General features: G+C 53.6%; 8 protein-coding genes and 2 long non-coding RNA genes across 49 annotated transcripts; 6 read left to right on the plus strand and 4 right to left on the minus strand.

The window, feature by feature from the left end:
- The first annotated feature begins 5,166 nt into the window (after positions 1-5,166).
- On the plus strand, positions 5,167-24,559 carry MYCBPAP (MYCBP associated protein). Of its 2 annotated transcripts, XM_058705128.1 has the most exons (19): positions 5,171-5,330; positions 11,086-11,213; positions 12,185-12,344; positions 12,496-12,599; positions 14,079-14,268; positions 14,520-14,635; positions 15,444-15,594; positions 16,564-16,679; positions 16,764-16,879; positions 17,335-17,446; positions 17,934-18,123; positions 18,604-18,791; positions 19,472-19,618; positions 19,960-20,370; positions 20,755-20,876; positions 21,519-21,634; positions 22,002-22,147; positions 22,327-22,497; positions 24,390-24,559. In XM_058705128.1, exons 1-19 carry the CDS (start codon positions 5,255-5,257, stop codon positions 24,489-24,491), a joined length of 2,862 nt encoding a protein of 953 aa, XP_058561111.1. In that variant the 5' UTR covers positions 5,171-5,254; the 3' UTR covers positions 24,492-24,559. The 2 variants fall into 2 exon arrangements, with proteins under 2 accessions (XP_058561112.1, XP_058561111.1); XM_058705129.1 differs by lacking the exons at positions 22,002-22,147; positions 22,327-22,497; positions 24,390-24,559 and having other exon boundaries at positions 5,167-5,330; positions 21,096-21,632.
- LOC131498169 (uncharacterized) lies at positions 15,066-18,026 on the minus strand. The gene is made up of 3 exons (XR_009255317.1): positions 17,920-18,026; positions 17,472-17,559; positions 15,066-15,506 (listed from the first exon to the last, which is right to left on the minus strand). It is a non-coding gene; the product is annotated as an uncharacterized LOC131498169 (long non-coding RNA).
- Positions 24,560-25,660: 1,101 nt separating the features above from the next.
- On the plus strand, positions 25,661-35,113 carry EPN3 (epsin 3). Of its 3 annotated transcripts, XM_058705133.1 has the most exons (10): positions 25,669-26,108; positions 29,040-29,716; positions 30,880-30,998; positions 31,619-31,699; positions 31,904-32,029; positions 32,973-33,060; positions 33,519-33,788; positions 33,968-34,084; positions 34,214-34,444; positions 34,668-35,113. In XM_058705133.1, exons 2-10 carry the CDS (start codon positions 29,179-29,181, stop codon positions 35,000-35,002), a joined length of 1,905 nt encoding a protein of 634 aa, XP_058561116.1. In that variant the 5' UTR covers positions 25,669-26,108; positions 29,040-29,178; the 3' UTR covers positions 35,003-35,113. The 3 variants fall into 3 exon arrangements, with proteins under 3 accessions (XP_058561118.1, XP_058561116.1, XP_058561117.1); XM_058705135.1 differs by lacking the exon at positions 33,968-34,084 and having other exon boundaries at positions 25,661-26,108; XM_058705134.1 differs by lacking the exon at positions 31,619-31,699 and having other exon boundaries at positions 25,670-26,108.
- Positions 35,114-39,315: 4,202 nt separating this feature from the next.
- SPATA20 (spermatogenesis associated 20) lies at positions 39,316-47,013 on the plus strand. 3 transcript variants are annotated; one of them, XM_058705132.1, is made up of 17 exons: positions 39,332-39,443; positions 39,633-39,784; positions 40,464-40,643; positions 40,755-40,819; positions 40,977-41,131; positions 41,239-41,382; positions 41,508-41,709; positions 42,079-42,209; positions 42,300-42,404; positions 42,596-42,670; positions 42,770-42,979; positions 43,063-43,255; positions 43,576-43,744; positions 44,053-44,264; positions 45,538-45,737; positions 46,403-46,483; positions 46,652-47,013. In XM_058705132.1, the coding sequence occupies exons 3-17, from the start codon at positions 40,519-40,521 to the stop codon at positions 46,820-46,822; spliced, it is 2,238 nt and encodes a 745-aa protein (XP_058561115.1). In that variant the 5' UTR covers positions 39,332-39,443; positions 39,633-39,784; positions 40,464-40,518; the 3' UTR covers positions 46,823-47,013. The 3 variants fall into 3 exon arrangements, with proteins under 3 accessions (XP_058561114.1, XP_058561115.1, XP_058561113.1); XM_058705131.1 differs by lacking the exon at positions 39,633-39,784 and having other exon boundaries at positions 39,316-39,443; XM_058705130.1 differs by lacking the exons at positions 39,332-39,443; positions 39,633-39,784 and adding an exon at positions 40,042-40,316.
- Positions 47,014-47,739: 726 nt separating this feature from the next.
- On the minus strand, positions 47,740-52,130 carry LOC131498168 (uncharacterized). Its single transcript, XR_009255316.1, has 3 exons — positions 50,795-52,130; positions 50,339-50,707; positions 47,740-48,461 (listed from the first exon to the last, which is right to left on the minus strand). It is a non-coding gene; the product is annotated as an uncharacterized LOC131498168 (long non-coding RNA).
- Positions 52,109-113,744, plus strand: CACNA1G (calcium voltage-gated channel subunit alpha1 G). Of its 23 annotated transcripts, XM_058705111.1 has the most exons (38): positions 52,109-52,737; positions 59,797-59,908; positions 60,006-60,139; positions 60,605-60,702; positions 62,753-62,912; positions 63,417-63,717; positions 63,884-63,976; positions 65,908-66,691; positions 68,905-69,281; positions 81,015-81,166; positions 81,859-82,044; positions 82,145-82,259; positions 82,367-82,522; positions 85,373-85,441; positions 86,940-87,024; positions 87,113-87,306; positions 88,078-88,509; positions 89,427-89,527; positions 89,717-89,840; positions 91,484-91,552; positions 91,703-91,887; positions 92,813-92,939; positions 94,469-94,594; positions 95,224-95,313; positions 95,864-96,056; positions 97,971-98,024; positions 103,052-103,203; positions 103,934-104,043; positions 104,768-104,901; positions 105,181-105,251; positions 105,379-105,457; positions 105,552-105,673; positions 105,884-106,222; positions 106,867-107,010; positions 108,960-109,094; positions 110,823-111,000; positions 111,302-111,471; positions 112,664-113,744. In XM_058705111.1, the coding sequence occupies exons 1-38, from the start codon at positions 52,496-52,498 to the stop codon at positions 113,396-113,398; spliced, it is 7,128 nt and encodes a 2,375-aa protein (XP_058561094.1). In that variant the 5' UTR covers positions 52,109-52,495; the 3' UTR covers positions 113,399-113,744. The 23 variants fall into 23 exon arrangements, with proteins under 23 accessions (XP_058561094.1, XP_058561095.1, XP_058561097.1 ...); XM_058705112.1 differs by lacking the exon at positions 97,971-98,024 and having other exon boundaries at positions 95,864-96,077; XM_058705114.1 differs by lacking the exon at positions 108,960-109,094.
- A 17,864-nt stretch (positions 113,745-131,608) lies between these two features.
- ABCC3 (ATP binding cassette subfamily C member 3) lies at positions 131,609-164,708 on the plus strand. The gene is given in 30 exon segments (XM_058702845.1): positions 131,609-131,983; positions 132,597-132,722; positions 132,941-133,078; positions 133,884-134,009; positions 134,222-134,283; positions 134,979-135,110; positions 136,310-136,367; positions 136,369-136,501; positions 139,680-139,990; positions 140,193-140,291; positions 141,773-141,969; positions 142,078-142,225; positions 142,601-142,712; positions 143,061-143,254; positions 143,335-143,511; positions 148,212-148,379; positions 148,667-148,859; positions 149,909-150,023; positions 150,205-150,352; positions 150,452-150,659; positions 150,949-151,256; positions 152,587-152,786; positions 152,945-153,071; positions 154,383-154,484; positions 157,464-157,621; positions 157,759-157,915; positions 158,511-158,677; positions 161,453-161,499; positions 161,502-161,574; positions 164,093-164,708. Coding segments are annotated over 30 exon segments (4,668 nt in total). The 3' UTR covers positions 164,202-164,708.
- Positions 164,709-166,444: 1,736 nt separating this feature from the next.
- ANKRD40 (ankyrin repeat domain 40) lies at positions 166,445-179,650 on the minus strand. Its single transcript, XM_058702773.1, has 5 exons — positions 179,340-179,650; positions 174,200-174,348; positions 172,574-173,059; positions 169,688-169,869; positions 166,445-168,924 (listed from the first exon to the last, which is right to left on the minus strand). Exons 1-5 carry the CDS (start codon positions 179,471-179,473, stop codon positions 168,778-168,780), a joined length of 1,098 nt encoding a protein of 365 aa, XP_058558756.1. The 5' UTR covers positions 179,474-179,650; the 3' UTR covers positions 166,445-168,777.
- Positions 179,651-189,053: 9,403 nt separating this feature from the next.
- LUC7L3 (LUC7 like 3 pre-mRNA splicing factor) lies at positions 189,054-219,482 on the plus strand. 13 transcript variants are annotated; one of them, XM_058705490.1, is made up of 13 exons: positions 189,055-189,308; positions 200,236-200,302; positions 203,327-203,366; positions 204,355-204,499; positions 204,864-204,938; positions 205,914-206,018; positions 207,840-208,001; positions 208,393-208,676; positions 209,730-209,890; positions 213,321-213,461; positions 213,567-213,672; positions 215,020-215,088; positions 218,955-219,482. In XM_058705490.1, exons 1-13 carry the CDS (start codon positions 189,210-189,212, stop codon positions 219,067-219,069), a joined length of 1,569 nt encoding a protein of 522 aa, XP_058561473.1. In that variant the 5' UTR covers positions 189,055-189,209; the 3' UTR covers positions 219,070-219,482. The 13 variants fall into 13 exon arrangements, 7 of the variants coding, with proteins under 7 accessions (XP_058561476.1, XP_058561473.1, XP_058561475.1 ...); XM_058705492.1 differs by having other exon boundaries at positions 189,056-189,308; positions 218,875-219,482; XM_058705495.1 differs by lacking the exon at positions 189,055-189,308 and adding an exon at positions 201,362-201,447 and having other exon boundaries at positions 200,243-200,302.
- Positions 219,483-221,493: 2,011 nt separating this feature from the next.
- On the minus strand, positions 221,494-223,953 carry ANKRD40CL (ANKRD40 C-terminal like). The gene is given in 5 exon segments (XM_058702846.1): positions 221,494-221,588; positions 222,321-222,375; positions 222,378-222,491; positions 223,318-223,608; positions 223,948-223,953. Coding segments are annotated over 5 exon segments (561 nt in total).
- Between the last annotated feature and the right edge of the window lie 41,801 nt (positions 223,954-265,754).

Below are 265,754 nucleotides of genomic sequence, written 5' to 3' on the forward strand. Positions count from 1 at the left end.
ATATCCCCTTCTCAGAAGCCTTATCTGCAGATCACATAGGCGAAGTCCTTTTTGCTGTGTTAAGGTAACAAATTCACAGCTTCTGGCGCTGAGGATGTGGAAATCCTTGGGGAGCCATCACTCTGCCTACCGCACAGTCTAAGACAGAAATTATCTAGTGGACTGGAGTGCTCTGGGCCTTAACTGTAATCCCTTTCATCTCTAGTTTTCAGAGTACTTACACATAGAGTACTTACTTTTGTTTTTCTCCTTGCACTGATCCTGGGAAGTGGATGGAGGAAGGCGGTATGGAGCCCGTTCTGCAAGGGGAGGAGAGGAGGGAGACACAGGGCCAGAGTCATCCAGGTAGAAAGAGACTGGGGCTGGGGAGTGGGGGCGCTGGGTGGCTCAGTTGGTTAAGCGTCCCGTCTTCCAGCTCAGGTCATGATCTCACGGTCCGTGAGTTCGAGCCCCACGTCAGGCTCTGTGCTGACAGCTCAGAGCCTGGAGCCTGCTTCAGATTCTGTATCTCTCTCTCTCTCTCTCTCTCTCTCTCTCTCGCTGCCCTTCCCCTGCTCGCACTCTGTCTGTCTGTCTCTCTCTCAAAAATAAATAAACATTAAAAAGGAAAAAAAGAAAAGAAAAAGAAAGAGACTTGGGCCCAGGGCCCTTCGCCAGCAACTTCCCTCTCAGTTCCAAGCCGAGAGCCTCTAGAACAATGTTCTCATTGGAGGAGCGGGGTACCCCCACAATCTAAAGGAAGAAGAGGCAGCTCCCCAGGGCCCTGATTCTTCCCTCAGCAAGCAGCCTTCTGACCAGCACAAGGAGGGAGGGAGCGAGAGAGGGAAGGAACCGGCAGAGAACCTCCTTTTGGGGGAGGTTTCACCTTGGACCCTTGGGGCTTGTCTTTGCAGCCCCAGGCAGATGGTCCCAGCAATTCCCGAACCAGAGGCGAGAGCTCTGGTTCTTAGACGTCTTGCAGCAAACCTCCTGGGAATGCGTCCCTGTGGTTTGCGGTTTTGCCTTTGAGCACTGCTCCCCGGGAGCCAGGCTCTCTCTCCCTGCCCCGAAGATATTGAAAGGCAGCTGCCATGAACCTACTGCTGCTTCTCCAGGCTCCCCCCCACACCTACCCATTGTTGATGGCTCACGTGTACCAGACACGCTTCCAGGAACTGGGATACTGCCGGCGCCCCTGACCCTCACGCTTCAGAGGGGGCCGATGGTAACAGACGGAGGAGGAGGATGTGGAAAGGATTCTGAGGATAGCAAAACAGGGTGAGACGACAGAGGGTGACAGCGACTCTGAGGCCAGTGCTGCCCCCACTCCAAAGAGGAGAGAGATGGCTCCCCACTCCAAAGAGGAGAGAGATGGCAACGTTAAGATGTAACCCCTGCCCCCCCGCCGGCCCCGTTTTATTCCAAACCTCCTCTTGCTCCTGACCTCTACTCTGTGTAGGCTCCTAAAAGTCTCCCCTGGTGTCCTTCTGCAGGGGGGGGGAGTAAGGGTAGGTTGAGCCTGGGGACAGCACCTGGAGTCTTTGCACCATCCCTGACGCTGAAGTCAGTCCCTCCTGGAAACAGAGTCCAGCTGTGGCCTGACTTTCGGGTCCAGGACAACAGAAGATTGCCACTGAGTGCTGGCTGAGCAAGGTTCCAGGGAGGAGGGGGTAGTGGTGTGAGTAGTCAGTTCAGAGGGTGGAGGCCAGATTAGAGGAGAGGGAGCCAGATGTGGAGAGTGGGCCGGGCCTGTGTGCAGAGGGGAGGCGGAAGCAGTGGCATGAACTGGGAGGAGAGAGCCAGAGGGAGGGGAGGGCGGCCAGCAAGATGTGAGGGGCTGGCGGGGCCCCTGGGTGGCTTAGTCAGTTGAGCACCCGATTCAGCGCAGGGCATGATCTTGCAGTTGGTGGGTTCGAGCCCCACGTCGGGTTCTGTGCCTGCAGCCCGGAGCCTGCTTCGGATTCTGTGTCTCCCTCTCTCTCTGCCCCTCCCCCGCTCATGTTCTATCTCTGTCTCTCAAAAATAAATAAACATTAAAAAAAAAAAAAAAAAAAAAAGATGTGAGGGGCTGGAGAACTGGCTGCCCCAGCCTCAGGCCTTGGGAGAGGGCGGTGCAGCCCGTGGAGGAAACACATTTTCTATTTCGGGAGGCTAGTTAGCCTCTGCAAAGAGTGGCTGACGACATGCCAGGCACCTGGCTGGGTGGAAACAAACAGAGACATGAAGCAGTAATTGAGGTTGTGCCCTCTGTCAACCCAGCCACCGCCTCCTCCCCGGGGGGGGCTCCCGGCTGGCTGTTGCTCAGGGGGGAGGAGACTGTCACAGCTGCAGTAGCTAAATGATGCTATTCTGTCCTGTCCCCCCACCCCCACCCCTCTAGAGCTTTATCCTGTTGGGGCTTCAGCTCCTGCTGTGTCCTCCTGAAGAGGACCTGCCTGTTGCATTCTTCCCTTCAGCAGCCTGCCTCAAATGCTACCTCCTCCAGGAAGGCTCCCTTGATATTCATTCACTCTGCCTTCCCGACTTGTGATTAATCACTACCCCCCCCCCCCCCCCGCCCCAGCACATACATTAGAGTTGGAAATCCACTTTGAGATGACCCAGCTCCGTGTCTAAGGCACACTGACGTCAGCCCGGTTCACCCCAGGGACACATGAGTGCACTCCAGGGAGTTCCTGGAATTGAATGCAAAATCATGTGCAAAACCAGATGCAGAGATGATGGATAAACAAAAGGTGGTACAACCATACCGGGGAATATTTGGCCATAAAAAGGACGGAAGTGCTGATACGTGCTACAACATGGATGAGCCTTGAAAACATTATGCCGAGTGAAAGAAGAGAGACACAAGAGGCTGAATAGTGTGTGATTCCATTTATAGAAAATATCCAGAATGTAGAAAATATAGAAAATATCCAAATCAATAAAGCCAGAAAGGAGATCAGTGGTTGCCTGGGGCTGGGGAGAGAGGGGAATGGGGAGTGACTGCTTAATGGATACAAGGTTTCTTTGGGGATGATTAAAAAGTTCTAGAACCAGAGTGGTGATGGTTGGACAGCACTGTGAGTGTACTAAATGCCACTGAATTGCCATTTGTTAAAATGGTGAATATTATGTTACATGTATTTACCATAGTAAAAAAAAAAAAATCCAAATGCACATATCAGGGGGGAAACTTCCTAGCTTTGCTTAGGTTAAGCAGCTCTGATCTGGTCTGGCACCTTCATGAAGCAGACAGTGATACTGAAGCACAGAGAGCGGATGAGATCTGTCCAAGTTCACTCAAAGGATGGTGGCAGAGCTCAGCCTAACCATACATCTCTCCCCCCCTCTTTCTTCCCTTGTCCTTTAACCTCTGCTGAACCCGAATGGCCCCCAGCCCTCTGTCCTGTGCCGGCTATGCACAAGCTGTGTCACGCCCCAAAGTTAAAAGGCCCTCCGGAAGCTGGGCTCCTGGAAGGAGTTGCATGAGTGTTTGTCTTTCACTCTAAGCACCTAGAAGGCAAGAGGGAATGCTTCTTACTGTCCTCTGTATGTCACTGAGCTCCAGGTTTCTTCCCTCAAGAAAGAACTCACTGTTCACCCGCAAGGAGTGCAGTTAGCTGACAGCCTCTAATGAACATTCTTTGCCCCAGACGTCCATGACTTTGGGAGATCTGCCACGCAGTCTGTGGCTCTCCCAGCCCAGTCCTGCTTCCTCCCCCTTCATCTTTCATAAGCCGTCCCCTACCCCCACTCTTCCCCACAATAAACATCTTGCGCTCCTGACCCAGTGTCTCAGTGTCTGCCTCCCGGAGAGCCCAGATGACACAGTGCTCAGCTTGGTTATCCTATGTGCTCAGTAAACATTAATGGAGTGAACTGGAAGGAGGCTGGTGCTTGGACCTCCCAGAGCAGAAGAGAGGCTGCCCATGGAGGATGTCTCAGTCATAAGAGACCATGTAGAAGGGCATGAAGAGGCCATGCCCCCTGGGAGAGGCTGGGTAACGGGGAACACCCAGGGAGACTGGAGATTGACTGACCAGTCCTACAGGCATCCTCCCTAGTTTCTCCCCTGCCTAGGGCAGACTGCAGCAAATCTCGGAATTAGCCTAGAAGACAGGGCACAAAGACCCCTGAAGTTGGATTTGGGAGAATCAGGTTCAAATGATGCTTCTTGCTAGTCAGGTGACTTTACATTCTTCTCTTCTATAGACCTCAGGTTTTTCATCTGTAAAATGGGTATAGAGTGTATCTCCCCCGTCCAACCCCAGCAGGATTTTGAGAACTGACTGAGAAGGTTCTACAGCTTATGGAGGACACTGTGGTGGGTAGTTTAAGTGCATACTCTCGGCTAATCCTTCAAGTTGCCCTGTGTGGGAGGCAATATGACCTCCACCTTATAAGGGAGAAAATTGTGGCCAGAGACGGCAAGGCACGGGTCCAAGAACACAAAGCTAGCAAGCCGGTGGTCTGGCTTTAAAGCCCTTTCATTCTTCCACACACAGTAAACCTGGGCTGGGGTAGGGACCAGTGACAGGACTTCCATGCTCCTACGGAATTTACATTCTCACAGCGAACTTCCCAACAGGCAACCCCCTAAACAAACAGAATAATTTGCAAATGCATTCCGGCTTTAGATTGGGCGGTTAAGGGCAGCATCTCCAAGGACTGAAACCAGCGGTACGAGAAGGGCCCAAGTCAGGGGGAAAAGCCTGGATTGTTTGGGAAGCGATGGAGGGCCTGTCGCAAGCGCGGGTGGGGGAGGTCACAGGCGCGCGCGTAGGGGGCAGGCAGGGGCCACCAGGTCCCTGAAACCCACGGGAAGCCACGCAGGGGGGCTTCGGCAGGGCGTGAAAATAGCCATCTGGAGGCACCGAAGGAAGGCCTTGGAGCCGCGGCAGCCGCAGGCGGGGCGCATCCCTCCCTGTCACCTGCCCCTCCAGCACCCCCCCCCCCCCCGCTGGCCGCTAACGTCACGGCGCTCGCCGGCGCCCCTGTGACGTCACACCCCCCGGCCGGCGCAGTTCTCGGGTCCGCGCGCGGGAGGAGCGGCCCGCGGCGGGCGCGTAGGCGTGGCCAGATGAAAAAAGTGGCTGCCAAGCAGTCTCCGCCCAAGTTGATCGGTGGGTGCGCGCCCCCGCGCGGGGCGCTGGTTGCTATGGACGCGTTGGCGGCCGCTGGCAGGCGGCGCGCTCGCGCGCGGGGTCGCGGGGGGGCGGGGGGGGGGTGCCGCATAGCCTCGTTATCCCAGGTCCCCGTGGCGCAGGGCCACGCTCACAGCCCGGGCCACACCATGAAGTCTGTAAAGAAGGAGTCCCGCTTGAGAATACCCGCAAGCAGATTCTTGGAGGCCGCAGAACTCATTAAAGGTTGGCGCTGGCTACCTTGGGAGCTCAGGAGAACCCGACAGGGGCTGGGGTTCTTGGATGGGATTCACGACACGGGGCCTGGAGGACGGGGGTGACACCAGGATGGAGGTAAAGATCATGAGGGAATGGGGTACGGAACAAGGCGTACCCCATACCTCAGGGATGATGTACAAGGCAGCGACCCCCGAAAGGGAGGAGGCCCAGTGCACAGGGTCTTGGGGATGGGGATTAGGAAGTAGGGGACTGCCAGAGGCCCCAGGGATCAGTTGTTGGGGAGATGGCATTGGGCAGGAAGGCATAGGAGACTTCTACCTCTAGCCAAATCTTAGGGTGGGACTCTGAAGGCAGGAGCCCTCCACTGGATGAGGTGCAGAAGAGTCAGGAAAGAGTTTCAGAAAGGCGGGGAACAGGAGTCCTTGGGAAAAGAAATTCAGGAAAGAATGCAAGAAACATGATGGGGCCGTGAAACCAACAATTTGGGGGGTTCTTTGGAGGGTGTTCACCTAAGAGGCCTGCTGGAAAAACACAGGAGAAATGCTTTACCTGGCCGATTCTGCCTCCCGTGTCTTTCCACCACATATATACCCTTTCTGGCTGGATGACATGTGTCCCATTTGTGTAACCTGGAGACAGTCACAGACATGACTGCTTCCTGGCCTCCTCAGCTACCCTCTGGTTGCAGGTGAGAGAGTCCCAGGGTGTGTGACAGCAGACTGACCCCCTGGATGTGTTCCCATTTGCAACCCACCCCCTCTTCCATCATTTTTTGCTGTTTCCATTTACTGGGGGCCTGCTGTGTGTGGGCACCGTGCTGGACAACAATGGTGTCATTATTAACTGTGTGATCCCAGCCCACAAGAAACTCAGAATCTAGTGAACTGCCAGAGGAGGAAATAGATAAATATCAATGCTGTGATATAGGGATCCCTAGCAGTTAAGGGGGCTCAGAGCCCCTGACCTAGGTCTTAGATGCTAGAATTTGGGGGGAAGGTTTTCTGAAGCAGGTGACATCTGTGGCTGACACTTCACAGCCCCCCAAAAGGCAGTTTGCTTCTCCAGGTCTAGGGAGCAAGGAACAGCATCCGCTGAAGCATGGAACTGAGAATGTAGATGACATTGGTGGCCAGGGCAGAGGTGGTGAGTGTGGAGGAATGGGAAAAGAGCCAGAGAGGGCTGCACAGGGAGGCAGGGGCCACACCTTGCTAGGTCAGAAAGTCTGGGCATGCTCTTGCAGGCCTTGGGGAGACCCAGAGCCAGCCTCAGGTAGTAGTGACCGTGTGAGAGGAAGGGCAGGTCTGCAGGTCAGCAAGGGCCCCCGGGAGGCCTGCTAACTAAGTATGGCTGGCTTTAATCCCTCTTCATGGTATAAATGTCAGATGTAGGCAGGATTGAGATGTTGTTTCATGATATAGTTCTTAACGATGGAGAGAGAAGAGAGCAAAACAGCTGGCCCCTTTCCCAAGGGCAGTCAAGGGCTTTCCTAGCTACTGCCTCCTACTTTCTGCATCTTATCAGATTTGAACTTTCTGCTGTAAACAAATCAAGGAAAGATTTATCACTGTGTATTTATTTTTAAGAAGGGGAAATTTAGTTTGTTAAATAGCCCTCGAGTTGAGAACATGCACCAGGGCGAGGAGGAAAAAAAGCGGAGTGTTTAGTTTAGCATGCAATATTCCTTTTTCCCCTCTAAGTATCTCAGGGGACGTCAGCGGAGTAGGACAATACTTTTGTCCCCCCCCCCCCTTTCAGAACAATATAGCTAATCAACACACATAATCTCATGCTGTGTTTTTCTAAGGTCTCTGAATTATAAGGAAAAAGGCAAGCAAATATTGTGACGAAACCTGTTAAGAGATGTGAGTCCTTTTGGACTCCCAAGTTTCTCCCTGCTCTTGTTAAGAAACCAGGAGCACTCCCATCAGTACCAGATGCCCCTCCCTGATCAATTAAAGCTCAGGCCTGGTAGGGACAGCCTCTCCCTTGGTTCCTCCAGAGCAACCCCAAAGTCAGAATTTCCCAAGGGCCTTAATCAACACTGAAAAAGAGTAATATTTAGATAAAACAAGAAACCAAAACATCGAGGCCGGGTTTCTTCCCCCTCCATGGCTTCCCCCTTTCCCCCACTCCCACCTGACCTGAGCACCTTGCTTCCAGCTGCCCAGCCTGGCTCCTGAAGAGATGTGTCACTTTACTGCCCCAGGCTGGTCTTTGACCCCCTCGCAGCTGCCAAGATCGAGGGAAAATGCTGGTTGTGGGGCTCACCAGAAGCCGCATTCAGCGTGGGTTTTGAGATACACACCCACCCCTGCTCTCCGCCCCAGCCACCTGACTTACCCGCACTGGATGTATCACTTTGAAACTCGGCTTTCACCAACTCACCCTCCTGGACCAAACCTGCTTCCTTCCAGCAGGAAGACCAATGCTTCCGCCTTCCTTTGCAAAGCTGTCATGCCCTGGTTTTTCTCTCATCTCCAACATCACCCCCACCTCCCCAACACGCATTCTGTGTCGCCACGCCTCGCGGAAGCCACGTTCCATCTTCGTTCTGTGACTTGACCGGGAACAGCTCTGTTTGCTGCTCTTTCTGGGCAAAGGCTTCCTCTCCTTCAAGGCCTGACTTAGCCTGGAGAGCCGCCTATGACCCCCGCAGCTTCTCTTCCGAACCTTTCTTTACTAAACTGTATGAGCCACATCCATCCGTTCCTTCTTGGACAAGTAACCAAACGCATCGTCTGTGCCACTAACTTAGGCCCTTATGTTATGCTGGTGTGTGTGTCAGCTCTAGTCTTCGGTTTCTCAAGAGGAGCCGTATCTTAACCTTTTATACCATCTTCTCTGTAGTTTATAGCGCAAAGAAGTTGCTTGGTCAATATCCTCTGTGTATATGTCATTTTGATAAATACTTTATTAACTAGAACACGCTACTCACTGACTGTATGCAGTAACAGGGCTTGTATTGAACTGTACCCAAGATAACCTCAGAAAGACCTCAGACCAGAGTTTCAGTATTTCAGAAGTCTTCAGCAACGTTGAAGGTTTGTAAATTCACACATAGTCAGGGGTGCCTGGGTGGCTCATTTGGTTAAGCGTCCGACTTCGGCTCAGGTCATGATCTCACGGTTCATGAGTTCGAGCCCCGCGTCTGGCTCTGTGCTGGGAGCCTGGAGCCTGCTTAAGATTCTCCTGCTTAGGAGAGGATGTCTCCCTCTCTCTCTCTCTGTGTTCCTCCCCCACTCATGCTTTGTCTTTCTCTCAAAAATAAATAAACATTAAAAATTTTTTTTAAAAATTAAAATAAATTTACACATAGTAATTATACACGCCCCAGTAAAAAGCACACATCAGGAGATGTTTAATCCTTTGGGAAGGTGTTAGAGTCAGCCAAGGTGACAGACAGAGGAAGCAAATGTCCTGGAAAATAGAAATAATTCCAAAATATTTATTTAAAGTCTTTGTTTGTTTGTTTAAGTAACCTCTACACCCAATGTGGGGCTCAAACTCATGGCCCCGAGATCAAGAGTCACATGTTCCTCCGACTGAGCCAGCCAGACACCCCAAATTCCAAAATGTTTGTGAAGGCAGACCTTCAGCTGTTACCAGTTCTCTCTTGGTCTACCATCACCTTTGGTGCCTTTGTAAAGAAGGGAGAGAGGAAGTGGAAATCAAAACCGAAGGCTGCATTTTCATACGTGATGGTGGAGGGGACCAGAACTCAGGGTGGAGCTGTTCAGCCCTGTGTGTGTGTGTGTGTGTGTGTGTGTGTGTGTGCGCACGCGCGCACGCACACATGTGTGCACACAGCGCCATGTGGTTTAACTGACAGATACACCTGGGTTTCTGCTGAACCGGTTGCTGAGGAGACAGACTCGGCGATAGGCTGGATCTAGAGTTCTATTGGAATGATTCCGATTTGGGATTTTTGGCCACTATGTGGGCATTTCCTAAAAACACTTGATTTTGATAATCCGAATACCTGCCTTGATGTTTTAGTGACATTGCCCCTCGAAAATTACTCTGCATAGCAGCAGACAAATCCAGGTTTGTTTTTAAAGTCCTTAAAGACAGGACTTAGGCTTTCTTATGGTATTTCGCGTGTCAGCCTCGGGCTCTGGGTTGAACCTTTCTAAACCAGGGGGCAGCAGACAGGAGGACCCAAGCTAGAGAAGCAAAATGCATTTGAAACCCGTTAACACCTCTGTGGGAGGAAGGCAGGGAGTGCGTCCTCACTGGAAAAGGATTCATTCTGTCCCGTGAGATCTCAGGGTCTGGCGCCTGAGGGAAATCGGCTCAGATTTCTCCACTTTCCCCAGTCCCACGAGCCACTTTTCCCTTCATTCCTGCAGTAGACTCCTAACTAGTCCTGTCCTCACCCTTACACCCCCTAAGCCCTCCCTTGCTATGTTGTGGCCCATGGGGTAAAGAGCGAAGTCCTTTCCACAGCTCACTAAGCTCTTCTTACCAGCCACCCCCACCCCGCCCTGATGAACTCCAGCTATTTAAAAAATGTGCTCTGAGTTCCCCATGCACACACTGTTCTGTTGCCTCTAGGCCTCTTCCCTTTGCGATGCCTGTTCCCCAGTGCCTTTCCCATGTCTAACTTCTGTCATCTTTAGCTCTCAGTTTAAATAGCACTTCCCCCCGAAGCCCTCCCTGGCCTCCCTGCACACTGGGCTGGGGTCCCCCTGGATGCTTCCATAGTAACCCCAGTTCAATGACCCTGTTTGACAGCCTTGTCTCCCATGGGCTTGTGCTCTTTGAGGCCCAGGACTCTGCCTTATATCCCCAGAGCCTAGCACAGTGCCTAGCTAGAAGATGCCTGGCTAAAAGTATTTATTAAATGAAAGAATATGAAATATACGCTCAGAGGGGAATGTTCTGTTTCCCCCAGAGCATCTGCATTTTAGACAGTGTCCTAAGAAACCTGATGCTGGGGTACCTGGGTGGCTTAGTCAGTTAAGCGTTCAGCTCAGGTCATGATCTCACAGTTCATGGGATCAAGCCCCACATCAGGCTCTGCACTGACAGTGTAGAGCCTGCTTGGGATTCTCTCCCTGTCTCTCTGCCCCTACCCCGCTCGCACACGAGCACTGTTTCTCTCTCTCTAAATATAAAATAAATAACGTTAAAAAAAAAAAAGAGAAGGAAACCTGACGCCTTCCCCTAGAATAATGCATCAATGCCAGCAATGGGGGGAGGCTGAGAAAGCATCTAGTCCACTTGTACCAAACTTCCGTGCATCAGAACCACCTAGGGAGTTTTTAAAAAAATACGGTTTCCCTTAGCGCCGGCTCCATGCAGTAGCCAGGAAGCTGTGTTTGTAAATCTCTCCAGAAGATCCTCGGGCAAGCATCTGACTAATGTTCAGGAACCACTGATTTAGTCCAGCTTTCTCTTTTTACAAAAAGGAAGGAGACCAGGAGAGGGCAAGCGATGTATGTACCCAAGGTTTTATAGCTTATAAGTAGCACAGCCCGGAATGGGATATCTTCTGGTCTCAACTTCAGAAGTCTCAGTCTCACTGTAACAGACCAGGGGGAACGGGTAGGGGGACCTTCAGGAGAGAACTCGAGCCACCTTGGCAGCCTCTGCTGTCTGTACAGGTGTTGAGCTTTGCCTCTCGCCATGAAATCTGATATATGTAGAGAGATACTATATATTAGAATATGTTACATAGCTATATTATAATATATATTATATATTATATATTAGAAATATATGTCTATTTCAGCACTTGTACTTTTCTGCTTCTCTTCAGAAAGGAAGCGAGCAAAGGTACCTGAGCAGCTCACACCCCCCGTTCAGGAAGAACCTGAGCCTGTTAGCAGTGTCCTACAAGGGGGTGACATCCTGGCCTTAGCCATTAAAAAGGAAGACTTGAAGAAGGTAAGGATAAAATCCAGGGATCCCCTCACTGCAGGGGGAGCGTCTAATTCCATGGAGGAATTGAGCACAAATTCTTTTCACTTTTGCATCTAATTTTTTTCAATATTTATTTTCGAGAGAGAAAGAGCACAAGCAGGGGACGGGCAGAGAGAGAGGGAGACACAGAATCCGAAGCAGGCTCCAGGCTCTGAGCTGTCAGCACAGAGCCCGAAGCGGGGCTCGAACCCACGAACTGTGAGGTCGTGACCTGAGACGAGTCAGACGGTTAACCAACTGAGCCATCCAGGCACCCCTCTAAATTTTTTTTAAGTTTATTTATTTATTTATTTTGGGAGAGAGTGCACGCACACAAGCAGGGGAGGAACAGAGAGAGAGAGTATCCCAAGCAGACTCCACACTGTCAGTGTGGAACCCAACTTGGGGCTCGAACTCACGAACCATGAGATCACGACCTGAGCCGAAATCCAGAGTCGGACACTTAACCAACTCAGCCACCCGGGTGCCCTCACCTTTGCATCTAAAGGAATTTACTATGTTGTTTGTTTTAACGTTTCTGAGATTTACATAGAACCCCCGGGAAATGAGATGTTGAGGTGTCTTGCTTCCCATGGAGGCAAGTGTCTATAATCCCCACTTCACAGGAGGGAAAAGTGAGTTTGAGAAGCATGTTACAGAGGCGGACAAGCTGCTAAACCCTAACCCCACGCTTTACCTGGAAGAGTCAACCACCTCTCACCTGAACTGTCTGGAGGCATTAGATGTTATTTTTTTTTCCCCCTCCAGGACATTGCTAAGTCGTAAGTCTGTTGCATTGGCATTTCCTCGACAGAACATATGGACAGAACTGGAGAAACAGATTTGTCAGCTTCAGGAACCCCACCAAGAATTAGGACAGAGGAGATGGGTGGTGTTATTTCCTCCTCCTGATCTCAAGTGGGATTCTCCTCTTTTGTTTTTTGGTTTTTTTTTAGCAACACATTCCTCGCTTTATTGAGACACAAGATAGACCTGTCGTCACCCAGAAATTTATCATCCGTAAACTCAAACCCAAGGATCATAAGAGGAAGGTGTGCCACTTAGTAGCATATCCTGCTTCTCCAGATGCAGCCACGAAGCCCCTGGACTACTCTGGTATGCCCAGCCTTGGCCTTGGCCTTGGCCTCACTGGTCTCTGAACTCGTGGAGCAGCCTTGAGAGAAAGCCGAGTCGCCATCAGAAAGTAACCCCTCGAATCTGGAATCGTTTACAGGAGCTACTCTGTCCCCTCCCCTTTCCCCCCCAGGTCCGGGTGACAGCTTCCATGGCTGTGACCAGATTCTGCCTCACCACATCTTGGGGAGTCTCCAGGACTTTAAGAGAATTGCAGTTGCTCGAGGAAACATCCAGGTTTGTTTGTACAGAGCCGCTGGGATGAGAGAAGTCGCTGAAGTCATCTCGGTTCTTAACCACCTGGCACAGTCAAGCAGGACTGGGGTCCCAGAGAGGCGGTTCAGTCTCGGGGCCCCGGGGAATCTGAAGTGATAGTGACCCTCCCCCTGGAAACCGTGAAGCCACCTGAAGCTAGTTCAGCTGAAGTCAGGAATTCACTATCAGGATACAGAGGTGCCTCCAGGAACCCCAAAGCCAGTGTGTCCAGCCGCAGTTAGCCTGAACCCCGAGAGGCATCCGGGCTCAGGGCTCACACTCCTTCGCTGCCCTCCACTCCTCTGTGCGCCGGCTTCGTTTTCCCTTCCCCAAGGTCTGGCCTGCTCTCCTCTCCGGACCACAGGGTGGAGGAAGGTGGCTTCCCGCAGCTCCCAGGGCCACATGAAGAGGGCCACACGTCTGTCTGACTTTCCCGTCGTGAGGTGCTTCACTCTCTCTCAGTTGCTTTGCTTCCCCGGTTCCAGGCAAAACATCTCCGATTGGTCTGGTGCTAAGGGGCCTGGGGTCATATCAAAATGTCTCTTGTCACCCTGCAGGTGCTGGTGTCAAACAGCATCAGTTGTGAGGACAGATACGCTGAGAGTTGTCGGCCACAGGCTTAGAGCAAAGGTTCCCCTCTGGAAGAGAGGGAACTGACGCGGGCTTCCAAGGCCCCCTGGTTCTGTCACTCACTACCTTGGGGTCCAGGAGAGGAGGGACTCTGAGCAGCGTGGGGGGACTGCAGGGGGTTAGGCCTAAAGAAGTCTCTGCTCAGCCCCGGCTCAGCTCCTCCTCGCCAGGATCCACATGCTCACCGTGTACTTTTTATTGACTTGTTTGTTCGTTGGTTTGTTTAGAGGAGGAGGGCGAAAGGGCAGAGGGAGAGGGAGAATCTTTTTTTTTTTTTCTCCAAAATTTTATTGAAATTCTAGTTAGTTAACATACAGTACAATACTGGCTTCAGGAGTAGAATTCAGTGGTTCATCACTTACACGCAACACCCAATTATCATCACAACAGGGGCCCTCCTTCGTACCCGTCCCCCATCTAGCCCATCCCCCACCCACCTCCCTCCATCGACCCTCAGTTTGTTCTCTGTCTGGAAGAATCTCTCACGGTTTGTTTCCCTCTCTTTTTTTTTTTTTTCTCCCCCCTCCTATATGTTCATCTGTTCTGCTTCCCGAGCTGCACATATGAGTGAAATCCCGTGGTATTTGTCTTTCTCCGACTGACCCATTTCTCCCAGCATAACACACTCTAGCTCCATCCACGTCACTGCAAATGGCAAGACAGAGAGAGAGAGAGAGAGAGAGAGAGAGTTTTAAGCAGGCTCCACACCCAGTGCGAGCCCGACTCGGGGCTCGATCTCACAACCGTGAGATTACGTCCTGAGCTGAAACCAAAGAGTTGGACGCCTGACCGACCGAGCCACCCAAGTGCCCCTCTCGGTGTACTTTTTAGCTGGCTGAGCTCATACACACCCCGCCCTGTCTGGTGACCCTCATCTCAGCTAAAGAGGAGCCAAAGCAGAAAGCCCCAAAAGAAGAGAAGGAGAAGGCGCATCCCTGGGCCCCGCCTCCTCAGCACAACTTTCTCAGAAATTGGCGGCGCAACCTAGCCTTGCGGAAGCAGCAGCAGGAAGCCCTGAGTGGTGAGCAAAGCGGACAGGGCTCCCGCCGGGCCTCATCAACCACCGAGGCTCCAGTGCTGGGTTTTTCTGTCGCTCCACCTGCCGGAGCCTGGGTTCAGGCTGGTCGCACTTGTGCCATCCACCCCCCAGTGTTTATCGCTGTTAGCGGGTCCTGAGATCAGCCCGGCGATGGGACTGACCCGTGAGCAGTGCTAGGGCCCCTGTTCGTCCTAACTCGATGGCAGGCTGCATTCTTGGTTCGCTCCCTCTAGAACGCCTCAGGAAGCCGGTGGGCGAGCTGCTTATGCACACTGGGGAGACCTACAGGCAGATCCAGGAGGAGCGGGAGCTCATTGACCGAACGCTTCCGACACAGCATGATGGGAAGGTGAGTCGCCCAGTGCTCTGGGAGGAGGGGGCCCGGACCCGGGGATGGCTGCCTCAGGTTGCACAGTTGGGGGCAAAAAAAAAAAAAAAAAAAAAATCTGCTGCTCCTTCGAAAGGCATTGTTAAGCCCTCCAGGCCTTTGCTAAATCCTATTATGGGTCCTGTTATCGGGCACTGGGGGCCTGGCGAGCTAAGTTACTCAGCCTGTGGTGCTCAGCGGTAGTCAGCTTGAGGAGAAAGATATCACAGGTACTGAGTTACTAGAACAGTCTCAGTGTTGTCTCCTAAAAGCTGAGGCTGCGGCTTTCAGATGACCCAGGGCACCACACTATGTTCTGGTTTGTCAGTGCGGTGGCCGGTCTGGGCCCACACTATCCGTGTGGGGCTGAAGCAGGGCATCCTAAGAACAAAACGGGTGCTTCTTTTTTTTTTTTTTTAATTTTTTTTTTTTAACGTTTATTTTTGAGACAGAGAGAGACAGAGCATGAACGGGGGAGGGGCAGAGAGAGAGGGAGACACAGAATCGGAAACAGGCTCCAGGCTCTGAGCTGTCAGCACAGAGCCCGACGCGGGCTCGAACTCACGGACCGCGAGATCGCGACCTGAGCCGAAGTCGGCCGCTTAACCGACTGAGCCACCCAGGCGCCCCTCAAAACGGGTGCTTCTTTCCTGCTCCCAGGGCAGCAGCGGATCCCCCAGAGGGAGCATCTGAAGTCTGTGGGGCAGTCTTGTCCGCCCGGACCCCCCACCTCCGCCAGCCTCTCTCCAAAGTGTCCAGGTGATCTGACCCATGTATCCTTCCTTGCCAGAGCTGTGAGGAGACCAGTGGGTTCTGGAGTCGACTGGAATACTTGGGAGATGAAATGACGGGTCTGGTAATGACAAAGACCAAAGCTCAGCGTGGCCTCCTGGAACCGATCACTCACGTCAGGAAGCCCCACTGCATCCAGGCGGAGACAGGTGAGGGGTGGGCAGGAAACCAGCAGCTTGGGATGGGCCTGGGACGGGGGACAGCATGGCTGTGGAGTGAGAACGGCCTGGGATGGGGGTCCATAACCCTTGGAGGTCCAGTCCCCCCGGCAGTAAGACAGCGATGGGGAGGCGAGCTGGAGCGTGAGCTGTGGGGCTGCTCTGTCTGTGCGGCCACCGTGGCCACCGGGGTCATCGAGCACCTGGGACGTGTGAAGTGTGAAGTGCTGTCACTCAGTGCTGCCACTGAGCTGACAGTGGCAAGTGCTGTAAGTCTCAACTACACGCTGGGTTTCGAAGATTCCTACTCGTATAAAATACAAGCCATTAAATATATTTTTACGAATCATGTTTATATCGATTACTTACTGAACTGATACTATCTTTGATCTGTTGGGTTAAACTAGGTTACTAAGGCTAATTTCACCTGTTTTTGCCTTTTTCAGCATGGCATCTAGGAACTTTGAAATTACATTGGTGGCTTGCATGTGCGGTTTGCGTGGTATTTCTGTGCGGCTGCACTGCTTTAAAGGCTGCTGGGCGGCCTGGGTTCAGACCCCAGCTGTGTTGGGTTTGTGAGCTCCAGTGAGTTACTTAACCTCCCTGGTCCTCCGTTTCCCCATCTGTAAAGTACCGTGGGACAAGAGAGTGTTAAATGAGACAGGGCGCGTATGCGAGAGGCTTTGGCGGGTTGTTAACACGGTCAAATGGAGCTGCTGTTGCTGTTATAACCCAAAGGTTTGCAGCTTCGCAAAAGCTGATTTTGTGGGAGCCCTGAGCAGCGTTGCGGACGCGGTAGGTGTGGGGCAGGCGGACCAGAGTCCAGCTGCACGGGGAAGGTGTATTTTCCCCTTTCCCGGAAGTGGTGCCGGGCTGGGTGCTCTCAGAGCCCTGACGGCGGGTGGAGAAGAGGCCCCCACAGCAGACCGTGCTGAGGGTCCCTGGACCCTGCTGCTCTAGGACTGCCGGCCCAGAGGGATGCTTGGTACCGTTACACCTGGGATCGGAGTCTGTTCCTGATCTGCCGACGCAAGGAGCTGCAGAGCGTCATGGCAGAGCTGGGCTTCAGCCAGCAGGTCAGTGCCCCTCTGTGCCGGGAAACCCCTTAACGTTGGGCCCGTCTTCAGTCGGCTAATCTTCTCTTTCTTGGTCTCCCTGAGGATATCGATGGCCTGGAGGTGGTGGGCAGAGGGCAGCCTTTCTCGACCGTTACCGTGGAAGACTATCCAGTATTCGATAGGAGCCAGGAAAGTTCCCCCGAAGACACAGGGCCCTCGTGAGTCGGGCTGGGCCCTAGGCAGAGAGGTTGGAAAGAGCGGCCTCCCTCCCCCCTCCCCCACCCCCACCCTGCACCCACAGTGTAAAGGGAGGACTCCCCGCTCTGAAATCCGGCGGCCTCTGTCCCGGCCTCTCAATGGGCCCCTTCCAACACCTGCACCAGCTTTTCTGTGACCGTCTACCCCCTTCCAGCAACCAGCCCCTAATGGGGATTTTCCAGCCATGGAAATGCTGCAAAATGCCATGCACGCCAAATGGCTGTGCGGGAAGAGTCTCTGTGTCCCAGAAGCGCCCACCTGCAGGAACAGAGCAGGACAGAGCTGAGCCCGAGCGGAGCCCTCCACCGGAGGGTAGAGCCGGGCCCCTCTTTAGGCCTGGCAGCCATTTCCGTGGGCTGCACGTGGCAAGACCGTGGTAGCCTCAGGGAAAGGAAGTCCTCGGGTTTTCTTCCAGAGACTCATTGGCCAGTTACCCTGACGATGTCCCCATGCCTGTTCTTGGCCCTTCTCTGCTGTTCTGTGGGAAGCCAGCCTGCTGGGTCAGAGGCCGTAACCCAGAAGACACGGTAAAACTGCCTTCACCTCACCTACCTGCGGGAAGGGCCTCCCTCAGGCGCAGTCACAAGGAGCCTGGATAGTCACCTATTTGCATTTTTATCTAGTCAGGCATTCAGCGGGTCTGAAAATGGTAACAGCAAGGCTAACTTAAGCTAGAAGGAAATCACAAGACTGAAAAGAGACTGTCACAAGCCACCCAGCTCGTACCTAGCCCCCCAAGCATGTAAATAAGTGAAACTTCTCGAACAGGTGTGGCTTCAAGAAGGTTCTAAAGGAGGAGAATTGTCCATCAGATACAAAATCTGTTTTATCTTCCCTTCTTGCCGTGGACGGCAGCCTCAGAGACAGCCGTTGTTGGGGTACAGTGATGGCATCCTGAGAGCAGCCAGGCCCCAGAGGGCCAAACCCAAAAAAGCCCCTGGCAATCAAGGATGAATCGGTCACCCTGGCCCAGAACCTCCCTCAAAGACCTTTCTCGTACCTCTCCTTCCCCAGAAGCGTGTTGGAATCGCTGTTCGCTTGACCTTCGAAACCCTAGAAAGGGAGAAGACCTCTTCGGAACTGACCGTGGTCAATAATGGCACCGTGGCCATTTGGTACAACTGGCGGAGGCGGTCTCAGCTGGACTCTTTCCAAGACCTGAAGAGAAACAGGATGGAGCGGTTTTACTTTAACAATCGAGAAGGTACCCAGCTGCCCTACTCCCGGGCTCCTGTCTGTGGTCTGCGAGGAGCCAAAGTTTAGCTGAAGTGCCTGCAGGTTTTGAACCCCTCTCCTCCGCCTCCTCTCGTCCATTTCTTCTGTGAATTGTGTCCTCTCCTAACCGTGCATGTCTGTTGGGGGAACAGCCGAACTCGAGAACACAGAGAGTCTCGCTCACCAGGGAGCAGAAGCTGTCTAGGGGTTCAGTTACCCACATGCTCAGGCCTGAGGCTAGGATGAACCCCCACCCCACACGCCTCATCCCCGTTTGCCTGGGACTTTGCCAGTTTTTGCGCAGGAAGTCAAAAGTCCCACTTCCCAGGAAACCCCTCGGTTCTGGTCACCACCCTGGCCAGGGGCCCAGTTAACTGTATGCATGGGCTTAGGGCTCAGTGAATATTGTGCAGACTTGGGGCTCAGCTAGCTCCCATGTGGTGAAAACCTCCGCCTCTGTCCCTCGCAGGTGTGATTCTGCCTGGAGAAACGAAAACCTTTACCTTCTTCTTCAAGTCTCTGAATGCTGGCATCTTCAGGGAATGTTGGGAGTTTGGAACCCACCCCGCCTTATTAGGAGGTGCTCTCCTGCAGGTCAACCTCCACGCAGTCTCCCTGACCCAGGATGTTTTCAGGGAAGAGAGGAAGTTACTGAAGGTAACCCAGGATCTTGCCCCCCCACCCCCACCTCCCCCTGGACACCAGATAGGTTCCTCTGCTTTTCTTCCTGGCACTGCCTGCGGGGATCTTATTTCCTCCAGCCCAAGAGGTGAATTTTTCACCAACAGGCCGCTGTTTTTGCCAACAAAGACCTGGGGAGTGTTTGTTGGGAGAGGTGGGCACTGGGAGTCCGCCGGCCCCGGCCCCCAGTCAGTTCCAGAGCTGGCCCCTGGTGCTATGCCTTCGGGCATTCTATAGAAAGCTGGGCTTTTTTTTTTTTTTTTCCTACTGTGGCCCCCAAACATAAGCCAACTACTTTAGCTGAGGCTCCGCCCGCGGTGCACCCAAACCATGTGGCCCCCGCTCCTTGCCCTCCTTCCTAATCTGGGAGAAATGCTGACTGTGTGACCTTCTGGCCCCATGAGAGAGCAACTTCTCTCGGACTGGCTCCCCTCCTACAGGCTTTCAGCCAGTTGTAGGGAACATGGATGTTTGGAGATACCGAGGGGGTTTTGAGTCCGGAAACGGGAGTGTATGTACGCGTGAGAGAGATGGACGGTAGAAAGAGCTCAGCCCCTGGGAAGGCACAAAGTCCTGAGGGCTCCGGCTCCCCTCAAGGAGGCAGCGGGGGTTTTGAAAGGCTGAGCCCCCATCGTGTGCCACCTTCCCTTCCCCAGGACAAGCTGGCTGCCCACGAAGCGGTCACCATTGTGGACAGCGTGCTGCAGGAGCTGCTGAGTGGGATCCTGACCCCAGAGCGTGTGCCGTCCCCCGTGGACGCCTATCTCACTGAGGAGGACTTGTTCCGCCACAGAAATCCTCAGGTGCAGGCCTGTGACGGGGGTACTAGTTACATCCTCGCTTTCCAGTGAGGAAACTGAGGCCCGGGGCGGGTTACGTAACTTAGCAAGTAAGTGGATGCTGGGTCGGGAACAGAGCTTGGCGAACTCCTTCATTCAAACGCGATGTTAACTTGGGATCGCGAATGCGAGAACAGCTTGAAGGGGATGCGAGAGGCCACTCCGGCCACCGGCCACCGCGGCCCCTGCTGGCTTCCTCCCTGCAGCCCCCCCACCAGTGCCCTCGAGGGAACGGGCCAGCTGGGACTCCGGGTGCCCCACGGCCTAGCCTCCCCAACGCGCGTCTTCCCTTGCCTTTGCTGCAGCTGCATTACCAGCGCCAAGTGGTGCAAAACCTGCACAGCCTGTGGCGCCAGTACCTCACCCTGCCCCCCAAGGCCGAGGAGGCCAGGCCCAGTGAGGAGGACCGCCACAGCCCCAGGGCCCGGGCTGCCTACTTGGAGAAGGCCTCCGTGAACGTGGAGCCCTCGGCACACTCTAAGAGCCCGGTCTCGGAATCCCAAGTGGCCCGGCAGGAGAGTGAGGCCTTCAGGGACTCCCGAGACGCTTTAGGGTCCCAGAAGCCTGGAGCGGGGGCTCAGAGTTCTCAGCGGAAGAGCATTATGGAGGAGATCCTGGTGGAGGAGAGCCCAGACCTGGGGAGCACCAAGAGCCCCTGGGAGCTGGATGGCCTTCCGCCACCTGAGTGGAACCTCTGTTTGGAGGATTTCGGAAAGGTGCTCCCCTGACCCTGAGGGGTCGGTAGGAGGGCGGCCCTGGTGGAGGTGCCAGCGCACCGAGGGGTGGCCCCAGTTGTCCCCTTTGCCCCCTTGGGCGAAGAAACAAACTCTCGTGAAGGCCCGGAGAAAGCAATCTCTTGGGTCATCTCTTTTTGTCTCGGGCGCCTAGGCCACCACGGGATAGGAGGGGTGCCCTCTCCGACCCAGGCACACGTTGGAGAAGGGGATCACGGGTACATATTTCTGGGGGAGGTCCACCCTCCAGGGCCGCACCCCCATACGGCTCTCTGTCCTCACTGCACGAGGCCCATCGCTAGGGGACGCGGGGACCCTTGGTGTCCCGGGCAGAATGACTGCTCATGCTCCCTACAACCCTGCCAGGCAGTGATGGCACTCCCTGAGGAGAGCCAGAGGGAGGACGCCCTCATCGGGCTCAACAAAGCAGCCCTGGAGCTGTGCCAGGAACCAAGGCCCCTGCAATCTGACTTGCTGCACCAGATGTGGTAGGTGCCCCCCGGCAGAGCTGGCCCGGGCTCCCCGATGGGGCGTCTGACGGCCTGTGGTTCTGGGCGCGCGCAGTCCTAGGTCGCAAAAAAGGTGCTGGAGACCCTCCACACTCTGGCACCCGCCGCGGCAGCCTCTCGGGCACCGGCTGCTCTCCAGAGCGGAGGAAGCAGCTGCTCTCTCTTTCCCGCCCCCTCTCCTGGTTCCTTCTCAACCAGCAGAGGAATGGGCCGAGGAGAAACCGGAGGACAGCGAGAAGAGCAGAATCCGTGAAAAGCCTCCCTTCTTGCTTGGAACTTGCTTGGTTATGCATGAGCGCCTTCAGTGGGGCCCTCAGAGAACCTCGCAAAAGCTACCCTGCTCCCACAGGGCCGGTCCCAAGTCTAGCCAGGGTCTCAAGCCGGAGCCTAGACTGACCTACCCCTAGCCCCGGGGCCACTCTTTCCCGGCGGCTGCCTGAGGGGAGCCAGATCCCCCTCTGAGCACCTGCACGGGTACTGGTGAGGCTGCTGGGCTAGACAGGGCATGGCCCCTCCGTGGTAGCCCTTGGCACCCGTGTCCTGGAAGGGAAGGACCCGCGCCTCTGCACATTCAAGGGCAAACGAGGGGTGATGGCTCTCTCCAGTATCCCTGCTCTCTAGTTTGCAGCTATGGCGGGATGTGATTGATGGCCTGGTGGGCCATTCCCTGTGGCTGAGGGCTCTGCTGGGCCTGCCTGAGAAGGAGACCATCTATTTGGACCTACCAGAAGAGCAAGGTCAGACTGCAGCCATGCCCCTCCCCACCCCTCCGCCCCGCTGGCAGTGGCCCCTCAGCCATTTGCACCCTTCTGGTGGAAACTCCGTCAGGTGGATCCGCGGGGTGGGCCCCACTACCCTTCTATCTGCTGCCAGGACTTGGGACCCAGAAGCGACCTGAGTGACCACCTTCGCTCAGTCCCCTGGTTTGACAGGCGGAGCCCTAGAGAGGTTGAATGACTCACCCCTGCCCTGCAGTCCTGCTGCCCAAGGTCACGTGCTCTGCTCCTTCTCGGAGCACCGACAGCTCAGGGTCCTTGGCTTTCCCGACCCTGCCTGTGGGGTCAGCGAGGCCAGGTCACGCCGTCTTACATCCACCTCCCTTAGATCGCAAGTCCCCGCCTGTCACAGAAGTGAAAGTGACTGCCGGGAAGTTTGGGAAGGAGGACCGGAAAGGGGCAGCCCAGGAAAAGAAGCAGCTGGGAATCAGAGAGAAAGAGGATAGAAAACCTGCCAAGCTGCCGGGGAAAGAGGCATGCTGGGACATAGTGTGGGCCTCACATGGGGCCGGGGAGGCGTCGGAGGGGCTGTGGCAGGTGGACGGTCACTCCAGCGCGAGACCCTGGGCCTCCCGGTGAACTGCTCTTGAGAAAGCCCTGGCCCTCCCCCGGGAGCTCCTGAAGGCTGTGCGTGTCTCCGTCTCTCCACGCAGGACCGTTTAAACAGCAAGAAGCACAAGGCAAAGGATGACAAGAAACCGCTGAAATCTTCAAGTCGGGACAGGGTTTCCTTGGAAGACCCTGCCCCTGACAGCACTATGACCTCCCAGGAACCCATAGATCCCCTGGTCATGAAGAAATACACTGAGAGGCTGCACACGGAGGTGAGGGCCCGAGCCCCACGCCCAGCCCTCCCCTCGCTCACACCTGCTCTGCGTGCCATCCTCCCCTCCCTCATTCATCCGGTTTATTCCACGAGCGAGAAACGCCTAGCGTGTCCGTGATGGAAGACGGAAGCAGAGCTGCCCCTGTGAAGGGCATCCTGGTGTGTGAGGGACAGGCCTCGGGCATAAATGGCACACCGGGTGTGTTCAGTGACCAGCAGTGTGGGAGAGAGATAACCCAGGGCCAGGGGGTGGGGAAGGCCTGGGTGGGGGCAGGTGAGCCTCACTGCGACACGAACAGACCCGAAGGAAGGTGAGGGGCGGCCATGTGGACATCCAGGAAGAGTGCCCCAGGCAGAGGGTGCAGTTAAGGCAGGGGAGGGAGTGGCCAGGAGGACAGAGGCCACAGAGGCCACCGAGAGGGAGCAAGTCTTAGGGCGTGTGGGGCTTCGTAGGTCAGTGTGTGGCCTTGGGGTTTTTCTGAGTGAAATGAGAAGTCCCAGGGTTTTGAACGGAGGAGTGATATGGTCTGACTTAGGCTTTAGAAGATCACCCTGGCTGTGGTTGGGAAAACAGACTAGGGGAACAGAGCAGAAGTGCCTCCTTTTCTGCAACTCCCCACTTCCTGTCTGTGTTAGGTGCGTCACGGTAGATGGGGGAACATTAGGTAGGGTGGATTTTCAGCAAGTATGAGGGTTGTAAAGCACTGCAGAGACTTCCTGATGGTATACGCTCTTTTTCTTTCTTTCTTTATAATTTTTTTTAAATGTTTTATTTATTCTTGCGAGAGAGAGACAGAGCACGAGCAGGGAAGGGGCAGAGAGAGAGAGGGAGACACAGAATCCGAGGCAGGCTCCGGGCTCTGACCTGTCGGCACAGAGCCCGATGTGGGGCTCGAACTCACGAACCACGAGTTCATGACCTGAGCTGAAGTCAGACGCTTAACTGACTGAGCCACCCAGGCGCCCCCAATTCTTCTTGGTTTTAAATGTTTATTTATTTATTTTGAGAGAGAGGGCACATGCACGAGTGGGGGAGGGGCAGAGAGAAAGGGGGGTGGAGGGAGAGAGAGAGAGAGAGAGAGAGAGAGAGAGAGAGAGAGAGAGAGAATCCCAGGCAGACTCCTCGCTGTCAACGCACAGCCCGACGCGGGGCTGGGTCTCATGAACCAGGGAGATCGTGACCTGAGCATAATGGTCTATTCTTAAGCGGTAAGTCCTTAGAGAGTCACCCGGGTGTTGTGTTCTGTTCTTTGTTATTTCGGAGCGGAGGTCCACGAAGCCACATTCGATTGTCACCGTGTCTAATGGCAGTGCTTTGTCTTCCTCTGGTGCGGACAGCTAGGTAGCCGCGATTGCATCATACATTGTGGTAACGCTCCGGATCCCATTTGATCAGAAGTTCCATTTGCTACTGGTGACATCACTGTGATTTCCGAAGGCTGATGGGGTTTAGAGAGTAATCATAGGGCTCTTTGAAATAAAGAATCAGCTTGCCGAGGCTCATGTGGTCCGGCCCCACGGGAGGGCTTGGTCCTGGAGACATTTCGGTATGTGGATCTGTGATCTCACAGGAAGGATCTTACACCCCCGAGGGCCAGGGTGGAACTGGACCGCCCCACTGTTCCTTGGAATTGCCTCTTCAACCACCCCAGGCTCTAAGGCCCCCATATGTCCAAGGGGCTAGTGCAGGATGACCTCCGCAGGCCGGTCCGAAAAATAAAGCTCTCTGCAAAAACAACAGTTCTACAGAAGCTCCACAAGTTTGTCTCTACCCCTTCTGCCGCTTCTGTCCTGGTGTAGACATGTCCCTTGTAGCCTGCCAGGTGCTCCCTTGTGTAGGGGCTTCCCACAGAGCAAACCCTGGCCTGTGGTTTCATCCCATTCTTCCAGGTCTACGGGCTGCTGGACACCCTAGTGACTGACCTCATGGTCCTGGCTGACGAGCTCAGACCCATAAAGAATGTCGAGGAGACTTTGCGTCTTTGTATCTGACTCACGCGTGCAAGGTGCCTTCTGGGAAACTGATTAACAAACAAGTCAATAAAGAACTTTTAGGCCTTTGTGTCTTGAATGTCGGATCTTGATGAAGCCAGGTTATGACCCGGGTCTCCCGTGTCCCACCTGCCCCAGATCCCCCTCCTCCCGGTTCCTGGAGCCATCCAACAGGAGGTAGGAGAAACACACCCGGAAGGTGATGTGTGGGGTGCTGAGCAGAAGAGCAGGTTGGTAGCAGGACAAGGAACGAGTCCGGTGACACGACAGCATCACCTGTCATGAACCCCGCCTCTGACCTTCCTTGGCCCAGGCTTTTGGGGTTACACTTCCGGGAGCCAGGTCTTTCCCAAGTGTCATCACCAAGTATGACCAATGTGAGACCAGGAGAACTAGACCCCATGGGGCCTGGCTCCCTGAGATCCTCCCACTTCAGCTGGGTCCAAGGGCCCTGGGGATCATGCTCACTGCACCGCCCCACCCCAGAGACCAGATCCCGTGTCCTCGGCAGCCTGTCTCCGCACCTCCTCATGTCAGACCAGCTGGTTTCCTTGAGCCACTTTTTGCCTTAAAAACAGCCTCTGGACTTGAATGCCCGCCGCCTTGCTCAGAGCAGTGCGAAGTGGACAAGAGGTGGCCCCTGGAAAGAAAAGTGCTGTCCGCTCAGACTCCATACCCGAACGGGGTTGTCTGTCCGAAATCCTCATTCTGGGCCAGGCCTCCCGTGCAAGTGGGCTCCGGGTCCCGGCTCCCAGAGTTCAAAGAACAACTGTGCTAATGCTGGGCTCATTGCTTTAAGTGCTGGTGGAGCAGGGGTGTGGGTGGGACACGGGGCAGTGGCCATAGCCTCCTGCTGGCTTGGTTTCACATGTGGTGCTTCTGATAAGGACCTCGTGGGCCTCAGCATCCTCCAGTGGAGAACGGGAGGAGTTCTGGAAAGATCAGGTCACTTCGTTCCTCAGAGAGGCTATGCCTGGAGCCTGTGTGCCCCTCTCGGGGTGGCTGAGGGGGCCAGCTGGAGCCCACAGAAAACAAGACTCCGCCAAATGGCCTGGGAATGGTCTTCCTGGCTCCAGGGGGGATGGGGGAGGGGTGGGGTGGGTGTTGGAGCCCTCCCCACCCTATTTCCTGTTGAGGCAGGGGAAGGGTTAATTCACTGCTGGGTGGGAGTGGGCTACCAGCCCTGGGTCTGGATGTGCACGTCCTGGGGACAGCCAGCAGGCAGGCCTCCCCCCTCTGCCCGTGCCGCCTGCCCAGCCAGCAGGAAGGGGTTAACAACCCTGCGCTTCCTCCTGTGTCCTGTTACTGCTGAGGCAGACCTGCCCGGCCAGCTGGGCAACTTTCCTCCGAGTGCTGCCTGCCTGCCTGCCGGCTGGGCAGCTAAAAGACCAACGGGCAAGAGGCAGGGCTGCAGCCCCTCCTGGGGACCCTGCCTCCACTCTTCCAAGGGGTCTGCGCCTCCTGGGAGAGGGTGGGCATCTCCAGGACCGGGGTCCGTGGTGGATGGCTCTGGGGACGCTCCCGAGGCTGTGCTGTCCCCCTGCCGCGCAGGTCGGAAGGTCACTGCAGAGGCTGCTCGTGGTCCCGGGGCTGGGGCCAAGGGAGCCTGCACCGGAGGTAAGCTGGTGCCTCCGTGGAGGCGGTGGTGCCTCTCATGGAAGGCTCGGGGCTTAGCCTCCCTCTCGGGTCCCACGGAGAGGGGTGAGGAGGGCAGGGCTCTAGCGGATCCTGGAGGCTTTCTGCCCGCTGCCGCTCCCTCCTCCCCTCCCTGCAGCCCCCGGGAAGCAGGACTCAAGGATCGGCTCCCCACCCTGGGACTAACATCTCCGGTGACATTCCCTCCGCAGACTCCTGTTCTCCTCTGCCCGCCCCTCCCCCTCAGCCTCTGTGGCACCTCTAGCCTCAGGGCAGCCCCTACCCCATTCTGGGGCCCCAGGACACAGCCACCTCAGGGCTGACTCCAGCTTAGAGCTCTAGTTCGCTCCTGTCCCTCAGCGACAAGAGTTAGGGCACCGCCACTCCCTTCCCACCCCCCACCCCTTAGCAGCCGCTGACCTGATGCAGGGGAGGGGCTGGGGCACCTTAGCAGAGGATGGGAGGGACTGTGGGCTGGTGGGGCGCACACACACTTTGGACAAACTCTCGCACGTGACTCGACATATCTAGGCTCCTTCCTTCTCCCTGAATCCCCACTCGGGGGATGGCCATTGACTTCCTCAGCCCTGAGGATTCCCTTAGTCCCGAGAAAAGGAGCCGCCCCCCCCCCCCCCAAAGTTCTCCTGGGCACCTTATATAAAGGAGAGAGCAGATACTTGTGCTCCGTGCCCCGCCTCCTCCTCCAGCCTTCCCCTCCCCGCTCTGCCCCCCACCCTCCACCCCATCTCTGAATTAGCCTCTCAGGCTCTGCCTTCTCAGTGTCCTTCCCTCCACCTGACAGGGTCTGGCTCAAGGTCACTGCAGTAATTCCATACCCGGCCTCCCGGGCCTGCCGCTGCCGCCACTGGCTGCCGGGTTTCTGTTTCACTCCCTTTTATTTCTGGGCATATTGTGTTCGATAAAACCCTTTGCTTGTAACACGGCTGGCAGAACTCCCAGCGGCTCCCTCCCGCGATCCTTCCTTTCCTCCTCCCTCCCTTCCATGCTCCCTGGGCCTCACCCTGCCCCCTCTTCCCCCTCCCTCCCTCCCCCCCAACCTGTCCCTTTTAACTTCAGGGGAGGGAGGTCCAGGCACCTCCCCGGAGTTTCTGATCCCTCTCTTCCCCCAGCTCCAGCAGAGGTGTGCAGAGGAGTTTCCTCTGTTCCCCCTTCTAGGAGGAAAGTCCAGACAGGGCCAGGGGGTCCGCACTGAGGGCCCCTCCCACTCCCCCAGGCTGGGCTGGAGGGCTCGGGCAGCCAGGCTCTAGTGTGGCTGCTGGTGGAGGCAGGATGCCTGACTGGTTTTGCTGGTTTCTGCGGCCAGCACTGGGAGGGGCGCGCACTCCGGGCGGGCTCTGGGGCACAATTATTTCTCATCTTGACTCTTGCCACCCTCCAGCCCACCGGTTGGGGAGGTAAAGATAGGTCTGAGTCACTAGTGAGGAGGAGGACAGGAGTTAAACAAGCGTTGGCCGTGGCATCCCCACAGAAGGGCCTGCCAGGCTGGACGGACAGACAGCAGACAGAAGGTAGGCAGCCTTTCAGTCAGCACTCCATCCGCCTGGTCTCCCACAGGATCCCCTCCTCCGGGCCCAAGCTCTCCCAGGCACCTGGGCCCTGAAGAAGCCTGCCAAGGCCTGCTGGCCGCTTTGAACCGAGCCCAGGGTTGGCAGGGCCGGGTGGAGGGAAAGCCCAGACTGGGGGAGGGCAGGACAGGCAGCTTCTGACTCCTGCGAGTCCCAAGATTGAGCCCCAGGATTGAGCGGAGAGGTGCTGAGAGGCGCCCTCTCATAAGTGGGGGTGGGGGTTCACGGTTGGTGTGGAGGCTCTGTGGGTCCAGCCTGTGTGTGTGTGTGTGTGTGTGTGTGTGTGTGTGTGTATGCATACCAGAAGAACAGCCGTGGCAGGGGGATTCTGGGTTTGGTTTCTGGTAGGACCCTGGAAGAACATTTTTCTGTCATGAGCCTGGGTTTCCTTTCTCCAGATGGCCTAGTCCTGACGCTGTGGGGAGGGCAGAGGGCTGACCCTGATTCCCTCCCCGCTGGGCTATCAGGAGACGACCACGCACCCAGGGCCTCCGGTTTGGGGAGCCCAGACCAGCCTTGCCTTCAGGGAGCTTACGTTCCTGCCCCATGTCCCTCTCTGGCCTTCTGGCCCAGCTCAAGCATTCCCTCCCATCGGTGCTTCCTCGCCCTGTGGCTTTGCTCCTCCTCACCCTCCCCTTCAGATCTCAGGCTGTCACCTCCACTGGGAAGTCTCCCCTGATTTTCCTAGCTTGGGTGTTCCTGTGCATGTCCGTGTTAGGCTGGATCGTCTATGCCCCGCATCTGGATGTGTGCAGACCAGGACTTGTGCTCTGTGCCTGGCACAATGTCGGGCTCAGAGAAGGCCCCGGGAACTAGGTGCCGAATGAATTAAGCTGCACAAACTGGTGATTTGAGAAACGGGGAGTGGGGAACGAGGAGCTGGGAGGGATAGCTCCTAAGTGAGATCCTGGCCTCGGAAACGGGAGGGAGAGGTAATTAAACAGGAGGGAGGTGAGCAGGCATTCCTGGGGGTCGCTTTCCTGCCTGTCGCTAAGGGTGAGGACGCGGGGAGTGCGTCTGCCGGGGTCACTCCCAATCGCATCAGCTCTGTGAACTCGAACGAATCACTCAATCCTTCTCTGAACCTCACTTCCCCATCTGTGAATGGAGATAATAATAATCACCCCGTCTTTGTAGCGGGACTGTAAAAGAGCAAAGAGCACGCAAAGCTGCAAGTGTTGGCTGAATAATGTGTAAGATAAGAAAAATAAGAATAAACACCTGCCAGAGGCTGTTCCTGGCAGCGGGGACCCCGGCCAGGCCCGAGTGGCTGTCCAGGTGAGCCACTGCCCCTGAGTTCCTGAGTTCCAGTCCCTCTCTTCCTCAGACCCATGTGGAACCCAAGGACACAGCCGCCCCGCTGAGAGCTCGGCGGCCCATCCCTGGAGACCGTGACCTCGAGACGGTGGCCCTCGGCCCTCCACCTCCGGCTGGGGCGGGGGCCGCCCATCTCCAAGTCCCCAGCCATGACGACCTCAGCGCTGCGGCGCCAGGTGAAGAACATCGTGCACAACTACTCGGAGGCCGAGATCAAGGTGCGCGAGGCCACCAGCAATGACCCGTGGGGCCCGCCCAGCACGCTCATGTCGGAGATTGCCGACCTGACCTTCAACACGGTGGCCTTCGCCGAGGTCATGGGCATGCTGTGGCGGCGGCTCAACGACAGCGGCAAGAACTGGCGGCACGTGTACAAGGCGCTAACGCTGCTGGACTACCTGCTCAAGACGGGCTCCGAGAGGGTGGCCCACCAGTGCCGCGAGAACCTCTACACCATCCAGACGCTCAAGGACTTCCAGTACGTCGACCGCGACGGCAAGGACCAGGGCGTCAACGTGCGCGAGAAGGTCAAGCAGGTGATGGCCTTGCTCAGGGACGAGGAGCGCCTCCGGCAGGAGCGGACCCACGCCCTCAAGACCAAGGAGCGCATGGCGCTGGAGGGCATGGGCATTGGCAGCGGGCAGCTGGGCCTGGGCCGCCGCCACGGATCCCCGTCCTCCTACAACTGTGAGTGAGCCCCGGGGCTGTGGCTGGGGGCCAGGAGGCAGCCTGAGGTCAGAGGGATGCCGCGAGCATTCAGGGAGGTGACGAATGGAGCACGGAAGGCAGGACGCCTGGCACAGCAGGTGCCCCGCAAGTTAGCGCAGACGACAGTGGGACCATGCCCCGTGGGCTGCTGTGGTAGCAGAAGCTCAGGCTTCTGGAGTCCAGCAGCGTTCCTCACTCTGCCCCTTTCGAGCAGAGGGGTCTAGACGGCTGCCTGAGTCTCCGCTTCCTCATCTGTGAAGCAGGGAAAATCTTTCAGGTGTTGGATGTGAGAATCAATGAGACCAGGCTCAGGAATGCCCTTGGCCCTGTGCCCAGACACAGGGCACAAGGTGCTCCATCAGTGGCATTCCTCATGACCCCCTCCTGAAAACAGGGTGCTGCAGAGTTTTTGTTGTTGTTGTTGTTGTTGTTGTTTTTTGAGAGAGAGAGAGAGAGAGGGAGGGAGAGAAATGTGAGCGGGGGAGGGGCAGAGAAAGAGAATCCCAAGCAGGCTCCATGCTGTAAGCGAAGAGCCGAGCATGGGGCTTGATCCCATGAACCATGTGATTGTGACCTGAGCCGAAATCAAGAGTCGGACGCTCAACTGACTGAGCCACCCCGGCGCCCCTGCAGAGCAGTTCTGGACTCTCCTCCCTGCCCCGAAGCGGGCTTTTGGGATCTGAGGGGTACTCAGGATGGTCCTCCTTTCATAAAGCCCTTGACAGTGTGCCAAGGGCTTTGAGAGCCGTGGCCCTGATTGGCTGGAACTCTCTCCCTCCCACCTCACTTGACCCCAGGCAGGATGGGCACCCTGCCCCCCCTTCCCCGCGCCCCCCCCCCCCCACCGGAAGGGACCTGGCTCCAAGTCTTACCTTAGGACCCTGGCCAGGCAACCTCTGGCTATTGGCACGTCTGTAAAGGAGGGACCGGAGTCTCTAGTTGGGGGGGGGGGGGGCATGGGAAGCCTCACACAGAGTGCCAAGCACACTGCCAGTCCCCCTGGGGCCCTGGCTGCCAGTCGTTTCCTTCCTCAGTTTCCCCCTCTGAGCCTTAGAGCTTCCTGGTTGTGGGGGGGAGGGGCAGGGGAGGGGAGGCACGCGGTCACAGGAGCCACGATGGCCGACGGTCCACGGTCGTTGCAGCCTCCTCCTCATCCCCCCGCTACACGTCCGACTTGGAGCAGGCCCGGCCCCAGACGTCAGGAGAAGAGGAGTTGCACCTGCAGCTGGCCCTGGCCATGAGCCGCGAGGAGGCTGAGAAGGTGAGGGCCCCCCGGTGGCCTGGGGAGGGCACTGGTGCCCCACACCCTTGGCTCCTAGGCTCCTCTACTCTGGACAGCACAGGGCCTGTCCGTGTCCCCGGGACTGTCCTGGCAGGGACTGCCTCCCTGCCTGCGGTCCCCTCTGGCTGCGCCTGGAGAGGGCAGCGAACGCTGAGTGGGGTGAGGGCACATATGTGTCTTACGGGCCTGTCGCGGCCCCGGGGAAGGCAAGTGCGCTGACAGACACATTCCTGGGAGACCCAGAGATATGCCGCCCCCACAACCCCTGCCGTGGGGTTGCTGTCCTTTTAGGGGGGCAGGGATAGCCCCCCCCCCCCCCCCCCCCCCCCGTCATCATCCTCTCTGCGGATCCAGGCAGACTGGGCAGGAAGCAGCCACCCGGAAGCAAAGGATCAATCTCCTTGATCTTGGAAACTGCATCGCAGACCCAGGCAGGGAGAAGGCCACACACATCTTGATGCCTTGGGGTCAGGATGCCCACATCCACTCAGGGTGGGCCCTTCTCTCTCCACCTCCCTTCCCCCCGCGGGGCTACGTTGCCCTCCCGCCCAAGAGTGGGAGCACTGGGCCGAGTTCACCCCTTTCTTCCTCCTTTGCAGCCCGTCCCCCCAGCCTCCCACAGGGATGAGGACCTGCAGCTGCAGCTGGCTCTGCGCCTGAGCCGGCAGGAGCACGAGAAGGTAGCAGGCCGAGCCTGTGCAGGTGCTGGTGCGGGTGCTGGTGCGGGTGCTACACAGGCACTAACCAGGCTCCTCCCACCGCACCCAGTGGTCCCGCTGTGCCTAACCTCTCTCCCCGCACTCCTCTTGACTCCAGCTCCCCCGGTCCCCTCAAGTCCAGCCTGGGCTGCTCGTGCTGTCCTCACTCCTCTGTGCCTTCCACAGGAGGTGAGGTCCTGGCGGGGAGAGGACTCCCCTGTGGCCAATGGTGCCGGGGCTGCAGTTCGCCGTTGGCAAGACAAAGAGCCAGAGAGAGAAGAGGGAAAGGAGGAGAAGCTGAAGACCAGCCAGGTAGGGAGGGGCTGGGCTGCACCGGCTGACTGAGCCTGAGAGATGAGCTGAGTCGGTATTTGTAGACTTCAGAACTGCACTTCATATATAGTAAGCACTGTTTAAGTGTTTATTCAATGAAAAGAGGGATAGAGGGGGTGCAGCAGCCCTCGGGCCCAGACCACATGGGCTGGTGACTGAGCTGACAGCAAAGTGGGATACAAAGAATCCTGATCCCCTCCCCCGGATTTGGGTTCTGGATTTGCTGTCATTTATTTGACTTGGGGCACATCACTGCTGTGGGCTCGGTTTCCTCCTTTAGTTGGGCAGCTCCATCTCTGGTATTCTAGGATTACGTGATACTGTGGATCCAGATTGGGGGCGGGGGGAGGCGGGCTCAGGCACACGGTACTCACAATATCTTGGGCTCATATACATACTTTCCAAGAATAGGGGAGTGGGTAGCTTCTGGGAACAAGGCCACCCTCCAAAGCCGTGCATGGAGCCAGGCTGTCTCTATCCCCTTTCTGCCTGTGTTCACTGTGGCTGGTTTCTGACTTAGGAAAGCAGACTTGTTATAAAATCTGTCTTTTACCACTGATGGGCTGGGGAGCAGAACAACTGAAGGGGTCAGGCGGGCCTGGGTTTATCCCAGCTCTGCCTCTCCCCAGCTGTGCGGCTCCCTGCACATCGTTTCCCCTCTCTGAGCCTCCGCTGGTGCGTCTGTAAAATGGAGACACCACGACCTGCACTACTTAGTGCACAGGGTTGTTGTGGAGGCACCAAGCGGATGAGGAAACATTTTATAAACTGCAAAGCACTGTACGGAGACAAGGGATCATTAGTAGGTGTTTGTGAAGTGAACAAAGGCGAGAAGGAGCTGGGCTGAGGAGGACAGGCCAAGGACCGCCCTTCTTCTGGTCTCGCCCACTTCTGAGCCATGGCTGCCTCGCTCCCTCCACAGTCTTCCATTCTGGACTTGGCAGACATCTTCGTACCTGCCCCGGCCCCGCCCTCCACACGCTGCTCTGCTGACCCATGGGACATCCCAGGTGGGCATGCAGGGCTGCAAGAGGTTTCCAGGCTGGCCCCAGAAAGCCCCTCCCCATAGCTGAGGGCCAGCTGAGGGCAAGACACTCACCCCTCTGAGCCTCAGCTTCCTCTGGGACGTGGGGTTGTAGTGAGGGATGGAAGCACACATCTGAAGAGCCCAGCTCATGGAAAACTCGGAGATGTTCTCTCGGTTCCCCCGGTCACCTTGGCTTTCCTGAAGCCCCAGCCCGTCCCTGCCCTTGACTGGGAAGGTGGCCTGAGCTGCCCATGCCCGGGACTCCACGTTCCTGGCAGAACTTGACGAATATGGGCTCCAGCTTGCTGGGTGGTCCTGAGTCAGCATCCCATCTGTGAAATGGGACCCTTGGCCTCCCAACTTGGTCTGGGTAACTGGGAAGGGCCCTGGGCTGGGTGTAAAGGTGGGCCTGGGGTCATGTCTGTACTGTTTCCGTTTTAGGTCTCAGGCCGAACACAGAGCCCAGTGGCTCCTCCTGGGGGCCTTCCGCAGACCCCTGGTCTCCTGTCCCCTCGGGAAGTGCCCTGTCCAGAAGCCAGCCCTGGGACTTGCCCCCTATGCTCTCCTCCTCAGAGCCCTGGGGCCGGACCCCAGTGCTGCCTGCCAGACCCCCATCCGCAGACCTCTGGGCACAGAACTCCCCCCATCACCAACTCCCCGACCCTGGGGCTGACCCTTGGGGAGCCTCGGTGGAGACCTCCAATGCACCTGGTAAGTAGAGGGCCAGAGGGTGTGGGTGAGGGGCTGGGAGGACTTCCGGGTCCCCTCCCTCCAGCGCCAAGGGGCAGCACATCCTGTCTGTGTCAAGACAGCTTCTTGCCTAAAAGGGGTCAGACCAGTGCCTGACCTTTTTGTCAGCCCATCTCATCTTCCTCTTCCTCCTTGGCTAGCTCTAGGTGGTACCTCACCTTTTGACCCATTTGCCAACCCTCCAGTATCCACAGAGACCGAGGAGGGGCCGGAGTGTGCCCAGGCCCTGCCTTCGGGAAAGCCCGGCAGTCCTGTGGGTAAGCAGGAGGCAGGGGATGATACAGCTCTGGGGAATGAGGGACCTGCCCAGAGGTGGCCTCTGTCCTCTTCTTCCCAGAGTGACCACTCCCCATCCCTACCCATGAGCGCAATCATTTCTGTTCCAGAGCTGGACCTGTTTGGAGACCCCATTCCCAGTTCCAAGCAAAATGGCACCAAGGAGCCAGAATCCTTTGACCTGGGTGTACTGGAGGAAGCGCTAACCCAGCCCAGTAAGGAGGCCCGAGCATGCCGGACTCCTGAGTCTTTCCTGGGCCCTTCGGCCTCCTCCTTGGTCAACCTTGATTCATTAGTCAAGGTGCCCCAGGCTGCAAAGACGCGAAACCCTTTTCTGACAGGTAGGACACCCCTTGTCCCTGCCGCGTCTCAACACTGGGGGCCCCTGCTCTCTCCATCCCTCCTTTCAGCCCCTGCCCTAAAAATGTTACTCTTCTTCCCTATTTCTGAGACCCCAGATCGTGCCTCCTCTCCCCGCCACCCCATTTAGGGCTGTGTCCCCCCCCCCCCCCCCCCCCCCCCCCCCGGCGCACTCCAAGCTCCCCATCCGCTCTCGTTCCGCAGGTCTCAGCGCTCCATCCCCCACCAACCCGTTCGGTGGGAGCGAACAGGCCAGGCCGACCCTGAACCAGATGCGCACCGGGTCGCCCGCGCTAGGCTTGGCGGCCGGCGGGCCGGTCGGGGCGCCCTTGGGCTCCATGACCTACAGCGCCTCCCTGCCTCTCCCGCTCAGCAGCGTGCCAGCCGGCGTGACCCTCCCCGCCTCGGTCAGCGTCTTCCCGCAGGCCGGCGCCTTCACGCCGCCGCCCGCGAGCCTGCCACAGCCCCTGTTGCCCACGTCGGGCTCCGCGGGGCCGCTCCAGCCGCCCCCGCATCCCGGCACCAACCCCTTCCTCTGAGCGCGGCCCCGCCCTGCCCCGGCTGGCCGGCGCATGCGCGAGGCCCCGTCCCCGGCGTGGGGCGGGGCTGTCACCCCAGGACCCGCCCCCGGGAAGGTCGGAAGGGCTGACTCCGCCCCCAGTCCCGCCTGGACGCTCCAAGTGGCCCCCGCCGACCCTCTCTCGCCGCTCTGGAAGCTTGACCCTGAAGACTGCCCGGGGCTGAGACCACGCCCGCGTCCTCAGCTCCCACCGAGTGGACTGTTTCGAGGCGTGGTGTCTGGGTCAGGACCACGGCGCAAACCACCGGCTGCCGTGGGAACGAGTGCTTCGCCGTGTGGGGCACAAAAATGCTCCCACTTCCCGCACCACCCCCTCAGTCCCGGCACCTTCGCTTCCAGATGCTCCCCGGGCTCTCGCTCATTCTCTCATTTCATTCATTTACCACAGATCTGCACTGGGGGTGATCTAATGGCAGGGAACAATAGGCAGTTCCCGCTCATTGTGCACTCTGTGCTGTAAGCACTTTAGACAGATTTAATTTAATCCTTGCAACAACCCTCTGAGGTAGATAATACTATTCCCATTCAAGACTGGCTACGTAATTTGTGGGGGCCGGTGCAAAATGAACATGCAGGGCCCTTGCTCCAAATTAAGAATAGCAAACTGGGGGCAGCAGGGCATTAAACCAAGTGTACAGCCCTCGGTCCTGCTGTCACTTTAGAGGTGAGGAAACAGGCTCAGAGAGGTTAAGTGGCATGCTCAGGTCACAAAGCTAGCACACACTGGGGCTGCGATTCAGACTGTCTGGCTCCACAGCCCTGAGCGCCCAGGCTGGGCCCCCCGGTTTCATCTGCAAATGTTAACAGCCCGGAACAAAGTGGTGGGCTCACCTGGGAGGGATCCAAGGGCTGCTAAGCCCACAGCCTCCAGGAGCTCAGAACTCTGGGGAGACAAGCCGGGTGGAGGAGCCCTCATGTTCCTTTGCTTTACTGAGTCACCTTAAATCTAGCTCTACCCTTTCCCCTCTTCACCAGGGCAAGAAATTCAATCTCAGCCATGCTGAGAGAGCCTGACCCCTCCCGGGGGCTCCCGTGGGGTCTGAGAAACCAAAGGGAGGGGCAGAGCCTGGTACCTCATCCTGGGGCCACCTTGGTCACCCCTACTCCTTTTCCGCTCAATGCTCTCCCAACCGCTGATTTGTCCTCAGTGCTCAGAGTCTGGCCCTACAAGCAGCCTGCTACTGAGGGAAGATGGCCTTCTATAGGCCAGAAGAAAATTGGGGGGGGGGGGGCGGGGAACAGGATGCTGCTTTCTTAAGTGGAAGGGGGATGCAGGGAAAGGAGCTGCTGGGTTTTGGTTTAGGTTTTGGTGTTTTTTCAGAGGGAGAGAGGGAGTTCTGCTGTGACTGTTACAGGCGGGATGGACAAGAGCACCTACTAGGAGTCAGACCCCCAGAGTTCAGAACTCTGCTCCAAGATTTGCACTTAATAATAATAGTAATCACTTAGTAATAAGTGGTTATGCTCCCTGACCTTGAGTAAATTACTTAACCTCTCTATGACTCTGTGCCTCCGTTTCCTTACTTGTCAGACAGGAACAAGAATTCCTTCCTTATGAGGTTTGCTCGGCGGCTCCTCCCGGGTCAGTGTCCGTTTGGCCCAGGGCCTACCCCCTTCAGAGACTAACCCTGAGCAGTCAGCCCATCATACCCCTCATTCCTGGTCTTGCCCGGCAGTGCCGAGTCCAGCCGCCATCAGTCTTCTGGCATGTGCACCTACACCTGGGAGGTCTCCATCGTTCTTGGCCACTGTCCCACCTGTCACCCCTTCCCTACCTGCACCCTCCTCTTCTTCTAAACTGACTCTCCCTGTGGACTTGACTTTCTTCAGGACTCCCAAGGGGTCCTGCTTGACCGCCACCAAGAAGAGATTGGTAGTTTTGTTCCCTGTAGCTATTTCTGGACCGTTTTCCTCCAATGAGAGCCTTCCTTCTTGGAGGCTCAAGCCACTGGGCTGCTGTGCCTCCTCGTTGCCTGGGGCTGTGCTCCACCCCATTCTCACCAGGCTTCAGGCCTGGCTCACAGTCTTCTCATCCAGATCTTGCTTAACCCCGTGTGACTCTATTATTCAGGAGGATGGCCTTGACCTCTCACCCAGGGTCACATTTTTGGGCTTGTCATCACCCCAAATTCCTCCCCATTCAAGGCAGGCTTCCTGTTCTCTGATCTTAATCTCATTCCTTGGCATCCACCATACCCTCTGGCTTGCCAACCTCTCTGCCATGATCAATGTCATCAATCGCCTTCTCTCAACCAAAGCCTGTCCCTTGATATTTGTCATAATCTGCCTCATCCATCTTGAAAGTCTTTCCATCTTTCCCTTCATATCAAACACCCATACTACCTCCCTTTGTCTCCTTTCTTTTTTTAAATGTTTATATTTTGAGAGAGAGAGAGCACTAGCTGAGAAAGAGCGGGGGGGGGGGGGGCGGTGCGGGGTACAGAGGATCCAGGCTCTGTGGTGACAGCAGCAAGCCAATGTGGGGCTTGAACTCAGGAACCCTGAGACCATGACCTGAGCCAAAGTCGGAAGCCCCACTGACTGAGCCACCCAGGTGCCCCCCATGTCCCTTCTTTCCCGTCCTCCTAACCCACTTCAGTCGGCTTCTGCTGTCAGCCCCGCCTCACTGGAACACTGTATGCTAAGCCCACCCAATGGCCGCCATGATGCTGAAACCAGTAGGCTTTTTTCAGTCCCATCTTGGTTGGCTTTTCCAGAGTCCGACCGTGAAGGTCCTCCCTCCTTGCAACTCTCCGTCCCTTTGTCTTTGGGACACCACCTCTCCTGGGGTTCCCTTGACCTTCTAGTGCTTCTTTTTCACAGGGGCACTCCTGAGTTCCCTGAGCCCAGGCCTGAGCCTGCTTCTCTCTTGCTGCTCCCCAGATGATTCCCTTCCATGCCTGCACTGTCTCCACAATGAACACCCCGATCCCTCCCACCAACCTCTCCTCTGCGTCCCAGAGCTGTGCTGTCTCCACACACGCGTCCCAAGGGCACCTCAAGCGAACATGTCCAAAAATGACGTCACGAACCCCCGCGTGAGCCTCTCAGTGCCCCCTCCTCAGCAAATGGCCTCACCGTCCAGCATAATCCCCCCTCTGCAAACCATTCTTGATGCCTCCTCCTCCCTCACTGCCAATTTTTAGGATGTTTCCTCCTCTACAGGCCTCAAGACCCTTCTCACTCCCTCTGCCTCCACCTGCTGCAGACCTCCGCCATCTCCCCTGGGTCCTGCTACGACCTCCCAACCAATCCTCCTTCCGCTCCTGCCCCTTTCCAGTCCATTCTCCACTAGGAAGCCAGAGGGACCTTTCCAAAGCGCAGGATCACTGCCCTGACCAAAGCCCTTCAACCTCTTTCTTCTTTCATCAGCAACCAGAATTGCTTACGCAGACTTCCGGAGTCCCTCCAAGACCTGGATGCTTGCCCGGCAGCCATGCCGGCCTTCCGTAGTTCCTCACCTCTGACTCACCACTATGCCACAGGGCCTTTGCACATGTTCCTCCTGCTTCCCCAGCACTCCTCCCACGCCCTCTCCACACCCCACCTTGTTCCTCCACGGCTGCTACACAGATGTGATTTCCTCAGGGAAGCCTCTCCCACCAGGCCAGGCTCCTTGTTAGTCACGGCCCTTCTTACAGTGGGTGGTTGTACATTCGTGTGTATGGCTGTCAGATTAGCTTCCGTCTCCTTCAACAGACTGTGAGCAACACAAGGGCAGGAGCCTGGTCTCTCTCCACCCACCCTCGTACCTAAGCAGGGTGCCTGGCAGGCAGCAGGCACTCAATAAATATTGGCAAAATGTAGCGAATGAGACAAGTGTAAAAGTACATGATGGGACGCAAAGTTGGCTCGTCGTTATTCAGGGAAGGCTTCTTGGAGTGGGTGGGATTTGGGCAGGCCCTCGAGAGGGAGGGGCAGAGCCAAAGCTCCCTGGCCAGGCGGGCCTGGACAAGCCATGCCTTCTGCTGGCGCCTCATTTCTCATTTGTAAAAGGAGCGAAGTTTGACAAAATGACCCGAGGCCCTGGCATCCTCATAACCGCCCATGTTCTCCTCAGGGGGGTTATTCTCCCGCCGGCCGCTGGCTTAGGCCTCGCTGAGTCGGCCCAGTTTTGCGCACAGACTCCGGTCCTCCCAAGCCCGGGCGGTCCGGTCTGCAATCCCAAGTTCGGCCACCGGGCGGCGCGCGGAGACCGGCCACGCGGCCGGGAGTCACGGCGAAGACCCGCCTGCGGCTCGGGTGGGTGCCGGGGCCCGCCCCCTCGCAGCCTGCCGCCCTTCCTCCCGGTGCGCAGCGTCCCGGCCTCGGCCGCCAGCAGCCATGCTGGGCGCTCGGACCTGGCTGGGCCGCGGCCTCCTGCTGCCCTGCGCCCTGGCGGGCCTCGCCGCGAGCCCCAGGTACGGGCGGGTGAGCTGGCCGCTGCGGCGAGCGCTGCGCCCGAGGGGCCCCGGGCCGGCTGTCACCGCGCTGGTTCCCTAGTACCAGCCCCGCCACCCCTACTGCCTCCTCCGGAACTCCGCCGCACCAAGTCTGCGCTCAAGACCTGGTCCGGGCAGTAACGACCTCCTTCCCTCTACTCCTTTCAGTCCCTTCCAGCTGCAGGGCTAGCTCCCTTGGGTCTCTTCAGACACCACCTCCAGGAAGCCTTCCTTGAACCCCAATGCTGGGCCGAGGATCCTTATCCGGCAGCACCCTGGGCTGATCACAGTCCTCGTGGCTTCAGGAGCCTGTCATTTAGGTCTGCCCCCCCCCCCCAGCCCCCCCCCCCCCCCCCCCCCCCGCGCCGGGGCACCAGGCTCCCAAGCGGAGCCCTGTGAGATCTGAGCCAGTTAATGACTTCCTAGGGGTCCTGGGGGTCTGGCCTCATGGAAGTGCCCAGGGCATGGATGTTGAGTGAGACGGTCCTCTGTGTCAATTTTCCCCTCGTTGTCCCTCACTCGGTCTGGTCCCAGATCCGATTATTGCCCTGTCCAGCCACCAAGAGCTTGCAGCCTCCTGCCCAGACCACCAACCCAGGCCTTCCAGAGAGACCCCTCCAGCGCAGCCTCCCTGGGGAGGGGCCCTGTTAGGGGGAAAGAATGGAGGCCGAAGGACCCTTCTGTCCATTGTGACTCACCCTGACCTCACAGTCATCAGCCTTCCCACCGCCAGGTCCGAGAGGTTGGGGGAGACTAACCTGGCAGGGAGCCCCCAATGAGCCACCTTTCTTCACCCCCCCCAAAACACAAGGGGGAGCACAAAGGCCACGGTCTCCCCCGTGGTTCAGAAAGGTGGGTTGGGCTGGGAGCAGGGGGTTCCGGGGGGAGGTGCCAGAGGGCAGAGGGGAGTGGAGTGGAGCGGAGCGGAGCCGAGCTCTGGGGAAAGCCTAGGAGGGAGTGGGCCGGAAAGCCCTCACTGCACCTGCCTGCCCGTGCCAGGGGTAGCTCCTCCCGGGACAAGGACCGAAGTGTGACGGTCAGCAGTTCAGGGCCCATGCCCGCTGGAGGGAAGGGAAGCCGGACCAACTGCTCCCCATCCACACCCCAGAAGGTCCCCAACCGCCTGATCAATGAGAAGTCACCGTACCTCCTGCAGCATGCCTACAACCCTGTGGACTGGTGAGTACCCCTGATGTCCTTGCCCTGGGGCAGCTGGGCCCTTGGCCCCTCCTACACCCCCTCCTCCATACCCGGGGGCCAGTGAGTGATGCCCAGCCCTGCCCGCCCTAGGTACCCCTGGGGACAGGAAGCCTTCGACAAGGCCAAGAAAGAAAACAAGCCAATTTTCCTTTCAGGTAACACAGCCACCTTCCCTGGGATGGGAGGAAGGGAGCGGTAGTGGATGGGGGCAGGGGCAGAAGGGTCCTCTGGGCCTGCGGCCTCCCAGGAAATCTCTAGCTGGTCACTGGATGCCCCCCTCCCCCCGCCCGGCCCACCATGTTCCCGTTCCAGTGGGGTACTCCACCTGCCACTGGTGCCACATGATGGAGGAGGAGTCCTTCCAGAATGAGGAGATTGGCCGCCTGCTCAGTGAGGACTTTGTCAGCGTGAAAGTGGACCGGGAGGAGCGGCCAGATGTGGACAAGGTGTATATGACCTTCGTACAAGTGAGTAGTGTGTCCACGTATCGGGCGGTGTGGGTGGGGGGGTTGGTCCCCGCACGGGGCGGGGGGGAGGGGTGCCGCTCCCCTCACCCCCGCCCTCTCTCTGCTAGGCCACCAGCAGTGGTGGGGGCTGGCCCATGAACGTGTGGTTGACTCCCAACCTCCAGCCCTTTGTGGGGGGCACCTACTTTCCCCCTGAGGATGGCTTGACCCGAGTTGGCTTCCGCACGGTGTTGCTGAGGATACGGGAGCAGGTGGGTATATGCCCCCTGGGGAGGGAAGAGGGGTGAGGACTTGGGGGGGGTCAAGGGCAAGGAAACAAGAGCCCCCCCTCCCCCCACCGCATGCTGACCTCCAGGTCTGCCCCTGCCTCCCACAGTGGAAACAGAACAAGAACACCCTGCTAGAGAACAGCCAACGTGTCACCGCAGCCCTACTGGCCCGCTCAGAGATCAGCATGGGTGACCGCCAGCTGCCGCCCTCCGGTGCCACCATGAACAGCCGCTGCTTCCAGCAGCTGGACGAGGGCTATGACGAGGAGTACGGGGGCTTCGCCGAGGCCCCCAAGTTCCCCACACCGGGTCAGTGTCCCCTTCATGCCTGCCCCATCCCCATCCCAGCTTTCTGATCCCTGTCCTGGTCAACAGCTTCTGACCTCTGGCTTGGTCACTAGCCTCCTGCTCTCCTGACTGGCCAGTGACCTCCTTACCCCAGCCTGGCACTAGCTACCTAGCGTAGACCTAACTTCTGGTCTCCGCAGCAACGCCGGGACGCTGGCCTAATGATCTTCGGTCGTCTGTGCTGACCGCTGACTCCCTAACCTGCAGTCTGTCCAGGGAGACGGCCTGTTGAATGCACTCCCAACCCCAGCCTGGCCCGATCTCTGATCGCCCAGATCTCTGCCCTCTGCGTCCCCCATTCTCTCACCCAAGTGCACTTGGTGCCCACAGTGATCCTGAGCTTCCTGTTCTCCTACTGGCTCAGCCATCGACTCACCCAGGATGGCTCTCGGGCCCAGCAGATGGCCTTGCACACCCTGAAGATGATGGCTAACGGGGGCATCCGAGACCACGTGGGACAGGTGAGGGGGATTAGGCATTCCCGGGAGGGGGCAGCGGGGCGGAGGCAGAGGCTGGGCTTGGCCACCAGCCCCGTGTCCTGCCTGGCACAGGGCTTCCACCGCTACTCCACGGACCGCCAGTGGCACATCCCCCACTTCGAGAAGATGCTGTACGACCAGGCGCAGCTCGCGGTGGCCTATTCACAGGCCTTCCAGGTGACCCCTGAACCCAGCCCAGAGCAAAGACACCTAGCCTGTCCACCTGTTTCCGGCTGCCCCTCTTCGTCAAGGGCTTTCTCTGGGACTTGTGGCTCCGCCTCAACCCTCCTGGGACGATGTTGGCGGTCCCCTTTGTACCTAGGCGGTGGCCTGGTACTCTGTTTACGGTCTCCTTCCTCCCCACTCAGATCTCTGGTGACGAGTTCTACTCCGATGTTGCCAGAGGCATCCTGCAGTACGTGGGTCGGAACCTGAGTCATCGGGTGTGTGTCCGCTGAGGCAGGCGGGCCTGGCTGCGGGAGGGCTTGGGGGCCCCCCGTTGCCCTGAAGGCCGGGGCCAGCCAAATCTCCTCTCCCCACAGTCTGGAGGCTTCTGCAGCGCAGAGGACGCAGACTCGCCCCCAGAGCGGGGCATGCAGCCCAAAGAGGGTGCCTTCTACGTGTGGACGGTCAAAGAGGTCCAGCAGCTACTTTCTGAGCCTGTGCCGGGTGCCACAGAGCCCCTGACCTCGGGCCAGCTCCTCATGAAGCATTACGGGCTCACGGAGGCGGGCAACATCAGCCCCAGTCAGGTGAGGACGCTTGAGGATGGGGAAGGGGTCCTGAAGCCAGGCGGGTGAGGGGGACTCCCTCTCACAGGGGCCGTTTTCCTCAGGACCCCAAGGGGGAGCTGCACGGCCGGAATGTGCTGACTGTCCGCTATTCGCTGGAACTGACCGCTGCCCGCTTCGGCCTGGACGTGGAGGCCGTGCGGACCTTGCTCAATACAGGGCTGGAGAAGCTCTTCCAGGCCCGGAAACATCGGCCGAGGCCGCACCTGGACAGCAAGATGCTGGCTTCCTGGAACGGTGGGGCGGCCGTGCCTGAGGCTGGGTCCCATTTACAGATTTACCCTCTATGAAGGCCCCTTCTGTGTGCCAGGCACCTGCTAGAAATCAGGTCTCCCTGTATCCTGTTTCTGATGCTCAGTTTACAAACGAGTGAACTGAGGCTTGGAGAGCTTAAGTGACCCACCCGACGTCACACACAGGGGCCAGGAGCTCTTACCCATTCACCCCATTGCTCCAGAGAGGTCAGGGCTCGGGGGGGTCAGAGTGGGCATACCTGGAAGTCACCCCCCCCCGCCTCCGGCCAGCTTCTCATGGCCAGCAGTGTCTCCTCCCTCCAGGACTGATGGTGTCTGGGTTCGCTGTGACTGGGGCTGTCCTGGGCCTGGAGAGGCTGATCAACTATGCCACCAATGGTGCCAAGTTCCTGAAGCGGCATATGTTTGACATGGCCAGCGGCCGCCTCATGCGGACATGCTATGCAGGCTCCGGGGGAACCGTGGAGCACAGGTCGGGGGCCGGGCAGCCTGGAAAGGCTTGTCTCCCTGGGCATTCCAGGCCTGTCTCTGCCCCTCTCCCCTACCTCCTGTTAGGCCCCAACCCCGACTCTGCTATCTGCTCGCCGTGAGCTCTGAGCTTCCCCGGGCCCAGTTACTCATCCAGAAAATGGGCTAATGGTACCCAACAAAGAGGTAGATTCTGAGGGTTAAGCGAAAGGATGCGTGCAAAGGGCCTCCTCTGGGAAAGCCCCTCTCTCCCTGGGCCTGCCTGTAGCCTCTTCCCTAAGGTCTGTCCCCCTCCCCCCCCCCCCCCCCCAGCAACCCGCCCTGCTGGGGCTTCCTGGAGGACTATGCCTTCGTAGTGCGGGGCCTACTGGACCTGTACGAGGCCTCGCAGGAGAGCTCGTGGCTCGAGTGGGCTCTGAGGCTGCAGGATGCCCAGGACAGGCTCTTCTGGGACTCCCGAGGTGGCGGCTACTTCTGCAGCGAGGCCGAGCTGGGGGCTGGTCTGCCCCTGCGTCTGAAGGACGGTCAGTGGTGGGCTTGGAGCTGGCCTGGACCCGGTAAGGGCTTGGCTCTCCCTGTGGGAGGCATCAGCGCAGTGTGGTCGTAAGGAGCCTGCGTGGGTTCCACCGCTAACTGACTTTGGGTTCGTCTCGTTAAATTCCAGAGCGTTGGTTTCTCGATATGTGAAACAGCCAACATTGGTACTCGCGGGGTGGCGAGAGAGATGAATTTGGCCATTATGTGAACACGCTTGGCAGCGATGACTGCCGTGCTTGGGATTCATATATCACACGAGGCCCGCTCGGTCCCTACCCTCACGAAGTACAAGAGCGTGGCCCCGGGGAAACAACTAGTCAACAGTATTAACTAACACGAAAGTGCACGCGCAGATGGGTGGTTGCAACGAGAGTGCCATAAAGGAGTAGGTGCCTGGCCCCTTCCTCTTCAGGAGCGCTCTCTGTCACCGGACATGTCTGTTAATGGTCTGCTCTCTCCCCCCGCCCCGACCCAAGTGTAAGTGTCCTGAGAGCAAGGCCTTGACTTTTGTTGCTACATGCCCAGGTTCTAGTGCACGTCTGGCAGATTGTAGGTCCTCCGTCAATGTCAGCTGACGTCAACGTTAGTCCCCAAAGGGACCTGGGGAGAGAACAGCGGTGGGGCCTGACTCAGCTCCGGGGAGGTCAGACCAAACCTGGAACAGGTGTCGTTGAGCCAAGGGCTATGGGAGGCCAGGAGGGTCGAGGCGGAGGCGGGGTGTGCCCACGTGGGCAAAGCTGGGTCCCTGCAAGGTCTTAACAGGCGTGACGAGTAGTGGACGTCTCTGGAGGGCTTTAAGTGGGTCGTGATCGGCTCAGGTTAGGTCTAGGAACGTCATTCCGACTGAAAATGGAGGAGGGACCTTTAGAAGGGGGCAGGGGAAACAGGGTGACCAGGTAGGAAACCTGTCAGCGGCATTCAGTCCCGCAGGGGCTGGCAAAGGCTTCGGACGAGCTGGAAGCTCGAGATGGGGAGAGATGAGATGGGGAGAAATGGTAGGATTCAGGTCTACTCCGGCTGCAGGCCCGGTGGACTCGGGCAGGGGGGGGATGGGAGGGAGGAATTAGAAGTGGGGAGTGAGAGAGAGGGAGGGAGAGGCAAGGGTGATGGCACTCTGGCTTGAACAGCTCGGGGGGTGGGGGTGGGGGCTGGGTTGGGTAGACTCTTCTGCATCCCGTCCCCGTCCCCCGCCACTCTGGCCACAGTCTCGGGACCCAGTGACCCTCCCTCACCGCCCCCACCCCCCGCTGCCCCCTGCAGACCAGGATGGCGCAGAGCCCAGTGCCAACTCCGTCTCGGCCCACAATCTGCTTCGGCTGCACGGCTTTACCGGCCACAAAGACTGGATGGACAAGTGCGTGAGCCTGTTGACCGCCTTCTCTGAGCGCCTGCGCCGTGTGCCCGTGGCCTTGCCCGAGATGGTCCGCGCCCTCTCAGCCCATCAGCAGACCCTCAAGCAGGTGTGTGGGGGGGTAGCAAGGGCGTTTGCGTTGGGACCCTGAGTGGGAGGGCATCTGGGGCTGCTGTGGGGGACAGGGGCATGGGGTGGGGCTCTTGGAGCTGTCCCCCCCGGAGCTCAGGTCTGTGAGCGTGTGGCCATCTATGAGTACGTGTGCAGGTGTCTCCAGGGGCATATCTATACGAGCTGCTTTAGGCAGCGGAGGTAGGTATCTGAGCGAGTGTGCATCTGACGAGCCAGGCCTCTGGCAAGGGAGCGCCTCTGTGCCTGCCTGTTACTGGGGCTCTCAGAGTAGGGAGGGCAAGAGGCAGGGGCTCTGAACACTGAGTGTTCACCAGTAAATGTTTGCCTGTCTGCATGTGTATGCCCCGGGTTCAGGTCTGCCGGCTTATATTTGCACGTTTGCCTGTATATCTCTGCCTCTGTGTGTGTGTGTATGTGTGTGTGTGTGTGTGTGTGTGCTCATGTGTGTACGTACGTGTTCCCACATGCCCAGCAGTGACTCCCTGAGGCAGCCTCCCAGCAGTGGGTCTGGAGGATGCTGAGCTGAGTTCCCATTCCTTCCTGGGGATGTAGTGTGGGGTAGAGGAAGGATGGGGAACCCGTGGTAGGTGTGGATCCAGCTCCCTGCACCTGACCCTGGAGTTGCCTTTCTGTTCCGGCCAGATCGTGATCTGTGGAGACCCCCAGGCCAAAGACACCAAGGCTCTGTTGCAGTGTGTCCACTCCATCTACATTCCTAACAAGGTTTGAGACTGTGAGCCCGGCCCCACCCTCCAGCTCCCTTGTCTGCCACCCTCATGCGGCTCTCCAATGATCCCCTCTTCCGTAGGCCTGGGAGAGGAAGCCCACCAGTGGGCCCTGCCAGTGTCCCAGCAGCCCCCTGGGTGACCGTCTACTCTGCTGCCATCACAGGTGCTGATCTTGGCCAACGGGGACCCCTCCAGCTTCCTGTCCCGTCAGCTGCCCTTTCTGAGTACCCTGCGACGGCTAGAAGACCGGGCCACGGCCTACGTGTGTGAGAATCAAGCCTGCTCAATGCCCATCACGGAGCCCTGTGAGTTACGAAAACTGCTACATCAGTGACTGCCTCGCCCTTCTCGGGCTGGGGCAGAAGGCAGAGCTTCCCAGCTGATCAGAGACTCAGGCCCGGCAGGGCCCTGCACACCCTGCGGCCATCCCTGGGCACCCTGTCACCGGATGCCCTTGGACATCCTAACTGGCCCACCATGGGCCCCCACTCACCCTGGAATAAACCTAACGGCATCCTGCAGTAATCTCAGGGCCTCAGCCTTGCTTGGGAGAGAGGGGCCTCGGGCTGACCCCTTTGCCTTCTCGAATTCCTTCTTCACCTCTAGAGGTCACCAGGCTGACGCCGCCCCGTCCATGGTCATTGCAGCTTGAATGAAACTGAGGGCAGGGGGCCTGTGATGATCACCAGGGGTGGGGTTGGGGTGTGGACTTGTCCTGGAGGGGAAAGGCTAGTCCTTGCCCTCAGTGGGGTTAAGAAAGGGGCCTGCTCTCCTCTTCCCATTGTCTCCTGTTTTAAGCTGGGGCAGTGGTAGAGGATGCTTCACATGAGCATTTATTTTTCAAGGAAGAGTAACATTTGCATATTCTCTGGCACATCATGGGAGCTAAGAACCAGGGATGGTCATTTTGGGGGTGTCCACCCAGCCCCCAGCCTTAGCAGGATGGAGGCCTCCCTGCAGGAGGTCATACTGTCCCTGCCCCTGCTTTCACACAAACCAGTCTGGGGAGAGTTCTCCTTCATTTGGAACATCCGTTGGGTTGGAAGTCATTCTCCAAATCGGGTTCCTTCCTGCTGCAGGGAAAGCTGGTACTTTTCTGTGGCCTCCTCCTGTCCCTTCCGTGTTGGGAGATGATCACAAGTCCTGTCCTTGGCTTCCACATCTTCACAGACCCCAGAAACCCCATCTAGCTTCCGCCGCGGGGAAGGTACTGGGAAGCATGCTTTGGGAAGGGCAGGTGCAGCGGGATGAAGCTGACAGGCGGGGGTAGGGGGGTGGGGGGGTGGGAGGAGCTTCTCCCTCCCCACACCCTTCAGGGGTCTGCCGAGCCTGGGCACTGTCGCAGCCCCAGAGCCACCCAGTACAGACAGCCAGAAGAGGCTGTTGGAGGTGAGACTGGAGTGGGACCACTGTTTGTGCGGATGTCAGCAGTGGGGAGGAGTGGGAGACCGGACTGTCACTGCAAGGTCTGCACATGGTCACACACAGCCACACATGCTCAGTGGGACCAGGGTCAGCTTTGGCTGGGCAGCTTTTGGTGGTGCAAGCCACCTCGGCCCATCTGGAGGGGATTAGGGCTCTGGCCAACAAGGTCAGCTGGCCCTTTTCTGGCTAGAACCTGCTCAGTGTTGGCCAGGAAGTCTGAGGACTGGGCCAGTGGAGCCGGGTCGGGGGTGGGGGGCAGTGAGGAGGGAGGATGGAGTGTGGTGAAGCACAGGTGGCCTTTTTGGCAGCCCCAGCCCTGGCTCTGGAAAGTCTGGGCAGTTTGCAAAACCCTCTGCGTCCGTCTCATTGACCCATACGAATGAGGCAGTGAGGCAGGTACCTTTGGCCTTCGATGGTTAGATAGTCAAGGCCCAGGGAGGGTAACAGACGGACCTGTGCCCACTCATCACATCTGGTTCTTTCTGGGGCCTTCAGGGTACAGTAAAAACTGCTGAACCTTCCTCTTCCTCCAGGAGGTGCAGGCACAGCTGTGAAAGGAGGTACATTTGGTGTTTCCTACCTCTCTAGCCAGCCTTCACTCTGCTCTGTCTGTCCTCAGTTCCCTTCCCCTGATACCAGGCATGTGCTTGAGAAAGGGATCCTGTAACAGGTTCAAAGGAAGGAGTTAGGGCCTTAAAGGGTTAGGGCTCCGGGAGAGCTAGCATTTTCTGACTAGGACAAAGCTGAACGTAAGTCTTGCTCAGATACGGGATTTTTAAAGTCTGCAGCCTTTGCTGGTCCCTCTTGCGTCCGCTCCTCGCCCAGCCAGCAGGGGCTGTTCTGGAGGAGCTGTGGGCCAGTGCCATTGGAGACAGGACCTCCCAGTTTGAGAAGTCACTGAAATAATGTCATCTCCCCAAGCCTCAGTTTTCTTACCCAAAAAATGGGACGACCTCCACTCAACTCCCAAGGCTGTGAGGTGGCTACATGGAATGATGTGTCATCGCTGAGCAGAGCATGTCAGAGATGGGATTATCTCAGTTCCTGAGGGAGCCAGCCAGGCTGTGAAGGAGGTGTAAGGGGGAGACGGTTGGAGGGGGCTGGTGGGGCTGGCAGAGCAGGTATGAAGGCTCTCCCTCAAACCCAGAGGACATCTTAGGCACACTTAGGCCTAACTTCTTTGTTAGGAAACTGAGGCCCAAGGAAAGGAATTTCTTGTCCCTCTCATTCTCCTCCCTGCCTAAGGTTATTCATCTAACAAAGATTTATTAAGTACCTACTATGTGCCAAACATGGGACCAGGCTCTGGTGAGCAAAATGGACATAAAGTCTTGTCCGAGGGAACATAGAGCCTAGAGGGGGGTTTCATTACTACAAACATAAACCTATAATCCGAGTCTGGGTGAAGTCTTCGAGGTTCCAGATTCTTGTCTAGCTCTGTACTGTGTCCTCAGCACCTTGACACTCAGTAAGCACTGCAATACTTGCTGAAAAAGGCCATTCTGAGGAGGTGATGGTGGAGCTGAGACTTGGAAGGTAGGAGTTAAAGAGGGTTTCACCCTTTCTTTTTTGCCTTCTCTGTGGGTCTTGCCTCCCTTCTCTCCTTACCCACTCAGGCTAAGAGAGCATCTGAGGCGGGGTCCCCTGGTGCCCCCACCCAGGGATCAGGATGCTTTAGGGGGCAGGTCACCCCAGGTCCCAAGGCCAGGGAGGTAAATGTGTCTGCCCCACACCCTGCCACCTTCCTGGGTATGCTCTAGAATAGAGCTCAGCCCAGAGACAGGGGTGGCCTGGATGATGGATGGAGGTGTGGGACCTGCTGACCACCAGGAAACTTGACCATTGGGCTGGGCAAGCCTCTCTGGGCTCATTGTACCCTCTGCAAAGAGGGGATGATTAAAGTCCCTACATCCTGGTGCCAGCCCTGGGGCTTCTTGACGCTGTGGGGGAAGGGCAGGCGGACCAGGCAGACTGCGGACCTGCGGGAGGGATGAAGGTGTCAGACACGTGGAGTGAACCATAAATAGGCCCCTCTCCCAGAAGACCGCTGAGAGTTCAAGCCTGGCGCGGCACACGCGGAATGAGAGCAGAGACTCCCGCCAGGAGGGAAAGGCACTTAAGGGATCTGCTCATTAGCATGCAATGCAAATGAGCTCGGCCTCATTTACACAACACGGTGCCCGGATTTGGCGAAAGGGCAACCCGAGAGGCTGCAACCTCTCGGCGCCTCCCCACTGCACTCGCTGCAGCCCGCCCTCGAGGGGGCTGAGACACCCACCCCGGGCGGCCGGAGGCACGCGGGGGCTGCTCGGGTGGCTCGGGATTCGGGGGGGGGGGGCGGGGACGGGAGATCATCCGGTCCACGCCTCTGCCTCTCCGCAGTGGCGTCAGCGCCCCGAAGTCTCGGGACCCAGCACTGACTGACCTTCTTGGTCCTGCCGCCGTGTCCACCTTCCCAGAGGTGGGGAAGTGCTTTCCGGACGTCTAATGCTCGACGCCCTCTCCGCCCCACCTCGCTCCAGCGCCCAGCGCTCCCGCGGCGCTCTGCACCCGGGCACCTACAGCCTTTTGGGGCGGCGCTGGCGGTGAGAGGGAGCAGGAGCTGACTGAGCCCGGGGACTCGCGAAGGTGGGGCGGGGCGAGGTTCCCGGGGCACACGAGCGTGTGCGCGAGTGGAGAGCTGCAGACACTCGAGGACCCGCTCCCCCGGTAGCAGAGGTGTGCGAGAGCAGCCACGAGAAGCTCCTGTCCTGCGGCTGCCTTCCCAGCCGTACTGGAACTCGAGAGGGAAAAACTGAGACACGGGGTGGGAGGTTGGTAAGACCTTGCAGGCCAAGAGCCAGCAAAGCCCAGCTCCGTGCTTCCACTCCCTCCTACACACCCGAGGCCACCGCAGGTCCCTTCGAGGGAGCTTCTCTCTGCTCCTCAGCTGATCTTGGGGACCTGGGCTCTGGGACTGGCTTGACCTGTTTGGGGCCACGTGTTCGAGCTCGAAGCCCCTGCGAGAGATCCACGGCCTCCAAAGGATCTCTAGGGGCAGAGAGGAGGAAGCTCAGGAGTGTTCACCTGAGGTCAGGGTCGGCGGCTTAGCGTTACAAGGTCAGGGTCAACGTCGCAGAAGTGGACCTGGGAGAGGGATCTATGAGGAGGTTGGTGGAAACCACGCCCAGACCTTGCTTGCCCCGGACTTTCCTAGGCTCCGCCTGTTTCTCCAAGACCGTCCCCCTCCAGCCTGAAGCCCCTATCCCCGGGACATCCTACTCCGCTCCTCCCCTTCTTCAGTCGCGCTCCCGGGCTCGACTCCAGGGTAGGCGATTAACCCGGTGGACACCCAGGGTTTCGCTCTGGGGACCCTGGTCACCACCCACAGCCCCGGCCGCCAGCCTCTCTTCTGCCCAGGCCCGCCCAGAGCTGGGCCCCGCCCTCCGGCTGCGGTCCAATTCAGGGGTCTTGGACAAAGGGTGCCCCGGGGCCCGCAGCGCTATCCCGGGACCCGGCGCCGAATACTCTGATTCCCCGGGGCTCCCTCCAGGGGAGTCCCAGAGACCCCAGCGGCCAATAGGAAAATGGGTTCGGTCTGGGTAGCCGTCTAATTGGCTCTGGCCTTCGGGAGCGGACCCAGGGGCAAGGGGAGGGGAGAGGGGCGGTCCTGGGCTTCAGGGTGGGAACCGGATTCCAGCTGTGGTTCTCTCCCCCGGCGCCCCCGCCCGCACTGCCACGGCGGCCCGCCAATGGGCGCGGGGCTCGGGGCCGGCGGCGCGCAGCGATTGGCTGCGAGGCTGGCTGGGGAGAGGCGGGGCCGAGGCTTGAAGTTGGAGTGAGGGATCCAGCTGTGGTGTGCGCCGGGCTCCTCGCGGCCGCTTTCGCTCGCTCGCTCCGCGTCTCGGCCGGAGGAGGAGGCAGTGGCGCCGGCGACAGCTACGGCAGCGGCAGCCACCGCGGCGGCTGCGGCGGCGGCATCTCCGCCTCCACCCCCGCCCGGGACGGCCCCCCACCGTCTCCCCGCCCCTCCCGGACCGGGAGCCCGCCGCGGGGCGGAGGAAGGAGCCGCCCCCCACCCCCTTCAAACCCACCCCCAAAGAGATCCCTCTTCCCCTCCCCCCGCCGCCGCTGGCGCGGAGCCGGGACGATGCTGACCCCTTAGATCCTGCTCCAGCTGCGCCGCAGGAAGAGGGGGCGCCCCTCCCCCGTACCCCCTGTTCTCCGACCCCCTTCTCTCTCCCCGTCTCCCGGCCGCTTCGCCGAAGGTAGCGCCGAATCGGGCGACTGGAGCCTGGGCGCGAAGCGAAGAAGCCGGAACAAAGTGAGGGGGAGCCGGCCGGCTGGCCCGGGGGGCCCCAGGAGCCCTGGGGAAGCGGGACTCGCGCCGGGCGGGGCTTCCCTGCGACCCGGCGCCCCGCGGGCAGCATGCCCCTGCGGGCAGGGGGAGCTGGGCTGAACTGGCCCTCCCGGGGGCTCAGCCTGCGCCCTAGAGCCCCCCAGATGCGCCCCCGCCGGGGCCCCCCGGTTGCGTGAGGACACCTCCTCTGAGGGGCGCCGCTCGCCCCTCTCGAGACCGCCCGGGGCCCCGGCTGGCCAGAGGATGGACGAGGAGGAGGATGGAGCGGGCACCGAGGAGTCAGGACAGCCCCGGAGCTTCATGCGGCTCAACGACCTGTCGGGGGCCGGGGGCCGGCCGGGGCCGGGGTCGACGGAAAAGGACCCGGGCAGCGCGGACTCCGAGGCGGAGGGGCTGCCGTACCCGGCGCTGGCCCCGGTGGTTTTCTTCTACTTGAGCCAGGACAGCCGCCCGCGGAGCTGGTGTCTCCGCACGGTCTGTAACCCATATCCTCCAGGGCACGACGGCCGGGTTGGGGGGTCCGCAGGGGGGCGGGCCGAGCCGCCGGAGGGGACCGAAAGCCAGGTGAGTCGGAGAAGTGAGCCTGGAAGGTGGGCAGATGAGAGTGGGGGGGGGGGGGGCGCTGCTCAGGGAGGGAGGGGGCTTCAGAGTGGGAGCGGAGCCGCGAGCAGGTTTGGCTGATACCCCAGACGAGCCCCACCTCGGTACACACACCTCAGTCCTCCTTGGGGGGTTGGGATCCAGGCCAGGAAAAGAGAGGAGACGTGCCCCGCCGGTTTGTAGCTGGATGCTCTCCAGATGTGGGCAGGGGAGGGTCGTCATCCTCCAGATGTGGGAAGCTTCGGGAGCCTGGGAGCTCTACTCCGCCCGCCGCCCGTTAGCGAGCTGGGTTTGGTTTCCGACTTTGGGGGGTGGGGTGGGGAGGAAGCTGCGGGGACGGGGGAGGGGGACTGCAATCTCCTGGGTTTCCCTCCTGCCCGTCCCCCCCGCCCCTCCACCGGCTTCAAAGTTTGAGGTGGATTCTAGGGTCTGATCCCCACCCCCAACCTGGTCCTTGAGGCTGAGGTTTTTACTGACCCAGAGGGAGATGTTGGGGGTGGGGGGGCGGGGACCGGGTCCTAACTCCCCCACCCCCACCCGCGGGTTGGAGGCACAACAAGGAGATTCCGGCGGCGGCTGATGTCAGGGGCGCAGAATGAGAACAAGATGTGGTGAAGGGGAAGCTGTCTGCCCCCAGAGCCGGAGTAGAGACCCTTTCAGCTGGAGCCCAGTGCCGGGAGTGCCTCCTTTCTCCCCAATTCTTTATTCAGTGCGGGGTGCTTAAGGGTGGGTTGGGGAGTTTTGTGCTAGATTTTTTCTTGTAGAGGGAAAGACTGTGGCCAGTGCTTTGGCAAGCGGGGGATGGGATTGAACGGGTCCAAGTTACCCTTTCACAAACACAGAGTGCTCCCGCCTGAGGGCAGAGCAGGTATGGGAGACCGCAGCCCTCCAAGAAAGTGTTGGGGGAACCGCGAGCCTGTGAGCCGGTCGGCTAAGGAAGACTCGGGTCCAGCACCCCGGAGGGTCTGCTCCTTGGCTGGGTGTGTGGAATGCAATCCCCACATTTCAGGGAGATAGATTTAGCACTGCACCCTGTTCTCTGCCTGGTCTGGGGTGGCATGGGAGACCTCAACCCCCCTGCCCCCCTGGCCTCTTCCCCTCAGTTCCTAGCACAAAGCGCTGCTTGACTACTGCCGGGTTCCAGGCTCCGGGTGGGTCCCGTCACTGCCGGAAGGAAAGGGGAGGGGGAGTGTGCTGCCATCCCAGGTCTTGACAGCTTCTCCTGACTCCTTCCTCCCGGCTCAGAGGCTCTTTTGCACCAGGGTGGGGGACCTCAGGTTTCCCTTGCAACCCCTGAGAGCCCAACCGGGACTCTGCTTTGGGGAAGGTGTGTGGTGGTGGGGGGGGGGGGAGCCTGGTGTTGCCTCACTCTGCAGTTCGGCTGCCTCTAGTGCGCAAAGCAGGGATGTGAGCTTGGGTCCCCCCCCCAACCCCCATCCTCTACACCCCGTGGGTCTTTAGGAAGCCCCCCTCGTGACACCCTCTCTCCATCGCTTGCCCCTTCTTTTTTCTCTGAGCTGCTGAAAGAGAGAGGTAGGAGGTCTCAGAGAGCTCTGACTCCTCCCCTACCCCCGAGGCCCCTTTCTCCATGGCAGAGAGGGACCTGGGGAACAAATGTCTCTGAGAGGATGAGCTCAGCATATCCTTCCTCTCGACCCCTCACCACCTGCCCTCTCCAGGAATGGGGAGTGAAAGCACCATTCCCTTCTCCTGGGGGTCCAGGGGAGATAGTGAGACCTTGTCTCCCCTCTTCCTCTAAAACAGCCAGGCCTCTGGGCCAGCATCTCCCCACCTGCCCTACCTCTAGGTGCTAGTGGATGGTCTGGGTGCAGATTCCTTCCTTGAGGAGCTCCGGGAGGGAGCAAGTGGAGAGGGCTGGAAGGAGGGAAGAGAGGTGGGATCCCAGGGCTCGTCTTGGGGATGGAAAAGCAGGCCTACGCCTGGGGTGGTGGGAGTCTGGGGGGTGGGGCATTGGCATCACTGGGTCTAGACAAGTCGCTAAGCCTGGGTTGGCTGAGGATGGGCTGAGAGAACAGTGTCTTGGCAAGGGAACTGCCTAAGCCGTGCCCCACCAATCCCATCACACCTGAGTGTCAGGGGAAACCTGTCTTTTCATGGCCGGGGGGGGGGGGGGGGGGGCGGGGGCGGTGGGCTCTGAGCTGACTCCTGGACCTCAGGCTTTCCCTTGTCTCTTTTTGGTGTCAGTGCACCTCCGCCTGACTCCACAAGGTCCTCTGCATCTCTGAGTCTGAGGGACATAGGGGCACCTCCCCCACTATCTGAAGCCAGTTCCACTTTTGTTGGCATTTTTCTCAGCCCCTCCTTTTTGAGCCTCTTAGGACACCAGGTTTCCTAGAGAGGAGATTTAGACCCAGGTAGGAAGGTGTGTGTGTGTATGTGTGTGTGTGTGTGTGTGTGTGTGTGTGTGTGTGTGTTGGGGGGAGGGGAGGGCAGCAAAAGGAAGAGAGGCTCAGAAGTGCACGTGCTGGGAAGACCAGGGGTACTCGCATCAGAAGGGCCCCCTCCTCCCCGGTTATAGGAGAGTGTGTTGGACTTTCCAGTGTGTGTTTCTTGAAGTGTGAGGGAGTGTGGCGCCCCTCCCGGAAAGGAGATCCTGAGCATTCCCTCTCCGGCTGTTGTGTCACATCTGGAAGTTTGTGTAGGAGTTTCTCCAAGCTCAGAGCCCAGCACAGCTTTTTCTCATTTGGAAATCACAGGCTGGCATTTGGGATGCCGAGAGGGGGAGTGGGAGGGGGGCCAGAGGGGGAGAAGGGAGCCTGCCAGGAGTAGGGGAAGGAGAAGGGGGAGGCCCGAAAGGCAGGAGCCCTAATGGCTTCCAGAAGTGAGTGTGAGTGTGTGACTGCATCACTGTGTGTGTGTCTGAGTGTGTGTGTCTGGAGGGGAGGGGGCACCGGGAATTTCTGGAGTTTTCCTTGCCACTGTCCCAGTGCCCCAAGTTTGCCTGTGTCTCTTACCTTAGGGAGAAGTCTCCATTTTGGTCCTCAGAGGAAATGGGAGGGGGGTGTTCTTCCTGTCTCCTCACCAATTCCCTCGTCTCATTTTAAAACTCCAGACTCTCCAGAGGGGTTCTGGGTAGGAAGGTTGAGGCTGGGGAATGGGATAGGACTGGGGAGGGCAGAGCATCCCCTAGCACTCCTTCTGCCCCAGGCCCACCTTCCTTCTGGGTCACACACCCATTCTACTCCACAGAACTGTTGGGGGACTCCCCATCACCCATGGTGCCAGCTGGAGCCATTCCTGGGATTACCCCCACCACTCAACCCCCCCTCACCCCTCGCCTGCTCCCGCCCCAGCCCTCACCCCACCCTGCCTGCCTCAGCCAGGGTGGCGACAGACACAACTACTCACACGTGTGTGTGTGCGCGCGCGCACACACACACACACACACACACACACACAGTCACAGACATTTGAATCAGATTTCTGGCCTATTTCCCCTTCCAAAGATTCCAACAGGCCGGCTCTCTCTTGTGTCTCTGGGTCTCACGTCTCTGTCTCTGGGTGGGGCCGGCTGCCTTTCTTTGGGCTTCAGTTTTCAGTTCAGCTGGAAACCTCTCTCCCTGCACGCCCACAGGCTGGAGCGCAGACCACTGGGGAACGGGCTGTGGGAGTGGGGGCTTGGCTGGAGGGAATCCCCCTTTCGGCCTGCCCAGTGCCAGCCACATGGCCGAGCCCCCGTCTCCCACCCTACCCCCTGGGAATGCCGTTTCCCATAGACGCCAGCCTCTCATAGGGTGGACCAGACTAGGATCCCACCTTCCCAACTCATACTGGGAGGCCAGGATTCCTGGGTCCAGGCCCGTCTCCTCCTCAGTGCTGCGCAGTCTCAGATTTCCAGGCCCCAGTTGGAAAGGGGGGCAGCTGGAGGGCCTGCTTCCCTTCTCAGTCACACCCGGGCCCCCACGTGCCCCTGGAGGTGCCCCCCCTCCTCCCTCCTCTACCCACCCCCCTCTCCCTTACAGCTGCCAGGCTAGGCAAGGGCACTAGATAAAGCCCCACGGAGAGGACTCAGTTGGGCAGATAACATGCTCCAGTTGTCCCTCCTGGAGGAGGAGGGATGGAAGTGTGTTTCCTCGCCCTTCCATTTCCTTTTTCTCTGCTTTTGATGGTGGGTTGTGGGGAGAAGAAAGCTTCCCCTCTCCTACCCACCTCCCCCTTTGGGATCCACTCCAGCCCGGACAGTCACCATAGCAACAGTAGACATGTGACCGCACAGGTCTCTCATAGTCACTATGGCAACCAGTGTCCCCCGTTCCCTTGGTTGCCATGGGGATTTGTCACATGGTTTCCCCCCAACCTGATAACCTGTGGGTCCTCCTGCTTTCCCTTCCCTGCATGAGGACAAGACAGCAGTCTGGCTAAGGGGAGTTCATGTGTGAGGGGTCCCTTTTAGTTGCCATAGCAACAAATCCACACCACCTGGTGACACATCCTCCTGTTGTTATGGCAACAGAGGAACATCACACAGTGACATAAGGCCATGTTCCCAAGGAAACAAGTCCTACCCTGAGAAGGGTGAAAGACCCTCATCTCCACTGATTACTTCCCAGTTCAGATTGTCCCAAATTTCCCCCTGCTTTGGTGTCTTCCCTTGTCCGTTTACATTTCCCTGAAGGGAAAGGGGAAGGTAGAGAGCAGACAGGATGTACCTGGGAGTAAAGCTAAATTGCTAGGGGGGTTTCTGTGGTTAAGAGCTGGAGATGGGGTTATTTGGAGGTAGAATCTAGCTATAAGAGGCCCCAGTGTGAGCATGTGTAAGGTGGGGACAGGAGTCCCAGCTCCTCTGTGGTGTCACTTCTGCCCCTCACTCCCCCCACGCCCACCCCAAGTTATCAATTTATCACTGTTGAGGCAGACAAGGCAGGAAAACATGAATGGGGAGATACACCCGGTTTCTAAGCAGGGACATTGATTGATTGCTTGCTTGCTTGATTCATTCATTCATTCATTTTCCCAATGCATTGATCATCGACTACAGGACAGGCACTACTGTAAGCTTCGTACGAGCTGTAAAATCAGACTGTGCCTGCCTCAGCAAGGGAGACAAGACTAGTGCACAGATGGCATGGTGGAGCCACTGCCATTGGAGGGGTCCAAACAGGTGTTCCAGGAGCTTTTCCCAACAGAACTACCCACATTCCCCCTTGTGGAGGTAACTGCTCAAATGGGTCCCTTTCTGCAGAGGACAGGAGGGGGTAGCTCGGGGCGGGCAGACCGGTTCTTGAGGGTAATTGTGTCCTGCTCTTTCCCGATAATCACCCTCAGAGAGCTCCCTCCCTATCCTCCTTTTTCCAAGGTGACCCCTGGCTGACCCCATTCTGGGGAGAGATCCATTGGGCTCAGGCTCCACTCTGGAAAACAGCTCCATGGAAACAGAGCACTCTTTATTTACCTCGTCCATCTACTTACCCCAAAAACCTAGAACTATTTTTTTTTTTTTTTTACTCTTATTCTTGTGAGGAGGAGGTGGAGGCAGGGGAAACTGTAGTGCCTCTGCCCATGTGGGTGCCTGTCAGTGGGCAGGGATGTGAAGGCAAACCACCTGGGTGGCAGAGGAGGCCTGGGAGGGGGGATTGAGGGCATGGCGGGCCGTTGCAGAGTGGGGTGGCCTGAGCCTCAAGATGGAGATGGGGGGCGGTGGCTGGGACCAGCTGGGAGGAAAGCCCTGGGGTTCCCTGACAGAGCCTTCTCACTCCAGAAGTGGGGTCCTGACAGGAAGATTCCACCTGCTGTGGGCCCTTTGCGCCCCACAGTCTGGCTTCGTGGGTCATGCCATGGGCTGCCATGACACCCTCCTCACCTCCAGCCCCGAGGCCCCGCCTCCGCCCAGTCTCCACTCTCTCCTCCTTTCTAGCCTCTTTGTTTCCCCCACTCTGCATTGTATTTGAGAAGAATAGGATGCTCGCTCACTTCTTTGTCAGTCCGGTGTCCAGAACCTTTGTACATCCAGGTCCAGAAGCCGCTTTGTACATCCTCCTGTTGATGGGCTGGAAGTGAGTCCCTTAATAAAACCCACTATGTGGAAAAGACTCAGGGCCTGTGTGTGCAGGGTACGTTCTACTCTGTGTGGGCTGGGGACTTCTGTCTAGCACAGGGCCTGATGTGGAGTGGGTCCTCGTTACTTAAATGTGTGACTGCGTTTGGAGGCGTCCGAGGGCTTCGGGAGGCCAGGGGGCTGGTGGGTGGTGGGAGAGGCAGGCTGAGGCCGTGTTGTGGTGAAGGACCCTGTTGTTTAGTTCTGCCTGTCTGTCTGGTGCCAGGACGGTCCTGACCCCTCCCCCACAGGCCTGGGCAACTACGGAAACAAGTCTCCCAGATGGGGGACTTGGATACCTCAGTCTCATCCTGGCTTCTCCCGTGACCTTCAGCACATGACTTGGGCCCTCTGGGCCTCCGGGTGCTTGGGTTCTGGGGAAGGAAATGGTCTACCCCCGCTACCTCACGGGGCTGTTGCGAGCCTCAGATGTGGCATGGCGTGAAGGTGCTTGGTAAACTGTAAAGCAGGCATAATCCGACTTTAGGTTTGTGTCACACATTCACATACATTATCTCATTTGCTTCTCACATCTTCCCCGTGAGGTAGGGAGAATAGGATTCAGATTCAGCAGCACACTCTCAGTGTCTGGCATTTCCACAAGCTCGATCGATTTTATCCCCCGAGTGGCTTGTGCAAATAGTCAGGGTATTTGTGGCTTTTCCTACTGCACCGCCGAGGAGTCTGGGTCCAGTGGGGTGATGGCCAAGGTGGGCCTGGATCTGGGGTCGGTCAGACATGTGAGCCGGGGTCCTCCCTTCACACCTGGTTCCACCTCAGATTGGGGGGGGGGGGTGTCGTGGAGCGGGAGGCGCAAGGGCAGGTGCGGGCCACGAGGCGGGGGCACGGCTCCAGCCCCGGCCAGCTGTTTCCTTGACCGCCTGGATACCTGGTTTGAGCGCATCAGCATGTTGGTTATCCTTCTCAACTGTGTGACCCTGGGCATGTTCCGGCCATGTGAGGACATCGCCTGTGACTCGCAGCGTTGCCGGATCCTGCAGGTGAGTGTGTGTGCGTGGGGCGGGCGGGGGCGGGGGGGGGGGGAGGGAGTTTCCCCTCCCCCTTCTCAGTTTCCAAAACCTCTTGTCCCCACGTCAGGCCTTCGATGACTTCATCTTTGCCTTCTTCGCTGTGGAGATGGTGGTGAAGATGGTGGCCTTGGGCATCTTCGGGAAAAAGTGTTACCTGGGAGACACTTGGAACCGGCTTGACTTCTTCATCGTCATTGCAGGGTGAGGGCCTGGGCTGGAGGTGGGAGAGCAATGACCAGATCAACCCCGACCCCAGGGCCAGGGTTCTAGCCCCCAGCACTGCCCCCACCCCCGGCCCCTGCCCAGCCCACTTACAACGATGCTTTCTCCTTGGCTGTCCACTAAGGGTCCGAGGCTGTCCGGACCCTCGAGTCTGGACGGTCCTGGTGGGCGAGACAGTGCCTGTGACACTCGAGCCTGTACTTCTGAATTCCATGGCCCCTGAATCCGTCCCCTCCTCTGTTTATTCTCTGATGGGGAGCTGTCCTTGGCTTGGGGGTGGCCTCGCCCCCAGACAGAGAGCCGGCTCTTCAGGGCCCCTTGGTGGAGGGGGGGGAGGGGTCAGAGGCTGTGCTGCCCCACCGCAGCAGGATTCCTCATTGACCTCTTTTGACCCCCACGGCGGCCTCAGACTCAAAGGGCCTCCCTTTGGGCCCCTCCCTGCAGGATGCTGGAGTATTCGCTGGACCTTCAGAACGTCAGCTTCTCAGCTGTCAGGACAGTCCGTGTGCTGCGACCGCTCAGGGCCATTAACCGGGTGCCCAGTGAGTGACCCCTTGGCCCTCAGCCCCTGCACAGGGAGCCCCAAGAGGAAATATGGAACCCCCAGACCCCACCCCTACCTTCTGACCACTCATAGACCTGGCGTTCTGAGGCAGACCTCATCAGATAAGGGCTCGGGATGGGGGTGGGGGAATCAGGGCCCCTGGAGCCGAATGGAGCCCCCACACCTGGCTGTGGCACTGGGAGAGTTAGCGGGAAAGACCCTCCCTCTTGTTTCAGACTGATTTGGGGTCAGAGTCTCAGAAATCTCAGATGACCCCTCCCTTCCCTGCAGCGGAAGGGGGGTGGAGAGTGAGAATGAGGAGAGGCCCGTAGGCCAGGAGGAGTGGGGACAAAGTGTAATGGCCTTTTCTAGCCAGAACGGCCTCTCACGCAGTCTGGTTCTCATTGGTGAGCCCACACTGGCCACACCGAGCATGACTTCTCTCAAAGCAAGGCCACTCCATGTCTCATGCTCCGCCTGTGTCCCCTTCCTCCTTCCCACTCCCTTCCAACCCACTGCCGCAACTGACTGCCGGGACCATTATCTAAATTAAACCGCATTGGCTTCCCGAGCCAGCCAAGCTTTGGCAGCCCTAGCTCCCCCTACATCCTGCCACCCACCCCCCCCACTCTTACTCAGGCCCCCTATGCAACTCCCCAACCTACACAAGCTGCAAATGGTCTCCACTGAAGTTCCAGAAATGAGGGGTAGGGGCATGTTTGGGGGTTTCTGTGCCTGATGTAGCAGCAGCCCCCTGTGCGGTGTGTGCGTGTGTGCGTGCGCGTGTGCGCGTGCGTGTGTGTGTATGAGATGCGGCTGCTTTCGGGTGGGCAGAGCTGCTCGGTGTGCTGGGGTGTTAGTGTTAACGGGAGTTCTGGACGAGGGACAGGCTATCACCCCCGCTCCCACCCCAGGTGATGGCTGGCAGATTTATAGGCCTCTGTCTAACCACCGGTGTAATTCCCTTAATGCAAACCCTGAGGAATTGATCTCAGTTGGAGCACGGAGGAGCCGAAGGAGGATGGGGCTGGAGGGCTGGGGGCGGGGGTGGTGGTGGTGGTGAGGGACTGAGTGAGAAGTCCGGGCCAGAATGGCTGGGCAGGGCAGCTGCAGTCACCAAGAGGGTTAATTGGCTGCTGCTTAGAAGCTTTTTCCCTGGAGGGGCAGGGGGCCACGAGTGGCACTTTGGGGGTCAAAACCGGTCATTAGAGGTCTGAGTGCTTAACAAGGGCTTAATGGCCCGGGGGCTGGTTCAGACCATGTGGGGGTGGTCCCAGACCTGGAATGGGGAGGGAGAGCAGTATCTCCAACAAGCCTTGTTGGGGCACAGCTGTGGTGGCTGTTCCTGCAGAGGGACTTGTTAATTGATGGCCACTTGGAAAGATGGCTTTGTGTCTCCTCGAGTCCCGATGTGGGGATCTGTATCAAGCAGAGAATGGACTAGGGGCAGGGGGCTCAGAACCATGGTGAAGCTCGGGGGCATCTGGACTCCTGCTGAAGGGATGGCTCTCAGAGTGAGAGCCTGTCAGCTGATGTCCTTCCTGGAGTTCCCTGCCTCAGTTTCCCCAGTGACTACAGTCGTGATAACTTAGAAAGGTCAGGTGACTGTGTTGGGTGAGAGAAGGAAGTAGAAGAGTGTGTGTGTGTGTGTGTGTGTGTGTGTGTGTGTGTTGGGGGGTAGGATCCAGGGACAGAAAGCTGGGCAGCTCTGTGATGCTAGACAAGTCACGTCAGTCCACTGGGCATCCTCGATCCTCATCTGTAAGCTGAGATGATGTGGGGAGTTAGGTGGGGAGCAGTGCAGGAGAGAGCTCTGGAAACCTCCATCTCTGTGTCTCATCCTTGGTGGTACCGTGCCCTGATTCATACGGATGGGCCAAGACGGGTAGTGGGCAGGGGCTGGGGGCTGCCGGGGCTGCCGGTGGAGTTAGAGGTGTCTACCGGTCTCCCGGCCAGCTTGAGCCGGCTGTCTGTGCCCCGGAAGCCCCGATGGGCCTCCTCTGGGAGTGCTGCCTGCCACCCCCCCCAGCGTGGCTTCTGCCCCACAGGCATGCGCATCCTTGTCACGCTGCTGCTGGACACACTGCCCATGCTGGGCAACGTCTTGCTGCTCTGCTTCTTCGTCTTCTTCATCTTCGGCATCGTTGGCGTCCAGCTGTGGGCGGGGCTCCTTCGTAACCGGTGCTTCCTGCCGGAGAATTTCAGCCTGTGAGTGTTGCCCAGAGTGGGCGTGACCTGGGAGTGCTTGTGGAGGGGGGGGGCGACCTCAGTCCCCGTTGCCGTTGACATTTCCGTCCTCACACCGGTGCCGTGTCTGGTTCTCAAACTTGGCTACGCATTGGAGTCCCCGCGGCCTGGGTCCCGCCCCCCACAGACTCTGATTTCCTCCGTCTGGGGTTCAGCACGGGCGTGGGGAGCCGCACAGGCTCCACAATGAGCCTCATGCGCAGCCGCGTGGGAAAACCATCCGTCTGGGACGTAACCTTCCATCAGCCCGACTCTGGAGTTGCACACTCAGTCCGCACACTCCTGGTGCCCTCCAACCCACACCCACAGGCCCCTGCCCCTGCCCCTGCCCCTGTCTGGTGCGTGCCCGGCTCTGCTCCCTGCCCTGCTCACCCTGCGGGTCTCAGCGCGCCCACGCGGCTCGTCCGTCCTGGGCCCTCTCCCTGGAGGCCCCCCGCCCCCAGCTCCTCCCTGTCCCCTCTGCAGCCCCCTGAGCGTGGACCTGGAGCGCTACTACCAGACGGAGAATGAGGACGAGAACCCCTTCATCTGCTCCCAGCCGCGGGAGAACGGCATGCGCTCGTGCAGGAGTGTGCCCACGCTGCGCGGGGAGGGTGGCGGCGGCCCCCCCTGCGGCCTGGACTACGAGGCCTACAACAGCTCCAGCAACACCACTTGCGTCAACTGGAACCAGTACTACACCAACTGCTCCGCAGGGGAGCACAACCCCTTCAAGGGCGCCATCAACTTCGACAACATCGGCTATGCCTGGATTGCCATCTTCCAGGTGGGGCGGCCTGGGCACGGGGAGGTTCCCCAGAATGCAAGCGCCAGGATGCAGTCTGGCCTCAGAGCGGCCGTCCTCAGGGCTGGGATGGGGTCGGGGCCTCCGAGGGGGCCGCAGGAGGCTTTAGGGGGCCCCAAACCAGCCTGTCCCTCTGCACTCTCCCCAGGTCATCACGCTGGAGGGCTGGGTCGACATCATGTACTTCGTGATGGATGCTCATTCCTTCTACAACTTTATCTACTTCATCCTCCTCATCATCGTGAGTGCTCCTTGGGCCCCTGTGAGAATGAGGGATCCTGGGGACACAGGGTGGGGCGCCCAGAGAGGGGAAGGCCTCCTGGGTCTGAAGTTCTGGCTCTCAGGACGGGTCCCATAGAGAGGCAGGCAGAGAGAGAGGGCACCCGTCATGAGGAGTCAGGAGGAAATCCAAGGTCGAGGCTGGGTTCTATCACTTACTACCACTTATGACCTCTGGCAATGTCATTCCCCACGAGGCCTCCAGCCCCACTTTAGGCCTCAGTAAAAAGGGCGATTCTCAACCCAAGCTGGCATCACCTCTCTCAGGGGGCATTTGGAAACGGCAAAGGGTGGTCCTGTTTCCTACGGGGTCTAGGGGAGCACCGCTGGCGTTTTGTTGGGGGGCCGGGGAGAGCTGGCAAACATCCTGAAATGACTGTCCCCCCAACAGAGGACTGTTACCACCCCCCGTTCCCATCACCCTGTGTTGAGAAACAGTGCCTGACCTCTTGTTCCTTCCAGCTCAGAAATCCCAAGGCTTCCTGAGGGCAGAAGGCAGAGGCAAAAGTAGCAATATTTAATAGTTTTCGTCACCAGCATTCATAGTTAATAATTAAACTGCTACTACTTACAGCTAATATTTATTGAGCATTTACTCTGTGCCAGTCCTGCTCTAAGCACTTTTTCTGTGCTGGTGCATCGAATCCTCACCACGGTCCTGTTATCATCTCTGTTTTATAGAGAGGAAACCCACATGTCTTCACTGGTCTGTCCCCGTCACGGGCTTTGCGGGTGCCGTGGATTAATCTCGCTGGGCGGGCGTTGGGGTTGATGTGTGCTGTGACATCTGCTAACCTGCTTAATCCTCATAGTGCCCTGTGGCGGGGGGCGGGGGGGGGGTGGCGGAGTGGAGAGGGTGTGGTCCCACCTCCTAAATGAGAACGCTGAGCCTAGCAACGGACTCCAAGTCCAACCCTTCTCCATGTCACCAAGAGGCCAGTGACAGAGCCAGAGAGAGAGGGACAGATAGGGAGAGAAAGAGACGAAGACAGAGATTAAGATCTACTTGGGACTGGGGCGCCTGGGTGGCTCAGTGGGCTCAGCGTCCGACTTCGGCTCAGGTCACGATCTCACAGCTCGTGAGTTCGAGTCCCGCGTCGGGCTCTGTGCTGACAGCTCAGAGCCTGGAGCCTGCTTTGGATTCTGTGTCTCCCTCCCTCTCTCTGCCCCTCCCCCACTCATGCCATGTCTCTCTCTGTGTCTCAAAAATAAATAAACATCGTAAAAAAAAAAAAAAATCTACTCAGGATTTAGGACAATCTCCAGAGAGAGGTGGAGACAGACTAAGGCAGCTCTTGGTGACAGGCAGAGGCTCTGAGAAAAAGCAAACCCTCCAGGCTATCCCTGCCGCCCCTGCATATGGAAGAGGGGCCACGCCTGGGGCCTCTTCCCCTCCCCCACGGTCACCGGCCACCTGCGGAGTGAGGCCAGCACCTCTGGGAAGCGTGGTCTTCTCACTGTGCTTCTCTCCCTGGGCTGGGGGGAGGGGACGGAAGCAGACAGGGAGGTAAGGGGCCTAGTTTCCACCCACACTCTCCGTGAAGAATCTTCCAAACAGCTCTCTGGAATCATACTAGTGAAGCTAATTATCATAATTACTAGGACACAATCTAGAAAAAAAAAAAAATCTGCCTTGTCACCATAAATATTCATTTCCTTCATTCTGGATTGTTGTCCCAGCGATGCCATCCCGGAGTCCCGGAGAAACTGAGGCAGGGAGGTGGGGGACGAGGGAGCACGGGCGAGTTCAAGAGCGGCAGCCTGGCTAGCCTGCAGGGGTCAGGGTCCGGGCCATCGCCCGGCTGGGGGAGGGGAGAGGCACGGGGGTACGCGGCCGCGGCAGCGGTGCCCTTTTCTTCAGGATATCTCCTCTTCTTGTCCCCACCCCAACAGGTGGGCTCCTTCTTCATGATCAACCTGTGCCTGGTGGTGATCGCCACGCAGTTCTCAGAGACCAAGCAGCGGGAGAGCCAGCTGATGCGGGAGCAGCGCGTGCGCTTCCTGTCCAATGCCAGCACCCTGGCCAGCTTCTCGGAGCCAGGCAGCTGCTACGAGGAGCTGTTGAAGTACCTGGTGTACGTCCTCCGTAAAGCGGCCCGCAGGCTGGCCCAGGTCTCCCGGGCGGCGGGTGTGCGGGCCGGGCTGCTCAGCAGCCCGGTGCCGCGCGGCGGCCAGGAGCCCCAGCCCGGCGGCAGCTGCTCTCGCTCCCACCGCCGTCCGTCTGTCCACCACCTGGTTCACCACCACCACCACCATCACCACCACTACCACCTGGGCAACGGGACGCTGCGGGCCCCCCGGGCCAGCCCGGAGATCCAGGACAGGGATGCCAACGGGGCCCGCCGGCTGATGCTGCCACCGCCCTCGACGCCCGCCCTCTCCGGGGGCCCCCCGGGGGGCGCAGAGTCCGTACACAGCTTCTACCACGCCGACTGCCGCCTGGAGCCTGTCCGCTGTCAGGCACCCCCTCCCAGATCGCCGTCCGAGACATCAGGCAGGACCGTGGGCAGCGGGAAGGTGTACCCCACGGTGCACACCAGCCCTCCCCCAGAGATGCTGAAGGAGAAGGCGCTAGTGGAGGCAGCCCCCACCTCCGGACCCCCCACCCTCACCAGCCTCAACATCCCGCCCGGGCCCTACAGCTCCATGCACAAGCTGCTGGAGACACAGAGCACAGGTGAGCGCTCTGGGTGGGGCATGCTGGGACCCTTCCCCGGGGGCCAGGTGGGGTCCTGGAGAGGGTTGGGGGCCTGGCGCCCCAAGGACAGGCCTCTGATTTCCGTTCTGCCACTTGAGGCCTTGGGACCTTCGAGCCGTCCCGTCGCGTCTTTGAGCCCTAATGGCCTCATCTGCTAAAACGGGAATCTTAATTCCCACGTTGTAATGGGAACAATATCGATCATGTAATGAGCACCCGATCTGCTCTGCTCTATGAGGTCAACGGGTGTCGACCGATTGCTGAGTGCCTGTCCCATGCTCTGCGGGTGGAATCCCATCGGATCCTCTCAACAATGTAGAGGCTAAGCTTTCTTGTTGTCCCCATTTTACTGATGAGGAAAAGGAGGCTCGAAGAGGTTGCTTGACTTGCCCAAGGTTGTGCCACTGGGGAGGGGTGAACTCAGGGCCACCTGACGCTGAGGCCCACACACTACATTGTGAGGCCCAGAGGGGCAATGATGTGTGACTGTGGCCAGCATTGCCCTCCACCCCCACCCCACTGCTAAGGAGACTTGTAAACACGACTTTCATTCCCTCCCCACAGGGAGACCGGGGGCCCTGAGCAGGAAGTTCTCAGGGGGTTGCTAGTCTGGTGGGAGGAACACCCAGCGTCACAGGGGAAGTGAGACACTCCCTGCCTGTAGGCGTCCCCCCCCCCCCCCCCGTCAGACAGGGGTGGCGGGCCCTCCTCCGAAGACAGACGCACTGCAGCCGAAGCCCAGGGCCTGGGATTCGGGAAGGCTGTGGCACGTGGGAGCAGTGGGATACGTGTGGGAGTCATGCGGGAACGTGGGCTGGGACAGGAAGGTGCCGGTGCGGAATGCCGTGCGAACGGTTCCTGTGCCAGCTTTCCCGCTACCCTGCCATGGGACGTAAGCCAGTCACGTGCATGTGTGTCTCAGCTCCGTCCTGTGTAGAAGGCAGGGCAGGGGCCACCACGGTTGCTGGCGAACCTTCCTGGGTGCAGTCAGAAGGGGGAATGTTATTGGGTGCTTACTAGGGGCTGGGCCCCGAGCTAGGCACCTTCACTTCACGTACGTGCTTTCCCTGCGTGCCCTCCGAGGTGCCCTTCAGCTCTCAGATTCTATGATCAAAGCCGATTTAAATGGACATTGATTGGCGTCTTGGGATAGGTCACTGTGTGCATGAGCGTGTGCGGTCTGGCGTGTATGTATGTGCATGTGTGTGTGCAGGAAGGCATCCAGTGTGTGTATGTGGGCATGTGCATGCACGTGTTTGATATTCGTGCGTGTCTGTGTACACGTGTGTCTGATATGTGTCGTCGAATGGGTGCACGCGCAAGGGCGGTGCCCCTGTCTGGTGAGGACACGTGCCCACGTGTGCATTGTATAACGTGCATATATCTGTGCATGCTCATGTTCAGCTGTGCAGGTGTGTGTGGTTCCCAAACAGTACGTATACGCACCCAGTACATGTGTGTATGCAAATGGCCAGTGCACGTGCGTGCATGTGTCCGGTGTGTGTGTGTGTGTACGTGAGCACACATCTGCGGGTGTGTGTCATAAGGATCCCTTGGAAAATGCTACTCAGAGCAGTGCTGGTGCAGGGCTGGCTTTTGCGGGAAGGAGAGATGGTCTAGGCTCCTTGCTAAAGGCTCCCAGGACAGGAGAGCTGCCCAGGACCTCAGAGGACATCAAGGCCACCTGCCAAAGCCCAAGACACCCAACAATGACTGTCAGTAGAATGCTATCGGTATTTGGGGGCATTCTGTTGCTCAGGACTGTCCACACTGCCGGCACTAAGTACTCCTGGCCCATGAAGTGCCTAGAACCCCCACCATTGAAAGAACCCCTAACTTCCTAACTCATTTTATTTTATTTTATTTTATTTTATTTTATTTTATTTTATTTTATTTTAATGTTTTTATTTATTTTTGAGACATCGAGAGACAGAGCATGAGCAGGGGAGGCAGAGAGAGAGAGCGAGACACAGAATCTGAAGCAGGCTCCAGGCTCTGAGCTGTCAGCACAGGGCCCGATGCAGGGCTTGAACTCATGGACTGTGAGATCATGACCTGAGCTGAAGTCGGACGCTTAACCGACTGAGCCACCCAGGCGCCCCACCTAACTCATTTTATATGTGCTGTGAGGGAAGGGCCGCCCCACACAGGAAACCCTGCAGCCTCTAACCTCTACCCTCCTCTTGTCCCAGGTGCCTGCCAAAGCTCTTGCAAGATCTCCAGCCCTTGCTTGAAGGCGGACAGTGGAGCCTGTAGCCCAGACAGCTGCCCCTACTGTGCCCGGGCGGGGGCAGGGCAGGTGGAGCTCGCCGGCCATGAGATGCCTGACTCAGACAGCGAGGCAGTTTATGAGCTCACACAAGACGCCCAGCACGGTGATCTCCGGGACCCTCACAGCCGGCACCGACAGAGTCTAGGGCTGGACGCAGAGCCCAACTCTGTGCTGGCCTTCTGGAGGCTGATCTGTGACACTTTCCGGAAGATCGTGGACAGCAAGTACTTTGGTCGGGGAATCATGATTGCTATCCTGGTCAACACCCTCAGCATGGGCATCGAGTACCATGAACAGGTAGGGGCATGTGCAAGGGCACGGGCCCTGGACCTGGAGACCCTCTGCCTTCCTCCCCTCCTGCCCCCGGGTCCCATTGCCTCTCCATGCTGCTAGCCTGATGGCAGGGAGGAGGACAGGAAGGAGGTGCACCAATGTGTGGGGACTTTGGACGGTGAAAACCGATGAATGCCATGCAGTCTGTGTGTTTGGAGGTGGCCCCAGGGCAGGGGCAGGGTCTGAGCTGAGCCTGTTCTATCTGGGAAGGCTTCCCAGAGGAGGTGGGCTTTGAGGGATATGAGTGAGTGAGGAGCCTCAGGTGTGGGTAAGGCCTCTCTAGAGGGACAAGTCATTGGAAGAGATTTGGGTCTTTGGAGAAGACACAGAGGGGAGAGAAGGTGTTGGGGGATCCCCCAGCCCAGTACTGGGTCCCCCCCCAGCATCCACCTGACTCAGTAACTGGGAGTGTGACCGACTGGCAGCAGGTAGGGGCGAGGAGGAGAGGGTCGGTGGTGGCGCCTTGGTGGAGCTGAGGCCTGGCCGGTAGGGAGGGAGGCCATCTGCTCCCGGCCTCCATTCCGGGAGCCTTGCTGTGAGTGGGGCGGCTGGGTGGATGAGAATGCCCAGCATGCTGAAGAGACTTGAAACCATTGCGTTTGAGGAATCGTTCTAAGAACCGGGATGTTTAGTCAGGAGAAGAGGAGGCTCAGCGGGGACAGGCGAGCTGTCTTCAAATATTTGAAGGGCTGTCATGTGGAAGAGGGAGCAGGCTTGTGTCATTGGGCCGATGGCTGCGAGCAGATGGGATCTGGGCCGAACGGGAGGTGGCTGTTCTCACTCCCAGGGCTGTGCAAGTATGCGAAGGGTGATCTGGGGGACCCCCACCCCTGCCCTCGACCCCCCACGCTGACTGGGGCCGGGCCTCCCAACAGGGCTCCTTCCAGAAGGTGGCCCTTAGTCCCGGTTTGGCCTTCCGGGTCACCCCCCTTGGCTGATTCTCGGGAAAGGAGGGAGGCAGGTGTTCCTCCAGGCCCTTCTGTGCTCTTTCCTGGGTGTTCCTGCCTCCCCGAGGCTCAGGCAGGGGACTGGGCCGCCAGAACTTGACCTTTCCTGGTACAGAACTAAAGGGGTGTGCGGAGGGGGTGGGGGTGGGGCAGGCGCTGGCGACACGGGCCAGATGGTGCTCATGGCCGAGGGGGATGGAAGGTCTGGGTCCAAGCCAGGGCTGGAGCTGATATGAGACGGTCACTTTTCAGGGGGATCAGAGCCCCCTCCCCAACCCTGCCGACCTCCGTGCCTTTTCACGTGGTGCATGCTCAGCGCCTAACCCAGATACCCTGTCCAGCCAGGGGCACGCCGGCCCCAGCCCCACCTCCGTCACCGTCACACCATGTTGGCACCCCTTCCTCCTGCCTCAGGGCTCCCCCTCCCCCCAGGTGGCTATGCCGGATTCCCTCTTTTTGGAGGTGAGGTGCGGGGAGGGGGCAGGACGCCGGCTGCGGCTCCAGCAGGTGGGGAGTACGGCACCGCGGTAGGCGTGTTGTGTCTGGGCGCACGGGGCATGGTGTGTGTGCACACGCCCGCTCAGCCGGCCCCCTGGGGAGAGGTGCTCCACTCTGCCAGGCTGGTGAGGGCAGCCCCTGACCTCCCGTTACCCGGCTCCGTGAGCCTGGACCTCAGCCTCCCCTCCCTCCCCCCAGTTCTAGCCGTGGTCAGGTGTCCCTCTCCCTGGGGGGCGCTGCATCCCACCACGTGCCCTAGCGGACACTGCTGGCGGAGGCTTTGACCGCGCTGGGGGAGAAGCTGAGTCACGGAGACCGAAGGCCGATGAAATGGCAGCAGGAAGCCTTTCGGTTAGACGTCAAGAAGGACACCCCCTTGGGGGGGAAATAAAGGCCATCCGTCAGGGGTGCCTGCAACATCTCCTTGCCCAAGTCCCTGAGGAAAGCAGGGGGCACCCCCCACCAAGCCCTCAGCGGCAGGGGGTCCCCCCCTGGTGGTGGCGCAGAGTCTGCTCCCGGGAGGGGTCTGTCTCAGTACCTGGTCGCTGCGCGGGCCCCACAGGGGTGAGTGGGAGTCCCCAGCAGGCCTGGCAGATGACTGACTGCTCTCTGCAGCCTCAGGGGCCGGGGAAGAAGTCCCAGAAGCAGCCATGGCCCTGTGCTTGCAGGCACTGCGGCGTGAACGTCCCGCCATCTGCGCCTTGGAGCCTGAGCAGGCGGAGGGGGGCCGGGAGGGGGGTGAGGAGATGCGGGGGCAGAGAGACAGAGACTCAGAGGGAGACGGAGACCGGGAGAGGGGGTCCCAGAGAGCAAGACGAAGACCTGGGGGGAGAGAGGCAGGCACGAAGATGGGAGGACGGAGACGCAGGGACAAGAGGGACAGAGCTACGGAGGGGGCGATGGACACTCGGGGACGAGACAGACAGATGGAGGCACAGAGACATCAGGGTGACAGAGACAGAGATGCGGAGAGGGGTTGCAGGGCTCGGGACACAGGCTCAAATGGAGCCTCCCAGACAGGGAGAGGGGAACCAGGTGAGGAACAAAGTTGGGGGGGCACTGAGGGGACGTGGCAACAGGGCAGAGGAGCCACAGTGGCTCGTGGTCTCCCTGCAGCACCCTGAACGAGGCGACCATGTCCATGGACCCTGGTATTGGTCAGGAGAGGATCCCGGTATTGGGGATCCTCAGCGAGGGGCCCAGCCCTCTTCCCCGCCCATGGCTACTGCCCTCCCCAGGCCTGTCCTCTCCCACTGTCACCTACCTTACCCCCTACTCAGTATTCCTGCCAGGGATGGTGATGCCCTCCTGCCCCTCTCTACCAACAGAGGAAGCCCCCATTTTGTCATACCCAACCCAAGGTAGGCCCCACGCTGTCCATGGCCTCCTGCTTCCCCCACCCCTTCACCCACTGGCTGGTGAGACCCGCAGGACTGTTTCTCCCAGAGGGACTAGTGAGGAGGACAAGGACACGGGACACTGAGAAGGGAGCAAGAATGTGACTTGAGGACAGAAGTGTCACCTGATGGAGGACAAGCATGCGTGTGCCCCATCCATGAGACAGCAGAATATGGAGCAAGGAACTTATTGTGAATTATCCATCCCGCCCTCTCTCCTTCCATCCCTCCCCCTCTCCTTCCATCCAGCCATCCATCCATCCTTCACCCATCCCTCCATCCCTCCTTCCATCCCTCCCCATCTCCTTCCATCCATCCAGCCATCCTTCTTTCCTTCCTTCCTTCCTTCCTTCCTTCCTTCCTTCCTCCCTCCCACACACATTTCCTGTGCATCAGAGTTGGGGAAAAACATCTTGGTTTGTGGTGTTTATAGCGTTCACCAATTACCATGGTGTAAATGCTGTCACCATGACCCATGTCAAGCTAGCAGCATGATGTCACTGACTGTGGGGTCGGGAAGAGACGTACACACACTGGGCCTAGGACACTGCGTTCTTCCTCTCAGAGAGGTCATCGGCAAGTGAACAGTCATATTTACTTGATGCAGTACGTGCTCAGAGACAGACGTGGGGAGTAGTCTGGGATCCAGACCAGGGAAGGGATTCAGGGAGAGCCCTGCGCAGGATGTGATCTGGGAGCAGAGTCTGCAGGAAGAGCGAGGTGTAGCCAGCAAAAGGGGGGGGGGGGTAGGGCACAAGATGGGGGGAGGGGTCAGAGGCACCAAACACCAAAACTGAGAGATTTGTGAGGAGTTCAGAATGAGTGGGGCACAGGCTGGGGGCCGGGATGGACAAGTGACAAGAGACCAGTTTGGAAAAAAATTCAGGGCCAGGTCCTGAGAGGGATAGGAAGGAGTTTTTTCCTGAAGGTGATAGGTTCCCCAAAAATGTTTTAAGCGGGTCAGTGATATGAGCAGGTTTGTGCTCTATCAATAGACATTCTGTGGAGCCAAGGAGGGGAGACAGGAAGCAGGGCGGCCAAGGAGAGGGCTACTGCAGTGGTCCAAATGGTTCATACATCTCTGTCCTTGGAAGTGGAGGGAAGAGGGCCGGGGACAGCTGGCAGGTGGCTGAATCTGCAGGACTCGACACCAATTGGAGATTTGGGGGGAGGACACAGCAAGGACAAGACCCAGGTTTCTGCTTAGGGTGGGAACACTGGGCCTTGAGCAGATTGGGGCTGCAGGACGTTGCGTACAAGGCATCCGTGGGCCATCCTGGGGCGTACCTAGCAGGCTGCTGGAGCTCAGAAGAGAGTCTGTCTCTGCCGGCGTCTGCCCTGGGGCCAAGCTGCTCCAGGAGGAGTGGGGGTGGTGCGGGGAGGGGGTCTTGGGGACATAGGAGCTTCCTAATCACCCCTTTCCTAGCTCCGGAGTGCTGAGGGCAGAGGTTAACTTCACATTCTAGAGGAGGGACAACAGAGAGAGGTGGGGGAGGGGCATGTGGCCCAGTGGGTCTCTGGGCTGCCAACGAGAGAGAGGCAGGGTCCAGAGTAGACTGCCTTTCGGGCCAGCAGAGGACAGGGCAGGTGACGATTCTGTTCATCGCTCAGACTCTGGACCCATCCTGTCACTCTAGATACATGTCCAGGGAGGGTTTCTATTTATAAGTGAGTGAGGTCAGCTGTTCAAGGCAAGGGAAGTTGGGGGTGGATTGGGGTGGAGGGGTGGTGGAAATCCAGATGTGGCAGGTCTTAACTTTGAAGGGATTCACAGACTCCTTTGGGATTCTGCTGAAAACTGGGGACTCTCTCCCCAGAAAATACACACATGCAGGGACACCCCACATGTGGCCTTCGAGGACAAGGGTTTATGGACACCTCCCACCCCAAGTCTATCCCTTGGGCCTTCTAGCAGTTCTTGGCCTCCAGACAGAGGAGCCCTGTCTCAGGAGCTGAGGCTGAGCCAAGCAGAACCGGCGTTGGGGGGGGGGGGGGGGGGGGGGGAGGGGAATGATCCTTTTAGAGCCGTCCTGGCCCCAGATTTCCAAAGTCTCTCCAGATGTGGGGAGGGTGGGGAATGGGTGCTGTTTTGGAGATGGCTGGCTAACGGGGTGTTCACATTCCTTCAGGCGTCCTCTGGTCCTATAGGCTCCTGCGGCTCAGCAAACACCTCCTCCTGTGCACAGCATGCCAGAATAGGATGACAGAATGGCAGGGGGCGGGGGACAGAGCCAGAAGCACCAGAAGCACCGGAGAAATTTAGGTTCTAGCCAAAAAGTTCTGCTTCGTGGACGATTATGCCAAATGTCGTAAGGGAGGCTTCTGGGGACAGAGGAGAGATGCTCACACCCAGTTGGGGGCTTGGAAGGGCTTCACAAAAGAGGTGGCTGTTGAGAGGGGTCCTTGAAAGCTAGGCGGGATTGGTGCAGAGAGGCCTCGATGGAAGGATTAAGGGGAAATCCGGCAACCTAACCTGGAGGAGCACAGGGTGGCGTGGGATGCTCGGAGGACAGTCATGTTGCCTCCCACCCCCACCCCCACCCCCACCGAGGTGTCTGAGCAGGAGTGATGTGAGCCCAGCTGTGTTGAAGGAAGCCAGAGATTCCAGTGGGTGCGGGCTGGGTCGAGGGAGAGGCCCAGAGGCTATTTCTGTCCTTCAGACCAGAGGCAGCGAGGGCCCCAAGTATGGTGGTGGTGGAAAGGACAAGGGGGCGGGGGCCGGCACCTGCTGCTGGAGGGATGAGGGCCCACAGGAATCCTAGATAACTCCCAGGCGCCAAGACAGAATTCTGGAGGGTGATGGAGCTGGCCGTCCGGGAAGGGGCAGGTTTGATGGAGGGGGTGGGAGGGTTTGTTTTGGAGCGCTGCATTTGAGCTGGAGGCCGGCCATCCCGGGAACGCTATCAGGCAGGTTGGCTCTCTGGGTGAGGAGCCAAGGGCTTGGAGGGAGATTGTTTAGTGTCGTCCACACCCCAGTGACAGCCGGGTGGGAGGGGGCTGCGGTGGTGGGAGTCGGGAGCTGGGGGGCAAGAGGAGGGAGTGGGTTCTGACTGAACTCTGAGCAGAGAAAGGGGACGGGAGAGGAGCCCTAGGAGGGCAGGAGGGGGCACAGGCGCTGGCAGGTGGGGCCGACGGCAGGCTCTGGTGCTGTCCTGGCATCCCCTGAGAGAGGGACTTGGAAGAGAGTCTAGACAGAGCTGGGGTTTGGGGGGACTAGGCCTGCACTCACATAGGGGTTTCTTCTCTGAGCCCAGGAAAGGAGACTGGGGGAGTGAGGGAACAGGGGATACGTGAACAGGGCCCTGGGGATGTGGGGTGTGTGTGGAGGGAGGTGCAGGTGCAGGTGGAGGAGGGGAGGAGAGAAGAGTCGGCTGTGCTGTGCGTCACAGAGCTGTTTGTGGGGAGGGGAGCGGAGCCTGGGGCGGGGGGGGGGGCGGGAAGAGGCCAGGCTGGGAGTGGGGACGAGGCGGAGCGAGGAGAGGGAGAAGGTTTGGAACAGCTCTAGGTGGGGAGAGACGGAGCCCCAGCAGCAGAGGAGGGTGAGGGAAGGTACAGAGCTGCCGTGAGGCCCCCAGCTGGCATTGCCCTGTCCAGTCAGCACAGGCTCGTGACAGTACCGCTCAACAATTCGATGGCCGCAGCAGAAGCGGAGGGGGTGGGGTCTTACCTGGACTGGGGCCGGCCCGGCAGGGGCGCTCTGAGGTCTGCGGCAGGAAGGCAGCCTTGAAATGGTCCGCCCCGGGCTCCAGGCTGAGAGGGTGTCCTGGCAGGTGAGGGGCAGGGGCCCCAGCTCCAGAATCTGGAGTCTCAGGGGCTTTGGCTTGGCTGTGTCCCAGCTGGGAGCACACTGTGAGTGCCGTGTGCCTGCTTTGCTGGTGTGTTTCCTGGAGGTGACTTCCGGGTGCTGGTAGGAGATTGTGGGGAGGGGCTGGAGCCACCCCTGGATACGGGGTTCTGGGGCACAGTGACACCCAGCAGTGGGCCCAGTGGGCATGAGGGGCCGCAAGGGGATTGGCCCAGAGAGGCGAAGTTCCAAGCTGGAGAGCTCCCGGAGGTCTGAGAAGAGCAAGGTGGTGATCGATATGGTGAAGCCTGTGGGCTTTGCTTGAAACCACCTGCCATCCAGGTGGCTCCTGACTTCCCACACCCCTCCTTGGAGGAGGAGGAGGCAAGAGATGCCAGTGACCCTTGCCCCATCGCTGTGGCCTGTCTGGATTCCCCCATCCTGGGTCGGGGGAGGGGGTGCAGCGGGCAGGACTGTCAAAAGCAGAGGAGAAGTGAACCAAGGAGCAGAGATTTCAGGTCAGTGGAGCTGTTGGGAGCGGAGGAGATGGGGGTGGGGTGGCGCTGGGGCAGGTCTGGGGTGACTCGTATGAGCCTCTGCCCAGCTGTCTCCCGGCTCACCCACTCCTCTCGCCGTCCCCGTGTGCCGGAGCCGCTCCTGGGCCTCCTGCCTGGGTCTCTGCAGCATCCCCCTAATTGGTCTCCATCTCTCTGTCTCTCCAAGCCGTCAGCATGCTGCCACCACCACAGCCAGATTAATCTTCTTAATACACCACTCTGCACATCTCTTTCCTCCCCCCAGAAGCCCCAGTGGCAGCATCGCGGGCAGAGGCGAGTCCAGCCCCAGTGGTGGGACAGAGTTCAAGGCCATCCTGCCTGGGCCCTGCCAGCCTTGCAGCCGTGTCCTCCACGGACCCCTCCCCCGCTCTGACCCCGGAGAAGCACTTGATTCTCTGTCCCTGTCCCCATGCATTCCTTCCTCTGCATCTTTGCTCCTGCAACCCTCTGCTGGGGGTGCCCTCCATGGGGTTCTCCTTCCGCCCCTTCCTCCCCGGCTTCAGCTGGGCTTGAGCTCCCGGAGTGCTCCTGGTGTCTGCCCCCAGCATGGGGCTTCGTGCGGCCTTGCAGGCATTCCGTCCTGCCGTGTGTGAAGCCCGCGTCTACCGTCAGTGCCCGCGGGGCCGCCTGAGTGTGGCTCTGGGCCGGGTGTTTTCATGGTCTTTAGCGCCTCTGTTCTGCAGAGCAGTTCTGCCATGAGGTGATGCTACCCTGTTTAACGGCGAAGGCCACTGGGGATCAGAGGGGCTAAGGGACCTGCCCAAGGTCACACAGGCAGAAAGTCTCAGGGTTGGCCGGCCTCCCACACTCTGGTTCCACCCCATGTTTTGATCACCAGTGTTCTGCACGCTGTGGGCCCGTTAAGGGTTGGCTGATGGAGGTGAGTCCTGGTGCTTTCAGGGGAGTCCTGGTGCCGAGAAGTATCGGGGAGCTTGTGGGGGGGGGGGGCTATACTTGCTCCAAGGGGACAGGCTGAGGGGAGGGGAAGTGTTAGGAGGTGGGGCGTTTGCAGTTAGCATCTTCCCAAAGAAGAGCCCGGGGCCCCTGTGTGGGAGAGGCTGCCTGGCCTCAACTCACTGCAGCCCCCCGCTGGGCCTTGCCGTCTTGAGGGAGGATTGAGACCTGAGAAAGGACTTCCCGGCAGCAGTAGAGAGTTGGGAGGGGGGCTGGTGCCCACCTGGTGGGGGGGGGGCCTTCCTGAGCCAGCGGTGTGACCTCCACCAAGTCACCACACCTCTTGGAGCCTCAGTTTCCCCGGCTATCTAAGGAGGCAGGGAGGAAATGAAACCCTGGGAGGGACGGGGTAGCCAGCGCACTGCCCCGGGGAGATACTGGCAGAAGTTGGCTCCCTCCCCGCCCCTTTGCAGCTGCAGTGGCTGTGATCACGGCTCTGGTCCCTGGGGCCACCGTGTTGCTAAGATTGTGTCTCTGTATCCTCGTCCTGCGTCCTGCCTGTGTTTGCAGAACGTTCCCAGCCTCCGATTTAGTAACTTGGGCTGACCTGTCTGGGGAGGAGTGCCTTTTCCCATGGATCACGGGGGGATTCTGGGGCCCTGGGAGCAAATAGGCATTGCCCGGGGGTGTGTGCCGTGAGACTGCCCAGGAGAGAGAGGGCAGGCTGAGGGACAGTGCCCGCTTTTCCTTTTCACCTGCTGTTCCTGTCCAGCTGCCTGGAGGCATGAGGAGGGGGTGGGGGGGTCCAGCCTTTGCTGCCTGCCCCCCTCAACCAGGACCTCAGGGGAGCCCTGTACCACCTTTCCAGTGAGGCTCTTGGCCGGTGTGCAGGTGTCCACGAGCCATGAGCCGTCGGGTATAGACCATTGCACCCCACCTTGAATGACATCAGGGAATTCTGGAAATACCCCCCTCCACATGCCCCGTGCTGGTCGTACTTTTAAGATTCACTAATGGAGTCGATGCAAGAGGCCAAAAGCTACTGTGCTTTCAGCCACTTTTTTTTAAAAAAAAGGTTTATTAATTTTTATTTTTGGCAGCGTTTTTTGAGGTATCGTGTATATGCCATAAAATTCACCCATTGTAAGCTGTACCTCAGCTGTGCCTTCGAATCAGTGTGTTCTTTATTCATACATTAAGTTCATGTGAAATATGGTTTTGTAGACTTTAGAAGGCGTGTTATGAATTCAGTGTGTCTGGATTCACGGGCGCCTTTCTGTCACCTGTGGTGGGTTTGGTCCCTGACTGCTGCCTCGTGTTATCAGAATCCGAATGAAATGGGATTGGGTCCCACTCCCTGATTCTCCCTGCCCCGTGATTTTGAACCCGTCATTCACCATCTCTTGACCTTTCGGCTCTTATCTGAAGTGAGGGTGCCAGGGCAGTTATGTGGATAGCATGAGGTGAGACGCAGGGTGAGCCTGGGAACCCTCAAGGCATTGCACCTGTGCCCATCACCTTTATGCAATCCAGCTGGACAGCTGGGCAGGTGGCAGAGTGACAGGGAGGCAGGCTCACTGAGCCTGGTCCCTGGCAGACTGGACTCGGGATGCCGAGAGGGGATCCACTTAGTCAGGAGGGATCTGAGCCCCGAGCTTTACCTGTCCTGACAATGACCCCTTCCCCACCACCTGCACTATGCTAATGCTGGAGGGGCCCAAGATCCTGTCTCTCTGTGACCCCATTCACTAGGTCAGGTGGCAGTGTCCTTTCCTGCCCCCATTTGCCGTCTGGGGAGCAAGGACTTGCTCGGGATCTACTGGACCAATGGGCTCCTTGCCACACCGGCCCTGTACCAGCCACCTACTCTCTGGACGGCTGGCTCTTGGCCCTGCCTGCTGACCCTGGCCCGGCCCCCCCGGCCTGCCTTCGGAAAGAATCCGTGCACAGGCCGAGAGCTTCTCTCCTCCTGAGTAGCTGTTGACCCCCAAACACCCCTCACCTGCTAGCCAGAAGGCCCTTCCTTCCAGGTCTCCCCACCCCCTACCCAGGCTGGCCACACAAAGTCAGGCCGTCAGGATACATTTGGTGGGTGCCCAGGCCTGCTTCCGTACTTGGGTGACCTACCTGGGCAGCCAGCCAGAGGAGGCAGCTGGGTAAACAGGGGGAGGTGTCTGATGGACTGAGAGCTTCATCTGGTTGTTTATTTTAACTGAAACTTCTTGAGCTGTTTTGAAACGAAGGCTTTGGGGCGATCAAGACACCCCATTAGGTAGGCATTGAGCTCCACTGAGCCAATCATACCTCACCCTGCATCTCCAGCCCTCAGCTCAGCCCTGCCGCTCTCTTTCTCCCCAAACACGGTTCATTCCTCGTGCTTCGCCCTGTGACGCCTTCCGCGCCCCTTTCCCTGGAGAGACCTTACCCTTCAGAGCTCATTGCAAACGCTGCTTCCTGACTAAGGCTTTCCCAGCCTTAGTTCCTCCCTCACCGTCTCTTCCCTGGACTCTTGGATTTACCGTCGGGATAATTTATTTTGGCATCTAAGTATCTAAGGCCTCTTGTGGTTACTCAGCTGTTTTGTGTACGACCTGTTTCCAGAGAGACTCTGGGCTCCCGGGAGGCAGGGAGAATAGTCGGCATGTTTTTGCGGCTCCTTTCATACCTGATGTATTGCTAGGCATACAGTAGATGCTTAATTTTGACGGAAGGGAGGGAGGGAGGCGACGAGTGAGCTGGAGTGGCAGACGTTTTTCATTATTTTCTGACGACCTCTCTAGGATGGGTCCTCGATCCCAATCCCGGACCCTGGCTGGAAGCATAAAAGTGATTACCGCCAGTGTTTTACATTTGGCCAGAGAGGTTGAAAATCTTGCTGAAGGTCACACAGCGAGTGGACAGGATGGGCTGGCAATGAACCCGGGCATCGCAGTCTCGGGGGGCAGCCCCAGGTCCTCCTCGTCTGCGACAACCTGCTCGGTCACCTCCTTTCTGCCCACCAGCACGTTTGCGTGTGCCTGCAGGCGTACGTGCGCGTGCACGTGCTCGTTCGTGTGTTTGTGTGCACGGTGTGCGGGGGTGTGCCGTGTGTGCCTGTGTCTGGAAGAAAGCAACATTAGCCAACAGTTGTCCGGGAGAAGGCTGCCAAATCCACAGAGTAATTGTAGAGCATGTGTGACTTTGCGTGTGGCTGTGTGTCTGGGTATGCGTGTGAGGCCTTGGCAGTCGCCCTGTGACATTGGCCAGCCTCACTGCGCCGCTGGCCACGGCCTGCTGAGCTGACCGGGCAGCACAGGACAAGAAGGGTCTCGGACCTCCTCGCAGGCGGTGGGCAGAACCTATTATACAGGCTTCCCGCGAGCCTGCGGTCCCAGGCTCTGAGACCTGGGGCTGAGATTTGGCGTGGCAGCTGCCCCCGAGTGCATTTCCTCATGGGCCGTTTGGGGGTGAGCCCTCCTCTGGAGAGTCCGTCCAGCATCACCACTGCCCACCCCCCGCCCTGCCTACCCCCCGCCTTGCTATTCCTGCTGCTTCTCTGCCGGTGGCCTCCGCTAGGGACGGCAGGGGTGAGGGGCTCAGGGGTGAGCCTCGGCTGCTTCATACCCCACCCTGCCCTCCAGCCCGAGGAGCTCACCAACGCCCTGGAAATCAGCAACATCGTCTTCACCAGCCTCTTTGCCCTGGAGATGCTGCTGAAGCTGCTCGTGTACGGTCCCTTTGGCTACATCAAGAACCCCTACAACATCTTCGATGGCGTCATCGTCGTCATCAGGTATGGCGGCCCCTCCACTGCCTGTCGCCTGAGGAATGCCTGTGGGGTGGCTTGGATGAGAAGCCAGGCAGCCTGTTCCTCTGGGCTGGAGGGGTCTGGAGTCAGGCCCCACTGACCCCCGCAGGCCCTGCCACTTCCGCAGTGCAGGGTGGGGGGGGGGGTGACCCGCTGTGCAGTCTCCTCTCCCCACTTCTGCTTCTTGCCCTTGAGCCCATGAGGGCCCCGGGGCGAGTGAGGACTGGGCAGCTGGCTTTGCAGAGGAGCTGAAGGGGGTGTGAGGCCCGGCCAGCAAAGTGCTTGGAAACCATCTCAGACACCCTCGACTTGCTTTAGGGTTTCCCAGACCCTGGGAAAGTGCTCCGTCCCCCTAGGCCTGGGGCCAGGAGAACTGCCTTATTGCTTTTTGGAACCAGCTTTAGATTTCATTAGAAGGGAACAAAGCAAATATTCCCTAACTTGACGCTGTTGCATGGGCCGGAATGTGGGAGAGGGTTGTCCGCTGCCAGGAGGTGATCTCCGGCCTGGAGAGAGGAGGGCGTGGAGAGGGCCAGAGCTGTCACCTACACCCGTCTCGGAGGTTCCCGCCTGTGCCCCGCGCCCTGGCGCCGGGCCGGCTTTTCCAGGCCCTCTCAGAGGGAGGGGTGGCGGGAGGGCGAGCGCGCAGGGGCTCAGGCTCCCCGCCCTCCTTGCAGCGTGTGGGAGATCGTGGGCCAGCAGGGGGGTGGCCTGTCGGTGCTGAGGACCTTCCGCCTGATGCGGGTGCTGAAGCTGGTGCGCTTCCTGCCGGCGCTGCAGCGACAGCTGGTGGTGCTCATGAAGACCATGGACAACGTGGCCACCTTCTGCATGCTGCTCATGCTCTTCATCTTCATCTTCAGGTGAGGGCAGGGGCGGCCTCCGCGCCGGCTGGGAGGAGGGCCTGAGGGGCAGGGGGTGCCCCCGCCCCTGCCCCCCATCTCCCGGCTCCTGTGTCTTCAGCATCCTGGGCATGCATCTCTTCGGCTGCAAATTTGCATCTGAGCGGGACGGGGACACGCTGCCGGACCGGAAGAATTTTGACTCCCTGCTCTGGGCCATCGTCACCGTCTTTCAGGTGCCAGGGTAACCAGGCAGGGGTGGACGGTGGGGGGGAGGGGGGAGGGGGGAGGGCGGGGCGGGGCACCCCCGGTGAAGGCCCTGACCCCCAGCCTCTGCCCACAGATCCTGACCCAGGAGGACTGGAACAAGGTACTCTACAATGGAATGGCCTCCACGTCGTCCTGGGCTGCTCTTTATTTCATTGCCCTCATGACCTTCGGCAACTACGTGCTCTTTAATCTGCTCGTCGCCATTCTGGTGGAGGGCTTCCAGGCGGAGGTAACCCCCTGCCCACAGCAGTCTGGTTCCGGGAGGAGTCGGCTGCCTGGCTTGAGCCATGGTGGCTGGGGAGGTCTCGCAGAAAGTGCCCATCAGGCCAGGCTGGGGGACTTGGGGTGGAAGGTCCTGGGTCTCGGGCAGCCCCTCAGCACCGGGGAGACAGGGCGGTTGTGGGGGATCCCTGGGCCCACTAGCTCCTGAGTGGGCTTCCACATCAAGGTCAGCCAGATTCTTCCCCGGAGAGCTGGATAAGTGTTGGCACACGGTGCCAGTTGGATCCCGAGTGCGGGTGTTCTCGGGGACATCCAGAGGGGACCCCTCTGAGCCGAGGGGTGGGGGCAAATCATCCAAGCTCCGGCTAAACTGATGAAGATGCCACCAGGGCCCAGGCAGGGCTAAGCTGCCCAGGGTGAGAAATGAGCCCAATTAGCTGCAGGCGTGGCAGAGACGACCGTCCTATTTCCAGCCCAGGCTCCATCACCTCCGTCACAGGCGGCGTCATCCATTCATATCGATTTGCATCGATCCTGCCCTGGCTGTGCCAGGGCTCAGCACCTGCCTGGAGGGCCGTACGTCGTTCCTGTCCCTCAGCTCCCCCCCGCCCGTCCCCCGAGCTCCGGGCCCAGCCCAGCCTCCAGTCCAGGCGTCTTTTACAGGCAGGTTGACCCAACCTAGAAATGCTCCAGGTTGGGCGCAGAGAAGCTCTTGGTCCAGTTCTCTCCGGGTGACCCGGATGGAAACTCCCGCTGCGGCCTGGTCTATAAATACTCGGCACACGGTGGAAAAACAAAAATCTATTTTCCGACTCTTTCCCAGCCTTCGCGAGGGAGGGCCGTTCCCCGTAGGCCGGCTGGGCTGGTGGGGTGCGGGTGCCTCTGTCCCACACCGGCCCTCTCCGGCTGCCTGCCGGCCGTGCACATTCTGTACTTATCCATTATCGCATTTCCTCCCACTGGGTGGCAGCGAGGGCAGCTGGTGGGGGAGGCCGGCCCTGCCTCTGGTGATGGCCGGGCCTCTTGTGCCGAGGGACGAGGCACTTCATTGGGGGTTCCCCGGGGCCTGAAAAGTTCAGGGGTGACACCATGCTCCCGTAAGAGCCAGCGTCTCCGTGGACACCCACCGCTCTTAGCCGGTGGGAAGAACTGCTGAGCCGGGACGGGGGTCCCGCCGCCCCTTGCAAACCACTGCCCCTGGCGGCTAAGATGTCCTCAGAAAAATCCCCGAGGAACTCCTCCAGGGGATATGGAAAACACCCCGAGCCTATTCCCCTCCCCTCAGCTGGCCGTTTGGTCGTCTCAGCAGCCCTGGAGGTGCCCGGTGCAGACAGCCCCCTCCCCACCGCCGGCCCTTTCAGCAAACACCTTGTTAAATTGAATGCTGCTGAGCCGGCCTGGTTGCTAGGCAGCGGTGATGTCTGCTGTTGGGAAGGAAGACAGGTCACTCTGGCCTTGCCGGGGGCCTATGGCTGCCCCAGCCCGAGGGGTCAGCTAGGGCCTGGGGCCACGGCCGCCTCGACCTGCAGGGCACAGGTGCCCAGTGGCAAGAGTCTCAGAGTTTGATGCTTCAGGTCGGGGCTGGGATGGAGAAAGGATTTCCAGATCAACCCCCCTCCATGGGGGTGGGCGGCAGCCTGGCCCTGAAGTGCCCGCGGGAGGGGCTGGACCAGCCGCCCACTGTCCTGTGTGTCGTGGGCCAACACCTAGGTGGGGGAGGGGAGGGCTGGTCAAGCCAGGCCGGTGACCTGGATACCTCCAGAAGCACCTGCCCTGTCTTGTACAGAGTTTTAAGGCGGGGGGGGGGGGGGGAGTTGCACATGGGGCTCAGAGGAAGCCCCACATTCTGGCAAGAGAGGCTGGTTGTTGCTGTTGTGATGGCCCGCTCTTTTACCAAAGAGGCAGCCCCCCTCTGCAGAGGAAGTTGTTGGTCGTCAGTAGCAGGAGGGCTCCAGGGTAGCCCCAGCTGGCCTGGCCACCTTGCCAAGAGGTCAGAGGGAGGAGGCCCGGGAGACGGGCTGGCTCGGCTGCCCATTTGCCGACGTGCAGGAGGCAGCATCCTGAATCCCTGTGTATTTGTCATGCACACACTTAATTAAATGAGCAGACAGCAGGCCCTGTGTGAGGCCATTAATTGGTATTAAACAACATCATAGCTGTCATCCCAGTGTTACTTGTCACATCCCATCCCAGTGGGAGCAGCTGGACCCGGTCTGATTCTGGGGGACGCAGGCTGGGCGTATGGGAGTGGGGAGCCCCGCTGCAGCTCCCGGCCCACAGCCTCCTCCCGGCCTCTGGCTTATGCCCTCCTCCTTCCCTGCCTCCCTGCCCATCCCCAAGCCCGCTGCCAGTGCGGGGCCAGTACAAGGTGAGCTGGAGACTCAGGTGCAAGGCCCAGGTGGACCTCTGACTCTCTGCGTGCCTGGGGACAGCTGTCTTAGCTTTCCAAACCTCAGCTGCCTCCTTTATGGTGACACGAGTGACTTCCTTCCCGCCTTGCGAGAGGGGAGCTGGTGTGACTAAAGCAGTTTCCGGGTGGCTGGCATGCCCCTTGTGCATCGTAGCTGTCATTATTAGGATTACTGGGGGACTCGATCTCCTTGCCTGCCCTTTTCCCCCACCTTCATGGCCTCTGCCCTCACCCTTCAGATTCATTCGGGCCCGAGGGCCTGTGGTTGAATTCTGGAAGGCCGTCTGTCCCCTTTCTCCTCCTCCCCTACCCCCAGTGTCTCGTCCCCCTTCCACCCCTGTCGGGTTTGTGCCATCCTTTTCTTCATCCTCTTTTGACACTGCTGATGTTTGAAAGCCCGAGCACCTGTGACCAGCGCCCGTCCCCTGCCTCCCCGTCTCCCTGTAGGAAATCAGCAAACGGGAAGATGCGAGTGGACAGTTAAGCTGTATTCAGCTGCCTGTCGACTCCCAGGGGGTAGGTACGCGATCATGAGTTGGCATGCCCCCGCTCCCCGTGCCCTGTGCCCCGTCCACCTCCGTGTCTCTGTGCTCGTGTTCATGCTCAGCCGCTGTGCAACTGTGGTAGCTGTGGTGGTCATTGGTGTCGTGAGGTTTGCTTCGATTTTAAGTCCCTTCCCCCTGAGGACATGGAGAGGAGGGGCCTCCTTGCCTCTGCCCCCACCACCCTGCCAAGGGCACTGTTCCCGTCCCCCGCTGGACCAGTAGAGGGGCGGGAGAAGGAAGGGACTTAGAATCTCTGTGTGCACGTGTGTGGTCCACCGCGTGTGGGTGCCTACACTGAGGTCCCCGAGGAGTCCGAGTCTCGGGATCGTGGCCGCAGACTGTGCTTCCCCATCTCTCTCCCCTCCCCCTTGCCCTGAGCCCCCATTGGAGACCCCCACAAGCTGCCTCAGCTCAGGACAAGTCTTTGGAGGATGTGAGGGTGGGGTGCCTCTTGCCAGAAGGTCCCAGATTTTTAAACCCACTTCCGAGTCTCTGGCCCCCTGGCCACCTGGGAGGTCCAGCAGGCATTTGGGGGCCTGCCCCCACTCTGGCCTCCACACTGAGCCCGTGCTCCACTGTTTCCTGCGCTGGCCCTGGAATTCGGGCCAAGGCCGGGGTTCCCGCGGGACCCCACAGTGCTGTGCATCCCGAGCGGCCCCCTGGAGATCCCACTCGATAATTAAAGGCCTCGTTAGGGATGTAAACTGAGTTAATGAAAATGATCCCCTGAGATGCCAATTACGCAATATTTATGCCCTTATCAAAAGTAGCAATCAAGTATTTCTTAATAACTTCTTAAGGAGAAGTGTGTAATTACTGGGGAACCCACTGACCTGCTAAGAAGGAAGAAAAAAGTACCCCAGAGACAGGGACAGAGGTAAAAATGGGGCCAGGGGACGGGGTGGGGTCTTGGGAAAGACGAGGGGAAGAAGCAGAGGGCCTGAAGTGGCCTCCTTGGGCTGAGCTGCTCTGTCTGGGGTCTTTCAATTTCCTTCTGGGGTCCTCAGGTCTGCGGCTCAGGGGAGGGCAGCCATGGAAGGAAAGCAGAGGGCACAAGTGGCCTTGGGAATTTAGGCTCTAGTGACCATTTCACTCAGGTCCCCAGCTCCCTTTGGCCTATGCCACCCACCCACCCGCCCACCCACCTGCCCGGCTGTTCCCCTCTCCCCTCAGCCCTTCCCGGAGCCAGTCCCCGCCAGGCTGGTTGTGTCGTGGGCTATGGGGTTAGCCGTGGCCTTCTCTGAGGTGTGGCAGGTGGGAGGCAGAGGTGTCGGGGGCCCTGGGGAGCTCTGGGCCCCACGCCTGGATGGTGTGGCCTGTGCCAGTGCATGCCTCGTGCCGTGGTTGCTGGTTCCCATAGCCTATATGTGGTGTATGCTTGTGGAGACAGGGAGGCCTCAGTCCAACCCACTAGCCCCTGCCGGGCCAGGTCTCTAATGGCCTGCTGCCCCCCCCCACCCCCACCCTAGGGAGATGCCACCAAGTCCGAGTCAGAGCCCGATTTCTTCTCACCCAGCCTGGATGGTGACGGGGACAGGAAGAAGCGCCTGGCCTGTGAGTATCTATCCTGGGGGTGCGGGCCCTGGCCCTGGGCCAGCCTTGAGTGGACTCAGGGTCTCTCCTTCTCTCACTCCCCCGGCAGTGGTGTCCCTGGGAGAGCATCCGGAGCTGCGGAAGAACCTGCTGCCGCCTCTTATCATCCACACGGCCGCCACGCCCATGTCGCTCCCCAAGAGTTCCAGCACCGGCCTGGCCGAGGCACTGGGCCCTGCCTCCTGCCGCACCAGCAGCAGCGGGTCTGCTGAGCCAGGGGCGGCCCATGAGATGAAGTCACCGGTATGGGGTGCACATGGGTGCCCTACGGTGGGACATGCGCAGAGGTCAGGAGGGAAGAGAGGATGGGGGCGGAGAGGCCCAAGGCCTCTGAGCCCTAGGTTGGACAAGCCCCCGGGAGGTCAGTAGGGCTAGTAATGCAGGCAGGTGCAGAGCTCTGGCCTTGGGGGGAGAAAGAGCAGTGTTCTAATCCTATTCTTGTGTTCCTTAACTGCCCTTGGGTGAAACTCAACCTCTGAGCCTCTGCTATAAGATAGGGGAGGTCCTTCTCTCCTTAATACTTCATCATAATAGCAAACCCCGTGCAGTTACTGATTCTGTACCAGAGCAACCCCATGAGGTAGGTCTCATTATTATCCCCACTTGACAGATGGGGCCCCGGGTCTTAGCTTGCCAAACTGATTGGTGGGAAGCTCGGCAGTGAGCCGGTGACAGAGCCAGAAGTTTAATCCCGGAGTCGGCGTCGGGGCCCGCGCGCCTGCCGTCACTTTATACGGCCAGTCAGCTACATGAGGAATAGGTACTCGTGTCGTAGCTCTTCTCCAGATGAGGAACTGAGGCACAGAGAGGTTTAGTCACTTGCCCAGGGTCACCCAGCTGGTGGGAGTGAGTAATCTGAACCCAGGCGTCTGGTCCACGGCTCCCGCTTACACCTCGACTCCTGATATGGCGCCGAGGAGGCTCACAGGAGACAGGGTGCCTGTGGGGGGTGGGGTGCAGGGCTGCGAGGTCCTGGTTGAGACCGCCCTCTCCCTGGCTCACCCCCACCCCCAGCCGAGCGCCCGCAGCTCTCCGCACAGCCCCTGGAGCGCGGCAAGCAGCTGGACCAGCAGGCGCTCCAGCCGGAACAGCCTGGGCCGAGCCCCCAGCCTGAAGCGAAGGAGCCCGAGTGGGGAACGGCGCTCCCTGCTGTCGGGTGAGGGCCGGGAGAGCCAGGACGAGGACGAGAGCTCGGAAGAGGAGAGAGCCAGCCCGGCGGGCAGCGACCGTCGCCACAGGGGCTCCCTGGAGCGGGAGGCCAAGAGCTCCTTTGACCTGCCGGACACGCTGCAGGTGCCCGGGCTGCACCGCACAGCCAGTGGCCGCAGCTCGGCCTCCGAGCACCAGGACTGCAATGGCAAGTCGGCCTCGGGGCGCCTGGCCCGGGCCCAGCGGCCCGACGCCTCCCCACTGGATGGGGACGATGGCGACGACGAGGGCAACCTGGTGAGGCCCCTGCGGGCGCGGTGACTTCTCACACCTGACCTTGAGTGAGGGGGACAATGCCTGACCTGGCGCTGGGCTGGACGCCCCGCTCCCGGTTCCGTGGCATTCAGGGAGTTACCGTCACGCCCGAGGGGTGTCAAGGGGTGCCGGCCCTGAAGCGGAGCTCCAAACAGCCCCTTTTTTCTCCCTATGCCCGCCCTGCCGAGCCCCAGATCCTCGTCACATGCGGGGCTGCGGTCCTTGGTGGATATGAATGGTTTCGGGCAGATGCGTATGAATCTTTCATGGCCCTCCCCCAGTGACTCAGAAATACCCATAACTCATCCCTCCAAACTGATGCCCTCCCCTGTCTCCCCCTCTCTCATCTCGACCTTATCACAAGTCTTGACTTCACGCCCGCCCGTCCTTACCCATTCACCCCTCCCCCGGCCTCCCCACCACCACCACCTCTAACCCTGGGGGATGGGCACGTGGATCTAGGACCTCAGGGTTAGCGCGTGAGGAGAAGGGGCCAGGGTCTCCTCCCGCCAGGTGTGTCTTTGAACAGACAGCTGTGATGGGTACAATGTTTGATAATTGGTGCAGCTCCCAAGCCCAGCGGGGAGGGAAGCAGGGAGGGCCTTCGGGGCTGGGCTGGAGGCTGGAGGCAGAGACATAAGCGCAGAGAGCCTGGGGGGAGGGGGGCGTGCAGGGGAGGAGACAGGAGATGCACGGAGCGAGGCATGCTCAGGGGACCAGAGGGGGCTTAGAGGGAGACTGGGGGTCTGAGGAATAAAGGAAGAGAAGCGGGGCTGAGGACTGGGCCCAGTGTGAAGGGCTGGACAGGGAGTGGAGGCCATGTTGCTGCAGACAAGGGGTAGGGTGTGGGGAACTTGAGGGTCCCGGCCCCGCACACCAGTCCTGTGGTCCTTCTACAGAGCAGAGGGGAGCGGATGAGAGTGTGGATCCGAGCCCGGCTGCCTGCCTGCTGCCGGGAGCGAGACTCCTGGTCCGCCTATGTCTTCTCTCCTCAGTCAAGGTGAGCAGGGGATCCCTGACCTCTCCTCCTGGGGAACTATCCTGCGACACCACCCTGGGGGACGCTAGAAGTGTCCTGGCCTGAGGGCACGTGGGAGAGGGGCCTCGGGCTGGGAGGGCCCCGAGGAGGCAAGGCCGCGCCCCGCTGCCCGGCCTGCCTCCTGCCCAGCCTTTGCTCGTCTCCGAACAGGTTCCGCCTCTTCTGTCACCGAATCATCACCCACAAGATGTTCGACCATGTGGTCCTTGTCATCATCTTCCTCAACTGCATCACTATCGCCATGGAGCGTCCCAAGATCGACCCCCACAGCGCTGTGAGTCACCAAAGACTAAACTTGGTGGCTGTAGGCTTCCCTTGCAACTGGTACCCAGGCTTGCCTCCTGTGTCCTTCTCCTGTCTCTGCCTCCATTTCCCTCCTGTGATGCACCAGCCCAGCTCGGGGAGTGGGGCCCTGCTCCTTACCTGGGTGAAAAGTGAGCCCCGTTGCATCCTGGCTATTTGCAGACAGCAAGTTCTCATGAGCCGGGCACTTGTGGGGCCCAGCTGGGTGTGAGTCGGCGAGTGTCAGCGTGATGGGAGCAGCAGACAGGCCCTGGCGGGGCTGAGTGTCTTGCTTCCCCTGCTTCCTGCAAAGGGGCTCGGTTTTGCCCACGACCTGTGCGCTGCTGGGGGAGACGTCCTGCCCAGCCTCCCCCATGGGCAGTGCAGAGTAGGGGAGAGGGAGCTGCCCTTTGCTCCTCTGGGTCCTGCCAGATCACAAACACGTAGGTTTTCAGGGGGGGACATTGGTCACTTCTGCTTGGCTGTGAACCTGCTAGGCCCGCTCCGAAGGAGAAGAAGGGCCAGAGGCCTGCGTATCTGGACATGCTCCCAGGGGCCTGACCTCTTCAGAATGGGTGCAAGTTGTTCTGGCGGCTGTCTCCCCCCCACCCGGGCATCATAGTCCCCGCCCCAGACAACGGTGGCCCCTCATGACATCTTGCCGCACTCGCTTGGAGGGCCCCCCCCTCCCCTCCCCACCGCCTCCCACACCGCCGTTCAGATTTCGGTGTTGCTGGGCTTTGTTTTTCATTCGGGTGGCCTCCAGCCAGGCCCGGGTGGGGAGGGAGAGACCCTTTTGAATGGAGGGCAGGCCTGAAATAGGTGGGTGAGGAGATCCCCACCCCTGGGGCTCGTGCAGGGTGGAGCGAGGGCAGCTGGTCACACAGGCCCCTGGTCGGCCTTCTGCCCAAGGTCTCGCTGCAGGGCCCTCTGTCATTGTCACCACATCTTCCCCTCAGTTCCTGCCCCCCTTCCCCACTTCTCTCTTTCCCTTTCTCTGTTTCTTGCTCTCCCTGACTCTCATGCTCTGCGCGCTGCCTCTCCAGGCCTCTCCAGCCCTCTCTCGGCCACCCAGGGAGGGACTCAGCCTATAGATATCAGGGGACATGGGTCGCCTTCAGGGATGTACAGCCTCGCTTGCCCTGTGGCTCCATTTCTGGGCCACGCAGCAGGAAAACAAGTGCAGGCAGAAGGGCGGAGAGTAGGATGAGGGGGGTCAGAGATCAAGGTAAACCCTGCCCCAGTTTTAAGAAGGGAATCGGGATAGGCCTGAGATATGGGGCTCAGATGAGAATTGTTGGGGGAACGTTTCCCCTTCCAGGCCATTCCGGGGGCGGGGGTGGGAGGCAGTGCTGTTCCAGGGCAGGGGTGAGACTGTCCAGAGCTGAGAGTCAGGGGGCCTGGCACTGGCTCTGTGTGTGTATGTGTGAGAGAGAGAGAGACAGAGACAGAGACAGAGAGACAGAGAGAGGGAGGAGGATTCTGGGAAGAGGAGATTGTCTGCCTTGTTGGGGAAGGTGGGAGTCATTGTCCTGAATCAAACGTCGGAGGCAGTTCCTGGCTTCTGTGTGCAGAGCAGCCCTGGCTCATGAAAGGAGGTCCTAGTGGGCAACACCCGCCTGCTGTCTCTTGCAGGAACGCATCTTCCTGACCCTCTCCAATTACATCTTTACCGCAGTCTTTCTGGCAGAGATGACCGTGAAGGTGATGGGGGGTCGGTGTTGCTCCGGGGCTGTCTGGTTCCCAGGGCCGGACTGGTGGTGGGAGGGGATTGGAGAGATTGACCACAATCAGAGGGCAGGCCTGGGGACCTCAGGGAGGCGGCGGCCACAGTGATGCAGCGGGCGTCCCCAGGTGGTAGCGCTGGGCTGGTGCTTCGGGGAGCAGGCGTACCTGCGTAGCAGCTGGAACGTTCTCGACGGGCTACTGGTGCTCATCTCCATCATCGACATCCTGGTATCCATGGTCTCCGACAGCGGCACCAAGATCCTGGGCATGTTGAGGGTGCTGAGGCTGCTGCGGACCCTGCGCCCACTCAGGTGAGCCCCCGGCCGTGCGTCCTCCTCAGGGACGCCTCCAACAACTCCCTGACGGAGCGAGAGCCCCACGTGCCCCTGCTTCCTGCCTCTGACCCCCCACGGGGAACCGTGTCACCACTGGGCTCAAACCATGGCCCCAGGAGTTTCCCCCCCCCTTGGGCACGCCCCCTCCACATGACATACTCCCCACGTGACAAACTGCTCAGGGCTACCATGCCCCTGACCTTGTGCTGGGCACAATATAAGAGGCCACAGGCAGGGCCCTCGTATCCTTCAGCTGGAGCTGTGCCTGGGGTGGTAACGTCAGGGATGACCATCCTCCCCGGTGAGGTAACAGGCTCCTTCCCCCCCCCCCCCCCCCCCCCCCCCCCCCTGCTTCACACGCCTCTCAGGGACCACCCAGCAGGTAACGCCTCTAGCAGGGAATCTGCTTCCTCAGGAAACCCTCCCTCAATCACCCTCCACCCCGCTGTCAGAACTTTCCATGGACGCGGACCGCACTGACAGACTAGTGATGCCTCCCTGGCTGTGATAATCCACCTCCCACCCCCTTCCCCTCCTTGCGTGCACCCTCCATGATCCCGGCAAGTCAACCTCCCTGTCCCCACGACACACTGCATCCCTGGATAACACCTCCCTTGGGTTGAGTCCCCTCCCCAGCCCCATCAGGTGATGCTTGGAGATCTGGGAGTGGAAGGGAAGATGGGGGAGGTGGGGGTGTCTGCATCCTGTTTTGAGACATTAGAGGTGGGAGTCCCCGTGGCGGGGATCTTGCGAAAAGAGAGCTGCCCAGGAAGCCAGAGTCCAAGATGGGGGACCCGTGAGCCCAGATGGGGGGTGGGGGTGGGGGAGCAGCAGGGCAAGGGACAAGGGAGCGTCGGAGCTGAGGGAACCCGTCTTATTCCCACCCCCCCCACCCCCCCAGGGTCATTAGCCGGGCCCAGGGGCTGAAGCTGGTAGTGGAAACGCTGATGTCCTCGCTGAAGCCCATTGGCAACATCGTGGTCATCTGTTGTGCCTTCTTCATCATCTTTGGCATCCTGGGGGTGCAGGTTTGTGGGGGTCTGGGGGCCAGGTGTCGGTGGGAACCTGAGGAGTGGCCTTCCTCTTGGAGGAAGACTCCGAGTCTGAGACTCCAAGCAGCTGAGACTCAAGCTGCAGCTGCCATCTTTATTCCAGAAAGGAAAAAACAGGGACACTTCCCTCGAGGCCCTAGGCCTCAGGCCCCTTTGCCTCCTGGGCGTTTTTGCAGAAAACTAGGAGCCTAGAAGAGGTCCCCAAAGGGATGAGGGCCTCAGAGAGGCTGCTGACCTGTGGTAGCTGGAGCACTGCCCTTGCCGCCCCCCCTGCCCCCCTCACACGCCGCACTCTGGAGCGCAGACGCTGTCCTGGCCCAGTCTGCTCCGGGATCCCCTCCCCTCCTTCCCTGCTTGAGCCGAGTGGGCCGCAGGCCAGGCCTGGGGATCCAGGGCCCAGACAGCTGGGCCAGGTTAGCGGCGGTGAGCTGGCAGGCAGGAGGGTGCAGACCCCAGACGAGGCAGGAAGTGGGGGCTGCTGGGGGAAACTTGGCCTTCGGCCCAGGGAGGAAACTGGCTTTGCCTCCACCCCAGTCTTCCAGAACCCCCTGGCTCCAGCTGTTTCAGCTTTAGGGTAGACAGCTGGCTGTCGGGGCAAGCAGGGGAACTCCTGGGTGGCTACCGCCCCCCACCCCCCATTCCTGTCCTTTGGCTTCCTGGATTGTCCTCTTTGCCCCGGGGAGAGGGCTGTTCCCGGTTTCCTAGAATTCTCTAGCCCCAGGGACCGGGCTGGGGTACACTCACCAAAGCTGTGTGGTGCCCCTTCCCCTTCCCTCGCTTCCAGCCGGCCTGGGTGAGCAGAGGCAACCCTCATGAGCCCGGTCCTGGGCTTTTCCAGTGGATGTAGGTCCATCCTGAGTGGCTTGCCCAGACCCCCTGGTCCTCCTGACCCTCCCATCCCTTGCCCACCCACAGTCATAGCCAGATGTGTTCTGGAGTGAGGGTGAGCTTTCCAGTCAGAAATACCTGCGTTCAAGCCCCCTTTCTGCCACCTACATTCAACCTTAGTGAGTGAATTTACTCCTCTGAGCCTCAGTGTTCCTCATCTGTAAAGTGGAGTCTATAATACCTAGCCTGCCCCCACCATTAAACCAGGCCCCCTCCCCCAGAGTATCTGGTTCAGCGGGTCTGGGGTGGGCCTGAGAATCTGCATTCCTAGCGTGTTCCCAGCCGCTGCTGTTTGCTGGTCCACGGACCCCTCTTGGAAAACCCCTGGCTTCACCCTTTGTAGAAAATAAGTAACTATTCCCCTCCTACCAGCCTTCCTCAGCACCTGCCCCGATGACCTTTTCTCCTCTAGGGCCTCTGCTCCCAGGAGCCCAGAGGAAGGGGTGCCTGCGGGGGAGGCTTCTGTCAGTGTCTCCCTGACTTGGTTGAGCACCCTGTCCTCACTCAGGGTGTGCCCAGAGCTCTTTGGCCCCGGGGCTTGTGTGGGGGAGGAAGGGCTGGTGAGTTCCCATGGCCACAGCTCACTTCGCTCTGTCTCTGGGGATGTTTGTGCCCAGCTCTTCAAAGGGAAGTTCTTCGTGTGCCAGGGCGAGGACACCAGGAACATCACCAACAAATCGGACTGTGCTGAGGCCAGTTACCGGTGGGTCCGGCACAAGTACAACTTTGACAACCTCGGCCAGGTGAGCTCCATGCTCCGGGGTGGGCGTGGGGGTGGGGGTGGGGGCAGGGGTAGTAGCAGGAGTCTGGAGGGGACACGGGCGCATGCGTAGTGATGCACGCAGGGCAACTGACTTGCCAGGGCCTCAGCTTCATCAACTGGCTAATGGGACATAATGGTATTTCTTCGGGGGTTTGTCGTTAAGGGTGCGATGAAATAATGTGTGGACTTGCTGAGCATGGGACCGGCCACATCTATATTCTCGAGATACTGCCTTTGCTTACTCCATATTTGGAAAAATGGAGAAGTGTCGAAAATGAAATGGCTCACTCCCTCTTGCTGGTTTGTTTCCCAGACCCAGCCTGGTTTTGTTCTCTGGATTTTCCAGGGCTCTGGTGTCTCTGGCTCCTCCTGGCTGAGGTCAGAGGGCTTGATCGTCTTCCATGGCTTCTTTGGCTTCATACCAGCCATGGAGCCCCGGGACAGAGAGCTCTTCTAGGGCCCAGAGTGTGATTAGGCCTGACCTCTGAAAGGCTAGGGTCCCCTGAGCTGCTGCCATGAGGTGCTTTGGGGACAGGTGGTGGGTGGTTTAGCCATACATCTTAGGTTTCACGTGGTTTCTCCTCCCCCCCCCCCCCGCCCCGCCCCAAGGCCCTGATGTCCCTGTTCGTGTTGGCCTCCAAAGATGGCTGGGTGGACATCATGTACGATGGGCTGGATGCCGTGGGTGTGGACCAACAGGTAGGGCTGAGGTGGGCAGGATCCATCTTTGGGCTCGGGTCACTCAACAAGGCATGATGGGATGCAGGCACGGGACAGAAAGAGGGCAAGGCTGATTGGCAAATTCCGTCAAAGAGGCATCACCCCATTAGCTGAGGCTTTGACCGGTAGCCTGAGGGCCATATCTGGGCGTGTTGTATTGGATTGCAACATGTTTACGCTTCTTTGAATTAGTAGCAAACATTTAAAAATTGGTGGATTTCATGTGAAAATCCAGAGTTGGGCCTGCTCAGAAGTCTGGAGATCTGGGAACATAGGGCTTGCACTGCCTCAGGGCAGGAGTTAACCTGGAACCGAGCAGCCGGTGCCTCTTTGGGGTAGAACATCTACTCTCTACTTTGCCACAGTCCCCACCCCTCCCATTCATTCGCAGCACCTGCTGGGGCCCTGTAGCTAACCAAGTTTGCAGACCTTGTCTTAAGGAACCCGGGCTGTGGGGTGGCACCTGAGACAGTCAGGTCTGACGTATCCCTGCCTGATGCCTCCACCTGTCCTTCCTGATCCCCACCAGCCCATCATGAACCACAACCCCTGGATGCTGCTATACTTCATCTCGTTCCTGCTCATTGTGGCCTTCTTTGTCCTGAACATGTTTGTGGGCGTGGTGGTGGAGAATTTCCACAAGTGTCGGCAGCACCAGGAGGAGGAGGAGGCCCGGCGGCGGGAGGAGAAGCGTCTGCGGAGACTGGAGAAAAAGAGAAGGAGTAAGGAGAAGCAGATGGCTGGTCGGTAGTCTTTCCACATCTCTCTGAGTCGTGCTTGACCTTGGCCTTGTGACTGCAGGGGATCAGGGGCTGGGGCTGGGGGCAGGGAGAAGATGCTCCCACTGCCCCCTCCTCACCTCCTTCCCCTCAAGAGCATGTCAGCCTTTAGAGCACGCATGAAGCAGACCAATTCGGCCCCGTGGGGGAGGGGAGCAACCCCCCACCCTGGGGGGCTCCCCAGGTCTCAGCATCGTACTCCTCAGACGAGATGCCAGGTCGAAGCTGATGCATGACCTCTGCCAGCTCGTCCCTCAGGGGAGCCTTGCAGGATAAGGATCACCCTACTTTGTCGCTCGCCCAGAGACCCAGGGATTGGCCCAGGTGCCAGATGGGTCTGCTCCAAGGTTGGGGAGCGAGCACCTTGACCCTGTGCCTGCCTAGTGTCTGTAGCTGCTGAGCAAGGCCTCGGCAGAAACTACAAATGCACAAGCAGCATGAGAGAACCCCAGACCCACTCTCTCCTCATCTCCAACAAAAGTCCCTGGCTTCCTGGCTGTCTTTTTTTTTTTTTTTTTGGGGGGGGGGGCCAAGCCTGGGGCGGGGGCGGGGCGTGAAAAATCTCTCCTGGCTCAGGGAAGGTCTGAAGTTATAGGGACTCTAAGCCTTCGACCCCTCAGCCCCCTCACCTGTGATCTCCAACATCTCTTGGCTTGGGCTGGGGGAGGCCCCCATCCGATCCCTCCTCATGCTCTTACGCCAGGGGTGGGCCAAGACTAAGGGGAAAGACACAGATTCCGGGAAGGATTCCAGAGAAGTAACGGGCGCGGGAGCCCCTTTGTTTCTCCAGGTGTGTCTGCACCTGTCTCCCTGTCTGCAGGGTTCCTGTCCGTCTGTCTGGTACTCAGTAATCTCTGTGACTCTCTCTCAGTCACTGCCCACGTCTCGCTGAGTGTCTTTCTGTGTGGGTTTCTCTAAGCCTTTGTGTGTCTGTCTCTGTTTGGTCTGCGGGGTTCCCTTCTCTGCACCCTTCCTTTCACACACCGCCTTCCTTACGCCAGTAAGATGTGTGCAGTGCTCTGAGCTTTCCCTTTGGTTTGTTGAAATGTGAGTACTACCAAATGGGTTAGGGGCTGTGGTGCCCCCCCCCCCCCCACTCTCCCCGTGGCTCTATCTCCTGCTACCTGGAGGGGACACCTGGAGCCAGGGGAGGGGGTGTGGGTGGGGGGGGGTGGGCAGGGGAGGGACAGAGCCAAAGCTCCCTGTGCGAGGGGAGGTGGGGGCTGCTCAGGACCGGAGGCGAGGAGATACTGGCCTCCGGGCAGCGGTGGGTGGTACGGTTCTCCACGTCCCACGTCCTCAACGCCCATGCCCGAGGCCCCTCACTCAGCTCTGGGGTAGGGCCCCCGCTGGGCTCTCCGTGTGGATGCCTGAGGCTGAGCTGGCACACCACCCCCAGCAGCCACGCTCCCACCCCTGCTCCATCGGCCCCACCCATCCTTGCAGTCTGCCTTCTCGGCAGGGCATCTGCACATGGAATTCTTTTGGCAGGAGGCACTTGTGGTCCTGCCTGACCAGCTGGCTCCCCTTCTGGGGTCTGTAGCTATCTCAGGTGGTGCTGAGGCCGAGGCACGGGTAGGAGTGGACGTCTGTTCTGATGACGGGCTGCCTGCCCCTCGCCGTGCCTCCGGCCCTCTGCCCCGTGACCCCTATGGGCTGGCCCGATTGCTCATCTTCCTCAAGTGCCCTGGGCCCGGAGCTTGGGGCTGGACACTCAGGACCAGCCAGCCATGCTCAGCACACCCCATTCATAGGCGGAGTGAGGGTTGGAGCCAAGGGGGAGCGAGCTGCTTCTAGGGGGCCCTGCCCAGCCCAGCTGGTCCGGCCAGTGACCAATGTCGTGTTTCGTTCTTTTAGATCTAATGCTGGACGATGTAAATGCTTCCGGCAGCTCCTCCAGCGCGGCGCCAGGTACTGCGTCTGGGGTTGTGGGTTCCAGGGCGAGGCCCGGGGGCAGTCAGGCCGTACCTGCCCCCAGGCCCGCCTCATGCGTGCTGGGATGTCCTCTTTGCTTCCCCCCCCTCCGTGGCTCATTGATTCCATCCTCTTGGGGCGAGGGAGTGAGGGTCCCCGGGGCGCCGCCGGGCTCTGCGTCATCCTATAGGCCTGTGCTACACCGGCCGGGGGCTGAGGGCCTTGCACGCCCCTTCCTCTGACCCCTCGTGGCGGACCCTCCTTCTCTCCCGCAAGGCTTCCGAGGGCCAAGCCGCCCAGCCCCCTGCTGCCCGGTCCCACTCCCGCTCCTCCTCCCTGTCACACCGTTCGATTATTAGAGCTGCAAATCTCGCCCGTCTCCTTTTGTCTGAAGGGAAGACTTTGATCCAAGCAAAGCAGGATGAGAGGAGCAGAGAGGGAAAGGATTTGTTTTAAAAATGTAACGATGAATAATTGAACAGACTCATTAAGAGTCAAGTAATCGCGGTGGCCACGTCATCCCTATGAACAGCAGGATGGGGAATCTGAGGCCTGAGTTGGCCACAAGCTTCTCGCCCCTAAAAGCCAAAGATTTGGGAGTGAATTGGGTCTTTGTCTTTGAGAGCCGTGCCCCCGCCCCCCCCCCCGCCACCTGCCCCCGCCGGGATGGCTTTGGTCCTGCTCGCCCTCCCCTGGTCCTCTGGCCGCTGCCTCCCCCCACACGGGCCCTCGACAGAGGGTCAGAGGCTCGGAGACCCTGTGACAGGCCGGGGGGCCTTGTCACACCCTCTGATGTCTTCCCCAGGTGGTTCCCAACCTGTTCGTCCTCAAGGGCACCCCTCATCACGTCCTCCAGCAGATCCCACATTTTAAGAGACTGTCTTTGAAGTTACAAGTACCGTCAGTAATGACTTTTTTTCGCTGTTTTTACTAATCAGAGGCACATCTAATTGCTAACCAGAGCTTCTGAGCTGCAGAGGGTTTCACACTCAACGGTAGCAAAGAAAGACCATTTTGCCATCAAATTAGTCCGTGGGGCCTTAACACAGGCCTATGTATGATTTCTTTTACGCTTTTAGAAATATTGAAAAGAACGTTAAGGACCCCCATGTGGCTGCCTTCTCAGACTGCAGAGGACTTGAGACTTCAGGCTGGGAACCGCTGGGCTGGGACTTTCTCCACTATTCTGTGCTCCCCCAGAAGCCAGACCCCGGCAGATGCTGCCCTCTGGGTGCTGGGCTACCTGATCTGTGGGGGCTCAGGGACCCCCTGAGCCTTGTTTTGGGAGGCCATCCTTGAGGGTTGATGTCTCCTGTCCCCATGATGCCAAGCTATGGTATTTGTCATTGAGAGACCCTCTGTCTGGGCGCTCAGGAGGCTCTTGCCAATTCGTAACTATTTGCCTGGGTCCCATGTCTCTGTGTCAGGCTGTACTGCGAATTCCTGATGTGTTAGGGGTGAGAGAGGGCGGGAGGAAGTACCCTACAGGTTTTCCCTTACGGGGTCACCTGGCCTGCAGGCCGAAGTGTCCACACATACACATTTACCCCAACACTGTCCTGGCCTGGGGCTGGCCCACAGAGTCTTCTCCACCAGGAATTAACACGCTCAGACCCTCTTGGGCCCAGAGCTCCTCCCAACACACCCATTTGATGCCCAATACCTTTGTTACCTTCACGCTGCACCCCCATTCCAGTCACATTCCGCCATGCACCCGTTGGCACATACAGGCATATACCCTGATGACAATAGTGTGTCTTACCTTTCCAGCTGGTAATGAAGACTCAGAGACCCTTAATAGGGGCTCAGATCACCCCCCATCCCTCTTTCCCAAACCTGGTGTTCTGTGTGGTCGCTGGTAGAGCTTTTCAAACTTGCGTGCGTGTAAGAATCACCTGGAGAACGTACTAAAACACAGATGCTTGAGCACCGCCCTAGAAATTCTCATGGAGCGGTCTGGGGCAGGACCTGAACGTCCACATTTTCAATCAGTTGCCAGGGGACGGTGCTTGGTCTAGCCAACTGTGTGATGCCCCTAGTCTGGGGCAGCTGGAATCAAACCCCCATGCACCACACCTCCTGGCCAGCGCCGCTCTCGCTCTGTGCTGCTCCCAGAGGAGGGGGCCAGCCAGACCCCAGGGAAAGGCAGAAGGGAAGCGTCCTCGATCATCAGGGGAATGGGCCTGACCGGGCACCTGGGTCCAGCCCAGCTTCCAGGCGAAGGGAGGGACTGGGGCCACCGGCTGATCGGGTGACCGCTCCCCTCAGCCACCTGTGGCACCTGCGTCCACTCACCCTCTCTCCTTCCGCTGGGACCCAGTGATCAGGCCTGGCCACAGCAGCTGAAGGTGTGGCCTCTGCCCTAGGGGGCCTGTGTCCCTGGGAGGAACCCCTGCCTTCCGCCTACTTACTCCCTGTCACTCTTCCTTGCAAACCCTCTGCCCTGGCTGTGCCTTGGGCTCTACTAACTACCTGTGCCTGCTGCCCTCACTCACAGCCGTGCTGTCCCTGCTCCTCTCCTGGCTCTTGCCCTCGGCTGGGGGCTGGGCAGTCCTGGAGGTGCCCTCCTCCTACTGCCCAGCTCTGCCATTTTCTCCGCCTAAGGCAGCTAGTACTGGTGGGGGGCAGGGAGAGGGGCTATGGCCGGAGCTCTTGGAGTAGCAGACCTGCCCAGGGCTCTTCCAGGAGGTCTCTACTTCTCTGAGCTCAGGCAGGGGGTGGTATCATCCAAAGCCTAACGACGAGAGCCTTCGGGCAAACTCTTCGAGGTCTAAACCCACCAGGCAGCTGGCGAGGGATTGGGGCTGGGAGTTCGGATCCTGGCTCCTTCACGGCCTCACCATGTGTGGACAACCCACTTGTGCCGGACCTCATTCTCTCCCTCTGTAAAACAAAGGGTTTGACCAAGAACATGCTGATCAGATTGGCCCTGGGACTCTTTGGACCTGTGCTCTGAAGGGGGATTTCTGGCAGCCTCGGCATCTGCTGGTCTGGGGTTGGGACTGGGGCTCGAGCCGCAGACCTCAAGGGCCTGGCACCTGTCGCTACGAGCAGATGCCCGGCCTCAGCCTTGTCCCCACCTTTCCTTTGGGCTGCGGGGAGGAGGGTCCCAAGCTAGTCCCAGCCCACCTGCCCTCAGACAGCTGGAGCAAGGCCAGAAGGCAGAGGTGGTGACAGCAGCCCCCTTCAGTTTGGGGCTGCTACCTAGTCAGGCTAGGGGGACAGGGGAGAGGGACTCTCCCCACCTCTCCTCTGCACTATCTTAGCTAATAATGGGGCTAATAAGGAGCTGCTTTTTCTAACCTAATTGTATTCAAACATTTTAGTTAATTCTCCATTCATATTTTAGCATAATGGGATCGGGTGCTCTCGGCACTTATGGAGATTAATGCAGAGACAGTGTTCCAGCTGCTAAGGCAACGCAGGGCGATTAGCGCCCTCTGGTTCTTGTGGGTACTGAAGGAAGGAAGACGCCCGGCTCGCCGGGTCCACCCTCCACAATCGCAGTGTGGATGACCCGTGGCCTCATGTTGTCCCTTGTCCTGAGCTTCTCCACCCCCACCCCGTCCTGGGGATCAGGAGGGCCACCTGAGCTAACAAAGCCACAGTTGGCCGGCCCATCTCCGAAAACGAGATGATGGCATAACCCAAGCTGTGGTGTGCCAGAACATTCGGGACTTCCGGCCTCTTGGTTATCCACACATCGAGGCCGATGCTGGAGAGTGGCGTCAGGCGAGGCCGAACGTGCAGCTCTTGGGCACTCTTCTTCCTTCGGCCTTGGGTGGGAGGCCACCCCCTGGCCACCCCCCAGGCCACCCCCTGACTCAGTTTCCCTCTCTGTGAAATAGTCCTCTGCATGGGGAAGGACACTTATAACTGAGCTGGCCCAGACCCAAAGCTTCCTGCTGCCCCTGAGCCAGCCACCCCTGGCACCGGCCTCAGAGGCTGCAGCCCTCGCTGGCTGGCTTCTGCCCTAGACGTTCTGAGGGGGAAGGGCTGTCTGGGACCTGAGGCTGCCCCAAGCCTCCCCACGGGGAGCCTCTTCTTTCTCTGTGGCTGCCTGGGAGACCGATCTGTCAACCGCCTCCAGATGACATCTATCCCCAACTTGGCCTGGCCTTTCCTCAGCACCTGGAGGAGGGGGCCCCCTGCCATCTTCTGCCCCCAGATTCATTCCGCCTGCTTAGCAGGCCAACCTTCTGGCACCATGATTTTATAACTAAGTGGTTCGCTAATTACAAGAGAAATATGCCTCTGACAGATCTCAGACAGTGCTTCCAGCCCAGCCTGGAGCCTGATGCTAGCCTGCCACTCGAGAGCAGGGCATTGCCTCGTTAGAAACTGGGTGAGTCCTTCAGGTGGAGCCCTCCCACGTGAATCTGGGGGAAGAGCAGAGCCCCGTGGCCTCCCTCTGCCCCGCACCCCCCGTGAGGGCACCGGAGGCCCAGGCCCCTGCCCCTCTGGAGGCCCTCAAGGCGGGTCAGCGCGGGCGGCCAAGAGGATGTCCAATTTCCAATCTCCGGTGTTATCTCCAAATCCCAGCTCTGTGTAATCTGCTCTGCTCCCCCTCGGGGGGCTGAGCTTGAGAGCAAGGGCCTTTGCCTCTCTGCTGATGGAGCTTCCTCTGAGCCTGATAAGACCGGTTGTGTTTCGTCTTACCGATCTGGCCTTGCTGCGGAACGCCAAGTCAAGGGCGTTGCGAGGGGCCGGCGGATTTGGGAGGCTGCCTTGGGGAGGGGGCTCACCTGGTGTCTAATGTGGGCGGGGAGCTCTGCATGTCCTGACCCCTTCTGCGCCCAACTGTGGCCAGTAGAACAGACGCTTGGAGGGCAGACGCGACAGAGCTCCCCCCGCCCCCGCCCCGAGGAAGGCGGGGTGTGGAGGGCGAGGATGCGGATATGCTACTGGAATGTTTCAGCTCTGGCATTAGAGGCTGGCGGCTGTGAGGGACTTGGGTGGAGGGGGCGCAGCGGGCAGGGGCCCGACGGCTGCTCTGCTCTCCGCCCCACCCCCCGCCCCACCAGAGGCCCAGTGCAAACCCTACTATTCAGACTACTCTCGCTTCCGGCTCCTCGTTCACCACTTGTGCACCAGCCATTATCTGGATCTCTTCATCACGGGTGTCATCGGGCTGAATGTGGTCACCATGGCCATGGAGCACTACCAGCAGCCCCAGGTAGGAGTGAGTCCTGCCTCCAGCCGTGGGACTGCAGGCTGAGGCTACCCCAGCCCGTGCCAGGGGACCTCGGGCAAGTGCTGGGCGCCCTCTTGTACACCTTGCAGTGGCCCCTGGAAGTGGGTATCGTCTTGGTTTCACAGATGAGGACACTGAGGCTCAGAGAGGTTAGTCGACTACACCAAGGTCACGCAGCTGGGAAGTAGAGGACCTGATTTCTTTCCCCGACGAAATATTTATTGAGTGCCTGCCACGTGCTTCCTTCTTTACCCTTTGAGGGCAAAGAAGACAGACCAGTGAAGGCCAGGGTCTGCCCTTCTGGAGTTTAGATTCTGGTGAATGTCCAGCTCTAAACTCACCAATGATCCTGCCACTCCTCGAATCAGCCGCCGTCAGCTGTCCTCCAGGCCTCAGTTTCCCCATCTGTAAAATGGGGATGTCGAATTAGTCATGCACAAGGCCCTTTCCAGGTTCTAGCCCTTCTGTGGCCTCCAGCACGTTCTCAGGTGGTCTCTTCACCATCCCTCAAGGAGACAGATCCTTTAGCTCAAAGTTTGGCTCGTGCATGTGAATGAGGACCCACCCTCTTCTGTCCCGGTGTGGTGGCCAGCGGCCCCCTTAGACTCACCTGTCTCCCGGATCCCGGAGTGTGATGGAGGGGGAGGGGCAGGCATCACCCCTGGGCCTTAGGAGACCCTGCATAGACCTCCCCCCCCCCCATCCCTGCCAGATCCTGGACGAGGCCCTGAAGATCTGCAACTACATCTTCACCATCATCTTTGTGTTGGAGTCGGTCTTCAAACTCGTGGCCTTTGGCTTCCGTCGGTTCTTCCAGGACAGGTAACAGAGAGGGGTGGGGGGGGAGCGGGGAAAGGGCATGTCTCCCAGGGAAATGCCGGAAAACCTTTCTGGACTCCTGAGGTTCAGCCTCCACGCTAGGACCCACCCAGGGCTGGTGGCCAGGGGGGAGGAGGGGCCGTCCAGAGCCTGGGAGATGGGAGGGAAGGGAAGGAATTTGACAAGACAGGGCCTGGGGGCCATTGGCAGCTGGAAGTCCATGTGGCCCAGACTGGGGCTTAAGAGCACAGAGCCTGGAGCCAGACTGCCTGGACCGGATTCGGATCCTGGCTCTCCCACTTAGAAGCTGGTGACTTGGGGTAAGTGACTTAACTTCTCTGTGTCTCAATTTCTTCATCTGTAAAATGAGCGATGATAATACTGTCCGTATCACAGAGCTATGAAGATTAGGAGTTTTTTTTGTAAAGCCCTTAAAACAGTGCTTGGCACCTAGTAAACAGCATATAAGTGCCAAATTAAAAAAAAAAAAAAAAAGAATGAATGCACATGGAAAGTAGAGGTCCTCGAGCTAAAGTCTTGGCCCCACCCGTGCCACCGACGGGCTGTGTGACCAGGGTCAAGCCATGCCTTCTCTGCAGGATGGGGAGGTGGGACTGGCTGACCTCCACCCTCCTTTCTGCAGTCACTTGTGTTACTTTGACTGCCCCCTCCTCCGCGGTGCCCCCGGCTCCCCCCCACTCAAGGAGCTGTGTCCTGGGCTTTCCAGGTGGAACCAGCTGGATCTGGCCATCGTGCTGCTGTCCATCATGGGCATCACGCTGGAGGAGATCGAGGTCAATGCCTCGCTGCCCATCAACCCCACCATCATCCGCATCATGAGGGTGCTACGCATTGCCCGAGGTCGGTGCCCGCCTTCTTGCCCGCCACGCGCCTACCCAGGGGGAGATAGCAGGGGTCGGCTCTGTGGCCGGCCAGGGACTTTGTACGTGTGTGTGTGTGTGTTCCCATGGGTCTCTCTCCCAGCCTTTGACAAAGGGGAGGGCCGGGGGGGCCGAGGTAGGGCCCTGGTGGCCTGGCTGGCCATCCCACCAACCCCAGCCCCCACCGTGGCCCTGGCTCCACCAGCTGTGTGGCCTGGGACCCAGCGGGGCCCGCTCACAACTTTGTCCTGTTCTGCAGTGCTGAAGCTGCTGAAGATGGCCGTGGGCATGCGGGCACTGCTGGATACGGTCATGCAGGCCCTGCCCCAGGTAGCTGGAGGTGGGGGTGGGTGGGAGGGGTCCCCTCGGGGCGAAGGGGGTGCTTTCCAAAGGGAGCTCAGGGAAGCTGGCTGGGAGATCCAGTGGCACCTCTCCCATTTCTTTTCCTCTTTTCCAGGTGGGGAACCTGGGACTTCTCTTCATGTTGTTGTTTTTCATCTTTGCAGCTCTGGGTGTGGAGCTCTTTGGAGACCTGGGTGAGTCGGGGTGGGGAGGGCAGAGGAGTCAGGGCTGGAGGCCGCGGGGCTGCTGCACTAACTCAGGCCTCTCTCTCCTTCCCTCCTCCTCCAGAGTGTGACGAGACGCACCCCTGCGAGGGCCTGGGCCGGCATGCCACTTTTCGGAACTTTGGCATGGCCTTCCTGACCCTCTTCCGAGTCTCCACAGGTGACAATTGGAATGGCATTATGAAGGTGAGGGCGCACCACAGCCGTGTCCCCTCCCCGCCCCGCCCCTGGCTGGCCCTGGCCCCAGAGACACGGTCCCACACCTGGAGCCCAGATTCCCCGGCAGGATGAATTCCTTGACCCCGAATGAAAGCATGTGACCTTCTGTCCGTCAGGCGGAAACATTCCGGGACTCCCTCTCCCCAGGACAGTGTGTAATGCTTTCTCTGCCCCCAGGACACCCTCCGGGACTGTGACCAGGAGTCCACCTGCTACAACACGGTCATCTCCCCCATCTATTTCGTGTCCTTTGTGCTGACGGCCCAGTTCGTGCTGGTCAACGTGGTGATCGCCGTGCTGATGAAGCACCTGGAGGAAAGCAACAAGGAGGCCAAGGAGGAGGCCGAGCTGGAGGCCGAGCTGGAGTTGGAGATGAAGACGCTTAGCCCGCAGCCCCGCTCGCCTCTGGGCAGCCCCTTCCTCTGGCCCGGGGTGGAGGGCCCCGACAGCCCCAAGCCCGGTGCTGCAGCCCACGCTGCCGGCGCGGCCTCGCGCTTCTCCTTGGAGCACCCCACGGTGAGCCAGCAGCCACCCCTGCCGAGAGGGGTGTGGGGTGGGTCCAGGTGGGTGGTGCGCAGGGAGTGGGCAGGCAGCGTGGCAGACCCCGGGGCCCCGCCTGTGTCCTTTTGCCCCTCCTGCTTGGATGCTGAGGGATGAGCGGTCCCTCGCCCGCCCCCAGACGGTGGCTGCGTGCGCTCGCAGCCTAGGGGCCACCCCGGCAAGCCCCCAGCACACCCTGTGCCTCCGGCCCAGCCGGCCTCCCCTTCTCGGCTCTTAGGTTCAAGGCTAAGTTTTCTGTTTCCTTCCTGTTTCTTTCTTACCCTTGCCCGATTGCCAACCTCTTTCCTTCCCACCCTTCCACCTGCCCAATTCCACCTCTCCATCCTTTCCCTATCTTTGCTCCCCTTCTCCCTCTCTCCTCCTGAGCTCTTCTCCTCTCCGGCTCCCCTTCTCCTTCCTCCCTCACCTCTCTTCCCTATATCCCCTCCCCTCCCCCTTCTCCTGTCTGCCTGTTGCTGGTGTGTGTGTGTGTGTGTGTGTGTGTGTGTGTTACCCCTTCCTCCTTTTCCCTCCATGTCTCTTGTCAATCCCCTGCCACGACACTTCCCATTGTTGCCCCTCTGATCCCCACTCCCCTCATGGGCTGGTCCCCCCCCCAGGACAGACAGCTGTTTGACACCATATCCCTGCTGATCCAGGGCTCCCTGGAGGGGGAGCTGAAGCTGATGGAAGAGCTGGCGGGCCCTGGGGGCCAGCCCTCTGCCTTGCCTCCCGCCCGCAGCCTGGGCGGCTCCGACCCGCAGGTTACCGTGCCCCTGTGCCGTGCCGGGCTGTGCCATGCTGTGCTGTGCTTCTGGGGAGGCGGGGTGTTTCCTGCCCACTGGGTATCTGGAGAAAGAGCAGCCTCGGGGCCTCAGCTGAGCTTTGGGCTCGGCGGGAGGCAGCCAGGGGTTCGTACAAGTTGAGATCAACCTCTGGAATACATATTCGGAAGGTAGGGATGGTAAGGACCGCACCTCTAGGAGTGAAGGATGGCTAGAGGAGGGGCTTGCGGAGGGCACTTGTCAGAAGGAACCTGGACCAAAAGGAGAAGAGAAGAGGGCAGGGCAGGAGACAAGCTGGGAGTGGGACCTTAGTGGGTGGAGGAAGCGAGGTACCAAACCCAGGGGAGAAGGGCTTTGGGGGGTACTGCAGGTGGCCAGGGGACCCTTTGAGGGATATATCTTAGGCCACAGTCTGCCTCTTTCCTGTGTCCAGCACCTACCTCCAAAGCCTCTGTTTGGTGGCGTTCTGAGCCACGGAGCCCACTAGACATGATGAGTGCCTTCGGTAGACAGTGGTTTCTGACCTGGCCCTGAGAGGGCCTGGAAGGTTCCAGCTGTGAGTGGATTCTGGGGACCTCGCTGTGAAATAAAACTGGGCGTCCTGCCTCAGCACAGCCCCTTTCCACAGCTCATGCATGATTCTCTCCCCCAGTCCCATCTAAACGTGGCTTTCCTGCTCTCTGGGGCTCTCCCACCCACCTCTTCCCCACCTTTTGACCTGTCTGGTTGCCCCTGACTCCCTCCACTTGGTAGAGCACCCTGCCGTCCCTCCTAGGTCCGGGGTCAGGTGCTGCAGGGAAGACCTCAGTAGACCTGGAGTGGAGGCAAAGAGACGGGTGTCAGCAGGAGATAGAAAAGCCTAGGGTTCCACAGGCCCTGTTGGGTGGAGGGGAAGGAAGGCAGGCTCCCAGTACCTGGGACACCTGTAGCCTGACTCCAATGAACAGTGACCCTCACATAGAGAAAGGACCCTGCCTTTAGGGGTCCGCCCTTGGGATTCAGTCTCAGATAGGCTATAGGCGCTTCAACATGGCAATGACCTAGAATGATCAGTGAGAGAGCACATCCCTTCCCAAGGCCTCTCATCCTGAAGGAGGCTCATGGGGCAAAGGTACAGGGAAAGAAGAGGACGCGATGGGGTGATCAGGCGGTTGGTTCATCTGGGAGGGATGGCTCTCCCCTCCCCCAGGCACTGAAATCCCCCTGCAGATCCCTGGTGAGCCAGCCAGTTTGTGTGGCGGCAGGAGGAGAGCATCTCCCAGAACCCAAGCTAAAGAGGGCGGGCAAGCTGCCGGCAGGCGGAGGAGGGCCCAGGAGGGGAGAAGCCAAAATCTGGGGGCAGGCCAAGTCCTGCCAGGCTTTTGGAAGCAGAGAGAATAGGCAGAAAACAGTCATCAGATTGGCGGCTTTGTCCCCAGCGCCCCCCACGCGGCTCTGTCTGTGCCGAGAGCAGAGAGAGGCGCTTTGCTGGCCTTTCTTCATTTTTTTTTTTTCTGGTATCATCTTTATGAGAGTCGAAAGCCTTCCCTGCTCCCCACTTCCTCTCTTGGTGGTGGTGGTGTGGGAGGGGGCTGTTCAGGTTCCTGGGGTATCTTTAGAATAAGTTTCTGCTTCTCCTGCTTTGTCGGTGTTTGCTCTGGCTCTGGCTCTTTGGTGCCTGCCGCGGCCTCTGATCCGAGCGGAGGGGGGGGGGGGGTTCAAAGTGGGGTGGGGGAGGCACTGTCAGTTTACTCGGGAGAGGGGTGGGGAGAGAGAAGAGAGGCCTTCCCCTCCCCCGTGCTTTGTGGAAAGGGGGAAAGGGGGGGCCTGTGTGTGTGCACGCGCGCGCGTGTGTGTATGTGTGTGTGTGTGCGTGTGTGCACGCATGCACGCGCGAGCAGGTGCTCTGTCCTGGTCTCTAATGCCTGATCATCTCTCTCCCTGTCTAGATCCCTCTAGCTGAGAGGGAGGCTCTGTCTCTGACGTCAGAGATTGTGTCTGAACTGTCCTGCTCTCTAGCTCTGACGGATGACTCTTTGCCTGATGACACTCACACACTCTTACTTAGTGCCCTGGAGAGCAATGTACTTACACACGCTCCTCACTGCTCCCCCAGCCTCCCCAGGGGCTGGGCTGGCTGCAGGGCTCCAGATCCCTCCCTCCTCTCTCTTGGCCACCGGAGGCACCAACCGGCAGGCACTTAGTGCTCCAGGCTTTGATGGGTCTTTCCGGGTCCCCACTGTGGACCAAGAAATGAGATGAGATTAAATTGGGGCCTCAAGGGTCCAGGGGCGCAGTTGTGAAAGAGTTAATCCCAACACCCAGGAGTAGTAACACGGCCCTCCGAAACAGAGGTCAGCATCAGGCAGCTGACCAAAGGGCCCCCCTCGATGTAGACCCAGTCTCTGTGTTTGGAGCCTGTGCCAGCCAGCCCTTCCCCTCCCCGCTCCCCTCCTTCTCGCCTACCTGCAACATGAGCCATTTCCCTCCACATAGTGGCTGAGAGCCTCATACCTCTCTGCTGCTACACCATGCCCTTCTGTACCTGGGGGGGCTGTCTCTGTCTCCTCCGTCACTGTCACTGTGTGTCCCCGTGTTGGGGGGGGGTGTTCTTTGTGTTTGGACAGCTTCTCTACCCTTGCCCAGCTCCCTTTCCCCTTCAGACTGTGAGCAGCCCCCTCCTCCCTGCCTGCCCCCTCCTCTGGGCACTTAAGAAGAGACAGGGGCCCCTTCCCCACAGCAGGGCTCGGCTGCAACAGGGTCTTGACCACAGGCTGGGGGTCCCTAGGGGTCTTGGGGTAGCTGGCAGAAGTGGAGCCTGAAGCCGAGAGGGGAAGCAAAGGATCCAGACTTTTCCAACCGTCCCTCCTGGGGTGCTTAGCTGGCGGGGCCTGCGTGGAGACAGGAACCCTCCCGCCTCTCTGAGAATTAGGAATGGAAGGTACAAGGGACCCCAAGGAGGAAAGGGGTCCCAGGGAGATGGAGAAGTCTTCTGGGAGCACACCTTGGCTCCCTCCAGCTGGGGTCAAAGGCAGATTACTGCTTTTCTTTGAAACCAATGTAAAAAGCCCACTCCCACCCCCAATCTGTCCAGTAAGGGAGGACCTGAAGCTGTGATACTCAGACCTTGCCCCCCACCTCCCATTTGCCCCCTGCCAGAGTCACTGAGTAATTAAAAGGTGCAGGGCCACAGGTGGGTGAGCCAGCTGACACTCTCTAGTGTTCACCTGTCATTGAACCCACATTAGCCCAGCTCCTGCCCCACGCTGGGTCGTGGGGTTGCCTTAGAGAACTGGATGGTGAACAGCCTCTGCTCTATAGGCAGTCCTCGCTCACTGGGCAGGTCCTCCCATTCCCCACCCCCACCCCCACCACCCCAGCACTGGAATAGGGGGTGCTTTTAGCTTTTCAGCCTCCACTGTCCTGCTCCAGGGCCTCTTACGGGGGCCCTGAGAACCATCTCTTGAACCACCTGCCGGGCTGGACCTGGGGGCTGCTCTCTGTTTTCTGGACACCTTCTCCCCCCTCCACCATCCCCACCAGGAGGCTCTGAGATGATGCAGTATTGGATAGTTTTCTGCTTCCTTGCTGTGCTGGAGGGCTCACCCATGTGTCTGCCCCCTTTCCCCCCACCCACTAACTCATCCCATTACCGCCCGGGAGGGTGGGAGGGAGGGGGCCAGAGGGTGGGGGGAGGGGGCCAGAGCCTGGGGGCGCTTCTGCTTGCTGTTGTCCAGCTCTGCCTCAGTTAGCCAGTCCGGATATCCGGGTGCCCCTCTTTTTCCCACCTCCCTCCCCTGTTCCTTTTGCAGATGGAGCCCCACCCTGAGGAGGTTCCCCTCGCCCTGGGACCAGACCTGCTGACTGTGCGGAAGTCTGGAGTCAGCCGGACGCACTCTCTGCCCAATGACAGCTACATGTGCCGGGACGGGAGCACCGCCGAGGGGTCCCTAGGACGCAGAAGCTGGGGGCTCCCCAAAGCTCAGTCAGGTACCAGGGCTCAGGCAGGGCTGCTCGGCTCGCACAGGGAGACCCCATCCTTGCCTAAGCCCACTCCTGACCTGGGTGGGAGGGGCACCGAGGCAGCAAAAGAGGTCTCTCCGAACTCCAAGGGCTCCCCACTCCGCCCTCCCGCCAGCCCGTGGAGAGTGGTTTTCAATCCGGGGCGAGGGGTCCTCGGTGAGGGGAGAGGCCCCGATGGGGGAGGGAGAGTGGAAAAGAGGGACTGGGGTAAGAGCCAGGCCACTGACCTGCCAGCTCCTTCCTCTTCTCCTCCCCTCTCTGCCCACAGGCTCCGTCTTGTCAGTCCACTCCCAGCCAGCAGACACCAGCTACATCCTGCAGCTTCCCAAAGAGACACCCCACCTGCTCCAGCCCCACAGCGCCCCCACCTGGGGCACCATCCCCAAACTGCCCCCACCGGGCCGCTCCCCTTTGGCTCAGAGGCCACTCAGGCGCCAGGTAAGCAGGTGTGGAGAGGTGGGCCAGGGCCCCGGGGCCGGCCTCTCCGCTGGGAATCCTGGGCTGTTGGTGACAGCCAGGTGGCCACTTTTCATTCTTCCAACACACGTTTATTGTGTGCTGACCGCGGTCCAGAGGCAGTTCTAGGTGCCGGGGGCACGGTGCCTGGCAAAGCAGAAGTGGTCTGTGCCCTTCTGGCATTTGCACCCTGCTCCTTTCTTCCACTGAGGAGGGCTGGAGACCGGAGCGGGCCACGGGGGCTTAGGGACACAGGTCGACTTGGTGGGAGAGCCCAGGTCTCTGGACTCCCTTTCCATGGCCCAGAGTTGCCTTCCAATGATTCTCTGTACTTCTAGACTTATCCACGGGACACAGGGCATGTTTTGGGTATCTCCACCTTTGGCCAAGCCCGCGGCCCCCCCTTCCCGGGGCACAGGGCCGAGGCTTATGTAGCCAGGTGAGGCTTGTCTGACCCCACTGTGACAAGGCCACAGCCCACGCCCAGGGTGCCCTCGTGTGTAATCCTGGCCACATGAGAATCTGCTCAATGCCACACACTTGAAACAGGCACGGTCGCCACCCATTTTACAGAGTTTCACCGAGCAGCTTCTGTGTGCCAGGCACTGGGGACACAGCCCCTGCTCTCTGGAGCTCCCAGTCTGGCGTCAGAGACATAAATGCCATCAGACCATTGCAGCAATAGCTCACAGCTGCTGGGATGCTCACGTGTGCGGTGCAGCAGGGAGCAGAGAGGAGGAATGGGTTAGTTGTAACGTGGGGATACAGATTGTCAGGCACCGTGTCACAAGAGGACCTGAGCCCATCAAGTTGAGGGGTGCCTGTCATTCGAGAAGGGCATTCAAGGCCAAAGGAATAGCCTGTGCGAAGGCCGGGAAGAGTGAAGGAGCCAGCTGTGCACTAGAGCCGGCCCAGTGCGTTCTGGTGTCCCAAGGGCGGGGAGCTTCAGAGAACGATTCCTGCAGGCGTGGGGGAGGGGTGGGGGAGCAGGCATGGTGGCCCCCTTCTCCCAACAAGAGCAAACGCTGATACTCCTGCTTAGGGTGGGCCCGGGGCGGGGGGAGGGGGGGGGAGGTGGGGGCTATCCGGCTTGGGGGTGGGGGTGGGGGGAGGTGGGAACAGTCCATGGGGGAGTGGAAGCCCCTAGGCTGAACTGTCCTCCCACCTTGCGCAGGCAGCAATAAGGACTGATTCCCTGGATGTTCAGGGCCTGGGCAGCCGGGAAGACCTGATGTCCGAGGGGAGTGGGCCCTCCCCGCCTCTGGCCCGGGCCTCCTCCTTCTGGGGCCACTTGGGCACCCAGGTGCAGCCTCAACCCCGCCGCCAGAGCCAGACCTCGAAGCACATGCCCCCGCCAGCCCCCTGCCCAGGCTCTGACCCCAGCTGGAGCAAGGGCCCTCCAGAGACCAGGAGCAGCTTGGAGTTGGACACGGAACTGAGCTGGGTTTCAGGAGACCCCCTGACTGTGGGCAGCCAGGAGGAGCCCCCGTCGCCACGGGACCTGAAGAAGTGCTACAGTGTGGAGGCCCAGAGCGGCCGGCGCAGACCCTTGTCCTGGCTGGATGAACAGAGGAGGCACTCCATTGCGGTCAGCTGCCTGGACAGCGTCTCCCAACCCAGCCTGGGCCCCGACCCCTCTAGCCTTGGGGGCCAGCCTCTTGGGGGGCCCGGAAGCCGGCCCAAGAAAAAACTCAGCCCGCCTAGTATCTCCATAGACCCCCCAGAGAGTCAGGGCCCTCGGCCCCCACTGAGCCCTGGCGTCTGCCTCCGACGGAGGGCTCCGTCCAGCGACTCCAAGGATCCCTCGGCCTCCGGCCCCCCTGACAGCATGGCTGCCTCGCCCCCCCCAAAGAAAGACGTGCTGAGTCTCTCCGGTTTAGCCTCCGACCCAGCAGACCTGGACCCCTGAGTCCTGCCCTACTCCCCCATTCACCTTTCTCCACCGGGTGCCAAATCCTAGCTCCTCCTCCTGGGCTATGTTCCTGAAAAACCTTCCATACGGACTCCAAGGAGGAGCTCCTCCCCGCCTCAGTGGCGCTGGGAACCGGCGAGCAGAATTTCCAGAGCGTTGAAAGCAGCAGCCCTGGTCACCCTGGCTCCGGGCAGAGAGAGAGGAGAGACACAGAGACAGAGAGAGAGAGAGAGAGGCCCAGTGCAGCTGAGGTTCCCAACACCAGGAGCTACTGGGAGAAAGCAATACGTTTGTGCAGAATCTCTATGTATATTCTATTTTATTAAATTAATTGAATCTAGTATATGCGGGATGTACGACATTTTGTGACTGAAGAGACTTGTTTCCTTGTACTTTTATGTGTCTCAGAATATTTTTGAGGCGAAGGCGTCTGTCTCTTGGCTATTTTAACCTAAAATAACCAGTCTAGTTATATCCCCTCTTCTTGCAAAGCACAAGCTGGGACCGAGAGTGCATTTCAGCCCTGACGGTGGCCCATCTTCAGCGGAGAGCGGGGACCATTTTGGAAACTGTAATGTAACTTATTTTCTCCTTTAACCTCGTCATCATTTTGTGTAGGAAAAAAAAAAAAGAAAAAGAGAAAAAGCAAAAAATAAGATTTTACAAATGAAATGGAACCTTTTTATATATACATACATACATATCTATATCTATATCTATAATAAAGTAATTTTCCAAAATAAAAAAGTTAATCACGGTCCAGAGTGAAAGCGAAAGGGACAGAGTTAGGCATTTCCAGGTGGCACTGGAGAAAGACCCCCGGAGCTGGGGAGTGGGCAGCGGGCAGGGAAGGGGTCAGAGCTGCCTGTGTGTGTATAGGAGTGTGTGTGTGCACGCGTGCACACGCGTGTGTGTGTGTGTGTGTGTGTGTGTCTGCGTGTCTGGCTGGCTGTCTGGGGGAGAGAGAACCTAATCCTCCCCAGGAGGGCTGCAACCTTGCAGCCTCACCCCCCAGGGGCAAGGGAGGAGGGAAGCCCCTCTGCCTGGTAGGAGGCTAGGCAAGCAGGGTTTACTGCTTCTACCAAAGCTTTATCGCTTCCTCTTAGCCAGGCAGCAGCTCTGTGAATGTGAGTAGTTCCAGATTAACTCTTATTTCTGCTGACAGCTATCAGCCCCACATTGAAAGCTGGAAATTGGCATAATGAAGCTGTTTTGGTTAATGGGGCCGACTGAGACCGGGGGAGGCAGCCTCAGCCGCTGCCAACGGGATCGGTGGGGGAGGGGGCAAGCGCATCCGAGTTTTCCTTCCCCAGGCTTCAGCCCCCTTGACCTTGGAGGTCTGGGCGTTAGCCTCACGCCTTGGGAGCCCTGCTGACCCGCACCGTGGGCACTGCTCCATCAAGCTGGCAATGGGATTAAGCTGTACAAACAGAGCGGGCTGCTCCCTCCCGAGATGGAGGGGGCCAGGAGTCCAAAGGCCACCTCCCGGTGGAGTTGGGAGGGCCAGGCGGCCAGGCTGCGGAGTGCGGAGCTGGACCCCTGAGGGGGTGATGAATGAGCGCCATCAAGGTGTTTACATGGTCTGCTGCTGCCTGCCCAGTGGGAGCCAGTGGAGGAGGGGGGGGCGGGGGAGGGGTTGGGAAGACAGGCCAGGGAGGGAAGGCGGAGAAGGGAGAAGGAGGAGGAGGAGAAGGGGGAGAGGAGGAGGGGCTATTATTGGTGCGGCCCAGAACCTCCTTTCTGGTGCTACCTTGGGGCAATACTCTCTTGCCTGGAACCCTGAGCTAAGAAGCAGTGCCACAGAGCCAACCGCAGGCTCAGCCAGCCACCCCAAACACCCACCTCAACCCCACCCCCTCATCCCCAGCACCTTCAAGCCCCAGAATCCTTGAAACCTCAAAGGCAGCTCCAAGGGGCTGGGCAGCCCTCCTTCAGCAACCCCCTCCCCCACCCCGACCCTGGGATCAGGGGTGCGGGGCTGCTGGACGGATGAGCCTGGAGGCTTTGGCCCATCCCGTATTTTCTAAGGTGGCGAAAGGTTTTCTAATTGCTCTTCTGGACAGAAATGACACTACTCCTTGAAGCAAGCAGGTTTTATCCTCTTGGGGTGTGCAGTAGCGTGGAGCTCTTGTCCTCTGGCCTCCTTGGGTGGAGAGAGGGGGGTGCTTATGGGAACTGTCTTTTTTTTTTTTTTAAAGCAAAAGTGTACCAACTTCCTAGACTTTTGTCACCTAGGTCTGCAGATTAAGCTTTTATATATTTGTCGAAATCTGTAGCTGTCTATTCCCTAATGAGGGTGGGAGATTTGGGGGAGGGGGCTCTGGGGTCTTTTTGCCTTCTAATGGTTGGAGGATTCTGGGTCAAGGTAAAGCCAGAGAGCTTGGCTATAACCCCCTCTCCTCCATCCAAGGCTTCACCCTAACCCCTGCCCCCCCGGGAGCCCCCGGAGTCAACGTGGGCATTTTCGGGGACAGAATTGTGGCCTCTCCCCCAACAATGTAAAATCTTTATCAACGATGGAAGCTGATGTGTCTCATTAAAAGTGGAAATAATAACACTTCTGAATCTTATTAACAGTACTAATGATGATGAGGCAAACCTCATGACGCTTGTCCGGATGGTTCTATCTGCTCTAGGGTACAGCAGGGACTGGACGAGACTGAAGGAGGCTGGGATGGGGAGAGGAGCTGGTGGGGGCAAAGCAGGTCTTGGATTAAGGCCTCCAGGAGCAGGAACTGGCCAGGAGCTTCAGGGATGTGGGGGCTTCGGAGGGAATTGTGTCAACAGCCACAGGCCCCCACCTTGGGCTTGGCAGCTTCTGCTTCCTCCCCTCCAAGACTCCAGGAAAAGGTCTGCCTGGGCGTGGGGGGTGGGGACCCGAAAGAGGAGAGAGCTGAGCTGATGCTAAAAACAAATCTGAGGCTCATCTGTAATCTCTCGCTTATTCTTCCCAACGCGCTAACAAGGAGGCTAGCACTGCTATCGGTTTTGCACGAGCCAGTGAGTTCAGAGAGGTTTAGTGACGTGCCCAAGATCACACAGGCAGGAAGTGGCAGGGTTGGGGCTGCATCGTATGTGTCTGGCCAACCTCTAGCCCATCGGCTTCATCCACCTCTGCCTCTTGTCATTGTCGAGGGAATGGGACATGGGGCAAGGAATCCCGATCATGAAACGACTTGCCAGGGAGGCCTTTTCCAAGGCAGTCACATTTGTGTTCATAGAAATGCACGCCCGAGCTCCCAGCTTGGCGTACTCAGAGGCTTAAAGGAGCCCACGGTCCTTCACCTCGTGTGAGGAGAGAGGCTTAACCACAAGGGAAGGCATCCCTGAGCTCTGGCTGCTTCTCCGAAGGCTGGCCAAGGCTGTCTCTGCAATCACCCAGTTTCCCAGATACCACCTTTCCCCGGCATAATGCTGCCCTTGAACCACAGAGCACTGGCTCCCCTCCCCCGCCTGCCACCCCCTTGTCCTTCCCGTCCTCTCCCCGTGCCCCACCCAGACCTCTCCCACTTGGCAAACAGCTTTCACCTCTAATGTCACCCTTAGTCCCCACCCATCACAACCGTGGCCTCCTCTCCCCTTTCTTGGGCCAGCCGTCACCCAACCTGGGGGGCTGGCGACCGTGGTGCAGTGAGGACATCAGACAGCAGGTGGCAGCACAAGGTACCTTCACCTGGTGCCACCCCCCCCCCCCCCCCCCCCGTGCCCCTTCCTTGGAGGGACGTAGCCAGGGAGAGGACACCACACTGATGGACACCTTCTACAGGGGGGTGCTCTGCATGGCCCTCCATGGGAGGAAACAGGCTCAGAGACGCAATGAAGGACTTGTCTGCATGATTCGTCCGCCATGGGAGTGGTGAGTCCACAGTGCTCAGTGACACCTGCCTAAGGCCTGTGCACCCAGGACTAACCCCAGGACAACGGCTACCAGGAACGAGTTGAGCTGTGGACTGGCTCCCTACTCTGAGGACACGGCGAGGCGGGTCAGGGAGGCGGCACCTCAGCAAACACCCAGGGGGGATATCTGCTGAGAACTTCAGAACTCTGGCTTAGTCCCGGTCCAGGGGTGGGAGCTGCTGACGGTGGCCCACGGAGCTAATTAATTCTTCTTGCTTTGAAAACTCCTGCATCGGTCACAGCAGCCCGTGCTCACATGCATGCCAAATCAGATCAAGTGCAGGCTGGGAGCGAAGAGGCAGCCTCGCTGAGGCCACGAGGGGGGCCGGTGTGGCTTCCACCAGGCTGGAGTGTGGGGGCTGGATCTGGTTTGGGGGTGCTCCAGGCCTTCAAGGAGCCACAAGGGGCTCAAAAGAATCAGGTAGTGAGTAAAGGGGAGAGTTCTATAGCCTTTGCTTTTCCACACCCCGCCCTGCCCGAGTTCCCACCTGACTTTCCCCGTTTACAGCATTTTCTGCCCCCGGGTCTCCCTGTCCCTGCCTTGCTTTGCTTTCTTCTCTCTGCTGTCATTGCTGCTTAGAGCTGTGCCTTGCAATTATCTTCTCTTTCCATCTCCCTGCCAGGAAATCTCCAGTGGGTTCCCCTGGGATGCTCCCCGGCCAGGGAGGTACAGCACACGCTCGGCCCATCCCTCCCGGAGCTGCAGTCAGTCGGAGGGGAGGATGGGGCTGGGACCACAAAGCTGGGGGAGTGCAGTCCCTGTCTCCCTGGCAGCCCAAGCCACAAGTCCTTGTTGCTACACAAGAGCCTCCGGCCGGAAACATCTTGGTTCTGGAAAGTTGAAAACAGAGTGGACAGACAGTGCCCACTGCTGGGACTACAGCTAAGGCCACAGTAGCCTCGTTATTTACAACCTCTTCTAAGGGCATGAGATGCTTGTCGAGTCAGTCAACAAACATTTCCTGAGGTTCACCTTTGCCAGACACTGTCCCGGGTGCTGAGGACATGGCAACAAACAAGTGTGCTTGGTCCCTATTCTGAAGGTGTCTACAGTCTCCTGGGGGAGGTGAGCAAGACAGACAGTGAGTACAATACAAGGGGGAAGACTGTGCAGAGAAAGGGTCTCTAGTCCAGGACTGGGGTGAGGGAGGTTCAAGGTAGGCTTTTGGGGGGGTGCTGTGGGGCTTGAGTGAAATCTTCAAGGACAGGTAGTTTGCCGGGCGCAGAAAGGGAGGTGAGGTGTAGGGAGGAGACCGTGGCAAGCAACCTTGAAAGGGGGCCCATGGGCACAACGGCACCAGCTAAGGATACCAGACATGCATCCCTGCCCAAAGTGTCTGCATGGAAACGGCCTGGCATGCAGAAGATATGGAGCTCATCACTCCTCTGCTGGGACAAGACACCTCAGGGCCTCAGTTTACTTGCTCTGGTGGAATCAAAGTATTCATGCCCTAGGAATTTTATGGTTGTTATTCAAGGGCTACGCAAACGGGACCACATTCCAAGAGGGACCAGAAACCGCAAACCCCCAGGGAAGAAGCTCAAGAGAGATGGGAAGGAAGTTGAGGATTGCCAAGGTCCCCTTGCTGTGACCTCAGAGGCTCCCACCCAATGCCGTGAGTTCGCGAAGGGCTCTCCAAAGGCGACGTGGGATGGTGCCCAGAAAGGACAGTGCTTCAGCCCCAGTGCTGAAGACAGGACCCAAGGGTCTTTCTTGGCCCCGAACTAGAGGAAGGGTTGGAGGAGGAACCCCGGTCTGCTCACCACAGAAGCATCTGGATCAGCAGGGCTAGAAGAGACTTAGATGGCATTTTGTCCACGTTGCTCAAGAAACTGAGTCCCAGGGACCTCAAGGGCCTTGTTAAGGTCACACGGCATACAGAAGTTACTGCCCGAGGCAGGGAGGGGGTTGGAGGTGATTCAGTCAATCCTTGCCCTTGGGGACCTCTCAGACTGGCAGGGAAGACAGGTACTTCACAACTAAATATAACCCAAGGCACTCTATGACAAGATGTGAAAGCTTTATAAAGTCTTGGGCTCTGGGATGGGGCTGGGGTGGAGGGTGACTGGGTCAGGGGAGGGGAGGGGGGCAGACAAAGGGCTGAGAGGGCTTGCCCAGTGGAGGGGGAGCAGACCCTCTATCCCTCTGCCTGGGAAGGGGGAGCCTTGTCCACCCTGCTCTGCCCAGCGCAACTCAGATCTCTGTTCTGATAGCTCAGGGCATAGACTTCCTTCTGGTCACTTCCTGCCTGCCCAGAAGGACAGGCGGTGGCTGGCTGCCCCTGTGTTATCTTGCCGCCCCCTACCCCACGCCTGCAGCTAGGCACCCAAGGAGGAAAACACCACTTAAGAACAAGCACCAGGAAAGGGATCGCCAGGGTGAACCCTGGGCAGACCCCGCAGAGACGGGCCAAGACCACAGGGTTGGGGAGGTGAAGGCAGGGAGAGGTGGCACGGGGGTGGGTGGAGGGATTCCTTCTCAGCCCCAAGAAGGAGTGGAGAAGTGGCTTCTGTGATCCCGCTGGGGGAGTGAGCGATAGAAGGCCGGAGGGAACCTAACATGGCCAAACTGGGCAAGCAGGAGAAGGCCACTGAGCCCAAACGGGTTTTACAGTTGGGGAATGTGAAGACGCAGCCTCGGGAGTGTGGGCATGTGGGGGCTCCTTCTGAGGCTTCACCTGCCCATCTCCCACCCTGCCCAGGCTGGAGCGGAGGAAATCAATACCTATTGGGTGCCCACCAAGAGCGCCAGGCAAGGCGCTTGATGCTTTACCTGCTGTTGCCATTTAACCTTCAGAGTAACCCTCCCAGCTAGGATTATCCCTGTTTCTCGGAAGCAAAAGTGGAGGCAGCAGGCACCAGATCCGGGAGCCACAGAACCTCAGCAAGGCAGCCATTTAAGAAGGCCATGGGAAGCCACCATCTGGATGACGCTAGGACCCCTCCCCACCCCCTCTCCTTGGGTACACCGCACCCGGGAGCACCACCGGTTTCTGCCGGTTCCCAGGTAACCTGTGGGCCTGGGGCGGAGAGGTCAACTTCCTGATTGGCTGAGTACTAAGCATTCCCATTTCACGGATAAGAAGACTGAGACCCACAGTTGAACGCGACCTCATCAAGGATGTATTCACGGAGGGAGTCTTGCTAAGTCACTTTCCACGTCTCCATGACTCCTGGGCCGGCAGACTTGCGCCCGGTGGAAGCAGGGGTGCACCCCTTGGAAACAGACCCCTGCGCCAGCCCTCTCAGCCTCAGTACCTGGAGGGGCATCTCTCCAGCACGGCCCACCGGCCACTTGAAGGAGTTGTCGCTGTGTCAGTGGCCCGCCACCCCTGTCTCAAAGTTCCTCCAGAAGCCGCAGTCTCAGGGAGGCTCTGTCGCAGTTCTCGGCCACTAGACATTCGACCCAAAGGGCTGAGGATAGGGTCGGGAGGGGGCGGAGCGCGGGGAGGGGCGGGGGCGGAGGCGGCTCCGGGGCGCTGCGGAGGTCCCGCTTTGGGCAGGCTACCCGCCTTCGCCTCCTGGCCGCGGAGCCTCGACCCCATGGACGCCCTGTGCGGCTCCAAGTTCTGGGTAAGGAGGTGTCCCGGGACCGAGGGCGCGCATCCGCGAGCTCCTGAGAGGGCCCTGGGGAGGGGGCGTCGCCGGGAGGGGGTCTGGCCGTGCCACCCCCCACCCCCAGCCGGATCCCTGCCCGGGACGCACGGGGACCTGCCCAGCTGTCCCGGGACGCACGGAAGAGCCCGGGAAAGCGAGGCACGAATCAGAAGGTGCCCCCACGCGAACTAGGGCTCAGTTGCCCAGCTCTACGCCTGCCCCGACCCCTTCCAGCGGCCGCGGGGGCATCCAGAACACCTGTTCAACCAGGTGCTTTACGGAAGCTGGCTTTGCTCTTCTTGGAAAGAGCTCCTGTCACCTTCTTTTCTCTGGTGTTGAGAGCCACTAAGAAGTAGGGAGTCCCTCTCCAACCCTCTCCTTTTACAGGGGGGAGGGAAGGGAGGCTGGGAGAGAGGGAGGGACTTGCTCAAAGTCCCCCCCCCCCCCCGTTACAAGAAAACAGAGCTGGGTTAGAAAAGCAAGCCTTTTGACTCATATGCCAAATCCTTTTCTAAAACATCAGGTGCTTTTCGGGCTGCTGATTCTAGTTCCCTAACATAGTTCAGGTTTAAGTGTAGACAGCCCAGGAGCTTTTTTTTTTTTACAGCTTTCAAGACCTACCCACACCAGCTCCTTTGGTCTTCACTGCAGCTCTGGGGGCAGGTGGTGGTGTTGCTCCGTTTTACAGACAGTCTCAGGTTCGAGGGTCTTGTCCATGGTTATGCAGGCATGCCCAGTGTAGGCTGGCCTCGAATCCAAGGCCCCTGATTTTCGATCTCTAAATCTCTTCCCCACGTCAGGTGTTTGTACCTATATGCCTGATGTGTGCGTGCCCAGTGCGTGTTATCCGCGGATGTGTTCTTGTGTGGGTGCGTGGGCATGTGTGTGTACATACAGTGTGTATATGGTGAAGAACTCTGTTCTTGGGCTGTGTTTGGCATGCACTGAGGGGTGGTGCATGGATTTTTGAAACTAGGGACCTATACAATGGAGTACCTATATAAAAGCGTATCTTTGGAGATCTCTTTCTCCCTCTGGATCACTAAAGGGTCATTAATCAAAGGTGGTACAACTTTCTTGCCCACCCGCATGGGGACCCACATCCATCGTCCAGCTTGGACTACTCATTTGTCCCCAAGTCCAGAGGTTGTCCCTTTGGTTGATGAGCGTACTTTGTTTGACTCAGCTGGCATGGCCATGGCAGGATCACGGTGGCTGAGATGGCCGGGCAGGGGACTTGCACAAAAATAAAGGGGCAGACGTACCCATGCCTCAGGTGCAAGGGCTCCCCGTGCCCGGGCAGACTGTTAACGGCAGACAGAAGGTTAGGACTGGACAGAGTCAGACTGAGGACGTGGAGGTGAGGAACTCACGACCCCCTTCTTCCTCGAAGCTTAGAGATCCTTTGCACCTTTCTGTGACATTGTAGAATCCCAGACGTTGCACAGACAGACCTCGGGGGCTTGAAGCAGCTAGCCCAGCGCCTTATCGCAGAGCTTGGGAAACTGAGGGCCAGGGAGGCAATGGACTTGTCAAGGTCACACAACAGTAAGTTGCAGAGCGCTGGACTGGGAAGCAGGGCCCCTGAGACATGGGTCCAGCCTTGCCATCGCCTGACTGTGCGTCCTTGGGCTTCTAGGCTCCTTGTCCCTGGCCTTCTTGCTGCTCGTGAACTCAGTGTACTTCCTCTGAGACCTCAGGATCCACGGGAGTCAGCTTATCTGTATTAGGTCCAAGGGATGAATCCCTTGTGGCAGTCTCTGCTTGGGTCCCTCAGAGGACAAGGAACTCACTCCTTTTCCTCATTCCAGTCTAAATGGCTACCGTCTTCCACATCACCTCCTCGCTCCTGAAGTTGTGCCAGGCTGGACCCAGCGTGGTTGGTGACGGGGCGGGGTGGGGAGAAAGCAGGGGGCCTTCCAGCTCCTCCTCTGAGCTGAGACAAGGGAGGACCCGAGGACAGGAGGCTGGAGTTATATCCCCAGGGCCAGTTCAGTTAGCCCAGAGGCCCGGGAGTTGTGGGTGACCTTCAAGGTGGGCTAGTTTGCATCTCATGTGTATTGCGCGTTATTCGGGTATGCTGCCCAGAAGCTTTTATCTCAGGGGCCTGCGGGTGACCCACCTTGTGGGAAGTAGTTCAGGGCAGCATGGGAAGGGCCCGAGCCAGGACTGAAAAGGTGGGGGTTGGGCCCTCCCCTCCACCCCCATGGTTCAGGCCTGTCCGCCCACTTAATCTCTGTGCCTTCTCACTAGCTTACCCGCACAGCCTCCCTTACTCATCTGTGACATAGAATAACTCATCTCCTAACCACCTAAGACTGTTGTGATCACATGAGCAGGGAATGGGAAACCATTCCAAGAACCACAAAACTTTCTGTGGGTGACAGGGTCCTGATAGTCCTGGAAAAGAGAGGGAAGTGAGAAATGAGGTTCGAAGAGGGAGGCAGGTCTGGGAAGACCTATGAGAGAGGGGCTGACGGGGCCGCTGGGCCAGGGACCCCTATGTCAGCTCTTTGCTGGGGGTTTTGTGGCTTAAATCTGTCTGCCTCAGCCCCAGACAAGCCAGAGGGCATCCATGAGCCCCTGGACTTGTGCACACACACCCGGGCGCTCCCACACAGAAAGCACGGAGTGAGTGATTTCTCTTTGACTTTCTCTCTCTCACCTCTACTGCTTTGGGGTAGATCACTAGCACCTCCGAGGGTTCCTTGGGAATTGTTATAGACATAAATTTCCAAATGAGCGAACCATGACCAAAGTGCCCAGCACTAATGAGGCCAAAGATGCTTCTAGAATAAAGAGGTGGTAGTGTTCCTTTGCTGCCCCATTGCCTACCACCTGGAGGATTGTTTTCTGTTATGAACAACGGAGTCAGGGGAGCCCTCAAGTGTGAACAAAGGACACGGTGCCCCAGGAGATCTTGACCGGTTGGCAGAATTAGTCTCTATCTGGTGCCCCCAGGAAGCTCTTGGGAGGCTGATGTTGGCTCAGATATCGGAAGGTCCTGACCATGAGGACTGTCCAAAGGTGGCACCGATTGCCTGATAAGTAGTGAGCTCCCCATCACTGAGGGTGTGCAAGCATATGGTTAGTGACCACTTGGTATGGATGCTGAAGAGAGGATTCAAGTCAAGGAAGGAGTCCTACTCTGAAATTCTGTGACCAATTAGGAAGAAGGAAGATGTGGCCAGTGGAAGATTCACGGGTTCCTCCTCTGACATGTCCAGACCTCTGTTTCCCTGGCTCTCTCTCCACTTCGGACATGGAGCTTACCTAGCAGCAGCTCTTGCTAGAGACCCACGGGTCTGCCACTGGTCAGGCATCAGCACCTTTGTGTTCCCTTGGTTGTCTGCCCACCCTCGGCAGAGGCAAAGCCCTCATCCTGCGGAGGCTTGGCTCCCTGTGTCTTCTCCCATCCAGCTAGTTCCATTCAGTCACTCACTAGCTGTGTGACTTTTGGCAAACCGCTCACCCTCTCTGGGCTCCAGTTGAGCTAGGTGGACTCCGGGGGGGCCCCCTTCAGGTACACTTTCCCCACACCGACTCCGGGAGGCTAATTCTCAGGCTCAGGGCCATGGCCATGATTAGAGCCCTCTAAACATTAGGGATCCCTCAGAGTGGGGGGGGGGCACTCAGGTATGCCACTCCTGGGTGGCCAGGCCTCTCCCCTCCCCACCTGGAGCTGTTTCTGTTTCCCATGGTAGATGCAGGAGGTCGTAATGGGGGTGGTACCCTTGGGTCAGATCTCTCCTTCTTACTGGGTATTCAGGTTTCTAGTCTAGCGGCTCCCAGAACCGCAGCCAGAAGGTGATTCGAGAGGGGGTTGCGTTGGCCGAAAGGAGATTTTTAACATTTCAGGTGATCTGGACACCTGTGGGAGGTCATGCTGGAGTCCTAGAGGAAGTGCAGTAGAACAGGGACGGGGACTCTGGAGCTAGACTGCCCGGGGTCCCAGTCATGGTGCTAACCCATGGGATCTGGGGCGTTCACTGCCCAGCCAGCCATGGGTCTCAGCTATTGTGGACGTGAGATGATAATCCTAGAGCACAGAGGTGCTCAAATAACCAGAGTCCTTGGTGGTTGGCAGGCCCCCCCCTTCAGCATCTGGGCCAGCGGGCCCCGTGAGCCACAGGCTGGCCCAGCACAGAGGGCTTTGTCCCCACCCCCAGGCCCTTGCAAAGGCTGCTGTTGCAGCCACAGTAGGGCAGTGAGCTTGAATGGGGATCGGGGATCAGGGATCAGAGCAGGCCCTTGCCCTTTCGGCACCTCCATTTCTGCTGAGGTAAATGAACTTGTCAGTTGATCGCTTCTCCTCCCTTCTCCCTCCTGCACAGGATTAAGGAAGTAATTACTCTTCCCACTGAGCAGAGGCTGTCCACAAGCCTGGGGCCCCGGCGGGGGTGGGGATGGGGCTGGATGGTGGGGGGGTGGGAAGGGTAGGGGGGGTTGGGAGGGTGCTGGGAAGTCCCTGACAGAGCTGTGACCCAGCCAGGGCCATCCTCCCACCCACCTGGCTCCTGCTTGGGTCTCTAGGGATTTCAGCCTCCGTGCCCACGGAGGGGCCCTCCTCCGTGCGGTCCATTGGGCGCCAGACCTTATCAGTCCCGTGCAGCTGTCGAATCGCATTATTAAGGAAGCTGTTGTCGCCTGTGGAAACTGTATGGGGGTGGGGGGTGGGTGGGCTGTGGGCCGGGTTGCCAGTCCAGCCCAACCCAGCTCTTCTCTTTTGAATGCTCGTGGTTTCAGAGGGGATCATTCACCCTGCCCAGCAGAATTGTAGGGAGCGTCATGGGGTCCCGGAATGACCTCCACCAACCTTGTCCTTTGCACTCTGTTTGGATCAGAGACCCCCCCTTGGGTGCCGAGGGCTGTGGTCTTGCTGTCAGAGAGAGAGCATACTGTATCCCTGGGCACTCAGCTGCAGAAACCGGGCTTCAGAGGGCCCCCTTCATTCCTTTCTCCATTCATTCATTCATTCTTTTGTTCACCAAATGCATTATGAGTGTCCTCTCCTGTGCCGACCACTGTTCTGGGGCCCTGTGGTGAACACCCTGGTCCTCATGGAGCGTGTGTTCCAGTGGCTGGGGAAAATGGGACGGGCCAAGGGAGGTGGGGGTGGGCAGGAGTTCGGTTCTGGACGCATTGTGTATGATCTGTCCCCTCGATGTCCCAGCAAGGGCTCTGGGGTGAATAATCTAGGGGCACAGGCATGGGCGGGTGCCCACCGCCCCTGCAGAAGGCTCTGCCAAGGTGGCCAAGGTAAAGGAGCCTAGGCTGGATCTCCCCGTCGGTCCAAGCAGCCATCTGAGGTTTCACACCCCCAAGATCTCTTGATTGTTGCCACAGCGCAGCCTGTGTGTGAAACCGAAACAAAGTCCCAGCAGCCTCTTGCTCTGGCCCCTGTCTCCCTGAGTGCTGTCCTGTGAGACGCGGGGTGATCTGTTGTTCATTCTCTCCCTGTGGGGAGCTGCCTGAGATGCAGGCATCCCCACCCCACCCCCCACCCCCACCCCGGTACTCATGTTGGAGACGGAGCTTCGGAAGGTGAAGGAACTTGTCCCCGCTTCCGTGGCTCGGGAGTAGCAACTCGTACTGGGCCTTCTGCATCAGGCTTTGAGGCCACTCCCCACCTGCCTTAAAAAGCCATGCCCCCGGGGCGCCTGGGTGGCTCAGTCGGTTAAGCGTCCGACTTCGGCTCAGGTCGTGATCTCGCGGTTTGTGAGTTCGAGCCCCGCATCGGGCTCTGTGCTGACAGCTCAGAGCCTGGAGCCTGTTTCGGATTCTGTGTCTCCCTCTCTTTCTGCCCCTCCCCTGCTCATGCTCTGTCTCTCTGTCTCTCAAAAATAAATAAACATTAAAAAAAAAATTTGAAAAAAAAAAAAAAAAGCCATGCCCCCGACTTGCACGTTCATACAGTGATTCCCCATCATGGCCTTCGAACTCGGGCTCCATCCCTGCTACATACACACTCCCTTGTCATCAGCACCCACACCGTATCCAGGCTGCTCCTGTGTACCCAGTCCCGTGCAGGGGGCTGGAGGGGCGGGGGCCGGGCGTCTGCCCTCCAGGGTGCACGTTGCTGCAGCAGATGGGATATGTGTGCAGGTGTAGGTGGCGGGGGTCAGGAGAAACCCAGGCTTGCTGTGACAAGGCCTGGGTGCCTGTCCCAGCTCTCTGCAGCCAGGTCCTCTGACCTGTGGCCCGACTGGGTGGAGCCTGCTTTCTCTTTCGTGAGCTGGACCTAATACCGTTCCACTTCTCTACTTCTGGAAGTTGTTCTGAAATGACGGCCAGGTAATGACCATGTAAGTGCTGTAACAAAATGCCACAGAGGGGGCCTTTATCACTCTCAGGTGACAGTCACTTACCTGGCTGCCAAAACCACCCAGGATAAAGCAAAAGAAAGCCCTGGCAGAGGCTAGGGTGTCCCAGGAAGGCTTCCTGCAGGAGGTGAGGCTCAGGCTGGGCCCAGTGAGGTCTGGAGACCTGAAGGTCTGAGTTATGGATGGCCTTGGGCAGGCCAGCTGGATCGTGAGGAGTGGGTGGGTTTAATGGGCTTGCTAAGTTTAAAATAGGGTGGGGCTGCCGCTGACAATAGAATGGATACATATGTGGGTCCATTCATGCGATGCGCCACCACCCAGAAGGTCCCTTCGTACAAGGGCCACCACTTAGAAACGAGGAGGGAGAATCCCTACTCACACTCAACCCCGAGGATGACCCCCACAAACACAGAGTTGTGTGAAAGAAGCCAGACGTGAAAGACACATACTTGTATAATTTCCTTTAGGGGAAGACGCCAGATGGGCAAAAGGTAATCCACATGGTTAGAAGTCAGGATAGCGTTCCTCTGCGGTCAGTAGTGGCTGGGAGGGGGCACGAGAAGGGGGTGTCTAGGTCCCAGCAATGTCTCCTTGCTCCCAGCGACGTTTCGGGTGCTGGTTACACAAGTATGTTCAGTGTGTGAGAATTCACTGAAGGGTACGCCTAAAACATGTGCGCTTTTCTGTAAGTTTCTAATAGCCAGTGTTCTGGAAGTTGAACAGGAAGCATTTTGTTTATTTATTTATTTTTATATTTATTTATTTTTGAGAGAGAGAGAGAGAGAACGAGCAGGAAAGGGGCAGAGACAGAGGGAGACACAGAATCCAAAGCAGGCTCCAGGCTCCGAGCTGCCAGCACAGAGCCCGACGCGGGGCTCAAACCCACGAGCCGTGAGATCATGACCTGAGCCGAAGTCGGACACTTAGCTGACCGAGCCACCCAGACGCCCCATAAGAAGTGTTTTAAAAAGGGCAAAGGGCTGGATTAATTGTGTCTGCTTGCCCTCCCCCTGGGGTGCCTCGACTAGGCCTAGGGGTGTACCCAGCTCTGACGCGGCACCGAGCCCTGGGCCAGCATGCCAGGTGCTCAGCAGGAGTCCTTAGTCCTTGTGGGTCCTGAGCTCACTGAATGCAGGGCCCTAGACTACAAGCTGTACGTGGTATACACTTTGCCCACCGGGGCGTGAATCTAATACCCCAAAGCAGCATGCCCCTGGACCTCATGCTCCCCAAAGGCAGGGACACGTCTGCCACGGGTGCACCCAGCCCAGGGCGCGACTCAGAGCATACCCTCAACACAGCATCATCAAGCGAGAAAACGGATGCTCTAGAAAGGCGGATCCCTCATGAGGTGCTGACTTCAGAGGCGGGGGGGGGGGGGGGGGGGGGTTGGTATTCACGGTGGGAGACGTGGCTCCCAAGCCGGGCCCACCGGGTGGAGGGTGGAAGAGACAGAAAGCAGGTTGAGCAAAAGCGTAGCAGTGGGACCCTCAGAGCACATTTAGAACGAAGTGAGCTGGCAGCAGGGGAAAGGGGCAGCGGGGAAGAGAGGGTTTCAGGGTGCGTGGGCACCCCATGAGCAGCAGGAGGCAATGTAGGTTCATGGCCCTGAAGCAAGGGGGCACAAAGCTGCATTTCAGGAAGAGCTCTGGGGCAGGGGCATCAGAGGGCAGAGGGCTGACCCAGATGGAAGTAAAGAGTGGAAGCTGAGAATGGGAGGCAGGGTGTGCAAACCACTCTGTGAGTATTTTAAGATGGGAGAACGCAACTGGGGCGCCTGGGTGGCTCCACTGGTTAAGCGTCATGATCTCGCGGTTCGTGAGTTCGAGCCCCGCGTCGGGCTCTGGGTTGACAGCTCGGAGCCTGGAGCCTGCTTTGGATTCTGGGTCTCCCTCTCTCTCTGCCCCTCCCCCCACTCGCACTGTGTGTGTGTCTCTCTCTCTTTCTCAAAAATAAATAAACATTTAAAAAAAATTTTTTTTAAAAAGATGGGAGAACTCAAGCATGTGGATAGTTCAGTAGTTCCCAGGATCAGATGATTCAGGACCAGCTGGAAATTTCGAATGCCGTAGTAATATGCTTGGACTTTGTCTTCTAGGCTTTAGGGCACCGCTGAAGGTTTAAGAGGAAAGTATAAAATTATTTTATTCATTCATTTATTTAACAAATATTTCATTTAAGTTATGTAACCACATTCCCCGCCACCCCCGCTATGTGCTTGGCATTGTTCTAAGTACTTAAAACACATCAATAAATGAAATAAAAATGGCACCCCAGCAGGAAAAGATGAGAGAAAACACAATAAGCCAGTGACTTATATAGCATGTTAGAAGGTGACAGGTGCTATAAAGAAAAGGAAGATGGGGCGCCTGGGTGGCTCAGGCGGTTAAGTGACTGACTTTGGCTCAGGTCATGATCTCACAGTTCATGGGTTCGAACCCCGCATTGGGCTCTGTGCTGACAGCTCAGAGTGAGGATCCTGCTTTGGATTCTGTGTCTTCCTCTCTCTCTCTGCCCCTTCCCCGCTTGAGCTCAAAAATAAACATTAAAAAAACAAAAAGAGCAGAGAAGGCAAGGAGAAGGTAAGGAGAGTCACTGGTGTGTAGAAGGAGCTGGATGGGCCCCCGGGACACTGCCATGCCAAGAGAGGGAACCGGCCAGGAGACTTAGAAGGAAAGACCAGGGAGGAAGGGAGAGGTCTGTCTGGGCAGGGATCTGGGCACCTAGGGGATGGAAGGGAAAAGACCAGAACCTTATGGAAATTACTCAGGGGGGAAGTGAGGGCCTGGACTAGTATGACAGCTGAGGAGCCAGAGGGGAGGGGGTTGGGGAGATGTTATCCCCAACATTACCTTCAAAGAAACCAAGGCCCAGAGAGGCAAAGGTTAAGCATGTTGCTCAACATCACACAGCTTGAAAAACATAGAGCCCACTGTAGTGGACCTTGACAGAGTCAAGTAAGTGTAAACTCTGAATATTTGTATGGCAAAAGCCATTCTATACTGGAAGGGTGAGGACACTCAAATGGGAAGGACAAGACAGGTGCAGCCTCATTATCAAATAATAATAAATCGAACAATAAAGGTAAGAACAAATTGCTTTAACATGTAGAAGTAGATAGAAGTTAGCATATTTGAACGTATTTGCCCCTAGAAAATGGAACTAGGGAGGCACCTGTGTGGCTCAGTCCACTAAGCATCCAACTTGTGCTCAGGTCATGATCTCGAAGTTCATGAGTTCAAGCCCCGCTGTTGGGCTCTGTGTTGACAGCTCTTTAAAAAAAAAAAAAGTTATGTGAAAGTATAACTTGGACAGAAATAAAAATGATCATTATTTAAGTGGCCAGTTGGGAAGTAAGGAGTTTTATATCCTCTGGTGTTAGCAGTTGTCTCTAGACGGATGAGATTGTGGATGGGTTTTTTGGTTTTTGGTTTTTTGGTTTTTTTGTTACCTGCTTATATTTTCTGAGCTTTCTGGAAAGAACATCTAATGCTTCGTGGAGGTTGGAAGATCAGTTCGTTTGTGGCCTTGGAAGAAACAGTCTCACTAAAATACGTGTTTGAATGTATTCCCCCACCTCTTTCCAAAAAGCTTGGTGGGTGGAGTTGTATTCAAAGACTGGGCCCGGTCTTGTCGTGACTCAGTGGCTCCCCACCAATACCAGACTTCTAGTGCTAGGACCGGGGCAGTCCCAAATGGGGATGGTTGGTCACCCAGGCTTTGTAACGTACAAAGGTCTCTCTTCATTCCCTTGCTCCTTTGAGCCTACCCAGTCAGTGAGGCAGGTGGGGTGATGGATCACTTTCCTGAATCCAAAGGAGAAGCAAATTAATCTCAGAGAAGCTCCCAGTCCCTTCCCTGGGAGAGGCATGGAGAGGAAGTGGGCTCTTCAACCATGCGCATATATCGCGTTGATGAAATAAAACACATGGAGCGCCTGGGTGACTCAGTGGCTCAGGTCATGATCTCGAGGTTCGTGAGTTCGAGCCCCGCGTCGGGCTCTGTGCTGACAGCTCAGAGCCTGGAGCCTGCTTCCGATTCTGTGTCTCCCTCACTCTCTGCCCCTGCCCCGCTCACACTCTGTCTCTCTGTCTCTCAAAAATGAATAAAAAATAAAAAACTGATTTTTTTTTTGTTTTTGTTTAGAAGAGTGGAAATCTAGAATGGTGGAAAGGAGAGCAGTGGTTGCCTGCGAGGGATGGGCTGCAGAGGGGCCCAAGGGAGGTTGTGGAATGACGGAAATACCCTGTATCTTTCCCGCGGCAGTGGTTTTGCTGGTGTGTATGACTACCAAGCCCACTGGGTTGTGCACTTTGCACGGGCACACTTTATCGTGCTTTAACGATACCTCAATTAGAGAGAGACGGAAATGAGAAAAGAGGGGGCGACCATGGCCTCCCGGGAGAGCGCACACTCCTCCCAGCGCTTGCTCGCTTGCTCGCCCACCTCGTGTCATCTCCACGTGCCCTCTGACGCCCCGAGCAGGTGGAGTAGGTGGAGTGCCTCTCTGGCCCAGCCACCTTCCTCCAGGGGGAGCCCCGTTCTGCGGCAGGCTGCCACAGCACCGAATTGTTCCCTCTGCCCCCAGGACGCCAATCTGTCCATGCACACCGACGACCCAGACCTCACTCCCTGTTTCCAGAACTCCGTGCTGGCCTGGGTCCCCTGCATCTACCTGTAGGCCTCCCCGCCCTGCTACCTCTTCCATCTGCGGCACCATCACCGAGGCTATGTTATCCTCTCCCACCTCTCCAGGCTCAAGACGGTCAGGGGGTCAGGGATCTCTCGAGGGTGGGGCTGGGACCCGGAAGGTTCTGCTCATCACGATTCTCCCCCCCTCTCATCCCCCACCCTCGGTGGCTGAACGCTTTCCCAGCTACACCTGCCCTGCAGCTCAGGCCACGACAACCTGCCAGCTGAGTCTGTGGTCAAACGAGATAGTCCCTGCTTGTGAAAGTTCAAGAAAGTTCTCTGGCAACACTCTCCCCGCCCCCGGGGCGCTTCTGGCCAGTGCACCACCTAGCCTCCGGGACCAGACCCTGGGTAGGATAAAAGGACATCCTCCAGGGGCCCCTGGGTGGCTTAGCCCATTAAGCGCCAGACTTCGGCTCAGGTCATGAACTCACAGTCCGTGGGTTCGAGCCCCGCATCGGGCTCTATGCTGACAGCTCAGAGCCTGGAGCCTGCTTCAGGTTCTGTATCTCCCTTTCTCACTCTCTGCCCCTCCCCTGCTTGTATGTGCTCTCTGCCTCTGTCTCTATCTCCCTCTCAAAAACAAAAAATAAACATAAAAAAAAGATTGAAAAAAAAGGACATCCTCCGGTGGGAACCGTCCCTACTTTTGAAGGTGGGGTTTCCACCCTGTGCCCTGTTTGTAGGCCTTGGGCGTCCTGCTGTGGTGCATCTCCTGGGCTGACCTCTTCTACGCCTTCCATGGCCCGGTCCACGGCTGGGCCCCCGCCCCCATCTTCTTTGTCACCCCGTTGCTGGTGGGGGTCACCGTGGTCAGTGCGGGGCCCTGGAAGTTGATGGGGGAGGGTCTCCAGTGAGTTGTGGGACCGTGATAGGGGAGCCATGGGCTCCTTGGAGAGGGCTGGACACCTTAGCAGTGGGAAGAGGAAGGAGTGACCCCCAAAACATCTGGCCATGTGGGGTGGGGAGGACAGAGAAGGTCCAGATATCTCTGTACTCTGGCCCAGCCTTCCTTGCCCTCTCGGCACAGCGGCTGGCCACCCTGCTAATCCAGCATGAGCGGCTGCAGGGGGTACAGTCCCCAGGAGTCCTCATCATCTTCTGGTTCCCGTGCGTGGTCTGTGCCATTGTCCCCTTCTGCTCCAAGATCCTGTCAGCCGTGGCAAAGGTAAGGGGCAAAAGGGGAACCTGCCAGGTGCAGCCCTATCTAGGGGATGGCCTCGGGGCTCAAGGTCACCGCCGGGTCCCAAGCTGCCCCTCCCCTGCTGTTCAGTCCTTTCTACGTTGTCCCCTACTTGCTGTATCTCTGCTGGGAAGCAGACCAGGGAGCCGGGGGAGAGGGCTGGTGTCACACAAGGGAATGAGGCGGGACACGGCCATTGTGGGGCGTTCACCGGATACAGGGGGCCGTTCTGCCGCCACCACGGGCACCGCCACGTGCCGGGTCTGCCAGGGGTCTGTCAGCGTCTGCGTATTGGACACGTGTGTGCGGACGCGCACGAGTAGTCTGTCCTACCAGGAAGTCCTGTTGTCCTGCTCTCCCCTTTTCTTCCCATCCCCCTCACTTCTCTGTTCTTCGTCTTGACCTTTCCTGCGGTGGTGGGGTGCAAGATTCCTCTGTTTCCAGGGTGGGGGGCAGTCGAACGTGGTAGTAAAAGTGCAGGCTCAGAACATTCTACTTGCCCTCTCTGTGATCCTGGGCCAGTTGCTTCGCGATCATTTCCTCGATTGCAAACTGGATATCCCGAGATTTCCTACCCTGTGGGGAGGGTCAGACAAGGTGACTTCGGTGGGGTGCTTGGCGAGCCCTCACCGAACAGCGGCCCCCTCGTGACCTCGCCCCATCTCTCGGAACCTTCTGGGTCCTGCATCCCACCCCGAGGGAGCCTGGCACCCCAAAGGACCCCGTGGGGGGCAGGACTGCAGGTCCAGGGTTGCCTGTGTCTGACATCCCTCCCCACTCTCCCCTGCAGGGCAAGACCTCAGACCCCTTCCGCTTCGCCACCTTCTACATCTACTTCGCCCTGGTGCTTTTCGCTCTCATCCTGTCCTGCTTCAGGGAGCAGCCGCCATTTTTCTCCCCAAAGAATGTCGACCCTGTGAGTCTGCTATGGAGGCTGGGTGGCCGTGGGGTTTCCACAGCCCACTCCTCAGCCCAGCCCTTACCAGCAGCTCCCATCCCTTCCAGTTCCTTCCATCCCCATGTCGTCCTTCCCTCCAGGAAGGAACAAGGGCCCCTGCTCCCTCTGCTCTGCTTTGGGAGGGTGGTGGGCACGCCAGAGTCTTCCTCTTCTACCCTCTCATCTTCTAGAACCCCTCCCCAGAGGTCAGTGCTGGCTTCTTCTCCTGCCTGTCTTTCTGGTGGTTCACAAAGTGAGTCAGCTCTCCCTCCGTGCTGGGCCAGAGGGAGGAGGAGAGGGGAGGTGGGGAGGAAGGGGAGCGGGCCACAAGTTGAGCCGGCTTGTTTCCCTGCCCCAAACCCTGACCCCAGAGGGCATTCGGGGCAGGCGAGGGTGAGGAAACCTGTCCATTTGGACCATTTGGACTGGGGGCTGAGTGTAGAGGTCCAGCTGGCCCAGCTCCCATCCCAGCCCTGCATCTGGGCCTGTTCACAGGAACAGGCCCCGGGAGCTAGAGGGAAACTGTAATTACTTCCGAGCTCTTCCATCTGGGATAAGCTTACAGCTTGTCATTTCCTTGGCGGCCCCTCAGTGTGGCTTGAGCAGGATAATTGTGTCTGTGACCTGGGTGACAGCTCATTAACCACACCACACTGAGGAGGCACCTGGGTCTGGGACTCCATCCACCCGCACTTGTCCTCTCCCCGGGGCCACAGTCCATGTGAATTTCATCACCAAGGCGCGAGGGTCAACATGGCATCTGGGGGGAAGAGGCAGAGACGGGGTGGGTAGGGATAGGAACTTGGGATGGGAAGCAGTGACCTCCAGGCTGTTCACTGTGGCCCCTGGCCATAGCCCTTCAGGGAGACTCTGGGGGCTCTGGAGACCCCGGTCCCTAGCTCTAGGCTGCTGAGCTCTGACCCTGCGTGGGCTTGCTGCCCGCCCCAGGACGGCCATCCTTGGCTACCGGCGCCCCCTGGAGGAGGAGGACCTCTGGTCCCTGACCGAGGAGGACCGCTGGCAGGGGGTGGTGGACAGGCTGACGGAGGCATGGAAGAAGCAGCAGAAGCAGGCAGCGCGGTGAGGCCCTCCCTGGGTTCCCACATCCCAAGTCTCCTGTGGGGGAGGCGGGTAGCCCCGACGCCGATCGCAGGGGTCGGGGTGGGGAGAAAAGCAGGTGCGGGCGGTCCTAAGGGGGACGCCCGGGCCTGAGTGGGGCCAGCTCTCCCCAGCTCTTCTAATTCCAGGGAATAGCTGACACTTGCGTAGCACTTAGTCTGTCGCTATGTGGCCCTAAACACGTAGATTCACTCAATCTCTCACAGCCCTGCCGTGTGGGTTCTATTGTTTCTGTGTTACAAGTGGACGCTGAGGAGCGAGGGCTTAACAGGGCCCGCAAGGTCCCCGACTTGGTGGTGGCGGGGCTGGAACCCACCGGTGTCCGGACTCACTGCTCTCACCGCTGTGCTATCTTGCCCGTCCTGAAAGATGTTTTCCAGGGACTTCCCTCAGAAGGGGAAGGGTCAGGGGAAGAAGGTTGAAGCCAGCCCCTCTTCTCAATCCCGCCTCCTCCTGTCTGGAGGAAGGGACCGAAGAAGATGATCCTTGGACTAAAGGGCCTTCCCACTGGCAGTTTACCATCAAAGACCCAGAGACCTGTCTGGCCAACTGCCCAACCAAGAGAGCTAGAGCTCCGAGTCCTCCTTCCCTACCCGTTTCTGACCCCAGGACTGAACCCCCTTCCCTCCCCCCCATAATTGGGGACCCAGGACCTCCGTGCCTTTTCAGCCCAGAGCCCCTGATTGGCAGCTGGTAGTCTGTGGTGTCTCGGCTTCCTTAGTTCGGGGCCTCGGAGAAGACATACGGGCCCCCCAGTCTGCATGCTGCACCCCCTCTCTTCCCCTCCATGCCACCTTTACCCCCTCCCTGCCCAGCTCTTCAGTGACCAGGTCACTTGCCATCTCTCCCCTTGTCTCTCTTCCCTGTCGGCATCCTCCCTGGAGCCGTGCTGTGGAGGCAGGGAGAGGGCTGGAAATTGCTTAAGTTGTAGTCCTTGGGGGTAGTGGTTAAGGCAGCCCGTGAGATAGCCTCATATGCCTGCAGACAGAGTCACTTGGGGAGTTCTCACCCGGAAGGTCATGTTGTCTATCCCTCTGCCAGTCCTAAGAGCCAAGAAAGCAGGTCCCCGCACCCCCTGCTCCTCGCCAGGCCCCACTGGTGCTTGTCTCGTGGGGCACATGTGACCCTTCCTACCCACTGCTCCTTCCTCCCTGGATCAGACACAAGGCCGCGGTGGCATCTGGGAAGAGTGTGTCCGGTGAGGATGTGGTGCTGCTCGGGGGGCCGGCCCAGGCCCCGGGAGTCATCCTTCCCGCGGGCCGTGCTGGCCACCTGTGGTTCAGGCATCTTCACGAACATCTGCTTCAAGTTGACCCAGGACCTGCTCTCCTTCGTCAATCCGCAGCTGCTCAGGTCTGACCACACTCACTCTTGCTGCCACCCTCCTGGGTAAGGGGCACCGGCTGGCGTCCCTGAGGTCTGAGCGCAGAGGGACACCATGGGAAAGATCCCAGACCGGGACCGAAGGGGCTCTCCCCACTTGCTGTGTGGCCTTTGGCAAGTGACAATACCCCTGTGCCAGAGTTTCCCCAATTCACATCCAGCTCATCTTCATCGGGCACGTGCTATATGCCAGGCACCCTGGCGGGCGGATGAACAAACATCCTCTCTTCAACCCCCTGAACTCCAGCCAGGGGGTCCTTGCCAGTTGATAGGCTCTGTCGTCTGTCCCATGAGTGGCCTGGACCAGGGAAAGCTCTCAAATCGGGGGGTAAGAAGGAGGGTTACCTCGCCGCTGAGCCCCCCAACACCTTGTCCCTCCACGTGTGCATCCGTGTATTCTCATTCAAAAAACAGCTTTTGAGCCCCCAGTGTACCAGAATGACGCTAGATACTAGGGATGCAGAGATCAAGAAAACACGGTGGGGGCGCCTGGGTGGCTCAGTCGGTTAAGCGTCCGACTTCAGCTCAGGTCACGATCTCACGGTCCGTGAGTTCGAGCCCCGCGTCGGGCTCTGGGCTGATGGCTGGGAGCCTGGAGCCTGCTTCCGATTCTGTGTCTCCCTCTCTCTCTGCCCCTCCCCCGTTCATGCTCTGTCTCTCTCTGTCTCAAAAATAAATAAAAAAACGTTAAAAAAAAAAAAAAAAAAAGAAAAGAAAACACGGTGGAAGACCAATGTGGGAATCCATTAGAGCACTGTGCAGACAGAGGTAGACCCGGGTGTCTGGAAATCCCTAGGAGGGACAAGGAGGCCAGGCTGGGAAGGAGCAACAGCAGGTGCACTTGCTTCCAGGAGAGGTCAGCAAGGTGGGAAGGACAGTCAGGTGTTGGTCGACTAGGTGAGGAAGGAGGAGAAAGTTCAGCGCATGCAGAGTCACAAAGGCCTCCGCCGACTCAAGAACTCCGGGTATTTCTGGAGGAAAGGGTGACCCGAGGGAGGGAGAGAGAGGGAGAGCCAAGGAAATCCTTGGAAGATTTGAAGCCAGGGGAGGGGCATCTGGCTTGCATTTCAGAAGGACCCCTCTGTCAGGGGATGTAGGGCCGGGTGGCGGGATGGAGGTGGGCCAACCAGGTCAGAGGAGAGTCCAGGCCAGGAATGAGATACGATTCAGGAGCTGCTGGGGAATTGGGTGTGTGCCAGGGAGAGGGAGGGGTCGTGGGCCACCTGGCTGTCGGATCTTTCTCTGAGATGATGAATGCAGCAGGAGGAGAGGGCTGGGCACCAGGCAAGGTGGTGAGTTGAGTCTTGGCTACGTTGGAGTCAAGGTGCTGGGGGACATTGTCCCAGGGGGACATTCCCAGCTAGCTGGAGACCACAGTTTCAGAGCCATCAGGTAGAGGCCCAGGGTCCGGTATCTGTGGCTGGGCTCTCCCAGAGAACTCATGTCGGTGGCCCCAGACAGAGCCCTAGGGAACTGTGACAGGTAAGGGGTGAGCAGAAGGCTGGCTTGGAAGGGCGAAAGCTGGGGAAAGAGCCAGTCCTGGAGCAGAGCACAGAGAATGCTTCTGGCAGAAAGCATGGCCTCCAGTGCAGCAGCTTGGCCGGTGAAAGAGAGCCTGAGGGAGACAACGTGGGGTTTGTTAGTGCCGAGAATAGAGGCTGAGATGGAGCTCGGGAAGGACCTAGAGCAGTGGGTCTGCCTTGGAGAGCAGGGGCTAGGGAGGTCTAGAAAGTTCCCATAAGGAAAACACATTCATTTCCTATGGCTGCTGGGACAAATTGCCACAAACTAGGTGGGGAGGGGCCTTAAAACGACAGGAACTTACCGTCTCACAGCTCTGGAGGCCAGAAGTCTGAAATCAAGATGTTGGCAGGGTTGGCCCCTCCTAGAGGTTCTGAATGAGAATCTGTACTGTGCCTCCTAGCTTCTTGTGGTTGCTGGCAATCCTTGGCCTCCGCTTGTAGACACATCACTCCCACGTCGGCCTCCAGCATTCTCCCCAGTGTGTGTGTGTGTGTGTGTGTATGTCCACGTCCATGTGCACATATCTGTGTGCGCACTCACATCCGTGGGTCTCTGTGTGCAAATCCCCTTCTCCTTCTTTTATAAAGACACCGGTCCCTGGATTAGAGCCCACCCGACTCCAGTATGACCTCATTCTAACTTGATTACATCCGTAGAGACCTTATTTTTGAATAAGGTCGAATTCGCAGGTACAGAGGTTAGGACCGGAACATCTTTTTTGGGGGGAGTCACAGTCAACACACAGCAAAAGGAGAGGCCTGTCTACACCTTGGGAGGTAGCTCCATGAGGTTGAGGGGAGGTTTGTCCCAACATGGAAGAGACTTGGTCATGCCGGTGGGTGAAGGTACAGAGCCGCCAGCAGGGATGAAGATCTTGATGGTCCAGAAAGGGTGGCAATGAGGGAGCGTGTTGCTGAGCAGGTGGATGGGAGTCAGGGCTCAGCGGGGCAGGATCAGGCTCGGAAAGCCAGAAGAAAAAGAAGAGAGCAAGTGTTTGGAGGGAAGTCCGTGGTTGTCAGGGAGTTCTCAATGGGCGGTTAAGTGGTAAGACACGAGCGGGGCGGCTACTGAGTGGGGTGGGGAGTGGGGGCAGTGAGAAGGTTAGAGACAAGAGGTGCAGAGGGCCAGGGGACAAGAGGTAGATTAGCGCCCTGGAGAAGGTCACCAGCAGCACCGGGGGCCACTGATGTTGGAAAGGCTGGATTTGAGGGGGAGAGTCTGTGGGGTCGTGTGGTAGGTTCTAGAGCCTTCAGCAGCCAAGGAGAAGGTGCAGGAAAGTCAAAGCTATGGACATGTGGCATTTCTTCCTGCCACGTGGTCCAAGAGGCAAGAAAGGCAGGCAGGCAGGCTCGCAGGGAGAGAGTGATAGAAGCAGTGGGCCGCAGCGCCATGGCAGGTGGGAAAAGAGGTGAGGGCAGAAGGGACGGAAGATGGGGGGGGGGGTCATGGTCTTAAGGTGGCATAGGGCTGAGCCGGGGTGTGGGGGTGGTCTGGGTGGGGGTGTGGAGGGCCAGCAGCCCCTGCCTGGGAGAGTGGAGGCTAAGGGTGGGAGGGGAGGGCGGCAGGAGAAGGAGTGGCCTGGGGGACCCCTCCCCGCTCTCATGCCTCTCTCCTCTCCTTGCGGCATCCTGATCAGGTTTATTTCAAGCCCCGTGGCCCCCACCTGGTGGGGTTTCCCGGTGGCCGGGCTGATGTTTGCGTGCTCTGTGATGCAGACTCTGTTCTCACAACAGTATCTCCACTGTATCTATGTGATGGTGTTGAGGCTTCGTTCGGCGATCACAGGTGTCATCTATAGGAAGGTCCGCTGGAACAGGGTGCCGGGGGGCCTGGGTGTGAGTCTGACTATCCTTGGCTGGCCGGCTGTAGTCGCCTTCCTGTGTGTCTGGACTCCTTCCTCTGTTTGCCTAGCTTTGTTCCTAGCTTTTGACATTGTCTGATGGCCGGGGGCTTCTGCACCTGTTTTCGTATTTGGCCTTTTTCCGTATGTTTGTTTCTCACTATCTGTTTGGCTGACTACCATCTCTTGCTTCCCGCCCAGCTCCACGTTTCTGATCCATAGGCCTCTGTCCGTCTGTGGAGGTCTGTGCACATTCTTTAGGTGTTTGTCTTATCGATCCACCCATGCCTCCTCAGAACCTGGGTCCTTCCATCTTGGCTGGGGTGGCTTTAATCGTCTTGCTGGTCCCACTCAACGGAGCTGTGGCCATGAAGATGCATGCCTTACAGGTAGGTGCTATCACGGGTCTGCTGCTCCTGCCTGGAGCACCCGGCACCACCCGTGCCTGGGGGAGGGCCTTCCCTAATCTGGGGCCCCTCATTGCCTTGCTTACTGAGGAAGGATGGCTATAAGCCGCTTCCACAAACCTTAGCTCACTCCAACCTCATGACAGTCCTGAGAGGGCTCTAGCCACATTCTCGTGTAGCAGCTGAGAAATCAAAGCCCAGAGAGATAAGGGCAGTCCAGAATCAGGGCGAGCCGGGCCTCAAACCTGCGTCTTCCGGTCTTTTTTTAAATTTTTTTTTTTAACGTTTATTTATTTTTGAGACAGAGAGAGACAGAGCATGAATGGGGGGAGGGTCAGAGAGAGAGGGAGACAAAGAATCAGAAGCAGGCTCCGGGCTCTGAGCTGTCAGCACAGAGCCCGACGTGGGGCTCGAACTCACGGAGCGCGAGATCACGACCTGAGCCGAAGTCGGACGCTTAACCGACTGAGCCACCCAGGCGCCTCTGCGTCTTCCGGTCTAATGAGAGCCTTCTCCCACCACACTGTGCTCAGTGTAAATAGCCAGTCGTCTAAGCCTTCATTTTCAAATGTTTATTGAAATCTTCAGTAGCCTCCCACTGTGCGTAGAATAAATGACAAACTCCCCATGACCACCCACCAGGCCCCTGCCCACCTGCAAGTCCTCACCCCCCAGGGCATGGCCAAGTGGCAGCCACTTTGGCCTTCTTTCTTTTCTCCAAAGCACCAAGCTACGCGTACCTCTGGGCCCCCCCACACACTGTTCCCTGCCATGCATCTCATCCCTTCCTTGCTTGCTCACTCCTCTCCATTGTTCCCCAGCATAAACTCTGAGTTCCCAGTCCCCACCCCATTACTCTCCCACAGAGTCCCACGTACTGATTTACTAAGCATTTACTTAGTTAATGTTTGCTTCCTGTTTGCCTCCCCCATCAGACTGTCAGCTTCATGATGGCCGGGGCCTCGCTTGAGTTGTTCATCATTATGTTATGTGCCGCATGTCTAACACGTGGCCTGGCACAGAGTAGGCATGCAACGAATAGGGCTGAATGGATAAATCAAGTCGGGCTGCCGTGCCCTGGGTTAGGGCCTGGGGAAACAAAGAGAAAGTTAAGCGGTCTGCACCCTCAGGAGGCCCCCAGTCTGACTGTGGAGTCCTGCGCGCGCAGGGATTTCCACGGGAACGAAAGAGAAGAACAACGTGGCTTAGAAACCCAGCAAAGGGGGCAGAGGATGCTGCCTGGGAGGGTCAGTGATGGAAGCACTGAGGTTGGAGTTGGACTCTGTGGGCAGAGGAGAGGGCGCAGCTGGGCTGAGGGGCAGCTCGGGCCATGCGGAAGGACGAGGGGGGAATGGGAGCCGTCTGAATGGCTGCGGTGCGTGCCAGGGCACGGAAGGTAGGAACCCCAGTGGGGAGAGGTCTGGGGAGGAGAGCAGGGCGTATCACTGCCACTCTTCCCACGGGCGGAGCAAATGAAGTTCAAGGACTCGCGCACCAAGCTGATGAGTGAGATCCTGGGTGGCTTCAAGGTGCTGAAGCTGTATGCCTGGGAACCCGTTTTCTTGGGGAAGGTGGAGGGCATCCGGGAGGACGAGCTCCGGATACTACGCCAGTCTGCCTACCTCCAAGCCATATCCACGTTCACCTGGGTCTGCACCCCCTTCCTGGTGAGGCTCTCCCCCGACCGGGGCTGGCCCCCCACCTCCCACCTGGCCAGCCCAGGCCTCTGGACTCAACAGATTCCATTCTGACACTCGCCCTCCACCCCTGCCCCGGTGACCCTGATTACCCTTGGGGTCTATGTGTCCATGGACCAGAACAACGTGCTAGATGCCGAGAAGGCCTTTGTGTCTGTGTCCCTGTTCAATATTTTAAAGACTCCCCGGAACCTGCTGCCCCAGATAATCAGCGGCCTGGTCCAGGTAACCCCGGGTAAGGCTGGGGGTTCTGCGGGAGGTAGGGCAGGCTGTTAGGGTCAGGGGACAATCCAGGAGAATTATTGGAATTGAGGGGGCGGGCAATTGGCATGAGGTCATTAGAACCAGGGGTCATTTGGAGACAGAGGAAGAGAGGAAAGGTCCCTGGAAACATGGATTCTGAAGACAACCTCCTCGTACCAACCTAGACCCTATTCTTGGCAGTGGGTGCCAGAGAAGACTCAGTCGTAGGGTGGGGGGTGTCCAGCACCCCGTCTGGGTCTTTAGAGGGCCCTGCCTCTCCCAGGAAGTCCGGGCCAGGCAAGTGTGGGAGCGGGTGGGGGAAGGGAGAGCTTCCTGGGCTGACTCACTCTCCGGCAGATCAGTTTGTCTCTGAAAGGGATCCAGCATTTCCTGAGCCAAGATGAACTTGACCCCCACTGTGTGGAAAGAAAGACCATCACCCCAGGTCCAGACACCCTCTACCTGGGCTGCCCTTGCCCCAGACCCTGCTCCAGAAAATCTTCTGTTCCAAGCTTTTAACTTATCCGTTTCTTCTTCCTGTCTTCCCACCGGCCCCGCCTTCTCCCTCCCTTTGTGCAGTCCCTCCCCGGGCCTCCCCCACTTTTTTGTCCTTTCTTAGGCCTCCTTGCCCCCTCCCCCCCGCCAAGCTTCCTGGCCTTCTCACATTGGCCCCTCCCCCCAGGGCTCCCCCCACCTCTCTCTCCCCTCACCCACCCCCACCCCCAACTCCTTCCACTCCCATTTTTGGCCTGGAAACCAGAAAGAGCCTCAACTTGTCAAGGTGGTATCTGAAAGGGAGGAGGGCTTGAGTCTCTAGGTGAGAGGTTGGGGAAGGAAATCCCAATCCCTACCTCTGACCGGGTTCCTGGACTCCTTGCCCCCAGTCTAGACATCCAGGTGCCGAAAGGGGCACTGGTGGCCGTGGTGGGGCCTGTGGGCTGTGGGAAGTCCTCCCTGGTGTCTGCCCTGCTGGGAGAGATGGAGAAACTGGAAGGCACAGTGTGTGTGAAGGTGAGAGAGGGTACAACTCCCGGGAAAGGCCGCTTGGCCAGGCCCGGGGTACACCCTGAGGTAGCTTCTCCTCCGGCCAGGGCTCTGTGGCCTACGTGCCCCAGCAGGCATGGATCCAGAATTGCACTCTTCAGGAAGACATACTATTTGGCCGAGCCCTGGACCCCAAGCGGTACCAACAGGCTCTGGAAGCCTGTGCCTTGCTAGCTGACCTGGAGATGCTGCCTGCCGGGGACCAGACGGAGATTGGAGAGAAGGTACAGGGTCCCCTCCCATCCCCTAGGGAGTCAGCACATACAGCTGCCCACCTTAGCCCAGCTCAGGTCCATAAATGCATTCAATCCTCCCTTCCTTCCTTCCTTCCTTCCTTCCTTCCTTCCTTCCTTCCTTCCTTCCCACATTCATGTAAATCACCCAGCTCTGTGCTTGGCAATGGGGGAACGGGTCTATGACTGGGGTAGGCTGACTTATGAACAGGTAGGGGGTGTAGAATGCGCTGGGGACCAGGCCGGAAGCCGGTGCAGGGGACAAGGAGGGAAGTGAGGGTGGGCAGAGCTGCATAAGGAAGGGCGTCACTTTTGAGCTGAATCTTAACAGCTGAGGAAAAAGAGCTCATCGTCCATTCATTCATTATCGGATTTTATTACATACCTACTGCATGCCAGACTGTCTTACATGGCAACGAATACCAGACTAAAATCTCTGCCCTTTATATCACTTATATTCTAGTGAGGGAAAGAGAGGATAAGCAAGATAAATATATATTATTTATTATAATATTAATATAGTATTATATACTATTGTATTATATTAATATTATATTATATTATATTATATTAATTTGGACTTATATTAATTAATATTAAGTCCTATATTAGTATAATATAATATTATTTATAAAATATATATTAGATAAATGTTAAGGGGGAAGAATGAAACAGGAAAGGGATATAAGAATATGTACAGGGCTGTATTGTTAGGATGCCTTGGGAAAGCCTCACTGAGAACAAAGTGAGGAAGTAGTCCATATCTGGGGGTGTGGAGCCCCATCTGGGGACATTTGAGGCAGAGAGAGCAGTAAGTGCAAAGGCACTGAGGCCTTTGTGTTGAAGCAGTCAGGATCCACAAGGAGGCCGGTGTGGCTGGAGTGGAGTGAGCTGGGGTGAGGAGGAGTAGGTGAAGCCACTGAGGTATCCAGGCAGCCAGGTCATGTAAGGCCTTGTGGGCTTTTATCAAGAGTGATGGAAAGTCTTCGAAGGTGTGAGCCAAGGAACAGTGATGGGACCGGCATTCCGGGGCAGTTTGGTGCAAGCAGAGGTTTGGAAGAGGTGGGGAGGGTACAGGGCAAGGCAGAACCTTAAAAACCTTAGTGAAGGTTTTGGCCTATACCCTAAAAACCACGGGGCACCAGTGAAATTTTTTAAATTAATTTATTTTTAATTTTTGCCAAATTTACACACCATAAAATTTACCATCTTAGCCATTTTTAATGGTACAGGTCAGTCGCGGTTAGTATATTCACCTTGTTGTATAGCCAAGTGCAAAACTCTTTTCATCTTGCCCTGTGCCCATGTAAACAATTCCCCATGCACCCCACTCCCCTCAGCCCCTGGCAACTGTCATTCTACTTCCTGTCCCTAGGAAGTTGACTACTCCAGGTACATCATATAAATGGAATCCTACAGCATGATACCTGCTTTTGTGTGTGTGTGTGTGTGTGTGTGTGTGTGTGTGTGTGTGACTGGCTTATTTCACTTTGCATATCATCCTCAAGGTTCATTCATGTTGTTACATGTGTCAGAATCTCTTTCCTTTTTAAGGTCAATATTTTATTATGCATATGGGTCACATTTTGCTTATCCATTCACCTGTCAGAGGACACTTGGATTGCTTCCACCTGTTAGCTATGGTGAATGTTACTACTCTGAACAAGGGCATGCAAATATCTTTTGGAGACCCTACTTCCGATTCTTCTGAGTATGTACCCAGAAGTGGGATTGCTAAGTCACGAGGTAATTCTATTTTTTGAGCAAATGCCATGCCGTTCTCCGTCACGGCTGCACCATTTTATATTCCCACTAACCGTGCAGGAGGATTTCACCCTCCGCACATCCTGGCCAACGCTGTCGTTTTCTTGGGGGGAGCGGGTGTTTGGTTTTTGACAGCGGCCATTCTCATGGCTGCGAGATGGTATTTCATTGTGGTTTGGACTCGCGTTTCCCTAGTGATTAGTGATGCTGAGCATCTTGTGTTTCTTGCCATTTGAAGATTTTTCTTTGGAGGACTATCTATTCAAGTCCTTTGCTCATTAAAAAAATTTTTTTTTTAATGTTTATTTATTTTTTTGAGAGAGAGACAGAGACAAAGCAAGGGAGGGGCAGAGAGAGAGGGAGACACAGAATCCCAAGCAGGCTCCAGGCTCTGAGCTGTCGGCACAGAGCCCGATGCGGGGCTCAAACCCATGCACCATGAGATCATGACCTGAGCCGAAGTCAGACGCTTAACTGACTGAGCCACCCAGGCATCTGCCCCAAGTCCTTTGCTCATTTTTAATCCAGTTGTTTGTCTTTCTGTTGTTGATGTGCAGGAGTTCCTTATGTAGACTGGATATTAACCCCTTATCAGGTTTATGAGTCGCAAATATTTTCTCCTCTTCTGAAAGTTGCCTTTTCACTCCGTGGATTGTGTCCTTTGATGCGCAAAAGTTTTCAATTTTAATGTGATCCGATATATCTTGTTTTACTTTTACTGCCTGTGCTTTTAGTGTCATATCCAAAAAAAATCATCACCAAACCTGATTAAACTCTCCTCCTATGCTTTCTTCTAAGAGTTTTATAGTTTCCACTTGGGAGGTTTTTCACACTGACGATTTTGGTATGTATTCCCTCAAAACAGACATTCCCTAACATAACTATACTTGAATTATCAAAATCAAGAAACTTAACATTGATACGAGACTATTATTTAATTTACTGTCTGTATTCACATGTTCTCATTTGTCCCCGTACATGTCTTTTTTAGCTGTTTTCTTTCCTGGGCGAGGATCCAGTCCAGGATCACGAGCTACAGTTAGTTGTCACATTTCTTTATTCTCTGTCAATCTGGAGAATTCCTCAGGCTTTGTCTTTCAGGACCTTGACAGTTTTGAAGACTGCAGGCCAGCTATTTTGTAGAATGTCTCTCAATTTGAACACAATTGGGTTAGATTGTATGTTGTGGGCGGGGGGAGTGTCAAAGAAGTAATATTATGTCCTTACTGGTGCATCATAGCAGGAGACACATGTCAGTTCGTACCTTATTGACAATGCTAACTTTGATCGCTTGATTGAGGTCGTGTCTTTCATTGGTGATTTCATTTACAACGTTCACTGATGATTCTTGCCTGAGTCAGCGTTTACTGTCATGTTTGCCAAATGGTGATTCCCTAACCCCATTCCTCCTACGGTTATTAGCTGCCATTCTGGTCTAAAAAAGAGCCTTCCCAAGGCGCCTGGGTGGCTCAGCCAGTTGGGCATCCGACTTCGGCTCAGGTCACGATCTCGCTGCCCGTGAGTTCGAGCCCCACGTTGGGCTCTGTGCTGACAGCTCAGAGCCCGGAGCCTGCTTCAGATTCTGTGTCCCCCTCTGTCTCTGTTCCTCCCCTGCCTGTGCTCTGTCTGTCTCTCTTTCTCAAATAAAAAAAAATATATAAAAAAAAATTAAAAAGAGCTTTCCCCTCCTTCCTCTTTTTTACTTATTAATCTCTTTAAATCAATACGAGCTCAAGAATTCTTATTTGACTCAATGGATTATAATCCCCTACCATCATCACTTATCTTGATGTTCAACTTGTCCATGGAGGGTTTTAAGTAGGGACATGACCTGCATTTTGTAAAGCTGCCCTGACTGCAGTGTGAGGGGCCCAAAGGCACAGGAACCAGTGAGAGGCTCTCACGGTGGTCTGGGGGAAGCAATGAGGACCTGAGCCGGGCAGTGGGGATGGGAGTCTGAGGTTATAGGAAGCCAAAGGAGACCTCCTCATCTATGATGCAACCCCTCCTTCCCATCTCTCCTGAAGCCGCACTAACCTTGCGCACACACAAACCTAATTTAGCGCCCAGCACTTGGTAGACACTCAAAAAAGACTGGTTCGTTGAATGCAGACATGCTCACATGCCTCAGTCACTTCAGCTGTGTGCCCACTCCCTGCTTCTCCCTGTATCCTGAGCTCCCACCCCACATTTGCCACTCCCCAACCCATTCTGGGTCCATTTCTCAGGGTACCTGAAAAAGCTGGGTCCTGTTCCAGAGGGAATGAAGGAAGCTGGAGGTGGGAAAGCAGACCACACCTCTGGGGTCTGCTTTCGGGGCCCAGCCCTGCTGCTATGTGCCTCGGTTTCCACATCATGGGTTTAAAGAGAGATCTTACCTCTCCTCTGGCTCCTGGACAATCCCAGGGTTAACGAATTTGGGGGCCGGAACCGGGTTTCCATTTTTGCTTCTGCTCTTGAGAGTTCAGGACCTTGGACAAAGTCATTAACATCTTGGGTTCTAATTTCTTCATCTAGAAGGTGGGGTTGATGACACCTCCCTAAAAGGACTGATATGAGGGTCAAATGGGATCCCCGTTATGAAAGCCATCTGCAAACTGTATGGGCGATGGCAGATTAAAAGGTCTATTAAGGACCTCCTGGGGGATTTCCAGCCTTTCAGAGTATACAGGCAGCAGCCAGGGAAACCAGCTGGGCAGGGTGGTGAAGCAGAGGGAGCGGATATCCTCACCTGCCCCGGGGGGACGCTTGAGGGCCACCACCTCTTCTCCTATGGCCTCAGAGCTTCACAGGGACAAGACCAGGCATATAAAATGAGAATTGAGAGGTCTGCTTTGTTGAATGACGGTGACAGGGCCCTTGTCCCCTTGTGCCTGTCTGACTCTCTTCTCCCCAGTACACACCTCCCACCTCTCTCCTCCATCCAGGGCATTAACCTGTCTGGGGGCCAGCGACAGTGGGTGAGTCTGGCCCGAGCTGTTTACAGGGAAGCTGACCTTTTTATGTTGGATGACCCACTGTCAGCTGTGGACTCCCATGTGGCCAAGCATCTCTTTGACCAAGTCATAGGGCCCGAAGGCATGCTGGCAGGCAAGGTGAGGCCTCCTGGAGGTTGTGGGGGAGGCCCGGAGAGATCTAGGGCCTTAGGAGAGAAGCAGTGGGAGGCCAAGGGGTTTGGAGGAGACCTGGAGATATGGGAGGCCTGAGAAGCAGGAACGTCTGTTGGGTGGCAGGGGAAGCCCGGGGAGGGGGGACACACCCCAGGGGCACCGAGCCGGCTGCAGTGAGCCTGGGGTAAGGGATGTGAGATGACTTTCACCCCGACACCAGGGGTGTGTGTGCTGAGGTCAGTGGAAATGATGGCCTGCTGTCTTCTCCCCAGACACGGGTGCTGGTGACACACAGCATCAACTTCCTGCCCCAGATGGACTTCATCATAGTGCTGGCTGACGGGCAGGTGTCTGAGGCGGGCCCCTACCCAGCCCTGCTGCAGCATAGCGGCTCCTTTGCCAACTTCCTCTGCAACTACGCACCTGACAAGCCTGAGAAGAACCTGAAGGAAGGCAGCAGGACCGGTAACCATCCCTCACCCTCCACATTCCTGTGTCCTCCCGGCATCTCCCCTGTCTTGGGGTGTCTGTCGCTGGATGGGCCCAGTGTCACACAAGGGAGGTTCCGAGGAACTTCGACCATCTGCGTGACAATCAGACGTCACCAAGAGGGAAACCGAACTGGACGTAGTCGAGTGCCTCTCCCTTCTCTTGCCTGTGTGACCTTATCAGCAGCTCAGGCCTCAGAGCCTTACTTTTCCCTTGTGTCCGAAGGGCATAAGGGCCCAGGCCCAGCCTGAATGTCAAGGCTATCTCACAGAGAAGTCATTTGATAAATCTGCAAGTGCTTGGAGAAGTCAGTTAGTTACCAGCAAAGATGGACTGAGTAATTACCAGGTCCTAGCACTACTCTGGGCACTGAGAGATGGCCGTGGCCAAATGGAAAATTCCCTGTCCTCGTGGAGCGTTTTGAAGTCTCTGAGCCCAGAAACCCCCCACCCCCTTTGTTGTCCAGTCCTGGCTCCCCAACACCAAACCCTGGGCTGGCCCACAGATCTTTTCCTGAGTTTTCTTGCCTACTGCTGTATAGACAGCTAACATGACTTGAACATTTACTAAGTGCTGGGCCCCTTGCTAAGCACTTGACACACATATCTTCCCTTTAATCCTCCCAGTCACAATGACACGATCAAGTGGGTACTATTATTATCCCATTTTACTTGCCTGCCTAAAGTCAGCCAGGGAGGAAGTGACATTTAAGCTCAGCCAGTCTGCCTCCAGAGCCCAAGCCCCCGACCCTTATATTTGAGGCTCCTCCATAGCCCCTGCAGGGAAGTTTTTCTCTGTATCTAACCTAAGTCTTTCTTGCTGCCTTACCCTCCCCCTCCCCCAGCCCAAAACTGATCGTTTACTTCCGTTCTTGTTCTTGGCTGCCCTTTCGTGTTGTCTCGTGCTTCTCGTGTTCTCTCATGCTGGTCCACTCCAGTCTCTTCTCTGGCGTGGGGATCGGGGAGCACTAGTGGCTTGCAGGGCGAGCTAGCCAGCCGCTTCTCCTTTCTCCCACCCTGCTGCAGCCTTGGAGGACACAGACGAGGAGGAGGTGCTGCTGATTGAGGACATGCTGAGCAATCACACAGGCCTGACGGATCACGAACCAGTCATGTATGAGGTCCAGAGGCAGTTTATGAGGTGAGCTCCTGAGAGCTCTCAGCGCCCTCCCTATGCCCGGTGGGGCCAGGTGGGGCACAGGTGGGCGTTCTCTCCCTGACGGCCACACCTGGGCCTCCGGCTACAGCCTGAACCCCCTGGGGCTCTGTCCTGTGGGTTTGTTGGAGATCGCCTCTCTGGGCCTGACCAGCTGCCTTCACAGACAGCTGAGTGTCATGTCCTCGGAAGGCGAGGGCCAGGGCCAGCCTGTGCCCCAGAGATGACCAGGTTCAACAGAGAAGGTAGTGCAGGCAGCAGAGGTGAAGGCGAGCGGGGCACTGATCCAGGAGGAGAAGACGGAGATAGGCACTGTGAGTAGGGTGGACAAGGAAGGCTGAAGAGGGCGGGCAGGCCCCCAGCAGTCCCGGGGCTCACGAGAGTCCTCTGTCCTTGACCGCCATGGCCTGCAGGTGAAGCTGAGTATGTTCTGGGATTACGCCAAGGGCACGGGGCTCTATACCATAGTGGCCATCTGTCTTCTGTACCTGGGTCATAGTGCGGCTGCCATCGGGGCCAGCGTGTGGCTCAGTGCCTGGAGCGATGAGGCTATGGTGGATGGCCAACAGAATAATACCTCCGTGAGGCTGGGTGTCTATGTTGTCTTGGGAATTCTGCAAGGTGAGCGTGCAGAGACAGCCAGAGGTATTTTCCTCACGTCGGGGGTGCTGGATCCCTCAAACGATGCCCTTGACTCTGTGTTTTCTTCCATCATCCCAGCCATTGCCTGGCCCCAGTGCCTCCCTAATCCACCCTAGCAGTCCACCTGCCTCTGGGCCTCTCCAGCTCATCCCAGCAGTGCTCTGTCTCTGAGCCTGCCAGCCACCGTGGCCACCCCCTACCTCCTAACCTTGCCCTGCATGCCCACCACCTGGCCAGTGAATAAGCACCCCTCCGGCTCCTCCAGCAGGGCTCCTGGTGATGGTGTCAGCCATCACGCTGATGGTGGGGAGTGTCCAGGATGCACGCTCGCTTCACCGGGTGCTGCTGCACAAGAGGCGCTCGCCACAGTCCTTCTTCCATACGACGCCCTCAGGCCGGATCCTCAACCGCTTCTCTAAGGACATCTAGGTCATCGATGAGGTTCTGGCCCCCACCATCCTCGTGCCGCTGAATTCCTTCCACAACTCCATCTCGGCCTTCGTGGTCACCATAGCCAGCACGCCGCTCTTCACTGTGGTCACCCTGCCTCTGGCTGTCCTGTACATCACGTTGCAGGTCCGCAGCCAGAGAGGGGGCGTGGTTTTTGCGTAGGCGTGGCTCTCCGGAGGCGGTGGTGTGGGCGGGGCTCTCTGTGGGCGGGGCGCTGGTGTGGGCGGGGCTCTCGCATGGACTGGCCACCAGGGTTGGGACCCAGGGACCTTGCAGTTGGATTTGGTTAGGGACTGTAGTCGGTTACTTTACTTCTTTGAAATTCATTTTCCTCGCCTGTAAAATAGAATCCTGGAACCTACCTCATAGGGTTGTTGTTAGGGTAAAATGAAATCCTTGTAAATTGTGACTGACCCTGAAACTGCTTCCTGCTGCCTATTTTTTCTTCGGAAGTTTTGAGACAGGGAGAGCGAGCAGGGGAGAGGCAGAGAGAGAGGGAGAGAGAGCATCCCAAGCAGGCCTCACACTGTCAGGGAGGGTGGAGCCCGATTCAGGTCTCGAACTCACGAACTGTGAGATCAAGACCTGAGCTGAAATCAAGCATAGGATGCTTATGAGGCTGAGCCACCCAGGCGACGCCCCCACCCCGCCGCTGCCTATTTTTAAATAAAATATTGTTAACCGTGCGAGACACATTATCCTTCCCTTCTTTTAGACATATCTAAACATATATGTGCATATATGTGTTTAACATAGATGATTTGGTAACATTCAGTTACAGCTGATTGTAGAAGTCCTTTGCGTTTCTGAGCCCCTGTCCTTCCATGAGTTTAATCAGTTGATGAAGGTAACCCACAAGGTGACTGGAAGCTCAGGCCCTTGTGGGGAGTCCCTGATCTGGGCTGTGTTCTGTTCAGGGACAGGAGACTCTCAGATACCCATCCTGTAAGGCCCTGGCCATCTTGGGGCCCACAGGATGGAAACTGGAGGCAGAAACATGTTTTTGTGGGGCTGAAGTTTTAGAAAACTGGAGTTGGGGTGGGGAAAAGCTCTTTACGCAAAAGAATACAAAATGATCTTATTTTTGCAAATCTTGTGATATTCTGTGTGAGCACCTTGCTGGGACCCCTCGGTGGAGACAGGCACGTTCACTGATTTAGGAGGCCACGCAAGGTCTGTACTGCAGTCCAGGCCCCTACAGGGGGCTAGGGGGTCAGGAGCTGAGAGGGATTCAGGAAGGGCTTCGTGGAGGAAGTGGCCTGGAAGATTGAGCAGAGCCGACCAAAGGGAAGGGGTGGAATGAGTTCATGGAGCCACATCAGGTAGTGAAAGGTAGCCAAGTCTTATGGGTAAGGGGGCTGGCCGGAAGAAGGCCCACATGGGTTCAGAAGGCATGCCGGACTGAGTCAGGGGTCCTATGGTGCTGACCCCAAGCTCTTTCTCCGTCCTCTGCCAGCGCTTCTATGTGGCTACGTCACGGCACCTGAAGAGGCTGGACTCCGTCAGCTGCTCGCCCATATACTCCCACTTTTCAGAGACGGTGACTGGCACCAGCGTCATTCGGGCTTATGGCCGCAGCCAGGACTTCAAGGCCATCAGTGATGCTAAGGTGGACACCAACATGAGGAGCTCCTACCCCTACGTTGCCTCCAACAGGTCACAAGCCTCTTCCCTCACCCCCTATTCCTCCAAGAGTTCCCACCAGGGTCTCTGCAGGACAGACCCTGGAGTTCTGGGTTCCGGCTCTCCCCCCTACACAGGAAACTGCCCCCTTCCTGTACCTGCCCCACTTCCTCCTTGTCTTGTTCCCACAGGTGGCTGTGGGTCCACGCGGAGTCCGTGGGGAACTGTGTTGTGTTCTTTGCTGCACTCTCTGCTGTGATTGGCAGAAACAGCCCGAGTCCGGGGCTAGTGGGCCTTTCTGTGTCCTACGCCCTATAGGTACGCAGGGGTCCGGGTCCCGGGGCGGGGGCCACAACTGGGGCAGAGACAACACAGGTGTCACAAGCATCTCCCGAGCTTTTGCTCTGCCCAGTATGGGGACCAGCCACGGGTTCTGCTCACCAGGACCGTGAGCCCACAGTCAGGCATGGAGAGACACTCTCAACCAACAGGGGATTGTAATGCCGGGTGAACAGGTCTTTGTGGAGGAAGGAACAAAATGTGGTAAGACCCCGGAGGAGATTCTCTACCTTGGGTGTTGGTGTTGGAGAAATTATCTTGGCGCCAAAGGACAAACAGAGCTTGTCCTGCCTGTGCGTGAGATTTAGAAGGTCAACAACCCTGACAGCAGTCTTGGGGCAGGGAAGCAGAGGGCTGGAAGATACCTCATTTCACAGGCCTGCAGAGAATGTACACAGAGAAGGTGACTGGAGCCTGGAGTAGAGGGCGGGCTGGGCACCTGACATCAGCCTGTGTTATCAAAGGCTTAAATAACTACAAATGGTGAGGCGCCTGGCTGGCTCAGTCAGTGGAACGTGCGACTCTTGATCTCGGGGTCGTGAGTTCAAGCCCCACGTTGGGTGTAGAGATCCCTTAAAAAATAAAATCTTAAATGACTGCAAATGGCATTTTTGTGACTTAGATCACATTTTCAATGCCTCAGAGGGCTCAAGCCTTGAATGCTTTGGTAAACAAAGGACAATCTAGACAAATGAGTCTTCTCAAGCTTTCCTGTGTTATGAATCACCTGGAATGTGGGTTCTGATACAGCAGGCCCAGGGTGGGGCTCAGGATTCTGCATGCCTATCAAGACTCCTTAGCACGCAGTGTGGTCCAGGGACCGGTTACATCAACATCACCATCTGACTCTTGGTTTCAGCTCAGGTCATGATCTCATGAACTGGGAGATCGAGCCCATGATGGGCTCTGTGCTGACAGCACAGAGCCTGCTTGGGATTCTCTCTTTCTCTGTCTCTCTCTGTCTCAAAATAAAATTTAAAAAAATACAAAATCTCAAGTCCCACCAGAGACCTACTGAATCATAAGCAACTTTTTAACAAGATTCTCTGGGCAAACTTTCTTATACACATTAAAGTTTGAGAAACACTGGGCTAGGTAGTCCTTGGTTAAGTCTGCAAGGTCACTGCCTGAGATACAGTTGTGATAGAGCCCCAGGTGGCACACCTATGGGCTTGCCCAGGCCCACCTGGGGCGTAGAGGCAAGGAGCATAATCAGGGAGTCGGAACTCCTCCCATAGCTATTGGGGGGAGGGGAGATCACCATATCCATGACCCAGTCCCTTTGGCCAGATAACAATTAGTCTGATGTGGATGATCCAAATGATGTCAGACTTGGAGTCTAACATCGTGGCCGTGGAGAGAGTCAAGGAGTACTCCAAGATAGAGACTGAGGTGGGTCCTAGGATGAGCTTTGGACAGGGCGATTCTGGAATAGCTGGGGAAGGGTGCTTGGTGGCCCATCGTCCCTACATCCCAAGACCAGCTCTTCATTTGGGGGATTCTTCATTCATTCATTCATTCATTCATCCACTCAACCCTTATCGAGCATCAGCCAGAGGTCTATGCTAGGAGGTGAAGAGGGTCCAGAGTTGATCATGGTGGGTCTCTCTTCAGGCAGATTCTGATGTGGGAGAGGGAAGACAGGGCTCTGATAAGAGCCCTGGAGTGATGCACCCAAAGAGGGAGGACAAGAGGAAGGTCATTCAGCTGGGGTATTCAGGAGGGTAATGACTCCAGCCAGAGATTAGCTGGGTGGAAGGAGCAGGGGTGGGGCAGCATGGCCTTTATTGGGGAAAGAGAGTTGTCCCCTAATGGCGGCGGGGAGATGCAGACTCTTCTCCACTTACTTCTTCCTGTGGTCACACCCCAGACCTCCTCACACCCAGAAGCTGCACCATCTCTGAGATCTCAAGTCAAGCTTTTATTTAAAAAAAAAAAAAAAAAAAATTTTTAACGTTTATTTATTTTTGAGACAGAGAGAGACAGAGCATGAACAGGGGAGGGGCAGAGAGAGAGGGACACACAGAATCCGAAACAGGCTCCAGGCTCTGAGCTGTCAGCACAGAGCCCGACGCGGGGCTCAAACTCACAGACCGTGAGATCATGACCTGAGCCGAAGCCGGACGCTTAACCGACTGAGCCACCCAGTTGCCCCTCAAGTCAAGCTTTTAAACCACCCTTCCCAGTCCTCCCAGCTCATGTGCCCCAAACCTCTGCTGTCCCAGAACTTTGTCGTCATTAGGACCCCCAACCCTGTGGCCTACCTTTGTCCCTCTGTCCCCCAGGTCGTCTAGCCTGGGTTCTGTGCTCCACCGGTGTCAATGCTCCCGACTCCCTTGCCCTCCTTTCTGTCAGTGGTCCTCGCCTACAAAACCCCTCCCCAGCCGAGCCCCTCTGTCTACTTTCTACATACTGACACTCAGCAGCTAAGACATCGCTGGAGAAAATCACTGATTTTACTTCCAGTTTGTGACCACACATCACTGCTGGGTATTTCTATTTTGCTTCGCCCAAAAGCATGTGATCCCACTTCCAGAAAGAGCCATTTGAACCTTCTTTCCTCAAACCCCCATATTTCCTCCCCTTTGCTCAGCCATGGACCTTGTGTGACTTACTTGCCCGTGAGAAAAATAGGGTAGGAGATGTGAACTCCCTCAACCTTCTCGCCTCCAGACTTTCCAACTGCCTGTGGTCCCTTCACCTCTTCCTTCCTCTTTTAGCAGGAAGTGTCCCTCCTGCTACCAAAGTCCACCCCTGCAGACTTCACCCCCCTCTTTACACCCTCTGCTTCCTACAGCCTGCTCCCTCTGTTGGATGATTCCCATTCACTGGCAAACATGAGCTATCATAGCATCCGTCCTGCACACACACACACACCTCCCCTCCCCCTTACATCTCATGGCCCCGTCTCTCTGCTCTCCTTTGTCACAAAGCTCGTTTTAAAGCACACACGGGGAAGTGGGGAACCCCGTCACCCTGTAACACATCTGCCTCCCGCGGTCTGGTTTCTGGCCCTGTCACTCCACCAATGACCCACCTGGTTCCAAACCTAGGGGACACTTTCTTGTTCTCATCTAATTCAATCTCTCAGTGACGTTCAGACAAAATGACCCCTGCCTTCTTCTTGGAAGGCCCTCCCTCATAGCGTCTGTGACCCAAGCTCTTGCCCTGTCAGTCTCCTTTGAGCCCCCACCTCACCTGTTCCTCTCAGTCTGGCCTCTCTTGCCGCCGTGGCCCCCCGGCCTCCCCCCTGCCTTCCCCAGACATCTCCTATCACCCCCCTCAATCCTCTGCTGGCAGGGATCTTTAAATTCTCCCTCTTCGTGTCTAACATTCCCATTTCCCCCTGTCCATAGACACGATCTGTCTCCATAGCCTAAAAATCTTTGCCCCCAACCCTGTTGCCCAATCTTTTGAAAACTCCTCGAGAGAATGGTCTATACTGGCTGCTTTGCTTTTTGACCGGTGACAGTCTGGCTTCTCCTGTCTCGAAGCAGGGTGGCTTTACGTGACCTGCAGAGTCACACAGGTCCCCGCGCTTAGAAGGAAGGGTCTTACATCTGCTTTAATGCTCTGTGCTGTCACCACGTGGACATTCTTAATAACTATCGAACAAGAGACCCCACATTTGCATTTTGCACTGAGCCTCCCAAGTTGTTGCTGGTCCTGTCTCAAAGCCACCATCATCTTATGCCCAATTTATTTTAAGAACCTCCTAACTAGCTTCCCTGTTTTCCATCATCCCCTCTCCTTCCCCTCATAGCAGCCAGAGGGATCCTTTAAAAACACATCAAATCGTGCCATTGCTCTGCACATGGCCCCTGATGGCTCTGCATCTTGGAGTGAAAAAAAAAAAAACAAAAACAAAAAAACAAAACCATGGTTCTTAAAATGGCTTGCAAAGCCCTTCATGAGGGGGCCACCCACTATCTGTCTCCTACCTCTCACTTTGTCACTAGGCTCCAGAACACATCTGGGGAGGTATTCACGCTTTCTGTGCCCTCTGCCTGGCATGCCCTTACCCCAGATATTTACTTGGCTTGTCACCTCCCCCACCCTGCTTTGGGTCTTTATTTGAATATCACCTCCTCCAGGAAGCCTTCCATGACCACTCTGTACTTCTACAACACCAAGCACTTCTCAGCACTCGGCACTTTGCTACATTACACAGATGTGCTTATTTGTTGATGGTGTGCCCCTCCATTGTGCGGTACCTTGTGACTTGTGACCCCGGTAGCTGTCACAGAGTGGCCACTCAGGGAGCTAGGGCAGGCAGGGAGAGGAGCTCAGGCTCCGAGGAGAGAGTGGGAGAGGGCCCGGCTGCAGGAGAGGGGCCACCCTGACGCAGACCCATCCTCCCCTCTGGGCCAGGCCCCCTGGGTGGTGGAGGGCGGCCGTCCTCCCGCGGGCTGGCCCCTGCGGGGTGAAGTGGAGTTCTGGAACTTCTCTGTGCGCTACCGGCCGGGCCTGGAGCTGGTGCTGAGGAACCTGAGTCTGCGCGTGCACGGTGGCGAGAAGGTACGCGAGGGGTGGGTTTGTGCCGGGGACGTGGCCACAGCGTTTGGGAGAGCAGGTGCTGTAGCCCAGAAGTCCGGCGGCCCTGGAGATGCCCTCTGACTCCTCCCGCCCCCTGAAAGCCCCCCTCACTCCCTCCAGGTCCCCTCAGGTCCCCCGTGGGCCGCACCGGGGCCGGCAAATCGTCCATGACCCTCTGCCCGTTCCGCATCCTGGAGGCCGCGGAAGATGAAATCCGCATCGACGGCCTCAACGTGGCAGATATGGGACTCCACGACCTGCGTCCTCAGCTGACCGTCATCCCCCAGGTACAAGCCTGCCATGGACTGGCCGCACTGAGCAGCCCTGGGGGTTGGGGGGGCGGGCCCCACCCTGCTTTGTAGCTTGAGGTCCAGGCCCCGGACCTCCGTCTGAGAGGCTGGAGAGCCTGACAGCAGGAGCAGAGCCACAGAGCAGCCACCTGTCATGGATCTGAAAGGGGTCAGACTATCCTGGCCCCATCAGATGCTGCCCTCTGGCCACCTGGGCTACCAGTTGAGACCAGGATCGCAGGACCCTTCAAGTACCCCATCCCCCTGAGACACTGTCCTGGTCTGCTTGTTTCCCCACTTGGAATTGCATTTCACTTTTTCTAGCTCCTCTGGGGTGTTTTTTTCTGCTGACTGGACATTTTGGAGTCAGATTAGCGGTTCCTCTGTCTGCTTTGGTGGACAACTTTGATTGGCAAAGCTGGGGTTTATCACTTCCCCACAGGCATTTATCTGCCCTTTGCCTCCCTCCTGGAGGGCTGGGGACAGAATAGGAAACGCTGCCCCAAATTCCTTTCTTTTTCTCTGGCCCTGGGACCCATGGCTCCTGAGGGGGCCTGAACGGCCCTCTTCCGAGACCTTGTTGTGTTGCCAGGACCCCATCCTGTTCTTCGCGTCCCTACGTATGAACCTGGATCCCTTTGGGTATTACTCGGAGGCAGATCTATGGTGAGCCTTGGAGCTTTCCCACCTGCACACCTTTGTGAGCTCACAGCCGGAGGGCCTGGACTTCCAGTGCTCCGAGGGAGGGGAGAATCTCAGGTAAAGGCTGGGGTTGGGTGGGTCAGAAACAGCAACCCGAGGGGTAGAAGACTTCATATCAAATGACACAGAGTCCAGGCCACAGCCCCCTCCCCACTCCCGTCTCAGTCTGGGGGCGCTTGAGGGGGGGGGGCGGGGCTGTTGTTTCGTATTGAACATACTCTGTGGGATCTCACTGACGCCTCACACAAGCTCCCGAGGTGGTGATGGTCCCCCTTGCGGAGCCAAAGTCACCTAGCTGGGTGAAGGCATGCCTGGGATTGGAACCGGGAGATTCCAAAACCATTGTCAGTCCTGTCCTGCGAGGTTGTCAATGCTGTGCTTGGCCTGGGGTGGGGGTCTGTACTGAGCCCTTGGATCAGGTAAGAGCAAAACCTACAGTGCATTAGGTAGCTCACAGATATTTCCCAAGATGGCTCTGCAAGTCCTTCTGAAGTTTCCGAGTGAGCGAAGTGAGCTCTCCAAGCCCTTCTTTGCTTTCTTACCACCCCAGTGTTGTATCCACAGCCCCCGGGCTGTGCAGCAGGGAGGGCCAGGAGTCACTTCTTACTAAGTCTAAAGGCTTGCGATTGATTCCCACACCTGTGTCAGCTGTGTGATTTTGGGGCAAGTTGCTTAACCTCTCTGTTGTACCTCTTCCTTCCCTCTAAAATGGGGATAATAGCAGTCCCATACCTTTTTGCACCGTGCCGCCCACTAAAAAATATAATGTGAGCCACGTATGTGTAATTAAATTTTTTTCCAGTAGCCACATTAAAAAAAGAAAAAGGAGCAGGTAGAAAAGAAAAGAAATAGATGGAATACATTCGAAAAGTGTACTTCATTTATCCCAGTCTATCTAAAATGTTGCCATTTCAACAAGTAATTGATATAAAAATTATTAGGGATATTTTACATTTTTTTCATACTAAGTTTGAACCCCCCCCCCCCGTGTGGACTTTTACCTTCACAGTACATCCCAATTTAGACCAGCCGCATTTCAAGTGCTCCATAGCCACACGTGGCCAGTGGCTATCATTTGGACAGAGCAGTCGAGGTCATTGGGATGAAATAGAAAGCACTTAGCCTGGATACACTCCTGAGATATTTAGCTATTTTATTCTTCTTCGTATTAGTCTGCTGGGTCCACACCCATGGACTCTCTCCAGACCTCAAAAACAAAAACAAAAACCTTTACATTTGCTCAGCACTTAATAGCGTTCAAAGAACGTTGGCATCCGCTATCTTGTTTAATCTTTACTGCAGTCCTGTGGGCCAGGAATGAGGCTCCAATGCATAAAATGATTGCCCAAAGCTTCTCAGCTAGCAAGAAGGGGGGGGGGGGCAGGGACTCAGGGAAGCCAGGGCTTTTGCCCCAAACCCTTCATCGCTGTGTCACAGCCATGCGTGGGATGGCCCTGCCCCCTGCCCCCCACTTCCCCTGCTAGTCCCGGGAGATTGAATATGCCCTTCAACGGGATTTCATTTACGCAGCCGTGTTGGGGTGGCTGGTGGATAAGCACAAGCTTCCAGACCCTGCACCCAGAGCTGGCTTTGCTCCATTTTCCTACCTCTGCTTGCTGTCAGCACCTCTCCTGGAGCTTCCCCTCCAGCCCCCCGTCTGCCAGGGTCTGAGACAGGTCGGCTCCCCCCCACCCCCCACCCCTCACTGAGCTTGTAGCCGCTTTAATAAGGAGAACTTGCATCCTGTGCCAGTCCTACCATAAATCAGCCCTGAGTTCTAGCTGGAGGCTCACTCTGATGCCAGAACCTTCATTAGCTGCGGGAATGGGCCAGCGAGAGAGCCTGGCCTTCACTTGGGCTGCGGTGACTCACCCCTTTGGGAAAGGCTGAGGTATTTGTCCTTGGGTGTGGGGTTATAGCAGCCTCTGTGGTTGGGAACACAGCCTCGCTTTGTTCACTAGCTCTGGCTTCCAAGGCAAGAGGTTGAAGGTATGCGCCCCACCTCTCCTCCACCTCCCCAGTGACCAGACTCGGGAGTCCCCGTGTCCCTGACCCTTCTTGTCCTCACAACAGAGCCCTGGCCTGTATTCCCCCATGGGGCTGGGAAATGACTGTCTGAATTGTGTGACATTAGGCTCGGCAAGATGACAATGCGTGCAAATATCCGGGAAGAGCCATTTAGGTGTGTTCTTTCTAGAGTGTAAATGACGGATAGAAGCAGAGAAGCATCATGGCACTAGCTGAGGAGCGAGGACAGGGAAAAAGACACAGAAGGAGGAAGCCGGGGGTGCCAGAGACAGACCGGGATTTCACAGTGTTGTTGAGCACTGCTCTACCCCAGACCCCTCATCAGCCCTGTGGGACCCAGATCTCCATGACTCGGTGTTCCAGGAGGACTGGGCTGAGGCAGAAATGGGAGAAGTTAGACAGAAAGCCAGTCCTGGGCCTTTGGGAAGGAATGCAGACAGAAGGAGTTCAGGGAGTCCTGCCTGGGGGCAGGTGGGGGCACCCAGCTCGAGATGCCTGCCTTGCCCGTTCCCAGCGCCAGCTCGTGTGCCTGGCCCGAGCCGTGCTCCGCAGGAGCCGCATCCTGGTTTTAAATTTTTTTTTTTTTTTTACATTTATTTATTTTTGAGACAGAGACAGAGCATGAACGGGGGAGGGTCAGAGAGAGGGAGACACAGAATCCGAAACAGGCTCCAGGCTCCGAGCCGTCAGCCCAGAGCCCGACGCGGGGCTCGAACTCACGGACCGCGAGATCGTGACCTGAGCGGAAGTCGGCCGCTTAACCGACTGAGCCACCCAGGCGCCCCAACCGCATCCTGGTTTTAGACGAGGCCAGGCTGCCATGCACCTGGAGACTGACGACCTCACCCGGGCTACCGCACCCAGTTTGAGAACTGCACGGTACTGACCGTCGCACACCGGCTCGACACCATCATAGACTGTACCAGGTGGGGCGCCAGAACCCAGCGCGGGGGGCGGTGGGGGGAACCTGGTGGGGTTATCTAGGTCACCAGGAAGGGGCATGCAGATTACCTGGACACGGGAGAGCTCATGGGATTGTCTAGGGCATGAGGGACAGAGCAGGGCTTCCCAAGTTATAGATAAGGGGCAGGACAGAGTGGAGTCATCTACCCACGGTGGGCACAGTGATGTTTTCTGAGACATACGGGACACTTTGAGGTCACCAATGTGTAGGGAAGGGGCACACTGGGGCTCCCTAGGCATCGTGAATTGTGCCCACGCTGCCTCCCTGCCGCCTTCTGTTAATGCTATGAGCTGGAACCGGGTCCTTCATGACAAAACCCTCACTCCCTGAGCACCCTGCATCTTTAGAGGGCCCGCGTGGCCATCCCTTTGTTTGTACGTCGCTCCCACAATCCGAGCTGGGTGTACAGGTGGGGAAGCCACTAAGAGAAGTGCATGATGCTGGAGTCCCTGCCTCAGAGGGCTGGACCCTGACAGCCTGGACCCTCAGGAGCAGACACCCTGTGGTGAGAGAGCAGAGGGCTGAGCCCCAGCCCCAGCAGCTGCTGACTGCTGTGTGACCTTGGGCAAGGTGCAGAACCTCTCTCTTGGGGTTGTTGTAAGGAGTCAACGAAATGAAGCGTTTCAAATGCAGGCGACCCTGGAAAGTGTTAGCTTCTCCCCCAGCCTCTTACCATAACCTCCTCTAAGGATTAGGGCAAGGGCCTTGCCCTGGGGAATCTCATGCCTTCCCTGGGGAGGCAGCCACTCAGCCAAAAGAAAAATCTGGGACCTATTCCCTCACTGTGTCCAACGTTAAGGTGTGATGCTGGAGGACAAGGTCAGGGGCAGGGGGATCAGGAGCCTCACGGAAGTGACGTGGCACTGGCCTGGCAGACTGGCCCCCTTGGAGATGTGGGAGCTCAGAAGGAGGAAGAGGAGGAAGCTGAGATAAATCTGTGTCGAAGGAGTGTGGCGGGAGTACATCAATAAGGCTTTATTCACAAAATAAACATCTCCAGGCACGGGGAGGTAGGGAGGGATGCCATGGATAGGGCAATGGGCAGACCTTGTCCCTGCCTCAGAAGTGTCCCCACACAGCCCCCAGGGGCTGGGGAACCAAGCCGAGAATGCCCAACGCTACCGTCTGTCTGTTCCATCCCTACCCCACCCCTATCCAGGCCCCCACTGAGAGAAGAGAGGGCAGACAGAGGTGCCAGGCCTTGGGTCCAGACAAGGAACAGGGATGGGCTGAGAGGATCTGTTCTCAGGCCTAACTGAAGACGGCGGGGTCACCGGTAACCCTGAGGGCAGAAGGCTCAAACCAACCTTGGAGGTTGGGAGTTCATTCATTCTAGTGGGACTGGCAGAAATTAATCAAATACTCCTGCTATCAAACGTGTAAGGAGAGCCTGCGGGAAGGAAGCAGGGGTATGTGTATGTAGGGAAGAGAAAGCCAATCCACACAGGGCAGCCAGGACACTATCTTTCCTAAGGAAAGGAAGCACCAGCCAGGCCCTACAGGATGAGTAAGAGTTGGCGAGTGGGCGAGGAGATGGGGTACGGATACAAATTTCAGGCAAAGGTAGGAGGGCACATGAGGCAGGAGTGCAGAGGGGGAAGGGGGCAGTGGAGGCAAGATGAGGAGGAGAGAGGGACAGGCCCCACCATCCTGCACTTTGAGGACCCTGGAGAAGCAGTCGTTACCCTAGGGAACAGTGAGAAACCACTGAAGGGAGGAGGGGCATCTCCCGGGCTCATTTGGGCAGTGACCAGGCAGAGATGTGCACACACTCCTTCCCAGGACGTGTTTCCGGGAGCCCTGTAGGTAAGGGAACAGAGTGAGGCCCATCCCTTCCCATCCAGGAGCATCTCGCTGGGCTCAGGGGAGCCCTTTCCGCTCCTGCCTCACCCTGGGAGTCAGGCTGTTAGCCCTGCACCAGGTGCACCCCGTGCTTGATTGGCAGGGGATTCTAATCCCAGGCCCAGACCTGACTCTGTGTGTGTGTGTGTGTGTGTGTGTGTGTGTGTATCCATCCATCAGCAGCAACCAGATATGCAGCCAAAGTCCCAGATTCCAGTGTCAGGCCTCCGTGCAGCCCAGTTTCCTGCCGTGTGCCTTTGTGAGTTGGCACAAAGCAGGTAGGAGCGCACAGGGCCCAGCGCACAGGCCCGTGGCTCCCTGCGCACAGTCCTGTGACCCCGGTTGAGGGAAGGGCTCATTAGGGAAGGTTTTCAGAGGCCCGAAGAGCAGAGATGAATAGGAACCTTGTGTTTGATCCCAGAAACGGTCTCATCTGCTAGGAGAGCAAACGGAGTGGCTAAAATAACCAGCCTTGCGAGCGTGCACATGTGGCCTAGTGGCTGTGTTGGGTGGGTCTCCTGAAGCAGGAGGGTTGGCATGTCCCCGCAGGGCCTGAGCAGGACCCAGAAGGGCAGAGTTGGACGGTAAGGGCCAGGTCGAAACTGATGGAGACCTCACCACTTCTTTTCTTTGGCTAGGGTCCTTGTCCTGGACAGAGGGACAGTAGCTGAACTTGATTCTCCAGCCAACCTCATCGCAGCCAGAGGCATCTTCTACGGGATGGCCAGAGACGCTGGACTTGTCTAAAATATATTCCCGGGACTTGCTCCTGGCCATTGCTGGTTTTCATCAGGAGAAAAAAAGACACCAAGCACGTCTGCAGGATGGACTCGATGGCAAACACTGTAGGCATTTGCTAGATTCTTGCCCTGCAAAGTGCCTCACAGAATAATTGTGCTAAATGCTTTAGATGAGGAAGTGGGGCCCAAGAGGTGAACTACGGGCCCGAGGCCACAGCTAGTTCGAGGCAGAGCCCAGACTGGTGCCCGGGGTCTCCTGATTCCCAACCTAGTGTTCTTGCCACGCTGTGCTGTTTTCAGTCATTTCATGGAATGACCTCTCCACTCTGTCTGATTTTTTGTATTTTCTACTCAGAAGGATTTTTTTTTTTTTTTTTAAAGTAAAGCTTTTTCCTCCTGGAACAGCAGACTGCCGGGTCAGGGTGTCCTTAGGAACTGAGTCCTGTACTCTGGGGTGCTGGCCTGAATCCATTAAAAATGGAGCACTGATGAAATAAAGCGACATGGTCAACAATACGTATACCCCGATGCAGCCTTTCTCTGCCTGTTCATAAGGTTTGGGGGTTAGGGCCTTTGCAGGGGGCAGGGAGGGAGGGAGAGAGGTGGAGGCAGACTTTATGTACATCTACATGGCTGGGATTATCTGAAAACTTCAGTCTCCAGAGCTTTTGGCTAGAAATATTGTCTTTACAGCCAAAAGTCACTGGGTAATTGCCAATACTTCCTGCTCTGCTGTGCAGATACTGTGAAAAGGCGAGAAATAAAGCCCCTGAAATCGGACCCGAGGCCTCTTGGGAAGGCTGCTGTGAACGCCTCCCTCATGCCATCCCTCAGACCTCCAAGCCTGCTTCTCTAGGGGCTGGGATGTGCGTTGTGCCTTTTACTCCCTTGCTCCTTTAGTAGTCTATGCCAGGGGCACCTGGGTGGCTCAGTCGGTTAATTGTCTGACTCTTGATCTCCACTCAGGGCGTCATCTCCTGGTTTGTGAGTTCAAACCCCGCATCAAGCTTTGTGGCAACGGCGCGGAGCCTGCTTGGGATTCTGTCTCTCCCTGTCTCCCTGCCCCTCCCCACTCACTCTCTTCATCTGCCAATAAATAAACTGAAAAAAAAAACAAAAAAACAAGTCTATTCCAGACAGGTCCTCATAACCAGGGAGGCCTCAGAGCCATTCGTCTTCCTCAATGTGGCCAAAGCTGCACGTGAGAGCACAGAACAGCCCAGAGGCTCCCCTGGCCCTGACACTCTCGGGCCAATAAGCAAGATGAGGGGCCGAATTAAATTTGGTTTGAGCAAACCGACAGAGTGCTCATTTCCTGTGGGTCAGAGTCCACCTGGCACAAGGCGTATTTGGAAATTTGGAACGGATCTCTTCTCTTTGTTACCTTACTGAGTTTTCTGGTGTCTGACCCTCTCGTTTCCTCGACCTTTCTGCTTGGTATGATGTGACGGGTTGTAGGGGATAGTTTGTCTTTCTTCCCTAAATGGTTTGCAGTTGGTGCGGAGATGGCTCCTTTGATCTGGTTTTCCTGTATGTATCGGGTCAGCCTGTGCTGCAGGACCATTTGTTAAAGGTTAATCACATTTTTTTTGGCAGCCTGTTTCTGCCCAGGATGTTTATGAGTGTAGAGAAGAAGACTTCCATCCTTGTGATAAAGCGAGTATGAAAGCCCAAATGCCCAAATTATTCTGCCTCTCCTTGGTGCTAAGAAAAGGTCTCTGCTATGCTCCCTGATTTATTAGGCCAATTTGGCATGACGTCTGCTTTGTGAGGTTCTAGCTGCCCTAACCCAACAGAAACGCAGATTCATTAGGCATCATGCTCAGCTAAAGATCTGAAGGTGGGAGGCTGTTACTTCCTCTCCTGCCTTGGGAGTCTGTTTCTGAGCTCATGGAGGCCCTGACAGGTGCCGGCAGCCCAAAGGAGAGGCTCGGTTGCGTAAGGTAAATAGGCTAATCGAAAAATGTGGTCACTAGAGGATGACCTCCATCTAGCCGGCTCACCTCCTCCGGGGAAAGGAAGCTGGCCGCTGAGAGCCGGGAGGAAAGGCGCTGCACAGTGTCTGCGGGTGCCACTGTCAGGCACGAGCCCCTTGGTGGCAGCAAGACGGAGGAGCCTCAGCTGGGCGAATGGTCCCTCCGATTTTTCCCCTAGAGCACCGTGTCCCCGGGACTGTCCAACAACTCGAACCCCCGGTGATTAGGAGTACAGTGCTGCTTAGGAGGCCCAAATGAAAGAATATGGGCTCGGTTCGTTAATATTTTAATTTTAGTAATACTGGTTATGTTTGAACAGTCGGCAATGCACAAAGAAAACAATCTTCGGTGAATGTTTACACACGGTGTGAACACATGCTTTAAATATGCAGTGGAGGGGGGGTGAATTCACAGTTAACAAAGCTAAAAAAAAAAAAATCCTTGTTATAAATTACACAAAGCATATAAAAATATTTCTCTGAATGCATAGATTAAGACTTTAAACTCACCTACCGGCAACTGTCCGTCTCATCCAACCGCCTTAGGCAGGAGTCAGGTGACCGCAGAGGACTTTACAAGGGGGAAGGGAGGACAGTGTCAGGCTCATCCCTCACCTGAGACGCCAAGCCTCGCCCTCGCCCTCGCCAGTTTCTGAACCAGGAGGGGAATGCCCTGCAGCCACTCGGTAGGCCACCTCCCGGCCGGGACCTCCACTGCTTCTGAGTCTCTAATTGATCTAAATGGTTAGAAGAGTTTTAACCCCAGTGATTTAGACATGAATTAATACCGGATTTATTTCTGCCAGGATAGAGCTAGCCTTAGTGTTATCAGTAAACTGTCACTTTTTCCAAAGGGAAGGAAAGAAGGTTAGTATGTCTCGGTAAACTAGCTTCCGATTGGTTGAACCACCAGGGCAGTTTCTTCTTTAAAGCACTTCAGGGAAGGGGTAATAAGTAACTTCCCTGCGGAGTCTGACTCTGCTGTGCGAACACCGTACAAGGGTGAGTGAGTCACCATCAGGAATCGGTGGGCTAAGGTGGACTCACTGAACGGAGTGATTCCACAAAGCCGGCCTTGAGGATGGCCTTGACCTCAGCTCAGCACTGAGGCGGCAACAGGAGGCCATTATCTCGGCCCAACATTCTCCTCCATTGACGTCGTCTGCATGCTCTCGCTCCGCCAGCAATCAGTCGCAAGCGTTCCAACAAAATGAACACAGTTAGGAAGTTAAGTTTCTTTGGAAACTATTTAGGCACTATGGGGAAAAAGCTTCTTAAGACAGCAGGGATGCTCTTCGACAGCTGGCTTCGAACCCCTGCCCTCCTGTTCGTCTGAGTGTGCTCGTTCTTATTTCTAAAGTGAAGCTGTTGGTTTCGACAAGACAGTGGCTCTTTTAACGTTAATGACACCGAAAGAAAGGAAGGGAACTCTTGAAGGCGTTCCTGACGAAAATTTCTCGTAGGCCTAGGCCGTGCTCAAGAGTGTAATCAGGTGTTTTCCAGAACAAAGCCTGGCAGGCTCACAAACCGCCTCTGTGAAGCGGATGGGTGGGTGGTGGTGGGGGAGGCCTAAGGGCAAACAATTTGTTTACAAAAGCAACAGATTCCGGAGTTGTGTAAAAACCCTAGGAATTTCAAAATAACCTTTATCTTTGATACAAAAATAAAGACGCTAACTCCTTTAGCTCAGTTTCCCACAATCACCTGGAAAACAGCAACAGATTCGGTTTCAAAAATTGCTTTTCGTGCCTAGTGGGGAACGCAAGTGGGGAACACGGGCCGGCCCGGCAATGTTCGTGCTCTTCTCGGACGGTGCGGTTAAACACGGAGAGGCCAGGAATCACTTCAGAGGTTTAAAGAAAAGAAAAGAAAAAAAGGAAAAGGAAAAAAAAAAAAAAAAGCAGCTGCTCTTTTGGAAAGCATCAGAGAGCCCTCTAGTGACCACAGAGTCAATGCAGAGACGACTGTCCAGGCAAAGGCGGACACGGGAGACAGAGAAGCAGTCTTGAGTGTTGACAAAGGGCAAAGAGGGGGAGGGGCAGCTCTTTTGGTTAACAGCATATTTACAACTAGGTAACTGTAGTCTTAAATACTTTAAACCTGAGTAACATTGGTAAATATGTTATGTGAAACCTCACAGCCCCAAGTTGCGCTAGAAATCGTCTGTCCAGTGTGCTTTCCCCAATTTCCCCTCTAGCCGGTTCACACTTAGGAGAGCGGTGAGCGTGCAAGTCCCAAGAAAGCCCTGCAGGTGCACTGTCCGCAGGAGGGGCGACAGCCGCGCTCCGCTCCCTCTCCGCTTCTGCTGAGACGGCTCACTTAGCTTGGGCACGGGAAACAGGTTCAGAAGCGCCGGCTTCGGCCTCTCCAGCTTCTCCGCTGTTCACCGCTTCAAGCAGGAGGTTTATTGTGCACCAAGAGGCGTGGAAGAGTGGCACCGCTGCGGGGGATCAGGGGCTCCCTACCATGGCAGAACGATGTTAGTGTAGACGACGCAGTGGCACCGGGGCCCTCCTGGGCACCCAAGACGTTTAGATCCATGGCTCGTCCTTGGCCCGGAGGTGACGCGCACTGTCACAATACTCAGCGATAAAAGTCCCTGCTGAACTTAGTACGTCAGTTTAGAAGCTCTCCTGTTGTAGCAAGGTCTTTCAGTCAGTGTGGACGCAGCATTTCGGAACAGGAAATTGTTTTCGCTGATCATTAAAACCAGTTCCAGCTCCTGGAAATCTTGGAGTCGAGCAACGTCTTTGTCCTAAAACAAAATGGGTTAAGCCCATTAAGAGGAGCCACTTGTCGGGGCGCCTGGGTGGCTCAGTCGGTCGAGCATCCCACTCTTGATTTTGGCTCAGGTCATGATCTCATGTTCGTGGGGGAGAGCCCCGTGTCGGGCTCTGCACGGGGCATGGAGCCTGCTTCCCTCTCCCTGTCCCTTTGCTGCTCCCCCACTCATATCCTCTCTCTCTCTCTCTCTCTCTCTCTCTGTCCCTCCTCTGCTCACACTCTGTCTTTGTCTCTGTCTCAAAAATAAACAAACATTAAAAAAAAAAAAAAAAAGAAAATCCCTGTGGCAGGCCATTGGTGACTGTGCCCATTGGTGACTGTGCGGGGAAGACCCCGGGGGCGTGAGTTGGGCTGCCTGGAGGATGGGAGGGTGGCAGCCCTGAATGGCAGCTACTGCAGGATGAGCACACCTTGGACTTGGAGGGAGAGGCCATTCAGACCAGTTTTCCCCAGGTGCCCCGAGATGCGATAGTGTAATCCTCACGTGTCACTACACAAACAACCACACCAGGTACACGGGAACGGTAATTCAGAAAATTCTCTCTGCTATGCTACCGCCTTCAAAAATGTCATGTCCCTGTCGACCAGGAGAGGGAAAGAAAGCTCATCTGGAAAACCACCCTTTGCCCCTTTTCTATTCTCTTCTCAGTTCTCAACTATGACTCATCCAGCCAAGGAGGAAGCTGGGTATTTTCCAAATGCAAAAAGCAAGCAACTGCTCAGACCTCTCTTACCTTTCTTACCAGGGTATTGGGTAACTTTCTGATCTTCTCCACTTGATCTGGATTAACACCCAGCTCACAGCAACTCACTCTGAGCAACTCTTGATAGGTGAGCTCCTGTCGGTCCAGTTCAATTTCAATGAAATCATTTTCTCGAAGAGATGGGTTCTGAATCCTCACCTTGAGTACCAGCTCTAGGGCGGGGGGGGGGGGGGGGGCGGGAAACAGGGAGAAATGTTAATGAATGGTTCCTGCATAGTCAGTCGATGTAATTTAAGATCTTTTCCAGAAGCTGGTTATACATAATCATGCCCTGTGCCGGAGGCCCGCGCCACCCAATGAGAAAACTAAGCACCGTCAGCAGGGTTTTGCTCAGCCCCAGTTCTGGCTCTGGTGGCAGTTTTCTGCACTGTCTTCCCTACATGGAAAACTGTGGTTCACGAAGTAAAAGGGGTGTGTGTTCGGGGGGAGACAACCATCCAGTGTGTTGAAGGATAATTAACTTCTGCTGCTGGTGCTGAGTAGGTAAAGGCTTACGAACGGGTGTGGGTATCGAACCACACATAAGCAGGGGAAGGGGGGGTAGAAAGAAGGCACAGGCAAGAGATGGGATATGAGTTACTCTAAAAGGATTTAATAATTGCGAATCTAAAGGTATTTGTGGAATATGAAATTCCTGGGGCACCTGGGTGGCTCAGTCGGTTGAGCGTCAGACTTTGGCTCAGGTCATGGTCTCACGGTTTGTGGGTTCGAGACCTGTGCCGGACTCTGTGCTGGCAGCTCAGAGCCTGGAGCCTGTTTTGATTCTGTGTCTCCCTCTCCCTCTGTCCCTCCCCTGCTCACGCTCTTTCTCTCTAAGATACACATTTTAAAAATTAAAAAAAAAAAAAAGAAATATGGAATTCCTTGCGATAAACACAGTAAAAGAGTAAAAATACAAGCTATTAATAAAAATGACAGTCTATGATTTGAATGCAGCATGCCTCAACAAGGAAGGAGTCTGGGTGGGGAGTAAATAAGGACTATTATTTTAGGGTCGGGGATCTAAGCGGTCTGCCCTTAAATTCTGAGCCTGGCTGCCAAGATGGCCCAAGTCAAATACCTACGTGGGTTTGGTGGTTCTGTTTTGCTCCTTCTATAGGAATCTCTCAGAGCACCCCCAGGTCACTGTTATCAGCACATATAACAGCAGGTCCTCAAAACCAGAAAGTGAGGGAGTTACTTACACAGAAAAAGTAAAGGGGGGGTGCCTGAGTGGCTCAGTCAGTTAAGCATTGACTTCGGTTCAGGTCATGATCTCAGGGTTCGTGAGTTCGAGCCCCGCGTCGGGCTCTGTGCTGTCAGCTGGGAGCCTGGAGCCCGCTTCAGATTCTGTGTCTCCCTCTCTCTCTGCCCTTCCCCCGCTCGCACTCTGTCTCTCTCTCTCTCTCTCTCAAAAATAAAGAAAACAATAAAAAAAAAAAAAGAAAAAAAAAGAGAAAGTAAAGGTAAGACTAGACTGTGCCCCGGGGTGTCTGTCTGGAATGGGAGGGATCAGGATGAACTTGTTTTTAATATTTTTATAGAGAGAAATAGATACAGAAACATAGGAGGAAATGTAACTATGTATACGGGTATTTCTGTTTGCTCCTTCCTTCCTTCCTCCCCCCCTCCCTCTCTTTCTCTCTTTCTCTCTTTCTTTTTCTTTCCTGGCTTTGTCCTCTGTGTAGGCCTGGAAGACATGACACCCCTGGAGCATAAGGGCACCTGGTGTCCACATCCTAGTTTCTGAACACCATTCTCTGCCAGAAAGAACAAGGGCTCCTTGGAGAAATGGCTGCCTCCGGGGCAGGAGCAGGGAAAGTGACACTAGGAGCCTGGAGCCCTCTTGCTGCACCAAAAAGTAAGGAAATGCTCCAAGAATGAGGGCATGTGTCCAAGCGATGTGAGAACTGGCTCCAAGGGGCTCCTTCTCGACAGATCTGGTATAATGTGAACATCAAGATGGTGACAGTAACAAAATTATAACCTAATAATAAAGAATCTACGAGTTCATACTGATCTAAATGGAGGAGAAGGGAAGGACCTTCTTTACAACAGAATATCAAATAGTCCCTAGAGAAAGGTAATAGGAGATCGTATTCTTTTGTTTTAAGTTCATTTATTTATTTTTGAGAGAGAGAGAGTGCCCACATGAGCTGGGGAGGGACAGAGAGTGAGAATCCCAAGCAGGCTCTGCACTGCACTGTCAGCACAAAGCCTGATGTGGGGCTCGATCCCACAAACTGTGAGATGGTGACCTGAGCAGAAATCAGGAGCCCGGCTTAACTGACTGAGCCACCCAGACGCCCAGATAGGAGATCATATTCTACACAGTACCTGGCCTGGACTCTTCAAAAAATACTGAGGTCCAAAATGATAGAGAAGGGCTGAGGAAGCATCCAGGTGAAAGGAGAATGGAACAGTATGATAACCAAAGGCGACAGGTGACCCTGGGCAGAGGACAGGGGTGGAAGGAGCACAGAGAGCTGCAGAGGGCACCAACACTGAAACATGGCCCGAATTAGAGAACACAGGTGGCTTAGAGAATGGTATTATAGCAAGGTCACATTTCCTAAATGTGGTCACTGGACTGTGGTTATGTAACAGACTCTCCTTGCTCTTAGGAAATACACACTTAACCACTGCAGGTAAAAGGGCAAAACGTAAATAATATATGAGTCTGGCTAAAGGGAGCTCCTTATAGTGGTCTTGCAAAACTTCTACAAGTTTACAATTAGGCTCTAAACACATAAATAAATACAGACATAAATCCCATCCTCCAAACCTCCCCCCCAAAAAAACCAGGGAGTGAAACGCTAGACCTCTGGGCGCCCTCCCCACCCGACCCCGCAGAGGCTGTCCCCTGAGGAGGGTTACCTTGCATGTTAAATGGAAATGCCCCCGTGAAGAAAAATGGCTGGAAGGCTGGCGCTGGCCCTGCGTATGTCCCATTTTGAGGCTCCAGAGACACTGGTGGCTTGGACGGGACAGAAGAGAACAGTGAGCGGCTCTGACTCACTGGTGGCTGACAGACAGGACCCGGTTTTGTGCTTTCTGGTGTTCGGAGTATGGCAGAGGGGGCAGACACATCTCGGTTCTGAACCAGGGCCAACGAGGCGTGGTCCCGTGGAAAGGCCCCGACCAGGGGAGGCTCCCCGGCAGGCAGCAGCGGAGGAGTGCTTTCCGCAGGGGGTGACGCAGGAGGTGTGGAGGGGCCCCCGTTCTGGAGCTGGCCCGCATCCTCTGCCGCCGCAGGGGTGTAGAGAAAAGGGAAGGCTGGGTTGGCCAAATAGTTGGGAACAAAGGGCAGTTCTGACTCCTTCTTCAGCTGGGGGAGGCTGTCGTCACCATCATCTTCTTCCACTTACAAAGAAGAAAACGCATAACATTTACATAGCCCTTTAAAAATTACCAGGAAGAGAGTGTCTTGTGAAAGCTAGTGTCCTTTGGTATATGGCATATTTTGTTCCGTGTTTACTGCCTCTTCAAATCAGAAGACAAAAGAGTGTTTCATTAGGTTTATGATCACTGTTTTGATTGCCTTAAATTTAATAGACTAAAAAAAAACAAAAAAACTTATAATGCCTACCTATCTGGAAATGACATGGAATTACTATCGTGGCACAGTAGTATTACCTTAGCTTCTTTTTTTTTTTTAAATTTTTTTTTTACATTTATTTATTTTTTGAGAGACAGAACACAAGTTGGGGAGGGGCAGAGACAGAAGGAGACACAGAACCTGAAGCAGGCTCCAGGCTCTGAGCTGTCAGCTGTCAGCACAGAGCCCAATGCGGGGCTCGAACTCACGAACTGTGAGATCATGACCTGAGCCGAAGTCGGACGCCCAACCGACTGAGCCACCCAGGCACCCCTTACCTTTGCTTTTAAAAACAGATTTGTGAAAAAAAATATATCAAAAAAAAAAAAGGGGGTGCCTGGGTGGCTCAGTCGGTTAAGTGGCCGACTTCGGCTCAGGTCATGATTTCGCCATCCGTGAGTTTGAGCCCCGCGTCGGGCTCTGTGCTGACAGCTCAGAGCCTGGAGCCTGTTTTGGGTTCTGTGTGTCTCTCTCTCTCTGACCTTCTCCCGTTCATGCTTTGTCTCTCTCTGTCTCAAAAATAAAGGTTAAAAAAAAATAATAATAAAAATTAAAAAAAAGAACAAACACATTTGTGGGGCGCCTGGGTGTCTCAGTCGGTTAAGCATCCAACTTCGGCTCAGGCCATGATCTCACGGTTCGTGAGTTTGAGCCCTGCGTGTGGCTCTGTGCTGACAGCTCAGAGCCTGGAGCCTGCTTCGGATTCTGTGTCTCCCCCTCTCTCTTACCCCTCCTCTGTTCATGCTCTGTCTCTTGATAATAAATAAGCGTTAAAAAATTTTTTTTAAATAAATAAAAATAAAAACAGATTTGTGGTTCGACTGGCATCAAGAACACAGCCAATGAGACCACAAGTCTTAAATGAGTTTGACAAAATCAAAAGTTGCCCCCCAACCTGGACTCACCCCCCATGATCTTCCTGATTTCTCTCCTTGACGTCAATTGGACTGGCATTTCTCCTTTTGTCGTAAGAATCTCTTTGTCAGCTCCTGATTTTAATAAGTAAGAGACCACCTGACCATGATTGCGTTTACACGCCCAGTGTAAACAGGTCCTGTCCGAAGAAAAGGAGAAAAGAGTTAAAAACAGAAGAGGTGAGTTGGGATTTCAAATTCCAGGTGCTAGTCAATAAATGTATGCAAGCCTGTTAAGAGCTCAGCTAGAACCAGGAAACCGGGCAGGTGACCTCAACTTTTCTTTTCGGAAAGCAGATGATCAAAATATTTAGCATGCTTAAAACTTATTTTTATTTTCATTTTTTTTTTTCATTTTTTTTTTTAACGTTTATTTATTTTTGAGACAGAGAGAGACACAGCATGAACGGGGGAGGGGCAGAGAGAGAGGGAGACACAGAATTGGAAGCAGGCTCCAGGCTCTGAGCCGTCAGCCCAGAGCCCGACGCGGGGCTCGAACTCACAGACCGCGAGATCGTGACCTGAGCTGAAGTCAGACGCTTAACCGACTGAGCCACCCAGGCGCCCCTATTTTCATTTCTGACCCTTGGGAAAAACTAATTTATCCCAGGAGCTTTCATTTCGAGGAGTTCCAGGAGGCTGGCTGGTTAACTCTAATGGTATTGCTGAGAGGTCTTCTAGCACTAACGCTCGTTAGATTGTCCCAGTCTCTTTAAAATGTTTTTATGGTGTCACTTTTCCTTTTTAGGGACAATGGAAACTTGCTTCATATGCATCAAATGACACACGAACATTAAATATTATCAGGGTAATAATCATCTACAGCTTGCTCTGCCACTGAAATTATTATTGCTACATAGACATTCCCGGCTGAATCTCAGTTGCTCATTCTTTTTCCTTTTCTTTCCTAGACACACACACACACACACACACACACACACACACACACACTTTAAATTTCCATTTTTAAAATACTTGGATCCTCTAGTTCTCTCCAGAAGGCTACAAACATACCCTCATCTGCTTAAATGTAAGGCACTGCGCACTGGCTTTAATTCCTAAGGCACTTGAAAAATGTACACCAACGACCAAAATTTTCAAGAACAAACTCTTCTAACATATTAGCCTCATTTAAGTAAAACTAATTATTTATTATTGTACACACAGGAAGGGATTATGCACACTCTGAAGGGCTATTATTTTAACACCGCGTAGAAATATAATTAGCATGCTGGTAAAAACTCCATCTTAAACAGAAATGAAGGGATTCGGAGTTGCTAAATTCATCCCTGGTTGCCAAAGCTGAATGATATTGTGGAAGGAAAATCCTTTCTCCCCTCTGTTCTGAAACGTCCTCACCAATTCTCTAATTGAATGGAGAAAATTTCTTCAGAGCTGCCAGCCAAGTACAGATAAGATAAAGAACAGAACAATAATGTTCGGTAGTGAGGATTAAGTTAGGTCACTAACCTGCAAAGTACAACTATCCATAAAGTTCATTTGGTTCCGGGGAGAAGGTGATGTGCCCTGGCCTCCTCAACATTTCAGGCTTGCAGAAAGCTAGCTTGTCCGGCTGGCTGGGACTCCATCAATGTTTCAGAGGGATATTCCATACTATTACTGATTAGAATTAGATTATCCAGGTACCTTTAAGGTGTACTCTATAAAGAAAAGATTGCCAACTTGGGAAAAATAAGGGAAGAGGCTGCTTCTGCTTCTGAAATATGAGCTCATGGAGATAAGGAAGTGTCTGCTTGGACGTACAGGTACTTAATTGCTCAACAAGGGAACCAAGAACAAGGTGGACACTGGTCCGGGCAGAAGGATCCAGTACACCCTTGATTGTGGGCAAACTGCAGCTGAGAGTGTTTGTCTGTGGATCTCTGTGGCATGGGCTTGAAAAGTGAATAATTATAATAAGTGAGCATTCAAAAATGAATGGAGCATGATGAGAAAAATATGTTCCCTTTTGGAAATAAAGTGCTCACTCGCTGGTAGTAAATCACTTGTTCATGACAAGCTTGAGACTGAGGAAGGTAATTTACTGCCAGTGGGTCTGAGACACTCTGGGAAAACCAACTAGCTAAAGCATCACCATGTAAAGTGGTGTTAAGGCCACACAGCACGATCCCCACAACCACGTGCCCTGAGTGGCCATCACTTACAGTCCAGACCTGTGTGGCTCTGGGCAGCCATAACTCAGAGCCATTGCAGCCAGGCAATATTTTCAGCTTTTTCATGAGCCATTATGCTTGTTGCTTAAAGCCAAGGGGTACGCATGACCCTTGAATTACAATTGATATGGGAACTCTATCTTTGAAATTTAACTCTTCAAGCTTTAAATTTGCAGTCAGAATATCTGGTTAGTCCTGGGAAGTATTTCAGACCAGAGGGGCTGGGTATCCTTCATCAGTGCTGAAATTGTGGTTACTGACCAACTACAAAGTGAAAGCAGTAACCATTCGGCTTTTCTATGCTAGAGATTAAGTGTTCTATGCCAGCATGCTGCTTAATAATAAGAAACTAATAGTTAACAAAGATATAGTGCTTTTTACATGGGGGATGCTGTTCTAAAGGCTTCATATATATTAACTGAGTCAATCTTCTGAACAACCCTTGAGTTAAGTGCTGTTATCGACATTCCCTTCATTTTACAGAAGTGGAAACAGAAGCAGTCAGCAAGAGGCAGAACAAACAGTATGCTTTGGTGATTAAATGTTACAGGGACAATAAAACAAGGGAAGGGACGAGGGAACGCCAGAGGCAGGGGAGGGGCATGGTGCCATTTTAAATCGAGGGCAAAGGAAAAAGCTCACCAAGGTGACATCTAAGCTAAGACCTGACAGAGGTGAGGGAGGAAAAGCATTTCAGACTTGGAAGAAAAAACATAAAGGCCTTGAATCAGGACTGTGCCTGGTATTTCAGGAAAAGGGAGGAGGCCAGGGGAGCAGAATGAGGGGAGTGAGGGGGCAAATCCGGGGATGAGGCCTTGAGGTAGAGAGGGAGGACGATGGGGACTGGAAGCAGAAATTCGAGGACCCTCTGAGCTTTTACTCAGAGTGTGATGGGGGCCATCAGAGGGTTTTGAGCAGAGTGAAATGATGCGACTTTTGACTTGTTTTAGGTCAGGACCCCTCCGCTGTGCTGAGAAACGACTACAGCGTATTAGGGAAGCAAGACTAGTTGGGGGTGGGGGGGGTGGTGGTGGCTACAGCAAGAATCCGGGCACCAGAATGGTGGCCGTGTAACCAGAAGTGTTGAGGGAGAGTTAGTGAGAAGTGGTCAGATTCTGACTATAGCTGTAGGTGAAGCTGGCAGAATTAGCCGACACACTGGATGTGGAATGTGAGGGAAAGACAGGAGGCAAGGAGGGCATCGAGGGTTCTGGGCTGAACATGTCAGACGCTGAGCTGAGGAGGACTCAGAGGAACAGGCTTGGGGCAGTCCGGGGGATGAGGGGAGATCAGGAATTCAACCTTGAACCTCCGACATGAGGTGCCTTACTAGACATCTTCCCCAATAAACCTATGAGAAGCCTGTTCAGGTTGCTTCAGCTTCAGCCTACATTTACTGAGCACCTACTATGTGGCAGGCGTCATGGTTAGGAGAGCAGGGTCTAGAATCAGATACTGGGCTCCTTCCTAGTAAATTCTATGACCTTGGGGAAATTACTTAATCTTTCCGGGCCTCGGTTTCCTCACCTGTAAAATGGAGAGAATAACAACAACTCTGTTCTTGAGTAGTTGTGAACGAGAGAGCCTGGCTTGTGTCACAGAGCAAACTCCAGGAATGTGAGCTATTTATACAATGCTTCATCTCCTTCAATGGTCACAACACTCTTCTCACATAACTGGAAAATGAAGTGACTCAGGAAGGTTGCATTAGCTAAGCAGGAATGGAGAGTCTGCAGGGAAAGACCAGGCTCCTTCCTCTATACAACACCGCCTCCCACTGCCAAAACAGTGAGTCACAGCTTGTGAACCACAGAGCCATGCTCAGAGAAGGTACACACCAAAGGGCAAGGTTGTTTGCAAACGCTTTTAAAGAAAACAAAAGGCAGTAGTGTCTACTGTTTCCTGGCCTTCTGCACAGCTATCCAAGCTGTTTTCTATAAGAGGTAGATAACTTTGCAAGGGAGTCATGGAAACCATGGTTGGGGTCACAGCTGTGTGGTTATTCTCTGCCCTTGGACCCATCTCCAATGTCCCTCTCTGTTCCAAAATGTAGGATACCACTTGAAAAAAATAAAATATTTCCAAACTCACTGTAACTCTAAGCTAGCAAAAACAGGCTGCTTAGGCATGACTTGGATCAAATAAAAATTTAAATTTAAATGTGAAGAGGGCAGAATAATACCACATCCAGTAAGTAACTTAACACTAAAAATCTGACCGGCACATCCTAAAATGTGACTCCTTATTTAATTGGGAAGGACTCAGTTTGCGGGCCGGCATCTGGAGTCTTGAATTCAAATTCTGCATTTAAAATTGGAGTAAGAAAACAAGGCAAAACACTCTATGGGATAAACGAGTAAGTCTTCCCTCAACAGGCAGCTGTAGGCAGCGGCATATCAAGGCTACAGTGAGGCAACAGAGAGGCAGAAGAGTGATGCAAAGTGATTTGGTTGTTTTGTTTTTGTTTTCCGGTCTTGGGAAAAGAAACGGTGCTAATTTATAAGATTCACATTCGCTCGGTTGCTTATGCTTTTTGCTCTGCACAGGTGTGTTCTCCAGAAGCTCCTAGGGCAAAATAATCGCACACGCGAAGTGGGGTGAGCTCCGTACGAGCGTGCGAATCAATCGAATCGTAGCCAGCAGGGCTCCGGCCCAGCGAGCCCGGGGGTGCGGGGCGGGGAGGGGGGGGCCGGGGCTCAGGTGGGCGCTGCCCCGGGAGGACCACGTGGGCGGGGACTGGGGCAGGCCGCGCTCCCGACGGCACCACGCGGGGCTGGGGGCGGGGGGGGAGGGGGCCCGGGCAGGCCTCGCGAGCGCACGGCCTCGGAGGCCCAGACGCTGGGCCACGCCTTGGCGGGCGGCGGCAGCCTGCGCCGGGCCTCGGTCATGGGCGCCCGCCCCCACGCCCCGGCCCCGCCGGCTGCTCTGACCTAGGCCTCCCCCGCTCCCCCACTTACCAGCCGTTGACCTCATTTTGGGAGTTCACATCCACCCCGCTCTCCACCAGTTTCTGCACCTCCCGAATGTCCCCCAAGGCCGCGGCTTCCCGCAGCCTCTCCTGCTGCTCCTTCTGCTCTAGGAGAGCGCTCATCTTCCCCCTCGGGCCCAGGCCCCAGCCGGCCGCCCGCCCCGCCCCGGGCCCGTCAGCGCCGCCGCCGCCGCGGCCCGCTCCCCGCCATGGGGAGCGCGCGGGGCTTGCCCGCCCTGCTCGCGCCCGGCCCGGGGCTGCTGCGCCCGCCCGCCGCCGTCGCCGCCGCCGCCGCCGCCGCCGCCGCCGCCGCGCCGCCCGCCGCTCCCCGGCTGCTCCCGGCCGCAGGCCCCAGCCTCCGCCCCGGCCGCGCCTCCCCCAGGCCGACTCCGGGGGACCCTATTCGGAGTGACAACCCTGACCCAGATCTTTTCCGTTCCTACCCTCGGCCCCGGCGCCCGGGCTGGCTGTTTATGTAACTGCTGCACAACATTATCTGCCGTGATTCATGGACTATTTTTAGACGTCCCCACCCCGCAGCTTCAGAGGAGGAGGACAGACACATGGAAAGAGAAGAAAGCATAGCTGAGAGCCAGAAAAGCCTTATCCTCTGGCGCAGGCTGTTTACCAGGCATCAGAAATAATTGGTGTTTCTTCACACCGCCCCCCCCCCCCCCGCGCCCCAAGTGTGTGTTTGGCTCTTTTTCATTATCTGAGCCAACTCTTGCCCAGCAGGATGGGGAAATGGGCTGAAAACGATCCTACTATTATATGCCCATAATTGCAGAGACAGATTACACTGTTCTTTCTTCTTTTGACAGTGCTTAGGACCAGCCAGTTGGAATGTTTATTTCAGTCGCTGTTGTTTTACATCTCGTTTTAGACCGATTTCTTCTAACTTGGCTTTCAGGGAAAATATTTATATTGTGCCCAGAGTCTATAAACTGTAATTTATTTCTGATTATAAACCATAACTGATTACTCTTCATGAAAGCCATGTAAGGATAAAAGAAAGCAAAGAAGAACACCACAGAGACGGTGGCGTTATCTATCCTGGTGCTGATGCCAGGATCTCCCCGGAGAGCTATGGTGTGTATTATACACAGCGTTTTGCCTGACTCCTGCCTGATCAGTCTCATGAGGCTCAGAGCCTGGTTTGGCACCGGTTTACTACCTAGTAGGACAAAGCCAAAATATTGTTTTGCCCAGCCCAGGTGTCTTGGAGAGACAGATCTTCCAGTGTGGCACAGGATGGAACCTTGCAGATTCGGACGGGGGATGTTAAGGAAATAACCCTGTGATGGAAAGGAGGAAGACCTGAACAAAGAGAGGAGAGAAATAGGAAGGGATAACTTTAGCCATGGAGTTTTCATTTCCCTTTCTTGGGACTGCCCAGGGTCTGCACAGCAAGCATTTTTCTTGCTGCTGTTTAAGGAAGACCCAGGTTTGTTTATTATGACACAGTAATTCACACTGGGCTCAGTGCACACCAGGTGGTGCTGAATATAAACTGACTGCGCACTTAAATTGACCCCAAGGCAAATTGGAACTCAGCTTGAGCTTACATTTTTATTTGTCCCCCAATTTAAATTTTAATTCTCAGATCCAGCATGATGCTCCATCTGATGCTGACGTGCACAGCAGTGGAAGTGGGTCCTTTAACATAATTTGAATGACAGGGGAGTAGGTAGCATCCTTTTTTTTTTTAAAAAAAAAGCAGTTTTAAAACAGAGGGTTACTGGAGGGGTTGGGGGGGGGGGAGAAATGACCTAAATGGGTAAGTGGCACTAAGGAATCTACTCCTGAAATCATTTTTACACTATATGCTAACTAACTTGGATGTAAATTAAAAAATAAATAATTAAAAAGCAGTTTTAAAAAATTGGTAGTGACTGCACGACAAAGTCTGTGAATCCTTCCTTAAGAGGATTAGAGCACGTGCCCTACAATAACAGTTAAATCAGTAGATAATATCTTCTTAAACTCAACCTTTGCTTATCTTTGACTCCAATCTGCTCCTTGTTATCCTCACATATTAAAAAAACAAACAAACTTGGGGTGCCTGCGTGGCTCAGTCAGTTAAGCATCTGACTCTTAAAAAAGCCTTTTTTTTTAAATGTTTATTTTTGAGAGAGACAAAGCATGAGTGGGGGAGGGGCAGAGCGAGAGAGGGACACAGAATCCGAAGCAGGCTTGATGCTGGGCTTGAACTCCCAAGCCATGAGATCATGACCTGAGCCGAAGCCGAATGCCCAACCGACTGGGCCACCCAGGCCCCCCTAAGCATCCGACTCTTGTTTTCGGCTCAGGTCACGATCTCACGGTTTATGGGGTCGAGCACCGAGTTGGGCTCTGCACCAACAGCATGGAGCCTGCCTGGGATTCTCTCCCTCTCTCTGCCTCTACTCCTCTTGCGCTCTCTCAAAATAAATAAATAAACTTAAAAAAAAAAAAAGAAAAGAAAAAAAACTTTCTCCATAAACAAAACCTTTAACCCTGGCCACAACTGAATGCAACCTGATGGCTATTCTTTTACTTCCATTTGTTTATACTTTGTCTCGTCTCTAACTCACCGGGTATACTAAGCATGCATTGTTTGCCAGGAACTATTCTAGTCACTGAAGGTATTGCTGCAAACAAATTAAGAGTACCTGGTTTCAAAGAACAGTCTAGCAGGGGAGACAAGGCAAACAATAGAATGCGAGAGGTATTACAATAGAAACAGTATGGCATATGGTGCAGTGTTTGTGAGTGGGGAGATTAAAACCAGCCTGCATGTATTTGCATCTGAGCTTTTGCCACTCGTATTATCTTAGATGAGTTACTTATCCTTTCTGTGCCTCAAATTCTGCATCTGCAAATGGGGCTGATCAGTCGATCATAGGTAGGTTATGACAAGGTTGAGTCAAGGAAGAGCCCCTGATAGAATGGGAGGGCAGTGGTGGTCAGGAAACAAGGATAAAACCCAGGTTTCTGGTTGGGGAGGTTATGGTGCCATTTACTGAGATTTGAGTCAAAGAAGGAAGAAAGGGTTTTAGGTATGATGAATTCACTTTTGAATCTCCTGAGTTGAGCTTTCTGAAGACCTTTAATTACTGCTTCTACCAACATTTACTTATTGCCAGGTACTACCCTAAGTGCTGTACGTGGATTATTTCAGTTAATTCTCACAACAACCCCATAAAGTTAGATCCATCATAATTCTCTGATGCACAGAGAGGTAAGTAACTTGCCCAACATGATACAGCTTAGTGATAGGGCAAGGCTTTGAACTCAAGCAGTTTGACTCCAGAACCTGTGCTTTCTTTTTTGATTTTCTTTTTTTCTTTTGAGAGAGAGAGAGAGAGAGAGAGAGAGAGAGAGAGAGCATGAGCAGGGGAGGGGCAGACAGAGAGGGAGAGAATCCCAAGCAGCTTCTGCACTGTCAGCACAAAGCTTGACTCGGGGTTCAATCTCAAGAACCTTGAGATCATGACCTGGGTTGAGATCAAGATGCTTAACGGACAGAGCCACGCAGGTGCCCGACTTTCATTTAAATGGTTACCCATAAGGAGTTGTGTATAGGGCTGTGACAGTGTGACATTTAGAAAGGAGTTCTAGGGGCAACCTGGGTGACTCAGTCGGTTAAATATCGGACTTCGGCTCAGGTCATGCACGATCTCACAACTGGTGAGTTTGAGCCCCGTGTCAGGCCCTGTGCTGACAGCTTGGAGCCTGGAGCCTGTTTCAGGTTCTGTGTCTCCCTTTCTCTCTGCCCCTCCGCTGCTCACACTCTGTCTCTGCCTCTCTCTCTCAAAATAAATAAACATTAAAATTTTTTTTTTTTTTTTTTATAAAGGAGTTCTGGGCTGGTGATTTGGATTTGGTAGCCACCAGTACAAGGTGCTGACCGAAATCATGGAAAAGGAAGAGATAGCCCCAACAGAGTGTGCTGAGTAGACAAAGACAGAACCCCAAAGAACACTCAACATTTTTTTTTTTTTTTTTTTTTTTTTTTTTTTTGGGGACAGAGAGAGGCAGAGCATGAACGGGAGAGGGGCAGAGAGAGAGGGAGACACAGAACCGGAAACAGGCTCCAGGCTCCGAGCCATCAGCCCAGAGCCTGTCGCGGGGCTCGAACTCACGGACCGCGAGATCGTGACCTGGCTGAAGTCGGACGCTTAACCGACTGCGCCACCCAGGCGCCCCGAACACTCAACATTTTAATGATGGGCAGAAGAGAATCCACAAATGAGATGAAGAAGAGGAAAAAGCAAAGGAATGGGAAAATTTGGAGAAAAGAGAAAGACCCACAGGGCCAAGTGCTGCAGATAGGGCAAGAAACAAGGGACTGAAAAGTGTGGAATAGATTCAGCCACGAGGAGATTGCTGGAGAGCTTGGAGAAGGAAGTTTGCAGTTGAGTGGTAGGGAGGACAGCTGGGCTATCATGGAGTTAGAAGTAAACGGGAGCTACTTCCTACAGATTATATCCTCTGTGGGAATCTGGGAATTACAGGGACAAGTAAGAAATGGTGTTACCACCGAGAAGAACTTTCATTGATTTTATAGGGAGATTCGTATTTGCCATATTGTGTGGCCAACCTCAAAATGTGCAGGTTTACGTACGGTAAAATCGTGGCACAAAAAAGATGGTGATCAGTTGTGTGTGGCAGGTGAAGAATGAGGGTCCAGGTTGGATTCACAGAGCTGGGGATGCTTGGGCTGTGACCTGAGAAAGATGGGCGGTAACTGCTGGTGGGAGGGAAAAGCATCCCCCGCCTGGAGCAGTGGAACACAGTATAACGTGGTAGGAAGCTGGGGTGTGGAGGGTGTGGGCCAGCAGTAGCAGATAAAGTTAGAGAGGCAGGTCAGATCACGGGTGACCTTGTGGTTTTTTGAGTGGGGGTGATGGGGAGCCATTGAAGAGTTTTGAACAGGAAAGAGACAGGACCAGATTTACGTTTATTAAGGTGACTGAGGCAGCAAAGCAGGTGGAGGACAGGGGCCTGGGGGCCACGCTGGAAACTAGGAAGCAGTTAGGAGACCTGTCATAACTGGTTTCCTTTCCACAGGAGGTCACTAGGGCCGCCATCACAAAATACCACAGATTGGGTGGTTTATTTATTTATTAATGTTTATTTATTTCTCAGAGAGAGAGAGACAGAGCATGAGTGGGGGAGGGGCAGAGAGAGAGGGAGACCCAGAACCGGAAGCAGGCTCCAGGCTCCGAGCCGTCAGCACAGAGCCTGATGCAAGGCTCGAACTCATAAACCGTGAGATCATGACCTGAGCTGAAGTCGGTCGCTCAACCAACCGAGCCACCCAGGCGCCCCTAGGGTGGTTTAAACAACAGGAATTTATTCTCATAGTCCTGGAGGTGAAAAGTCCAAGATTAAGGTGTCAGCAGGTTTGGTTTCTCCTGAGGCCTCTGTCCTTGGCTTGCAGATGGCCGTCTTCCCTCTGTGTGTGCGCCTCCCTAAGGTTTCTTTGTGTGTCCAAATCTCTTCTTATAAGGACACTAGTTATATCAGACTGCCCACCCGTCCATTCCCCAACAGTCTCATTTGAACTCAATCACCTCTTTATTTTTTATTTATTATTACTTTTTTGATATATTTTTTGTTTATTTATTTTTGAGAGGGGGGGTGGGGAGAAGCAGAGAGAAGGAGACACAGAATCTGAAGACGACTTCAGGCTTTGAGCTATCAGCACAGAACCCAATGAGGGGCTCGAACTCACAAACCACGAGATCATGACCTGAGCCAAAGCCAGACGCTTAAATGACTGAACCACCCAGGCGCCCCATTAACTTAATCACCTCTCTAAAGGTTCATCTCCAAACACAGTCACATTATGAGATATTGGAGATTAGAACTTCAACATATGAATTTAAGGAGGGGGGGGAAGGGACACAATTCAGCCCATTAATACTTTCCATTAGTAGGATGTATGGAATGGGGTCTGGAGACCACTGGCTGTTAAGATTGTTTCCCTTCTCATCATTAGGAAATGACCAATTCATAAAATCTGTAGAAGCTAACGGTAAACTGGGCATTGTGATGTTAATAGACTACTTTTATTTCTGAGTCCCTGCTGCCTGGCAGAGTCTGAAGCAGATGATGCTGGTGCTGGTTGAATTATTGTAGGATAGATGAATGAAACAATTATCTGCACTTGTAATACACATGGAAGTGTCCGCCCTTAGAATCTAGGGAAAGCAGGGTTGTAGTGTAAGACTTGCTGACGGTGTGACTGGATAAAATCCAAACGCATTAAATATTTTCATTTCATTTCATTTCAAGTTATTGTTCCTTTTGGGGGGGGGGGAACTTCCCCAATCCAGTTCCTGGCACAGAGCACATGCTTCAGTAAAGCTTGTGGAATGAATGAGGGGATTCGATTTAAAAGTTTTAGTGAGCAGAAGCTGGAACTTTGCATTCAGGTTTTATTTTATTTTATTTATTTATTTTTGTAACGTTTATTCATTTTTGAGACAGAGCGCAAGCAGTGGGGGGCGGGGGTAGAGGCAGAGAGAGAGGGAGACACAAAATCTGAAGCAGGCTCTAGGCTCTGAGCCGTCAGCACAGAGCCAGACGTGGGGTTCGAACTCACAAACCGCGAGATCATGACCTGAGCCAAAGTCGGTTGCTTAACCGACTGAGCCACCCAGGCACCCCTGCATTCAGGTTTTATAATAACTCTTTGTGGTTCAAGATCTATACTACCCCCTGTCCCCACTTTTGGTGGTAGTGGCAGTAGTGAACCTTCAAAAAGTACTTCATTGAGCAAAGAGTAGCCATCAGCAGCTGAGAACTCTCTCATTTCACTGCTACATCTACAAACTGATGTTGCCTTTTTTCTTGTTTCAGCGTAGAAAGGTCCTTTCCTGTAGCAAAGGCAATAAGCTACAAATATGTCCTGAAGCCTATACCACCATTATCTTCTCTTTAATTGAAAGATCTAATTGGCTTTATTAAATGACTCATGAGTTGGGCAGCATCCCACCTAGCAGAGATGAGCTCCACCACCACGTTTTTTTTTTTTTTTTTTTAAGTTTATTTATTTATTTTGAGAGAGACAGAGAGAGAGCTCAAGTGGGCAGGGGCAGAGGGAGAGGGGAACAGAGGATCCGAAGCGGGGCTCTGTGCTGACAGCAGACAGCCCGACGCAGGGCACAAACCCACAAACCGTGAGATCCTGACCTGAGCCGAAGTCAGACTGAGCCACCCAGGCGCCACCTTAAGAACTTACAACTTTTATCTTCCACCTCTTGCTTTGACATTAAACATATTCTAATTTCCTATCTTAAAAAAGCCTCCCTTGGCCCATAGCTCCTTTCAGGTCTCTCCCCATTTCACCCCTTCCCTTCTTAAAATGAGTTGTCCAGGGGCGCCTGGGTGGCTCAGTCGGTTAAGCGTCTGACTTCAGCTCAGGTCACGATCTCTCAGTCTGTGAGTTCGAGCCCTGCGTCGGGCTCTGGGTGACGGCTCAGAGCCTGGAGCCTGCTTCCGATTCTGTGTCTCCCTCTCTCTCTCTGCCCCTCCCCTGTTCATGCTCTGTCTCTCTCTGTCCCAAAAATAAATAAACGTTAAAAAAAAATTTTTTTTTTAAATGAGTTGTCCAATCATTTATCTTCCTAATTTCCCTTTCATTCTTCAATCCATTCCAATCTGGCTCCCAACTGTAAGATCCAATGGGTACTTTTTTTTCTTTTCCTTTTCTTAAAGTTTTTTGAGAGAGAGGGAGAGAGTTCCAGTGGGGCAGGAGAGAGGTGAGAGAATCCCAAGCAAGCTGAGCCTCTTCTCTTTCTCTTTCTCTTTTTCCTTTCCTTTTTTCTTTCTTCTTTTCCTTCCTTCCTTCCTTTCTCTTTCTTTTCTTCCTTCCTTCCTTCCTTCCTCCCTCTTTCTTCCTTCCTTCCTTCCTTCCTTCCTTCCTTCCTTCCTTCCTTCCTTCCTTCCTTCCTAAGAAGTAGGCTCAGGGCCCCTGGGTGCCTCAGTCAGTTAAGCATCTGGCTCTTGATTTCACCTCAGGCCATGACCTCCCAGGTTCTAGTCCCGAGGTGGGGGGCGGGGGGGAGCTACCTGCTGGAGGCTCTGAGCCTGCTTGAGATTCTCTCTCCCTCTCTCTGCTCGCGCTCTCTCCCTCTCTCTCGAAAATAAAATTTAAAAAAAACTTCAAAAAGCAGTGTCTCAAATATTTGGCATCCTCAGGCCACCTAATGGGCACCCTCAGGCCACCTAATGGGCACCCTGCATACCTAGAATCAGTTTTATGTATATTTGAAATAATGTGAACATTGTTTCATGACATGCTTTCATAATGCTACTCTCACTGCCTTGAATTCTTTTTCGTTCACTTTGCTTGGCTGGATCCTTATCTTTCAGGTTTTAAGTCATTTCCACAGAGAAGCCTCTCTCTTACTCTTTACAAGAACCCTGATTTTTCTCCCTCATCATATCAACTAATGATTAATTAAACTTAAAATGTGTTGGGCCTGTTCTACATGCCTTATATTGTATCAATTAATTTAATTTTCAGGAGAACAAACTGTGGGTAGGTAACTTAAAAGAAAAAACACAATATTCAACTAAGTGAACTTAAAGATCTAATTGGCTTTTTTGATAAAGATTCATGAATGGGGCAGCATCTCATCCAGCAAGCAGACAGGAAGAGCTCTGAGCTGCACAAAATGGAAGGATTTTATAAATAGAAGGAGGATATGAAAAGGAAGTCAAGAGTGGATTGTTTCAGGCAAGGTTACCTTCCTCTAGAGTAGAGTAAGGTGGGGAGTGCAGATCAGGAAATTCCAGATCTGTTCGTTTACATTCTACTCCTGGGAGAGGCTAAAGGTTACACATTCTTAGTGGGGTTTATCAACAGTGACTCCATTTTGGGGCCTGTTTTTTTTTTTTTTTTAACAGGACCACTATCATTCATCCCATTTTTCAGATGGGGAAAAGGTGGCACAGAGTGGCAGAGCTGGGATTACCAAATCAGGTTGATCTGGCTTCAAAGTCCATACCCTTAACTGTGATGGAGTACTTAGCACAATTTATATTGACAGATTTCATTTTATTTCTTTAGTGACTGTCTCCCTCAATAATCCTCAAGGTCTGGGGGAGCAAGGACTGTGTCTGAAAGGTTCAGAGCTTAGCTTCAAGCTTCAAGAGCTTACCTGGCACACGGTAAATACTGTTGTTGAAGAGATGAATAATTTTAAAAAATTCGACTGGGAGGTCATCAGGTGCATGACTGAATCTCCACACTCTGCCTGATCAGGGGAATCGGGGTGGGAGGATCCCCAGGTGGAAGAGGAAGCGAGCGCAGTGACTAGGAACACCGCAGTCGGAACACGGAATCGGAGTGCAGATCTTCAGTTTCCTCCACTGGAAGATGGTACAGACCGCACCGCGTGGTGCGAAGGGAGACACTGCCCCTTTCTCCATTTCAGAGCGGGGGCCAGGTTTCAACACGTAGCCTCCCATTGCTTTCTGCGAAGGAGCTCAGCGAAGACCACCGCCTAGGGAAGGAGGCGTGAAGCGCTGTGGAGCTGCGTGACCCTCCGTTCCGCCAGGCGCGAAGTGGGGCGGTGCCACGGGGCAGGGGCGGAGTCCGGACCAGGCCTTGGCAGGCTCCGCCCCCCGGCAGGCGGAAGCGGGCCCGTCCACACCTCCTAGGCCTGGGCGTATCCGCGCGGGCGCACGCGCGCGCACGGCATGCTGGGAGGGCGGCCGCGCGGCGGCCATTTTGTCTTATCGGCTCCTCTTTAGAGGAGGGTTTTCGGCCTGCGAGCAGGCCGAAGGGTTTGGCGACTGTGTCGCCGGCGTTTTCTTTAGCGGGTGCCAGGGCTGGTGGGAGCAGCCGCCCGAGAAAAGCACCATGATTTCGGCCGCGCAGTTGTTGGATGAGTTAATGGGCCGGGACCGAAACCTCGCCCCGGACGAGAAGCGCAGCAACGTGCGGTGGGACCACGAGAGCGTAAGTCCCGCGGGCCTTGGGTCTGTGCCCGGGTGCCGTGGGGGAGGGGAGCGGCGCGGGCCGGGGCCGGTCCGGCCCGCGGCGCGATTTGGGGCGCGGGCCGCGCCAGGGACGAGTGAGTCTGTGGCGGGAGGGAGGAGCCCGCCCGGGTCTGGGGATGAAGGATGATTTGTTTTTGTTGTTGTTGTTTTAGTACCTAGAAAGTCGAAGAGGGCCCTTGGCAGAATTGAAGAGCACCTTAGTGAGGCAGGGAAACGCGGGAAAGGATTTTATTACATCTAGAGGCTCCGGAGTTTTCACCTCATTATAAGATAGGGAAAAGGGCACATTCTTCCGTTATTTGGGTTGAGCGTCGTATTTAGACTGAAATTTCTGGCCAGGATTAGTGGTAAAAACCGTGGCACTCTATTACTTTAGTGATAGTTCAATTTCGACGCTTATATGAGGAAATAAAATTTTAAGAGGTCATAACTTGGTAGGGTTTACCATGATGATAAACAGATACTGTTTGATAGCAGTACGTTTTAGTAAGCCCTTCATGTAGATGGTTGTCAAGATTTTTTCTTTCACGTAAAACTCACTTGATACGAGTACACGTATCTTGATGAGCCCTGAGAAACAGAATTGTTGAATCATTATATTGTACACCTGAACCTAATAAAACACTGTTAATTATAGTTGAATAAAAACTCATTTGGTCATTTTAACCTTATGAGTAAGGGTAAATATTATAATCCCATTTTCACAGGTGACTCTTGAGAGGTTACCCAAGGTCTCTTGGCAAGTTAAGTGGCGAAACTGAACCTAATCTTTGTAGTTGTGTTCACTTTCCACGATTCTATGAAACTGACTCTCTGCAGATAACCAGTCTATTTCAAGTGTTTTGAACATGCAGTGTAATGTTTTATGTTGGGTCTTAACCTGAAGAGCAGGTGTAGATTTTAATTTTACTTAGCTCGCGGTTATAACCAAACAACGTGGTAATTTAAAGGCGGTTGCTAGTCAAAATATGAAGTGTAGTTGAACAATTAAGCTGTTTTAAAAAGTTGCTTACTCTTTTTTTTTTTTTAATGTAGGCTTCAGTAAAATTTCTTTTTTGTGATGCAGGAAAACAAGTTGGTGCTAGGTGAATCCTTTCAGGATCTTAAAAAATAAGTGGCTAAAGATGTATTGAGGTGTTGCCTGATTCCAAAGTAGTAGGAAGTGTTAGAGTAGAATTTATTGTGTGGGGTCAAATTCATGCATCTGTCATTGAACTTAGCAGAGGTGAAGCTTTTTAAAAGCTTTTCTTTCTTTCTTCCTTTCTTTCTTTCTTTCTTTCGTTCTTTCGTTCATTCTTATATTTGGGTTTTTTCTCTGCATGTTAAAATAGGAAGCTGAGTAACTTTGTGGATTGTTTTGAACCTCTTTCTAGGCATCTGTTTGTCACAGTGAAGTCATTTTTTCTTTACTACTTGGGAATCTTTTATCTTGCTTTGCAAAACAAAACAAAATTACAATTTAGCTGATGTGCAAATAGGACATTTTGGACATTATTTTGGATTAAAGAGAAAATTGCTTTTGATTGCCTGCTCAACAACTAGAGCAGTCTAATGTCTACGCCTCCTTGGTTTTGAACACGTGTTGTGAAGAAACTTTGTTTTCCTGTTGTATTTTATTGAGCATTGCTTTTAGTTAGCAATGAGGCTCTCAGAATAGCCACTTAGGTTTTGTCATCTCAGCTATGATCTTTGACTTTTAGTGCTTCTTGTTGATTTAAACTCTTAGTGCTTGTCACCAAGGTATTTATGCCTTTAATGACAGGTTGCACTTTATTCTCGATCAAGGGATTTGAAAAGCCAATTACTGGTATTTCAGATTTATGTCTGCTGGGAGAATGTTGGTGTTGACCTGGAACAAAGCACATGGCCTCTTCTAAATAAGACTCAATTACTCTGGGGTATAATAAAGCTCTGGAAGCTCGTGGCATCACTTCCGGGTCATTTGCATATTCTTATGCTGTTGGTTGTTAGTGGTAAAATCCTGTGAAAATGGACAACCCCAGCATATACTCTAAGGGTTTCAGGATACTGCAACCTGATATTTCAAAATACTTTTACATTCCCATTCTATCTGGAAATTTTTCTTTGCTACATTTGCACTAGATGGGAAAAGCTGTTTCATCTGGGTGGGGTCCTTTTGTTTAACAACTGAAATAGAAACTTTACCTTAGTGGTTAAAAAAATAGTTGTTGGATGTCTGTATCTGACTGACCTGTGGAGTTTGTTTTAAATGCAGATTTCTGTACCTCACCCTGGAGAGATACTGATTTTGTAGCCCTGAGGGAAAACCTTGGAAATCTGAATTTTCTTTAAATGGCCTTATGCATTCTGAAGCTTGTGAACTACAGTAGCTTCCTGACCCACTTGATTAGTCCTGGGTTTTTAATTGTGACTTAGTAGCACTTGAAGCTCCTTTTTAAGTGAAGGATGCATCTGTGATGCAAATTATCGACCTTTCCTTTGTTATGGTGTCTATGTAACCACTATCCTGATTGAATCTTGGAAAGTGCTTTACTGGAGTTTTACAGGCATTTCCACCTTCTTTGTTGATTGCTACCTCTGGGTCTGAAAGTAATTTTCAGCTAAAGTCAAATCAGCTTTAATACCATTGATTCATTCATAATCCTGCTACCTCGCTTATTAATATTTTACATTTCCTTGAGGTTATTAGTATTTTTGCATTAAGCAGTTCTGTTAATTCTAAACAACTGCAGTAATGAGGAAAGCATACGATTTTAACTGCCTAGTGTGAGCATCTTTCAGTGGGTGTCCACATGGGAAGATTTCAGTGTTTGTCAGAGAAGGCGTTAATAGCTTTCTAATTATCTGAATAGCTCAGATTGTAGATGTGTTAAGGTTTGGTCTAGAGTTTTCAGTATCTTTTATATGATATAACAGGAACTTTGTAGTTCAAATTGAGGTCTTTACATTGTAGATCTCAATACGGAAGTGAAATGTTTAACTGTTGGCTTAACTCTAAAATGAGATTTCTTGGGGCGCCTGGGTGGCTCACTCAGTTAAGTGTCTGACTTTGACTCAGGTCATGATCTCACAGTTTGTGAGTTGGAGCCCCGCATTGAGGCCTGCGAGGAGCCTGCTTGAGAGTGTCTTTCTCCCCTTCTCCCTCCCTCTCCCCCTCCCCCCCCCACTTGTGCACACGCATACTCTCAAAAAAAAGTGAGATTTCTTTCATCATTTATCAAATTCAAGTATGCCTCCTGCTCAGTGGGGGTTTAATAATTTATGGAGGGAGTTGAACTAAATGTTCTTTTCTAAAATCTTCAGAATGTTAACAGATATTGTCATTGACACTGAAAGCTGTTTGAAAAAGAAAAACAATCCTGTCCACATGTTTACCTGTGAACTTTGACAACAAAAATTAGTCATTATAGCTCATGACATCTAATGTAAGCATTTTACTGGATAGTTTTCGTTCAGTTACAAAGTGTTCGTTTTGTCAGAAATGCAGGCATTTCCTGTCTTCCTGTACATAAGTGTTGGGCTTCTCCAAATTGGCAGCAGTCTATGTGTTGTGTATGTACATAACTGTTGTTTGCAGTTTCCCAAAACATATACAGAAGTAAATACTATAATAAATTGTGTGCCTATGCCCAATGCCACATTAATGCGTTTATTATTGGCAGTATTATAGTCGCTATATTCTCTGCCTTTTATTTTGAAGCAGTTCTCTCATTTAAGCTTTAAAGACATCATTATATATCTCTACAATGTAAGGACTTCAAGAGAACATAACCACAATACTGTTATCACACTGAAAATGTTAGGTATTTCTTTAATATTTGTTTGATTGCTTCAGGGAAAATGTGCGTATGTATCATTAGAATTGATTTCACAGGGGGAGACAGCTTAAGTTAGTAATAATAGTGCTTCATTGTTTTATGAAATATGTTTAATTTTCTCATTTCTTAGGTGTAAGCTGGGCATATTTTCTGTTTTCATTTATTCAACAAAAATATAGAACAGAACCGTAATAGTAGAGATAGGGCACTTGGCCTGAGAGAACCATCAGTCTGGTGACAGATATAAAAGAGTGAATGTGCTTTTGTAACATGTGGTAAGTGCCACAATAGAACACATATAGCGTCTTGAAAAGCACACATCAGAGGGGCATCTAATAACCTAGACTGGGGTGGTTGGGAAAGGCATCTGAAAGTGGCTCTTAAATACTGGGAATTAGCCTCAGGGAGTGGGAGAGAAGACCTGTTACTAGGAGCTGGAGAAGATCTTAGGCTTGAGAAATTGTGAATAGTGCTGGAGGCCTTGTTGCTTTTGTTGGAGAAGGGGATGTGGATAGATGGGCAGAAATCTGGTTTTGAATGATTTTTGTAAGCCTTGTTAAAAGTTGGGACTGAATTACATTGGGGAACAAAGGCTTTAAGCAGTAGATGGAATATCAGATTGACTGTTGCCAACATGATGAATTTTAAATGCCAGTATTTAGATGACCAGAAATAGAAATTGAATAAATTCATTCTCTTTAGAATTTGCTTATAAAATGGAACTTGTTATCTTGTGGAACCAAAGATGTGTCCAAGGCTGTTAATAACTTACAATACCAAAGGAACTCTTTTAAGACATTCATAGGATTTTAGCTGGAGACCTATGTTTGTAGGTGTCTGTAAAGACATTTAAAGTTTATTTTTATTATTTTGAGAGGAAACACACACACAAATGAGCGAGGGTCAGAAAGAGAGGGAGAAAGCGAATCCTAAGCAGGCTCCATGCTGTCCTTGCTGGATCCCAAGAATGGTGAGTTCATGACCTGAGGGGAAACCAAGAGACCGGCCACTTAACCAACCGAGCCACCCACAGGCCCCTGTAAAGACATTTACATGTGCTTTAATGATTTGAAGGCTTCACTGTCTGTAAATTATAACTAGATGGCCTGTTGGGGTGAGAAACAACTAGGGATTCAACTGACTTGGGGAAAGCAGTTGAACAAAAATAATGCAGACAGCATTGAAAATATTTGATTAGCTCAAGGGAGAATTAATATTGTTTGATTCAAGTGGGTATAGAAAGACAAAAAATAAGGTATTCTTAACATACTTTTGTGATTAGAAGTGGTCTAAATAAATGACCAGAATTGATTGGGCCTTGAAGAAGTGAATGCTAAAAAAAATAGGACTGTTTTTGTTAAGGTGTAAGTCTTAGCATAGTTTGAGTTAGATATTTATACTTCAGTTTCCTAACATGTGTAAGTGTTCTTTATACTAAATAATCTCATTTAAATACTGATTCCATTAATAATTGGGAGTTGATTTTATTATTTCAAGTTTTCCCTCTGAACTTAGCACCATTAAAATTATTTTTTACCAAAGTAAACATGCTTGCTGTAAAAAATTAAAATTTAACTTAGAAATAGTGAAAGCCTGTCCTTGCCTCCCCTCCCCATTGCCAAATCCCTCTGAAAAACTTGAAAAATTGGTGTGTATGTTTCTGTGCCTTTCCTGATAATTTACAGATGTATACACATATGTAAGTGAAAGTTACAGATAGCTTAATGTAATATTACATAACATGTAATTATGTTTATAGACGTGTACATATGTAAGTGAAAGTTACAGGTAGCTTAACGTAATAATATGTAATATATAATTAATTATATATTTAACAGTTTTAATTTCCATTGTGGCATCTTTCCTTGTTCGTACATAAAAATCTACCTTAATTGGGGCACCTGGCTGGCTCAGTTGGTAGAGCATGTGACTCTTGATCTCAGGGTTGTGAGTTCAAGCCCCACATTGGGTGTAGAGATTACTTAAAAATAAAATCTTTAAGAAAAAAATCTACCTTAATTTTTAACTTTTTGTTCTCTGGTGGGTATGTAGATTATGTCTAATTCTTTTCCCATTACTAAGCTGCAGAGAACATTCTAGTACATATAGCTGAGTCACTTGTAGGATGGGTTCCTAGAAAGGTCATGGCTAAAGTAAACGCACGTTTTACATTTTGATGGACGCTGCCAAATTGTCCCACAGCCCTCTAGTATGTTTGGAGTATCCTTGTCACAGCACTGTATCTAATGCCAGATATTGTTTTAATTTTTGACAATTTGACTTTGTTTAATATGGGAATTTGCGTTTCAGATTTTCTAGTCAGATTTCCAAGATTGATTATTATTTCTGCTTTCTCTTGACTGCTAATGAATTCACTAAAGGATGCTATTGAGATTGAACTCTTCTGGTCAGTGGTGTTGCCTTAGATTTATCAAGAAGATAAATCACAAGAATCCTGGTCACCCCACTCCCTTGGTGCCTCCCTGTCCCACCTTTGGTTATCAGATTGTTAGCTCCATGATGCACATTTAGTAAACATTTGCTGAATAAAAGGCGTTAGTATTTTTAGTTAAAGATCCTTAGTCCCTGGGGAGAGTTTAAAAGAACCAGTCTGGAGGCATCTGAGTGGCTCAGTCAGTTGAGGGTCCAACTTTTTTTTCTTTATTAGAGAGAGAGAGAGCAGTGGAGGGGCAGAGAGGGAGAGAGAATCCCAAGCAGTCTCTGCGCTGTGCTTGGAGCCTGCTTGAGATTCTTTCTCCCTCTGTACCCCTCTCCCCCACTTCTCTCCCCCACTTGTGTGTGCTCTCACTCTCTTCCTGGAAAAGAAAAGAAGCAGTCTAAGTAGCTAGAGTTTAATGGGTAGAATAACATTTTTTTAAGTGTATTTATTTTGAGAGAGCAAGAGCGTGTGCAAGCCCGTGAGCGAGGAGGGAGGAGTAGAGAGAGAAAATCCCAAGCAGGCTCCATGCTGTCATGAAGTCATGACCAGAACCGAAATCAAGAGTCTTGTGGATGGATGCTTAACCAACTGAGCCACCCAGGTTCCCCTAGAGTAACATATTTTGATGTACCAGTCATGTTACAGCGGTATCTTAAGGAGAATTGAAGAGTGGAAAAGAGCACATAGAACTGGATTAGGAAAGTGGCTTCTTTTTAAAAAAAAAAAAAAATTTTTTTTTTTAACGTTTATTTTTGAGACAGAGACAGAGCATGAACGGGGGAGGGTCATAGAGAGGGAGACACAGAATCTGAAACAGGCTCCAGGCTCCAAGCTGTCAGCACAGAGCCCGACGTGGGGCTTGAACTCACGCACCGTGAGATCATGACCTGAGCCGAAGTCGGCCGCTCAACCGACTGAGCCACCCAGGTGCCCCAGGAAAGTGGCTTCTAATCTGGATTTTGTAAATAGCGAGGTGCTTTTAGGGCAGGTCATGTGGTTGATCTCTTAAATGGGGTGATTGGACTAAATTCTAGGTAACACCTGGTTAGCCCACTGGTAGGCATGTCTTACTTGGTGTCCATAGTGTCTAAAATCATTAAAAAAAAAAACAGTATGGTAAAAATCAGACTAATTTGTCCCCTCTCCTCATGTAACAAACATATAATTTAAATATTATAATCTCGCTATGAAATAGTGTTGTCTACTTTTTTTAGATGAGGAAACCAAGAGTTAGTCTATAGTTCACAATGGATAAGTGTGAGCCAAGATTCAAGCTCCGCACTGTGTTGTCTCTCCAAGCATACCTGTTTACACTTCCCCATTTCATACTATCATAATCTTTTTTCACATATTGTTTTCCTTATGCCTAGAATGCCTTACAGTCTTTCTCCTTCTGAACTTCAGAACCAGTTCAAGCTTCACCACCTGTGATGACCTGACAGTCCTGACTAAATTCACTTCTGTGTCTGGTGTTGCATGTATATTCTAGTACACTCTATATTTTGTTTTTGACGGTCTTCTATGAGACTAATCTTCCTGAAGAGTAGGTCTTAATTCATTCTTGGATTTCTAGCATTGTTTTTAGCACATAGTCTTAAATTATTATTGAAGTGTCACTTTCTACTTTTTAAAATTAAAATGTCATCTAAAATTAAATGCCACTTTGTTTATTTTTTGAGAGAGACAGAGAGAGGGACAGAGGATCTGAAGTGGACTCCATGCTGAGAGCAGAGAGCCCAATGTGGGGCTTAAACTCACAAACCATGAGATCATGACCTGAACCAAAGGTGGTTGCTTAACCCACTGAGATGCCCCTTTGACTTTAGTTTTTAAGGGTTTTAAAAAAAAATTCCTTTAGGTAGCCTTCACACTCAATGTGGGGCTCAAACTCAAAACCCTGAGATTAAGAGTCACATGTTCCACAGATCGACTGAGCCAGCCAGGTGCCCCTAAATGGCACTTTATTTATTTGTTTGCTTACTTGCTTATTTATTTAACTTAACTTTAAAGTCAATAAGGTTTTTTTGTTTGTTTGTTTATTTTTGAGAGAGACAGAGCCAGAGCATGAGAAGGAGAGAGGCAGGGAGAGAGGGAGACACGGAATCTGAAGCAGGTTCCAGGCTCGGAGCTGTCAGCACAGAGCCCGACGTGGGGCTGGAACTCACAGACTGTGAGATCATGACCTGAGCTGAAGTCAGGCGCTTAACCGACTGAGCCACCCAGGCGCCCTGGTTTTTTTGTTTTGTTTTTTAATGTTCATTTATTTTTAAGAGTACGAGTGGGGAAGGGGTAGAGAGAGAAGGAGACAGAATCTGAAGCAGGCTCCAGGTTCTGAGCTGTCAACACAGAGCCCACATGGTGCTTGAACTCACGAACCATGAGATCATGACCTGAGCTAAAGTTGGACGCTTAACTGACTGAGCCATCCAGGCACCCCTCAATAAGTTTTTATTTAATGAATTTTACATATTCCTTCCACTGCCAATCACCATAGTTCCTCCAAAGTCAGAATCATTATCTTCAAAAAAAACTCTTAGAAAAAGAACTTTTTTGTTCAATCCAAATTCACTGTCCGGAGTTCCTTCTGTTGGGCTTCTTTGATCTCCACTTGAATGTGGACATATTTCAAAAATGCCCACCTGTAATCTTTGGGATCCAATTTCTTTAGGGCCCTCTAACTGCCACTTTAAAATCCCATGCAGTACTTAATTAGATTTGAGAATGTGTTTATTTAATTGAAAATACTTTATTGAAGTTTTATGTAAAAACTTCTATGTCTCATAGAACATTTAGACTTAGAGTTTTGGCCACTTAGAATCTACATTTATTTATTATTTTTAATTTCTTTTTAATGTGGGGCCTGAACTCATGGTCTCAAGATCAGGAGTCACATGCTCCACTGACCAGGCACCCAAGAATCTACTATTTTTGAGAAAGTCTTATTTGTATAAATGAAACTTAGGGTTTATGGTAAGCTAGAAATATTTTAGTTTTAAAAAACAACATATATCAGTTTATGACAAACGTTGAAGCTTAGTAGTAATCACCAGTTTTACAGAAAAGGTAAGCCACAGGTAAAGCCCAAAGTCAGATCTGGGTCCGTTTGATTTCAGTGAAAAATATTAAAACTAAGATTCCGTAAGTACTATATTGATATTTCATTACCAAAAAGAATTGTATGATTTCCTGTCTAGAAAAAAGTTTATGTTTACTTGTATTTTAGAGTCAGGAGAGGGACCATAGAGCTGTTTATTCCTTTTGTGTGTGTGTGTGTGTGTGTGTGTGTTTAGGTTTATTTTTATTTATTTTGAGAGTGAGTGAGAGCAGTGGGGACAAGGGCAGAGAGTGGGAGACAGAAGCTGGCTCCGCTCTATCAGCACAGACCCCGATGCGCATAAACCGTGAGATGGTGACCTGAGCCGAAGTTGGACACTTAACTGATTTGAGCGACCTAGGTGCCCCAATTGATTGATTTTTAAAGTTTTATTTAAGTAATCTGTATAGTCAACGTGGGGCTCCAACTCACAGCCGAGACTGAGTCAGATGCTGTTCTGACTGAGCCAGCCAGGCACCCCTCGATTTCAAATTTAACATCCAGTCCTATGTATTTACAAAGAATTCTCTTAAATTTAACAGACCTTTTCTTTTCATACCTTTCAGTGTTGCACATTGATTACCTAATAACAATGAAGTAGTATTAGAAAGAAGGAGATATTTTGGAATTTTGCTTAACAGTTTTTACCTTTTGGTTTGCAGTGTATACAATTAAATAATCAGCTAGGGCAGTCTTGGAATATATCTGAAGGAGTTCAGAGTAAGTACTAATGGAGAGAATTAAAAGTCAGTTTCGTGTTAATAGTCTTTGCTTATACTGTAGGAGCCCATGAGGAGTCGCTTAGTGAAGTGCTCGTGTGTGAAAATATCCAGGGCGTTTCAGGGCTTGTTACAGGATCTCTTAAAGGAAAATACCCACCCAGATTGCTTTATATGAATGTTATTTGTAATTTAGACAGTGATTTCCAAATTCTAATCTGTAAATTGGTTCTGGTCTTTAACAGAGTTAGAACGATGATAACAGTGTAGGGTTTTTTTTTGTTTTCAATAAAGTTAAAATTTTCCCTTGTGGATATCTTTCCCATATTTGTTGCTTTGTGAGGAGAGTGGTGATTAAAAGTAGATAGATAGTAGGAGGGGCACCTGGGTGGCTGAGTCGGCTAAGCATCCGACTTTGGCTCAGGTCATGATCTCCTGGTTCAGGGGTTCGAGCTCCGTGTCGGGCTCTTGCTGACAGCTCAGAGCCTGGAGCCAGCTTCGGATTCTGTGTTTCCCTCTCTTTCGGCCCCTCCTCCCTTCTCTCTCTCTCTCTCTCTCTCTCAAAAATAAATAAACATTAAACAAAAAAAGGTAGATAGTAGGAAATTCTGGTGACTCTTCGTCCATCCTGACATTTTTTAGTGAAATCTGGGAGTTGGAAAGTCACGAATTTAAAAACTAATATGGCTTAACAAACGAACCTGTTCTTATACTTATTTGGTTGAAAGATGAAGGTTAAAAAATGAGAAAATAGTTATTTCGTACCCTTTTCCAATATAGTTTTAAAACTGAACAACTTAAAAAATTTAAGTACCTTTGTTTTTCTTCACTAGGTTTGTAAATATTATCTCTGTGGTTTTTGTCCCGCGGAATTGTTCACAAACACTCGTTCTGATCTTGGTAAGTGAATTTTCTATGTAACTTATATCAAATTACGATTTAAAATAAAAACTTGTACTTTATAAATTCTGAAAACTTTTCTCTTAAATAAGGTTTGTTGATAAAATAACTTCTTTCTTGGCTTAGACTTTATATTAATAAATGCCAGTCTAGTTAAACACGGTAGCTTACATGAACATACATGTCTATTTCCACTCCTTCCCAAATCCCTCCACTAAAATGAAAATTTAAAAACAAAAAAGGTATAAACAGAAGAAGAGATAACATTAGAGATGTCAACAAATTTTTGGAAGATGACAAGTGGATGGAATAGTAGCAGCAAACTCAACAGAGAAACCCTGTACCCTAAAAGTCTGCCGAAGGGAATATTAAAAGGAAGTGAGTGAGTGATCAGCAGAACCTTGGACAGGCTCAGGATTTGGAGGCACCACGTACCCTAGAACATAGTCATGGGGCTGAAAATTAAAAATTAGTCTAGTTCATGGTCTCTCAACCTTGACATTTGACATTTTGAGCTGGATGATTTTGTTTTAGGGGAGGCTGTCTTGTGTATTGTAAGACGTTTAGTAGCATTCCTGGCCTCTACCCACTAGATGCAGGTAGCCCTTGAGTGTGACAACCAAAAACATCTCCAACTAAAAAGGCATTGCCAAATGTCCCTGGAGAGACTCGTAAGACCTGTGCATCTGGTGATTCGACTTCTACTCCCACAACCTGGAGATACTAGGGGGTTATTTTCTGGAGAAATTGGACCACTGAGACTGTAGTTCATCTGAACCACAGATTGCAAAAAAAAAAAAAAAAAACCCCAGTTGAGTGACTTCTCCCAAGAATGGTACATAATTAGTATCATTTTAGAAACGTAAAAGAGAAGTTAATTCATTAAGCATGATGCTTGCCCCAGCTCATCAGAAGCACATTAAGACTGGACAAATCTAGATATTGGGATTCCAGACATAGCACAGGGCAGTCGTGAGTAAAAATGAGACTTATAAGAGAGTTAAGTCTATATTCTTACTAGTGGGGTTTTCCCATTCCCTTCCTCTGCCCTGTTCCTAGAAGGATACAGCCAGATGTTTTTCCTCAGGCAGAAGAGAAGAGGAGTCTTTAGAGAAAGTGAACAGTTCCAGAGAAGTGATCTACAGGTACTGACCCTTGGGGAATCTCCTAAAAGAATTTTGCTGCCTTATTTTCCTGTGGTAAAGCCCATTTGTTGATAAACCCTGCCTGTGCATACGAACTTCCAGTTAGATTTTGGAAGTGTTTTTCCAGCCAAGAAATCCAAGTTAGGCCTTTGAAGAAAACTTTCAAAACAAAAGATTAACCAAAACCAATAAGAGGGGGAAAAAAGTTTAGTGAAATTAGAGATAAGGGGGGAAGGAGAAGAAAAGGTATTAAAAGTCTTTTTTTTTTTTTTTTTTAAAGTAAGCTCTGTGGCCAACTTGGGGCTTGAACTCATGACCCTGAGTTGTATGCTCTACCAACTGAGCCAGCCAGGCACTCTAAAATATTAAAAGTCATAACTAAATTTAGTATCTTCAGAGAAATAAGAGAGGACATCAGAAATAAGATGCTATATAAAAAGGGACCTTTTGAAAAACCAAAAGAACTCTTGGAAATTAGGACTGGAGAAATCTGAATAAAATCACTATAAAGGTTTGAGAATAAAGTCAAAGAAATTTGCTGGAATGTTGGGTGATCGCACAGAAAATACTAAAATTTGACAAAATTGTATCAGTCCAACACTAATTAGAAATTCTAGAGAAAGCAGAAGAGAGCAAATTAAAAATTCTACAATACTGAAGGACGTTAGTCTCTTGATTGAGCGTGTTCTTTAAATGCTCAGCACACTGGATGAAAAAAGATCCATCCCAAGGCACACCACTGAAATTTCAGAATGGTGGGGGTGGGCCAGGAGCACACAAGATTATGAATCCGAATGGCCTCAGATTTGTCAGTAACAGCACTGGACGCTTGAAGACTTTGGAGAAACACCCTCAGGATTCTGAGTGAAAATATATTTTTTGCTGGGTTAGCTATATAGCCAAACATCAAAGCCTGCAGGTGAAAAAAAGACATTTTCAGATATGCAAGATCTCAGCAAATTTATCTCCCATGATTCTTTTCTCTGGAAATTCCACCGACACATGAGTGTAAGACCAAGGAGAAAAACAAGAGATCCAGTAAACTGCATCCAGTGCAGACCAGAAAAGGAACCTCTCAGGATGACAACTCTTATCAGTGAGTTTAGAAAATACGCAGCTGGATTGAAACAGAACAGAAAGCTCAGGGATGAAATTGAAGCTGATTATCTGATAGATTTGGAATCATGAGAGAAATTAGTATTGAGGGAATTTCTGTAGCTGAATTAAAGTGAGAAGAATTTGGAGATACAGAAAATTAAGCAAATGAAAAGAATTCCAGCGAAAGTACGAAGTATATCATAAGTCCTCATAATGCTCCTTTTGTTGGACTCAGCAAGTAATAGTACTTGTATAGTCAAAATATAAAGTGTTTATTGAACCTAAAATTTTGATGTCTAAGATCAACCAGGAAAAGGCAAAATTGTTTAGAAATATGGAAATAAATTCCGGAAGGCGTAGGTGATGTGGTTAAAATCGGTTGCCTTCTGGAGGTAGGTGGGGGTGGGACTAGGTCAGTATTCTTGTACTCTTTGGCTTTGTTTGCAGATGCCCCAAATTAGTAAAAGATCAGCAGGTTGGCCCTCATTACAGTTTTTTTCTTGGGTGGCAGTAGGAACGATTTCTCTTTCCATGCATTCCCTCTTCTTTCTTCTTACCGTATAGTTGCTCTCCGTTATACTGATCTTGAAGATTAATGGGAACAATTTTTATGTGTTTACTTTGGGCACATTGCTTTGTGATTCATTAGGCCCAATTTAGGTGTGTACAGACTACTCAGTGATCAAATGGATCTTTTTTTAAAGAAATTTCTTTTGTTTTGGCAAGAGAAAAGGTTAACATCCCCAATAATTTATACATTACATTTCTCATTTTTTTTCAGGTCCATGTGAGAAAATTCATGATGAAAATCTTCGGAAACAGTAAGTTGTCTTTTGAGGTCCTTTCCCCTTGGTCAGTTATTTGGTTTAAAGGGGATAAGGATTAAAGAAATAATTGCAATTAGTATAAAATGAATGTCTTGTTGGGGTTCTATTCAATAGGTGGGATGGTAGAAAGTCATAGCTTCAAAAATGATACTGTTAGCCACCACATGAGTGCATACTATATGCTTAAATACTAATAAACCCTGATCTTTTTTTTTAAGAGCCTGATTTTTTTTTTTTAATATTTATTCTGAGAGAGAGCGAGAAAGAGAGAGAGAGAAGGTGTGTGTGCACATGAGGTGGGGAGGGGCAGAGAGAGAAGGAGAGAATCCCAAGCAGGTTCCATGCTCAGCATAGAGCCCAGGGCAGGGTTCTGTCTCATGATCCTGGAATCATGACCTGAGCTGAAATCAAGAGTGGGACGCTTAAACTACTGAGCCACCCAGGCGCCCCTTAACATCCCTGATTTTATAAATGAGACTTATCCTGGGGCGAGGGTCACAGGTCCAGTATTGTGGTAGAGCTGGCGAAGCACCTAGATTTGCCTTATCTGTGCTCTTAACCAGACAAAATGCTAAGTACTACTTTCCTTTTACCAAGCTGAGGGACTAGAAATTTTCTTAAACACTTGATTTACCCTTCAGAATAAATACAGCAGTGTATAAGATTAGTTAAGGGGTGCCTGGGTGGCTCGGGTGTCATGATCTCATGGCTCGTGAGTTCGATCCCTGCTGTGGGCTCTGTGCTGACAGCTCAGAGCCTGGAGCCTGCTTCAGATTCTGTGTGTGTGTGTGTGTGTGTGTGTGTGTGTGTGTGTGTGTGTGTGTGTGTCTCTTTCTCTCTCTCTCTGTCTCTTTCTCTGCCCCTCCCCACTCATGCTCTCTCTCTTCAAAAATAAACATTAACAAAAATAGTTAAGATAGAATATGTGAGTTTTAATGGATAAAGATGTGAAAAGAAAGTAACGCTTGTTTATTCTTATCAGGTATGAGAAGAGTTCTCGTTTTATGAAAGTTGGCTATGAGAGAGATTTTTTGCGATACCTGCAGAGCTTACTTGCAGAAGTAGAGCGTAGAATTAGACGAGGCCATGCTCGTTTGGCATTATCTCAAAACCAGCAGTCTTCTGGGGTGAGTATGAAATTAATTTGTTAGTCTTTGTAACATGTCCCTTTTCTCTGGAGACCCAGAGGCCTCTGTAGTATTGAAACTTGTGTTCAGGTTCATTAATTTGTGTTCTTTTAGAATGACATAAACTTAAAAGGCATTCAGTTTTTTCAGTCTTTATTAGTAGTACTGATTTTGCTAATCATTAAGATTTTTCTTCTAATTATTAGTAACTGATAAAATATGTAATTGACTATTTGAAGGTAATTGAGTTATCCTTGTGATTCAGTATTTTAACGGATGAATGCAAGTGTTCTGTATGGTATGTGAGAGCTTGAATATTCCTGTGTTTTACTTACTGATAATACATTTATTTTCTTTTCAATAGGCAGCTGGTCCAACAGGCAAAAATGAAGAAAAAATTCAGGTTCTAACAGATAAAATTGACGTACTCCTGCAGCAGGTGAGAATTGTATACGTGAATAACAGAAAATCCTTGGAATAGTCCTTAACCAAAGAAGATAAAGGGATGGCAAATACATACATGTAAAGATGCTCGAGGTCATTAGTCATTAGATAAATACAAATTAAAACCACAATGAGACACTTACTGTTCATTCTTCTGTTAGAATGGCTAAAGCTAAGACGACTGGCCATACCAAGTGTTAATGAAGATGTGGGCAAACTGGAACTATCATACACTGCTGGTCGGAGCTAAAAATGGTATAGCCACTTTGGAAAGAGGAGGTTTCTTAAAAAGTTAAGACGCGTCATGAGTCATTCCAGTCCTAGATATTGACCCAAGAGAAATGAAAGCATATGTTTACACAGGGTTGTATAATAGCAGCTTTGTTTGTAATTGGCAAAAACCCTTAAACTGGAAACTGCTCAAATGTCTATCAGTAGACAAATGGATAAATGCTGTGATGCATCCATGCAGTGGAATATGGCTCAGTAATAAAAATGAATGTAACAGTGGGTGAATCTTAAGATAATTAGGCTGAGTGAAAGAAGCCAGCCCAAAAAAAGGAATAAGAAGTACATAATTCCATTTACATAAAATCCTAAAAAATGCAAACTAGTCTGTAGTGACAGAAAACAGATCAGTGGCTGCCTGGGGAGGAGGTGCTACAAAGCAAATTTAGGGTGATGGATGTGTTCATTATGTAGATGATGGTGTTAGTTTCATGGTTGTCAAAACTTACCAGATTGTACACCTTAAAAATATGCAGTTTATTGCATGTCAAATACACTTTACTAATGCTGTAAAAAATCAAAAGGATAAATTTAACCCAAAGAGGCTTCAATAAACAAAATTAGACAAAAGACCCAAAACAACCACTAAATGCTAATGAAACTTGGGAAAGAACAGAAAAATACTTAGGTAGTTTGGTTAGAAAGGAGTCTTGACTGCATTTTTTTTTTAAATCCCTCTTAGATTGAAGAATTAGGATCTGAAGGAAAAGTAGAAGAAGCCCAGGGAATGATGAAATTAGTTGAACAGTTAAAAGAAGAGAGAGAGTTGCTTAGATCCACGACCTCGGTGAGTAGCAACCTCATTTTGATTTATCCAGGCTCTTCACTGTGAATTACTACGACCTGTTGCTACTTGAGAATCTTTGTAGACAATTTTCTAATGTCCTAAATCAGGAGTTCGCAAACTGTATCTTAAAAGGCCACACAGTAAATACTTCAGGTTTGCAGGCCAGAAGATCCCTGGCAGCTACCAAGCTCGGCTTTTATTTTATGAAAGCGACTTTGGACAGCATATAAACAAATTGACGTGGCTGTGTTCCAATAAAACTTTTATTTACAAAAACAAGCCTCTAGGTACTGGCATGCCAGCCCATGCCTTAGGACTACTCATTTGGGCCTGGGTTGTGCTTTCTTGTTCCAATAAATTACTCTGTGTGTGTGTGTGTGTGTGTGTGTGTGTGTGTGTATATGTATGTATATATGTATATGTATATATGTATGTTTTTATTTAATTTTGAGAGAGAGCAGTTGGGGAGGGACAGAGAGAGAGAGGGAGACACAGAGTCTGAAGCAGGCTCCAAGCTCTGAGCTGTCAGCACGGAGCCCGACCTGGGGCACGAACCCACGAACTGCAAGATCATGACCTGAGCTGAAGTTGGACACTTAACTGACTAAGCCACCCAGGCATCCCTAATTACTCCATATATATTTACCTTAGCTCAAAATTAGTGTACTCAAAGTATCTTCTACTTTTTTATATTAGAGAATGTGATATACCTGTTTTGGGTGTCAATGGTAGAAAATAATTGGTCATTGGTTCCCATATATTGAATAGGATATGTACAGATTATGCTCGGTGAGTTCAGTTCCCTAAGCATTTTGGAAAATTTTTTTTTACATAGCTCTGTGCCTAGCATGAGCTTGAATTCATGGCCCCAAGGTCAAGGGTTGCATGCTCTGCTGACTGAGCCGATTAGGTGCCTCTTGAAAAAATACACATATATATTTTATTAAAATTTTTTTTAACATCATTCATTTTTGAGAGAGCCAGCATGAGTGGGGGAGGGGCAGAGAGAGAGGGAGACACAGAATCTGAAGTAGTCTCCAGGCTCCGAGCTGTTAGCAGATAAGGACCTGAGCTAATTCAGAATCTTAACCGACTGAGCCACCCAGGCGCCCCTATTTGTATTTTTTAAATGTTTGTTTATTTTGAGAGAGAGATTGGGAGCGGGGGAGGGAGGGAATCCCAAGTCCCATTGATGTGGGGCTTGATCCCATTGAACCGTAAGATCATGACCTGAGCCGAAATCAAGAGTTGGATGCTTAACCTGCTGAGCTCAGGAAACCGCCCCCCCCCCCCACCAAAATACTTTTTTTAGTTTATTTATTTATTTAGAGAGGGTGCAAGTGAGGGAGGGGCAGCGAGAGAGAGGTGGGGCTCCTGCTCACCTGATGACGGAGCTCAAACTTAGGAACCATGAGATCATAACCTGAGCCAAAGTCAGATGCTTAACTGACTGAGCTACCCAGAAGCCCCCTTTAAAAATACTTTTAATATGGAGGCCACACCTTTAGCCTGTTGAACCTAAGAAAGGAATTCAGACTAAAATAGGTAGCTTTCTGAGAGGTAGTTAACCATTTTCAAGGTGGTGTGGGTAATTGACTAGTTACTGTTGAGGGACGGGGTCTCCACACTTCCTTAGTGATAATGGAAAGTTGGTTGCTGTTGCCTTGTTCCCTGCTCTAAAAGTTGGCCAGTCGGTACTCAGTATTAATGGCTTTGGAGAAATGCACAAAATTAGAACTCTGTTCTAAATTTTAAGTATATATTTTGGATTTGTTTGTTCTCACTCAGATATTCTTTATAGTAACTGATTTGTCATTTCAGACGATTGAAAGTTTTGCTGCCCAAGAAAAACAAATGGAAGTTTGTGAAGTGTGTGGAGCCTTTTTGATAGTCGGAGATGCCCAGTCCCGGGTAGATGACCATTTGATGGGAAAGCAGCACATGGGATATGCCAAAATTAAAGCTACTGTTGAAGAATTAAAAGTAAGCTTTCAAGCATGCACTTTAGCCACAGCTAGTACTGTACTTCAGTGTGGCTAAAAATTGATCACATAGAGACATAAGCCTCTTGTGGATATTTTGTTGATGTGTATTATTTGAAACTGTAATAATCCCTATAAAATTTTGCTATTAATGAATACTATCAAAGCATTTTAATTCCTTCACTCTTTCGTGCCAGGAATTTGGGAGAAAGCCTATCCCTGAGGACTTTGTCAAGTAACATTATCTTGCATACAAACATGGTGTCAGAATTTCTACATTTTCTTTTAGGACATCAGATTCCATAAGTTGATTTACACATGTTTTACACGTCAGCCCTTGTTTGACAGAGTCTTTAAGGGTGTTTATAAAAATTGAACTTGGTTTCTTTTAGGAAAAGTTAAGAAAAAGAACTGAAGAACCTGATCGTGATGAGCGTTTAAAAAAGGAGAAGCAAGAACGGGAAGAAAGAGAAAAAGAACGGGAAAGAGAAAGAGAGGAAAGAGAAAGGAAAAGACGGAGAGAAGAGGAAGAAAGAGAGAAAGAAAGGGCTAGAGACAGAGAAAGAAGAAAACGAAGTCGTTCAAGAAGTCGGCATTCAAGCCGAACCTCAGACCGAAGATGCAGCAGGTCTCGGGACCACAAAAGATCACGAAGTAGAGAAAGAAGGCGAAGCAGGTACATAGAGCACACAAGACTGTGCCCAGCATAGAGCGAGTGTGCAATAAACAGTAGTGATTACTAATGTTATTTCCTTGGTCCTTGGGAAGCTCTCAAGTACTGTCAAAGACTAGAATAGATTATGAGAGTAGAGTCAGCCACTCCATCTTCAAGGCAACTTCTTTGCTATTTCACCTGTCTAAGGAGGTTTGATGTGCTCTTACCAGGAAGTCCATGCAACTGGGTGGTCTCTTTGTTTCTCTTCTCACTGATTCTAAGAAGACATTTAAATTATAAGTTATTTTGGGTAAAATTACGTACATTTACTTTGGAGGACACCACGCTTAATACAAGAACTAAAGTGTTACCTAACTGGGATGCCTGGGTGGTTTAGTCAGTTAAGTGCCCAACTCTTGATTTCAGTTCACAGCATGATCTTACAGTTTGTAAGTTCAAGCTCCACGTCGGGCTTTGCACTGACATTGTGGAGCCTGTTTGGGATTCTCTCTCCCTCTAAAATAAACAAAAATTAGGGGCCGGTGGGTGGCTCAGTTGGTTAAGCATCTGACTTTGGCTCAGGTCATGATGGCACGGCTCATGAGTTTGAGCCCTGTATTGGGCTCTGTGCTGACAGCTCAGAGCCTGGAGCCTACTTCAGATTCTGTGTCTCCCTCTTTCTCTGCCCCTCAACCACTCACACTCTGTCTTTCTCTCTCAAAAATAAAATAAAATAACATAAAAAGTTAAAAAGAAATAAAGTTTTATGTAACTGATTCTTTAAAAACACAAAAAAATGAAATCGGTTTTATTATTTTAGAGTTAACGATTGAAGAGGAGTCTTAAAGACCATGATAACTATCTTAGCACTATTTGAAAAGTTGAAGTTAGATTTTCAGTAACTTCTTAAGATTTCTACTGTACATATGTTTTAGTAGTGGATTCTATTCATTTGCCTTTTAAGGCTAAGTTTTGCTTAATCTTGTTAATTATTAAACAGTACATAATTTTTGCAAGGTTTTTCTCATTGTCATGTCAGCTGAAGTTGCTTTCCTTTTATTTCAAATTGTGAAGAAGCAGAGATCGACGAAGAAGCAGAAGCCATGATCGATCAGAAAGAAAACATAGATCTCGTAGTCGGGATCGAAGAAGATCAAAAAGCCGGGATCGAAAGTCCTATAAGCATAGGAGCAAAAGTCGGGACAGAGAACAAGATAGAAAATCCAAGGAGAAAGGTTAGTTTATGTGAGAATTTAATTCATTAATTAAAGATTTAATTCATTAATTAGATTATTTTAACACTCCTTTCTCTGCACTCACATTTCTTTGGAGATAGGCAGAGTTCCATTTCAAGCTACTTCTTTTTTACTTAGAACCAACACCATTCAGTAGGAGGCAGGCATTATTTTCCCCTCCTGCTCTGACTTGTGACAGTGACAGTTGACCTGGTGTTTTCTTAGAACATGCCAAAACCACATCCTTCAGTTGTTAACCTGAGGTTTATCGTCTCAATTCTTCCAAGTATCGCATTACTCTTCAGGATTATAAGGCTGTAGAATTTATTAGCTTGGTTATTGGCAACATTTTTTTTATCTGCTGCGTGTTCCATAATATGTCTTGCAGAGTAAGTGTGCTATTTTGCATTGGTCCTCATGTGCAGCCTTCATTTACCTCCGTAATTAACTTCTAAGTTTGCAGAAGTTGAGTATCTTACATACGTCTTCACTGTGTTTTCTATTGAAACAACACGCTCTTTCCTTTCTACCTTTCCCTTTGGTTTTCTGTGGCATTCTGGTGGCTGGAGTGCACTGTCACTGCTCTGTTAATGGACTTTCTCATTTTGTCTTTGGCATGTTTTCACATGGATATTCTCATTGTTTAGCTTAGTCTTAACTGAAAGATCATTCTTTGAAAATCAGGGTCTCCCTTCTGTATTTTCTTTAGATCTTTTAAGCATCTTTCATTTTGTCTTGAATGGGCTGTTCCGCTTTGCATGGTTTTTAGGAATGAGAGCAAGGGCCTGTTTCTAATTTTCTTGGCTCTGCTTTTTCCATCCTGTCCTGCCTATTGGTGTCCGTGTTAGATCACCCGACATACGTGCTGCTGTGTTTGAGTTTGTTAAACTGGACTTTTGTGTGATACTCGTTTCTTACTTTCTTTTATGGAACTATTCTATGGTTTTTGTTTTGTGTGTGGTTTTTTTTTTGTTGTTGTGTTGGATTTTTTTTGTTTTTTGGGCCAGACTCAGGTTTTTGTTAAACTGAGTTAGAGAAATGCCAGCACACAAACAATGGACATATATTTTTGGTCTTACGCTTTCATTTTTCCTGAAATAAGTATCCCTTTTCTTTTAAAAATATTTACATATGTTGTTTTTTCTACCACCTGGAGCAAATGTTAAATAGGAAACGGCAGTTTTTTAAACTTGCTGTCACGAGCTTTATTATGTGTCATTTAAGTCCAGAAATTACTTCTGTGATTCAATAGGCAGTTGCTACAAAGGGTTATCAACTGATTTTACATTAGTTTAGAAAGTTTCACCCAACCTTTTTTGCAAGACTTTGTAAATGTGTTTTTTGGGTGAGGGGTCCAGTCTCCAGAGCCAGATAATGGGCGTCAGAGATCAAATTAATCACTTCTCTTTGAGAACTAAAGCTCTTTGCTATATTCCCTTTGTGTCGCTTAAAATAGTTGGATTGATGCCCAGGGACAATAGCTAGCCTTCAGAACTGTCTGGGATCAGAAATGAGCAATAGATGCAACTGGCTTGCCTTCAAACAGACATGTTTGTGTAATTTCTGGATGGAGCAAAAAGATGTCCTGAATTGCATAGCTGTAATAGAATCTTAATTATAATGGTGACATCATAGAATTTAATAAAAATCTTTGCTTAAGTAGAATAAGCTATATTGTTTGGATTATGGACAGATTTTCACGGAGGAAGGAGGGAAGACTTGATTTGGAGAAAGTTCTGCATCAGGTCCACCTTGAAAGATTGGGAATGCATTATAGATTTGTCTTGAACTTGGGGATCTCTTTTAAAAGCGATACGATTTACTGGCTTTTGAAAATGCCATGTAGCCATTGAGGCACGCCTAGGTATACAGATGACCAAAGGTCTGAACTCTGAGCAGGAACAGCACTTGATAATGGCACATGAGTAAGCGGGAGGTCACTACTCCAGGTGCTGTGATTGGAAGTACTTGAACGCCACAGTGAAAAGTGGTTTCTTACACAGACCTATATTTCTTAACACCAACCAATTTAAGGTTCTCTCTTTGTCAGAGAGTTTCCTTCTTTAATCCATAGCCCTGAAATCCACCACACTTTGTGGATGTCCTTAGGACTATTAAGATCTACCATATCTACATAGGGCAGAAGATAAGATTATTGGACTGACTACTAGTCCTCTACGGGGCAACAAGACGACTCTTCCTCATTGAAGCTACCCGTGCACCGGAGAAGCCCATAAGGCACAAAGGGAGGACTTGCCCACAAGGTCAGTTAGAGCACACTGTACTGGCTCAGTTCTCCTGAGTCGACGGACAGACATGGAGCAAGTCCTGCCGTCAGCTACTTGGACATTGCTTCGTGTGCATTTTGCAAGTCTTATGGACTGAATCTGCTCCTTCACATAAGATCTTCAGTTCTTCCATTCTTTGAATGAGCGCCCCCTGCCACCACCATATTTTGTTTGCATTACCATCCCTCTCCTAGTTACTTGCTGTTGTGTCTTAACAGCTTTGTCCAGAATCTGTAAAGGGTTGTGCTTCTCTTAAAACGTCTTTCTGTCTTATGGACTACTCTGCTAGACCAGTTGTTCTTAACTTAGTTTTAAGGGGAAAAACAATTTTTCCAGGAAGCTTGTAGTTTGTGTTAGCATTTTCTGTAGAAATCTTTTGTTAGGCAATACTTGGAACTAAAAAAGCTGGAATATTCTTGCTCCACATCCCACTTTCTGCCTCTAGTCTGAGGTTTCACCATTACGAGGAAAACAGTAGGAGAAAAAGTTGAGATTTACTTTTTTCGTTCTTCATGCGCAGCTGAGTTGAATTTTAATTTCTCCTTTTGGAAAAACAACTCTGAGGTGGCATCTATATTACTTTTCTTAGCAAAGCACTTTCTTAGCAAAGTGCAGTGCTTGGATTGAGATCTAAGGTCCACTTTCTTTCATTGGGCTTGTTCCTCTTAGGTGTTCAGATTGATACATATGTAAGTAGTCTGTTGCATTACCAAATCTACAGTTGGAGAAACAGCCCTATTAAATGTTGAACTGTTTTTACTTTTTACCTCAGTAACTCACTTTGTGTGAACACAGTTCTTGTGTGCTACCGTTCATACCCTTCCCATTGCCTTTTGATGTTCCTCGCCCCAGATGAAATTTACTTACATCTTAGATCCTGCAGTGATTTGGAGTTGCCCGTACTTAGTAGATTCTCACCAGTTTGAGAGAATTTGCATTCTCTTTTACCTTTTGCTCTCTCTTAATGCCCCCGTATGGTGCTCCCCGATTTTTATCCCTTTGATAGATTCGCCAAACTGTGTTACTTGCAGTGTGTGGGAAATAATTGTCTTTTCATCTCTCAATTGTTTCGCTTTTCAAAATGTCATATGTGTATTGTATTTTACTTTAAAATCCACGATCAATGTCTTCTTTTATGGCAGAAAAGAGGGGATCTGATGATAAAAAAAGTAGTGTGAAGTCCAGTAGTCGAGAAAAACAGAGTGAAGACACAAACACTGAATCAAAGGAAAGTGATACTAAGAATGAGGTCAATGGGACCAGTGAAGACATTAAATCTGAAGGTGACACTCAGTCCAATTAAAACTGATCTGATAAGACCTCAGATCAGACAGAGGTAAGTGTATTGTTTCTCACTTTGATTAGGGCTTTTTGTTACTGTTTGGCAGTGCAGCGTAAGTATGCACAGACGAAGACGGAGCTAAGCCGAGTAAGAAGACATACAAAAGCATCTTCTGAAGGAAAAGACAGTGTAGTCCTGCAAAACATTTTGAGGTACATTGTTTTGTCTCAGCTATTTTGTAGCAGACTCGTGCCCCCATTAGTGTGCCTCTTTGGAAATTACTGCCCACGTTTGTAATGTAGTCGCCATTGAAAAGTTAATTATCCTTTTTTTTAGGGATTTTGCTGTCATTTCTTTTTTTTTTCTTTTTTTTAATAAAAAGGTTGAACTGTTTTTTTTTCTTTTTGGTATTAAGTCCATCTTGTGTTGGTACATTGGCAGAGACATATGCTTTAACAACTTAAATATTTCTGAGGCACATGTTGGACTACTTTGTTTTAATTAAACTGCTAGTATTTCTTTGTCAAGGATGTTTCTAGTTTTTTGCTTTATTGCCTTGCATTCTAATGCAGTTTGTTCTGTAACTCGAGAGCCAGTAGCATTGGATTGATGGAAGTGTAGGGTTTATGAATTATTGCAGCTGACTACCATACCTCACACAGCGTTGGTGTTGTGAGCGGCCCATGAAAAGCCAAATTAAAAATCAAGGATTCAGTCAAACTAAGCAGGTACTCATGCCAGGTACTCCTTTCTCTACCCACATCCATGTTTGAATGCTATTGCCTGTGATCTTTACGCTTAACTGTTGTGTATCTTTTTTGTTCTTTACAAGACGCACAGAGGGGTTTTTTGTGTATTGCGTGAAAACTTATCAATCAAATGTTAACAGAATGGAATTTTTTTTCAACTGTATGTAGGGATGCAGTGGTGCCCAGAATTAGATATCTTTAAAGAATTTTAAATACAATAAACACTTCACATTATTCGCCTTGTTACACTCAATGCAATTCTCAAGTCTTTAAGAGGTATGTGTTTAATATTTCCTACGGTGTAGGAGAATCTGCAGGCAGCCATAGATCCCTAGGAATAGTCACTGGCTGAGACGTTTCAAGCAGCAGTGGATGGCAGAGACAGACACCTTCAATCTGTGAAATACAAGGAGTTGATGAATCATGTAGAATGAATTTGGGTTTTTAAAGAACTATTAAAAGTTAGGTTTGATGAGTTCTGAAAACCTATAAACTATTCATTCTTTGGGCTAGTGGCTTGGGATAAAAGATTTCTACGGAAAGGGAGTACCAAGTAGTTGGTTTGTCAATGGCTTTCTTCTTCTAGGACAGCAGTGTAGTGTTACGTGTGTGAGCCATTCACGCATAGGCCAGCACACGCGGGCACAGGGCTTTTAAGACCACGCTGATGCCTTGATAACTTACAAAGAATACAGACGTTCCGTGTCCATATGTTAAGTAGCAGTTAGTGACTGGGCCAACACTTAGTCATAAAAATTTGCCTTTTACATGTTGTCTAATTATCCTTTTTCCCCAACTTTTGCATTGTAGGACAACTGTTCGAAGATTTCTGGAAGAAACCCGAAAACGGCATAACATGAAGATCGACATTAAAATGAGGTGAAAGAAAACTATAGTGGCATAGAAAAGTAGAAAGCTCAGTTAGTTCTGTTTTGTTTTGTTTTTTTATTAAAAATTAATTCAGGACTGACGTGACCTCCCAGATTTCAGAACACGTGTTAATAGCATATATATGCCACTGAAAACTTAGGTCCTGTATCATATTGTTTTCTTTAAGACTTTTTAAGAAATATTACCTAAACATGTGGCTTGCTCAGTGTTTAATTGCAAGTTTTCATTCTTGGACTTTGAAAACAGGATTAAACGTTAGTATTTGTGTGAATCAGATTAAGTGGGATTCCATTTTTACAACTCTGCTCTATCTAGCCTTTGGATTTAGAAGTGAAAATAAAGTATCTCTGACTTTCTGTTACAAATTTGATTGTCTCTGTCATTGAAAAGTTTTAGTATTAATCTTTTCTAATAAAGCTATTGACTCTGAACTAGTCCCCTGTTTTAAATATGAGGTGCACTGTTACTAGAAGTGTTGGTGTACAGTTTTATCTGATTGTTCTGTTAAAGACTAATTTTTATAGAATTTCTGCAGTTTAAATGTTTTAAATAATGGTGCTTCAATTTTGGGTGGTTATGAATAAATTTGAATTTTGCTTTTAATAGCAAAGATGTACAGTGAACTAGAATATATTTTTACATCCCTGAGAGATTCCTTTAGTAGTAGAAAATTCAAAATAGCCTTCTGATGAACACTATCTTCTTCTAGCTATGAAATAATGATGTAGAAGACTATTCAAGAACTTTTAACTAGCTTTTGGTCTTTGTTTTAAATCCTGTGTCAAGATTTCTTTTAACCTGGTCTTGTCAGATTACAGATGTATTCAGTTCTGTGTATGGGGTGTGTAGTACACATGATAAGGATTTATTCTTAAAAACTGAGGCTTAAGCAGGTGGTCCCCCCACCCCCAGCTGATTCGGCAGCATGTTTCTATCTATAGCCAGCTTTGTCAACTGTGTAAAAGTATTATCCAGCTACATATATCCTAGCAGTTTTTTTGTGATTTATAATTTTCAAATATTGCTGTCAGTTTATAAGGTAGAGAAACCGGGTAACTGGGTTAGATGACGTACGCAAAGTCACGTGGCTCCATGTTGGCGGAGAGCTAGCTCATGGAACCTAGCCTCTGCCTTTTGGTCTGGTGCCTCACTGTTCTGCCACTGTATTCGTTCTGATAAGCATAGTGCAGTATCACAGAGTTTCCTAAAATACCCTCCACCAAGCTTTGGGAAATGATGAAGCTACCACTTTAGAGGTGCTTTGTGTGAGATCATGCCAGGGGCACAGAGCATTCCTGGCTCACTAGCTGATTTTGGAGGTACAGCAGCAGGCGAATGGGTTGGATATCTCTGACTTTGTCAGGAATAAGATAAGATGTGAAGCCATGTGATAACAAAGTCAGCCCCTCCCAGGCACTGTTGGTGGAGTCGGACGAGGTTGTGGTCGTGAGAGCGAAGGACTTTGGAGTGCTAGTTCATCATATTCTGTTGCTCCGTCTCTGGAAAAACCATCCTGAAAAACCGAAAACAGTTTACTAAAGTATTAAGCTACTAAAATTATTAAGGGATTTAAAATGCCAGACTTGTCCTTGCCTCTTCTAGAATCCATAGCTAAATTACTTTAATGAGGTACATACAGTAAATGAGTTCATGAAAAGTCTTCATCATCTTCATGATTCCATGGACACTTAGATGTATTGATCACGATGGGACTTATGTAGGATTTGAGGGAGGGGCCTGGCCCCTTAAGGTGTCCATGACTAAGGTCTGGTTTTAGTTGGAGATTTAGAAGTTGGGTTGCCCTCAACACCCAGAATTTATCAGGCTCAAGAGGAAACTATTCTTACTTAAATTCATAATCAAATATAGAGGCTGTGTGCTAATTGAATTTACTGTAAGAAATACACGTTTCTGCCTTTAGGGCTAAACAGTTGTCAGTTGGTCAGTGTGTATTTTCTCTGTGAAGAACCTTTAAGGGGAGCCAGATTTTACTACTCAGAAGATTACTTGATAAGATTGGAATTGGATGAGCGCAATCAGGGTTTTTTAACTTTTCATTTTGGAAAACTTCAGACCTACATAAAAGTAGAACAGTACAATCAGCCTTTATTAAAACTCACCACTAGTAAGACTCAGTGGCCAGTCTTAATTTTATATGTTCGTGCATGTGTGTATGTATCCCCTGCCTCCTATTACTTTCAGGCAAGTGTCAGACACACCATTTAATCTGTAAATAGTTCAGCATGTATTTCTAAAAGTTAAGAAACAAGTTCATTAATGAAAATAAACTGGACGAACTTTTAATTGGCCGGAGTCCTCAACCGTAGAACTGGTCTGGTAGCTTACTTTCCGATGTGTGTCTCGAAGGGACCATGTAATGAGTCTGCTGCTCTGGTATCCTCTTCTGTTCGATGTAGAAAGACTATGCGTCACCTCCCTTTTTGTTACATTTTTTCTTCAAATAGATCACAAGATATTTACAGTTGACCCTGGAACAATGTGGGGAGATTAGGCATGCCAACCACCCCCACCCCCACCTCCTCTGTGGTCAAATCCACATGCATACTTGACTCCCCCAGAACTGCCAAAAGCCTGTTGACCAGAGCCTTACCTACAACATAGTTGATGAACACACATTTTGTATGCATATTATGTATTGTGTGCTTACAATAAAGTAAGCTCAAGGAACAGTGTTGAGAAAATCATAGGAGACCATGCATTTACCATGCTGTAAAAAAATCCCTGTATAAGTGGACCCATGCAGTTCAAAATCGTGTTGTTCAAGGGTCAGCTGTATTCTTCATTTTGGATTAAAACCTATTTCTTGCCTTCTTGAGGTTGTAATAAACTAGTGCTATTTCGGCTTAAGTGTTTATCTCCTCTCCTTATACCGTCACACCTGCAGGCAGTCTGTCTACTTTTTCCATATATAGTTAGTGTCACAGAGGACACCTCATACATACAGGTTGTCAGCCACCTTCTGATTAAAGTTTCTAGAGATGTTACAATGGAACAACTTAGGGTGGGAGTTTTTTGAGCTTGTGTCCGTTCCATGCTTCTAAAAATGCATTTTAGATGGGCTGTGTGAATATTTTTAAACATTATTCTACAGTGCATGAAACAAAAGGAAAACACTTGAGAATTGTGTATTTTCTGTAGGATGGAACTTTGTTTAGGGCCGATTTTCGGGTTTGAGTTCAGACTGATTTTTTAGTTGTTTATGAAAGAACCCCAGGTGACTACTTCTTAAAAATTTTGTATTACAATTGTAATGCTTGTACATGGTTCAAAAAACAACATTAGAAGTGTTAGGTGATCTCTCTCCCCTTCTCCTGTCCTCCTGTTCCTTTTCAGGAACTACTGTTAAACAGTTAACTCTTGCTGGAGGGAGGTGGGGGGTATAAGCATATATGTATAGACCTTTTTTTATATATGATAGTACACCATATGTTTTGAATCTTGCTGTTTTCACTCGTATATTTAGAAACATCGGAGACCTAGGAGACCACCCTTTTAAGTTTTAAACATGTAGTTTTTCAAAGTACATTTCAAGTAAACCAAAGCAGAGACGTAAATGTGCTTTTCATTGTTGTATCAGATTTTTTAATTTCCTACTTTAAAAATGCAGTTTGAGAGTCCTTGATCTATTTCTTCCCCTCAGCCATCCCAAGTAGCTCAATTGTCAACAGATTTAAGAATGTTTTAACAGCTTTGGGAAATAGTTTGGCATAAGGGTCCATGCCCTAACTTCTCTTGTGGCTATTCCACTCCTAGATACATACCCTAGAGAAACTCTTACACATGTGTGTCAGGACATGGATGTGAAAATGTCATAACAGCATTGTTTGTAATAGGAAGAAAAGGAAAACCAAAACAAACTGGGAAGACCCCAAATGTCCTTCCGTCCACTGGATAAATACCGTGGCATATTCCTACCAATTCTGTGGGATTACACAGAAGTCCAGCTGAACTACAGCTACACATGTGAACACAGATGAATCTCAGTGGTCGGAAAACAAGTTACAGAAGACTACATCCGCCACAGTTCCACTTCTGTGAAGGTCAAAACCGAGCGGTTAAATTAAGTCTGTGGTAAATGAAAGAAAAGCAAGGAAATGATTAACGTGAAATTCACTGTTACCTATTGCGACGATGGAGGGAGACGAGACCACGGAGGGCAAGGAGCAGCCTTCAGAGGAACTGCTGACAGTGCTCTGTTGCGAGAGCTGGGTGGGTGGTTTCTTTTTTAAACTGTATGTTTATGTGCTTTTTGTATGTATGATATTTCTTAATAAAATTTAAATTTAAAGAAAGAATGGGAAAAGGTCTTGGTGTAGGTAGCGACTAATAAAACATAATAAAAGCACACTGTATGTAATGAAGTTTACCCTCGTTTAATGACTGGCAGATGTAAAAGGTACGGTTTCTTGAGCACCAAATTTAGGGTCTTAATTGTAGTCCTTTAAAAGCTAGAAGCAGAGCCCAAGTGTATGTTTTCTCCGCGATCACTTATTTTTATCTTTCCATAATTTGCATTTGGGTGTCAGCCAGGGAGCTGCTACTTTTGTAGCTGTGCATTTCTTACACATTCATGCCCTTCCAGAAAGGGAACTTGTTGGGTGAAAAGAGCCATACTCCTGGCTTGTGGTCAGCACATCCTTCCCCTCTTCAAGCTAGAGTGTCGAATCAGAGGGGCTACTCCATTTCGGCCTTGTTCTACTCTGGGTAGGAGTACCATGAAATGTTAGATGTTCGCTCTTCAAAAGGGAAGTAGTTCAAAGTAGGAATGTACCTGCAGGTACTTGAAATTCACCTGTGCCAGCCCCGGACTTCTTACCCCCAACCATGGTCCCCAGGTGAGCCTTTAATCCCCTAGTGGGAGCGTAGGGCTTAGCCCTGAGTTTCTTCTGTGCATCCCTGAGTCCTAGTGCATCCGGTGCTGTTTTGACACCGTGGAAAGGTCTGTGAGCAAAATAGGAGCACCACCTTCTCTGGGTGGAGTCTGTCAGGCCCTGTGAGCTGTGCAGGAAGGATTTCTGCGCTGAGGGGTGGAAGGGAGGTACAGCTGATTTACCAGTCACCTCATTGTAAATGAATGTAGGTTGCGAACGACTAAGAATTCTAGATCATTCTGTCTTGTTTTAACCCAAATGTGTTCTGGAACTTTTTAAGATAGTATCCTAGTATCGGATTCATTTCAACAACTTAAAAATCTTAAAATGACATCAAGTTGGCGTAAAAGTTGGTGGAGTTGTAGCTTCCTCAGAAATTCGTTTTTGCAATCTCTGCATGAAATATAAATTCTAATGAAAATTGCTCTTGAAGCTTCAAATGTTTATTCTCAATCTTCATCCTTAAGGCTATTCGTGTTTGTTACAGGAAGTCAGTTTTTATCATGTTTGGTGTAAACTGTTGATTGGAATGGATATTGAATTTGCTCAACAACCTGGTGATAATTCAGTTGCTGCCCTTGTTGAATTACTGTAACCATGAGGCAACCTGTAGGTTCTGCTGTTAACATAGTGTAAGCTTTCCTCCTGACTGGCATTTTGTAATCGAATTCTACCATACTCCCTTAAAAACACAAATGAAAGTCTCAGTTTCCCACAAAGGGTGATTTGGGACCATTAACAGCCTAATCTGGAGCTCCTGCCCAAATTTTCCTTATTTTTTTAAAGTTTGTTTATTTTGTGAGAGCTTGCGTGCGTGCACGAGCAAGCTGGGAAGGGGCAGAGAGAGAGGGAGAGAATCCCAAGCAGGTTCTGCAGTGTCAGTGGGGAGCCTGACACACAGGGCTCGGATCTCACAAACCGTGAGGTGATTGCCTTGAGCTGAGATCAAAAGACACTTAACTCACTGAGCCACCCAGGCACCCCACAGATTTTCCTTATTATTCAAATAAATTGAGAATACCTGAGGGAGGTGGCACTTGGGGATGGACCCCTTGTCATCCTCCAGAATCCTGTGGCACTAGAACAGCGCTACGTGGAATTGGCCCACGTTAGGGGCTGTGTGGTCTTTCAAAAAGACCTGTGACTTCTTCCCAGCTGAGATGCTCCCACCAAAGAGATCCATGGGTACTAAGCAAATTGCAGATTCAGGCCTCGTATACTCGTCTCATTTCTAGGAGTGGAATGGTACATCTGTACCCACATTGTTTAATAAGACTGCTCTTTGGACAGTTGGGTGTCTAGTGTGTGTCCCCCACCCTCCATCAGCCCTGAAGTATTGAGAATTTGGGAGATGAGGCCAATTTTATGTGCTGGGGAAGACAAGACATTGTGCTTGCCCAGAAGGAGCTATGGTATTTTATAGCTCAGTTCCATGGGGATTAGTGGCGACTTTATAGCCCAGGAGTAACGGCTGAGAAAAGAAGTGACCGTGTACAGTGTGTTAACATGGGTAAATGGGGTCAAACAGCACCCGAGTGCTTCCAAAGTACTGGTGGTTCTCAACTAGCAGTTTGGGAGGGTTGACCCAGAAGGATTCTAGATAGTGTGGTGGAAGGAGCTCAGCGTGGGATGGGATGACAGCCTATCTTGGAGCTAGTTGTCGGTAAGGGTGCCTGCCAACTTTGTTCTTTCCATCTGTTTAGTAAGAGTTCACTGCTGTGGGCTGTGCCTTAGCCGTTCTACAAGTTGTATGTTAAAAGTGGTCCCAAAGGTAGTTATTCAAGTCCTGCCATTTTATAGGCAAGTTTAAAAGTGTAAATAGGAAATGATGGTATGACATGCTTTTAAAGATGGAGCATCAAGGGGGGCGGTGGCGCCGGACAGGCTCCGTCTGGAGCATGTGACTCTTGATCTTGGGGTTATGAGTTCAACCTCCATGTTGGGTGTAGAGATTATTTAAAGATTAAACAACAACAGCAACAACACTGGTTGGACCAGCGTGCCAAGGGGGTCTTGGCTTTTTCAGGTCTATCAGCTTACCCTCCCCCCAACCCTTTTGTAGTTCACATGAACATGAACAGACCCTGGCCATTTGTCCTGACTGAACCTCAGTGGTACATACCCGTGCCTGATAAGGATTGACCTACAACTCTACAAAATAAACTTGTGTTTATAGGTACCATACTGCACAATTTTTTAATGGCTCTATTTGTCAGAGCACTTTGAAATTTTATCCCGGTCCAGAGAAGTTCAAGACAAGGGAACGATTTTCCAAAGTACCCACATGAAGTTAGCAAACCAGTACTGCATTGTTTATAAAACATAGACTCGAGTTGTTCATTTCTGGGATTTTCTGATAGGTCAGGTTTGCAGCGTGGCTGTTGTTAAGCAGGGCTTCTCTGTCAGGGATGGTGCATGTGCTACCAATTCAGAGCTTCCATTTTTCATTGAAATGAGTTTTATTTCCTGGAAGTCCTGTAGTCTTAAAATGTCTTTGTCCTTAATATGCAAAAGAGATTTTTACAGTTTATAAATAGCATGTCAAATTATTAAGATGAAAAAGTCTTGATGGCCAGTATCTTGGGTTCTTGTCTAAACTCAGGCTGTTTCTGATTGGTTTCTCAGTCTATTCATGGTAAACTCAGCAGTTCAGAAGGTTGCTTTTCCTTTCTTTGGTCTCTGTTGTAGGTTTCTAAAGGGACTATCTATAGTCTCAAATTGATATTGCTGAAGAGAAAACCTCAGGCCAGGGCATTAAAAAAAAAAAATCCAGAAAATATGATCTTCCTGCCAATTCTTTATACCGTTAGCCGAGACACCAGTGAGTACTGTTAAAGGTATTTTTAAAGCTTTAAAAAAAAATAATGCCCAGAGAAGTGAGATTTTTCTTCTGAAATAAAGAATTGAGACCTGTGTTTTGAATCGGATAAATCTATAAAAATGCAAAACTATTTTGTGTCGTGAGATTACAAAGGCTGACTGTTGCTAAGCAGGTAAGGGTGAGTTAGTATTTTCCTTGCCAGGGATCATGTCACTTACTGTTAACCGGCCAGGTTTGCAGAGGTAGAAGGGGCCATATGCTTTGAACTGAGTCTTAAATATGGGCACTAAGTTATCATTCAGGCCGTTTTAAAGGGTTTATGAATTTAGGGGTGTAAGTCTGTAAAAAGCACCAGATTGAAAATGACCTAGCTCCTGTGTTTGGCTATCCCGTAGCCAGAATGTCCAGTGTCTTAAGTTTTGTTTTCACATTAGGAATGCAAAAGGTAAATGATTAGATTCACAGAACATTAATTTTGCCCACTTAGAACCTTGGAAACCCCACCTTTCTGAGCAGCGTGTTTGGTGGCCTTCTGATCTTCACTTGCTCTGGCTTAACCCCTCATTCACAGCAACTCACTTTTAGTAGATTTTGATAACTCAGCTCTCCTCTGTTCAGTTCAACTTCAGTGAAGTCATTTTCTTTGGGCCTCTGAATTCTGACTTTAAGCACCAGCTCTAGATCACCCCCAAATTCATTTGTAAAAGAAACAATACCTAATTTAAAGCCTTTCAGTTGACATCGTCGGTGATTATAGCATAGGTAATCCCAAGAAAATAATGAATAGACACGGAGCTTTTATTGGTGTATATAAACTTGAAATTATCTGAGGCTTTTCTTGGGATGCTGGGCAAGCTCTGGGGTGTATGCCCCATTATACCCCCCAACAAGCTTGCAGTTTGAAGCCTGGCTAGGATTTAAAATATGCAACGAATATTTAAATGTGTCACCCTCGAGCAATCCACGGTGGGTGTTTGAACCTGCTGGTTATTTGGAAAGCTTGAAGGAAATGTTTAGCCCTGGGGTTCTGTATCCTTCAGAAGCCGTTGTGCCGAGGTGCAAATCATCCTGTGTGACTCCTACTGTACCCCCCTCCCCAGGACTTCAGGGTGACAGGCCCTGAGGTAGTTCTACCGCCATCTTTTTTGGAGACTGTGGTGTTGAGTCTCCAAACTTAGCTGTCCTTAAGAAGGAGTAGTTGACTGAAGGTGGAAGGACCCAAATGGAGTTTGGCTTTGCAACATGGTCTAGGGGCTGAGTCCTCACCTAGACAGGCGTCCTCAGGTGTGGCATCACCTGGGTCAGTTGGCAACTGTGGACTGGCGCCTTGTTGCTATTCACCTGGGAAAGAATTAGAAAGCGTTGAACAGCAGCACCTCCGTGTTTGGTGCTCTGCCAGATCTGCCAGTTGAACAGGGACAATGATGCCCCCTCTCCACTTCCTGCTCCGCAGTTCCGCCTCCTCCTCGACCGAGAAGCCAAGTCCTGAGAAGGGCAGTAATTATGTTGAGACTTGAAGAGCAATTTTCCTTAATCACGGCCCAAATCATGAAGAGGCGCCGAGACGCTATTTTTAAGTGGTATGTAATCTGGGGAAGAAAGACAATCTGGGTGCTCAACTCGAGCTCCTACTTAAATATTTTCAGCACTGAGAGCTTCGTGTCCCCGGTTCTCCAGCAGAGCTCTACAGCTAGAAGAGTCCCTTTCTCGGGCATTTTCTCAACCAGAGGGAAGGGGAAGGAATGAATGTTCCTTTCCAGGTGCCAAGGCCTTTCCCATTCTTAACGGTGTCCATCCTGCACGTGGAGAGTGCACCATGCACGGTGCCCCACCCTGGGGAGATGATTAGAACCACCGCCACAGAACCCCGGAGTGGTCTCTGCCGTAGAGTTTACAGACGAGCAGGAGAGAGAGAGAGAGAGGGAGAGGTAAATCAGGTGACCTCAGGTAAAGGGTGAAATGTCAGTCGTGAGGGCCAGATACACAGCACGGAAGCACGGAAAGGGGTCAAGGAAGGTCTCCCTGAAGGCAAGGCCTTCGAGCTGACATCTGAGGGGTGAGTGGGCTTAACCAGATCCAGAGGGAAGAAGGGCCTTCCAGGGCTGGGAACAGCAGAAGGAACCTGTGTGGATGGAGTGGTGCTTTTGAGGAAAGACGGGCAATCCAACATGGCCACCGGGCAGAGCTCGTGGGCAGTGGCCAGGTTGGGGGAGCCTGGACGTTGGGGGAGCCTGTGCTGTCCAGCTCGGGAGCCGTGAGTCCTGTGAAATGAGATACGCTTATTTCATAAAAATACATAAAATAGGGGCGCCTGGGTGGCTCAGTCAGTTAAGCATTTGACTCTTGGCTTCTGCTCAGGTCACAATCTCACCACAGTTGGTGAGCTCGAGCCCCGCATTGGGCTCTGCACTGACAGCTTTGGAGCCTGCTTGGGATTCTCTGTCTCCTCTCTCTGCCCCTCCCCTGTTCTCTCTCTCTCTCTCTCTCTCTCAAAAATAAATACATAAACATTAAAAAACTAAAATACAGGGGCACCTGGGTGGCGCAGTCGGTTAAGCGTCCGACTTCAGCCAGGTCACGATCTCGCGGTCCGTGAGTTTGAGCCCCGCGTCAGGCTCTGGGCTGATGGCTCGGAGCCTGGAGCCTGTTTCCGATTCTGTGTCTCCCTCTCTCTCTGCCCCTCCCCCGTTCATGCTCTGTCTCTCTCTGTCCCAAAAAAAAAAAAAAAAAAAAAAAAAAAAAAAACGTTGAAAAAAAAAAAAAAAACTAAAATACAACTTCAAAGACAGGAACAGTGAAATATTTACTTTTCAATATTGGTTCGACGTTGAAATGATAATTTTGATATGCTGAGTGAAATAAATTATTAAAATGAATTTCACCTGTCTTTTTTAAATGTGGCTGCTAGGAAATTTCTAATTACATGCGTGGTTTACATCATATTTTTACTGGACAGCACTGGTCTAGGTGAAAGATTTTGGGTTTTGTTCTAGAACAACACCCAGCCATTAGATAGTTCTCAGCCCAAGGCTGTCCTAATCAGATTTGCATTTTGGTGGGGAGGGGGGGTGGGAAGCAAGACTCCCTGTCCTCAAAAGAATCCTGTGGGGTGTTGACATCATTCCCATTTTCAGACGAGACATTTGAGGCCGACGGGTGAAGTAACTTGCTTCAGTTTGCTCCATGAGGAAATGGCAGGACCCGGATGTGAACAGGGCCAGCCCCATCGGCGGAGCCCAGAGCGAATGGAAGATCCGCAAAACGGCTTCCCCAAAGCGGCACCCCCTACCAGATGGGCGACCCCCAAGCAATTGCGACTCCCTGCCTGCATGCATCTGTACCTGGATGGGGGTGGGCGAGAGGTTCCTGTCTCTTGCCTGCCTGTGGCCCTCAGAACATGCCCTTGCCTTGTCTGCCTCAACTCCCAACTCTTGCTGGAATCCCTGCCAGGGGCCGAAGGTGACAACAGAACCAGGACTCTGGTGGAGGTTATGCGGTGGGGGGGTGGGGGAAAGGAGTGGGACCTCGCACCCCCGGGAGCCAAGGCTCCGAGCTCCCAACCCCCCAGCACATGCTCCACTGTCTCAGCTGACTTCACTTACCAGACGGACTGCAAGATAAAATTATTTCAAATGTCAAGCCAGTGACCACAGAGCATTGCATCCCAAGGGTGGGGCCCTGCACGGCTGCTGGGATCACAGGCCCAAGAAGCCAGCCTTGCTTTGGACTGAAAAAGTATTCTTTCCACACGGCCCAGGGCCTCCCAACCTCCCCCAGGACAGCGGGATCTGTAGTCTTGTCTTTGCCCTGCACTCTGAGCCACGGAGCCAGCCCCTCTCTCGGGAACCCCTCAGCACTGGCGAGCCTGTCTGATTAAGAAACCCTGGACCGGGTCTCTCGAGGAGGTCAAAAAGCATGCCCTTCGAAGGCACGCAGATTTGGGTCTGAAGATTTCCTCTGACGCAGCAGCAGTGGCTCATGAGACAAGTTACTTCACCTCTCTGAACTTTAGTTTTCTGCTCTGGAAAATGGGATTCGTAATCTCTGCCTTCGAGAAGTTGCAAGGACCAAGGAAGAAGTGAGCGCCAGCGATTGCTGGATGCTATTATCCTTCGTCACAGCTATGGAAGCTTGCCTCCCCCTGCAAGGACCCTTGGTCTGCTTCTTTCGCTCCCGGCTTCACCAGTGGCAGAGCTGGCGAGGGCCACCAGCCCCTCCCAGATCCCTGAGGACTCCATGGGAAACAGGTCTTCTAGACTCACCTGCCGGCTTCTTCGTGTCCCACGATCGGGACATTTGGCCACGATTCATCAGATCAGTGTCCCCTCTGGCATGTGTGCACGAGCTCGCAACCACATAAGCACCTCCAAAAGCCCCATTGCATCCGTCTGCAGGGCAACAAGCGTGTTGTGTCGCTGGCCTGGTGAGATGGGGCAGGGGGTTGCCATGTTATAGACGGGCCGAGTAAGACTCAGCGGTGTCGTAAGACTTGCACGGAATGATGTGAGTGAAGTTCGAGGCTCCCTCCTCCCTCAGGCTGTGTCCATCAGGTAACACCCGTAGGCTAATAGTGCTCGCCCAAGGGAATGCGCCCCTGGAAGGCTCAGCCCCCAGCCTTTCCTCTCTGGAAAAGGTTAGCAGCTACTACATCAGGGGTAAGAAAAGCCAAACACAGGTTCTTGGATCGAACAGGCTTTTCGTCCTCCCCTGTTCCCTCCCCCATTTTGCCTCCCATCCTGTGAGGGAGGGAGACCAATCATGGCCCAAACCCCAATGGGACACTCAAGAAAGCACGAAGACCCCAGCCCACAACTGGGAGACTCTGCTGTCGACCATGATCCCAGATCCCTTGATTTCAAACATTAAACTGGAGGAGCCAAGGACTGGAGCAGGACGTTCGATGAAGGGTGGGTGGGGCTAGGCCAAGTCCCAGAAAGGGCTGCTGCCTTTCTCAAAGGGCCTCAAAGGGGTGCTGAGGATAGGAGCCCACAGGTCCGGGGACGACTCTCACATTTCATTTAACTCTCCAGGGACAGGGCATCAGAAGGCCGGAGGAAGCCAAGGAGATCATAGCTCACAGGTTCTCGTCACCCAGGAAGCCTTAAAAACAGTGGGTGCCTGGGTCCCACCCTCTGAAGGGTCCAACATCGTTGGTCTGGGGTGCCATCTGGGCCCTGGAATATTTAAGAGGTCCCCAGCTGATTTTAATGTGTGGCCCCAGTTGAGAACTGCTGATTTGGTCAAACTGCTTAAGGGGCAGATGAGGGTAATGGAGACCCGAGGAAGTGCTCACTGATGGTCGCCTGGGCTGCTGGGCACAGGCCTGGGGCTAGCTCCGGGCCACCGGGTCGCCAGCCCGACGCTGCCTCCCCTTGGCATGCGGTGGTGCCCTTTCTGCCAGGAATGGAGGAAGGTGGGGCTCCAGCAGAGAAGGAAGCAGCCTGAGAATGGGGAAGAGAATGCACTTTGGCCAGTCTGGCCACCAGGGTGTGGTCAACCATAAAAAGAGCCATTCTTCACCTCGGTCACCTGAGTGCGCGGGGGGCCTAGAGATGAGGAGGGGCTGGAGATAAAAAGGCTTGGACTAAGGGGGAACCTCCATCCATTTCCATTCACAGCTCTGTCCATTCACTCACGCGCTCCCCATTCACGGATCCCTTCATTCACATATTCACGCAACAAGGCTCGCTTTTTCTTCTCATTTTTGGAGTTCTCTTTTTGGGTCCCTTTTAATGTATTTAACTTGTTTTCAATCAGAATATTACATGCTCTGGTTTCAACCGTCTAATGTTGCTCAAAATCAGGGCCATTAGCTAGGAAGAAGGCAAAGTGCCTGGTGGGGAGGGAGTCGCACAGGCCTTGGTGTGGGTCTTTTTCATTCATCATGCCGGGCACTCCGTGGCCCCTTTTATTTATGCCTTAGCTTTAGGGGCGCCTGGGTGGTTCAGTCGGTTAGGCGTCCGACCTTCGGCTCAGGTTGTGATCTCACGGTTCGTGAGTTCGAGCCCCGCGTCGGGCTCTGTGCTAATAGCTCAGAGCCTGGACCTTGCCTGGGATTCTGTGTCTCCCTCTTTCTGCCCCTCCCCCTCTTGCCCTCGGTCTCTCTCAAAAATAAATAAAACGTTAAAAAAATGTATTTAGGGGCGCCTGGGTGGCTCAGTCAGTTAAGCAGCCGACTTCGGCTCAGGTCATGATCTCACGGTCCGTGAGTTCGAGCCCCGCGTCAGGCTCTGTGCTGACAGCTCAGAGCCTGGAGCCTGTTTCAGATTCTGTGTCTCCCTCTCCCTGACCCTCCCCCGTTCATGCTTTGTCTCTCTCTGTCTCAAAAATAAATAAACGTTAAAAAAAAATGTATTTAAGGGGCACTTGTACCCCAACGTTTATAGCAGCACTTTCAACAATAGCCAAATTATGGAAAGAGCCTAAATGTCCATCAACTGACGAATGGTTAAAGAAATTGTGGTTTATATACACAATGGAATACTATGTGGCAATGAGAAAGAATGAAATATGGCCTTTTGTAGCAACGTGGATGGAACTGGAGAGTGTGATGCTAAGTGAAGTTAAGTCATACAGAGAAAGACAGATACCATATGTTTTCACTCTTATGTGGATCCTGAGAAACTTAACAGAAGTCCATGGGGGAGGGGAAGAAAAAAAAAAGAGGTTACAGAGGGAGAGAGCCAAAGCATAAGAGACTCTTAAAAACTGAGAACAAACAGGGTTGATGGGGGGTGGGAGGGAAGGGAGGGTGGGTGATGGGTATTGAGGAGGGCACCTTTTGGGATGCACACTGGGTGTTGTATGGAAACTAATTGGACAATAAATTTCATATTAAAAATATTTTTTAATGTATTTATGTATTTTTTGTGTGTAGGGGGGGCGTAGCTTTTTATTTTTACATAGTTTCTTTTTTTTTTTTAATTTTTTTTCAACGTTTTTTATTTATTTTTGGGACAGAGAGAGACAGAGCATGAACGGGGGAGGGGCAGAGAGAGAGGGAGACATAGAATCGGAAACAGGCTCCAGGCTCCGAGCTGTCAGCACAGAGCCCGACGCGGGGCTCGAACTCACGGACCGCGAGATCGTGACCTGGCTGAAGTCGGCCGCTTAACCGACTGCGCCACCCAGGCGCCCCTATTTTTACATAGTTTCAAACTTACATAAAAGTTGCAAGAATTTATACCCTTTACCCATGGTTCACATTTTGCCACATTTGCTTTAAATTTTTTCTAAATATGTATATATATGTATGTGTGTATATACACATTTCCTCCCCCTCAACCATGTGAGAGTAAGTTGTAGACCTCATGTTCCTTTCTGCCCAAAGACATCAGGGTGTCTTTCCTAATATGAAGGTTATTCTCTTCCATGGTAGGATACAAGGATCAAACTCAGGAAATCTAACATCGATATAATGTCATTACCTAAACCTTAGTCCATACTCAAATTTTATCAATTAACCCACAATGTCCTTTTTTGCTTTTTTTTTTTTTTTTTTTTTCTTCCTGGTGCAGGATTCAATTCAGGATCATGCACCGCATTTAACAGTCAAGTCTCAAATTTCTTTAATCCGGACTAGTTCTTCAGCCTTTGTTTTTCATGACATTGACATTTTTGAAGGATCCAAGCCAACAATTTTGTCATTCTTCCTTCAGTTGGCTTTGTCTGACGTTTCCTCATGATTCGATTCAAATTAAGCCCTTTGGCAGCAATGCTGGAGAAGTTCTGTCCTGTCTCTCTTAGTGCGTCCACACCAGGGGGCACGTGTTGGTTCGCCCCATTTGAGGGGACGGTGACTTCAATTACTTGGGAGAGGAGGCGTCTGCCAGGTTTTCCTCTGCAGGCTTTGTGTTCCTCCCTTTGTAATTAGTGTGTATTTTATGGGGAGATACTGTGAAACCTGAGTTTTCAGATCTTCACCCCTTAGTATTTAGAATTCATTGAAGACTTTGGCTTGAAGCAATTGTGACGCATAATAATTGCAAAATGGTGATTCTTGAATTCCATTATTCTTTAAAGAATAATATACCAGATATTATATAAATATTTGGTATTCTACTGTAAGGAGGAGATTTCCTTCTCATTCCTTCATCCGTCAGCAATATGGACTCATGGGTTCTTACTTTATATGGTGGGTTATGATCCATTACTATCATCATTTAAAAATTTTTTTAAATTTTTATGGTTTCTGCTTTAAAACATTTTATGTATTTATTTATTTAAAAAAGTGTTTTATGTTTATTTTTGGGAGTGCAAGAGACAGAACATGAGTGGGGGAGGGGCAGAGAGAGAGGGAGACAGTCTGAAGCAGGCTCCAGGCTCCGAGCTGTCAGCGCAGAGCCCGACGCGGGGCTCAAACTCGCAGACCGAGAGATCATGACCTGAGCTGGAGTCGGTGGCTTAACCAACTGAGTCATCCAGGCGCCCCAAAAGATTTTATGTATTTAAATAGTTTTTTTTTTTTAACTTTTTTTTAAAATTTATTTTGGGACAGAGAGAGACAGAGCATGAACGGGGGAGGGTCAGAGAGAGAGGGAGACACAGAATCGGAAACAGGCTCCAGGCTCCGAGCCGTCAGCCCAGAGCCTGACGCGGGGCTCGAACTCACGGACCGCGAGATCGTGACCTGGCTGAAGTCGGACGCTTAACCGACTGCGCCACCCAGGCGCCCCGATTTTATGTATTTAATCTTGACAACCAATGTGGGGCTCAAACTCATGACCCTGAGATCAAGAGTCACACACTCTACCGACCCAGCTGGCCAGGGGTCCCTATTTTGATGTTCAAATGATCCCAAATTTATACAGTATGTACTTCCCATATTCTGTGACATATCTCCATCATTTTATGAGCACTTTCTTAATTTCTGGCACATCAAGATGTTCTGGGCTCAACTTGTGCCTCCCCACCCCAGCCCTGGAATCCGTCGCTGCTCCAAGAAGCCAGATTCCTTCTAGTGGGGGGAAGAGGTGTACTCATTCCTACAGAGATGCCAAGAAGAATGCATCGGGACCCTTTCAGTGGACAGAACTGGAACCACACATAAACACTTGCATATACACACATATGCACGGACTTCCATCATCCCCCAACATCGGGCTCTCCCTGGCTTTCTTCAGTCCCATATTACAACTCTCTCCCTCAACAGTGGGAAATCAGGCTCCTAACCCCGTTAATGTATTTACTCATCTACTAATCCTACGATCCACAGAAAATAGTTCCAGTGCTGCTCGTTTGAAACCACAGGTTCCGGGGCGCCTGGGTGGCTCAGTCGGTTGAGCGTCCGACTCCAGCTCAGGTCATGATCTCACGGTCTGTGAGTTCCAGCCCCGCGTCGGGCTCTGTGCTGATGGCTCAGAGCCTGGAGCCTGTTTCAGATTCTGTGTCTCCCTCTCTCTCTGACCCTCCCCCATTCATGCTCTATCTCTGTCTCAAAAATAAATAAACGTTAAAAAAAAATAATAAAAAAATAAAAAAATAAAAAGAAACCACAGGTTCGTTGTTTGTGATTGTGCTTTAGAGTTCTTCCCGAACCTTGTCGATACTTTTTTAAGCATATGAAACATGGTGTGGTTCTAAGAATCAAAACTGTACAAAAATGTATATTTAGAGAAATATCATTTGGCATTTCTGCCCCTTCCATTTGGTTCTCATCTATTTCCTGTGGGAAACGAATACCCGTAGTTTTTTCTTTTTAAGTTTATTTATTTATTTAGAGAGAAAGCACACGCGTGAGGGGGGAGAGGTGGAGAGAGAAGAGAATCTCAAGCAGGCTCCATGCTGTCAGCGCTGAGCCTAACGTGGGGCTCGATCCCACAAACTGTGAGATCATGACCTGAGCTGAAATCAGGAAGCTGACGCTCAACTGGCTAACCCACCAGGTGCTCCCTATCTCTGTAGTTTTTGAGCCATCATTTCTAGATTTCTTTTTGCAGAATTAACCAGGTGGATGTTTATTTTCTTGTTATTTCTTCTTTTCTTACAGAAAGAGTAGTACATATATTCTTTTCTACCTTGCTTTTTATTCACTAAACAATCCATCTGGAAGTTATTTTATTGTATGTATGTATGTATTTAATTTATTTTAATTAATTTATTAAAAAAATTTTTTTTTAAATGTTTATTTATTTTTGAGACAGGGAGAGACAGAGCATGAACAGGGGAGGGTCAGAGAGAGGGAGACATAGAATCTGAAGCAGGCTCCAGGCTCTGAGCTGTCAGCACAGAGCCTGACGCGGGGCTAGAACTCATGGACTGCAAGATCATGGCCTGAGCCAAAGTCGGCCGCTTAACCGACTGAGCCACCCAGGTGCCCCATGTATTTAATTTATTTTTAAAGATTTTATTCTCAACTAATCTCTACACCCAACATGAGTCTCGGACTTATAACTCTGAGATCGAGAGTCTCATGCTCTACTGACTGAGGCAGCCAGATGCCCCTGGAAATCGTTTTATATCAGTTCCTAGAGATCGCCTCCCCACTACCTGTATGGGCATTCTGTAGTCGATTCAATTAATTGCCTACATACAGGTATTCAGCATATTTCCAAAGTTTTGTAATTACAGATAATGCCATAGTTAGTAATCTGCCTATGTATTTTTTTATTGTTGAAGGTTTATATTCTGGGTAGATTCCTAGAAGTAGCATTGGTGGGTCACAAAGTAAATGCATACATGGTTTTGTTTGACATGACCAAACTTCTCTCCATTAATGCTTAACCATTTCCCGTTCCCTCCAGCCACATACAAGAGTGCTTGGCTCCCCATGGCCTCACGAACAGACTGTTGTCAAGCTTTTGCCTATCAGATATAAGAGATCCCATGTTGGAATGTAGATTTTACTATTACTGAGGGATGATGAGGCCAAGAGATCAGGAGACCACTAGCACTGGGAAGGTAGTGTTACTCACAGTTCCCAAGAGGAAGGGGACATGGTGTGCCACCTGGGGCCACACAGAAAAGCACCAGGTCGGTCAGGAGGCAGAGGGAGTGAGACGGAAGTGTAGACAAGAGCCTTTATTTCAATGGGAAGAATGGCTAAGCAGGTTTAGGACTGGCTGGTCTGAATGAACGTTTCACTGGGCTCCGGGGTATAGACTGGGCTCCGGGGTATAGAGGCAGCCTAATCGTCTGGTACCCAGCCCTGGGTTGTTAGGGCAAGTGGAGAATGGCCCAGAGCGTGGGAGCTTTATACCCTGCCACATTTGCATTCTTCTGTTGTTTTGGCTTTATCATTTAGCCAAATGGCCTTTTTCATTGTTGAGAGAGAATTCTTCACGCGCCTCTGGCCTGAAGTTAGCACAGCATAGGCATTGGCTGTCTTTGTCTGGACTTTTTCAAGGACATTTCTGGAGTGAACAATCTCAGAAGTTAGAGATAGTGTCTCTCTCCAGAGCCAAGGGCAGGTTTCTTTACTGTCAGTGTAACAAAGATAATGACTCCTTCTGGGTCAGGCAAGCCTACTGACCATTGTAAAAGATTCTGGTTCCCTGAGGTCAGGGTCCTCCTTTGCAAGCTGTTTTTTTTTTTTTTTTAATTAAAAAATTTTTTTAATATTTATTTTTGAGAGAGAGACAGAGCATGAGTGGTGAAGGGGCAGAAGACAGGGAGACACAGAATCTGAAGCCGGCTCCAAGCTCTGAGCTGTCAGCCCAGAGCCTGACGTGGGTCTCGAACCCACGAAAACTGCGAGATCATGACCTGAGCCAGAGTCGGATGCTTAACCGACTGAGCCACCTAGGCGCCCCACAAGCTGTTTTATTATGATGATTTTTTAAGTTATTTGTGTATCTTACTTTGAAAAAAAAAAGAAAAAAGACTTTTAATGGCTTTGAGGAAGGTATTGAGATACCAAAGACCCTGCACCCCCAGGCCGCACCTTCCCTCAGCTGTTCAGTTTTGTCTCCTTGGGCAGAAGGGACATCACTGTGGCCATAAATGTTTTCTTTGGTCTTAGAAGCTGCGAGAAGGCTCCCTAGAGAAAGGTGCTGACTTTGTAGCATACATACATGTGGGGCTGTTAACCACCTTGTATAGCGCTCCCAACCATGAGGGTGGGTAGAAGAGTCCCGGGGCTGTTGCAGGACAAGAGGACTTGAATTTAGGATGAAGGGAACAAGGGCCAATCTGAGAGCGTTACTCATTGGGGTGGTGGGATTGCCTATCACGGTGTCGCCACAGGACAATGTTGAAGCGGGTAAGAGCGTGTGAGGCCATCTGCGGGCTTCTCCCCGTGGCCTTCTCCCGGCTTCATTTGCCCTGGACTGTGGGTGTCTCCCTCACCCCAGGAGGTTCAGGCAGGCAGCCGGAAGAGCTGAGGGTGGGGAGGGTCCTGGCACCTGTCCAGCCCACCTGCTGCATTGAACCGTGAGACTCCCCCTGCCTAACTTTCCTCTGCATCTGTGTGCTTGTTGGCTGCTACGGTATTTGTTGTTTTTTATTTACAAAGTAACATAAAGTTCCTGGTTAAAAAAGAGAAAAGTGAAAACCTCAAAAGCTTGGAAAGTAGAAAATTCAGTTCTCCAGGGCACCTCCCAAGAATCCCCAGGGTTCCCACGAAGGCAGGGGCCCTGAGGTGTGCCCAGCCCGTAGGACGGACCGGTGTCTGGGACCCTGGGGTGCCCAATGTTTATTGAATAAAGAAAGGAATTATGAACGAATGAGCAGTTTGGGAAGCATTTTCCAGTATTTTCTCCATGTGCCTACCAGCGTAAACATAGAAAAAATATGGGGTCATGGTATAAATGCGGTTCTGAATGCTTGAAAAAAATTGAACAATTCCTTGCGGGGGCTTGTCCCTGTTACTTTATACCAGGGTTTCTCAAGTGTGGCACTATTGGTGTTCAGGGCTGGGTCAGGACTCGTTGGGGGCAGTCCTGTGCACCACAGGATGGACAGCATCCCTGGCCTCCGCCCACCAAGATGCCAGTACCACACTCTCCACTGAACAATAATAATACAGGTTTCTAGGTGTTATCGAATGCCCCCTGGGGGGCAAGATCGCCCCCCACTGGAGAAACCATAGATTTACAGACCTGCTTCTCTTCCTGGCTCTGAGAGTATTCCAAGAGGGTGGCTGTGGGATCTTTAAGCTCATTTGTCAACGATGCCGAGTTGTTTTCGGTCCCTTGCAAGGGGCCCACGGGAGCACTTGTGTGTTTCCACAGGACACTTTCCAGAAGTGGGACACCGCTGAGCTGAAGCCGGGTCGCCCTCGCATGCATTTGTGCCCCCAGCGAAGAGGCATGACAGGGCCCGCCTCACTGCGGGCTCTGTGGCGATGGGAATTCACCTCTCCAGTCGTTGCCAATTCGATGTGGTTTATGGGCAGTGGCATTTCTTATTTTGTTCTCTTGTAGAACTGTATTGATCGTTCCTTCCAGGAAAATGTGAAGTAAGAGCAGTGATCACCAGGAGCCCTCCCCCTTTGGGCTCCGACTTGAGTGGTGTACTTGGAGAAACGCTCCTCCCAGAGATAGGTATGTGTGCGTTTTCGATATTAACTTGCTTTTCAAGCGCTCCGCAATGGGGTCTTAACATCCTCTCTGAACAGAAGTTTGTTGATGAGAGAGCATTAAAGTTTCTAAGCGGTCGGATGATTTTATTTCTACTTTGATTATGGATTCCTAATGTGTTCAATTGTGGTGATGAAATATAGGGCTGGTCTGTACTGTTTCTTTGGGAATTTATTGAGATTTTCTTTGCAGCCTAAGTCAATTTTCATAAATGTTCATAAATATTACGTTACCTCTAGAATGTAAGTGACACCAGGGCGGAGACACCCCCCCCCAAATCCCCCCACAACTGTGTCCCCAGGGCTTTGAATGATATCACACACAGTTGGTGCTCAATATCAATCTGTTGAATAAAGAGTGGATGAAGGGCACTGGCTGGCTCAGTCAGAAGAGAGGGCAACTCTTGATCTCAGGGTCGTGAGTTCAAGCCCCACGTTGGGTGTAGAGATTACTAAACTATAAATAAATAAGCTTATAAAAAAAAAAAAAAGGAGTGGGTGGGTGGCCCTTGTAAAGATGTATTCATTGTTTGCAACATACAACTTCCAAGAAGGATGATTATTTTCTTCCTCTTTCAAATATCGGATCTGTTCAGGAGTGAGAGACGCTTCCATTTGTCTCCTTTTCCCTGCGTTTTCTACAGTTTCTGCTTTGTATATGTTTTTTAAACATCTTAAATTTTTTTTAACGTTTTTTTTTTTAATTTATTTTTGAGACAGAGAGAGAGCGTGAACGGGGGAGGGGCAGAGAGAGAGGGAGACACAGAATTGGAAGCAGGCTCCAGGCTCTGAGCCATCAGCCCAGAGCCCGACGCGGGGCTCGAACTCACAGACCGCGAGATCGTGACCTGAGCTGAAGTCAGCGGCTTAACCAACTGAGCCACCCAGGCGCCCCTTTTAAACATCTTAAAATAAAACTCACACACTGTAAAACTGGCCCACTTCACAGCGTACCATTCACGGGTTTTTAGTCCATTCCCAAGCTTGTGCAACCATCGCCGCTATCTTACTTCCGAACATTTTCCTCGCCACGAAAAGAAATCCGGCAACAGTCACCCCTCATCACCCCTTCCCCCAGCCCCTGGCAACCACGAACCTACGTTCTGTCTCCACGGATGTGCCTGTGCCGGACATTTCTTTTAAATGGAGTCCTGCCACGTGGCCCTTAAAGACGCAAAAGTGTCCGATTTACCCACATCCTCGCTCGTACCTGGTAATACCCGTCTTTTTTCATTTTGGTCATCCTAGTGGCTGTGAAATGCTGTATCTCTTCGTGGTTTTGCATTTCCCTAATGACTGATGACCCTGCGCATTGTTTCTTGTTCTTGGCCGTTGTATGCCTTTTTTTGGAGACCTGTCTACTCAAATCCTTTGCCCATTTGTAAATCAGGTTGGCTTTTCAGTGTTGGCGTCCTAAGAGATTTTTGCGTATATGATGAATCCAAGTCGCGTACCCGACACGTGATTTGCAAATATTTTCTCCCATCCCGTGGGGTGGCGTTCACTTATTGATGGACACGTTTTTCTGGTATGTTGCCTTTGCTCCCCTCAGCATTCGAAAGAGATCTGTTTCGTCCCATGTAATTCTCTGAGTTGAATTCAGCTTTGCTCTTCAGGTCACAACCTTGGTTTTCTTTTGGTCTGCGTGAGCCCCATGTCTCTGCGCATGTGGTCAGCCCTTAGTGAAGGTGGGTTTCCTCCCTCCTCTCTGTCCGCACAGAATGTCCCTCCCTAGAGCCACTGATGTCCAGACCCCACACAGCGACCAGCGCGTGGCCTGTCTCAGCGCCTCCCCGTCCTCTCCCTACCCCCACTCCCATTCAGGGCCCTGGGCGCGGTCTCCGCCACCCAGCTGCCATCTTCGTCACGTCCACCAGGGGCCGCCCCGCTCCTGCCTGAGTTCCCTGCCGGGACCTGCGCTTTAATTTACCTCGTCCCTCCCAGTCCTCCCATCTCCCAGCGACACCTTCGGGCTTAAAGCCCCAGAACCGTTTTCCAGGTTAGGGGAGGAGCCCACTGCTGCAGCTGCCACGACTTAAAGCGTCCTGTGGGAAATCAGCCCAGTGCAGCCTGGCTCTTTTATTCCATGCCTCTGTGCCACAGTTATCTCACCTGCAGAATGGGAACGATTTCCCACCTCGCTCAAAAATAACACGTACGGCGTGTAGCAGGGTGGCGGGCACCCAGGAAGGGCTTAATGAAAGCAAGGCTTGGGGCGCCTGGGTGGCTCAGTCGGTTAAGCGTCCGGCTTCGGCTCAGGTCAGGATCTCATGGTTCGTGAGTTCGAGCCCCGCATCGGGCTCTGTGCTGACAGCCTGGAGCCTGCTTTGGATGCTGGGTCTCCCCCACTCTCTCTCTCTCCCCCTCCTCTGCTCATGCTCTGTCTCTCAAAAATAAATGTTTAAAAAAAAAAAAGAATTCTTAAAAAAAAAAAAGCAAGGTTTGATAGCAAGGTTTCAAAATTCTACACACGTCTCCATGGGTCCCCTTAAAGGCCATAGGAAGATCTGTCCACCCTTTGTTCCCTCGGGCAATGACGTGGTGGGGTTCCTGGGGTGGGATACTTTTGTAACAGATAGAAACCTTGCAGTCAGATGTGTGGGCGTTTTTGTTTTCCATAACTAACATTAATTCCCATCTCAGTTTTTCATGCTGCATGCTGTGGAAACATGTGCTTAAAGGATTCAGGATTGCCTCAGTTTCCCTTTCTCCCCAGGGTTCCAAGTAGTGCCATCAGTAGGAGAGGGCTTCTGACCTTGGTCACTCATTTGCTCCACTGGCCGCTAGAACGATGGTCTTTGTCCCCATTGGCCATTAGTCGCAGGTGTCTGTCCATGCTGCTTGCTGTCCACCCCGCTTGGTGGCCACAGCTGCCAGCATTCACCAAGAAGGCCCGCGGTCCATCCCGCCTCCTTTGTCCTTGTATCATGCAGACTTCTGGCCCCAGAACCCTCTCGCAGCCACTTCTGTGGGAAACTTGGGGGAGGGGGCTGCCTCAGGCCTTCTCTGCGCAGGCAAGAGACATGTACTTGTCTGTGTGACCGCATCTGCGTTACATGTAAATACATGCAGGGTGTTCCGAGAGGGTGGCACCCCCACCCCCTCACCCAGGCAGCAGGCCTGTCTCTTCCCTGAGCTCTGTGGTGCCCTCCGGTCCGGCCAGGAGAGTGGGATGGAGTAGCTGTGAGGAAAACGCTCTTGCAAGCTTACTGTGGTTCCCGAGGCAAGGACCTCAGCTTTGAAACTCCAGGTTCAAGACCTAGTTCCTTTTGCCTCTCTCATTTCTTCCGGAACAGCCCCTGCCCTGGAGACCTCCTTGCTGCCATCTGCGTCCGGGGCAGGGTGGGATGATGTTCTCGATATTTCCAAATATCAGCCTGCCACACCTTTTACCCTGTTTTCTGGGTACTGTACAGGACTGACTCACGGCCCAGAGCACTCCAGGGGAGTTTTGTGCTCCTGGTAATGGGTCGGGTGGAGTCAAGGGTGACGGCGGAGGTTTTCTGAGGGTTGGCGCTCAGCCCCTTTTGGGAGGGTAGAAGAGTCAGAGTTCCTGCTTGCCACAACAGAAAACAACTCTAGTTAATGATAGCCCGAAAGGAATTTTCTGGAAGGATGATGGGTGGCCCATAGAATCACAGGATAGGCTGGAGAATCAGGGCATCATTTGGGCAGGAACCCAGAAGGCTGGGACGCAGGAGGACGAGTGAGAATGACCGCCACCCCCGTCCTGACGCCGGAGGAGTGACATCTCAGTGGTCCCAGCTTCCCCATGACCCTCAATCAGTGCCAAAGTCCAAAGTGGGACGAGTCCAGGTTGAGTGCCCAAGTTCCCTCTGCAGTGTGATCTGGGAGAGGGAGTCTGGCCCCGCTGGGCTTCCGTAGGGGAACCCTGACTCCCGCCCCTCCGGGGATCCATGCCCCACCCCCCACCATGGATATTTCAATGCTAAGCAACCAGAAACAACAAATGCCATACATCTCTCTTATATCCCCAAATGTGCATTTGCCAAGAGGCAGTTTCAAACCTGCCTCATCTAGGCAGTCTGGTACCTGGAGCACTGTTTTGTTTATGCCACTCGGAATGCTTGCCAAATATGGTTAAATCATGTAAACAGACTGCGTGCTTCTAGATAATTCTCACACCGGCCTTCTTTCCATGGCTAGCCTAATAACTAGCATTCATTGAACAAAGTCCCGAGCACTGAGCTGAGTGCTTTATGTCAATGATCTCGCTGGGTCTCGCCCTGAAAGTTGCTGCCGTGTTTCCAAGGAGGAAACTGAGGCCGGATGGTTTAGTTGCTTTTCCAAATTCACACAGGTTTCTTTTTTTTTTTTTTTTTTAATTTTTTTTTCAACGTTTTTAATTTATTTTTGGGACAGAGAGAGACAGAGCATGAACGGGTGAGGGGCAGAGAGAGAGGGAGACACAGAATCGGAAACAGGCTCCAGGCTCCGAGCCATCAGCCCAGAGCCGGACGCGGGGCTCGAACTCACGGACCGCGAGATCGTGACCTGGCTGAAGTCAGACGCTTAACCGACTGCGCCACCCAGGCGCCCCGCAAATTCACACAGGTTTCAATGCAAAGAAGAGAGACTTGAATCCAGGCAGCCTCTACTCTGGAGCTTGGCTAGGAGGAGGCTTCCACTCTGTAATCCAGTGGAGACAGACAGACATCAAACCAGGAAGCATAGGGTTATGTACATCATTACAACGAGCACTGGAAAAGGAAAGAGCAGGGTGAAAGGAGGGAGTATACTAGAATAACAATGTGGGTCCCAGGGAAGGTCTTCATGAAGTGCTTTCAAGCTGTGACCCCGTGACAAGATTTGGCCAGGCAAAGAGCAAGGGGACAGATGCCACAGCAAGTGCCAAGGTCCTGAGGCAGGAAAGAATTGAATGTGTTTGCAGAATGAAAAGAGGGCCAGTGCAGCTGGAAGGGAGAGAGCTGAGAACCTCTAGGCGGGACCTCGGGCCTGTTCCGGCAGGGTCTCTGGGCTGTCCTCAGCTCAGAACGCCTGCCTCATCCCACAGTCTCACCCCACCTTCGGCCCCTCTGCAAATCCTCTAAGTTCAAAGCTGCCAGCACAGTTGGAATCTGACCTCTTCTCCCCGCCTGCACAGTGGCCACCCTGGTCTCCTTAGTGCAACATCCCCGGCCCCCTGGTTTCCCTGCTCTGTGTCACCTTGTGTCCGCCTTCTGGCAGCACCAAAGCAATCCTGTGACGTGTAAGTCAGACCACACAACTTCAGCTTCTCATTTCACTCTGAGGAATAGTCCGAGTCTTCCGAGAGTCTGCAAAGCCCCCCGTGGTCTGGCCCCTGTGACCTCCCCGCATCTGTCCTGTCCCCTTCCTCACTGGGCCGTAGCCCCGCTGGCCCTCTGCTCTCTCAAACACACCAGGAGAGCCCCTGCATTGGGCCCTTTGCCCTGGCTGCTCCCTCAGCCCAGATGTCCTACCTCACACATCCCCGGGTCTCTCGTCATCCCGCAGGCTTGGCCGGGTGTGTCCTAGCGAAGCAGAGGGCGTGAGCAGAAGGCAGTGCCCAGCCCTCTGCTGTGTCTTGTCTGCTAGCATCCTACTGGCCGGAGTGCCACACAGCGGAGCCCGAGGCCAAGGGAGTGGGCACTAGGAGCACAGATGGCACGTCGTAAGGAGGCAGCGAGGGACGGCAGTTAGGGGTGGGGACTCTTGCACACTTGACCTGAGCTCCCAATCCCGCCCCTCCCTCCGGTGCACAGGGACTTCCAGGATCTCTCTCCTTCAGTCACTGTTCTGTTCTTAACTAACAGATGTCTGTTGAGCATTTGCAACTGGGGACACAGCAGCACACAAAGTCCCTGCCTTTTGGCAGCTTATACTTTAGAGGTTTATGACACAAAACAAATGGAGAAACAAAGTCTGGGAAGTGCACTGTGAAGTCCGGGACATGCTATGAAGAAACGGGAAGCAGGGATGGGCTCTACTGTAGACGGAGCAGCCAGAGAAGCCCTTGCTGATGAGATGTTTGGGCCGAGATTTTACTGAAGTGAGAGGGCGAGCTGCATGGATATGTGGGGTAGAAGGTTCCAAGCCAGGGCAACAGCAGGTGCAAAGGCACTGGGGCAGCAGGTGCTTGATGCACTTGGTGTGCTTGCCGAACAGTGGGAAGCCCGGGCAGCTGGAACAGCATGAAGCAGAGAGAGGAAGGAAGGAGGAGTATGGAGATAGCTGGGGCAGGCCATGCAGGGCTTTGTGGGTCTGGCGAGCACTTTGGATTCCACTCCAGGTGTGAAGGGAGCAGTTAGGGGGTGGCCGGCAGGGGGGGTGAGGCCATCTCAATTACACCTCCAGAAGGCCACCCCATCAGGGAGGTGGGGAGCCCTGTTCGGGGATTGTTGCAGTCGTCATGGGGGTGGTGGCGGTGATGGGCGCCATGTGAGGTGGTCAGAGTCAGAATATACATGGAAGACAGAGTCAGAATATAGAGTCAGAATATACATGGCTCACATTGGAGGAAAGGGAAGCAAGAGTCAAGAATGGTTGACATTTTGGTCTGAACAGATGGGTAAATGGGGTTGCTATTGCTTGGATGGGAGCCAGGAAGGGGCTCCATTTGGGAAATGAAAATTCCCTGGGAGCAGAGAGTCATTGAAAATGCAGTGACAGAGGCGGGTGTGGAGGCTTGCGGAACCCCACGTTCCATGGGGGAAGCAAGAGGCCATCAGAGTGTCACTCCATCCATCCATCCATCCATCCATCCATCCACTCCCTCATTAGCAAAGCTTTGTTGAGCACCAAGGATAAACCAGACACGTTCTTGGATGCTGGGGAAGCAGCAGGACAGAGAGACAACAGCATCACTCTGGTTCGGTACCTTACTTTCTAGTGGGGAGCCAGGTGAGGAATAAGCACACACATGCGCGAAGCAAGATGATTTCAGAGAAGGATGGGTGTCTCAAGGAAACCCTGGAGAGTGGCAGCGAGTGACCAGGGAAGTCACAATTAGATCAGATGATTATCCAGGCAGCCCTGAGGACCAACGCCAGATTCTCCAAGAGGACCCTGGCCCGATTTGGCTTCTTTTTGCCCCCCAAAGTGTCATGAGGAGGGGCCAGGGGAGGAGTGGACCCACAGTGACCGTCAAGGGTCTTTGGGAAGGACTTGGTCCTAGAGGAAGGCTCTCTTGGGGAAGACTCTCGCTGTGAACACATCCTGGGTATCAGGCTGTGGGAACTAGGACTCTCTGACAGAACAGGTGGAAACGAGAGGCAAGGGGACAGAACCCGCGAAAGGTACATGACCGCATCCCCACAGAGCAAACCAGCTCAGACCACGGCAAAATTCTTCTCTGAGCGTGCAACGGGGGCCGCTCCCCTTGCACTGGTTTGAGAGTTTCTGCTATGCAAAGAATTTTCTTTGTGCTTCCTGGAGGTTTATCCTGCCAAGAATGGGGGAGCGGAGCAACGGGTCTTTGAAGGCCCATAAACCAAAGTTCCCGCCTCAGTTCTGCCATTGCACACATGGGTGATCCCAGGTGACTAGTCTCTCTCCTTTGGGGTCGGCACAAAGTTCAAGCAAGGGAGCGGTTTGGGCAGACCAGGTGTTGAAGCAGCTGGCCCAGACCATCGTGTGCACACTTCAGGGGTAGTTGGGGTCCTGGCTGCAAGTTGGGAGGCTAATACCAATGCCACAGCAGGGTACAGAGAAGAGAGGGGCAAATTTGGGAGGTGCAAGCTCCAAGGTACGGGAAGAGTGTGTATCTGGGGCTGAGGGAATGGGAAGGTCATGGGCAATCCCGGGCTTTCCGGTTTGGGCCCTTTGGGGAATGATGAACTGTTAACCGAATTACAAACCACAGAAGGAGAAACAGATTTGGAGGGGAAAGGGTCAGAGTCTGTTGGAGGATGTAAAGTGTGAGGAGTCAGGCACGTGGCTAGAAATATGGATCTGGAGTGTAGAAAGCGTGCTGAGTCAGAAGCCCCGGGACCTGGAGGGTGTTTCTGGCGGGGACTGGCCGGATGCTGACTCTCTCTTTCCCCTGCCTTCCAGGGGCCCTCTGAGAACACGCTTACCAGCCTCCCTTACAGTTGAGGGGCCACGTGGCAGAGTTCTGGCCAATGGAACCAGAGTGAAACCTTGATGGCGCTTCCAGGCCTGGCCCGCGTACCCTCAGGTCCCCCCCTGCAGGGATTGGCTGACATTTCTGCAGAGGGCTGGGTAAGTAACTGCTTTAGGCTTTGTGAGCCATACAATCTCGGCTGGGCTGAATCGACTCTGTCCCTGCAGCATGACAGCAGCCATGAGCCATATGTAAATGAATGGGTCTCGCTGTGTTCCAGAATCAGGCTAACCCCTGCTCTGCTCTTGCTTGTCTCTTTGTGCCTGGATTCTGATGTCCAGGTCTCCCTTAGAAGCTGTGTACTGAACAGGGTACGGGTTCAATCTGCCTGAGTCACTGAAGGGCTGTAAGCAACAGAGGTCCCTAATCCCTCGCCCTCCTCCTTTCTGCTTTTTTTTTTTTTTTTTAAGTAGGCTCCACGCCCAGCAAGGAGCCCAGTGCGGTGCTTGAATTCACAACCCTGAGGTCAAGACCTGAGCTGAGACCAAGAGTGGGATGCTTAATCGACAGAGCCACCCAGGTGCCCCCTGCCTTAAAAAAATTTGTTTTAATGTTTGTTCATTTTTGAAAGAGAGAGAGAGAGAGAGACTGAGTGTGAGCAGGGGAAGGGCAGAGAGAGAGAGGGAGACACAGAATCGGAAGCAGGTTCCAGAATCTGAGCTGTCAGCACAGAGCCCAGCCCGGGGTTCAAACTCACGAGCTGTGAGATCATGACCTGAACTGAAGTCGGATGCTCAACTGACCGAGCCACCCAGGAGCATCCCCTCCCCACTGCTTCTTATGTATGTATGTATGTATGTATGTATGTATTTATTTAAATTTACATCCAAGTTAGTTAGCATATAGTGCAACAAGGATTTACCCATTTAGCCCATCCCTCTTCCCACAACCCCTCCAGCAACCCTCTGTTTGTTCTCCATATTTAAGAGTCTCTTACGTGTTGTTCCCCTCCCTGTTTTTATATTATTTTTGCTTCCCTTCCCTTGTGTTCATCTGTTCTGTGTCTTAAAAGTCCTCATATGAGTGAAGTCATATGATATTTGTCTTTCTCTGATTGACTAATTTCGCTTAGCATAATACCCTCCAGTTCCATCCACATAGTTGCAAATGGCAAGATTTCATGCTGTTTGATTGCCGAGTAATTGTATATAAATATACCACATCTTCTTTATCCATGCATCCATCGATGGACATTTGGGCTCTTTCCATACTTTGGCTATTGTTGATAGTGCCCCACTGCCTTTTATACCAGTAAAAAAAATACAGTGTGTTTAGCAAATGAAATTTGGGGGGTGTATCTCTTATATAAGTTAGTGTTACTTTAAGACAGAAATTGGTACCAGGAGTCAGGTGCTGCCATAATGAAAATCTAAAACGTGTGGCATTGGTTTGGAGTTGGGGTCTGGAAGGGTGGAGTCCCGTCCTGTGCAGTGGCCCAAGGTAATCAGGACCGCTGTCCTCTGAGCCTGTCATTCTCAGGGAAGAGGTTGTAAACCAGATTGTCATAGTGAGCCTTGGATGTCATAGGCAGTGCTTAGCAAGCTATTAGAAGAGAAAAGATGAGCCCAGGCCAGAATCGGCTGATCTGCAAAGCAAAACTAAAACGAAATAGAAAGATTCCAGAAGTTTGGGGCTGTGGTTGGGAAAGCTGACCGCTTCTAGATGCCAAGCCGAAGGAAATCATATTGAACAAAGCTTTGTGCGGCAAAAGCCCGGCAAGCCTTGGCCTTGTGCAAGGGTCAGGGTAAGGGAGCGTCCTCGGTCCCATCCAGGGGCCTGAGAGTCTCGGGATTGCCATTAGTACATTGACAGAGAATAGCCCGAGGCCAGGGAGCAGAAAAAAAGTCAGGAGAACTGAGTCTCAAAACGAATCTTAAATGTGGTCCCTGGCACCTCACGCCGACAAGAAGCAAAGAGATGAGAAGCCTTTGCAGGTTCTGAGGGAGCGGCATTGTCCAGTGAGCCAGAAACCTGAACTTAAAACAAGTCTTTAACCCTTTGGGCCTTCAGACTACCTTCGGGCCTCACAACGTTTACCACCAGGAGCTGCAAAAGAAGAGCGCCTACCGGAGGAGGGCCCATCCCCCACACCCGCCTCACATGTTCACATTTGAGAACATTAAGTGTTCTCAGCCATTAGCATGGACCATCTCTAAGTCTCTTGTGTCTCTTAGAAAAGAGTGTTTTATTGTATTCGATCTCCCACCACCACCTCTTCCTATATGAGAATTCCTGGGCTAAAAATTAAAGAACAGTGTTAGAAAAAAAAGGAGGAGGGGCGCCTGGGTGGCTCAGGGGCTTAAGCGTCCGGCTTCCGCTCAGGTCATGACCTCGCAGCTTGTGAGTTTGAGCCCTGCGTAGGGCTCTGTGCTGATGGCTCGGAGCCTGGAGCCCGCTTCGGATGCTGTGTTTCCCTCTCTCTCTGCCCCTCCCCCGCTCACGCTCTGTCTCTCTCTGTCTCAAAAATAAATACTTTAAAAATTTAAAAAAAAAGGCAAGAAAGGTCACTTCCAACGTGACCTCAGAGCAAAATGGCAGAAGCTCTGGAGGGTGGAGCCAGGAGTCAGAGAGAACAGGGCTCCCCCAGAACCTCTGGGGGCAGGAGTGTTCCCGCGTTCAGAGCCTGCATATATCCTCCGTCCTTCCCCTTCCCATTGGGATACTGTACTGTGGTTAACTCTGTCCGACCCCTATGTCCAACACTGTGTGTGTTTGGGCTGTGGGGGGAGGGAAGGGCACAGATAACTTGTTCTTTCAGTTCGTCGGTTTCCGGATACCAGATGGCCAGGAACTGCAGAGGACCCAGAGGGAGAAAGAACCGTGCCTCTCGCGGAGGTCCCAGAAGACGGCGAGGCCACGGGACTCGGCTGTCCCTTTGGGGAGCAATGCGTGTGCTCCCCGTCGGAGAGGAAGCGGGGGCTGGTTCTTCCAGGACCAGACGGGCAGCTCGTGACGGGGACTAGCTGGCTGCCCGCCCACCGTAACCCGTCTGCTGCCTGTTGCACGTCAGGACCACGTCTCCTACTTTCCTTGTCGTTAGATGTGGCCATTGGCCGTGGGCTGAATGTTTGTGTCCCACCCCCCAAGTTCATATGTTGAGATCCTAGCCCCAATTGTGATGCTATCAGGAGTTAGGGGCTCTGGGAGGTGATGAGGTCATGAGGGGGGAGCCCTCGTGAATGGGATTAGCGCCCTGAGAGAGGGACCCCAGAGGGCTCCCTGCCCCTCTTGCCGCGCGAGGAGCCGTCCGTGAAGCAGGAAGCAGGTCTCACCAGACACCGAATCTTGATCTTAGACCTGCCAGTTTCCAGAACTGTGAGAGGAAATGTTTGTTGTTTGTAAGCCGCCCGGCCTGTGGTATTTTGTTGTGGCAGCCTGAACGGACCAAGACAGGCGGAGTTCTGGCCAGTGGAAGTGACATTTGTGTTGATCATAAAAGCCCACAAAACCTTCCACGTTGTTCTCCGCGTGCTCTCCAGGCTGCCGGACACAGATGCCCGAGGCCACTTGGAAACCATGTGCTAAATATGGCGGGGGCTGTTCCCTTGATGACTTTGTGGGACACAGTGCCAGTTGGATTCTGCGGAGGAAAAAAGGCATCTCCCTTGTGAACCCTTGGGTTTCTGTGTCAGAGCGGCTGATATCACCCCCACTGGAATCCAGGGAAAACTATGGAAGCTGTGAGGCTCGCTCTGTGTGGAGAGAGGGGTGGGGGAGAAGGCAACCAGGCAGGACCCTGGGAACATCAGTGCTCTGAGGCTGGGCAAAGGGAGGTGGCCACAAGGTAGGGTGAGAAGTAGGCACAAGGAGACTGAGGGCGCTGGGGTGTGGGGGGGGGGGTTCCCGGAAGGAACACTGTTAAAACTCTATTTTGTGGGGCGCCTGGGTGGCTCAGTGCTTTAAGCATCTGACTTCTGCTCAGGTCACGATCTCGCGGGTCACGAGTTCAAGCCCCGTGTCGAGCCCTGTGCGGACAGCTCAAGAGCCTGGAGCCTGCTTCAGACTCTGTGTCTCCCTCTCTGTCCCTCTCCACCTTGTGCTGTCTCTCTCTCTGAAAAATAAATAAATAAACATTAAAAAAAAAAAAAAAAGACTCTAGTTGGCAAATGAGCCCTGGGTCAGGCATAGCGAACAGGATGTCCCTGTGTGAGTCCCTTTCCTCAAAGGATGTGGGAGACACAGCCTCACAATGGCACATGCTAAGTGCAACTCACGGCAAGATGCGGGGTCGGCGGGGGGGGAGCCCAGGAAAGGCGCTCAGCACCAAGTGGGCAGTGTGCTGGGGGCCTTGGACACAGGGATTGACACAGGGGTCTCGACTGCTGGGGTCGTGGACCCCTCTGAGAACCAGAAAAAGGCTAAAGACTCTCTCCTCAGAGCAACGCGCGAGGCAGGCACGTGCTGTTTTATCGCCGGCCTCGGTGCTTCCTTGGAGTTCTGGAGGCCAGCCCAGGAGCCCAGGGAAAAGAACCTCTGCTAACCTTGATTAGCTACCTCCCCTAACCCGCAGGGATCTCAGCTTTACAAGGAGGGAACAGAGATGCGGGGTGGAGCTAGCTCAGGGCCCCACAGCTAGAAATGGCAGAGCCCGGATTCGGAGGCAAGTGCGTGGGATTCTCCTCCTTCTCTTTCCACGACACCGTGGGGCTCTTCAGCTGTCCCCAGGCATTGGCACCGTGGAGACACCAAGGGATGGGGCCGGGAGGGAAGATGCAGGGAGGAGGAGATGTCTGGGCCTGGCAGGTGGAACAGACTCTGGGGGGGCCTCCGGTGCTGGAGCAAACACAGGAGGGAGACCCAAGGCTGGGAGACGGGCTCGGCCTTGCTCGGGGCTGGCGGACAGGGCTGAGCTCTGGCCTGCCTGAGTCTGAAGTGCATGCAGCGGGGCAGCCCTGGGGGACAGCAGGGCATCGGTGTGAGCTGTGAGCGGCTGGGACAGAGCCGGCGCTGGGCCTGGGGAGGCAGGTGCCGGGTGTGAGATGACGCTGGCCCTGGCCGCCCTCCACCAGCTTCCTCCTCGCCCTAAATGAGGAGGGGTCTGGGGACCGGGGCTCCCCAGACTCTCCGCCTGCCAGTTCCATTACTTGGCCTTTGCTCTTGGTGGCCTCACAAGAAGAATGACTAAGGACAGGAATGGACACGACAGAGGTTCCAAAACTCACTGTAGGCGATCAGAGCCATTTCCTCCAAATCTGCGGCCTCCCCTTTGCCCCGTTTGTTCCCAGGGCTCCTGTCCTAACGCTCCACAAACGTGGTGGCTTAAACCATAGAAATGTATCGTCTCATGTTCTGGAAGCCAGAGTCTCAGGTCAAGGCGTCGGCAGGGCCGAGCTCCCTCTGAATCCTGCCGGGGAACCTCCTGCCTTCTGCCGTCCTCGCTTCTGGACTTGCCCGCACTCCCGTGCTCCTTGGCTCGCGGCAGCAAAACTCCAACCTGCGCCTGTTTTCCCACGGCGTCCCCCTTCGTGTGTCTGTCTCTCTTCTCCTTTTCTCACAGGGACACAGACTGGGTGAAGGGCCCACCCTACTCCAGTATGACCTCATCTTACCTGTTACAACTCTATTTCCAAATGAGGTCACGTTCCCAGGACTGGAAGTCAAGACGCCAACATATCTTTTGGGGGACACAATTCAACCCGTACACCCCGCGAGCTAATTTGCCTTTCCCTAACAAGTCCCGGCCCTGAACACCCTCTGGACTTTGGCATCCCCTCCCCACCCCCCACCCTCTGCAGAGCTCCCGGCAACTGCAGACGTGGCAGAGCAGGGAGGTGGGCAACCGCAGACCCCCCTTCCAGAACAGTTGCATGAGCGACAACGTGCTGGTAATGCATAGGGTTTGCAGCCTGCGCTTCCTGACCAACAGTCCTTGGCCAGCCGCCTTGGCCCAGCCCCGGGGAGGCCGCAGCAGAGCTGGGTGAGGAAGGAGGTGCAAAGCCAGCTTCTCGCAGGCACTGGGTCTCCTCAGGGCCGCCTCAGGGTCGGGCTCGGCTTGGTCATTAATTTATGCCTTTGTTCTGCACCATACACTCAGCACTTGTCACATAGCAGATGCAGTGCCACCGAGGACACAAAAGCAAAGTGACAACAGGGAGAAATGCTCTGGTGGGGAACACTCCGGGGACGGACGGCTGGGGGAGGGGCCCCAGCTAGGCTTGGAGAGGCGGGGAGCTGTCCTTTGGGAGAGCCACTGAGGGGTGAGTGGGGTTCTCCTGGAAGTGAAAGGAAGGGAGACCCAGGGAGTCCAGGTGCCTTTCAAGGATGCAAATCACTCAGGAGGCCGGAAGAACCAAAGTGGGGGGCCGGGCCAGCAATGCGGCAGAGGTCACAGGCAGGGACCAGACAGCAAGGAGTCCTGGACCCTGGAGTCTGGACTGAATCCACTAGGTGATGGGACAACACGCATGGGTTCGAAGCATGAAGACCTGATCCAGTTTGTGAATTAGGTCATCCTGGCCGTGGTGGGCGAGCTGCTGGGCACTGGGAATGACTTGGGAGTCACCGGCAGTGTCTGTGGTCATCAACCCCGTGGAGGCGTGGGATCATCTGGGCAGGGGCCTGGGTGAACCGTCGCCTCCAAGTTCGAAGCGCATGGCAGCGGCCTGGAGCCCCCGGTTACAACAGCGACCGCGGCTGATGAACTACTGTGCACCAGGCCCCGTGCTCTGTATGCACCGTCTCCTCCAACTCTTGGAATCCCGCACAGAGGTTTCATCACCCTCATTTTGCTGCGGTTTGACGAGGTAGGGAACTCGCGCAGAGAGACCCAGCTAGCCAGTGGCACAGAGGGCGTCTGAAGTCAGGACTCCTTGTCACCGAAAGTTCCTTGGCTTCATCCCGCTGTTGCCCCAACTCCTGAAGGATGTGGTTGAGAAGTTCTCTTTGGTCATTGGTTGTTGGGTGGTGGGTAGTCGAGGAGAGACGATGCTTGTCCAACCTGGGAGGGAACTGTGACTTCAGGGAGCTGAATCATTCATGGAAGGAGAGAGCTTCTGCAAGGTAAGTGGAAGTGGCCGGGGTTGGCGGGGGTCAAGGTGGAGGATGGACGGTGCTCCCAGGGTGGTGAGACAGCCACAGAGGCAGTGGGGTGCGGATGGGAGGCTCATCTAGAAATCCTCAGCCATGGTACCCTAGAGAGGCTCTCAGTTTGGGGTCAAGGTCAAGGGTCCCAAGGCCGAGACCACATGATGGGCAGACCGTCCAGCATCCAGGAGGGCCATGCAGAATTTGCCCTCTGATGAGTGAGCACGGAGGAGCCAGCCTTCCCTGGAGGGTGGGGCTAGGGGGTATAACCTAGCGGAATTTATAGTCTGGTGCTCCTTAGGAGCTCCTCCCGTGGAAGCCGCCAGGGTGGTTCCGGGCTTCAGGAGCGTGAATACCACACACACAGGTGAACCTCATATCCATGGCAGCCATGGTTGGATGGTGTGATGAGATTTTCCGGCTGCTCTCCAAACTGGTGTCCTCGTCGTTCTGGGCACACAGACAGACGGCACCCCACCTCCCTTGGAGTTAGATGTGGTCGTGCGACAGAGTTCTAGCCTGTGAAATATGCCCATTCTTCTTCTAGGCCTGCTATAACTATAGAAGTCTTCCCCACTTGTGTTTGCCCTTTCGTTACTGGCTGTCAACACCAGGGCCATCTTGGAAGCCATGTGGAAGGTGACAGAGCCCAGGGACTTGAAGATCTCCACCTCCAATCAACCATCAGACCTGGGCCCGCCTGGGGCCGTTTATGTGAATGAGAAACCAACTTCACTGGGCTTACGCCCTGTCATTCTTGGGCTTGTGTTTCGAAGCATTGACTTACCCTCATAACACAGGTAGCCATGAAGCTTTCAGGCCACAAGATCTCTTAGCTTCTGTCCCCAGCTATTCTGACACCCGCTCAGCACTTTCGGCTCCCTGGCCTGTAGCAGATGTAGAAATTCTTGGGAAACAGTTCCATCTCACTGGGCACAAGCCGGGTCACTTGTCTCGGATGACTGGGCTATGGAGGTCGGATGCACCCTCTTGGGGAGCCAGGGCCCTGTAAAATGGTTCGCCCGCCCTCTGAAGGTGGCCTAATTACTCCTTCCTGGGACACTGACCTCAGCGAGGACCAGCTGTCTCCAAAGTGATGGTACACCTGTGCTTTTGCCTCCTGTTGGATCTTCTGTCCCCGGCAGCACACAAAAGGCACCACCCTCTGTAAGGCCAGCTCAGAGGAGACCAGGGTGCCCAGATGTGAATGGGTGTCCCACCTCCCGGGGGCCCGTGGCTGCTATTGAAGGCCGGGCCTTTCTCCTTGTTAAGGAGGCTGGCTATTGGGCGATAGGGCTGTGGCAATGGCAGTGGAGTTTCTCTCACCTCTGTTGAGCCCCGGAAATGTTGGGGTCTCTTTGACAGTCTACTTAAACTGGTTAAAACAGAAAAAGGGGCCTCTCTTGGTAGGTCACCAAGGAGAGCCCCAGAGTGCCCTCAGCCGGGGCGTCCCTGAAGAGCTTGGAAGTCGAGTTGGGGATGTGGTTCCCGGAGCTTCAGCAGCTCCAGGCCACAGCTTCCTGCCCCATCAGCTGAGGGGCCGGAGCAGAGAAGGGTCTTGATGTGTCTGGCATGGCAATCACTGTAACCAGAGTGAGGTTCAGCCTGAGTCACTGCCCGACCCCGCTGCCTGGGCGGGGTCTGGGTGGGAGAAGTAAGAGCTTTGCCTTCACTGAAACTCAGAAATAGTGAGAGGCACCTTCATTCTAAAACCAGTATCTGCAGGGGCGTCTGGGTGGCTCAGTCGTTTAAGCTCGGACTTCGGCTCAGGTCATGATCTCGCAGCTCGCGAGTTCGAGCCCCATGTCGGGCTCTGTGCTGACAGGCTGACAGCAGTGAGCCCAATGTGGAGCTCAAACTGATGAACCGTGAGATCGTGACCTGAGCCGAAGTCAGACGCTCAACCAACTGAGCCAGCCAGGTGCCACCCAGACAGTCTTTTGTCCTAGAAGCCGAAGAAGAGTCTCGTTTAGTTGTACTCGGGACCTTTGCCTGATGAGTCGGATAATCCGGGCTCTGTGGACTCCACAAGTTCATTGATATTCTCCAGCTTTTCTCATTAGCACAAAGTAAGCAAGCTATTTTAATAACCTCAATACTTCTTTTTGGGGGCATGACAAGGAAATTGCTTTGTCCATTGTTCCCTTTTAAAGAAGACCAAACAAAAGAAGTTTCTATAATTGTCATTCTGCACTTCTCATCTTTTTATTTTTTATTTTTTATTTTTTGTGAGGGAGAGAGAGAGAGAGAGAGAGAGAGTACATGCTTGAGAGGGGCAGAGAGAGGGAGACAGAAGATCCAAAGCAGGCTCTGCACTGACAGCAGAGAGCCCGATGTGGGGCTTGAACCCATGAACTGGGAGATCCTGACCCAAGCCGAAGTCGGACGTTCAACCGACTGAGTCACCCAGGCGCCCCTGCGTTTCTCATCTTTAAAGGGAAGACTTACACTTTCTGATTTCACAACTCATTACGAAGGGGAGGTAGGGAGGATTGCTCCTGGGGAGGCCCTGGCTAGACACAGCAGGGCCCAGGAGGTCTACACTGGGGATAACACGGGCCTGAGGACTGGCTGTCTCGGAAGTGACACTGCCCTGGCCTGTGACTCTTCAAGGCCACATTGGGCAGCTCCCAGGGAGGTTCTCCAGGCCCAGAGTGACCCACTGCAGGATCCCATTTGTTTCCCACTAAATAACACGAGGAGTGTGGGTAGAGCCATCCCACAAGTTGAGGGTTGATTCCCAGCTGCTTAACTGTCCAAGGAATAACTAGAAAACCTTGCGCTCTTGACCTCCAGGGTCCTAACAAGGCTGTGCATGCCCCCCCGCCCCCACCTGGATTTGAACTCCACGCAGTTTGTCCTGCACATTCAAAGTTCAGCAAAACGCCTGGGATCCCACAGAGTCATTACATCGAGGTGACAGTAGTCTGGGCAAAGGTGAGGTTCCCATCTTCTCCGCTTCAGAGAGCACCAAGCCTCGTGGTGGCAGAGGTCTGAGGATGTCCCAGGATCCTTCGAGTTAAAAGTGACAGAAATCCAATATGAAGCAGCTTAGGCAGAGAGAGGAATTTACCAGAATCAACTAACCAACGGCAGGAAAGCCTTGCACTCAGGCACAGTGGTTTCTGGGACTGCCCCCCCCGCCGCCCCTCCCAGGACTCTCTTCTCTCGGCCCTGCTTCTCTCTCCCCACATGGTTTGTTCCCTCCCCCTGTGGACTTGGTTCCTCCACTCCCGGGAAACGCCGAGAGCTTCGGACTTCTGTATCAGTCAAGAACGCTGGGAGGGCACGGAAGACCCACTAGAACCACAGGGTCAGAAGAAGGATGGTTGTTCCCTGAAGGAGGGATCGGGGAGACCAAAAGGCAGGTGCGCATTTCATTAAGGAGCCCGGCTTATCACGGCCACATTCTTTATGGCCAACATTGTACAATTCCCTTTATAGGAAAGATCCAGATGGGCAAATCCATAGAGACAGAAAGCAGATTAGGGTTGCCAGGACTGGGGGAGGGGGTACAGGAGTCTAGCTAATGGTTTAGCTAATGATGATCGTTGCACAACATTGTGAATGTCTTAATGCCACTGATCTGTCCGTCCTTAAATGGCTAAAATGGTGGCGTTTATGTGAGACGTATTTTGGCACAATAAGAATAATAAGACAGGCCTCCTTCAGACAAATAGGTGGGGGCTTCAGGCGTCGAGTTTTGGATGAAGATGTGAGTGGGCTCCAAATGGGCTCCCTGCCTGGGGAATTGGAGGCACCATGGCGCACTGGCCATGGGGCCTATCCTGAGCAGGCATGGGGCGGGGTTGGTGGACTGCCACTGGCTGGGCCCTCATATTTTTCAGAAGGCCTCACATGAAGATTTTAGATGCTCTCTCTAAGCAAGGTTGTCCATGCAGAAGCAGAGAGGCACTGGTGGGACTGGAAGGTTCTCGTACAGACTTGAATTGATGCTCTGTCCCTGGACCACGGCATCTGCATGAATTAATAACGTCTACAAGTCCTGTAATTATCTGTGCCTGGCACCATTGTAGTGTAGGATGTTTTTAAAAGATTGAAGTCTGTAGTTCCCCCGTGTGTGGGGGGCTGAATGAAGGTTCCCAAAGAAATCCATTCTTAATCCTTGGAAGGTACGTTAGCTTCTATGGCCCAAAATGTGATTAAGCTGAGGATTTTGAGATGGGGAGATTATCCTGGATTATCTCGGTGGGCCCTAAATACACCACAAGTATTCCCATCAGATCGAGACATCGGGAGATGTTACTCAAGAAGAGGACTTGGGTAGACAGAGGCAGATTGAGGTGGTGCAGCTGGGGAGCTAGAAGGCAGCAGAAGCCGGAAGAGATTCTTGTCTAGATCCTTGCCCAGTAATGGGTCCTCCCCTATATCCTCGCCTGGCGATGGGTCCTCCCCTAGATCTTCTCCCGGCGATGGGTCCTCCCCTAGATCCTTGCCCGGCAATGGGCCCTCCCCTAGATCCTTGCCTGGCAATGGGTCCTCCCCTAGATCCTTGCCCAGCGATGGGTCCTCCCCTAGATCCTCGCCCGGCGATGGGTCCTCCCCTAGATCCTCGCCCGGCGATGGGTCCTCCCCTAGATCCTCGCCCGGTGATGGGTCCTCCCCTAGATCCTTGCCCAACGATGGGTCCTCCCCTAGATCCTTGCTCAGCAAAAACTGATTTCAGACTCCTGGCCTCCAGAGCAAGAGGGATAATAAATGCTGTTGAATTAAGCCACCATACTTGTGGTAATTTGTTATAGCACCCACCGAAAACTAATACACGGTGACACAGAGCTATCATGAGGTCACAACTAGTACAATATTCTGTCTTCCTGGAAATGCAACATGGATGTCATTTTTGCTGCAAAAGTTCTGACATTTTGCATCGCTCAAAATAACATCAATTTTTGTTTCCTGGAGCCCCGCGTGGTCAATACAAGTGACCTCCCTGGGAGATCCATTGGATGCTGGTGTACTGACGACTGTCAGCGGGTGCCCTGTGCACCAGATGCAGTAAACTTCTTTCAGTTCACTGGATCCCCTTTCCTCAGGTAGGTGACTGAGGGGTCAAATTCCTGCATGTGGAGGGAGGCAAGTAACTGTTGGGGCCACACACTTCCAGACTTGTGCCTCTTCAGTAGCCCAAGCATTTGGAGCCAGAGCAACAGTCTGAAAGGGAGGGGACAGGCAAGAACAGAACTTCCAGGGAAATGAGGCTGAGTATCCAGTACCAGTAGGACAAGGCTGTTGAAGGTTGAACAAATAGGAATTGAGAGACCAGGAAGGGGAGTCAAGGCTGGAGGTTCGAAATGAAGACTGTGAAAATGCCTGGCGGCCCAGAGGCTCCATGCAGTTCTCCTGGTCCTGGGTTATTCACAATGCTTCCTCTCTATTCTTGACTGGTCACATTAAGCACAGAGCAGACCCTTAGCCTTCTGGCACCGATTTAGGTCGTGGTAGTGAGGGTACAGAGTGTGTGGGGGGAGATAGAAGGGAAGGAGCCAAGGGGAATGGACTCTCAGGACGGTGGCTCCAAGGATTTGGGGGAGCAGCTGGAGGGTTTGAAGACCCATGAGCGTCTCTGCCACCCAATCCAGGTGGCAGAGATAAATAAATAAATAAATAAATGTTTTTAATTTATTTTTGAGAGAGAGAGACAGAGAGACAGAGCATGAGTGGGGGAGGGGCAGAGAGAGAGGGAGACACAGAATCCGAGGCAGGCTCCGGGCTCTGAGCCGTCAGCACAGAGCCCGACGCAGGGCTCGAATTCGTGAACCGCGAGATCATGACCTGAGCTGAAGTCGGACGCTCAACCCACTGAGCCACCCAGGCGCCCCTCAAGTTCATTATAGATAGATGAAAGAGAGAGAGAGGTGTGTGGAGGGGGGAAAAAGATAAGGACTGGTTATTAGCCATTTTCCAGCACGTCACTGTCGGTACAGGCGGAAGACACTACTCAAAACTGATGACCCATTTTCTCCATCCTTCTGGGCTCCGAGTATCCCTTCCCAGACAACGCCAAAGTTCTGTCTTGAGTAAGAGGAAGTTCCATCCCTCCCTTCACCATTTAGGACACAGTCAGATTCGGGGTTTGCTGGGAACGGAAGTGTGGCGGCGTCCGACCTCCCTCGAGTCACTGCATTAGTGGAACTAAGCCAGGACACGCATCAGGGTTCCATCTCTGCTAAACTGTCGGCCGAACAATGTTGCAAAGAGAAAATCACCAGAGCCGGAGCGGTGGGTGTCTGGAATTACTCTCTGGAAGAGGACTGTGTGGTCTGGGCACAGGGCCGCTGTGGCGAACAGGATGGATGTTCCAGCGTGGCCCGGGGCTGGAGGACCAGGCTGGGGTCTTCACAGATCTCCCGTGAGAGATGCTGCAGAAGGAAGCCAGTGGGTGGGGTGTTATGGGTCTGTGGCATCCAACAAAGATATATTTTAGGATGGATTTGTCCTGGAGAGGGAAAGTAGATTTGTGAGTAAATTGCAGTGTTCATAGGAAGTAATGAGACCTGCTGCTTCCTGGCCAAGAGCCGTCCTCACCTTCTTACTGAGAAAACTCTGGTTCTTTCTCATGTGAGCAGTCCTGGGCCCTGTGGGCTCCTTCCTGGTGGGGGGGGGGAGATCATGATGTCTCACTCCTCTGGCCAGTGATTGATTTAGGAATGGAATCTGAAGGGAAGACTGTGGAGATGCCTTTGGGAAGGATTTAATCCTCTTCTAGAAAGAGCTGTTGAGGGAAATGTCCCAGCTCTTTCTGGGTGTGTTGGTGTTTTTTTGTTTTGTTTCTTTTTTTTTTTTGGCGGGGGGAGGCTGGAACTGCTGCAGCTACTTTGTGACCATGAGGAGTCAAGGCAACATGGTGAGGGCAGGTGACCTCCAGTCACAACCTTCATCTTAGAGCCATCCTTGGGGGACAGGAGGTGGGAAGAGGCCAAGAGGCCTTGGGGTTAGTTGAGGGGAAGGCTATGATTCCCTGTGACAGTGATGTTGAGGGACTTCCGAGGAACCAGAAAAAGCGAGTAGGGGAGCCACTCTTGGACAAGACGATGGTGTCATAAACTAGATTCATAACAAGGAGACAAGGGAAGTAGACAGGCAATAGGTATCTTGGAGGCAACTCGGGAGTCACTCGACTAGAGAGGATGAAGCAGAGAGGAGTCGCAGATTTCCCTACAGTCGAGAACCAATGCGTCACCGTGGACCACACAGCCCCGTCCTCCATGGCCCCAGCCCGTCCTTCCAGACACATCCTCGCCCACTCATCTCCTCGGTCTTTAGAATCCCGTCAATTGTGTGCATCTTTCAGTTCCTGCCCTCTACCCTTGGCCGGTCAGTCCCTCTGCCTGGAACATTCTACTCACCCCTCACCTGCCAGACTCTGACTCCCCTTGCAAGCTGCCTCCTCTGCAGTGCTCCGGGCCACCTTGGTCTGGCTCACCGGCCGCCCTGGGCTTCCTCAGCGTCCCCTCCTCTGAGACGAACCTGAGTCCGCTGTGTCCACGCTGCTGCTCCCTCGCTGCTCTGCACGCGCCCTGGGCCTGAGGTCAGCTTCCCACAGCCCAACCCCAGCCTCCCGGGAGGGGAAGGAGCTGCAGATTGAGTTAATCACTAATGGCCATGATTCACTCAATTCTGCCCAAGTAATGAAATCGCTATGACCCCTCACCACAGATGATGGGGTGGGGAGGAGGTTCGGAGAGCTTCCGGGTGAACACCAGTCCTGGTGGGGGTGGGGGGGGGGGAAGGGTGCACTTGGCGAGGGCTCAGAAATCCTTCCATGTCTGGCCCTACGCCTCTCTTCCATCTGACCATGCCTGAGCTCTGTTCTTTATAATAAACTGGGAACAGTACGTAAACTGTTTTTCTGGGTTCTGTGCAAATTATCAAACCTGGGGAGGAGGCGGTGGGAACCCCCCGAATTTACAGCTCCTCAGTCAGAAGTCCTGGTGGCCCAAGACGTACAACTGGCATCTGAAGCTGGGGCAGTGTTGGGGGACGGAGCCCTTAGCCTGTGGGGTCTGAGGCTAACTCCAGGTACTTAGTGTCGGAATTGAATTAAACTGCAGGACGCCCAGTTGGTGTTGGAGAATTGCTTAGTGTGGGCCCCCACCTGGCCCGCATTTGGTGTCAGAAGTGTTCTGTGGGTAGAAACAGACCACGGTCGTGGGTGACTGGGAGGCACAGGGGTCTTATTGTTTCTGGGCGTTCTGGCTGTTGACCTGGTTTGGGGAACCAGACCAGCCCCTGGGCTGAACCCCTAAGCCTTTGAGCTGACCGGTGGTGCCCAGCCCTGGGGGTTCTCACAGAACCACGAGGGGTCCACAGAAAACACTCTGCTTACGAACAACCGTACGTGTTCTTTTTTTTTAAATTGTGGTAAAATACACATAACATAAAAGTTACCATTTAAACCATTAAAAAAATTTTATTTAAATTACTGTTGATTTATTTTTGAAAGAGAGAGAGAGACAGAGCATGAGTGGCAAAGGGGCAGAGAGAGAGACACACACACAGAATCGGAAGCAGGCTCCAGGCTCTGAGCTGTCAGCACAGAGCCTGACATGGGGCTTGAACTCACAAACCGGGAGATCACCACCCGAGCCGAAGTCGGATGCTTAACCGACTGAGCCACCCAGGCACCCCCATTTAAATGATTTTAAAGGGTACGATTCAGTAGCATTTAGTGCATTCACGTTATCGGGCAACCATCACCATTATCTGGTTCCAGAACCTTTCCATCACCCTCAAAGGACATTCCATACCCATTAGCAGTCACTCGCCATTCCTCACAGCCCCTGGCCACCACTAATCTGCTTTCCGTTTCTCTGCGTTTGTTCTGGATGTTTTATACACATGGAATCGTGTAATACATGGCCTTTCACTTAGCTTCTTTCACTCAGCACTATGCTTTTAAGGCCTATCCACATTATAGCATGTATCATGTTCTCAGGGCTGACTAATAGTATAATATTCCATTGTGTGGATAGATACCACATTTCAACATCTATTCTGGAACAGAGAAGGGTCTCCTTGGCAGGGCAGGTGTATGTTAGGGGCTGGCAAATACAGCCAGGAGCACACAGGACCCAGGAAGTACCTTTTAAACCCTGCCTTGTCTCCCTCATTTGGATGATTTATTCGATCCTCCCTGGGGAGACAGGAGGTCCTCTTGCCCGGTAAGGGAGGCCTCTGGTCAGCCCCTGGATGTTGTCTGCGGCGTCCCTTCTGTGCCCACGTGGGGCTTCCCCACCCCAGCAAGGCGCGCTGGGGCAAGTTTGGTGCCGGAAAGTTGTTTTCTACCTGGACTGCTGGTGAATTTCCACCTTGCAGTGCTTTTCCCCTCAGTTTACTCCCTAGATATTTGAGTGATAGAAACTTTGCCCTTGGGGACTGCCAGACGTCCCTCAATTCTGGTCTGCAGCTGGTGGGAGTGTGTGAAGAGACAAACTCCCTACCCCAGTGGGATCGGGACAAGTTTTGCAAGCCCTCCAGGTGATTCTTATGTGTGCCAGGCTCCGGATTCTCTACAGGACCCTCCTTCAAGTTCATGCTCAGATGAGGACCATGTACTTTCTGCAGACAGTATAGGTCTGCCTTCTAAATTACAGCTTCTAGACTAAGAGCTCGTGTCTCCTCTTTATGAATCCACCCAGGGAAACCAGCCAGAGTGGTGGCTTATTCTGTGGGCTATACTTATAAAATGTTATGCACCTATTCATTCAACAAAACTTTGCACTGGGCACCATGCAAGGTGTGGGAGACACAGTGGTGACTAAGGCATGGTCCCTGCCTCCAAAGATCTTGAGATCTGGCTGGGGAAACACGTAGTCACCAGGACAGGACAGCTTCCCAGGTTAGGGAAGCAGGAAGTAGGAAGCAGGAAGCAGTGACTTTTTTTTTTTTTTTTTGAGAGAGAGAGAGAGACAAATTGAGAAGAGAAATGCACCAGAGTATCATAACGCCATCAAAGGCATTTTAGCATTCTCGATGGTTTTCATTCATGATTCAAGATATAAAAATAATAAATTTGGGGAAAAAATAAATTTGGGGGTGCCTGGCTGGCACATGCCATGGAACATGTGATCTTGGGGTCATGAGTTCAAGCCCCACATTGGGCATAGAGCTTACTGAAAAAAAATAATACACTTTGTTCTGGATGTGCTATTAAAGTCTTAGGCCAGAGAGAGAGAGAAAATATCTTCCCATTATGGAAGATTACCCGTAGATAAGAGGAAGAACCATATGACCTCAGTGTTAGAATAAGCTGTTGGACTCTGGAGTGGCTTGTAAACTGAATGGACTCCGTGTATGAGAAGACATCTGACCAGATGCCTCTTGGGAACCAAGAATGCTTCTGGATGTCACAGGATGTGCAGATGGGACTCTGAAGTCTCCTGGTGCTTACATGATCGAGGTCATCTGGGGAAGCGGCTCAAAACCCTGGCTGCACCTTCAGAATCATCTGGGAACTTGAAAGCTCTCACACCGGGGCCCCATGCTTGTGCCTTTGACTTAATTAGGGTAGCGTTCAGGTGCTGGTACTTTTTTTTTTTTTTAATTTTTTAATGTTTATTTTTGAGAGAGAGAGAGAGAGAGAGAGAGACATAGAGTGTAAGCGGGGGAGGAGCAGAGAGAGAGGGAGACACAGAATCCGAAGCATGTCCGAATGCTAATGGAAATGGTGCAGGAGAGAGGAGGCAGTGAGCGTTTGGGAGAGAGGAGACATAAATGATGATATCAAGTTACTAAGAATGTGGAAGAGGAAGGAAGGGGAGGGAAGGGGAGGGGAGGGGAGGGGAGGGAAGGGGAGGCATCCAGCACATTAAAACCTTCAATCGAGGGGCGCCTGGGTGGCTCAGTCGGTTAAGCGTCCGACTTCAGCTCAGGTCATGATCTCACGGCTGGTGAGTTCGAGCCCCGCGTCGGGCTCTGTGCTGACAGCTCAGAGCCTGAGCCACCTTCAGAATCTGTGTCTCCTTCTCTCTCTGCCCCTTCCCAGCTTGTGCTCTGTCTCTCTCTGTCTCTCAAAAAATAAATAAATGTAAAAAATACAAAAAAAAAAAAAAAAAAAGAAAAACCCCTTCAATCGAGGGACGCGTCATCTGTTGTGACAGGATGGAAGATGGAAAGGGTGGACAAAGGAGGAAGGCTCCTCTTACCAGGCGGGTTCCGAGAACACTCATTCACCCACAGTTTACTCGTGGATGGGGTTATTTTCAAGGGCATGTGTGTGGCCTTGACACATGCCCTCGGGTCCACTTCCGCTCTTCCAGGAAAACAGTCTGGTCCTTTCTCTTTCCTCTCTTCTCCCCCGTGGCAGCCAGACCTGGAGCCGCTGGGTTCGCTGGTGGGGGCCCCAGCTGTGCCCTCTTCCGGGCCATCTTCGCCACCTGGGGCCGGGTGTCCGGCCAGTCAGCCCGCCCTGACCCCGCGGCTCGCACCCTGGGGAGGAAGCTGGGAGGTTGGAGCCGTCCTGAGGGCCCTGGCCCCAGCTGCCCCCTCGGTCTGGGTCTCCTTTACTAGGGAGTCTTGCAGAGAGAAAGGGGCTCAGTCACAGCCCCTAGATGCTAAGATTGATGAATGTGGTTAGCACCAGGTCCCCTGGTCGGGGAGGACTAGCCGTCGGGTTCAGACATGGAACCCTCATCCCGACCCCCTCATGCCCATTGCCCTCAGTGGAGGGCTCTTTGCCTCCTCGGATCCTTGGGTTCCTGAGGCCACACTGGGCAGACGGACAGATTCCAGGTCACTGCTCCTGGGTTGGAACCTGAAGGGAGGGAGGGACCGACTCCCCAGAACAGGCGTCTCGTGCCCCCTCTTTCCCTTCGCGCTCACCCGCACTTCCCTGCTGCTGACTGGGGAGTAGCACCTCACAAATCTTCGGGGCGGCCCTCCCTGTCCTCTGCCATGATGCCTGCCTGCCGGGCTCGGCGTTAGAGAGGCCCGTTCGTCCAGGGCCCTCCCTGGCAGGACATCCTCCTGGTAGCTCCTGACGAAGGGGCCTGGCCCGTTCTCTGCCCCTGTTCTGTGTCCCACTGACCCCGGCCTATTTCGCGCTCACGGGAGATTCCCAAATACCGACACAGTGAGTGGTTCTTATGTTTTCAGCTGGCAGCTGGCGAGAGTAGTGCTTAACCGACCGGTCTCCTGTGGTCCAGCCTTCACTGAGCCGCACACCGGGTTTGTTACATGTGTTTGCTTGTTTTCCCAAATCCCCACTCCCATACCTGCCCAAAACAGAATCCAAAGTGCAAAGGAAACATTTTTTAGATATATATAAATATTTATATATATTTGCATAAATATATATATATATATTCTTTTTAATGTTTATTTATTTTTGAGAGAGAAAGGGAGTCAGAATGTAAGGGAGGGGCAGGGAGGGAGCGAGACACAGAATCCCAAGCAGGCTCCAGGCTCCGAGCCGTCAGCACAGAGCCCGACGTGGGGCTTGAACTCACGGACCACGAGATCATGACCTGAGCCGAAGTCGGACGCCTAACCCACCGAGCCACCCAGGCGCCCCGTTAAATATATATTTTTAAGTTTATTTATTTATTCTGAGAAAGAGAGAGGAAGAGAGAGAGAGAGAATCCCAAGCAGGCTCCATGCTGTCAGCGCAGAGCCTAACGCAGGACTCGAACCCACAAATCATATTGAGATCATGACCTGAGCCGAAAACAAGACTTGGATGCTTAACCTACCGAACCACCCAGGCGCCACAGGAAACAGGTTTTTTTTAATTATTTTTTTTAACGTTTATTTATTTTTGAGACAGAGAGAGACAGAGCATGAACGGGGGAGGGTCAGAGAGAGAGGGAGACACAGAATCTGAAATGGGCTCCAGGCTCTGAGCTGTCAGCACAGAGCCCGACGCGGGGCTCGAACCTACGAACTGCGAGATCATGACCTGAGCCGAAGTCGGATGCTCAACCGACTGAGCCACCCAGGCGCCCCAGGAAACAGTTTTTTAAATGGAAGGTAAAATCAGGGCTTCCTTCCTGGTGGTGGTGTAGGCATGGGTTAGAGACTCTCCCCTCTGAGCCAAGACCACAGGGACTCGTGTGGGCTCACTCTTCTCCGGCCTCCATGGCTGTCTTCCAGTTCCTTGAATGGTCCATGTAACCAGGCACCTCACAGCCTGTGCATGTGCTGTTCCCCCCTTGCCTGGCTGCCTACAGTTCATCGTTCAGGGGCCCAACGTCCACATCACTTCCCCTGGAAGCCCTTCCCTGACCCCAGCTCTAAATTAGAAACAGGGTTCCTAAACCCTGACCCTCCCCCCTGGAATCTGAACCAGCCAGGTGTTCAGAGTTCACTCCAGCTGACTTCCCACCCTTCGCAGGTGGGCAAACGGACCAGGCAGAGGAGGCCAGCCCATATATTTCCTTTAATCACCCCCGAAATGTGCCATTTACCTTTTGTGTGAGCGTTTGTCTAGTATCTGTCTCCTCCACCAACATTCCAAATCCACGACACAGGAGGCCCTTTAATTCACTCCATCCGTCTCCCCAGTTCTAAGTACAGCACAGGACACACTCTGACTCCTGAGAAGTGATTGTTGTGTAAATAAGTGAAGAATCAATCAATCAGCCAAAGGGTGATTGAGGCTTAGGGTCTGTTGATGGTTAAAAAAAAAAAGTTGTACAACCCTTGTTCTAGTTATGCACATGCATACGTGTCCTGAATCACAATGAAGAACAAACATTTGAGAGCCTCAGCCGTAGAGCACTTCCCTTCCCCAGGGTCCCAGACGGCAGGTAGGGCTCAGTTCAGCCTCTCCCTCAGCACCTGCCTCCTGTGATCCTTCCAATGCCAGTAACCCTCTCGCCCTATGGGGCAGGTCAAGGCTTCCAGCTGCTGGGCCACATTCTCGACTGCTCTGGCCTCCCAGGTTCTGCTGGGTGCCTTTACTTTGAGACCATCTTGACCCTCAGCTGATAAAGAGTAAAACGGAGAAGAGAACACACTCCAGGGAAGCAATTAGCTGGGCAGTGTAGGAGGCACACAAAGGGGCAGGTCGCAGTGGTCGTGCTAATAAAGCCTTGACCCTGGCCTTCTGGATTAGGTAGCATGAGTCCACAGGTTTGTGCAGGGTTGATTGAAGCAAGCCCCCATGCTCACTGGGCAGGAAAGTCTTCCGTGAGTTCTGGCAACAAGCTGGCATCTAAGCCACTCCGAACTCGGGGGCCTTTATCAGCCTCAACTGGGTGGAGGAAGTTGGGAGGAAATCCAATTGTGAGCTCAATCCCATCGTCATCTCTCCCGGGCGAGTGCTGTCCTACATGGAAG

This window comes from Neofelis nebulosa, chromosome 16 (genome assembly GCF_028018385.1).
Source record: "Neofelis nebulosa isolate mNeoNeb1 chromosome 16, mNeoNeb1.pri, whole genome shotgun sequence".
Lineage (NCBI taxonomy): Eukaryota > Metazoa > Chordata > Mammalia > Carnivora > Felidae > Neofelis > Neofelis nebulosa.

What these genes read in the sequence shown, in the direction of transcription:
- MYCBPAP (XM_058705128.1), top strand. Translation starts at nt 5,255, where the DNA reads ATGAAGTCTGTAAAGAAGGAGTCCCGCTTGAGAATACCCGCAAGCAGA. An exon ending in CTGCATCCAGGCGGAGACAG is followed by an intron (nt 15,595 to 16,563) that starts GTGAGGGGTGGG and finishes CTGCTGCTCTAG; the next exon opens with GACTGCCGGCCCAGAGGGAT. An exon ending in CCCGAAGACACAGGGCCCTC is followed by an intron (nt 16,880 to 17,334) that starts GTGAGTCGGGCT and finishes GTTTTCTTCCAG; the next exon opens with AGACTCATTGGCCAGTTACC.
- EPN3 (XM_058705133.1), top strand. Translation starts at nt 29,179, where the DNA reads ATGACGACCTCAGCGCTGCGGCGCCAGGTGAAGAACATCGTGCACAAC. An exon ending in GCCGCGAGGAGGCTGAGAAG is followed by an intron (nt 30,999 to 31,618) that starts GTGAGGGCCCCC and finishes CCTCCTTTGCAG; the next exon opens with CCCGTCCCCCCAGCCTCCCA. An exon ending in TGACCCATGGGACATCCCAG is followed by an intron (nt 33,061 to 33,518) that starts GTGGGCATGCAG and finishes TTTCCGTTTTAG; the next exon opens with GTCTCAGGCCGAACACAGAG.
- SPATA20 (XM_058705131.1), top strand. Translation starts at nt 39,367, where the DNA reads ATGCTGGGCGCTCGGACCTGGCTGGGCCGCGGCCTCCTGCTGCCCTGC. An exon ending in GCCTACAACCCTGTGGACTG is followed by an intron (nt 40,644 to 40,754) that starts GTGAGTACCCCT and finishes TGCCCGCCCTAG; the next exon opens with GTACCCCTGGGGACAGGAAG. An exon ending in TCCGAGACCACGTGGGACAG is followed by an intron (nt 42,210 to 42,299) that starts GTGAGGGGGATT and finishes TGCCTGGCACAG; the next exon opens with GGCTTCCACCGCTACTCCAC.
- CACNA1G (XM_058705111.1), top strand. Translation starts at nt 52,496, where the DNA reads ATGGACGAGGAGGAGGATGGAGCGGGCACCGAGGAGTCAGGACAGCCC. An exon ending in GGCCATTAACCGGGTGCCCA is followed by an intron (nt 60,703 to 62,752) that starts GTGAGTGACCCC and finishes TCTGCCCCACAG; the next exon opens with GCATGCGCATCCTTGTCACG. An exon ending in CCATCGTCACCGTCTTTCAG is followed by an intron (nt 82,260 to 82,366) that starts GTGCCAGGGTAA and finishes CTCTGCCCACAG; the next exon opens with ATCCTGACCCAGGAGGACTG.
- ANKRD40 (XM_058702773.1), bottom strand. Translation starts at nt 179,473, where the DNA reads ATGAGCGCTCTCCTAGAGCAGAAGGAGCAGCAGGAGAGGCTGCGGGAA. An exon ending in ATTTCCATTTAACATGCAAG is followed by an intron (nt 169,870 to 172,573) that starts GTAACCCTCCTC and finishes CCCCCGCCCTAG; the next exon opens with AGCTGGTACTCAAGGTGAGG. An exon ending in CCAATACCCTGGTAAGAAAG is followed by an intron (nt 168,925 to 169,687) that starts GTAAGAGAGGTC and finishes ATTTTGTTTTAG; the next exon opens with GACAAAGACGTTGCTCGACT.
- LUC7L3 (XM_058705490.1), top strand. Translation starts at nt 189,210, where the DNA reads ATGATTTCGGCCGCGCAGTTGTTGGATGAGTTAATGGGCCGGGACCGA. An exon ending in GATGAAAATCTTCGGAAACA is followed by an intron (nt 203,367 to 204,354) that starts GTAAGTTGTCTT and finishes TATTCTTATCAG; the next exon opens with GTATGAGAAGAGTTCTCGTT. An exon ending in TTGACGTACTCCTGCAGCAG is followed by an intron (nt 204,939 to 205,913) that starts GTGAGAATTGTA and finishes AATCCCTCTTAG; the next exon opens with ATTGAAGAATTAGGATCTGA.